This window comes from Thunnus albacares, chromosome 2 (assembly GCF_914725855.1).
Source record: "Thunnus albacares chromosome 2, fThuAlb1.1, whole genome shotgun sequence".
Classification (NCBI taxonomy): domain Eukaryota; kingdom Metazoa; phylum Chordata; class Actinopteri; order Scombriformes; family Scombridae; genus Thunnus; species Thunnus albacares.
In genome coordinates this window covers 15,514,152-15,802,509 of record NC_058107.1, presented here as the reverse complement: position 1 = coordinate 15,802,509, position 288,358 = coordinate 15,514,152, and the positions used below count along the sequence as shown (strand labels likewise).

Below are 288,358 nucleotides of genomic sequence, written 5' to 3'. Positions count from 1 at the left end.
TGTTGGATTTAATATATTTTAATTTGGCAAACAATATAGTAATGTGTCACCTCTAAGAGGGGCTTCAATCATTTTTTGAGTGTGTGGCAGCAAACAGAAGACGATGAAGATGATGAAGAAAGAGAGCTCTGTGGAAGGCCAAGCTTTATACTCGAGACCACACCGGGCCCAGGTGTGGCTCATGATGGTGATGACGAACCTCCGCCCTGCCCCGGATCCTGCAAGACAAAATGAAACCAGCAAACGGAACACAAGAGCACCTAGTGGAGCGAAGGGGTCGTCACAAGAGTATAAAACCAGGTAAAGAGAAGCAAGCACACACACACACACACAGGCATACTGTCTATTTAAAGTACATACACACACAAGTTTTCTTCATTTGTAAAATATCAAATATTCACACAAAAATGCCACATTATGATTGTACTGAAAATGTTTTAATATTAACAGTTTTTCTTTACATCCACAGGCATGACTCATTGTCAGGACGGCATTGATAAAACATGGCATCCTGTAGGACCTTCATGGAGAAACAATAAATATATGCACTGTGGAGGCGGTGGATGTTGCGCTGCATAAGTTCTCAGATCACAACATTACAGTGTTTACATGAGAAGAAAAGTATTTCTGTATGTACATATTCTATTGTTAATTGTGTGTTTACTGTATATTTGCAGGTATTCCACCCCCAGACAGCTGTGTGTCAGTGTTTGACCCAGTAGCATGTGTGTACAGAGTGCACAAGAAGGATGACCCCACCGTAGAGTGTCCAATTTATGCTGCAGTAGGGAAATGATGGAGTATGAATGTATTTTCTTTTATTGTTGTTGTTGAACTGTGGAGAGATAGAAGCAGATGTGCTCCCTAACTGGCTTCTCACAACAATGAAATGTTTGTTTAAATGCACAACCAAGAGCTGAATTATTGAAAATAACATACTTCTACAAATTACATTTCAGATAAACAAATCATACATTTCTTTATTATTTATTAGTATTCAAAGTTCAGTTTATTTGTCCAGAAAAGTACTACTCAGACTGTGAAAACAGTCGTATGATGTTTTCTGTGGCTCTGGAGGAAGCTTTCCAAAGTTTGATTTGATAAAACGATCCTGATGATGTAATCATCTCAGCTTGGACTTGAGATGTAAATTTTTTGACAGAAAGCAAACTTGAGGTGTGTGGTTTGAAAGATTTGGGCATTTAGGAGGCAAGTTCTAGTGTTTTTGGAGATTTACCCACACTATCTTGGCTTCTGCTACTTCAGTGTTGACCATTCACTTTAAATCTGTTTAATCATTTTTATTGATGATAGCGCAATACTAAATTACTGGAGTACCCCTTTAAGTCGACTTGTATTTGTGTTTGCACACTAATTTAGGTACTGATAAGCCTGGTGCACTTCCTTGGGGCTTCACCCAAAGAAGTACATATAAGGTGGAAATTTGTCACCTTATATGGACTTCATCTAAACTGTGCCTTCTCTGGGTCATAATTACTATGGCTGCTGGATGGCGTCTGTCACTCAAACGTGATTATAGGTCGTTTTTGGCAATTGACACCCGAAGTGTTGTTTTTCTTAGGAGGTCAGGCTCAGAATTTGATTTATTAATTCATTCATTAATGCACTCATTCGTTATTCACTGGCACTTTTCTTACATAACTTAATTTGTCTTGAAAAAAGAGAACTTCTAAATTTCAAACAAAATAACCTCATTAATGTAGTTATCAGCTCTACAGTTTTGATTGCACAGTAATTACAATAAATCAGACATTTGTGACTTGAGAAGACTGTTGACTAAAATAATAATAATTTTACACATTTAAAAGCTGTTTTGAACTTCACACTACTGATGAATTGTCTGAGAAAGTGTGAATACAATAACCTCATGCTGCTGGTGGTAAATAAACGGGACAAAGCATTTTATTGCCAATATACTGATAATCAGCAGAACCTTTTTGTTTGTTATTATCTTTGTTTGCTTGCTTATTGTACATACGTGCCAAATCTCAACATTGTATGTAGGCTACTCTGTGTCCAAAAATATGTACTGTTTCCAGTCTGGGGAGGAGCTGGCCTTTATAGAGTGACACACAGCTGTTTTGACATCTTAGATGAATATATAGCTGAATTGTGAGGATGAAATAATACTCGTGGCTTTGAGTTAGGGATGCCTTCATCTCACGTGTTGCCGTTTCAACCCACAGGGACACAAGTAGAGATGAAATAGCAGGAGCCCAATTTCCAAGGTCTAAAACATGATTTATTTAAAACTATTGAGATCAACAAACTAACAAATACATATTTATAAGACATCTCTAACAAACAGCATAATCGTGAATATTTCCCTCAGTGTGAGCATCAAATAACTGCAAATAGTGTTGCAACAAGCAGAGACATTAACATTTTTTAAATACATAGGCCTACTTTTGTCTTTTTTGAGGATTCTTTATTATTATATTGTCAAATATCTCTATAAGAAAATGATGTACTAGCAACACATTAAAATCACGCACACTGCACAAAACATTATTACCGTTTTTCCAACAAAGACACTGTCATAAACTCTTTGAAGATTAAGCGAATTTCCTCGTTTTTAATCAATAATTTGTTTAGAAACAAACTGGAGCAAATTCAAGAAACTACAATCAGCAGAATGGGATTAATTCTGCTATCAGGACATTTGGGGTTTTTACAGCTATAATCCAACTCAAACACAGCGTCTTCGGAGCTTTCATGCATCTGATGATCTCCAGCCAACAGGACACATACGAGTTAGATCCGCAGTCCGCAGTTTGGGAAATGCTCCGCAAAAGCGCAGTTATTACGCACGGAGATAATAAAAAGAATTATTAAGTAGAATTATGAGTCTTTGTAAATAAATGTAATACATGTAAAAACAACAACAACAACAATAGAACAGTTTATTTAACTTTTGTTGTTCTAATTTTGATTATTACGGAGTCCCGAAAGGTGATATTTTCTTATCTTGTGAGCACATGATTAAAAATGTTAGGCTTTCTATTATCTTCGGGGGGTCCTTAGATTTTTTTTTCTTACAGATGTGCATACGGAAATTCCGTAATTAGACTACGGTGGCCGGACTGTTAGTATCTCCACAAACGCAAACACAAAATTAAAAAAAAACACAACGTCAAATGAATGTCGGTAGCCCCGCCCACTGCTACGTAGACTCATTCGTCCTTCTGTTGACGCAAGCAACCTTTATGACGTATCAAAGGCAGGCAACAAGCTGAGGGTCAACCTGAAATCACATTTCCTACCAACACAGTTATTAGACACAGGAGGATTATTAGTAATACTAATAATTTGACTTGCCTAAGACTTTACAAGCAAAAACAAGAATTTATTTGAAATAGCCATAATATTTTTCCAAACATTAAGAAGCTGACCAAATGGATCCTCATCAACAGACCATCACACCAGAGGCCTACGAGTGCCTCCTGCAAGCTCACCACAGCCTGCATCAACAAAATGACGTCTGCTCCAGAAATATCCAGACACTGTGTCAACATAATGATTCTCTGATGAAACACATTGAGAGTCTCTATCAAACTATTTCGTCCCTCAGCACAGAGAACACAGCACTCCGCAGAGACTATGAGGCACTTCGAACCAAGTTCACTAACTTTAAACAGAATAGTGACCCTAGTTTTACACCTGACAGGAAGCTGGAGAAGGAGGAAGAAAATGTTGTACTGAATTTCCACAGTGCACCAGTGACTGAAGATGCTGAGGACCAGAGCCAGAAAGGGAGCTTTCTGAGGGGGAAAAAGTTCTGGCAAGTGAAGGAGAAGGGGAGCTTGCAGCAGGACAAAAATGAAAAAGACAAGGACTTGAATGTCTGTGACATGGCTGTTAAATGCAAAGTGGAGAAGGAGGAGGCCATGGGAAGAGGCAAACAAAACTTTGGAATTAAATTGTTGAGGCTTCCTCCCTATCAAGAAGCAATAACAGGGTCTGAGGAGCAGTCTCTCTCTGCTATTCAGAACAGGGGAGAGAACTTCCTCAAGACCCGCACGTTTTGGGAGGTGAAGGAGAAAGGGAGCTCGCAGAAGGGTAAGACTGAAAAAGAGAAGGACTTGAATGTCTGTGATATGGCTGTTAGCTGCAAAGTGGAGGGGGAGGAGGCCATGGGAAGAGGCAAACAAAACTTTGGAAAGAAATTGTTGAGGCCTCCTTCCTATCATGAAGTAGTAACGGGGTCTGAGGAGCAGTCTCTCTCTGCTTTTCAGAGCAGGGGAGAGAACTTCCTCAAGACCCGCACGTTTTGGGAGGTGAAGCAGAAAGGGAGCTCGCAGAAGGGTAAGACTGAAAAAGAGAAGGACTTGAATGTCTGTGATATGGCTGTTAGCTGCAAAGTGGAGGGGGAGGAGGCCATGGGAAGAGGCAAACAAAACTTTGGAAAGAAATTGTTGAGGCCTCCTTCCTATCATGAAGTAGTAACGGGGTCTGAGGAGCAGTCTCTCTCTGCTTTTCAGAGCAGGGGAGAGAACTTCCTCAAGACCCGCACGTTTTGGGAGTCAAAGCAGAAGGGGACTTCTTACCAGGATAAAGAACCACTGGAGCACATAAATAGACGAGTCCCAGAAGAGGACATGTGTGGACAGGAGCTCTCCATGAATGTCGTGAGCTTGTCGGCAGAGGTGGAGAGCTCGGAGCAGGACAAAGGAGGTGTCAAAGAACATGAGAACTCCACTGATTTGTCTGACCGGTCCAAGGAGCAGGAGGAGGAGGCAGAGTACCAAGCGCTCCTAAAAGAACTTGAAGACATTCGATTACAGGTTGCTACACACCAGGACTTGAATGAGTTAGCGAAGTCTAATGCCGAGGAGGAGGAAAACAAACTTAAACAGCTCCTGAAGGTGGAAAAAGACGAATTGGACTCTCTTATCATGCGCAACAAGAACCTCATCAAGGACATTAATTCAGAGAGGGAAATGACAGGTGTCCTCAATGCAACATTTGAGGACTTAGAAGACCAGTGTGGGAAGCTGTTGCTCATGAACTTTTTGGAAAGAAACAAACATCAGAAAGAAATGAGGAGCAGAAGGGAGCCTGAGTTGTGGCAATGGGAAGCAAATAGGTGGGGGGACAGCTTGTAAGCCGGTAAACTGGAACACATCAATATTACTGATTATTTTACAAAACTGAAAAGGAGATTTTTAACAACTAAAAGCAGGAATTAGCAGATACACAAGTGATGTGTGTATCAGAATATTTTCACAGATTCAGGAGGAATATGAGCCATTTACTGGAGAGGAGGTAAGACTATTTCTTAAACAGCCTATATTTTATTGCATGAGTGCATTTTACGTTATGATAGCGTTCTAGTATTCTTACAATATTAATATATTACATAGTGAGGAAAAAAAAGTAAGAATAAGGTAGTCTGATGATGTATGCTCTAATAAGTCCTCCAAATTGGACAGGCTGGTATATTCATACACATCTGTACATACCTACACACATACACAGGAAAAAACAAACAAATAAAAATAAATAGAGACAAACAAACTCACCGATTAACTCATTTATCTATGTTGAAAAGTCCTTTGGTCTTTATGTTTAACATTTTTTTGATTACATCTTTTACTCTTCAAACATTTCAAGTCTTGAAGGCTGAATCTCAAGATCTGCCTCCTTTCAAAAAAATAAATACTTCAATATTGTTCAACTGTGAGCCTCATTTTTGATCCATTTATTTCATCGTTTCAAGTATTTGCAGTTCTGATTGTATAAGTTATTCTTTCCATTTCTAAAATACTGTTTATATCTAACTTCCAATAGTTAAACCTTGTTATCTGTGTAATAGCTGCAGTTCTAAGTATCCTGTATAGATTTCTGTCTCAAGAGTGAGTTCAGATGGTGATACTTGAGAAGACTTTCAACAACAATAATAATCTTACACATTTAACAGTTGTTTCAAATGTCAAACTACTGATGAATTGTCTCAGAAAGTGTGAATACAATAACCACATGCTATCATGCTATCGGTGGTAAATAAACAGGACAAAGTATTTTATTGCCAATATATTGATAATCAGCAGAACCTTTTTGTCTGTTGTTACCTTTGTTTGTTGGAGGTACTATTGTAGCATTTTGTTCAATTATTGTGTGAAATTCTTTTGAATTTGAGTTCAAAATGCTATATCACTGTACCTTATAATTATATAAAAGTTGTTTTTGAATAACTTAATTCTTGTTGTAACTGTAAGCACAATTGTATCATTATCACATGTATTTACTTAACTTACTTATCTTCTTTATTAAATTCTGTTGCAGTGTTTTGGAGTGGGGCATAATCAGGACCAGTCCTGGGAATCAAGGTGATGACATAGACCACATAGGACCAAATATTAAAGGAACTAAAGAGATATAATTTGTCTTGTTGATATGTCTCCAATATTTTGCCCCTCCCCCCCAACTTCTGTACATAGTGGTGATCACAACTTAAACTTAAAGAAATCATCTTTCAATATATTGCAGTTCGATGACACACTCTCTAAAAAACTGAGCACAATAAGCTTCACATGAGTAGCATTTATTGTAGTGTTGTTGCACAAGGATTCACAATATTGAGGGTCACTGAGTTCATATCCATAATCTGGTTTGGTGGATTAAAAACTGTCCACAATCACTTATCACCACTAGGTGGCAGCACAAGTCCAGAGATCCTGGTGATTGCATTGCATTGTCTACATCACCTTGAGGGAGAGAGAGAGACTTTTGCAATGGTTTTGAGGGTTAGACATCCAGTGTGTGAGGATCCCTCTGCTGCATGGCCTTGTGATAAACAAAACGCAGCTAGAGTGGGAGGTTGTGGAGCTCTTCACCTCTTTGTGCATGATGTGTTGGATCCAGTGATGTCCCAACAACAGTCAGACCCCCAACACTCGTGCCTTTTCTCTCTGTCCTCTCCACTTCCAACTTCTATGAGTTACTCTCACTCCTCTCCTTTGGATTATTGCTCTTTTCGATGCTGAAGACGCCTGTGGAGGATTGAAAGAAGAATCTGCAAGGAGGATTATCTTTACACCTATTTTTTTGCCAACTTTTCTTTATTGAAGGTGGTTTTATTCATCATCTTACCTGTATGAGATTTTCCTCAGATGGAATAATGCCTTCGTGCTGGAGTAGAAGCTCCTGGTTTCCAGTAGTGTTTGGTGCTGCGCTGGTTGTTCTCACTACTGGTAATGCTGGACTGAACCAGGACAAAAGGGAGGGAGGGTCATCCTCATGCTATGGAGGCTTTGATCTATACTTTGTCTTAGACAAGTGAGTTGGTCATTTACTCTACCTGCACACATAACCTGACATACTTATGGGGGGGATGCATGAATAGGATGGTGAAAGCCATTCATATTAATTCAAGAATCATTCATTAATAGATCAGGTTTTGTTGTTGTTTTGTTCATCCTGCATTGCATTCATCTCCAGTGACTGAACTTGAAGCAGATTTGTGCATGAAATGCATTAACATATATAGCACTATTATATGTTGTGCTCTCGTTCTCTCAGTGAAAATCACAATTTGACAAATGTTGTCATGACGTCAGCAACGTCTTTGTTATCATTATGCCCCCTAGTGTGATGTCATGCGGGAAAATCGATAGATGGACTGATGATGCAATGCCCTCATAGGCCTCCATTTCAGCATGGTTTATGTCTACGCATGGTAATGATTAGTGGTGTGTTAGTTCTCTTCTTCACCATTCAGCTGCAGGCTGCACAGACTAAGAACTAACAAGCTTTTATCCAGAACTGCTTGCCAGTAAGTCCGTAAGTGCATATCTCCTCCTCCTCTTGGAGTTTTAACATAGTCTGTGTATCTCAAATAGGACACAGGAGATATAAAGTCACTTGCAGCTTCCATGTTTATCTAACCTGGTTTTAGTGCCCTCTGTGTTTTTCCTTACAGTCATGCCACACAGGCACCTGATCAAAGTAATCAAATGAAACTGTTAATTAAGCAAATGAGTAATATTTTGGTGGGGCATGATATGGTTTGTCAAATTTTTAGTTCCTGCAGTAATCTGGAGAGCATACATGTTGCATTTGTAAGTAAAACTGCACTACAATTTTATCTAACCAAGTGAGTGACCTCATCAGCAAAGACATTCAAATGAAAACAGTTTAAGGCTTTCAAAAATTAGTTTTCTCAGCTGGGACTTGAAGGGAAATAACTTCAGACTGTTGGTGAATATACACACAGTTCCTTTAAACATAACCAGGCTGTTTCCTTTGGACGGTTACAGTGCAATTACATTACGACATTTGTGTTTTGCAGAACTAACTTCAAACTTTTTGCATTTTTTTTTTTCTCACAAGCCATGTATGCCAACTAGGTCAACAACATATTCATCATCCTCCTTATCCAACTCATCGTTTTCCTTGTCTGGAGGATGAGACTGGAGGATTGTAGTCTGCCATCTCCCTCTGTAGCTCTGTAGCTCCACTGTTTAGAGTCTTTCCCTCCAGAGATGGTGATGGATTTTCCAGTTGTTCTACAATACATGTCAGTGCCAACTCTCGGCACACTGCTGCTTCTCTGAGGGGAAATCAGGCAACTGTGTGTAATAGGGAGTAATTGCCAGAGTGATCCATGTTCTAATGGCACGGATTTATGTTACATGTGTGACCTGACAGCATTTATTGTCAGGCATCAATTCACTGCATTAGCTGTTCCTTTTACTTTTCTTTCACTGTCTTTTCTCCCGGCAGGAACTTAGCTCACCCTGCCTTTTAGCAGCGATGTCCTCCACCTGCCCCCACTGTCCTCTCGCAGAATCTGCCTGATCTCTCTACTCTCTTCTCTCTTCTCTGTGTCTGTGCTGCCCTTTCTCCATTAGCTCCAGATGTTCGAGTTTTTCAGCCTGCTGGCTGGGCTATTTGTGCTGGGACTTTTGTCATGGTAACAATGGAAAAAAATAGGTGTTTTAGAAATGTTGCAAGGGGTGTGGGGGTTATAAAAGCACAGTTCCAATGAGAGATTATTTGATACATATCAACAGTGATACAAAATGAAAACATGCCAGTTCAAAAACATCTCTTCATCAACCAAAAACTGCTGAATTGAACTGTATTTTGATATCTGCAAATAATTAGATCATTTGATTAGATGGATGACCACACTGATAAGCTTCCCTCCTTCTTAATCTAAAATCACTTTATCTTTATTTCCTAGCAACGAAAGAGCAGGATACGGAGGACTTTTTGGCAGTTGCTTTACAATCCAACAAAAACATCTGGAAAAAATGTGAAAACCAACAGCTCAGATTTGGGTTCATTAGCTGTGAGGGAGTAAAGTGTAAGAAGATTAACATCCACATTGACCTAGTTGTGATCACAGGGCTGGTTGCATGTAATGAGGGTTCATTTATCTGACTCCAATAACACTGGTATAACTGTGGTGTATTATAACGATGTTAACAGTAATGTAATGACATCATTGCTACTCCTCAGAGTAAATCAGCTGTGCTGCCCAAAGCATTTACTCAGTATCTTCCCTCTTAGAAGCAGCCTGTTCTTAATTTTGAAAGCACTCAATTAACAACCAGTAGCGTGCAGAAAATATCCTTCAGATGCACTTCAGTGAAAGAAAAATACCTTCTTACATTAATTTTGCTCTTTTTTTGTAGATCTGGGAGTGTGCAGAATCACTGGACCGAAATCTACCACTTTGTTGAGCATCTAGCTCATAAATTCATAAGGTAAAAAAAAACCAAAGTCATGAAGCTCCTTTGGGAAAACATGTAACAGTAAATGTTTACTGATTTTTAATTGTCCTTTACTTCAGTCCACAATTGCGGATGTCCTTCATTGTGTTCTCCACTGAGGGAAGGATTTTAATGAGCCTGACAGAAGACAGGTGGGTGCAGATCCCTTTCTAAAGTGCTTTTAATCCTTTGCTTTTCTATCATCCATCTGAAAGGAATGAATGTAATACCAGATTTGGACAGAGATCACACACAGTTATGATCCCTCTGAATTTTTGTGACCGAGAAGAGATTCCAGACAGATACTTTCCCTTGCTGTGATCTGTCTACAGTGTCTTCAGTCTGGGCAGCTATTTTATCATGTGGCTTTTGACACATTGTGGGCTGCAAATGTGTCTAATTTTTCCTTAGCAGAGTGTCTCAACAGCCGCAAAACCTTTTCACTGTTTCACTGCTTCCCTCGTATCTTATTGTACAAAGGATTAATTTCCTGTCGATCTGCGTGACAGTCTCTCATGCCAACATACACCAACACTGTTTCAATTCATTCATCTGTTACACATTGCTGGTATTTTCTGCAAATGCTGGACTTATGGAAACTATTACTATTACCGTGCCTTGCAGTGTCTGTTATGAGTCCAAAGTATATGTTCACAAATAAATCTGGCAAAATAGATATTTTCAATTAGATAAGATTATCACCAATGCAGGTTAACTCATCTCCTGTTTGTCTGCTCAGAGAGCGTATCCGCAAAGGTCTGGAGGAGCTCCAGAGGGTTCTTCCAGGGGGAGACACCTTCATGCATGAAGGCATCCTGAGGGTGAGCTGCACATCCAAATCCGAGCTGGCATCGTCTCTATCTGTACTCTGCATCCAGAACAAACAGCACACAGTCCAGAGAACTAAATAGCTGTTGTGTTAGAGCAGAGAGAAGTTGCTTTATTCACTGCACGCTACCAGATAGTCCAATCTTTCAATCCATCTTGTCTTTTTTCACAGGCCAGTGAGCAGATATACTATGGAAACACTGAAGGTGTGTATTACTATTACATCTATCTATCTATCTATCTATCTATCTATCTATCTATCTATCTATCTATCTATCTATCTATCTATCTATCTATCTATCTATCTATCTATCTATCTACCTTACCTACATAAATTAACTTAACCTATCTTGAATTAAATTACATTTTAGTTTAGTTTAGTTCTCTCACTGCCTCATTAAAAGTTGATCTCAGCTGCTTTGTGTTTAGGAACCTTAAGTGCCATTTAGGAGAACTCTTAATGGCAAGACATTGTGTAAATACAACCCCAGGTTGAATGTATGATAGATTTTAGGGGGTGTCCAATCTGAAAAAAGAACTATAACTTTACTCTGATGTATGAAAGTGATATTTTATTATTTGATATATTATTCTCTGTGTTTGCTCTATTTTAAACAAAGCTGGACAGTTTTATTGCTTCAGGCCTTTATAAATGATTCAAACTAAACAACCTGACATGGTAGAACACATTCAACTCAAGAAAATATGTAACCTTGGATGAGGGGTTGTGAGCCGATTTTGTATTGTTTTAAAGGGTCACAAGGCGAAAAAGTTTGAAAACCACTGTGTTATGTGACAGTTTGGATTTGCCCCTTGACCTGAATTACTTTTGTGACAGCTCAGGATGAGTGTGTTTATGTCTGAAAGGGAGGTCTGGTGCATTCTTCAGTGACAATTTAGATTACAATAAATTAGACTGTCATCTATGAGAAAAATGATTACATTTTGCATCACCAAAAAATGGCAGGAATTTTATTAATGCTGCAAGGTTATTTGCAATGGATAAACAGTTAAGTGAATGAAAGCGCAGCAGGAGTGACCAGATGCTTTCTGTCTGCAGGTTATCGCACCGCCAGTGTTATCATAGCTCTGACAGATGGAGAGCTGCACGAGGACCTTTTCTTCTACGCTGAGAGAGAGGTGAGAGAGATAAAGAAAGGTTAAATAGGTCACACATATTATAACCAGGTGAAACGTGTGACTGTGCACGAGATGGACCACATCAAACACTGCTAGCCTATACATCACCGCTTTGATCCTATTCCTTTAGTAGGGAAAAAAGGGGGGGGGGGTCAGAACAATTTATACATCATAGCTCAGTCGTTCTCTGCACATCTGCACTGGGATGTACTGATTTATTTCTTCAGACCATCAAGGCAGAGCAGGTGAAGGTATGTGAGGCTGTTTATAGTAATCAGCTGTGAGTGTCTTCAGACACATGTGGACATCCTCAGTAGCTTGAAATGCTGCCTCTTGGCAACTGTGGGAGGTCTTAGGTTGTCATTCAGTATCAAGACCAGAATCCACTACTGGGAAATGAGAAATATGGCTTGTGTACTCTGTTTGGCATTTAGGCACTGGCCTGACATTTTTATTATTGTATGATGACTGAACAATATTATTCAACAGGAACATGGTGTTGCCCAACTTCTTGTAAAACCTGGTTAGTGGCCAGAAAAACACAGGACCTTTCTGAGAATGTTTTGGATGATGGTGTTAAATGCAGAGGTATAATTGGACCCAGGTGCTGAGCGTCTTCCTGTTTTTGCTGTGAATGTGTGCATACCTGACAGGCCAACCGTTCCCGAAGTCTGGGTGCCTCTGTTTACTGCGTGGGGGTGAAGGACTTCAATGAGACACAGGTGTGTTTTTCACTAAGTTTTAGCCTGTACCTTAATGTCTCATGACCTCTAAGCTTCAGGGATGGAAATGGATAGTAAGAGCATAAATTAGCTTTGCTAATCAAACCTTTATGTTGGAAACACTGAAACTATGTTTTTTAAGTTGTTATATCATACTTTACACCTAATAAAAGGCACAGTTCATCCCGATTTAAAATGTCTGCTACTATCTAGTCTTTCGTATATCAATCAAAACTATTTATACAACCACCATATACACAGCTAGTAAACCCTCAGGCTGCCAACTCTTCTCCCAGACAACACAAATACATGTTATCTAGTTCGTTCCAGCAAGGATTTAAAATATACGTAACATTTCTCTAAACAATTTAAACAGCATTATCCAAGTGTTTGGAGCATAATGAGTGCAATGTGAGTCAAGAAGCCTGCTTACATGATTGTGTATTATGAAAAATGACCTCATTTCTTTTGAAATTAGATAATTTAGTAAATTGTCATCCTATGAACTCACCATCTCAGTTTAGATATGTCACAAGCTGTGTTTGGTCAGACAAACTTGAGAGAAGTTTCAGCCAACATGTGGACAACAGGAAGATGATTTGGATGTGATGATTGTGCAAGTGTAACTCATCATTGTGCTCACTTGTTATTTAACTCTTTTCCTTTTTTTAGCTGGCAAAGATCGCTGATAGTAAGGACCACGTTTTCCCTGTGAATGATGGATTTGAGGCTTTGCAAGGGGTCATTGACTCGGTAAGCATTTCAGGTCCGCCCATACACATGTTCAGTCAGCACTATAGTGGAAAACAAATCCCGCTTTTTTGCTTTATTTTGTTTGTTTTTTTTTATTCAGTGGACACAGATTTATTTTTAAGATACACTTAACAGTTCACAGTTGAGTTTCAAAACACCACTCCTATGCTAACAGGACATTTTTGGGTTCAAGAACGTTACTGGACACTATATCAAAATCACAACAGCTACTGTACATACAGTATTTATCGGCTACAGATTTGTTTTAAACAGCTACAGCTCTATATATGCATCTAGTTATATGACGAGACATGTTTGTTGTTTCATCTACAAGAGCTAAAGTTAGCATCTGTATTAAAAGCCACTGTTAGTACCATAACATCCATATAGCAATTTCCAGCTTTTTTTTTTTTTTATCAGAATCGGATTGTGAAACATTGCCATTTGCAACTTTTAGCTTTGCAAAGAAAGGAAGAGATGATTCCTCTGTTAATGTGGATGATAAATTACCTTCTCTAATAAGTTACTGTCTTGATAATGACTCAATGATGCACAATTGAAAGAGGTCAACAGGAAATCATTTTGCACAAATGGAATTCATGTAATCTCTCATCACAGTTTCTTCTTCTTTAATCTGATCAAATAGCACACAGGAAGCAAAACAGGTTTAAATCACTATAAGCTATTCCATCCATGGACGCTGGCCAGTGACAGATTCCCAGGAAAACCTGCTGCGACTGTGACTTTTCTTGCTTTTGATCAGCATTGCTGATGTCTGGCCAAACATGACCGGAGTGTTTGATGTATCTCTTAAGATCCACCCTAGTGGTGCTGACTTATATTTCTGTATCGAGAACAGTTTGTCTTGATGGAGCTGTTGTCACTGGGATACAAGGTTTGTTGAGCAGAGTTAAAGGTCAGGCAGCTGCCTGTCCTCAAGTGAGCAGGGCGGTGCATCATGAGTCTTCTTTGTCTTCACAGTTACAGTGTATGTGCCTGGAGAGCAGCGCTTACACATCTTGAGAGTAAATAGCAGCTTCAAGTGGCAAAAGCTTAATCAATCAGCACATTGAAAGTCATGGCTGTGGGTGAAACTAGCCATGAGATGAGAAAAGAAAAGTTTACCATAAGAGACAAACACTGACACTGTGGGAATAAGGAGAACAGTACCAAATTATTCCCTTTAAAAGACTGAAACCATGATGCTTTTCTCCTTATTTCCTCAGATCCTGAAGAAGTCCTGTATCGAGATCCTGGCAGCAGAGCCCTCCAGTATCTGTGCAGGAGGTAAGACGAGGAAGATTTACCTCTGTTCCATCCTCATCACTTCAGGGCCAGTGTAATTAATATCAACACACAGAATCTTTACTGGTTAGAGATGATTATGGTTGTCCTATTGGCTCCAGAGGAGCTTCAGTAATAAACCCCCATGTCGACAATTCAAACTCTGAGACAACAAAATCTCTCACTGACAGCATTTCAAGGTAGCGTCTACTGTGACAGGGCACAATATTTGTTGATGATGCTTAACTGAACATCACATATGTGTTACCTTGAACCACAAAATAAAAATTGATTATAAGGTTCTTATCAGTTTTTGAGGTAACATTTGTGTTTCTCTTTGCCTCATCCAGAGACTTTCCAGGTGGTGGTGAGAGGAAATGGATTCCTCCACGCCCGCAATGTCGATAAGGTCCTGTGCAGCTTTCGCATTAATGATACCCTCACTAAGAGTGAGTTAAACATCACTGAACATCACTGTTGTGAAACATTACTGTCTTTGATTCACCGCATTTACAGTTTCTGGGTGCATGAGTGTTTTAACCAAGTACACAAAGCTGATCACTCACTTCATTTACAATCAAAACAGCTGTAATAAACCCAAAGCTCAAACACTAAGTCAGCCGCACAGCTGGAACTCTCTGTGATCAAACAAGCCGCCATGCTGGGGTTACTGGTATCCTGGCTTTTTGTTTTAAAGAACACATTGTGCAATTTTACAGCCTGGAAAGGAGCCAGAGACAAGAGATGAGACTAGAGACAAGTGGAGAAACAGTGCCGCACATGACGCAGGATACAACCATTTTCCCCACAACGTTTACTTGTGGCTTACTGTAATAGTTGCTTAAACCACTTCCCACCATGTATGCCACAGCAGCAGCATGAGGTGCTGCTCTAATTACAAAGCAAGATATTCACAAGCATTTGGGCATGAACAAAAAAAGGCAGAAGTAGCGAAAAGGTGTGTTTCTTTTTCATCATGTTAGCAGCATGGCTCCATGGAGGCAATTTCTGGCACTCTTTCCTGCTTTGAGTCTCTATTTTGATGTTTACCAACATGTTGCATGATGGTTAACCTTATTTATTACTTTCCTCATTTTAGAAATCCTCACTCATGTAGATACTGTATGTAGTAATATGCATGATAAAACACATAGAATAATTACCAGCTATCCATACAGAGTGTTTTCTTCACTTTAATGATGGATACTTTGATGATGCCATCAACATTCAGCCAAGCCAATGCTCTTAAAATCAAATTATTGTCAGAAAGTTAACAAAAAAAGGGTTTTCAGTATGTTAACAGTTTCTCAGAATCATGTTGTTTCTATCCTGGAAACAATTTGAGTAAAATTAGCTCCTAATGTCAGTCCCATTATACTCAAATACTCCTCCTCCAGATTCATTCACTTCTCTACTTTGTTTACACACAATCCTCGTACTTGTTTACTTCACATCAGGGGTAAACTTAAATAAAATCAATTAGGCCATGGATTAGCTTGCCTCATTTAACCTGGAGTTAAATACATGATGGTCTATAAGGAAAACCATTACTTTTTACTCGCCCTCCATGATGACTCCTCCGCTCAACCTTCTGCATACTTTGCAAATATGGTGAAATATTAAAAAGGAAAGCATCAGCATGTAACTACATGTGTTGAGCAGATGAATTGATGTTTGACTCTATGTGTCTCCAGGAAAAAGTAGCAGCAAATACAGTCAGGCGCACTGGGATTTGGCAGGTTCTGTCCTGAGCTATCCATTGCTTTGGTGACAGATGTTGCAACTATGGTGCTGTGGGCAACACTGAACTGTGTGAATAATGGAAGACAAGGTCTTAAAGGAGTAGTTCAACATTAACGGAAATGAACATAGCATTGCATTGCAGCTAGCTTGACTCTATCCAAAGAACCTCTAAAGCTCACTAATTCACATTTTATTTCTCATTTGTTTAACCTGATGAAAAGTATAGAAACAGCAATTTGTGGTTCACTTTCTAGAGGCTTCCCTTGTTGACTTGTTGCCTACAGGATGTCCTGGTTAACACCCAAGAAATAGTCCACCACGTAACATGTAAAACCACAATTTATTGCTTTTACACTTTTAAGCTTTCATACGGATAAAACAAACAAGACATAACATGAGCAATTAGTGAGCTTTGGAGGTGCTGGTAGGCAGATTTTGTTACCTTTGGACAGAGCTAAGCTAGCTGTTTCTCCCTGCAGACTGCACCGAATCAGGTCCTATCAGCTCTTCACTGGACTTGTCCTTTAGAAGACTCTCAGTCCTTTTGGTTTTGCTTTAATATTGGAAAAGCATTCAGAGTGCAAGGTGGGTGCAGAGATGAACTCTGAGTGGGATTATCACTGCAAAGAGGTCCAGTTTGTGTTGACACTGAGCGTCGATCCCTCTTCCCTGCTGTCCTGAATGTTTCTAGAGAAGAGCAGCCACGACCCATGCTGTTCTTGTGTTGATTTCCTCAGTTCTGGGGTATGTTCTCCCCCTGCCAGCATAAACAGACAGGCTTGGGCGACGATGCTCGTTCAAGCTGCTTTCCTAAAAGCCAGCTGGACACAGAGAAGACCTAGATTTGTCTGAAAAAAAAAAGAAAGAAAAGACAAAAGCTGTGGTGAAATGGTTTGTAGTGGTATTTCTGATAGAGATATCTTCAGACAACAAAAGCACCTCTCTCAGACAGTTTGTTAATAGAGTTACAGTTAAAGATGTGACATCATTAAACTTCTGTAAACATGTACATGGTTTCCCCTTTCTTACTGTCCAACAGTTATCGGATTAAAAAGAAGTCATGTGGCATTAATCAGTGAATAAACTCATTTCAATCAGTTTTAAACAATGACATAATTTGAGAGGTGATTCAGGTCATGATTCACTGGTATCCAAAACGGTGAAACTTTCTGGTTTGGGAGCTCGTATGTCAGTAGATACTACTGACTGTTACCACAAGACAAGACTGGAATATTTGGCTGATGCTTTCACTGTTTCTCCTGACCCTTTTCCCTCTCCTTTCTTCCATAGTGGTGAAGCCTTTGATTGTGGAAGATACATATCTTCTCTGCCCTGCGCCAGTGCTTCAAGATGAGGGAATGTAAGTCCTATAATTTATTTAAATCAATGTGAGGTTTCTTATGACTCCCCATCCACTTTCTTTTCCTACGGCACCACATGAATGACAGCTGAGCCGCTTTTTTCTTTTTCTTTTCCAGGGCAGCAAACCTTTATGTCAGTATGAACGAAGGTCTCAGTTTCATCTCGAGTTCAGTCACCATTACCACTGTGGGCTGCGTGAGTACAATATAACGTACCGGCATTTAACTTGTAAACTGTATTTTTTAGTCATGGTGCATCCCAACAGTAAAAAAAACAGACTAGCACTTGCAACACACAACAAACTAATAAAACCAATCCAAATGGTGCAATGCAAGCTTAAGTAGATGTCTAAATGATGGATACAAACTAATTAATGTTTTCATCATCAGCAGAGTCATGACCTTTTAAGTATCGATTCCACAGAAGAGCAAGATAAAACAAAAAGAGCTTCTTTCCTGTACAAACATTAAGCCTAGAGAACTGGTTTACATCTATTTGGTGTTCTGCATAGTCAGACAGTCTGTGTTGACGTGTCTTTGTTACAGTCTGATGGGACCATACTGGCCATAGCTCTGCTCATCCTGATGCTGCTCCTGGTTTTGGCTCTCCTCTGGTGGTTCTGGCCTCTCTGTTGCACTGTGGTGAGTCCTCTAAAGCACTGATGCAACATTAACATGCATGCACACATGCTGCTTTACAGATAGATATTGGTCTTTTCCTTTCAAATTTCAGATGATTTCAAACACTTTTTGAATGTGGTGATATTGCTTTGCGGACAATAAGGCAGAGAGAAATGTGTTTTCCAGGTCTGTCCTGTCTGGCTAACGCCCCCTAAGGCATCTCATTAACCTAAACACCAGTGCCATGGTGAAAAGGTTAGGGTCTATGAGTCAATAAGGGCGTATGACCCTTTTGGATCCCTGCAGCTGAACGTAGTCCACATCCAGAAGAGGCCAAGGCCACTGGGTAAACGCGTGTTTAAGTAATTATGCTGCTGTTGAAATAATTTGCGTTTCCAAAGGTCACAGCAGGTGACCCCCAAGTCTCACCTCTCAATACTCACAGTTTATTCACCAGAAGACCTATGGTGGTAAGTCTATTAGTTAGTTAGTCTAGTCTTTCAGCAGTAATGGGACTGAATGTGGTGGTATGGAAACAAAATCCCACATAGCCTGAATGTTTTGGATTGATATTGTTGTTACCATGAGATTGGTAGAAGAAAATATAACTCACCAGGAATAAAAGTTTTACGAAAAGTATTTTTATGACATTCATCTGGTCTGGGTACAGTAAAAAGATGAACTGTGCATGTAAAAACATGCCTGTGCCATTATTTAGACAGACTGCCAGCATCACAATATTTTAGCAAACTCTCTCATCAAAATCTGTATTTCTCTTTTCAAACGAAGAGACTAGTGTCTCTTCAACATCCACTCCAGAGGTGGAAACAGGAAAGTTTCAAACTGCCAGACAAAGATGTCTGCTTTTACAACATGGCTGTCCCTCCCTTTACTTTTTCTGTTCTTGTCCATTTAGTTGCAGTTGAGAACCGTGCGGCTCTGTTTAGGAAAGCGATGCGAGGTTGCTATGGGGAATCATTTTGTGTTCCAGGATTTGGAGAGGCATAGAGGAAAAAATCACAAACAAGAATCAGAATCACTTAATTTGCCAAGTGCATTTAATGTAGAAGAAACTGTCTTTATTACACTGGTAAAAAAAAATCCATATTAACAGCTCTTGTGCAGACATACATGGTGACAATGACAGCAAAGGCACAAGGGGACTACAAGGAGCCAGTGCCAGATATAGACTAAACTGTGCATGCTTAAAAATACATTCTGTCTATGTGCAATCATGCAGTGCAACACGCTCTGAGGATGGAGAGAAAAAACTAATAAATTGCAAAAACAAGAATCATAAATACAATAACATTTTATTAATAACATTGCTCCATGCAGAACGTAACAAGAAAAGATAAAGTATTTATGTGCCTGTTACTTTTCCCTTCTCCTAATCAACAACCTCAGGCCAAAAAATCTGGATAGCAGATATCTAGGTCAGTGCATTGCTCTTGTTAAGTAGTAGAGACTTAGAGGAAAAAACACAATTCCTAAGCCATGTGTTGTTTTGTAACCATCTTGTTGCACACAGAACACATTGCTGTGACATGCAGGTTATATAAAAATCCATTTTGATACATGTGTTTGTGACTTTTGTCATTTCCTGATATATAACAACGCCATCCAACCTTCTTCCTCTCATGCAAACTGTTTTTCTCTTTCCCTCAGATCATCCATGAACCCCCACCGCCAACTGTGGAGGAGAGTTCGGTAGGAACTGTCTTGACTGTTTCTTATGACTCAAAAAAGCTCATTATTGAAGATTCAGGCTGCTGTCAGTGTTTAGGTTGAGTTATTTTTCAGTGTCTACTCTGACACTCAATGACCACACAGCATCATTCACTCACTCCCTGGCATAAAACTCTGATTTAACTTGTTTAGTAATTCGTCAAATGTGCTGTGAGTTGACGCCCTCTTACAATAACAATGAAATCCTGACTTTTACTGTTTATTTTGTCCCTCCCCTGTTTTAAAGAGGACATGTGTGATTTCAATTCATGTTTTCTAGACAATTTCCTCTGGTGCTGTCTGGAGCTCTCAGTTATGATGTCAAGTAAAACTGACTAATAACATTATTTCACATTAATTTCATCAGCAAATTTGTGTTATTAAAATACATTTTTCCTGCCCTAAAACATTTGCGATAACAGCAAGTGAACGCACCACTGTGGCACAGAACAGGATGCATTTATTAACACCATTTAAAATGGAAATTACATTTTAAGAGGGGAATTTATTCCCAAAATAGCCCGGGAATCCAATGACAGCCTTGGCCTCAAAAACAAATTTCAGTGATCGTTGTAGCTTCCTCTGCTTGACGTCCTTATAGATTATTAGTCAGACAGGCTGCATTAAAGAGCTGAAACATCACAAGATTGGCCAGTGGGCTTTGTAATTTCCTCTGACCTGCACAGACGCGACAAAAATGAGGGCTGGGGTTAAAGTGGGGAGGGCAGACAGAAGCATCTGAAGGATCTTTGTAAATGTAATTGTGCAAATTATCCGTCAGCTCTATGAGAAAAGGTGAATCTAACCTTTTCACTGCACTTTTGAAGTAGCTATTTAGCCAGTCAAATGGCTCATTTAAAAAGTTGACACAATCAAACCTGCCCCCTGTCACTCTCCCACAGGATGATGAGGATTTAGAAACCCCTAAGAAGAAATGGCCAACTGTAGATGCCTCCTACTATGGAGGAAGAGGAGTTGGGGGAATCAAAAGGATGGAGGTAAGATCTAGTAAAAAAAATGAACAAGAATGGGAAAGGGAAACTTGTTTGCTGTGTGGGCACAAAATTGAACATACCCATTCAAAACAATCACACATGGCAGACACCCAATGCCAATGACACAATACTTACTACCATGAAGCACTGGCCATAGTAATGCACTCACTTTAATTGCACTGAAACATCTCATCTGTTCATTTCTACAATCCTGACTATCTTTTTTTTAAAAAATTTTCTCATGATGTCAAACATTTAAAGATAGTGCCTGGCGCACTGATAAAGCTCTGACTCTCTATAATTAGGTTCGCTGGGGTGAGAAAGGCTCTACTGAAGAAGGAGCAAAGCTGGAAAAGGCCAAAAATGCCAAAGTGAAGATGCCTGAGCAGGAGTATGTGCCGCCCCCCACGCGGGTTCTCAACAATGGCATGCACAAACCCCCAGGGCCACGCAAGTGGTACTCACCCATCAAGGTACCAAAACAAGGAGCCAAGAGGAAACCGTCTGGAGAATGTTTTTAGTCTGCAGATGCTTTTTCCAGTCTCTTTGTTGAAAACTTATAAAAATGGCAAATATATAGGGGTAATGAATTTCAACTGTCCATCATTAAAAATAAGAGATGATAGCAGATTTTTGAGATATTTGTATATGCATATAGCTCAGCTTACATTTAAATTTTAAAATCTTTCATGTTTGTTTAATAGCTCTGCTGGGAAAAGCTTTTTTTCAACTGTTAGCATGTGTACTGCATAAACTACAACATCTGTTACAAATTACTCCATGTTAATCTGGCGAAATGTGTGTAAGTAATAACGTTATTAAAATGTCATAGTGAAAGTAGCATGAGATGTGTTAAGGTAATAATACTTAGGTGACTACTGGCACACAGCCCCATCCTCCAGGGCCAGCATGGGGTTAAAGGAGTCGTATTGAAGCCTTCCCAGTCAGTGGGGGATTACTAATAGAAACCAGACTCCTGTTGGACTGACCTCCAGGGAACAGGGCTGCACAGCCAGCAGTTTTGTGAGGAAAAACAGCTGCATTTCTGCCCTTATCCTCAAAGTATTTGCTGTGTTTAAAACTATGAAGAATCAGTTCACAATTAGACCATTCGAGTTTGTCACTTTGAAATGGCTACAGGAACTGGATAATACTGGTCATTTCATTGCAGCGGATGGCTTGAGGGGGCACAGAGATTTCCTGTGGCTTTTGAATGCCAAGGAGAACCCCCAGCCCCCAACCCACACACACACAAAATAAGTTAATATCAGAAATTTGATTGTTTTTGTCAATGGTAACAGCTCTATTTAAGATCACATTAAGAGAAATGGTTTCAATGTTTGATTTATTCTCTGCTTCCACAGAGCAAGCTGGATGCATTGTGGGTACTTTTAAGAAAAGGCTACGACCGTGTATCTGTAATGAGACCTCACCCAGGCGACAAGGTAAGAATAACACAAAAGCCACACAGGTAGGCATCATTTGAGCATCATTTATCAGCCTGTACTTTACTGCCTGACGGAAGGCCTTGGCTTTGTATTAGCATTTGGCAAAGAAGGAGATTCTTTTACATCTGAAATTGTTGAGAAAATGGACCAGCTGTGATCAACAAAGAAGTGTGCACAGACAGACTCACAGGGAAACTTGTGGTGAGTTGGGATTAATACTGTAGCGTCTGACTACAGTGCACTGCAATGTAAAGACGTCTGGTGAAGTCATTATCAAAAGGCGAATGTAATTCCTCAAAGGCCAGCTGCACAGGTGGGGGGATAACAGAGCGCTGACCTCTACTGTTGGCAGCTGACGTGTAGTCTGAGACTGTGGGATCTGCAAGTGTTGAAAAAATAAGCCTTGGGGGAATTCTGTATATAATAATCTCTCACCCACAGGAGTTTATGTAATGCTTCATCTTTCTTTGAAGAAAGAAAACTGTGTTGATCTAAAAGCAGAAATTACCCGCAAAGTTGGAGAGACCTTCAGAACTTTCACATGTGCGCCATTGTCTTGCAGATTTTACATTTTAACAAAGTATTTAGCATAATTACTAGTTAAAGTTACTTTATTATTATTGTGTTATTTGCATTATGTTAGGTCAGCCAGTTGTGGATGCACAGACAATCCAGGCTGTGGTGTCTGCTGTTAAACATAGGCCTTTGGATACAGTCTTATTTTTTTTCACAAGGCTGTATAGGGTGGCACACAGCTGTGTTGACACTCAGAATATAAAGCTGAATTGGGAGGATGAAACAATACTCACGTGGCTTTGAGTTAAGGATGCCCTCATCTCATGTGTTGCTGTTTCAACCCACGAGGACACAGGTAGAGAGGGAATAGCTTGGATCAAGATCTAAATATGACTTATATAAAGTTTGTTATTAAGATCACAAAATTAACAAATATTCATAAGACATCCTGAAACAGCATATTCGTAAATAGTTTCCCTCAGCGTAAACAAATCAAATAGCTGCAAACAATAAATTGCAACAAGCAGTAATAATCCAGACTTTTACCTTTTTTGAGGATTCATTATTATTATATTGTCAAATATCTCTAGAAGAAATGAGTCCCAAGCAACACATTAAAATCACACACACTCCAATAAATGTTATATAACAACTGTTGCTCTAGCAAAGACAATGTTATAAACTCTTTGAAGATAAAACAAAGTTCCTCATTTTTAATCAATAATTTGTCTAAAAACAAACTGGGACAAATCCAAGAAACAATCAGCAATCAGCAGAATGGGATTAAATCTGCTATCAGGACATTTGGACTTTTTTACAGCTGAAATTCAACTCAAACACAGCGTCTCCGGAGCCTCCACACATTTGATGATCTTCAGATTTCCTCAGATTATCAAGCAAACGACATGTGTTAAAATGTCCTTGCATTTGCAGAATAAGGTGACATTATGCACAGAGAGCCTTTGCGCATGGTCATTTGTATATATACACATCGATCAGTCACAACATTAAAACCACCGACAGGTGAAGTTAATAATATTATCTTGTTGCAATGGCACCTTTCAAGGGGTACGATATATTAGGCAGCAAGTCAAAAGTCAGTTCTTTAAGTTGTTGTGTTGGAAGGATCTGACCAACTTTGACAAGGGCCAAAGGCTAGTCCGTCTGGTCTGATCCCACAGAAGAACTAGTGTAGCACAAATTCCTGAAAAAGCTAATGCTGTCTATGATACCTAAACATTGCTGCAAGTACCCCTTCATGACAACAGTATTCCCTGATGGCAGTGGCGTCAACATAACACTACAAAAATCATTCTATACCCATTAATCATCCCACAGGCCCTCAGATTTATCTTGTGACCTTTTGGAGTGGCCCAACCCCCATGTTGGACATCACTGGATTAATAATGTCATATATAATCATATAACAATCACAGAGCAGAATGAGTTTTACTTTGATATTTTAAAATAAACTCTGCACTTTTACTTCAGTAAGATTTTAAGTGCAGGACATTTACTTGTAAAGGAGTATTTTAACATGATGGTCTAAGTACTTTTACCTGAGTAAAGAATCTTAGTATTTCCTCTACCACTGGGGCTCACAGAGAGGATCAGAAGAAGCTACTATGGGGGGCCTAATGGAAAATAGGTGGACTAGCTCACTTTAGTACACTTAACTACTTTCTGAAGTTATATTCAGAGGATTAAATTCTGTGTCTTTTTTCCAGGAAAGCCAACATACCACACCATAATTAGAGGTGTACAAGTGAGCCCTCTTCACTATAAAGTGAAGTTTATTCCAGTGAAGAGCTATAAAGCTATAAAGCTCTTCACTGGAATAAAAGCTTGACTGTAGCATCCTTGACGATTTGCCATTAACAACTTCCCCTAAATGAATGCAGTGTTGGGAGGAAGGGTATAGTTTATCCTACTGCCTGAGTCAAGTTCCTGTAACATGTCTTATACTTCTGAGCCTCTAAACCACAGCTGTGTTTTTAGTGGTTAGTATACAGTAAAGGAATCAAAAACAAGGCACAACACTGCAGGTTCAAAACTCAACATCAGACATCTTACAACACTTTGCTATCACATTTATTTTCTTCAGTACTGACTGATTTTGAGGTAAGTTGTAACTATACAGTATAGGAGTCAAGATTGCTTATATTCAGTGTCCCTCAGGCACTAAAGGAGTAAAAATATAGGTTGAGTTTCTTTTTCCATCTTTGCCGTACGTCATGAGTCATTTTGCATGGTTTAGCCTCAGAGGTCATTTCGCCCTGCTAGTAAATGAGAGACACAGAGCTGCGCTGTCATCCCCTATCAGTCCACTTCCACTCCCTGATCCCCTCAGTGCAGCTGCTCCAGAGGTGTAGCTTGTTTCTGGAACGTGATCTCTTTCAACATAACGTCACTTGGGTTTGGAGAGTGGTGGCTGGGTAACTTGTCCAGCTGAGTAGGGCGAACACACATTATTGCGCATTACTAAAACTGTGTTGAAAAGTTTCAGCACATGTAAGGGTTTGTTAGAATTGAAATGTAGTCATGTAAGATGTGTGCGGACAACAGGCAATGCTTCTTCAGGTGGGAGTCACAGTACCGTCTGCTGTAGTCATCAGTCCGTGCGATTTGTAACAGAAACCAACAAGGGACATTTTTACATCTTAGACTAATTCAGCTGTCAGAGCTGGAAAGTTGTGTGTTTTGTCAAAACAACACTTAGAAAAGCAAGTTTCGAGCTCCAGACTGTGGTACTTATCTGTTTGACAAAACAGGCATAATGAGAAGCAAAAGAGTTTTTGATTGATTTGCTTGTTTGGTTGTTTGCACTGGTACTCTCTTCACGAAAGAAGTTCCCGAGGGAAAAATAAAGTTGTTTGAATTCTTGTGTCCAGCAGTTCAACTGAAATATATTTGCATATTCAGAGATTTTGGAATTTGTAATGAAGAAGAAGGAGTAGATGACATTTTAAGGATTGGAAAAATCATATCAGACACACATTATTGTTCCAAGCAGAGCATTTTTGTATGTCTTAATACATGTCTGGAGTTGATTTTTAAGCTTTTATTACATTTTGATAGTTTCGGGCTCCATACTAACAGGCCTTTTAGAAGAACAGCTTGAAAGTGAAAAAGAAAATGCAACTTTGTTCATACATTATGTTGTTTATCACATGGCCCTCTAAAATCTGGTCTACTTTCACATTTCAGGGCAGATGCATGAACTTCACTCGCATTAAGTCTCCGTCTCCTCACTACCAACACAACAACCACCACCCGTCTCCCATCTACAACCCTCCCAGCAGGAGTCCACCTCCGGTGGGCACCCTCCCACCAATCCCAAACAGCCCTCCATCATCTCCATCGTTCTCCTCCACCTGTCCATTGCTGCCTCCAACACCTCCTCCCACCTACTCCACTCCTTCCCCTCCCATCACTCCTCCCCCTTACACCCCACCTCCCAACCGGGCTCTTCCTCCGACCACATTGCTCATACCTGCCCCGCCAGCGCTCCCACCCACCCCGCCACCCTCCGTCTCCCCGACCAGCCCCTTACCTCCTCCTCCGCAGGGACCTCCCCCAGGACGAGCCCCGCCACCGGCCCGCCCCCCGCCGCGCCCCGGCCTGTAGAGCAACAAGAGTCCCACCAGCAATCAGCACATCCTTGATTGTACCTGCGAGCGAGGACATGTGAGCGCCACGTGCCAAGCTCAGCGGGCTGTGGCCTCTCTGCCTTGTGAAGTGGAGCAGTGAAGACTTGTTTTTAGCTATTTGTCTACAGTGAATTTTGTACACATCTAGCCCAGCAGTGCAATTGCTCTGATGCTTGAATTACACAGACATTCCCTTAAAGTGAGGTCATGCAGGCCGGCTCAAAAACATTTAGCCTCCATGGTCTTCAGAGCTGCCTCAGGCCCCGTTGTCCCCCCCAAGACCACATACACAAGCCTGGATAAAGCCCTGATGGATCCCAACCAAGCAAAAATGATCACAAAACTAAAATATGTGCCTGTGTAATGCTCCTATCTTTTCTGATAAGAGATAAATGACTCATATGCATAATGTTCCACACGCCTATACAGACTTGATTTAGAGGAACCTGAAAAATCCCAATTTTTGTTTTTTTAATGTTGAGCAACTGCATGCAATAATGTTTGAGTCAGCATTTTTTAAAGTTTCTACCTTTTTTATACCACATAAATACATTCTTTATTTGTAATTTCTAATTCTTTAATCGCCTTGTAATTGCTGCATTGTAGACTACATTGTCTGAGATTGAATTTTGAGGTTAGAAAAAGTCATCGCTTACAAACACACATAACAGGAAGTGTTTATTGAAACAATATTGCAGCATATGTGAAATAACTAATGACTTCTAAGTGGTGTCAAACCAGCCTAATGTGAGTCACAGCTGGCCTATTTTTTGTGCACATCAGAGTAGACAGTGAATTGGGAGACTAAATTAGCCCTATTACTATAACTGACATTACCAAAATGACTGCAATCACTGCTATAATTGCATATACTCTGTCTATCAAGATGTGGACAAAAATATGTCAGAATCAGGGAAAAGCTTTGCACATCGTCTCGCTCATCCGCCCATAGTCCTTAACAGAGGTTGGGTTTAATGTAAATAATCATTTTGATATAACCATGCGTGTTTAGATGTGTGTATGTACTGTTTGAGTGTGTGTGTGTGTGTGTGTGTGTTGAAGAGAAAGAGACGAGTCTTCTGTATGTATTTGTGACAGCATATTGGTCATTGCCAATACTGGGTTTGTCAGTTTCATAAAAAAAATTATCAGAATTTTTGCACAAGACTCTTTCAATTCCTCAGATCTTGGAACATGCAAGGACTTTGATGAAAGCATGTTGTTATATGAGGCATATAACGCTCGGTGTAGATTAAACTGAAGCTGTTCTTTGATGCTGATCAGAGGAGTCTCAGCAGAACGAAATGCAGATTGCAAGCCCATCTTGAGCAATTAGAAATGGTCTGAATCTTATATAAATGTCATGAGAAAAACTGAAAAGATAGTATGTAGCTCTCAACCAATGCAGCATGTAGACACCTACAGCATGTCTGTTTTCATTCAAAATGAAAGTAAACAATTAAATTGTACAAAATTTGACTCTTTTGTGTTTCTGTGTTTTCTTCCAATACAATGTTGTACATCGCTTACATTTGGGTAAGATATGAAAATGCTCTGATTGCATATGCTACTTTTATTCTCTTTCTTTAGTTTAAACAGGGATTTAGACAAGTGATTTTGTCACTGGGATCATTGGGTTCACACACTGGAGTGACTCTCTGCAGAAAGCACCGTGCACTTCGCTCACTCCCTTAGATGGAAAAAAAAAAGAGAGAAAAGAGTATGTAGAGCATGGCTAACTAATTCCAGATGTTCACATGTTGCATTATGTCACATGCACGAATAGAGTGAGCTATCTTGGAAAATATTAGACACCATCTAATCTTCAGGAAATATGGACAGGCTGCAGGAAAGGCGTGCTAGTGCTAATCGTTCATGACATAATTTGGGGACAGTGGATACGACAGGGTGGAATAACGAGCTATGGTCTCTGAATGTCTCAAAAACACAGAAGGTGACTTTGATTAATGCTTCATGTTTTCTTTTGTCATTTTAATCTGACGATATGCAAAAAGGACAGTCATACTTTGCTGTTTTTAGTAGATTTTCCATGTCAGGCAAACTCAATGCAAGATGTATCAACACAGTTCCCAGCTTTTGTTTCCACTTTGTTTAAAGAATTACAGCACAGATGTCTGACATATACGTCCAAAATCATTGCATCACAAATTAGAAATATTTTGCAGACTTCTCTCATGTAATAAAAAATAAACAGCAAAGGCATCAGTGTCATGCTGTGCAGTGTCTCCTAAATCAATTTTACAGAAGAATTCGAGGCAAGTTTTTTTTTTAAATCAGTATAAAACATAAAAATAATTAGTGACTGACAGTTTATTGGTAATTGGATCCAGCTTTGTGTTACTAAACCAACATTCACTGGTGTCTGACTCCATACAGCTTGTGTGTTAGATTAGATTATTCAAAATCAGACCAGAAGAATTAACTGACCATTAAAACTAAAAAAAAAAACAAAACAAAAAAAAAAACTTGTTTATCTGCCTCTTAATGTCAAATATTTAAACATGGATTTTGCCTCTTCCTCAAAAAAATCAGGGAGACTTTTTGAAAAAAATAATCAAACAAGCCTTAAAGGTATATGGTCTCTCACTCCTTATTTAACACTAATGCATCTCACTTAAATAACTTTACATATCAGCTCGTCATAGGATGAAAAGCACAGGTGTCATTGATGACACCAATGATGGCTCTGGCCCATTTAGGACTCTGCTATTGGATGATGGTGGCTCACTGGAGCCATTGTTAACTTTATTTGCTTCACCTGTGCTTTTCCTGCTATGACAAGTAAAAGCGTCTCTGATTAAAAGTCCTACACATCAAGCTAGAGCCAATCTAGAGTCACTTAAAGATACTGTAGGTCACAATTTAGTTGATTTAACCTTATTGGCAAAACTATACTGATGCCATGTAGCTGCACTAATTAAGGTCACAGTGACAGCAACACCTGTTCATAGTTATTCAATTGCACACAGACAACATAAAGCTGCTGTGATGGTTTGGTTTGTAGAGACAGGTGAAGGACTTGGGTACAGAACATGCTTCAGATGATGCTCTTTCTAGATGAAAAGCTTCCCGTGGTCAGAAAATGGAGACTATATTTATCGAGAGCCACGGCTGTCTTCTGTAATTACTCTGCAGCTGCACTCGAAGCCATAGTTGTGGTTAGTCAGTGCAATGAAATCCTTCTTAAAATTGCACTTGCTTTCACTAATGGCTTCGCTTTTTATCTTTCAACAATGCTGAGGCTGAATGCGTTCCTCAGGGAGATGCTGGCAGGTGTGCTCCCCTCACGTCAGGAACCGGACCGAGACGGACAATCGAGCTGCTCCGCCCGGCCTTTACCACACACCTTCAGATACAGCAGCTGCTCTCCTCTATGCTGTGGAGGGGGTACATCTGTGAAGTCACTCCAGTCATTGTTGTATGCTGTGCCTGCACTTTGCCGATACTCACTGTCTATTTGCATGACTGTCGTCCATTTGGCACCATCAGCGCTGCCACATCTGGGCAGTAATATCACATCTACTGTCTCCACCATTGTGACTTCATATGGATGCATCAAACCAGTACTGTCCACATTACAGACTCTGACGGTTTACTCCACACAGGTGCTTGGTATTGTTTGGGATCTGTCGTCGCTCCTAAACAGCCCCTGAATGTCTCATGTACCTTAACTCTTTGTATATAATGTACATAAAACATGAATGTATCAAATGATTTGTAAACTTTTAATATTGTTCCAAAGGTGTGTTTTATTTTAATAAAGTATCATTTTATGTCCTGAATCGCTGCACCTTCTCATCAAATGAACTCAGACACATGAAAAAGAGAAGTACTTGACACTTTATTGCATCAGTTCCACTAATAAATAGTCCCCCACTCCATCAGTAACTCTACAAATGTTGCTAGGATTCAGTGCAGTTGCCTCCAGTCAAGAAATAAGTCTGCTCATTTATGTGGGTTACAAATACCTGTAACAGCATTTCCAGTTTTCAAAGCCTTTCACGCTGAGGAAAAGCTCAATGGTGAGGTTTGGGGGGGGGGGGGGGGGGAAAAACTTGAAGTTAAGGCTTGATTGCAAAAGCAAGATAAATGTATTTTAACCTAAAATATGTGAAGGGCTATAAAAAAACTGAACTGAAGCAGCTCCTATTTCTTCACTACACAACTGTGTGTGCGAACATCTTCACTCTCTCCTTGGCTTTTGAAACAAAGACATTTGAATCACAGAAACACACAGCTGGCATCTGACTATCTAAATAAACATCTACAGTTTGACATACTGCCACATAACTGTGTATCTGTTCTCTTAGGCTTTGAAGCGTCTTCATGTGACACAATCTACCAGCATCAGTACCTGTTTGACTACAAAACGACAGGATGAACATATACAATATATATATATGTTTTGGTTTACAACTGCCAAAGCCATTGTAAAGATTTTTGGTTTGACAGGACATTTCAAATGACAGTAACATTCACATTTCAAATCAAAGTGTAACTTCAATAATATAAAATTCATTGTCTTTTAAGAAAATAAAACAAAAGTAACAAAAGAAAAGAAACAATAGCTACAAATGGTCCCAATATTGTGATTGCAGTAGTCATCGTGGCAGGATGTGGGCTGGCAGCTGTGCAACTTCTACTTCAGTTAATTAACTTCATCCGACTTGAATTACTTCAGTTTAGTGTTTAAATGTAAACTGAAGACCAGAAAGCAGCAGTAAGGTCTTGTTGATGAGCTGTTAGGCAACAGAGGTCAACAAAAGAATCAAACTAAACTGTGCCCGAAAAGCTTTACAGTAAAAGTATGATTTAAAGAACTTGAAATAAAAGCAGAGTAAGGTAACAGAAACAAAGTGTCATGAGGCTTATTCTCTTTAACTGAGCCGACCAACATCAGAGTTTGAAATCCGAATGGTGTGTCACGTACATTGTGAACAAGCTCAAGACGATTTCACACAACAGTGTACTCATGGGCTTTGGTGGAGATCGCATACTTACGATGCAGCTCCTGCAGTAATTAGTATGTACTTAGAAGCAAATCCAACTGTGCTGCAATTACTACGAGGCGGAGACCTGTGGCTTGGAATGATTTAAGTGGAGTAAAGACACTTCAAATGATTAGCTGCCAAAGAAAAATATTCTACCTAAACTACAAATCATTGCACTAAAGGAAAAAAAGAGCCAGTAAGGTCTTTAAAAGCTAATGTCTGCCAGTCAACAGCTCCCAGTGAGACTAATCAGCACAAATAAACATGGAGGGCTTACGCAGAGATCAATGCAGAAACTTGTTACAGATTAACAAACACAGAGAGAAGTGAAAATGTATCACTGCCAACCCAGACCTTGCCAGAAGAATACAGAATAACTTCTCTAACAATAATATGACGACGATGCCAAAGGTTTCCGAGAAAATAGACAGTGAGATAGATAATATGCAACAGTGAGATACACAACTGTTGAGTAAAAGATTGCCTTAAAAAGAGCCGTGACATAGGACACATAAACAGGAAATTGTACTGTATCTGTATACAGACGCTCCCCCTTTGCTGTCTGTACGTGTCCGCCAGGCTTTCGTTAGGTGAAGAATGGTGCGGTTCACTCTACGGTCACAGACTTGGCCAGGTTTCTTGGACAGTCCACCTGTATTTAAATAAAAGAGGTCAATCACTACATGATAGACAACAGTTATACAAAACTGTCCAACTATCAGTAGTATAATTTTAAAAAAATCTTAAAAACTTTTTTTTAATATGCCTGCTGGTGATATGGCAGCTTGACAACGCTGCTCTTTTAAACCCACCAGCCAGAACGTCTCTCATCACTTGGAGGGTGGGAGTGTGCATGGAGAAGTTTAAATGTTTGTCTTTCAGTCAGGACAGCGGCGCCATTTGTCACAGTTTTGTGAATAGTCTTTGAACTTTAAAACAAGTCATCTCTTTCTCTTGAAGTGAAGTTCTTCAAGAGTAGCATCAACAATGGCTGCAGTTACACGTTGTGCAATACTTCAGTTAAGCTGTTTACTTTGACATCATGCAAATACAAAATACTGCAAAGCCAGTCAAGTATACAAGAGGTCAGATCAATCAATCCTGTTTTAATAGGGAATTAAGTGTAATTGTAATGTTTATAATGTTGCACAAAAAACAGGAGTATTAGGCCGTATTCAGACCAAATCAGGCAGTGTGGCGAAAACGCCAGTCCTTGAATGGGGGTAGTTTTGGCCGCTGCGGTGCTGCACCGGACTGCGGACCGGATTCATCTCAGCGACCAAAGTTAGAAAGTTTACATGCTTCGACTCAAATAAGGATACTTGTGAGTGAGTTATATACAGAATGATCTGCATGTATAAACACCGCATGTTGTTTATTTCTGGTGATGGTTCTCAATGCCTTTGCCTGCAGAGTGGTCCAGGGGTAACCTGCCAGATCATCGGTGACACTGTGCTTACACTGACTGTAAACACACTTCTCCCCTCTCTTGGACACTTTACCTTGAAACTTCAAGATTCTCCTCGAAGTTGTCAGCTTCACACAACAGTAAATGTAAAACATACAGGTGTTGTGGAAAGTTTTTAGTTGGAGTGGTCACTGCAGATGAAAATGGTGGAGCTGTTGGATGTGAGATGAAGTGAGCATACTTACATCGTAACCTCGGAGGACCGCCAGGTGGAAGGACAGCAGCTGCAGAGGGATTACGCTCAGGATGCCCTGCAGGCAATCCACACAGTGAGGCACTTTGATGGTGCGGCTGGAGCTCTTGATGGTCTCATAATCATCTTTGTCACAGATCACGATGGGGCGTCCCTGTAAGTCAAATAAAAACTTTAAATTTCAAGCACAGCATCTGTCAAAATTTGATCCTATACCTGCCCCCCCTCCCTGGATTTTAACACCTCTGAAGTCCACATCTGCTGCAGATTATTAACAGCAATGATGTCAAGCTGAGCCAACCCTCCCTTGTATTTATTGAGGTTGCGGGATCAGGCGGTTTTAACTTTGGGGGTGGGAGTGGGCGGTCAAAAAAATAAACTGTGGGCCCCGGGATTTATCTAGCGCTCAGAGCTGGGCTGAGTGCTCAGTCAGTGCTTCTCCTGGTGCTCCCTGACACCTCTACCTGGTGCCACTCCTCCTCACACACATACACACACACTCATGAGTGCACACCACCAGCTGCTGCTGCAACCTGCTGACAATGTGTGCATATTGCATTATGCGATACCACGTTTTATTACTACTTTTGTGCTCTTTTAGGAGGTAATGGAGGAGTTGTAAGTTTGCATCAAGTTGCATGCCATCATCATTAGGAGCACTACTCCTCATCAGTGCATTAAAAGACAGAGAAACAAAACAAAAGAAAACAACCTCAGCAAAACAAACAAGCCACAGTCAACAACACATGTTCTAAAACAATAGGTAAAATTAAAGCTGCAAGCAGCGTTGAACGGGCTGCGCACGTCAGGCCACGGTGCAGTCGAAGGGCTTCTGTCACGGGCACGTAGATGTCTTCAGACCCAGGCTGTTTTCAGACAGTGCAAGAAGGAGATAAACATCACTTCCTTTGTCCACTATCTTGCCTGCTGCTGGGGCTGCTTTGCTGTGATTTTGTGGGGGGCGCTATTCAGCCAGTTTGATTGCACTTCTATGTGGCGTACGTTTAAATGTACATTGTTACGAGAACTTGCTAGCCAAAGACGTGTAACTTCAGTTTTTCACTTTTATCTAACATTGCATGAAGGAGTTAAATATCATTTCCTGAGTCCACTATATTGTGCTAGAAAACACCCATTAAGTGAACATCATGTCACTGTATATCAACTGTATTGCACACCTTGAAAATTTCATGTGAATGAGATGATGTTTGTCATATAAGGCTGAGTTGCTCACACCTGTGTCATCAAAACTGTGCAAGTTTTGAGCCCGGTCACTTGAATTTCAATTAGTAAATTGAAAAGTCTTGATGAGTTTGTGTCTAAAACAAATTAATTTCCTATATTTCATCGTCTATTTTTAGAAAAGTAAACACTTTTAACCCACATGATCTGGTCAAAGTTTGATTGAAATGTGTACTGTCACAGGGCTCTACAGTGTGAGTATTTCACTCGCATTAGTGATAGATATGTGTGAAGTGGAGAAATAATTTACTTGCACACTGTGCGACTGCAAATTACAACCATAACACTATATGAAATGCTAGAGGGATTTAAAGGTGAAACGACGGATACAGAAAGTGGCGATGCTAATAAGGCTAACGGAGCGTTAGCTGCAGCATGACCGGAAGGAAGCACAACCTCTGCTCAGCTCTCAGCTAGCCCCGGCTCTCTGTTTCGATCCAACCGCACCACTGAGCCCTGGTTTGTTATTCAGGTTAAAGTGGGAAGAACCAGCCGGTCTGTCGGTCAGTTAAGTGAAGTGAAGCCTGCGGAAAAAACACCGGGACCATCAGGGTGAAACAGTCCGTGGAGGATTTGCTGTGTTCAGCTGCACAGATAGGAAATTCCTCGGCTGACAGGATGTACCACTCTGTTTGAAAAAACCTCTTATTCTCCTCTTTTTGGGTTATAACAGCGGTTGGCACATCACCGCCACCCTCTGCTTCGGACTGTAGACCAAATATTAAATCCTACACATCAATCCTGTCTGTCTAATAAACTCAAAAAACCCACAAAAAACTGCCACTCCACCCACTTGGCGGGAGCATTAAAGTTTTAATGCTGAACTCCTGAACTCCAGTCTTCCTGAGTTCTTCCTTCATATATTGTCTTTCTTGATCATACTTAGTGCAATCTATGCTTGCATGCATAATAGTCTCCTCAGCCAGCTGGAAAAAAATATGTGCATATATCGGTATCGGTATCAAATTAGTTCAAAAACAAGTTTGTTTTTACGGTTTGCATGTTAGCACTCCAAAGGGATGTTATAAAATAGACTGACATTTTTAAATTATTCATTTCTCCTCCAGGAACATTTAGCATTTTGGTTTTGTGACAGCAACAGGCCATCGTATTCTGACAAAGGTTTGCATTTGATTCTTAGGGCTGTGCATACAGATCTTACCTGTCGGGCGACGACTTGCTGCAGGGCGTTCTGACATTTGATGTAGGTGTGGTCTCTCATGATGATCATGATGACTGGCATGAGTTTATCCACCAGGGCCAGCGGACCGTGTTTCAGCTCTCCAGCTAGGATGCCTTCTGAATGCATGTACGTGATCTCCTTGATTTTCTACACGGAAGAGAAAAAAAATCCACATCTTTACAAAGATCTAAGCTCATATTGTAGTTATTATGGTTAACATTTGAAAAACATAAATTTTTAGTCCAACTCTGTGACGACACCACTGCACTACTCATAAAACATACCTGAAGTTACTTTTCACTGTTTTTGATATACAGTATGTGGCTTTCCAAATCAAACTTTACTTTATTATCCAAAGGTGGAGTCAGACGTACAGTCAGAATCGTTAATGTAAAATATAACTCACTACAGAAATGAAATATTTCTGGCAGGAGTTTCTCAGAATAAAACAGGTGAAATGATTCTTGCAGTCTGGTATTACTTACTTACTAATTACTGATGGACAAAACTAGAGCAGTTTTAATAGTGCACAGTTCGAAGCAGAAAAAAAAAGTCAGACAAAGCTGTTTTCTTGAGGAAGGTTGTACTTGCTCACCAGTGCTCCTTCCAGGCAGGTAGCGTAATGGTAGCCTCTGCCCATGATCAGCACGCTCTTCTGCTGGTACAGCTCTGTTGCCAACTTCTGGATCTCATCATCCAAACTGAGGACCTCCTTAATCAGATCTAACAGACATAAGAGAAAAAAAAACAGATATGATTGAAGAATTTCATACTCAGGAGCAGAGAGAATAAAATACTGTGTGTGCTGTCACATGCTGGAAACTAGACTGGACAGGCTCATAATGTTGGACAAGGAGCAGCAGAGTGGACAGACATTCCTCATTAGTTTACCATTAGGGACATGCCATCATATGCTTTAAATCCAGAGAAACATGCAAAGGCCTACAGCCAACAGCTACCCCCCCCCCCTCCCTCTTTTCTCTCTCATCATTTAACTTCTTCCTCCAAGAAGATTGTTTAAAAAAAATAATGAAACAGGCTTTGAATGTACTCGATCTTTGTTCTGAGAGCTGACTTTCTATCTCTATACATTCTAATCTCACATGTGGGGTCTGCCTGGCCTAACCAGACATACTAGAGGACTTGATTTACCTGGAAGCACCCTCAGGCCCTGGATTATCTCACGGCGTCTGGGTTGCATGGAAATCCTGTCATCACACATCAACAGCGCAAACATGATCAGGGCTACAAACTGGCTGGTGTAGGCCTGCAGAGCGACAAAGCAGAAAAGCAGAGTATGTGTCATTAAAGTTGCTGTTAGGTTCACTGTTAGGTCAAAACAATGCAGCAAATCTAAACATCTTCTCACATATATATAGTTAGTTCTCATATTTCATCTTCCACTGATAAAGCAAACAGCTGCTAGAGCCCGATGACACATATATGAATGAAGAAATTGCAACTTAACTGCAACTGAACATCGCTCCATCTCTTGATGTGACCTGATACTACAACTTAATACTGCGACTTGCAACTTAATACTGAAACCAAATTACAGCGGCCAGTTCCTGACTGAAGCCTTTCTTTCAGTAGAGTTTGTGTGCTTCTTGTCTGCCTGTTTTGATAACGAACTTTGTCTCCAGCTAATAATCTACACCAGATGATGAGAAAAGGAAGGAGAGGTGGGTTTTTAAACACACGCCAAGCAGCATTAAAATGCATGCAGCAGAGCTCAAACAAAACTAGTGCTCATCCTGGAAAACTTGGTGAACACACACACATCATCACATCAGTGAGCATATTCTCTGATCATTCTGGAAATATCACCCGCTCACAACCTCAACACATCTGAGACTCGATGCCTGCCGTCATCGCTGCCCACCCTCTCTCTGCTCCTTCATCTCCGAGCATGTTTGGAGACCCTCCATGCCTATTTGGGAAATTTAATCAGTGTTTAAGCGAAGCCAAGTCATTTCACGGGACCCTCTGGACTCAGAAATGCCAGTGTTTAGGGCCAAGAAAATAGCTGTAAAACCTTTACACAGTTTTTTTCCCTTAACAGCACGCTAACCACAGTCCCTCAGAACTCTTGACAGTCCGCGCTGTCGGCTCAGATGTGGCAACATGTTCCACATAATAAACTGATGTGTTTTTCTGTGTTCATGTCACCAACTTTTCAGTGCGCAATGCAGTGCGTTTCATGCAGAACACATAACTGTTACCGTAGAAAGATGACCACCCTTACATACAGCTGAAACATGAACATGCTTCTTCTCAAACAGAAAGAGATGTAAACCAGAAAACAAACTTCCCAATGGATACTTTTATGTAAATCACAAAGGCGGTCTTCCACTGTCTGTCAGTTGACCTGCCAACAGGATTTGCCTTTAGATAGCATCAAAGTATTCTGCCTCAAACTTTGGAAAAACTGTTTCCATAAATCTTGAATATGATCATAGGAATCGGAAAGAGGTTCATTTCTCTGTTCCAGTTAAGAAAAAATATCAAATTAGCATAAAACATAGAAAATAGAGGTCTAGCAGTCATTTAGCAGATGGGTGCAATACATGTTCTCCAGTGATTTGATGACCTAGGTTGAGCAGCATTTGGTTGCGCTGGGTGTGTGGCCCAGCCAGCCAAGCAGTAAATGATGGCGTCTCCGAGGCGTGCTTTGGGGCTTTGGAGCAGCACAAAAGCCCCAGAGCCAAGCCCAAGGGCTGGGCCAGGGAGAGACCTGCTCCACTCTCTTAGTCTGTGCTCGCTAACTTAACTGAGGCTCCACTACTTCAGGCCCAAACTGGCAAATCCTTTTGGTTTAGAGAGGTTGGAGGGGGGTCGAGTGAAGAGAGGCAGAAAACCACTGATCCTGACTTTACATGAGTTGAGATGAGAATATCAGGCTTCTTCACCTCCCCGTGGGATCAGAGTGGAGAAAAAAAAAAAAGTCAGCTTCCAAGAGGCGGGACCAGACACACAATGGAGTTTTCATCTGGGTTTCATTCAGTGTCAGTGGGCGTTGGGTTCATTTATAAGATGATGTAACAAATTGGTGTACAGTTGCTTCACGCTCAGAATCTGAGTGTCAGTTTACCCAAAATATAAAAAGCTTAAGTTCTTTCTTTAAGTGCTAACTGTTTACTGCTGCGGATGAAAATGTTGCAGTTCTCCTGCACAAATTCTTGTGACAAAACAAAGACGGACCCATTGTTTTTCTCAGCTGAAAAATAGCTCAATGGTGCTCCTGTGCTGTATATATGAATCTCCTTCACTTGAGTCGTCACCAAATATTCTGTCTTTTCCATGAGTACTGGCACGCGTCCTTTTTGTGAAGAGTTAGACCATTGGCAGGTGTGCTTTCAATAAAACTCATAATTTATGGCAAAAGAGTTGTTGAATATTTTGATTGTATTTTTTAGTGGCTTTCACCTGGACATCCATTCCAGCTTTTGATATTGGTATGAATTTATTATCTTTAACCAAGCTGCTACACAGTCCAAAACAAAATTTTCCCAAGATGCTAAAATCTGTAACCGCAAGTTAAAAATGCAACCACTCCATTCATCTGTATGACTAATATGACCTGACCAGCTAAGGCATTTAAGAGTGGGACGAAAGAAATCCCACTAGAGGACAAATTTTTCTCCCCCACTGTAGAAACTGTCCATGTTAGATGATGACAAGCAAGTGTATTGTTTCAGTCACTGAGGGACAGTAGTGTGTAATAAATGTGTTTTAAGGTAAAAACATTAAAGGTTGTAACATACATACTGAAGGTCATCAAAGAGCTGAGAGAGTAAACCCAAGCTACGGCTATCACGGCTCACCTTGGTGCTGGCTACTCCGATTTCTGGCCCGGCGTTGATGTGGACTCCGCAGTCAGTCTCCCTGGAGATGGAGCTGCCCACTGTGTTGGTGACACCCACAGTCAGAGCCCCTCTCTCCTTGCAGTAGCGCAGGGCCATTAGGCTGTCAGCAGTCTCCCCTGAAAGATTGACAATAATGGAAAAAATAACAGTTTATGCAATGTAACACTTCTGACAATATAATTATACTGATTTATGAGTTTGTTATGAAATAGCTTTTGCACTATACAACACCCTGAAACAGCTTTACAGAAAAACCACAAGGTGGACCACAGAGATATTACACGCATTAACACACACAAAAAGAATCCTTATTCTCTAGGCTACAACAGAGCAGTTTGGGAATAGAAAACTCAACAGCACAGCAGAAGTTTTACTCAACAGTTTGATAAAACTCAAGCATAGGATAAGGAAAACATAAATCAGGAAGAACCAGAGTGGCTCCCTGGGATGGAAAGTGGGGACAAATCGGGAATGCGCACTAGATCAAGTCCAGATGGCACCGGTCTCCCCACCTGACTGGCTGATAAAGAAGCAGACGTCGTCTCGGAAGACGGGTGTGTTCCTGTCCAGGAAGTCGCTGGCCAGCTCCACCATGACAGGCAACTCGGTTAGTTCCTCCAGGACCTGGCGGGTCTGGGAAAGTAACAGAGCACTGCTCAGCATCATTCTGTTAAAACAAACTAGATGAACTGAGAGCTGAGTGAATGCAGCACACAAACCTCGCACCTGTGTCTACAATATAGACATCACATTTCCAACTACTCTGATGGATTCAATGTGGAAGTCAAAGCAGACATGTTTCCATGATGTTGGGTTTTTTTTTTTTTTGTGTGTTTGGTTGGTAGCTACTCACCGCTACCCCAGCGTGGTAGCTGGTGCCACAGGCAATAAGGATAAGTCTCCGACACCTCTGGATCTCTTTGATGTGGTCCTTCAGTCCACCGAGTGTCACTGAAAACCAAACCGAACAGCCAATCCATCATCATCATTTTCCACCTCGTTAAAAAACGGCAACAAAGGGCCCATGAGAATGCTGAGAAAGAATTTCAGTCACTCGCAAGGCTTTTCTTTATGTGTTGTGTTTTCACATGTATGCAACTCTGTTATATTAATGCATGCATGAGAAAAAAGGAAGGAAGTAAACTCTTTAAGACTATTTGATTATTATTATGACATGCAGTGGTATGCAAGCAATAAAAATAGTCAATGTTCTTATGTGCTTTTCCTTTTCAAATCCTGTGTTTGAGTAAAATGCATGAAAAGAAAAAGACAAGAGCAACAAGAGCAACTGTTTGCACTTTTAGAGGTTGTTTAAATCTTGGCAGTTATGATAGTGTAAAACCTAAATATAATAAATGGTGACAGAGTGGGAAAATAGTGCATTTATAATGTGTGTTAATGCATCAACACTCCACTGAGACACTGATCGGACACTTCTCTCACCTGTGTTGTCATCAAAGTTGACTCTTCCTCTCATGGTGTTGACAACAGACTCCGGCTGCTCAAAGATCTCTTTCTGCATGAAGGAGCTGTAGTTGCCTGCAATGGGAGGATCAGAAATAAGGGGAACATTTCCAACACTAGTAAAAAAAAAAGAAAAAAAAAAGGTAAATGCCTCTTAAAAACACTGATGGACTTTTTACAAAGTGTCGGATGAGGGAATCTGAAAAGGGTCATGTTGACACACATTAATGACACACAGTCCAAGAGCAATCTTTACAATGTTTTACTGATAAGCAAGCCTTCCTGGGAATGCAGGGAGTTACTCCTACATCTTTTTTTATTGCTTTATTAACATAGTCAGACACACAGAGTAAGCCACCTCTTTAATTAAGGAAAACAAACATATGAGGCATCAGGGAGATAGGGTTTTTCCATCAATAACAAAACTGTGACAGTGAAATATGTGGGCGCTTTTCGGCCTGCCTCTGACAGCAATCTGGGTCATGCGAATTAGGTTATTCAGCAGAATGGCTCCAAAATCTGAGACAGAGGAGAGAGGCTGAGTAATGACAGGACCACAAAGGAATGTCGAGTCCAGCCAACATCAGCTTACCTCTGCTCTCTGCTGGACAACTGAGGAAGAGCCAGTGAGGGAGAGGGAAATAGAAAATCCACACTTACAAGAGACATGCTGAAGTTATTGGGACAGTAACACACTACGATTTTAAATCAGGTGCTTCAAGGGTATTTGTGGGTGTTTCAAAGCCCTTTTATAAACAGTCTGCCAAATGTAAAACAAGAATCCTAAACATATAGCCAAAGCAAACATTTTTTTTAATTTAACCAATACATTTTAGTCCCTAAAATCGAGAGTTTATGTATGAAATGTCAACAGTTCCTACACTGTTTGTCCTCAGTCTCAAATGAAAGCTGTAATGTATACACTTCATATTCTCTGTTTCAGTTTAACTGCACTGTATCTTAACTAGAGGGAGGCTTGGGGGGGGATGGTTGTAAAGCGAAGCATCCTGGATTTCAGGAGTCACTTTGATGACTTCCCTGGGGGTGTGAGTGATGAAGCAGCGTTGTAACTACCTGGATGATGTCTAGCAAGGCCTCAAGGCTGAAAGTTAAAAGCCACTTCAGCTATATAACTACTGTTTTAGTACCACTTGTGCAGTAATGACAGGGTTCTGGACAAATTATAGGGCAGTGGTACTTGGGATTTATTTGCAAATACAGCCAGAGGCAATATATGGTGGGAAAAGAAAATTAACAGAACAAAGTCTGACCCTCTACTTACCCTTCATGATCTGCTGCAGCTCCATCTGCAGGGTCTGGATGGCGCGGGCTGGGTAGTCTCCGGCCCTCCGTCTTATCCTGTGAATGGACAGCCTGCCTTCCATCACGGCCGCCACATCGTCGTCTTCCAGGAAGATCACCCGGTTTGTGTGCTCGATCACTGCGCTACCGAGACGAAAGTGACAGACCAAAAAACTACATTAGTCTTGTGATTTACATTCTAAAGCTGAGACATATAGAAACCGGGGAGAATGTTTCATGGTGGCTTAAAGTTGAAAAGGTGGCTGCAAAAGACACAGCTGTGTGGTTACCTTGCATCAGAGGCAAAGTAGTACTCCACAGCTTTCTCATCCACAGGGAACAGGCAGGTATCCTGGTCTGTCCTGGGTAGAGCGCTGCAGCTCTTCTTCTCTTTACCGGCTGAGAAATTTAAAAAAGAAAAAAGAAACTGGGTCTCAGTGCTGCTGATCCAATCACATGCTGGCAAATTGGACCAAAAAGAGAAATGTAAACTTACAGGAGCGGTAGAGCACAGGAATATGATCTGTGGACAGCTTGTGATCACTTCGCACTCCAATCAGCAGAGGACTTCCCCTCCTACACAAAAGGAAATATCATTTTATGTTGCACCAAATCGTAACCAATATAGGAATCTCTACATGCAGCAGGGTATGAATGAAAAACATCAGCTAATAAAATTGTTAAAACTACAAACAGATAGTGTAAGAAAAATGCCAAGAATAAGTTGTAATTGTATTTAAAATTATGTTATTAACTTTGAGTGATTTATTTAGAGACTTTTTACAAGTCAACAATACCTGGATCTACAATAAATAACAGTTTGACAGCATCAGCGGCAGTGTACCTTGTGCCAACTGCCTCCCCGGGGTAATGGACACTCTTGAAGACCAGGGCAAAAGCTCCTTCCTGTCAGATGAAAGAACAAACACATCAGAGAGGCTCTTCTATCTGCCGATCATTTCAGGGGCAGTAGTGCATGCGAGCAAGCCCTTACAAGCTGCTGGGTCACCCGTTCCACCAGTGTGGCGAAACTGATGTCGTCACTCTCCCGGTTATCGTACATGTACTTCACAAGTTTGGCGATTGTCTCTGTGTCGGTCTCTGACTCAAACTCGTAGCCTTTGCTCTCCTGTAGAGATGGAATGAGAGAGTAAATTCTTGAGTATGACATGTATGAGGATAATGAAATGACAGATTAAAAAAAAAACGTCTGCTCACCAGGAATTTCCTCAGGTCTTTGTAGTTGGTAATAATTCCATTGTGAATAACAATGAACTCTGCAAACCAGACAAATATATCATGAAGCTTGAGGCATCAAAAGCTTTTAAGGTTACCAAAGGGCATTATTTTATAAGCAAACTATTATATTACAAAAACTCATGTATAAAACTCATGTATAGTTACAGGATATCACTGAAAGGAAATGCTTTAGCAATATCAATAATGATTAGAGTCTTACAGATTAGAAAAAATGCTCCAAACAGGAAATGACTACAACAGTGACAACGGAGAGGTGTATCTAGGTCATCAAATACTGAGAAAAGTAAAAACCTCAAGCTGTGTGTAGCGAGTTAGCTTTAAAGAGACTTTCTGTCATCAACACCACTGACCATTTGTCTTGTCAGATCTATGTGGGTGACTGTTAACTGGGCTTGGCACACCATGGGTGGCCCAGCGGGTGTGAGCAATGCCGAGGTGAACATCGAACTCCACATCCAGGTCCATATTCTCCTGTTCTACAAACAAGCACAGCACACAGAATACTCAGTATCCTGACTGTGTCACAGATTACAGATGAGAAATCAAGAATTCATATGTTAATGCTCACTGTTTATCTCCTCGTCAAGAGCCTTCACTTTTCCACGTTGCTTGATCAGTTGGATAGACTTGGCGTTAGACTCCCATTCCTTGCCGTTACCGCCATCAATTCCTACACCTAACAAAAGCAAACAAATCAGAAACTGCATGAAAATTAAGTACCAACAGGTTATAAAATGCATGTTTCAGATTCCCTTCACTGATGCCGCTCCCTTTCCGAAATTCTCCAATATGCTGGTTTCATCATTTTGCAAATCATGTCCTGTTTCTCTGTCCACACAAGTCTCATTTTGGAGCAGAACTCCAACATAAGAAGCTGCTACACTCACTTCATGCATGCAAAAATCCTTCAGAGCTGAGCAAAATGCAAATGGACTTAACTTACAGTAAATTAGCTCCATTAGTTGTGTGGTGAGTGTAACCAAGCGACATGATAATGGCTGTTCAATAATTCACAGAAAACATCAGTCTTGTTTTGTATTCTTAGCTCATGAGAATATAAAAAAAACAGACAATTTTTATGCTGCACTAACGTTATCTTGGCCAGACCTAAATATTACCAGTTACTCTGTGGCGATATCAGACTAACTGTCCTGTGAGGAGATAGTAAAGGAAAGGGGCCTGATAAACAAGCCAGTGCATGTTGGTGATATTAGCCTTTTCCATCTCTCTAACCGGCAGAGTCGTAGCCTCTGTACTCCAGACGTCGCAGGCCTTTGAGGAGGATCTCAAGGATCTCACGGCGAGTCCTCGGCACATGGTAGTTGAGATAGGCAAAGATTCCTAGGGAGCAGAAGAAAATGTCAAGATTCAGTGCTGTATTTTTTTTTTGTAAAGAATTTCAGTCCAGCATCCATGTGACTGTGTTAGTTAGCTGATAATTCAACACTGTTTTGCTGTTGACTCTCATGTGGATCCCTGTAGGTGTAAGGAAGGAAATACAATGACTAGGGTTGGGTGATATGACTAAAACCAAGCCTATATTACAATATTTATTTTTCCAATCATGAAATGGAAAATGTCGGCAAAGTTGCATATTACATAATCAGTACTCCAGTATTATTCATTAAACCAGCGCAACTCTCCACACGTAAAACAAAAACCCTGTTTGTTCAGTTTTTTAATTTTTTTTTTTTTACAGAATTTTATACATATATGATAAAATCATAATGTCATGATATGATTTCACCAAAAGTCAGTTTACAGAATTTCTGACCAGCCCCTAATAACAACAACAGTGGATGCCAAGCATTACTTAGTGATGTCAGCCTCTACTATATGTGTCATGTCAAAAAACCAAATGTAAGTATTACATGAGAACCAGTCTTACAGGAAAAGTTACTGCACTGGAAAAACAGCAAGACCTGCTTAGAAACAATGGATTTTATCTATAGTCTCTGTGTTTCGCAAGCTGATATCTCCTGCCTTGGGAAAAGGGAGGGGAAGGAAGAAATCTCAACTAAGAGTTTTTGGTTTTGGTACAAGATGCTATGACTGCACATGGCATCAATAGTCTGCCAATAATCTGTTTATCATTTAAGGTGTTTGCAGTGTACAAATCTGACTGAGATTTCTTCGTGTACGATAACAAAACCGACTCAAAAACTAATACGCTACAATCACAGGCCCACAGTAATCATCTTATTGACAAATCCCAACAATACTCATCAGTTCTTACATATTTGGCATCTACAGCATGTCCCAACAACTAACTCACACTGACAAGAGCATTACCTTAAAGGGCCAATTGGGAAGCATGAAATGCAGCCCTGTTAGACAGCTAAGCACTGACAGATAGATGCAAATGTGGAGCCAGAGGGCTGCCCGGTTCAACAGAGCATTCATTCAGCACAGCAGTTGATGGAGGGAGGCAGAGAAGGGCAAATCGCCAAGGGAAAGTGCTGCAGCAAGGGGGCAACATCACAACACCCCCCTTTGTTTGAGGGAAAGGTTTAAGAGTCAAAATTGACCTAAAATTGCTGTGACAGCAGATAGAAAAGCATCTGTTTTGGTGTCCTAAAAATACCAACTAGTCTATCTGGTGCCCTCAGAGATTGTAGTGACAGTGATGGGAGACAGAGAGGCATCACTTATCAGTCAGGAGACACAGTATGAGACAGTGATAGATCCTAGTGAAGCATCTCAACTACATTTCTCTGGTAATACATCAGTCATCATTTTCCGTGTTTTCCCCTCCTCCCCAGTAATCTCAGCGTGACAGCACTGGTATGACTGTATCCAACCAATGCATCACCTCTGTTCACGCTTCCATTACCTTAAGCACATAAACTATGTTAACGGCAACATGAGCTCACAAACACTTAAACATTTAGATCAACAAACCACAGTGACAAAGATTCAGTGGAAAGTTACGCGATGGGCGTAACGTTAATATCGTTAGCTGTCTGGCGTTAGCAGAAAGACAGCAATTCATTTATTCAAGCTTGCTTTCAGATGTCGACTTGCCGCTTGACACTCTTGATCTCTCAACACAAAGCCAAGCATATACAGTAAAAGAGAAACATCGCTTGGTTCATAAGTTACTTAGCAAGCTAACAGCATCAGTAGCACCAGCTCATGTTCGCTAACTCAGGTTAGCCACCCCTAGCTAATTTCAACTGACTTGCGCTTTCAGTTTGACATTAACGATGATGTTAATGGTTCATATTTAATTTATTCGCTGTTCTGATAGGTAAAGAATAATATGCCATTTACACTTAATCGTATAAACGTAGAATGAATTGAACACTTACCACACATGTCTGCAGTTTGGCTGCCAGTTAATGCCTGTCAGCTAAGGTTCGCCCCCTTCTGAGTCCACTGAATCAGAGCCAACCGCCTTCTTCCATGGCGCCCTCTCATTGGTCGATCCGCCCTGCCAATCAAGTTGCATCTACCGAGTCCTGACGTGGCATCAGGATGCAGATCCGCGAAAAGGACAGTCAGATCCTGCTGCCATCCAGCAGCGCACGTAAAACCAACACCACGGCTCAATGACAGACCTGTGCTCTCTGCCAACTGCAGATGAATACAGAATATGGTAAAACAATTAATTATTGGCCAGATTTGTTCATTTATTATATTCTAATATACTGTCAAATGGCAGAAACTTTAGGCTGTTTGGATTTGATGTGTCCTGTGTATGCACAAACATCCTCCTTCCTGCAGGGAACATTAGTCATTATGATGTGTTTCTCAAACATAGAGATACAGATAACTCTTATTTTCTTTATATTGTGTTCTATGTTACTGGTACTGATATATGTTATTGATATTGTGGCACAGAGTTTCACTGTGAATGAAAAGTGCGGTACAAATCCAATGTATTATTATTAAATACCCTATAGAATACAATGGTTGCCAAATCCTTCAGTGTCACCAGGATCTTCGAAATACTGACGTCTCTACTCCAAAGTCCTCCAGCACAACCCACACAATCAAGGCACTTTTATTCATTTAATTTATTCATATTACTTTAAATCATATTTTGTGTAAATGGTAAATGGTATCTCCCTATTGATCATATAAATGGTATTGCAAAGCAATCTCTGCCAGCCAGGTATGTAACTGGTGAAGAATACAGAATCCATTTTAATTTTCAACATGTTTAGATTTCTAAGATCAAATTTTAAGAAATTATGTTATATATATTACTAAGATAGTAATCTCTATTTAAATATCATAATGAGCCTATAAAACGTGTTTGGTACTCTAATGCAACATAAATCTTTGTTTTACATCTGTTTTGTTAGATGCAAATCTTTCATGTTTGCTCTGGATGTAGCTTGTAAAACAAAATCATGATTCTTTCCACACACACACACGCACACAACAAACTGTTGGATTAGGTAAGACAGATCAAGACACAATTATAAAATATTTCAATAAACTTTATTTATATACATACAGTATGTTTTTTCAAAACTGAAAGCTGCTTTGACTAGTGACTGATTCAGAAAACTGTGAAATAATAAATACAATTTATTTCAGCTCTACACACATCAGTTTCTATGACTGAGCTCTTCTGAAATACTGTCAGTATACAAAAAACAAATAACCAAAATCTGAGTGATGATGATGGTGATGATGAGTACTCCCACACAGCTATGCTAAATACCAGGCAGGAAGATGCTTATTTTATTGCACCTATAGTTCGGCCAGGGTGGGGAGGAATGTGAAAATGTGGTTCTGGTTTCAGTGTCATTTTAAACTTGAGCCGCCTCCTCTTCTTCCTCATCCTTCACCTGTGGAAATAAAACAAAAAAACATAACAATATTTATTAACAATTTCACCATTCACCAAGATTACATCTTTTATGCATTTTTGTTTTGTTGCTCTATAATATGTGTGCTGATTGTGTGAATTTAAATATGCAGAAAAAACAAATTTACAACACAAAACATCTGTTAAAACCCCCTTTGGAAAATCACGTTTTAACAAATTACTGGCTTGTAATTTATTCAGCAATTAATCATTTGGGATCTTTATAAAAAAAACCCACAATAACCACTTATTTCAAAAATATAATGTGAAGTTTAGGCAAAATATCATCAGATGTTGATAAAATTTGCTTTGCACTATAATAAATCAAGCAGTTTAGTGTAGAATCTGCTCCTGTTTCACTGAGTGGATGGCAGAGAATAAGAGGTGCTTCCCTGCACCACAACAGATGCTTTTGACAATAAAACATAAACTAATTGCACTGTAATAACCATTTTGATTCCCTTCAATAGCTGAATACAAAATATAAATGAGGAGGTCAGTTATAAGAGGTGTGCACCACTGTGACTAAATTAAGCAGCATTTTTATAGTATATTATCTGGCAGGAGAACAAACCTGCTCCACTGATTCCACTTCGGGGACGTAAAACTGCAGCATGTTTTGGATCCCACTCTTCAAAGTAACAATGGAACTGGGACAGCTGGTGCAGGAGCCCTGCAGCTTCAATTTAACGACACCGTCTTCAAACCCTCGATACAGAACATCACCTCCGTCATCCTGCACTGTTGGCCTGGAGGAAAACAACAGCAATAAGTGTGGAGAAAAGACAGAATGCCACGGTAACAGGGACCAAACCTGATATTATAATGTGTCTTCACGAGAACCACAACAACAGCAGCTACCTTATTCGAGTATCCAGCAGTTCTTTGATCATAGCAACTACTTCATCATCATCATCAGACGGTGCTGAAAAGAGAAGAGGAGGCACTCATCAACAGCTGGCACTAAGTGTTTTCTCTGTTTAAACATTTTGTTACGCACAGTTGGTTGAATTCTTACCTGTATCTGCACTGGGTTTGCTGTCCTCATTGACGACAGGAAGTCCAGAGGTGAAAAAGTCCATAATGGCGGCAAAGACATCAGGCTTGATTACTTTCCATTCCATATTTTCATCGGCCTAAAGGTAGAGAGAAAGGAAACAAGCAATTACAAACAATGAGATTAATGTATGTCACACTGTGCTGGTCATTCAACTGGGCCTGGTTTTACCTTTGTTATGGTGATAAAGTCGGGGCCAAAGAACACACTCTTGACACCATCAATCCTAAATAGCTGTCTGAAGACAATACAGAACATTATTCAGGGTTTGGTACATTTATGATATGATAATAACATTAAAATTATATTACAGACAAAATCAATAGATGGATATAGAATGGATAGTATGTTTAAAAAAGTGCACAAACATATATAGTGTCTATGTACACATTATCAATGATGGGTAATACCATATAATATACTTTATTAACATGAATATAAGATAAAACTGTAAAAATAAAACGTCAATGTTTGGAATTAAAATGTCAAATTGCAACAGAATCCATCAAAACTAAATTATATCTGAACAATTCCCTTTTGGCTTCAGACATGTATAGGATTAGATTAGATTAGATTAGATTAGATTAGATTAGATTAGATTAGATTAGAATAACGTATCATTCACAAAAGTGGGAAATTGTCTTTGGCTCATCCACTACTTCATGAAAAAATCCAAAAAACATGAACACACATACACAGACCACTTAACAATTATGCTAAAGGTATGAATACTCCAAATAATAAAATTCAATACACAAAAGTTAAGAAAAACACTTCAAGAGATTGAAATTGAGTCACCAAGGATTGTCAACAAGTCCTTTGCTCATGTGATGAACAGTTACACTAGATCTAATATATTATCATATATTATTGTGACACAGCACTTGCAGTATTTAGTTTACAACTGTTAAAATTGAATGATTTCAAGCTCAATTTGATGTAAAAGACAAGCAAACACAAATTCAGTATCTCACTGAAAATGTGAATTGCATGAGAATAACATAATGAATTTATGCTTTGAAAGACACACAAGGTTTCACACAATTATGGGTTGGATCATAAAAAATGTTCTCAGTTTTAAGGACTCAATGATATTCTGAGCAGCACATTGAAGTCTTACTACTATTTACTTTGGCTTACAAGACTTAAAACTTGTTTTGCGAGTCATACAGCTGTATAACAGGTGAATAAACCTTCACAGGTGACTTGCTAAACACAAGTGTAACAAATGATAATAATGGTTGTGTACAATTTAGCTGTGAAACATTGGAACATGGCCAATATTATTATTTATACTTGTGTTTTCCCTGCTGTGAAAAAAACCTGTTACTCTTTGTTCAGTAAGCTTGTATTTAAGAAGTCACATACCTGGCTAAGGGTGAGCTGTACGCATCACGAGGGCCAGCAAAATTCATAGTTCCCTCCTCAAGAACTATACGACCGGGCAGAAACTTTAGGGAGTTTGGATTTGGTGTGTCCTGTGTCTGCACAAACATGGTCCTCCCTGCAGAGAGAACGGTAACATTAGTCATTATAATGTGTTTCTCATAGAGACATAGAGATCCAGAAGAGTGCTACAGGAATACACACCAGGGACAATCCAATGGGGGTTTTGTGGCCATCTGTTTGTGACTCCAGTGTTATTTGAAAGCCAGTGCAATCCAGCGCTCCGGTATCCACTGCCAGCAAGACTAACACTGCAAATAGCGGACAGAGATTCATAAGGTAATTACATTTAAAACCACACTTTATTAATGCATTCATGCTGCTAAAAATCTGAATATTCCACATTCACACTTGAGGATGTGGCAGTAACTGGTTCAAAGAATTTGTTTAGTAAGTCTAATCTTCTAAAACCCTTTTGTACACAGTGTTAATACTCAGGAGTAATATAAATTGATACAGGGGACAACAGGTTACCTAGCATTACCATGAGTGATACATGGAGGATGCTCATTCACATCTGCATTTAATTGTAATACTGATTAACTTTATTTCTATAAAGCTTTTACAGATATAATGCAGGGTGGCGTGACTACTGGAATTAAAACACAGTCAGATATACACAATAGGACTTTATATAAATATACATAGTACACAATGAGGGATGGTAAACCTCTTTGTTTTATTGTTTTACATCTTTGAATAACAGTGGACTGGTTAAACATCCTTGACATGTGTAAACAGCAAGAGACTAGACACAAAATATTGCGAAAGTAGTCATGTCGTTCACTATGACAAAGTTGAATCATCACTGGTGCAGCCAACTGTTATCAGAAGTCACATGATGCATTGAATGGAGGCCACCTGTGTGTAATCAAGGTGTGTTTAATTATTATGAGTTAAATATATTTATTTGGAAGTTCCTAGTTAGTCAATTTCCTGTCAAAAGCTGAGGCTGTGTCTGATATCACTCCCTATTTACAAGGGGTGCAACGGATCACAAAACTCACGGTTCGGATCGTATCACGGATTTGAGTCACGGATCGGATCATTTTTCGGATCAGCAAAAAAAAAGAAAAAGAAAAAAAAGAGGGAGACAAATAAAACTTTGCTTTCCATATATTCTTTAAAATACTTAAAGCGAGGAACTTTTGCCCATGGTCTTAAATTAAAACAACATTCAAGATGTCCAATGTTTAAATAAAATCTTAAAATATTCAAAGCTCAATTGTTAAATTAAATTGCAATATGAAGCATGATTGTTTGTTGAACGAGCCACCAAACAAACATTCACCGCTAACGTCATTTAGCAGCTAAAAGGCTAATTAGCTGTTCTGCTGCAGGACATTAAACAGCATGTAAATCACGTTATACCTGCAGATGTCACTTCGGACCCGTTAGATCCTGGTTTGGTCGTTGGTTTTCAAAATCCCTGTTAGCTGTCTGTCCATGACTTGTACTTACAGCAGTTTGTTTTCTTTGTCTTAAATGAGACATTACATTTTGCAATTAATCCGCGGTTCACATGCGTGCCGAACCGTGGGGGGCGATCTGTACGGATCACGGATCACCTACGATCCGTTACACCCTTGCTATTTACTATATAGTGCACTACATTTAGCCTCCGCCATTTTATTAGATATATCCACTATATAGTGCCTTCAAAAATTCCACAATGGAATAAAAAATAAATAGAATCTATGGCATGTACACTACTTTCAGCTAAAAATGCCACAATGTAATGCTGATGATGATGACGTAAAATAGCGATGATTAGTAGCTGCTACAACAGTAACATGCTGCTTACACACTGCTGCTTCAGTATTAATAATCTAATGATGTCATATATAATAATATATCAGTCACTGGAACCAAACCACTACTTTTACTACAATATTTTAACTACATTTCGCTTCTGCTACTTATGTATATTTACTAAAGTAGGATTTTTCATGCAGGACTTTTACTTGTAATAGAGTATTTTTTCATGGCTGTACTGGTACTTTTACTAAAGCAAAGGATCTGAATACTTCCACCACTGGTTAAAAGTCACAATTAGTTAAAATTTGGACCTCAAGGGGTGTATATGATGCAATCATTTTAACAGCACTGAAGGTAGCTTCCGACTTAGAGTTAAGGGGAAAGATAAGGGAAACATAAACAATGATGACTGGCGGCTGATTCTCCGTTTTTGCACCTCTTACTTTTGTGAAAGAGTGTTAACGTTAGACATCGTAGCAAAAGCCATAATTAAACCCCTTTTCAGAAAAAGAAATTCACGTGACACTAATCCCCTTCCGTAGATCTTATTTATTTTGAACTTAATTAATGCAATTTGTATAAAATTGTTCAAAAGATGACAGTTAATGGTCATTTTTGTTGATCAGTGTAAAAAAGCTTAAAACCCAGACTGTGATCCAAAGAGTTACAACAATCAGACAAGGCAGCATCATCTAATCAGGCTGCGTCACTGCGTGACTTAGCCAGTTAGTCGTTAATAGTTAACGTCAGCCAGTACTTATGAAGCCAATACATCAATACGAGCAAAGTGAGAGGACATGGCACTCTCACAACTTAGAAACATGTAAACTTACGGTCGCGAAAGTCTTGCTGAAATACCCAACAACCTGCCGACCTGTCTGTAAGTCGCCATGTTTGTTATGGTTACCTAAACAAGAACGGAAGTCCTCGGGTCCCATTAGCGGAAGTGACGCACTATTATTGTGCGTTTGCTTAAGTTCTCCCCACTCGTTAACGAACAGTCTGCCATCGTAGACCAACGCCGTTTTATTTTACAAAAGCATAGAAGTAAAGTGAAGTTGCATTAAAAATGCCGTGTGGGAAAAACTTTAGGAGGAGAAAGGACTCGTCAGATGTCGAGGAGGATGAGACAACTGAAGAAGTCAGGTAAAATACTTTGTTTTGTCATGTTATAGTAGCTAACCTAGCAAACCGCTTTGTGTAAATGTGGCTTAAGCTTAAAACGGCAACTACCTACTTATTAATTTATTAACTATGTGCATTTGGTTTTAGTTGTAGTTTTTAATTAGGGGCATCATATTTATTTCTTGTTTCTTTAGATCAAAAGTAGAGGAGGCCAAAGAACTTCAGAGTTTGCGGAAACGACAGAGCGGAGTCAGGTAACGTGAATTCAACGGAACTTTGAGCACACCTCAGTAGTTTACAGCGAAAGAAGTATTAAGATCCTTTACTTTAGTAAAAGTACCAATATAGCAATGTAAAAAAAGCCATGCATGAAAAATCCCACTTAAGAAAATGTACATAAGTATTAGCAGTAAAATGTAATTAAAGTATTGCAGTAAAAGTAGTGGTTTGGTTCCTGTGATATATTATCATATATGACATCATTAGATTATTAATACTGAAACATCAGTGTGTAAGCAGCATGTTACTGTTGTAGCTGCTCGAGGTGGAGCTAATTTGAACTACTTTATATACAGTAGCCTTGTTTAGTCTAGTGGTTCCCAACCTAGGGGTCAGGTCCCTGCAAAGGGTCACCAGATAAATCTGAGGGGTCGTGAGATGATTGATGGGAGGGAGAGGGAAGAGGAAAAAACAAAGTTCTGATACACAAATCTGTTTCCAGTTTTTGGACTTTTTCTCTAATCTTTGATCTTTGGTGAAATATTGGATCATTTGAACATTTATTGAAATGAAACCATGTGAGAAGTTTAGAGGGAAAAATTTGGTGGAGCTGTTAACAATCATAGACATATGAAATGTGACCCCGACTACACACTACTTTTTGTAAAACATCAGAAGCCCAAAAGGTTGGAAACCACTGGTTTCATCTTTAACAATGTGTTGTATTTTAAAAGCTTGTTATATTATCCATTGTGTCAAATCTTCATCTGAAAAGTAACTAAAGCTGTCAAATTAACACAGTGGAGTAGAAAGTACAATATTTCCCTCTGAAATGTTGTGGAGTGGAAGTATAAAGTAGCATCAAATGGAAATATTCAAGTAAAGTACAAGTACCTCAAAATTGTACTTTAGTACAGTACTTGAGTAAATGTACTTACTTTCCACCACTGGTTGTAAATTGATGTTTATATTTTCCTTTTGTTCAGTGTTACCGCCTTGTTGGTAGGAGAGAAACTGCCACCAGAGGCTGAAATTGATGTAAGTGACAACTTACAAGTTGTAGTTTCTTTGAATAAGCCGTTTTTTTGTCTGGTAAACTTGTTAGTTTTATGTTTATCTCATTGTCAAAAATAAACTTTTCTTTCAGAATGACCCTTTTAAGCTGAAAACTGGAGGGGTTGTAGACATGAAGAAAGTCAAAGATAGGAATAGAGACATGTAAGTAAAACCAACCACTTTTATGTTTTTTGTGGATAATTATCATGCATGCATTGGTATGTCAAAATTTGTCTTTTCATGAGACATGATTTGACTTAAGATGACCTTTGTTTCCACATGCAGGACAGAAGATGAGACAGACCTCAACCTGGGAACCTCCTTTTCAGCTGAAACTAACAGAAGAGATGAGGATGCAGACATGTAAGCGTGCTTTTTCATTTCACACATTTAATCCCTAATATTCAGGATACACTCAAGTTATGATCACTCCCACACAGCTGCTTACTTAGTGCTTCATATAAATATTCACAGCTGTATGTTTTTTCAAAAATCTATCCTCAAAGGATGAAATACATCGAGACAGAGCTGAAAAAGAAGAAGGGCCTCGTGGAAGCTGAGGAACAAAAAGTTAAGGTGAAGAATGCAGAGGACCACCTGTATGAGCTGCCCGAGAGCATCCGAGTGAACTCTGCCAAGAAGACAGAGGAGATGTTATCCAATCAGATGCTGAGCGGGATCCCGGAGGTTGATCTTGGTATTGAGTACGTAGAGAAGACTCTCAAAAGGATCTGTGTATTTAGTTTTTTAAAATCACTAAAATATGTATTTTTATTATGTGCGAGACCTTTTGACATGGCAGTGACTACCTGACAACAGGATGTAACAGTTACTAATAGCCTGTTGTATCTTTCCCAGTGCAAAGATAAAGAACATTATCCATACAGAGGAGGCAAAAGCCAAGCTGCTGGCAGAACAGAGGAACAAGAAAAAAGACAACGGCACATCATTTGTGCCGACCAACATCGCCGTCAACTATGTCCAACACAACCGCTGTGAGTTCTGTCAATGTGGCGGTTTAAATAAACAGTAGAAGGTGATGAGTTGTGAAAGGTTGGCTAACTATACAAATGTCTCCTCTCAGTCTATCACGAGGATGTTAACGCACCACAGAGGCACCACAGACACAGAGAAGAGCCCAAAGCAAGGCCGCTGCGTGTGGGCGACACTGAGAAACCAGGTCCAGAGGGTAAGCAGAGCGTACATACAGTCACACTCTTCTTATAGTATATGACATTTGTGTTTTTTGTATTCTGTCTGGCAGTTGCTGTTGTTTGCAACATATTTTTAAAAAGATAACAGTTGCTGATCAGTCTTTATGCTTTCTCCTGTTTCTCCACAGCATCCTCACCACCTAACTACCGTAAACGTCCCAACAATGAAAAGGCTACTGATGACTACCATTACGAGAAGTTCAAGAAGATGAATCGACGATATTGAGGAGCTGGGTGTTTTTTGACTCGAAATTATATTCATCTTTTTAGGGAGTGAAGCCTCCAGATGAGCTATGAGGATAATTTGCAGACTGGTTGACCCAAAGAACTGAGAGGACTCCCATGACAGTGTTGTACTTTGTAAATATTGTACATATCTCCAAGTGGTTATTGATTATTGATAGTCATTTGCTTTGTGTTATGTTAAAAGAGAGAAGAAATCATAATTATGATAGCCAAAAACAAATAAGATCAGAATTTGTTTAGGAACACAGGAATAATATTGATGTTTAACTGAGTGGTTGTCCTGTTTAAGGAGAGGAACTCTGAAATAAAAGAGACATGCATTTTATTCCACTTTTAAGTTGTGACTTTTAGTTGTAGAATTCTGTCTTTATTAAAAACATAAAACATTTGTGTTGTTCTTTAACTGGATCAGTGCTTGGTGGGGTAAAAAAAAAAAAAAACTGAAATAAAACATTACAAACAAAAACTTTTACAAATGAAATGTAAGATCATACATTCTTATTCAATACTTCAACCAAAGTCCAGCATGTGTACAAAAGAAAATGTAAATGTTTTGTATTTTACTTCAGTGTTGGATATACCGTCAGTGTATACACATTTTAAAATTCATTTTAGACTGAGGGGAATGTTACTTCTGACAAGTGTTACAGTATCATTCAATCTTCTGAATTTTGCTCTTTTTCTGAAATACATCTTCATATACAATAAGTCCTCAAAGCCTGAAAGTTTCAGTTCAGTTATATTTGAGTCAAGGTCTATAACACAAAATAGCGGCAGACCTAGTCAAACACTATTTCAGTGTGTAATGGAAACTAAATTAGCCAAACCGCTGAAGTCCAAACTGAGCACAAGTGTTCTGTGCTCCAATCAGTGTCCAGTTTCCTCCTCATGGTTTTTCTATGGAGGTGGTCCCGTGTCCATTGAGGTGGTGTTGAGGGTTTGTCTCCTGTGAGGGAGGTCCGTCCACGTCCTCTCGCTCTCCCTGGGTAGAGCTGCAGCTGCTGCCTGGGGAGGCCCAGCTGTCTCGCTGCCGGTAGGCCTCGCACAGGGGCAGATCAGTGCTGTCCCACTGACTGTAGCTTTGCAGAGCGGAAACCAGTAGGAGGCAAAGAATCAGCGCAGCACAGAAAGAGGAGCAGACGAGAGCAGCAGGTCAGAATTAAGCACATTCATACACATACAGGAGCTTATAAAAGCACACATACGATAGAACGGACAAGCATGGAGGTTATGCAAAAGCACTTGGAAACTGGAACGTATATCAAGCCATAAAACGGCTGTTCATTAATTTGGTAATGTTTAGAGGTATGACAGATCAATTGTTGAGTTTTAAGTTCAGAAAAAAAGGTGGGGTTAGTCACTGATGGAGGGGAAAGCAGAGCAAATGCAGTGAGGAAAGAAGGCCCACACCTAGCATGCTCCAAACAGGACAGAGACACCTCTCAAAGCTTTCTTACAGAAAAACAAGACAAACCACTACAGTGTTTTCTCTCTAGTTTATTTCTTAAATCATTCTGGGTCTATTGGAACAACTGGTACAAATGTACAACCACATCATGTGTGATTGACACTGCTTACATGGTTACAGCTTGAGTCACTTGTGGTCTTAGGGACGGAATCAGTAAAAAAAAATAAAGATTTAGCTGCTTTTACAGAAAACATCTGCTTGAAAAACTATTAGTAACTTAAGATTTGACCTTTAATAAATAACAGCAAACAGCTGTGTCTAACTTTAGTCTATCCCCAACATCTACCTATCCTCAAAATCTAGCATATAGGGCATCACCATTATATTTATGACTTAAATAGACACATATAATCTTAAATGAATAATGCATTTATAAAATATATTTTCTGATATAGTTTACACTTAAAGGGTGCTATCTTTCTATGTTTTAAAACTAGGCCTTTAACAACTATCTAGTAAGTCATCCATTAATAAAATTGAGCTATTATATTGATTTTATGCATTTTCATGCTCTCTGGTTATCACTTAAATTTTAAAATATTTCAGTACTAAATAAACTAAGAGCAGTAATCTCATGACTTTCATTCCATTAAATCATTCATCTCTCCTATGTACCATCAGTACTTGATAAAAGTGGGAAGCTAAAAGTCGAATCACCATTTAGAAATAAACCTAAATCAACAGCAGTGCTTTCTCTTCAGAATTATAACATTTATCCTTGTCTCCAGAAGAGCCCTGGCTTTCCAACCATGCCAATAAAACTGCACCCAAAAATGCATCCTGACCTCTTGTGGTTCAAGCTGGTAACATTTACACTACTGATATTCAGCCTCTTTAATGCTTATGTTCTCTCTACTTTGACCAATTACGACACAAATAATAGAGCAGGAAATCAGTCAAGGCACTGAATCAAAAACAATGTAACGTCACTTAGTGAGGTGAGCTCCATCGTGTATGGTGCAAATCTACTGGACATTACAGTGAACCCCGGCTTATGAATTGTGCTCATGTACAGTTTGGACTGACAGATGAAGATGAGATAAATTCAGCCCTGTCAGGAGTCAGGTTTAGATGCTGGCAGAAGTAAATCTTTCCCTGGGCTCAGTGGTGAATGGTAAGGGTGAGACAGTACATGGTGCTGGGCATGGGACAAAAGAGGGGCGGTGGGATGGGGGCAAGTATGAGCCTACTTGTACCTGGAGGAGTAATATTCTTCCTCGAGCTCATACAGGTCGATGGCGATCTCATCGCGGAGCGAGGTGAGCTTCTTGTCACACTCGTCCTGCAGTGAGCGAAGCTGCTGGTTCTGGAGGCTGATGGCGTCGTTCACGGAGGGAAAGTCATTCAGAATCAGGAACTGCTTCAGATCTGAAACCAGCTTCATCAGGGACTCACCGGCACGTACCTGATACAATAATGCAGATGAGGAGAAAAAGGTGAGTTAGGTTGCTTTGGAAGCAGATGTGAATGGCTCTTCCAATTCTTGAAATACTTACAATGTTGGCTGCTCGTACATGCATCTCATAATGGTCTTGCTCTGCTTGGGTTGGTCGAGAAACCTGTGTCTCATCCTCTATCTGAGGGAAGAAGGAGAAAAGAGCGGGACCATATTTCTTAACTTATATGTATGGAGGGCAATGAGAAAACAACAAGTAGAAAGAGGACGAGGCGGGGAGTTAAGGATAAGTTCACAATATTTTAAATCTGTCTGAAACAACAGTCAGGTGAAGCTTCATATTAGCTTCAGGTAAACTTTTAAATACATTTTTGCACAGAAGGAGAACTGTGGATTATGGATCCATCACATACATTGTAAGTGCATTATGAAGGGATCTTTTAATGGTCAGTATAAACAGGAGGAATGATTATGACACGAAAAACATATTTCAATGTTAATTTGGGCACCTGTTTTTTTTTTTTTTAAGACAGACTTGAACAATTGTGAACCCGTCCTTTCATATCAGGGACAAGCAGGTACCTTCGCTGTTTTGATGATTTCGGTGAAGTTATCCAGGATGGACTTGATGTCATCTTTCAATCTCTTGTTGTAGCTCTGCAGTAAAGTCTCTTTGCTTTGGGGGAGCACTCTCTGAGTAGCCATTGTGCTCAAGAAAAGACTACGCAGCCTACGTTACCTGTCCACACACACATAGACACATTCAGGTGATGAAATAAACAATAAAAACAATCATCACCAGCGAGAACTGTTATTGTTAGCAACCCCAGCTAGCAAGGCGCGTACTTTCATAACAGAAACGGATGAGAAATATACTACTAACGTATATACTGCACTCTACTAACGTTACTGCATAAATACACTTTCTTACACACAATACAATGATTATGACTTACTTTTCACTGCATACTTTGCAAACCACGTCAGTTTTGTACAAAACCATTAAGAGCCACTAGTTTCACCCTTCTTCTTCTTCGCGTTTAATGGCGGGTAACTTCCGGTGTGTCCGTGTATTACCGCCCTCTAGCGACGCATGACTTACTCCACACTGCGAAATTACAGCGTCCCTTTCAAAAAAGATCTTCATACATTTTCATAAATTTTCATAAATTTATACTGTCATGTATAAAAATATATTTTTAGATTTATGGATCTTTACTTGGGTATAAAGTTACGGAGCCCCCCTGGGATCACATGGTAGAAAAAAAACAACAACGTGTAAATCGGTGCGAACGAATATCTAAACCGTGCCCTCGGTTTACATGCCCTCTTCTGTTCTTCAGAAAATGGACCTGCCTTGCATGGATGGACTGCGGTGACCACATCCACCCAGTAAATTCATTTTTTTTAAATCTAGATTTAACAGCAGACTTACCATAGTAAAATCAGTTAAACTGATTTAGCTTTGTGTTTTTGGAGTTTCACAGCTTTTATGTGTACAAACCCACAAACATTTAAAGTTTGTCTGAAGCTAATATGAAGCTTCAGCCGTCTAAAAGAGTCAAACCAAGTAAATATCTTTCAACATTAGTCTTTTTAGTGCCTAAGTCAAGATATTTACTTGATATGACTCAGACTGCTGAAACCTCATATAAGCTTCAGATTAATTTTTAAATGCATCAGACTGACTGTGTGGATATACTGTGGATTTTGACCCCCATCACTTACATTGAAAACACATTTGAAGGGGATATTTTAATAGCCAGTATGAACAAGAGGAATGATTACAGTGAGGAAAACCTCTTTCAGTGTTCATATGGGCACCAGACTAATGTTTTAAGACAGACATGAAAAATTGTGAACCTATTCTTTGAGTGTAAAAGTAACACCAGCAAAATCTACTTTAAGTATCATCAGTAAAAGTACTCACAACACAGCAAAATAGCCCCCATCAATGCATATTATATTAGCTTATTGATTGTGGTAACACAAAGCAGTATTTTTTTATATTGTAGCTGGTTGAGATGGAGATAATCTCAACTAATTTATAAACTGTTAGTAGTTAAACTGAGTTTAAGCAATGTATCATATTTTATATATATATATATATAAAAAATCACACATTTGATATGTAAAATCTGAATCTGCAAAGTATGTAAAAAGCTGTCAGATAAATGTAGTCTAGTAAAAAGGACAATATTTTGCCCTGAAATGCAGTGGAGCAGTGAAATAAATATACATAAAATACAAATTCTTAAACTTTGAGTTCCTCAAAGCTGTATTAGTACAATACTTATGTAAATGTACTTAGCTGCATCCCACAACTGAATGTTTCAGTGATGATAAATAACTGCAACAATGGTCCAAAACTTGATTTACATTCATTTAATATTTTTTTATGACTTACAACAGTTTTGAAAGGAAGGCTGTGCAGCATCACAAGTATTTCGAGTGCCTTTTAATCCAACAGTATGTCAGCTGTTGAATGCTCGATGGACATCCTATACAACACTGGTCGAAAAACATTTTACAGCTGTGTTACAATCAAAACACATTCTTAGAGAACCCTGACTCTGTGTCAGTGACTATGTGCAACCTTCATTTATACAAGTTGGGTGAGAAAAGTGAGCATTTATAAAAAGATTGTACAATTCAAGACAGAAAACAGAAGATTTTACATTGCAACTGAAGAAAATGTGAATTAAACTTTGGGTTGAAACAGGTTGGATCCCCTTTCTTAACAGTGCCATAGCGGGAACCAAAAAAGTGCTTCATGATTTTACAAAGCACACAGACAATAAAACATTTCCAAATGGTGATGGAAATAAATTGTAAAGGAATGTCGTCAGTCACTATTCCAGATCCTGCTTACAAGACGCTATTATTACAATCCCTGACTGGAACTGCTGAGGATAAGTGCTGTAGATATTTATGTGACTGCAGGAAAAGCATTATTAAAGTTGCAGGAGTTGTTACTTCAGTTGTTCATCAGCGGGAATCACAGTTAGTACACATATGGAGTTTAAAGAGATGTCTACAATATAGATGCATTAAAGAGTTGAATGGATATCTTGGTGCGTATGCGTACTGCACACAGCAAAAAGGAAGTTGTACGAGATTCTATTTGGTGCTGGATGCCAGTGCAATAAAATGATGTACAGTACCAGTTAAAAGTTTGGACACACTTTCTCATTTAAAATAAATGGGAAGGTGTGTTCAAACTTTTGACTGGTGCTGTAAATGCAGCAGTTTTTTTTAGGAGGGCAAAAAAAAAAAAAAAGTGATACAATTTACACTGTCTGATGTGGGAGTAGGTAAGTACTGCAAGAGTGTAAGGCTTAAGAGATAACGTCCTGTAAAACAGGGAGAGACAAAAACAAAAAAGGTGAATCTTCTACGTGTTTATAACATAGGAACTATAATGTATTTTCTATGCCTAACATTTATATAAAGGTGCATACGCCACATGGAATAAACACTGATATTCCACTCTCATCAGAGACAGGACAGTGACCACAAACATAATATACATGAAAAAAATGCAAACATTTGGAATGAAACAAAAAGGTTTTCACCATCAAAAATTATTTGCATCATTATCCAGCATCTGCTTAAATGCAAACTGTCAGACCGAAGGGCCAAAAACAATTGGCTTTAAGCACATAATTGTAAGGCAGTTTAATTTTGTTTTGTTTTATGTAATTACAGATGAATTTCTCTGAAACTCCTATTGAGAGACTCTGGATCATCTGTGACTAGGTTTTACTCCATATTAGTGCTATACACAGTGTCTTTTCCTTTTTCCAGCTTCTGTGAAGCCATGATCTTGTGATTCAAGTTGAATCAGTCCTTTCTGAGAACTAATACAGTGGAGGAATGACAGCAAATGAGGCGTTATCAGATCATGGTTTCACAGTAAAGCTCAAATCAAACTGCCAAGGCTGCAGACAATCTCAACTCCCTCACTGAGTGATATTTTTTTTAGCGCTGACAAAAAAAAAAGTAACTGAGGTAGGCAAGAAAACAATCATATGCTTGACCACCATGTCGCCTTTGTGTTGATGTTCGTACCAGAAAGGATGAATGACAATTCGGAAGGTGAAAGGATGTGACAATTAAAAAGTGACAAGGAGTCTGGTATTGATGTCAGTTTTCTTACTCTAACAGAGCATTCAAGTGTAAAGATAACCTCGCACTATCAGAACTAATTCGAGCCAGTTAAGAATGATTTCCATGCAGGCCTGCAGTCCGGCTGCGGCGTTGGTGACAGCATGCAGTATGCCTGGTATAGCTTGCATAATTCAGTGACGCTGATACCCATTGCCCTGACCTGAGTTTGGGTTTAGGGCTTTTCTTGTGGGGCCTTGAGGTGAAAAGGTGCAGAGACGAAGGGATCCACAGCGCTCACTTCTGAGGTCCATGAGTGAAGAGGTCCAACAGGGACTGATCCCACAGCAGTTTGCCTGCTCACGTTAGACACTACTCTGTGAGCTGCTATGGGCTGCTGGGGAACAGGTCCCTCAAAGTGTCGGGAGTATTTGGCCAGAGCTTGTGGGCGGAATGGTTGTGGGGTAACCTGTCCCAACACACCTTGCTCAGGGTATGTTCCTGTGGCGTCCTTTCTTTTTCCAAAAGGAGCCTGCGAGAATACATCGAATGGCTGCTGAGCTGCAACGGGGGCGCGAGGAAACGGAGCGTTGGCAAACACATCTCCTGATTCTTCTTGCGCCACACGAAAGGGGGCTTTTGAGAAGACATCTGCAGCGACGTCCGCCCCCTTTGCTGGCTCGTGTGCATGCTGGGAATGATTCTGAGCAAAGGTACTTGGAGTAGGTTGATGGAAGGTAGTAGACGGTTGTGTTGGTACTATGCTGGAGTGCGGTGATGAGGGGACGGCCAGCTGAGATCCTTGTTCTTCTTCCTCCTCTGAGTCGAGCAGCAGAGGTCTGGAGCCGCTGCAGTCATGGGCCACTGCGTGACTTTCAATGGCTTCTTGGTCCTGCTGCTCTTCCTTGTGGGCTTCTTTTTCCTCATCTTCATCGCTGGAGTGAACACATCCCACATTTGTTTGAGAATCTCCCTCTGGAGTTTCAGTCTCTTGTCCCTCGCCAAGCACAGAGTAGCCATTACTCTCCCCTTGGGCATCTGTATTAGAGAGCAGAGATGGAGAAAAACATCAGAGGTGAACAAAAATATTACAAACAGTCCAAATATTATCAACAAGAAACCTCAACCCTTCTTAAATCATTACCATCTGAGGTCCAGCTGCCAATATTTCTACCAGGGCATCAAACCTCAGTCACACACACGACATACTGTATGACTGATCTCTAACAACTGAAGAGTCTATGAGAGCGACCCGTGAAGAACCAGCACAAGACTACAACACAAACACAGTCTACTCTGAACACATCATATAAGACAGACAAGACTATGCAGCTCTATCATTACAACATCAAATAACCTTGTTTCCACAAATTGGTCTCATACAGCTGCAGTATCCACATCGCTCAACCTTCAGAAACAATGTCAACAATGGGATTGTGTTAGGATCGATTGTGCTTAGGTGAGATCAGAGGGAGTCAGTGGTAGGTCTGTGGAAACAAGGAAAAAGAGCCTTCACAGCTATAGGTAGGGAGCAGTTAGGGACAGACAGGTTTGCACAGATGAGCAGAGACAGATCAGTCTTACCTCAGCAGTGTCGACAGCGGCTGTTAACTGGCAGCTCTTGGGAAGATGTTAGTTGCAGCCATTAAAGGAAAACACCAGTTTTTTTTTGTTTTGTTTCACTACTTTCTTGAGTGATTTGCTTAATCGCTGGTCTATTTTAATTTTCCACAACCAATGTAACATATCAAACTTTTACACATGAATTAATTTAAGTGAAAAACGCATTACAGATAATTTCACTGGTCAGAGCTGAATTCCAACACAACTAAAAATAGTGAAATTGTAGTCACGTGGAATAACAACTAGCAATTTAACTTAATCTGCATTGGTACAGCTAATAGACTCTATAGTCTGTCTGTCCTTGGTACAAACTAACAAGCTGTACACAATTCAGGAACCAAATGCCAGCAGTGAACACTAATCCAATTTTAAAATACTTCCAAGAAGCATAAAACTACTAAGAAGTTAGGAGGGTGGCAAGAAAGCAGTATTAAGAATGAAAGCTTAGAATAAACACTGGTAATTTCCTTTAAATCTCAGGGCAAAGCTCAGTCTGCCAGAAGAAAGGACAACTGAGCAAGTTATCAGACAAACACGTCTGATGATACTTGAACTAAGAGCTGCAAATGTATTTCCACACAAAATGATAAAGGTTTAGAAGCACTGAAATCTATGCAGAAAGGGCCGTAGCGGTTACTCTGTGGTCAGATTAGAGTATCTGCAATCTAATTTGGAAAACTAATCTGTCAGCCAAGTGAAACACTGTCATTTAAGGCAGCTGTGTCTTCTTCTCTTTCAGGTAAAAATGAATAAAAACGTGACCCAAAGAGACATAATGTACATTCACATTAATTAGTTTTATTCAGTGTCTCTCTGTTTGAACCTTAATTCATAAAAATAGAAGGACACACTTAATAACGGCCCTGCTTTGACATACAGTGTGGACGTCTGCTGCCAATTCATGTCAAACATTTTGATATAATGAAAGTAATTTGTACAACTATCACCATTTCAGCCCAACCAGTACAATAAGTACATTGGCTTCACACAGCAACACAAGTAAAGTTCTACGGCCAAGGTTAAGAAGTTTATACTGGAGTGTCTGATAGGAACATGAAGCATTGTTGTAGGATTGCATAGATTAGCCACAAGAATGCGAATGAATTAACTGAACAATATTAGATGGAGAGAAAGAAGAAAGCATAGTTTTATTTGCCCATGCCAATTCTTACAGTATGTATGTCTATGACTAACCTTTACAATATGTAATTGTGGGGAGGAAGAGAAATTATGAATGTCCCAAACACCCAACCTTACACAGCATATACCAGTGTTATCAGGATCAATGTGATGTTTTGTTTGTGCATTATACTGTATTAAAAAATAGCGTCTCATTTTTTAATACCGACTGAGTGCATTATGAAAGCTCCGCTCCTACATTAATGTCATGGTAGTGATTGATATTCATCTGAGGTGAAATTGAGTCTAAAAAAAAAAAAGAGACTTGTGTGATGGACTTCTGGCTAGAGACGAGCCAAAATAAAAAGATAATACTCGGTGGGATTTTTGACACAGAGCCAGTTGTAGCAACTGTAACCATCACATGTAAAGCTGATGTGACTTGTACAGCTGTTTTTCCAAGTCACACTGCCTTAACTTATGGTCCGCAGCCAAATGAGAGAGAGAACACTTATCAGAGGAGAAAGGTGCAGCAGAGATATCAGGAAGTAAATTCCGTCATGAGCTCCGTTTTGCTGCCCGAACAGGATTAAATCCATTCCAGTCATATAACTTACAAGTACCACTGTTATGGAGAGAACTGGGATGGAGAGCTAAAACATACAATCCCAGTCAGGTGAATCATAAGCACTTTGTTTCATTTATCGATGACGACATCTCAAAACAAAAGCACTAGCTTGAATGCTTGACATGAATGGAGAGATAAGACAGAAGGACTTTGGACAAAGGTCAACATCTTAAATACAGATTCATACACAATTATTGTTGTTTTTTTGTATCTATATATGCTTATAAATTTTACATATATCATAATGGTACTCAGTTCATACATTCATTCTAAAGCACTATCAATAGTCACATTTATTCATACAATGATAGATGAAATGCCTTTAAATATTACACACTAAAAAAAAAGACTTTCACCAGTGCTGACAAAAGCAAAATGAGGAAATCTGAACAATGATTTTATGTACATACAAAGGAGTTGTTGGCTTTTTTTTTTTGGAACATCTCCTCAGATTGAAATAAATGTCATATTGGCCCTCAAGGTATCTGGTAGGAATGAACTGGCTAGATAAGACAGAGAGGGCGTCGATGGGAAAGGGAGAAAACATTATCATGTAAAGCTTATTTGTTAGTAACTACCAAAAAGAAAGAAAAAAACAAAAAAACTGGATGAAACCTATAATATCGTGCCACACTCTATTAAACAGTGGTCATCTTCACTGATCCTGAGAGCAGAGCAACACATGGCATAATCTGAAACATAGCATAATAATAAAATCTTTCTTTTAGCTTTGGCATGGCTACAGCTCATATTATTTCATCCCCTTTTATTTCTGCTGTGCTTATATTCACAATGGGTCAAAGATATGAAGGTGACCCGGCCTACACATAAAAAGATGTATTTATAAAATGCAAATATACCATGAATGGTCTTACTGTACCATATGTTGTATATAATGCTGACGGTGAAAGCATCCTGCCATGGTGATGTAGCCACATGAATCAGCCGTGTTAACACTGATTTCACCAGTTTCAGGATTTCGAGACGTGGTCACTGATTTACAGATGGAGAAAATAATACCCTGTTTAATATTCAGCGTGAGGCGATAGAGTCATGCTGAAGCTGCAGCTCTTAATACACATGTTAACATCATCCATTTGACGAGATACCTGTTTTAAAATGGTTATTGTTCTATCTGGAAGTAGGTTAATAGAATTGAAAAGACTTCCTACAATAGCGCAGTCCTGTATGTGTTCAAACCAAACGTATGAAAAAGGAAGCCACATTTTCCTTTCACAACATAACAGTGCGGAAAACCTGTCAAGACTGCCCAGACAGGCGTTTTGTCATCACTGGTTAAATCAGTGTGAACAGCTCTCAGTGGGTCACTCAGGGTGTGTCTTTGCTCGGTCAGTAATTAAGCTACCTGTAAGCACACGTAACATGTTCGAAGCTTTCATAGGAAAGTGCATCAAATTATCCGGGAGGCCTACAACATTTTCACTCCTCACTCTTAAGTCAGACCCCTGACACAGATGAGCATGCCTGCAGGTGGCTTGTTTAAATAAAGCTTCAACCCTGAACAAATACACAAAGTGAACACGATGCGGCTGTGATCAGGCAGTCTAACATGTGCATATGATGGAAGTCGATCACTGTGGCAGTACACTCGATGAGGGATTAATGCATGTATGAGGAAAGCATGAGGAAGACCATGGTGTAGCCAGGGCAGAAGCGGACGATATGCTCAGGCATGAATGAAAGATTATTACCAGCATGGGAATGTCAACGGCCAGCAGAGATACATGAAACCAGCTTATCAGGCAACTAGAGACTGAGTCGAGGCCAAGGAGGCACATAAAGAGAAAGGTTCCACTGAACCGATCTATGCTGGCTGCTCTGTTTCACTTCATAAGGTGCTACATTAAATGCCCCTGCTTCCCCATCTCTACCCCCCGGCCCCCCCTCCCCTGTCCCCTTGTTAGGATTGCACACTGCCCCTTCGACCTCTCCCACCCCCTCTAGAGGTCGATGAGCTGATCCACCAGCAGAAGGGAGCGGGCCAAGTTGGGGATGCTGGACTCTGAACTGCCACTGTTGCTGCGCGAGTGACCACCTGAAACGTGCCAGAGAAAGAAAGACAGAGACAGAGATGGACATGGAAGAGCCGAGGGAGATTGTGAAAAACAAGCAAAAGAATAAGTAATATTAACAGAGATTTAATGGAGAAATTAAGAGCAAGGAGTGGATGAGGATGAGGATGAGGATGGGGTGGGTGGGTGGGGGATTATGGCAGAGCAGAGAGATGCATGAACGGGGGCAGAAAAAGAGAAAGAGAAACAGGCAGAGAGTGAGCTGGGATAATCTTTATACAGCTGCATCATTACAGGGGGAGAGTAAGGGAATGACACTCTAACATGAGGAGGACTTTCAAGATAAACGATAAAGAGCCAAACACCTGCAGGGTGAAGGATCACTGGCAGTATAACATTAAAACAAGGGATAAAAAGCTCACTGATGTGAGAGCTTGATGGGATGAAAAGCATTAATGTGCCAAGCACACCCATACAAGACCTCTCACATCACCAGTGACAGAACAAGCTGTGGTGACGGGGCCTTTTGAATGAGGGGCTACATCATTCATCACTCGGCTCACACTCGAGGGCTTCAGCAGGTGTGTGTGCTCATCTCGGGATTCTGTTAATCTTACCTTGATTTGAGTTTTTGGAGATGAGCACAGGAATAGGGTCAAACTCGTCGTCATTGCCCTTCTCCCCACACGACATGAGGAAAGCGGAGTCTGCGGTGAAGGAAGAGGAAGTGAAGGAATGATGGAAGGGGAAAGAAGTTAACTCAGCCAAAGAAAAGAGCAAAAAAGAAAGGAGGATGCAAGTCGATTAAAAATAGATGGAGCCAGGGCAGTAACAGTATTTAAAAGCCATGCATTTTAGGTGGCTTTTGGCTCTTCCACAAATGAGTCAAGGGTCTGTGAAGCTGTCATTTAATGTGTCCAATTCCATTGTTGTATCTCAGTTTTTGTTTTCTCTGTCTGAACAGGCCTTCCTGTTTTGGGAAGGATCTGTGGTCTGCGATGGTTTCACTGGCCAAAACACCCGACAGACATAAGGCTAGCTAAGAGGAGGTCTTACCAGAGGCTGTCTGACCAGGCGGCAGCTCCTCCAGACAGGATCCAGAGCCGGAGCCAGGAGGAGCAGAAGAGCAGGCGGAGGAGGAAGGGAGAGCAGAAACAGACTGGTTTGCATGAGGAGAAGTATGAGATAACAGATCGCAGCCCAGCAGAGAGTCCTCCCCAGTGAGAGAGTCTGAGACAGGACGAAGCAAAGCCAGAATGAGAAGGGGCCAAAGTAAAAAAAAAAAAAAAGATTGTTAGCTTAAACCTGCAGTGCGGAACTTTTGTCTCCCCCTTCTGGCCGTGAGAGTAAATAGTAGTTATGTAATGTAACTCCAGAGTACATGCGTGAGCCGGTGACGCAACATGTTTGGAGCGCACGGAGGACAGTCCGCCCCTGTCGACAGTTGCTGGTTGACGTAAAACGCACCACTACAGGTGCGCCAGTGTGGGAATGTCATACCAGACACCAGATTAAAAACTCCTTGAAATACAGAGTTTTATCTGGCGGTGAAAAGCTTAATTAGCATTGTGTGAACTTGTTTGGAAAGGGCTTGAATGTAACGTTCATTTATATGTAAAAGTCCCGCACTGCAGCTTTAAGAAGCAGAGCGCATTTTGTTAGTAAGACACTGTTTTATATTATAACATTCAAAGAAATCCCTTGTCATAAAAAAAAACCAAAACAACAAAAAAACAAAACGCAAAATCTGAAAGTTTCCGCTGGTGGAGCAGTGTCCTGCAGCAGAAATATGCTGCACTGGACATAAATAACAAAATACAAGGTCAAAGCCAGGAGGCAGGAGCAACATTTACATTGTGAGTCACTAGCCTACATATGCTAGTAAATAATATCGATCATTACAGAAGAATGTGGACTATGGGTCAATATTAGTATTCATAATAAAAAAATCTGTTCAGTGTTCTCATTGAGCAGACTGCTTCATACCCTATAAAACCTCAGGGGTCGTTGTCCGCAGACATTGTGTCACTGAAGTTTGCTGCTATTTTGCAAGTGTGACAAACCAAGATTACTGGGTGCTCCAGATTTCTTGCCAGGACAGCATGATCTGGCGCAGTGATGAGGGTCAATAATAAATTACTTCATAAATTGCTTTCTTCACAAAAATAAAGTGATTGCAGTTGTAAAACGCCCTCAATAAAACATTGGCTCAAAATTGACTAGGAATCAGGGCTACGACTGGAAACAATTCTACTTGTTTACTGTTAAAATGCCGCAAGCAATTAAGTTGTTGAATTTCTTATACTGTGGTCCAGGATGCTAACCTGGCATGCTGGCAGAGATGAGCTCAGGCTGGCCTGCATGTCGCTGGGCTTGGGGGGCTTCCAAACCAGGAATCAGTGAATCCACACACACCTCTGCTTTTGCTACATGGAGACAACAGCAGGAAAGAATAGCAGTATAAAGCAATTATTAATATCGAAAACAAAACAAATTCCCTTGACAGGAATTAAACTGACGTGGGCCTTCTTCGCTCCTTTCCCCAGCGGGTCTTTCTGAGTTCATGACCATGTGAGAGAAAGAGGAGAAGGAAGGCAAGACAGACGCATGCATAGCAGAGGGGTGAATTTACAGCAAGGCAGGGGACAAGAACAGAGCTGGTACCATTGGTGGTGCTCTCTGCAGAACTACTGAAGGGGTCAGCCAGGGTTAAGAGGTCAGGGAGCAGCAGAGAAGTTTCAGGGGACTTCAGTCCCTCAATCAGCTTCTCTGTGAGCGAGCCAGAGAGAAAAGACGGAAGGGAGCAATGGACAGATGGCAAGAGAGAGAGAAAGGGAATGAGGGAGGATTTTGCATACAAATAAACAAGGAGCAGAAAAAAAGATATGAAACTTCAGCAATGTGAGAAACGATTACATTGTGAAGATAGTTACAGGTTAGTAACATTTAATGTAGCAGACATTGAGCTGCCTGCATTTTTAAGAATAAAATATGAGAACCAGGTGGCTTTGGCTGTCGCATGAAGGAATTTCCCCTGCAGTGACTCAGGGTGGCTCGCGGTATGTGGTCTATGCGGTATTAGCGCCAGTTATTTTGGTTTTTTTGAGAAAATCAAAGTATGTTAGTCTGATTATGTGTCGGCAGCAGTACCTGATGAACACAGAAAACACTTTAAATCATGTTGTGGCAGGAAACAACATTGATCTACAGCTGAGTCCCCTTAAACCAGGGATTTATCAATGGAGGCTAACTGGACGCGCCTTTAGATTGAATGATTGATGGAAAACTACTTTACCTCGCATGTTAAATGGCAACCTGCTTGGCCATGCAGTGACTCAGGCGAGTTTAAACATATAATTGAGACAAAATATTCATACAGACGTGTTTTTAACTACCGAGCATCAGCACCAACCTCCGATCAGCTCACTCCGAGCCCGGATCTGTTACAAGGGCCGTCAGGTTAGCTGGTAATCAGTGTGCGAGAGGCAATGCATGGTGGGTGGGATTCTCTGGAGCTGCCTGACTGAGGTAGCAGCATTCAAGACGTGTAAAACAAGAAGGGCCTAACCTCATGAAAAAAAAGAAATAACGTGAACCTAGCAAGGTTGCGGCGGTTGCTTGCCATCCACCACAGTTGGCTTGTCTATAGCATGGTATTGCGACAGGCCTACAGGTGGCTTAATATATCACAAAAAACGTGTTAGTTAATTTAGTTCTGCCCACCACAGCCACACACTCCGAGAGCAGTTAGAGGAGTGATATCCCATGCACTGTGAGGACAAAACTTGCTAAACTTTACAGCAATATTATCATGCCAAACAAATACTGAAGAAAACACTGAGAAATTTTCACACTCTTTAAGTACAAACAGCACACATGTAATTATACAAGCCACAGCAAACATAGTGAGCATACACCGCCCCAGATGCCAACCCTCTTGACTCATGTTTTGGACCAGTACAGACAACTGAGCAGAGGACATCCTTGTTAACACGACTTTTCCCTGCACGCTAAAATCTTAAACATCAAGACTTGCAATCAACTATTAATACAGATTACTGATTTCATTAAGCTGAAATGTAGTCCATGCATGAAATTAAATGCTTTTCACCACAGCTCATACTTACAGGAAACTGCTATGGGGCAAAATTGGGGTGGGGATCTTAGACAAGGAATGTGTTGGCTCAGAAAATGGCACAGCAGATGTGACCTTTTGCCCCCTTCACTACAGGAGAGAGGCGAACGCTGATGAAAAGCTTTTTACAAATCCTAAATGTCAAAAAACTAAATCTCCCAGTAGAGTCAATAAAGAATGTGTGGTATTATAAATGCTATATATATATATATACACACACACACACAGCATGCTACAGTATATTTTCCACTTAATTGCAACAAAGGCGTCCTTATCCTAAATGTGGCTGTGTATCAATCTCCTGTCGACAGACGAACTCAGACGGGGCTTTCTACGCTCCATCAGCAAAAGTCAGACTATGTTTGCTTGTGTGCATCCTATTTCAGTGAGCAATACAGAGAGAGTTAAAGAGACAGCTTAGGTTGGGTAGAGAAGATTAACCACACCCTGATTATGTAATAGCCTCAACATTTTTATCCTCTCAGTTCATGCCTTAAACAGCAACTACATAAAGGAGGTTACCCAGCTAAGATGCACGCACCTCTAAAACGGCTAAAGGCTAAAACTCAGGAGAACATAAAAAGCTGGGTCATCATTTTAACAAGACAGTATGCTTAACTTTCTCCTAGTTCTTAGTGGCACCGGTAAGCAGGCTTCTCCAGCAGTAAGGCAATCCAATTAACAAAGGAGAATTTGTCCTTCGCGTTACCAGGCAACGGTGAAAGCACAGATCTGCAAATGAGATGCGATCTAGCTGTAGCCACTGCCTCTTTTCATGGAAACTGACAAGGAGCCACTGTGAGGCTGCTTGCTATGTCAACATAGATAGGGCCGTGTACAAATCCAAACCATGAAACTAGCAGTCACAAAGTAGCCTTTGGGAGGCTTGATATCCAGCAAACAACCTCGGTAAACATAAAATAGTGACTCATAAGCCCTTAAAATATATTTGTTGTAGAGCCCGTGGCCTGACAGAATCAAAGGCATGGCTCATACTGTGTCAGGTAGAGACAAGAAAATTACCTGGGGTGTCAGAGAGGGAGAGGGTATTAAAAGGGTCCGGGACACTCAACAACGCTGAACCTGCACCCAGGATGTCAGCAGGTCTTTCAGCTTAAGATTGCACCGTGAATAAAGATGGAAGAGAACAAATGAACTACTTTTATGACAACTATGGAAATGCAACACAAGGTAGACATCCACCTCCCTCAAAATGACTCGCTCAAAATGAATTAACTGAATTATTAAAGGCAGTATGCAAACATATGAGGCAGAGTACTGAGAAGAATTAAGCAAAGCCTTACCTGGAAAAGCATCGAGCCCTGGAATGAGATTTTCATTGGAGCCCATGGCCTTCTCTCCTTGAGCAGCAGCTGTGCTCAAACAAAAAGCAAGTAGTTTTACGTTACACAATTCTCAACCAGCGCTGTGCTGAGTGTAAACATACAGTGGACATGTTGAACTCACTCTCAGCTAGTTTTGCAAAGTCTTTGTTTAGCAGCTCCTCTGCTGTTAGCTTGGAGAAGTTATCATCCCCAAAGGGGTTCCAGCTGGGCTGAGTGCTGGGTGCAGAGAGGGCTGACGGGGCCTCACCGTCACCTTGATGATACACACTCTGCTGGGATGAGCAGGGGGAGCCAGAAGGAGTAGTGCTGGCTGATCTGCAGTACACAGAGGTGTAAACATAAACAAAGGTAAGAGTGCATAGTGACGTTTAATCAAGGATGTTAGGACATTGGCCTACTGATGTATGCTAATAAGAGTGAGTGAACAGAGTTATTCGCAGATTGAATTGAGTGATTCTTCTTAAGCTGGATCCTCTGGGATATAAAAGGGTCATTTATTCTCCTTTGGGGTTCTGTCACATGAATGGACTGTCTATCGCCCTTCTGAGCTCACTCGATGCCATGAAAGGACATTTCATCCATGGATCACTGAAGGGAGATAATTCTGCTCACTTGGACTTGTTGAGGCTGGCCTCAGCTGCGGCTGCCTGGAGTAGCTGGGTGGACTTGCTGACCGGGACTCCAAACACGGCACTGTGAGTGACATCGCTCAGGATGCGTCTATGGCCACTCTTGGGGGCCATCTTCGGCGATGAGGGGGGTGTCAAGGAGCTGACTTTGTGAATCCCTCGGCTGGCCGGCTGTAGGGAGTAGGAAAAGATGCAGAGAGGGAAATGAGAGAAAATGTCCATGATGACAATGTTGAGGATATCTGCTTAGTGAATGAAAGGAAACAAGAAAATCGGACAACCGAAGATACAAAAACAAGCGAGCTAGATCCACTGAAAAAGAAAATCAGAAGAAGATGAATCATGAATTCCTCCAAAACCACAAGCCTATGAAAACTAAAAACGAGAAAATAAACAAAACCAAAAAACATTATACACAAGGGAAGACAATCAAGTAGAGAGATTGGACATAAACAGATGCACCAGTTGATTTTAGAGTTAACTGACAAACCATTAAACCATTTTATGCATACATACACTAGGAACTACAAGTATGAAAACAATCATTTTGACAGTTAAAAGAAGTGATGCAGAATGAGTTAATCATTTAGTTGTCAAATGATTTATACCATATTTATGTAACTGCAGCAATTATGTCTTTCTAATAAAGATTAACAGGGAGCATTAGCTACATGGCATTCATATTGCCAGATTAAATTTATTCTGCATTCCCAGAGCCCCAGAAGAGGAAAAAAGTAAAAAAAAAACAAAAAAAAAAAACTTGATATGATTCGTTAGAGAGGAGCTAGTAATCAACTCCCTGGCCTAAAAGAGCAGCAGATGGCAGCATGAGCAGGTTGTTACCACCACATCTGGGTCAGCTGCAGGACCAATGACAGCAGATTCAGGGATGGGGGTCAGATGGGGAGCTGCTGTTTCATGGACTTCATGCTGCTGCTGCTGCTGCTGCTGCTGCTGGTGTTGCAGAGTAACAACAGGAAGAACAGGCTTAGTTTTGGACTGCGGCAGGGTAGATGCCTGAGAAGCTGTTTGCTGTTGCTGCTGTTGATGATGAAGGCTCTGTGTCAGTTGATGCTACATAGGAACACCACACAGCCAATAATGAGGAAGGCCTGGTTTTCAAACTTAGGCACAACTTCTCATGAAATATTGCACTTTGACAAGTCTTTTCAACTGCTTACAAACCTACAGTGTTATGAATAAATCGTCTTTTGTTCCTAAAAGCTCAAGTTCTGTCTGTAGAATACACCCACAATGAATAGATCTCAGGTAGAATTTTAACTACACTGAACCACAGCAGCTTTTAGAGGAACAGAAACACATTTTAAATCAGGGACTGGGAAGCTCAGGCAAAAAACAGTAAGAGAAGGAATAATCTGAGGTGTGACTGTTCATTCATGGATACTTTAATTAAAATAAAAAAATGAAAAAGAAATCTTAGCCGTTGTGTATAAGAGTACATGTCATTACCAGGCTCAATACAGGAAAATCTGTGTGGTATCATATTGTGTATGTTATTGCATTGATAGTGATGTAGAACAAACTGATAATCCACACTGTGTCTGTATTGTGGTCAGTCAAAATAAAAACACTGGCAACACCTGTAATCACGTTGTCCCCGTGCACCACAAGTATCTTCTTTTTTATGAATGGTCAATAACACACATCAAGATACTGGGCTTTTCAAATGCAAACACAGGAATATGATGGACTCATGTACTCTACCTGCAAGTATTGAAAACACGTCTTGCTTTTTAATGCGTTATATGTCTCATATACCTATTGTTAGTGGTTCTTGAGATGTAGTGGAAAATCAAACATGAGCATGCTAAAGGAATAAGAAATGCTTAGTGAAAAACATCCTCGAGGATAAAAAATATTTACTTTACATAGTTAGTTTCAAAAGGCCTTATAATGTTTTATAATGTAGACTAAAAACATGTGGAGATAGATATTATTTCCATTCTTGTTCTGCCAGGATGCTTACCTGCTGGTTACTCTGTGGGCTCAAGAAGGCTGAAGCTTGCTGCTGCTTCATGAGGAGCTGCTGATGTTGTGGTGTAGCCTGCGGCTGCATGTTGGTGGTCTGAACTGACTGCGGCGCAGTTTGCTGAGCAGCTGCAGCTGAAGGTGGGACACTGGAACCTGGAGGGGAGGAAAATCAAAAGAATAGGTGACGTCAACTGCTAGCACAAATGAGAAGAAAAACAGAACTATCATTTACCACATCAAAAGTATTATTTTTAAATGCAACCACATTTCTGCTGATCTGATGAAAAACTCATAAAATAACAATTGTATGGGTTCTTGTTTTCATCAAGCTGTCAAGTACAAAAACTCTTGACATGCTGTAAAAATGAAAATGTGTTTTTTTTTGTGCAGTTGTGTGTTTCCTTGAAAAAAAATATTACCCTCAAATTAGACAGATGGAAAGAGTCTTTCAATTACTGGTAATATTTTGGAAAGCTGATACTTTTATCTTCACTTTCATCAGATTCTGTTTTTTCCTCAATATAATCTACATTTCATGTCTCAAAAACTACTTGGATGAACACCCAGCGAATAAGTGACTCAGAACTGCACATAAAAAATATGAGAGTATGCTGCTGTAATTAATGTGACATCATGCCACCATTTATTCTGTCTTTGCAAGTGGGCCACAAATGGATGGCTCTGTCAAATCGTGAACGTCAGAGGCCTCATAAAAAGACAATTAAAAGCCTTTCGAGAATGGGCTAATTGAACCACTGGGAATACAAGGCTTTAGAGTCAAATTACTGAGCAGTTCACTGTGCTGAATCCAATGCAAGATGTCCGTTTGAGTACATTATTAGCAGGATAACTGTCACATTATCACAGAGCTACTTGTACCTATGGCCTGCGGTGCTCCAGCAGCCACATTGGGCCTCTTGCGTGGGGTCAGAGCTGGCTGGATGGGAAGAATGCCTGATATCGGTTGGGGTTGAGCCTGCCCAGCCTTGGGCCGTTGTCGAGGCGCTATTGAGGTTTCGGTGGTAGGAATGGGGTCTGTGAGTCTGATGAAAGGAGAAGTAGAGAATTGATTGGTAACGTTCAAGTTTCTTATAATGATAACACCCAAATGCTTTGCTTGTCACTCACCTGGCTTTGGTTTGACTCTTTTTGGCCACTGCTTCGCTGGCTCTGATAGGCTCAGGAAGTTTTGTAGGAATGGACGAATTCTACAACAGTAAAGACATTTGCAATTTTTATTTGATCAAGAATAATCAAAGAGTTTCTTACACCAGTGAGATGTGAGGAGAGCTACTATGTAAATACATTAGAAAAGGGCATGAGGAATGGACGCCTAACTTCCATCCAATATAATTTCATTCTAGATACTAAACTATTTCTTAAGAATGCAATGAGACGTGAAACATAACAAAGCTAATTTAAGATAAAAAAGAAGTGACCCAAACGTTAATATTCAACATATTCTCCTCTCATATTTTTGCCATTCCTCTCACTGTGGGAACTTACATGTACATTTGGAACTGGACACTCTCGTCGAGTCAGTTTAAAGGCAAAGTAGGATACTTGGTAGATGTCTGGTCTCTTATCTGGGTCAGGTTCCAGCATGTATCCTGAGAAATTACCAAACAAGGGAAATTTAGATTTAGAGTCAGATGCATAAAAATTCCCCTTCAAACTTATAGTGTCTGCACATACACAGGATGCACATGGATTAAGAAGGATAGTGAGTATATTCTGAGGAATAAGGTTACTAACTGATGAGACAGTGCATGTCCTGGGAGTAGCGGGAGTTGTCTGGGATAGTGAAGCTGCCATCACAGATTGCTACTTGGCTCTCCCCAAAAGGAAGCGTGAAGTAGCACAGCTTATAGAGTAGACAACCCATTGCCTGCACAGAGAAGAAGACCAACACACCTTCTGTAAACTGAGCTCAGTGTCCAGCACATATTATCATAGTTAATCAATGTGATCAATGCAGTCATCACAATATGACATTGTCATAACAAATGTCTATCTCACCCAAATGTCTGCCTTCGCTGTGATGACCTTTCCACCATAGAGGTTGACCATCTCTGGAGCGCGGTATGACAGAGTAGTGTACCTGATGTTAAGAGCAGCAGAGCTATGAGTGTCTGAATATTTGTAAGGGAAAGTATTTAAGGTGTAAATTAAAGGGCTCAGAGAGACTCACTTTTTGATTTCCTCCTCAACGACTGGCACCCCCTCTGTCTGTGGGTTTTGGAAGCGGTTTGTGGCACTTCCAAAGTCACAGAGCACATAGTGTCCCCGATCATGCAGAAGAATATTTTCTACCTACATGAGGAAAACAAGATTAAAACACTCAGAACTGTTTGTACATGACCTAAACAACAATCCCACAACAAATTACTTCCAAATAATCAGCGCTGTCAACAATCAGCCAGCCTTATGCAAGTAGCAGCAAGTAAGTAGTATGTGCATATTTGAAAAGAAAGACTTGCCTTGAGATCTCTGTGGATGATTGGAGTTTTGCACTGGTGGAGACGAGCAACAGCCTCACATGTGTCACAAAAGATCTGTAACACCTCGGCTTCAGTGAAGCCTGTCTGTAGCCGCTGATTCATTAGATTTACCACCTGCCCACCTACATGACACAAATGAAAGACTATGAAAGATCAGCTGATGCCAAGATACCGCTGTTCCTACCTGATGGCTAATGCTACATGTTTTTATGAAAGGAATTATACCTAAAAGTGAATTATTTTTCACATTTTTGGCCAATTTGAAACTGTAAGATATAACTCTCTGTGTAGTTTATAGAAAGAACTGACATGATTAATGAACTTCGTCGATTATATAAATAAATATTCTTTTTTATATATTTTGGAAAGAGACAACTCACATGGCAGTTCTGAAACTGGTGTGCCAATTTATTTGAGGAAAGCTCCAAAACAAACTGTCTGTATTATAAAAAGACTCCAATAACAATACAATCATGTTAATTCTTCAACTTCAGCTTCGACTGACATAAAGCTATTTCTATAAATAACACCGCTTAGTTTTGTATTGACTGAAACAGAAGTTCTGATAACCATCAGTTGAATACTTTGAACAGAACAGGATGCTGTGACGAGTTGAGGGTAATGGAGCCGAGACAGAAAGAGGTGGGGGGTGGGACGGATTTACCTCGACAGAAGTCCATTAAGATTAGGACTTCCCATACATCACCAGCTCCAACTGCAGTTATGCTGGAGTCCAGGAAACCAACTATGTTTTTGTGGCCCACTAAGTCCCTCTGTGTAAACAAACACAGAAAAGGCAACGATAAAATACAATGAAGATACAGTTTTCATAGAATTTATAGCTCTTAAACATTTGGCTTAGTAAATTACTAACTATTCAGTCTATTTTTATCTGTAAAGAGACGCTGCTTCTGTGCCAAAGGTCTACGAGTAATGATAATAACCACCCTGCGATAGTCATGCCACCCAGGGTGTGGCTACAGGAACTGGTTAGTTTCACTTACAGTGAGGACTTTGGTTAGGAAATGGATGGTGAAGGGACTATAAATGACAAAGTGCCAATTCAACATTTTCAGGAGAATTCTTCATGTTATGTTATCCAGCTCCTTCTGTTATCACCGCTGTTACTATACTTGGGTCAAACTATTATTTTTTTGGTTTCTGTTAACTTACTTTAAGTACACAGGACGTTAAGCCTGTAGTGGGACCACAGAATTGGGAAACTATAAGTATCTAAATGTCAAGTGAGTAAACTTCTCTGTTCTGTGCTCACAAGACCATCTCCTAGTAGAACCAAAAATAAAATGTAGTTTGCTGCACTCAGCAGTCAGATACTGGACTGTCTTACTCACCATGATCTGTATCTCAAGATTGCAGACTTGTAGATCATGTTCATTGTTGACATACATCCTTTTTAGTGCACAACGTAGCCCTTGATGAGTCCGCACCAAAAACACAATGGCAAAACCTCCTGCAAGATGAAGAAAGAAGAATAAAAGAGAATAAACAAATATTCATAACAAAAGTAAAACACCTACTATATAAACTGTTATTCAGGATTATCATCTCAAAACATGCCATTCTACTGCATTTCTGAACTTTAAGCAATAGCAGCAACTTGGTGTGCTATACTTTACTTTGTGATGGATATGTATTAGATATGTGCAGTAATACTGAAAACAGGATATTGTCACTTTTAACTTTAGTCACTATGAGTTGCTGACATTTTGTGGCTCCCCACAAGTGTAACCAAGAAAGCCTCCAGCACATCTACATACTGAACATCAATGTAGTTCTGATATGTGAGAGTGACCAATAACATTAGATTCTGTATGATAAATTATCTTTTTTGAAAATGTCTCCAAGCCAAACATCCCTGAGCTGTGCTCTGACCCAAACAGATCAGACATCTCTAAGTCTGGCAACTGATGCTGACTGATGGAATGATGATGGAATTTGCTGCTTAAATATTTTGAATATCTAAATTTGGTGTTATCTTTATGATAAAGTAAGGGAGGCAGTGCTTAAAAGGGAATATGTGTGGCTGGTGACCTGCTAAGAGGAGCTAGAAGCAGCGCTGTATGAGTCAGCAGTTGTGCTGAGGGGAAGGATGCGAGAGGTGGACAAAACTGACACAGGATGTAGGAAGTGAGAGAAGTCATCATCCAACCTTTGGGCACAATGTTGATGACACTCAAGAAAAACTAAAAAAGATGGCTGTGTGATTCATGTCATGGCAACTAAAACCCCCAACAACCACACAGATAAACAAGCATATCTCTTTCAACAGAAATGCATAAATAGACCTGAATCAAGTGAGACAGCATTTACATCTAAAGCTCACACCCACACTTTCCCTCTTAGTGCAAATTGTGCTGTAAAAATTTTTTAATGGTAAATATTAACACTTTTCTTTAAAATGGGATCAAGCCTACTGTCTTCACTGCCTTGAAGATATGAACTGACCTCAGCTGTTAATTTGATTCTCTCTAGATTTTAGGTCAACAGTAAGGAGTAGCTTTTACTATAAAGGTCTGAATTCTGTGGTTATTGCAGCTCTTGTGTTCATTATTTTTTCTCTCACAGCTTGTGTTAATGCCATGCACGGAGCTGACTCATCCAGCTGGCATCACTAAGCCAAGGACAGTTCCACGTGACCAGTCTGGTTGACGTTTGATCAGGACTGCCTTCGGCTACATTACTGTGAGCCCTAATATTGAAGAAATTAATGTAGTACGAGAATATGATGGGAGTCAGCAACATTTTAAAATAATCTTTGAACATCCAATAAATACAATAAATTGTGTGTCAGTGCTCTGTACCTGACAGGGTGGAACTGGGTCACCAGGGATGATAACACATTACAGTTAATTTCACTGATGTCATCAGTTATATATTTAATGTCCTGAAATTTCACAGTGAGGTGTACTGGCAGGACACTTGGCTGAGTAATTAGTGTTATCATGATACAGAGAAGCAATGTGCTTGAGATGTGCAGTTCAATGTAGGGCTGCAACAAATAATTATTTTCACTATCGATTAATCTGCCTTTCTCAATTAATAGTTTTTTCTATAAAATGTCCAAAACTTGTGAAAAATACATGTTGTAATTCCCCAGAGTCAAAGATTACTTCTTTTAATGTCTTGTTTTGTCTGGCCAACAGTCCAGAACTGAAAGATATTCAGTTTACTATAATGTATGACAACGAAAAGCACCAAATATTTACATTTGAGAAGCTGAAACCAGCAAATTCTTGGCATTTTTGCTTAAAAAAATGACTTCAGTGATTATTCAATTATCAAAATAGTTGCAATTAATTCTGTGTTAATCAACTAATTGTTGAAGCTCTAGTTCAATGAAGACAATATCAAGCTGACCAATCAAAATACAGAGCAAAGGGACACACACTGTATAAGCACGGTACACAAGCCTTGTGTGTGTGTGTGTGTGTGGTCCCTCAGAGTTCAGGCCGCTGAACTCCTGCTGTTTAAGCTGAGATGCCTGTAAGAAATTAGAAGGATTAGCAGCCTTCTTAAGCAACATTTAGCAGTGGTCTACGCTCTCTGTAGACAGTGCGACCAAATAACTGTAAGCACAGCCACAAATAGCCACTACCCCTTGACGTAACTGACTGTCAGGATTATACCACACTAGCTTATGCATACACGCTCAAGCAAATGCACACGAAAATACACCTTTAGGCACTGCTATGAAAAGCGCAGTGAAAGGTAAGGTTGGCCACAATTTGTCATCAGTGTGATGGAGCTTACATGACTACTAGGCTTTGAAGATACTACACATGTCCTGACAACTACTATGCTGTTTACAAACATGTTTGCTGCAAGGTTATAGGACACTGCAGTGACAGCAAGAAACACTAGCAGCACAGTCTCATCTACGAATTAACACAGACCATCCAGTGTTATCTTGAGAGAGTTTGTGCTGAGAAAACTGGGTGATTTTCGATTACAAATGAGGGAATGACTCACTGGGGCTCCATGCGTAGTCTAATATGCAACAAAGCAACATGTTACATACATCTTCAGAGAGGGATAATGTTACCAGCAGTAACTCTATATAGAAACAAGAAAACACGCCTTGAGGATAGTAAAAAAAGAAAGCTATGTCTCGGAAAATCCTCTGACAAGTGATTGAGAACAAATCACAGACATTTGCCTTAAGGCCAAATGTCTAAAGCAAACAACTACACAAATGACGTGATTAAGGGGTTTACCAATGCCAGTATGTTACACTGACTGTTTTTGTCTGTACTTTGTGAAAACTGTTTGTTGCAGCTGAAGGAAGCCAAGTTAAAAAGTGATAACACAGGGAGGGAGTAGACAGCAGCCAGCTAACAGAAACTAAGAGCTGAGACTACAACTAAAACCATCTGAATAAATAGGCCTGGTGACACTGAAAAGGAGTCACATTGCAAGCAGTAGGTCCACTGCCGGGGCAAGAAAATATGATCTTCAGAAGAATATTCCAACTAGCACTTTGTCAGAGATGCATAATCTTGGGAAACATATTAATTTTTACTGTCTTTCCGAAAAACTTGTTGTAAGGCTTTACAATGACCAAATCTGCATGATGCTTCTCTCAAGTGAAGTTCTTACAGACACAAACTTTGATAAGTTCAAGACTCACAGGTGAGAAAGTGGGCCAGAAATAAACAAAGAGTTCCCACTGACTGACATCTCTGACGTGACATGTCCAACTCATTCATAAAGCCACGGTGTGCCCAAACAGATGGTGCCCTTCTACAATACTGATGAATTAATCAGTATTCTTACATCTATTATTTAGTAACAGGCGCCCTTAGCTAACAGAGCATGGCAGACTCTCATTGGAAAGACAAATGACCAAGGGAAACCTGTTACCCCCATCACAAGCCCTGTTTAATGATGTTCGAGTAAAATGTTAATTGGGAAGAGCTTTGGTGTTAATACTAATTTCCATCAAAACATTGCTCACCGTTTAACTCTACAATATGGATTCACCTACAACCAATCAACGTACATGACCTGTTTTGATACAGAAACATGAGCCCCCCCCCAATGTGTTATGTACTTTCTGAAAGTTTCATTCTAGCCACTTCCTCCACCTAACCAACAAGAAAATGTTCATCCTAACTACATTTGTGATCTCTCACTCCCTCTGTAAACCTTGAGACTAATGACTCAGCATGGCATTGGTTCTTTACACACAGTAGACAATCCAGTTACATGTTCCTCCCAGCCTTCAGGTAAAAAGTGCAGTACTGTAAAGTACCTGAACAACTGACGACTAGGCGAGTCACTGTATGACACACCATCTCCAACAGTTGAACTGAATCCTCATTTATTCACCCTAGTGATCATTACTCACAGGAAAACAAGTCATGAAAGAAAGGTCTGCTTGGGAGAAGGCTACCTGATAAGTAAATGAAGTAGACAAAAAGAAAAAAGACACCAGCTACCTGAGGTGGCCACTGCTATAGCTTGTGCCAATAAGGATGACCAGAGGTTAGACCAATGCCTTTCTTATCAATAACATATTAAAGGTGGTATTATCAAGTTGGTCATCTAGCTGGGTCTAGCTAAAGGAAAGGCCCTTTCATTTAACATTTACTTGACTGTCCGCCAGGTGCACTTCAGATGTTTGCTCGTGGATCAAAAGCAGTAAAAAGTGGTTGTAAGACATGTTATATGTACATGTAATTCACACTGCACAAAGCCACATAGTTCACCTTCAGCGACAATTTCCTCGACGGTCACTTGATATCGTCCAATAGTGAAGACCCGTCCGATGAAGCTGCCACCGCCGCCGGAACCTGCGCCTCCTCCACCGGCTCCGGAACCAGGCCCAGAGCTCACCAGCTCCCGACGAGAGTCAAAAAATTTCTTCATGTCTCCCAGATGTTATCCAAAATCACGGCCAAATCCTAAATGTGTCAGTATCGTAACAACGATTATGGTTGTTATTCTCTCACCAGTTCCTGTCGGTTGAGGCGCTGGTGTTAACGCGGTAGCAGTTTTTCAATAATTGAATGAATGCAGCTAGCTAGCGTCAAGCTAAATGCTAGCTAACTAGCTGGACCTCAAAATATCCAAAACACTGCTGGCCGACGTTTCTTTTGGCTAACTCATGGTTTGAACAGCAGGCGGAGTCAAATATTGTTGAGGAAACTGTAAAATACAGCGTCCATGCGGAAGTCACCGCTTTTTACTCTGAAAGGTGCTAAATTAGCCCGAAAATAAACACTTGTTAGCCGTTAGCTCACCAGCTAGGAGCGGTGACAGCTGTCAGTTGACAGACTGGCAGCCAGGTAGGTTCTTAGTGTCCAGTGCAGCTTATTACACATCTCCACAGCTATCATCCGCCAAAAATGTTACTTCATGCTCAGCTAGTTCACCGGCTGGTCTCTCAGCAAAATGACAAGTATCCAGCAGAGCTTTGTCTGCGTCCGGCAGGCTGTGACAGCGCTGCTCAACTAACTTAATGACAGAGCTAACGGAGCTACAAACAGAGCAGATGCTACTGGGCAGAGTCCTCCTCTCCGGCTCCTCTTTGCGGATTGCTGGATTTCTCTCGATGTGATTGGTCAAATGAACAACGAGCTCCAGTCAGTCTGCTGCAGTCTCCAGGCTCAGGTCCCCACCAGGAATAATTTACTTCAGCAGTTCATTAACTTTATGAATTAAAACTGTTCATATTTGCATCATCTAGCTGTGTAGAACGTGCTTGAACTTGGCGTAAATCTTTTTTTCTAAACCTTGCAAGAATCATGTTTATACAAATGTGCTAAATTCAGGCTGCAGCAGTCCATCTTGCTCGTCAGGCAAAGCCAGTTGTTTATTTATTAGCTACAGGGGCAAGAGGCTGATTTGAAAGGTGAAGTGGTGTCCAAATGCATGATGGCATGGCATGAGGGAGAAGAATGTCTACTGAACAGGTTGGTTAAGGTGATTAAGGTGATCTACTACTAAAGGTTACGAGGCCACATTTGGAAAACACATTCAAACAAGTCAAACATTGACACACCTTGTTTCAGAGAGTGACACCCAGTCAGACATCCTCAGAAAGCTGAGTCCCTCCACTACTGTCAGAGTGTTAAGGGAGAAGCATGTCACACTGAGGAGAGACAGAGTGGATGGATGGTTGATATGCGTGAGGTAAAGATATCACTGAAGGGAATATAACTACATTGAGCACAGCAACATCAAAATGTGCCTATAATGTACTGCACAGTAATTAATGGATGCTCCGTCAGATAATATGTCATCATAATAAGTGAGCTAAAATGATCTTCAGTCTTAATAACACTGTAAGTCACACTCAAGCTGCATGGTGTCATTAAGCATATTTTCTTATGAGCAATGAGACAGGTTAGATTTCCGGTTGGTAGAATTAATTATTTTTACAGTGTAGCAGCTTTTGAAACACAACTTTCAGATTTGGATGATTTAGGGGGTTTTTTATGTCAAAAAGTAATAAAAACTAAGAGTCGTGTGGCTTTTACATGTCAAGTTTTGAGAATGCTGCATATATCAGGAATCGCATTTTTAAGCAATTGAGAAAAGCTGTGATGGTCTGCACTGCCTATGGTGGAAAATGATTATTGCAGTGAGTAGCTGCTATAAATTATCATGTTTATGAACCTTTTAAAATTATAGCATCAGATTCAAATACTGTATGACTTAAGAGCTGATTGTAGCTGGCTACCTAAGTATATAAGCAGGCAACCCACCATCAGCCTTTTGTAGTCTTTTGTAGTGCTTACCTGTTGTCTGCCCTGAGATTTGCTCATAATATCATTATATTTCAGTTTCTGCAGTCTAATATAGACTAAGATTAGTTGTTATATTGAAAGATGTAGTGTACTGTATGTGTAGAAGGAAGGAAATGGTTAAATAAATCCATCTAATTCTTGCCTTCATCAAGTCAAATCAGCTGGTATCATTATTTGCAATCTTGCAGCAGAGTCAGTCTGGTAGGAATGTTCAACTTTATTTGCAACCTCGCTGGAATGTGCTATGACTTTGTTTTTAGTCAAAAGAATCACATTTGGCTTCAATTTGCATTATCACACAATAAACACAATAAGTTCTTGTCATATGGATTGTATGACATCACTTTCAAGAAAATGGTGGCAGCTTAAAAAACAGGAAAAATTAATATATATTTCATATCTATCCACTTTATTTTTTTAATAGATAGATTTATTTAAATTTATTTAAATTTCTGGAACAAAATCAGATAAACATGTGCATATGCAGCGAGCCAATTGGTTCCAACCTATTATATACATTTGTTGTTACATAGTGAAATAAACAGAAAATAGTTTGATTTCATATATTAGATGAAACATTACACAATTTCTGAGTAAGTTTTGAAATTCATCAGACGGCTAATTGGCTGCATGTGTATGACAATGTGCAAGTCTCCCCTGCAGGGGTCACTGTTTCATCACTAAATGAATTCAAGTCTTCACACCTTTTTTCACTTTGCACATTTGCACCAACTTTTGATGGTTCAAGATTCAAGGACAGAATACCAATAGTCATTTATTTTTCAACAGCAGAACTGTATAAACTTTGTACAACTCTGATGTGGGACTGTTATTGCTTTTAATGGATCTTTTCATTTACTGGCAGAAATGTTAAATTCCACAGGAGCCACTTTCCTTATTCATTCCTTAATTCCTGACTACTAGTGTCCCCTATAGTGTTTGCACCATAGATGATCAATCAAGCACCAAATATGTATATTTGACATTTCTACCATAAGTGGTTTAACAGGCTTAATCCATTATGAAATAGTTATAGAAACATGGCTGTTAATTTATAGTTTTTCCTCTCTTTGACAACATATTTATGCATGATTATTTGTTTACAGTCTATGAGACATTTATTCTAGGACAGCTAATGCCTTGGAATCAATGCATTTACACTTTTAAACATGTGGTGACCATTTTGCTGAAATAATTGGACCATTAAGCTATTTGCGCTGCAGAGTTGTTAGTGCTCCGGTGATAAATGACAAAGCTCTGATACATACTTTCCCCTGTGTCCGTCTACAATATGCTGGCTCTCTGCTGACCCGCAAGCAAAAGGTAAACATACTTTGTTCTCATTTTGTGTGGTCCCCTGAGAACCAAAACATCCTTACAATTTGGTGTCTGGATGTGGATAATGTGAAAAGGCAGGGTCAAAAAAGCAAGCATTATGTATGCATACCAGCAAGTATTAGAACAGAGTCTAATTGTTCCTGTGAACAGAGTGGAGCTGTAGTTGCGTCATTGGAGAAGTTGAATCTTGCATTTTGAAAAAGGTCTTTCTCACTCTGATGCTGAACATTTTTTGTGTGTCCTAGTGGATTTGTGGTCATATTAATAAACCCCCGATGCCTGAAATATCCAAAAGTTTTGAATATTAAAGGGAGACTCCACCCAAAATTGTCTTTCTCTGTAGGCTTCAAAGAAAGCTGTAAAAATATTTCTCATTAACAGAGAACAGTAGCTTGAATTCTATTCTAAATTACCCCAAATACCATCTAAATACTTCTCAAACTAATCCTTGGTATAATTCATTTGTCTTTTGTCCCCCCATATGCTCAGTATGCTCCACACAGTCATACTTATAACTAAATACACTACCTTCATCCAGAATTGTCAGTTTTGTCTCAAATATCACCTTAATAATTGGCCAGAAAACATCCCAACTGCAGATTTTCCATTTTCATGCGTGAAATGATCCTTTAAATGATTCAACACAGAGGGATAGGACGATGGTATTTCACTTTGCCCAGTTGCAAAATGAGTAAAAATGAAAACACAAGGATTCATTTTACGCGTTCACCTCTTCTTCACCTTAATACCTGCCTGAATCCATATAAGGTCAATTAAAAGATGAATTTGTTCCCCAAATACTGCAAGCTTTGGGTTGAAACTGTTTGAGCTCCTTACCACCATAAAGAAAATGAAACCATGTACCTTTAATGACACAGCCTGACCTTTATCTTTCCGCGATTCCAGGTAGCCGTTCTCATCAAGATGGCCTTTTTCAGCTTGTAATGACCTTTCATTATCTTTCCGTTGTTCTACAGGGTAATGTCATACAGTTTTGGTTCATTGTCTATTGTCTAACTGTTAGAGCTGAGTGCCACAGCTAATTGTGAAGATGTATTAACATCTAGGATGGTGACTTTCAGTGGCTCAAGCAAACATTACTCTCCCTTGTAATTTAATCTTTAATGCTGTTTATAAATGCAGAATTACATTACACAAGAAAATATGGCATGTCTCTACCTATTGCAGATCAGCAAAGATACACCAACCACCATCCAAGTTTTGATTAGATATTCCATCAAGTTTGATGAAAACAGAACAAAGTAGTCATGTAGAGATGTCTGTGTATATTAAATCCCAATCAAAGCAGCTGGATCCCCATCCCTGATAGATTGTGGTTTATTTTTTAAAAACAAATCTCAAATGGTTGTTAGAAGAGCTACTGTCAGATTCCTTCCTATCCGCTGGCTTGCTTTGGCATTCACTGCTATTTTAGAGTAACTGATTATTAGAGTTTTTGAGTGTGCGATACATAACGTACCCACAGTCCAGGGCTGGAGTGCCCTCTTTCACTCCAGTAGCAGACACACTACACATCTGGATCTCATCCCCCTGTAAGGGAAAGCCAATCATCACATACCTGAACAAACACTCTTGACTTTCTTGGGATTTTAGCAATGGAGAGGTTCAACTCTTAATTATTGCACCCATTTGTCAGAGGGGTAAAGATTTCCATAGGTATGGTCCAAACTCTGACATTATATAGAGATTCTAAACTCTGGAGGCCGAACAGGCACATTTTGAAAGAAATTTGGCTTCCTAAAGACTACTGACACTGTGCAGTAAAGTGCATCTTGAGTATCAAAGGGAAAATTTTAGAGGAATAAGATGACCACTTTCTTTATACTGTAGCCTGTAGCAGGTCATGGTTCATATCACTGAATATTGCTTTTTTAACCTGAACACAATCTGTCGCCACACTCCCTGCTTCAGTCTTCATGCTCTAACCTTCATCAGAGACCCACATCTACCTCAAGTCTCCACTAGTAGTGAAAAGTCAGGGTGTGGAAAACTCTTTATTCATGACTGGGACTGTTTACCTGTGTGCAAATTAAATTAACCAAATTATGCCAACTTTTTTCCTTAGATGATTTTCTACCCCTTTTTTTTTACCTTTGTTGCAATGAACACATTGTAGAAAAGGGAAACACTGAAAGTAACAGTGCAGAAAATTGAGAGCAGATTTCCTTTTTGCATTTTAAGTTTGGCTGTGATGCGTATAAGCTTCCTGTAATGCCTCATCGCCAGCCGACAAAAACTAATTCCCTTTTCATTCCCCACATTGCTGAAATGCATATTCAATAGGAAATACATTTTAAAGCCCTGGAGTAGTCCTGTCAGCTGTAAATAACAAAATATAGAAAGTGCATATTGTTGAAGTCTGTTGTTAGTGAAAAACAAAAGGCGCACCTTCACTTGTAGTCACTGTAGTTAAAATACTTAATGCCAGTGATTCATTCATGGGCTTTACCTTTTTACTTTTTAGGTTCTCTTGTGGCTGAATCATAAACCTGCCTGCTGTATGCTGGTGTCAGGGTCTCAGCAGCCGTTGAAGACACTGAGGTCATGTCAACCTGGGAGGAGTTTACATTGTTGAGTTAAAAACATGGTGGGTATTTTATGAGTTGATTTCAGTACATTTTTTATTCAATATGTTTAAATTTGGCATTGCAGTGATGTCATTGTCACACATTGTCGCAAACCGTATAACTGAGAGTCTATGAGATCAACATGAAAAGTTGTTCTGTGCCTAAAACTAAATCAGAGAAGTAATGTGTGAAAAATATTCAAATTCCCAACAAGGAAATCTCACTGCTTGTGCATAATTAGCTATTAGCATCTAGTGACATGGATGTTAATAAGATAGTGGATGGTTTTGCAAATTAATCTAGTCTCAGTTAGCGTTATTATTACTAGCTCTCGCTGGAATTTCATGAGGTCATTTTCGGTACATCTATAGCTGATGAAGGTATATCAACGTGAGCCGGTAAAAAAATTGGGGAGAAATGTGAGTCTGGGAAGTGGGGGAAATTCCCTTCTAAAAGGTATTTTCAAGGTTAATTTTAAAAGTCATTATACAGTGCAGGATTGCATAATGGAATTTAATTGTAGCCCCCTTGATGCTATGCACATAGACAATGTATTTACAAATATTAAAATATTTTAAATTAGAATAGAATAAAACATTGAAACAAATCAAATAATAAAAATAGAACAAACATGTTTACCAGTGTCCTTTCTAAAAATCACAGAAAGTACAAATGAACAGTTAAAAAAAATAAAGGAAGCTTTTAGGTTTCTGGTCAATATAGTCTGAGTAGGGTGGCAAGGAATGCGCTGGAGGAACTCATGACCTCTAAAATCTTAGATAAGGCCCTGCCTGGCACGCAGGGGTCAGCAAGCAGGAAAAAACTGTGTTAACATCAACACAGTTAGATAATCACTCATATTCATCAATCCACCTGACATGCATGGATTTAGAGGAGGAAAGCCACGCAGACACCATGTTGTTAAGCAAACAGCACTAACCCTTAAGCCACCGTGATGATGGCTGTGCTCTCTTGAATTAAATTTTGTGTATGTGTGTGTGTCAGCAACAGTATAAAGGACACCTTCACCTGCTCTGCTGCAAAGTATTGTATTGCTTGTATAGTGTTTGTGGCATGGGGACGTGCTTCTTCTCACGGGTCTGTGGTAACAGGCAGCTATTCTGTCAGCCACAGACAATGCAGCAGCAGCTTTTGGATTAGTTTTCTGATTGCATTGGCAGCAGGTGTGCTGACCGAGAGTGGATGGTGTTGATGGCCGTGGTGACAAACAGCCGACCTGACTGGAACAATCACGCTATCTGATGGAACTTGTGGCAGCTGCTACAACACTATATTTTGTGGAAAGAAAAAAATCAATTCAAATCTCTGACCCTTTTTTGATGGAGCCTGGGTGTATGGTACTTCAAGAGTGTTTCTGTCTGGTTTAGCCTTGAGATCAGCTGGTGACCTTTTCTGCGCTGTCTGTCCAGTCTATACTGTACTTGTAACTGTGAAAATGACAGCTGATAGTGATAAATGCACAAAATGATCATTTGTATGTTTAATCGTCACTGTGATAAAATAATATTCAGTATTTTAGCAGTTTCACACCACTAAATTTAATGGTCAGACTTTACTTCCTAGGGTCTCCTCTCCTCATTAGCATCTCTTATCAGCCCACCCAACCAACAGTAATCAGTAAAGATAAGTCAAGGCAGGAAGAGTGAGGGATGAAGGGAAGAGGCGACGGGTAAACTTCCTGTGGAATGTGCCTCTTTTCTCCAGCAAAGGGTGGAGTGCTTCTTACAGACAGAAGAGGGGAGCATTTTACCCTATTTCTGTTTTTTTAATTATTTGTGGTCACAGTACACTAAGCAAGAATACTTCCTTGTGTTAGTAAACAGAGCCAGTCATTTTGGGAGATAAGACTTTTTTTCAGGAATGAGGAAATGACCTTGAATCAGCGCATTTAACTTGATTGTAGCACTGAGTCAGTGGTGGAAGTACATTTAATCAAGTGCTGTGCTTGAGTACAATTTTGAGGCACTTGTACTTAACAGAGTATTTCCATTTTATGATACTTTATACTTCCACTCCACTACATTTGAGAGGGAAATATTGTACTTTCTACTCCACTACATTTATTTGACAGCTTTAGTTACTTTTCAGATGAAGATTTGACACAATGGATAATATAACAATTTGTATAACATGCAACACATTGTAAAAGATGAAACCAGTGATTTCCAACCTTTTTGGCTTTGACATCTTACAAAAAGCAGTGTGTAGTCGGGCTCACATTTCAGATGTCTATGATTGTTAACAGCTCCATCAAATATGATTTTTCCCTCTAAACTTCTCACATGGTTTCATTTCAATAAATGTTCAAATGATCCAGTATTTCACCAAAAATCAAAGATTAGAGTAAAAGTCATAAAACAGATTTGTGCATCAGAGCTTTGTTTTTTCTTCTTTCCTCTCCCATTAATCATCTCACAACCCCTCAGATTTTTCCAGTGATCTTTTGGAGGATCTCGACCCCTAGGTTCGGAACCACTAATAATAATAATAATAAACTAGCTAACTGTATATAAAGCAGTTCAAACTAGCTCCACCTCCAGCAGCTACAACAGTAACATGCTGCTTACACACTGATGCCTCAGTATTAATAATCTAATGATGTCATATTTAATAATATATCAGTCACAGGGACCAAACCACTACTTTTACTGCAATATTTTAACCATATTTTATGTGGTTAAAGTAGCCATGTAGCCACCGTGACATCACCCATTGATTTGTGGACTTCCATTTGAAGCCTTGAGTTTGCATTTTGATCGTCGCCATCTTGAATTTTTGGAGCCAGAAGTAACTGGCGCTAGCTACTAGCTTGGTTATTTACAGCAAGCCCCCAGGAGCAGTGCCGGGCTGTGAAGCCAATTTGGGATAGCGGCCAAACCATGTAATTACAACGTCACGTGACACTATTGGGCCCTTTTTCCCGTAGACTTACATTGTGAAAGAGACATCTGTAAATCAGTGTATAATTTTTTGGAGCATCACAACCCTTGCGAAATGACGCAAAATGAATTTTCACTACTGAAAAACAGGCTTAAAACCATTAAAACAAAATGTACCTGCCGGAAAAACTGAACATCCGATTCCTTAGGGGGTCTTTTAGTAAAACCAAACACTGAACAAGACTTTTTAGGCAACCAAAATATTACAATTAACTTTCATGAACATAAAATACACTGAAATAGCAACGGCTATACCAATACTCTTTGAATCTGGGGTTATGTCATGGTTACGTTACCTAACCAACATTGTCGCTGTGGTAGCGACTTCCCTGTGACGGCACCCACCTGCCACTCAAAGCAAAAACGCCCTAAAGTTATGCATAACTTTCAGCCTTAATAAAATTTAAACAGGTGAGTTATATAATAATTCATCCCTGTACAGTTGTCATGAACGGGGAAATCAGCTATCAAGATCAAAACCGTTTTTTGTACCAGGCTGTAAACATGTTTATTTCTTCTGTAAAGTAAAGGGAACTTTAACATGCGGGTCTACTTTTAAGTAGGATTTTCCTTGCAGCACTTACTTGTAATGGAGTATTTTTACAATGATGTATTGGTACTTTTACTTAAGTAAAGGATCTGAGTTCTTCTTCCACCACTGCACTGACCAGTTGGTTTTTTAACATTTATTTCAAAATAATGGATTTTTTTTTATCATTTATGTAAAATAATTCTGTAGTCAGACTTGGTCAGCTACTGGTAGACTCCATAGAACTATGGATCTATGAAGATCTATCAATCATGGCTCATATTGTAGGTCTTTTTGAATTTTAGTCAACATTGTGACACTCAAATATTGACCAGTGTAAATGCAAATCACGTAGGAAATATCCAATTTGGTGAGATTTTCAAGAACAGTGGTAGGAGTGTGCAACATAGGCATGTGCAGAGAGGGGCTGAGGGTGCCCGAGCATCTGCCCCTTTGCCCCTTGATGTCAAGAGTGCCCTTTTGTCAAGGCGTATTTAATGTTTAGTTTTATGCAGAGTGTCCATCACTTTACAGCTGTTAGCTCTTACCACAGCTCCTGTCGTAGCTTCTAGGAGCGATCGTTTTGCTTTCTGTTTTAACACTGTATCCCTGTATGATACACAGAGACAGCTATTACTGTTAACAAGCAGCGACCAACAAACCACCGACCACTCCTGCTACGCTGGTGTTAAAACAAACAAACCCTCTGTGCTGAAACTAGCAGGCAGACTAGAGCTGCTTTCATGAGACAGATGTTCAGAGTTGAAATATCACATTAACTGACATGTGTGGCATCAAATAATAATGTGTTTGGCAAAAGACCACAAAGTCAGTAGCTTGCAAAACTTCTTCAGTGGAACTACAGCTTTTAAAATTAACAATAGTCTTGTTTTAATCATCCAGTTTATCGAGTGCTGCTGCTTTACATTATAGTAATGTTAATGTAGCTTGATAGTTTTGAGAGAAAAACAAGGGAGGAAAGGAGGAGGAAGGAGAAACACATAAAGGCAGCCCATGCGTCAGGTGATGGAGACACATAAACAAATTTAAAGCAAGAAAACTGGTAAGGGGCTTACAGCTGTATGTAGATGAATTACTGCTCTGATAAATATTTTTAAAGGTACAATCTGTTACTCAAATGTAAGCTAAAGGACATCCCAATAAACAAAAGTCAAAGCACAAGATTGAAACTTGCTATAAAAGGACTTACAAAGCTTTATATAGGCACAAACACTACGCTACAACTCGATTAACATGATGTTTTCTTAAGTTGTTAAAAGGTTACCTCAGTAAATTTACAATAACAAAATAGGTGAGACACCAGCAAAAAAATCTGTGTAAATATTTAAATACTTAGGAGACTATGTCATCCTGCAACATAGTTAACATTACTACCTGCTATTTGGAAACAACTGAAAATGACACATCCCAGCTCAGTGGATGTTTCTTAATGTTTTAAACCTTGAAGATGTGCTGAAGTAAGTAGCAGAAAAGTACTGTATATATCAGGAAAAAAATCCAGTGGGAAATAATCACAATTCATTTTGTTCTCATTTTGGTCAGGAAAAATGTATATTAAAGAATCCTACAAAGTTGAATCTTTATTCAGTGATGTCTCCATTTTAGAACAATTAAAAATCTAACATCCGATAAGGTATTTCAGCCAAAACATGTTCTGAAAAACAGCAAATGGTGTCCAAGGATTTATAAATATTTTTCCATTGTGTTTCTTGGAGCTGTTAAATATAGATGTCAGAATGTTTTCTTACTTTTACAGAAACAACGAGCTAAATTAAAATAAATTATGAAATGGCAGCCATGCGCTACTTGCGCTTAATTTGTGCGGTTTCTTTTAAGATAAGACTTTATAACTATGTGGTTTTGTCTAACTGTCAACAACTCTTGAACTCTGCCTCTCCATTATTTTTAGCCATATTTTATAGTCTTTAAATATTCTCCCTTTTTCCATCCCAGTTTTGTATGCCTTGTAGTTTTTTAAAATTTCTTTGTAATTATGGGATTTGAAGAGCTACATGTTATGGTCTGGATCAGAGAAATCGTCACCATATCAAAAGCATATTCTTTGTTTAGAAACAATATTTATATGCTAAATGTCTTTAATGAAGCAGCCTCTTCACCGCCCAGGGGTTTTTGTTTTTGAAAGCAAGTTGTTTTATATATCATTCAGTCAAACGTTATAAACTGATTCCTTCAGACAAAAATACTTGAATCCTTGAGCTAATCCTGCCATTCATTTACCCTTACAATGACAAAACCTCGATCCTCACAGTTCATGATCTATACTGTGGCCATTATGGTTCTCAGCTCTCAGTGTGCCTCGTTCTGCCTGCAGAGATGTTGCCTTTGGCTCTGTGATGTTTAATAGGTGCCAACAGGACACACATACACAATAGAGAGTGAATCATAGTCCCCCTCTGATTTCAGCGGGTGGGGGACTATGATATAGTATGATGTGGTTTGTTGTAAAATTCCATGTTACATTCTGCTTAAATATGGGTTGCTATAATTCAACAGTTGATGCCATAAATTATGTTGAAGTATGGTGCTTTAAAATCTTGTTCCATATGCCCCTTTTTAACTTTGAGCACGTGCCCCTCTAAAGATCTCCGCACAGCCCTGGTACAACACATTCTGACTGTGATACATTTTTTAGTTTAGCTGTTCCCACAGCTTTAGGTCATATCACACAGCCAACAAGTCCTATAAATTTAATGAAAAAATACATTCTTTGTAACTGCCCTCCTCCAGAAAGACACACACTAAATGTTTTCTGATCTGACTGAGGACGACATTATTCATCAATGCCTTCCAAAATGTTACAAATCAAGGTTGAATAAATAAATCCACTTAATGATCTGACAATGCTATGGGTAAGGTTTGGTTTAGACACAAACACAAAAATGTCCATGATAGAAAAAAATCTCAGTTTGTTTAACATCAATGTGGTCATTCTTAAAAGAAACCAACATAGACTCCTGTGGCAAAGTTCGACAATATGTTGATCAAGATCAGGAATGAGTTAATTTTGTGTTTCCTAGAACTAAAAGTGGGAACTCTTATGTTATCTTGGCTGAGGATTTTCACCTTTTTTGCGTCCATGCCTTCATGTTTTTGGTCTGCTTACATAACTGGCATGTGACATCATCAACTGCTGATAACAACAAAGTTACACCCACCAAGTTGTTACTGTGCATATATTGCACTGTAATGTACATGATCTTATGAATACAACTCTAAAGGCTTTTTAAAGTAATCACAAATGGCAGGAGATCTGGTATCCTTCTGGTAAAATCAATCTCCCTCCTGCAACCCAAAACACAAACGTCAGATTGATCTATGGAGTGCCACATAAAAAACAGAGAAATTATTGCCCATCATGTATGATTGTTTGACTTGTTTTTAACTGTTTCAGTGCTTCATCAAGGACATTCCCCAGCACTGAATTATCTTACAATTGTTTGGGTTTTTGATGTCTGATCAAATGAGATTAATGAGCAAGTCACAGTGAGAAACTGCTGACTGTGATAACAGAGTCTCTCAGAGTTTCTAGAGATGACCCTGAGATCACTGTCCCAGTGGGGGAAGCAGTCAAAGCAAAGGCCATTCCAGTCTCTATCTGTAACAGCAATCTCATATACTGTTATGTGTTTTACTCTCTATATCCTTGAAAATTCAACATACTAAAACGACTGAATATGGCTTAATAACACAGTCATTAACAGATGCATTTGAAAGTCAGATACTTTCAGATGCTTTAACATTTAGTGTTAAAATAACCCAGCTGGTTGTGACTGGTTCAGACATCTTGTCATTTAAGAAATAAAATTAGCACTTTGACAATTCCTTTATGCATGGTTTTAATTTTCCTGATTGAATTTCCTGCTTTTATCATCAAAATGTGGATGCAGATCATCAGTTCAAATTAACAAATTAACTCAGTTCAAATTAAATTAACTTAATTCCTTACAGATGATACCAATGCTGTAATTATTTTTATATGCTGGCAAAAATCTGGAACATCCGCACTCAGCAGTACTGATTATAAGAGATGCATTTGATTGCTCAGTTCAGATGTGGTTCATTTTTGGTGGAAAGTTCACACTGCTTTTAGACACCACTTTCTGTTGATGAAAATAAAGCTGCTTGTTCCCCCGAGTGACAGAAACAGATATCCTGACCACTTTCATCCCACCTCCTGGCACAACAGCCTGCCCTGCATTCATCAAATGTTCAACCAACCCCCAGTGGATTGTAGTGGCACACTAATGAGTAGTCAGCTGAGTCCTTGAAGCCACCGAGCCACAGTAATAACAGCCAAATAGATATGATGGCATTGCCACAATGCATGGATGTTGATGTGACATGGCTGGTTTGATGTATTATTTACTGTGTCTGTCGTACTATATACCTGTAGTGCTATAGCTATCTATTTGCGGAATGATGATTCAGTCAGCACATATCAAAAAGATTTTCTGCATGCTGTTTATGTCTCTATGATGATTACTTCAAGCTCAAATGTTGAAAGGATTTTTTTGTTGAATTACAAACTAAAATGCCACTATCATGATATTTTGTTCTCCTTTGTACAGAATTAGCTGATAACAACATAATAGCTTAATACCAAATTAATCAAATCAACATCCATCATTTTTTCTTCAAATGTGTAGTTTTTCATAGAAAGATTCAACAAAAATATGAAAAATATAGTTTCAGCGTCTCTGCCGGATGCTCCATAACCTCCTACTCCTACAGACATATACAGTATACATACTGCATAACTATACATGCACTCATACACAGATGTATAGAGTGTTAGTGGGTTGAAAAGTATATTTTTAGCAATAAGAATTGCTACACCGTCACCTGAAAAGTAGAATGGAAAATGTGCCCAAACAGCACATGATAAAATAAAGTTTTGTTGTGGTTTCTTTCACAAGCTGACACAAAATAGAAAAGTCCTGTACCTCACAGGGAGTGATTAATGCTGTGGTCCTTGAAGCAGCAACAACTTGTATGGAATGAAAGAGACACACATTTAACAGTTGGCAATGGTAGTGACAAACAATATGGCAAACCCAACTATTTTCAACAGGAAATCCAACAAAACCTATTTAATAACCCACAGAGAGGCAATAGTACTATAAAAGGAAAAAAACATCTCTGAGCCAAAATTAGAGCAAACATTGGCCTCACCTTCAGAGATGAAAAGAACTGAGATGAGAAGGGATTGGCAGCTCTGTTGTTTCTGAGCAACAGGCTACATTGAGTAATTTAGTTTTTATTTTGGACCAGTGGTGATATGGGCCTTCAGCTTGGCACAATTACTTTGTACTTATTCTAGTGCTAGAATTACTGTAAGAATTCACTGATCTTTTTCTATTCAACATTATTATTGTGTCCTTACAGTCATCCATTGTAATAGAAATGTAGCATTATTACATTAATGACTGCTCATTAGATTGCATGTTTTATTTGTAGCCATACTAGCGATGTGGCTCTATGGATGGAAAATTTCGGTCAGTCTGTTGGTTCACCACTTTGGTCCAGACTGAAATATCTGCATATCTATTGAATGGATTGCCATGATGTTTTGTACAGATGCTCATTCCAGATGATGAATTATAACGACTTGTCATCATCCAGTCAAAATTGCAATTTGTTCAACACAAACAATGACTTAACTAATGACATTCCCATCAGCCTCAGTTTTACTTTGTGGTTAGTGCTAATAAGCAAATGTTAGCATGCTAACATGCTAAACTAATATGGTGAACATCAGCATTAGCACTGTCATTGTAAACATGTTGAGGATGCTGATGTTAGCATTTGGCTTAAAGCTGTGCCTTAGTATGGCCTCATCTCATTTGTGACTATATGTGCAAGATTTGCTTATATTGATGGGAAGCAATTAATCTACTACACTGACTAGTGTCAGAATGATTACCCGTTAGCCTTGCACTTACAGAACAGAAGGGGTTTGGTCTTATATTAATCAAAATTTCTGCTTTGCCATCATTTCTCATCATGTATTGTCTGTGACCTGTTGTCTAGAAACAAGTCAGGGGTCAGAACTTGGTAAACTACACATATATGTACAGCTTAATAAACTGACCATTTGCATATAGAAGTTGTTGCAAAAATATATGGCTATGGTAACCACTTCTTTGCCTCCATTAACTAAAAAGGGGATTTACCGCCACAATGGCTGACCATGATCTGTTGACCTGATGAAACAATACATGTGGTATTTTGGTGCTTTCATGCTAATCTGAATAATGCATATACCATTTCACCTGTACTACTGTAGTAAAGGTCTTAAAAATAAATATTAAAGAGCTCTGAAGGTCATGAGATAGATCAAAGTCCATCACTGAACCTTCATTGCGTACGTGCAGTTCGGAGTTCCCCTAAGAGAAGGCTCAGAGAAACCCTACTTCATGCTTGGCTGAGGGAAAAGGTTGACAAACATAAGACAAATGACCAGTCACTGTAAAATGAGATGGATGGTGTGAATTGAAGCAGGCATTAAGGGGGTTGTCTTACGCATCAGCAATGTTTCCTGGGTCTGACATCTCATCTCTGGCTCCAAAATAACATGCAGGTTTCTGGCAGGCAAAGCCCGTCAGATTGAAATAACAAACTGAATGGCAGTAGGAGGATAATGCTTTCTCCTGCTTAGAGGATGATTCTAGGAACCCTTTATATGCCACAGCAAGGTTTCATAGCACATTATGATTCCTGTTTATTACAACATGGCCCTTATTTGCGTAGTTTTGACCATCCTTCTCCTCGGTAATAATTACCTTGTACTAGCCTTGGGAACACATTGACATTTCTAAAAGAAGAGGTCAGACAGCTCAAGGTTAGCCAAGATTATTTAGAGGAAAGGTAAGATCATGGTAGTACCACCACTGTCTGTTGTAAACATCCATCACAGTTTACAGAATGACTTCCTGGTTCAGCTTTGAGTGACTGTATTTGCATAGTTGTGCATACACACAGATTTCCTGTGCAATTAGGGATTATTACTGACAGTTCGGGCTTCAAATACCGTAGAGTAGAAAACTGTTGATTTGATTACAACTTGTCTGATCAGGTCACGGGGCAATGTTTTTTGTCCTGTCTAATTTTTTCATAGTGATATCACCATTTTACTAAATCTCAGCAATTATTTTGGTGACTACAGTGTTACCATTACTAGTAATAGCACTCAGTCATTTAAAACTATTATCACAGTGTCAAAGTTGGCTTCAGAATCAGTCTAAATGCTGATGTTTTCATTAGAGCTGACACAGAGTGGTGGTGACCTATCTGCAAGTTTGTAGAGCCGCACTGAGTAATTGCTTACTAAACAGAGGCAATTGACCGTGTTCAAATAACAATAATGTGGTGTATGTTATTGTGGGTATTGTGGGAAACCTATTACCTCAACGTTTGGCTCTGCTGTGTGAACCTGAGTCTCTGGAAGCTAGTGTTTGTGTCCACGTTTTTTATCCATTTTCATCAGCAAGACAGATAAGATTGATCCAGAGGAAATATGGAAGAATACTCACTGCCTTTTAGAGAGCAGGGTTGGAACGAACTGGAGAGATTCTGTTTCGGTCTCTGCTGACCCAATTCAATAAATCATCGTCTCCAACTATTAACTACTGTTTGATAGAGGGATGTGTTTGTTTCCTTGCAATTTCCTTGTGTTTTTCCTTGGCTGTGTTGGGTTATAAATCACAGTACCAGATGGATGGGTAAAGTGGTGACAATTTAAAATAACCCCTCTTTCAATAGATCAATGGTCATAGGCAGCATCAGGCTGGGAAAGGATTAATGAAGTATGAGATTGGGCTGAGTGCCCCATGCAAGTAAAGTCACCACAGAAGTGGAATCACCAGAAAGTTCACTTCACCTCAAAAGACACAACTCATTTCTCCCCACTGTGTCTGCTGGCCTCTGACCTGAGGGCTGACACAACACATCATCACATCATTAATGTTACGTACCAGTCTAAAACTGAAAATTGCTGCTTTTCAGTTATTGACAGTGTGAAGTACGCGGCCAGCATGACTTTTTCCACAGCTACTCTACACTGACAACAGCACCTATACAGTGCAATATAGTGCTCTCAGAATGCCATTTCCCAACCTAATCAGGAATGTCTAATGTGTCCTGTAATCATACCAATTATCATGAGAGGAGATCGCTGCTGGGACTGAACAGCTCTGTGGCAGTGTGCCAATATGTCACTGCCAATAACAGCTTTGTGGTGAAGTCACATCCATTAATGTGATGTAATCCCAAGGAGCTCTCAGCTTTTCTCCAGAGATTTGGTCAAACTTGAATAACCTACCATTATAGGTCCAAAGGTACAATACACTTAACATATGTACCACGCAACTGAAATGGCTCTTTACCTCATCTGAGGAATGGGATGTTTCTCTCTTTGGAGGTGAGAAGAACATTTTCTGGTGAGGGAGATTGCTCTTTGCTATTAGATAAAATGATAGATAGAATGATAGACAGATAGATAGAGTCAAAACTGATTATGAAAGTGAAGCAAAGATTACCTGTAACAACACAGCTGTTTGCAGAGCTACAGTTGTGCAAGGCTGTCATCAGTTCTTATATTATGGCACAGACTGAAAATATAGACAATAATTTCTTTCTGCAATTTTTTTAATAACGAATTTCCTTTAAATTAAGTAAGCGAGTCATAGAGTAATGCATTCCTAATAAGAATTGAGTATGAACCGAGGGATGCAAATGAATGACTGAAACGTGTAATAAGGAAGATCCTGATTCTGTGTTAATGAGGAAGGATTCATTAAGAAAGTGTCCATTATGCGGATTCGCTGATATTAACTAATCAATAGACACTGGTTCATTACCTTTGCATCTATTAGTCCAAATAACATCATTATCGACTGTATAGTCCCTGATTCAAAGTTATTTAGGAACCAATTATTACAGATAATTAGCAATTACTAGATAACGAATATCTGAGCATGTTTTGAGCATAAATGTATTTAAAAGTTTTTCCGAAGATAATGTTACAAACTTGGCATCAGGCCTACAACAAAATGGTGAGTCCACACAAACAAATTGTTCAAATGCAAAATTAATTTTATTCAACTAATAAAGAAAATAAGATGTGGGAATATGGAAGGAGCCAGCATGTCTTGATGAGTGGAGGTATGTACAAGGTGCAAACCTAAAAGAAACACAGCATTATTGAGACAATGATTAGGTTGAGGCTACCCGGCAAGAGAGCGTGTGACCTGGGAGAGCAGGCCTTTTGTACCCTGTGGCCACTCCCACCTCTTATGGAGTTACTTTTGCATTTTTAATATGCAATCAAACAGAATAGGTTTGCAGTCAAAAAATAGATTTGAGATTGAACTATTGACACTGCAATCAAAAAATGTTTTCTGCAAGTAAAATACATTTGTGATTAAACGTGAATCAATTACATTGTTTGCGAATCCAAAAGTTTTGCTTCCTGTTGAGCTGAGTTTTGTGAGAGTGACTGCTTGGCAACATCTACAGTTAGTAAACAAGAGAAGGAGTTTTTAAGTCCATAATCAATGCACAGGTATGTTTACACATAACTTCCGTCTTAGTAATAGCGAGATTGTTATGTTTGAACTGGTACATGTAGATTGCTTTTGTTTAACGATCTGTGATGTTGTAATGGGTTATGAGCGAGTGACTAACTAATTGAGCTAAACTAGCAACTACAGACTGGCAAAATAAAATATATTTTTTTTAACCCATTACAATATCACAGATCATTAAACAAAAGCAACCTTCCAGTTTAAACATAACATTCTTGCTATTACTAAGACGGAAGTATTGTGTAAATATACTTGCGTATTGATAGGTTCCACCCATGAAATTCAGCTCAACAGCAAGCAAAACCTTTGGATTTGCAAACATAAGTTATTGATTCACATTTTAATCAAAACTTTATTTTACTTGCAATAAAACATTTTTTGATTGCAGTGTCAATAGTTTTCCTCCCAAATATATTTTTTGATTGCAAACCTTTTCTGTTTGATTGCAAATAAAGTCACAAAAGTAACTCCATAACCTCTCAGGAGCAGCCAGTTACTTTGACGACCCACTCGGGCTCCTGTCTGAGGGAAACGGATCAGCACAATAAGCTGAAGGTGGGCCATCACAGTAATATGAGGCTTCAGCTGTCTGAATGAGTCAAATAAATTGGACATCTTCCACAGTTACAGTCTTTTTAGTAAAAAAAAAAATCCCACTTGCTCAGCTGCAGTGGAGGCATAGCAACTGAATAATATCAACTTGATTTGACTAATTTGGACAGCTGAAGCCTCCTATTTGCTTCAAATAAACGTTTAAATACATTTGTGCAGCAGGACTGTGGATTTTGTCTCCCATCACTTACACTGAAAGTACATTATGAAGGGATCTCATAATGGACAGTATGAATAATTGGAATGATTACAGCAAGAAAACGTGTCAGTGTTCGTTTGGGCACCTGACTGTTGTTTTAGGACAGACTTGAAAAATTGTCCTTTGTTCTTTAAGCTTAATTCAAGTCAATAATTGAATTCATTCAATCAATTATACATTACTCAGTGAAAAAGTAACTACATAACATCACACACAGAGACACACACACACACAGATACATATTCTACACATGTACAAATTGAAAATGAGACATTATGATTTAACAAGCAGCCAATCTATGTTTTGCAGGTCCTAGGTGTTTACTGACCATCAAAAGCTAACTCTGTGTTAGCCTGGACACATTGGAGGACACAGTGAAGCTGTGGAGTTCATACACCCTCCAACTCTGAACAAAACCCAGCTGATACCTGAATGTCAGCTTACCAGAGGCTAACGTCAGCTAAGAACACATCCCAGCCCAGTCTGTTCACTAGAGAGACCAAAATGTTATAAACCATCCATCAAACTCCTGATAAGATATCTAATAAGCTGACTCCCAAATTGAGCATTACTGGGAGTAGAAGCTACAATTTAATCACTGAATTTTTAAACTTTAATTCCTTACACAACTCATCACTGAAAAAAAAAACAATACTGTAACGCATTACTAAGTAACCACTAAACAATACTTTACTGCCCAACACTGTGCTTGCTTCTTCATATGAGCGGTCGAAAGATTAAAAATTGTTCTATCTTCTATGAACTTATGAGCAGTGCAAGAAATGTTTTGGCCTTAATTTATTCAACTGTCTCTCAGTTCTCAATGCTGGTGTAGTACGTTAGATAACTTGAACTGTATTCAACTGTGGCTACACTGTGGCAGGGACTGACCCAGGGGATGGCCATGTGGAGACCAGTGTGAGGGCCTGAGAACAAGACTGGAATGTCAATGTACCAATTCACAAACAACTGCAAACTGCACTGCAGGGCTTAAAATAAACCCCAGAGGAATTATAAATAAATATATAGGTTTATGCAACTATCTCTTGTTTTCCATTTTAGAATATATACCTTGCTTCTCAAGGGAAGAGGGTCTTTGAAGAGTGTAATTGTACTGAGGATTCCCATTGGTCTGAACTAAGTTCCCACAAACTGTATGTGTGTGTGTGTGAAAGAGAGAGAGAGAGATTAATCATGCTGGCATAAAGAAACCCAGACATTTCCAAGTTCACAATGGTCTCATGTACCCCCACCCTTCACTCCCACCATCCCCACCCCAAGTCCTCATTTCCCATTGTCTCCTCCAGTAAAAACAGCCTGTGTTATCTCCTGGATTGCTGATAATGCTAGTCGCGCAAATGCAACACTGTTTGTTCAGCCATTATGGACTAAATTCAGAAAAGCCCCAGTACTCTGTGGCCACTATCAGAGTGAAACTTATTACTCAAGTCTAAAAACAGATCTGTTCCCTCAGAAATCCATCTCGGCCAGCTGTGGTGAGGCTGCGCCCTGCACTGCGACCCGAGATTGTTTATCACAAACATCAGAGTTTCATCATGTTTTTCAGTTGCATAATTCACCTACTGATAAGCATTCAGCCAGGTGGTATGTCATGATGTCCAATCAGTGAAAAGATTTACTAATGCTGACTCACTTTTTTTTCCCTTCAAAGTGGAAAACAAACTGGCTGCAGGTGGATGTGGTTTAGGCTAGAAGGTGAAAGGTGAAATGCAGGTTTATCTGATCTTGAGTGAAAGACCTCAGGAATCTGATCATCTGATGTAATGTGTCTGGATTTACACATGGCGCCTGACTGAAGCAGCATACCATCCCACAGACCCAGGTCACTCCCTAAAGCCCAGGAGACGCAAATGCAGAGAGGGCAAACACAATACAGTTGTTTTGGGGAGAGAGGCTTGTTCTCAGACCACACACTAACAACTACAGCTGTCTTTTTGTTCTTACAGTAGACAGTCTGTTGCCTGATAGTCAAATACTTGCTATTTCTGCTCACCCAAACATGGCTCATAGGCTAGACTCTTTCCTTTAACTGTAGCTGTAGTTGACATTAATATGTTACTGGATAAGCTGACATAATCTAAGAAGTGCATACAATTCCCTTTATGTCTGATTGTTCAGAGTTGGACTATGTATGAAGGTGCGTCTCCCAGGCTGAGTGTCTTACCAGTACGTAAAGTGATACACAAGCAATGCAAAACACTGAGTCACATCACTTTCATGCAGCTTCTTTCATATACACTGAACTATTCTTTTTTCCTGGAGCTGAAGTGATGCTCGTGGCGGATAGGCTGAAGGGTCAAAGTGTGGTCAGTTGCAATCCTGCCATCTGGGCACTACCTGCTTTAGGAACCACAGATGGAGTTCCAGTTTACACAGCACACACGGCAACAGCATTCATTCAACACGCCGACATGCTGCACTGGAAATTTCCTTTGTACCGTGATCACATTGCGGGTTAAAAAAAGCTCAGTGAGGAAACTTGATTCACAGCGGTTCTGGAAATTGTCAATGACAAGCCTGAGAGTGTACACCTGTTATGAATTAACACATACTTTGATACACTGTGTGTTCATACAGGACTGTAGTGTTAACAGTTATGTAGCAGCAGCAATTTTGAACAATCTGTGATATTCATTAAGCACCTAAAACAACACATATTTAACTGTGTTAAGAAACTGTGCCACAGAGTGCATTGCTTATATAACACTACTACTTTTTCAGACTACGTGTAAAACAACTCTGATCAACTGTATGTGATATAAGATGGAGACAGTGTGTAATCTACAGTGAGATCAAATGTGTCCCACACCTGTTAAAGAATGTGAAAAATGCAGGTGTCATCAGGTAGTGAGATGCCTCCTCTACTCAAAGTGAGGTCAGAAGCCACCTGACTGATGTTTAATCATGATCTGACACTTCAGATTTATGAACCTGATGCCCAGCCTGGAGCTGCAAGACCAATGTAGACAGGAACCATCTCATTTCACACAGCCACACAATACAACATGGGACAATAAAAATACTTGTCACCAAAAAAAGAGAAAAACCCAAACAGGATACAGTTGGCCCCTCTTGTACTCTGTAACACTCAGTCATCATACTCTCTTTGGCCTAAGCCTGGACCTGCCCCCCCGGCATCAGGGATCCATCATGGTGGGGGAGGATAGGGGAATGCTGACAACCAAACAGGCAGCAACCCAGGAAACTCTAACTCGAGAAGGAAGCATGATTTCGCTCTCAGATAAAGGAGGAATTCAATTAGAAGACACTCTGTGGGACATCAGAAAAGAGTGAGAAAACAAACTGTGCAGTGAGACAAGGGTGGCAAGAAAGGAAATAATGCATGTGTTCACTGCAATCGAAAATCAACCTCAAAAATCAATTAGAACTAATCTTGCAAAAACTTCACGGCTATAGTTTAACTTGCAGACTCAACATTGGTAGGGACCAAAATAGACCAAGGTAACTCCAATCCAATTAAATTCAGAGAATCTCCTTCATGAAAGTTAAGACTCTCTTGGTTTCCCATGGCTCTCTGTAGATTCCTGCATTAACTCTGAGAGTGGGTGTTCTAAAAATGCATGAGAAATCACTGGGGCATATTTAATGAACTTTTTTATTTGTAGTGTTAACTCCAGCTGAACTAATCTCTTTCAGTGCACTCAAAAAAAAAACAAAAAAACATGCTTTATCGTCCACTCTATTAAGGCTAAGTGGGTCGTGACAATAGACAGGATAATCAGATAACTTTATTTGATTTAAACTACAGACTCTTGGCAGTATGTACCTCTATCTCTTGGTGGGAAGGACCTCCGCGCAAAAGCACACAACTGTAGTCCAATTTCAAGATTAGATATTGACCTTAACCTGCCCCTCCTTAGTCCACATTTCTGGTTCATCACTTGGAAAACGGGTATCATTTCATTACAACTTGGATAAATGGTCTATGAACAAATATTTGTTTTCACTTTAGCCACTTGCATCCTTCATTTCTCATTCCCTGCAGACATGTCTCACTTGGCACACTGTTGGAACCATCACCATTAGAAAATGGTCTGTGCAGTTGGTGTTTTGCACAACTGACACGTACATATACAAAGACATGCAAGAATTTGTATAAACACACACATGTGCAGAGTGCATAAAATAACAGACAAAACTTCTGTGCATGGATGTGCATGAGATCATGGTCTGCCACTCAGCTTAATCTTTGACCAGAACCTGCATGCTCAGGTCTCATTGGCAGGAATTATGAAAAGCACATTTACATCTTTTACAATCTTATTGTTTATTCCAAACTAAGGTAAATGAGGTATCTCATTCTCTTTGCACATTTCTTAACACTGATTGATTCATTTAACCTTAGTCATTCCTTTAAAGGCCACTTTTGCAACCAAAATAATTTGCACAATGCTTGCGACAAAAACAACAACAATAAATTTAAGAAAATAGGGCAAGGCTTAAATCACAATGGCAAACTGCTGGAGGTGGAAACATGAAAAAGACAGAATGTAGTTCTTACTTCAGTCTAATATGTGCACCACAGGAGCAATAGATCATTTAAATATGAAACTGCTGTCTGAGCTGATAAGCATAAGAAGTCCTGTCTTCACATTGAAAGAGTCACGACAAGAGAAGGTAATTTCTTCCATATCGCAGCAAACAACTTCCCCTTGGCTATTAAGTGACCATTTGGCTTGGCTCTGCTATTTAGTGTAATTTAAATAAGTTTGTAAGGGGAGTAACTCCAGGACTAATCTACCATCATCGGGCAACAACAGCAGTGGGAAGTGGAGATTTCTGCAGTCGATGGAGTGAAGGACAGGGAAACACATTCATAAAGGACTAAAGTAGAAGGTGAAAGTTGTTGGTTTGTTTTAAACTCTGCATAGAACCTGCTGATCAGACAGGCAAACATTTCAAAAACACTCTGCATGAAGCTCAATACAGAGCTGATTTTAAAGCTGCTAAAATCAAAATTTTTACATTATCAAAAGATCAAAGGACTATGTGTAATGTAAAAGGGATCATTCACAGCGGTGATTCTGCAGTTCCTACCTTTTTAGCATCTTTTAACCCATTGTTTTGTTTTATTTTACCGTTTTGGTTCACTCTCATCGCTCTCATCAGCGTCATTTCCAGCTACAACAGACAGCTGTTTTTAATGAAAAAATGCTGAAAACCCACCGTATGTTGCCTGCCCAGCAGCACCAAATAGTATACATATAAAGTTAGCAAGTAGCCGGTGAGCATAGTGGAGCAGTTAGTGGCTATAGAACCAGATATGTTTCTCCAGAGTTGATGGAGACAAAAGGAGAATGAATATTGACTTACATTCATTAGGTAGCTTGAAACACTGAATGCTAATGTTGCATCATATCTGTTGGATGTGTAAATAAGCAACTTTTTGCTAAGAAGTTCCACCTCTCAACTTTATAAGGTGATGATATGTCAATGTTGTGTTTAAAGCTTGAGTGTGGCCAAAAAAATCAATTAATGCAGGTTTAAATTTTGTGAATATTACAGTAAAATGTACTGTAAATGTAAAATATTTTCCTTTTGAAGCTGGTGCTGTGTTAATGTCTTAATTGTTATTGGATTTTACTAAGTCTCAAGTCTTCAGAGCAGTCAAGTCCAAGTAAGGGCTTAGGTCAGTCTAAGTCTGATGTCCACAGCTCTGTCACATGTATCTAATTACTGGGTTGTCATTTCCAAAGACCAAAGACCAGCGATCGGATTTCTATCTCTCCCTCACCCTGTATCATACATTAATATCTTATCTGTCTGTGAACAGCAAAACTCACAGCAGGTTACTGAGGTGGTCCTGCCCATCTGATCACATTGTCATTAGTCTGTTGCTGATAAGCTGGTAATTACAGCAGCAATCGATGTCTCAATGACATGTAATTTCATTACAAATGTGTCCTACTCTTGTAGACTGTAATCAACACTGTGTAATCCTGGTTCCATTTGCCACTTCCCTTTGGCTGACCTTGTTGACACTGCTTGCATCAAGCCAAAAGAGAAAGATGGTGGATATCTACAATAATAAAATATTTGCCTGACACTTAATATCCTTTGGTTTTATTGAGGTGTCTGATGACGCGAGTGCTGTTCCATCTAGTGCAGAAAGCAAAGGTCGAACATTTTATGCCAGTTTCACTAAAAAGGCAGCATTTACTGCCTATTATTCTGGCTCAGTGGCATGGCAGTATCTCTAATGACTGCGGGATAACAAGGCATGTTTCTCTAGACATGTTTTTTTCCCCACTTGATGAGGATTGGTTTCCCCTAAGCAATGAGATGTCCTGTTTGCATTTTTGGGCTGGTACTCGACTGGCCTTGCCGCAAAGGAAGAATCAAACACAGGGCCTGGCTGTTTCTATTTTAAAAGTCAGAGGAACAGGTCTAAGCTCGTCGACTGCCTACATATACCATTAGCAATGCGAGCAATGTTCCAAAGCAAAAGGAAGCTGGCTGAGGAGATGCTATCTCAGGCTGCACTCTTATGTTTTCATGCCATTCTTGTCCCTCCGCTGTCTCAATCTGAAGCCTAAAACCTCTTACCTATCTTCTCCTTCAACCTTATCCCTCCTCCGCCCTCACATTCTGACATTCACCTCTATCCTTTTTTGCTCATTCTTTTGCTCTGTCTCCCCGGTGCAACTCAACCATGAACTGGCCAGTCAAGATTCTTGCAAACATACAGGTAAACAGGCCATGCTGCTGTAAAAAGCTGCGTTGAGGTGTGTCTTTCTAATCTTAGTCTGACTGGCATCGAGGAGGTGAGCATGTCAAGGGACTTGCGTGCAGCACAGGAATTTAGGAACAAAGGAAGGCAGATGCCTCCTCCCCCCCGATGGCCTCTTGTCCCTTTATCTCTCAAGGGCCCCTGGGATCACCGTCAGAGCAATTACATATACTGCCATAAAGCTTTCCCAAAGTAATAACACAGACCATGATTTTAATTCATGAAGTATAATCCAAAAAAATAAAGCCATAATGCTACAGCATGTTGTTCTTCTCAATGAGGGATCATTCAGTAGTAGATTACACAACCCAGTTCCCCTTCCTCTACATTTCCTTTTCTCAGCTTTATCTTCAATCAGCATGTTAAGCCTTATTACAATATGCTTTACATGGCGCCAGGGGCTGAGCCTTCTAACAAAGTCTTAAAGGTGCAGTCACACTATGCGCCAGTGAATATTTGCTTCACCCCTCATTCACTTTCATTGGAAATGACAAAAGGGGTTAGGTTAAAAAAAAAAGTTGCAAAACAATTTCAATGTATTGAGCTGAAGCAGAGTTCATGTTGTGACTTGAATTCTCACAACCAGACAGATGGGCATGTTGACCTCTGAAAGGCAAAGCTGCGTGGTTTTAATCGAAGCATTTTACATGATCCAGTTCTAAATAATAACACTACACTGAAATGATCAATGAGCAAGTATAGTGTGGCTTGAAGTCGGACTGAAGGAGTGCAAAACAAAGCCAAACACTGTGTGCATTATTCCTCTTGCACAAACAGCAAACACTGAGGTTCTGCACATCAACAGGATCACATAAATTGTGCACCACAGACTGCAGTTGCCCCATTTTAGGTTTGTATGTTAATACTTACCATTGATTTCACAGTCCTTATCTAAAGAGCACCAAGTGTTTCTCTCACTCAACAATCTCCTCTCCTGCATCTGACAACAGAGACAGTGCAGGCACAGCTCGTATACGGCAGGTAAGGAACAACAATCTGAGAGAAACAACATTTTTCTTGGAAATAAGACATCATCAGCTTAAACAAGTGATAACTTGTGCTTAAAGCTACTAATGCTGAGTTGTCAGTATCCTGATTGAACAAATTTAAAAGGTGAAGTTTTGTGACCAACCTTTCAGTCAGTGTTTACCAGCTCAAGACATGCAGACTCATGGTTCATCAAATTTATTTTTCCTTTATATGTTAAATCAAAAGTGCCTGAGACATGCAGAAGGTAATATGTCCTATCTGGAATACAGTAAACATTGTACACAAATTCTACAACAGGCAAACTGGAAATTGTGGGTTTTTGCATCATGCACCACATGGAGAAAAATGCTGTGGGCTCAAAGAATCTTGAAAGATTAACTTTCTCATTTGAAGAAAATTTTTTTACCATAACGAGGTACAAGCTGACCATTATGACGGCTCTAAAGTACATCTGATTGCTGCACAAAATAGCCTTGGACCTGATCATGGAACCATGTCAATAGGTTCTCAGCATTGCTGATAATAACAGGCTTTTGCAGTAAGCTAGTTGTTTGATGGGCCGGTGATAGGCAGAGGGTAGGAGCAATTAGAGTTGAAAAGAAAATGCCTTACAAGGATATGTTAGGGGCCTGTAATTAAAAATGTGAACACAAACAAAACTGGGACGGTAGGTAAAAAAGTAAAATCAAACAAAATGTGAGTGTTTGAACCTGAACCTGTGTGTGGTAGATTAAGTAGATGTTATGATATTAGTAATGCAAGGTCTCCTGACACCTGTGTGTTCATTTGCTGTTTGAGACAGAATACAGAATAAATGCTGACATCCTCATGATGTCAGGAGAAAGGCACAGACACAGAGTTCAGCTGGTCCTTTATCATGACCAGCGCAGAAACGTAACAGTCCAGGGGCCGTTTTCACAAAACATCATATGGCTAACAATTATAATTAAATTAAAGTTTTAATTTTATCTATTGAATTTTGTAATTTGACATAATTATTTATTTAATTTAATTTGTAATTTAATATACTATTTTAATTTTAATTTTTTTTAAATTTTTTAAATTAATTTATTATTTAATCTAATTTAATTTATAAATTGATAAATTTTTTTGATTTGGTTAAAACCATTTTTAAATTAAATGACTTTCCTTTTTTTTTTATTTAATCAAACATATCATTTTAAATTATAAATTCAAATCATATTTTTAATTTAATTTTTAATAAATTCTTCATTTTCATCATCTTATTTTATTCAATCTAATTTTCACATTCATATATACTGATGGATATTCTAAGGTGAGTAGATTAATTCAAGACAAATTGCGTCTTAGTTCTCTTGTTAGTAGCTGTTAAGAGGAAACTGCTATAAACTTTTAGGAGGACTCCTTATGGTAAGATAAGACAATGCAGCCCCTGATAATTAGCAAGAATACATGGTGTGAGATAAGAGACTGTGCCTACAGCCTGTGCCACTCCTCGAGGGACTTACAATATGCTTGACAACTCGGACACAGTATACATATAAAAATTTCACACTGTGGCTGAGAAACCAATTAGACCAAACAGGAGCATTAAACTACAGACAGAAGGAAGAGAAAGAGAGAGCGTAAGAGAAGTTGTTAATCAAAATTAAAAAAGGATTCAGTATTAAAATATGTTGATGCCATGTGTGACATCACTACACAATGATTTACATATAAACATGATGCTGAAGAGAGACACCTATGAAAGAGATGCAAAGTTTATATATATATTCAAGGGAATTAAAAAAACATCTATTAGCTGTTTCGCTACTATAAGGATAGTGGCACTGAGGATGAACTCCATACAAACTATTAACATTTTATGAAAATCTTTTAGAAAAACAGCAGAGTTGTGGGTAAACAATGACATTTACAGATTAGTTATTTTGAACACATTCTGTGCCATAGCCTGATGGGATCTGGTGCTCTAACCCTCTTTTACCCACCCACCCCTCCATCCCTGAGATCTACAGTGGCTTGTAATTGACTGAGAGTTCTGTTTTCACAACAGAGACCACATTAGGCAGGTTGCCAAGTAGCTACAGTAAATATTTACTGTGCATAACCAAACTATAGTAAGATCCATCAATACTGTGCGTGTCACGACATCGGCTAACCCAGATTTCTATAAAGTGCACGTGGAGGTGCCTCATGGCCTTCTGTACGGTACCTTCAGGGTTTTTGTTGTTGCTTTACAGGTAATATTTGTGCTTTCATAATGGAAATGGGTGATAATAAAGTGGGTTTATTGTTCTCTAACGTTGGTGACGCTTGATAACTTCTATTTTCTGTTCAGTTTTTCCGCTTTGGGTAAAAACAGCCATTGGCAAAGACTTTATAAATGTGGTAGCTGTATTTATAAAACAAACAATATGGCGCAGTGCTGCACAGAAGCCAAGACCACTTGTATTGGTTTGTTATTTTTTTATTGTTATCTTGATATTAAATACATTTTCTTTTTACGTCAGCATAACTGATCATATTGTCAGTGTGTGGAAAGACAAGGCTGGTAGTGTGTTCTAGATGAGATTGAACTTGGTGTGTTCCCACTGGAAAAATGGCAAGTTGGCAGCGGTGACGGTGAGCGCTGCTCAGCTGAACTTGTCAAAATGTTCGCACAGCCTTGTTCATTATACCCCAATATACAGTCACCTGCAACTTGTCAAAATTGTGATGTGATGGCTGCAACTCATCACATCACATTGCACAGTTGATTTGCTTCCTTTTAGTTACCCATTAAAAAAAACACAACACAGGAATCAGGTTAATAACAGCTGATGTAATGATTTCAGCTTAACCAAAAAACTACAAAAAATACACAAGTGGAAGCTGCCAAACTGCCGATTTCTGACTTTTGGACATGAAGAGAAGCTATTCCATATACAGTCTTAAAAGCCAGACTTCGAAAAGTTGTTTTCTATCTGAAAGGGTAAAACTGCACCAAATTATAGCAGTGCTGCCAGTTTTAAAAAAGCTTACAGGACAGGATGGTGGAAACAAAAAAAACAAATGAAAAATAAAAACTTTTACAGTCTAGTCAGTGTAACACAATAAGCAATAAGCCTGTATTAAAAGCTACCTGTGTAAAGCTTGTAATGTTCAGTTTGGAGACATTACGATTTATCTTTCTGGAAATGTTTGAGGTTGTCGTTTGTGGTGTACAATAAAATTCACAAACTACTGTGAATTATTAAATAAAAACACATAACACACTGACTTCATACAGCACAGTTTAAGTACAATATAAGCACAAGTTTGTCCTCAGTTCCCTTTCACCACCCACACATTTGAGGTTATCTGCTACCATCTTTGCACGGCAGTTTCTTCCCAGTTGCATAAGTATTAAGGTTAAGTGACAAGGGATCAGTCCAAGGTTAGAGACGAAGAATGAATAGAAGTCAAGTATAATGTCCCCGCAGTTTCTAACAGAACAAGGAGGTGTGTGTGTGTGTGCGTGCAAGTGCGGCTTGATATGTGGCTTGTTTCATCCATTTCACCAAGTGAATCTCCACATATTGATTGTGAAGGAGAACGTCCCAGTTGCAGGTCAAGTGATCTGTGGCCTCACCTGGTACGCTGCGGCTGCATGAAAGACAGCATTTTACATGACCTTTTCTCATGACCCTTAAAATACAATAAATGACTTGGTCTATAATGAGACCACTTAATGTGGGTGGTGGGCAGAAAAGCAAGATACAATGACCTGCCTTGAAACACTGTGGCTATAAAGTACTGTGCACTCAAATACACACGACAAGTCGGTGGAAACATTTGGTTTGTGCAGAATGACCGCTGAGGATGCAGGCTGCTCAAAAGAGGTTCTGTGAGCCCAAATAAGGACTGTTTATGTCCCTGTTGCAAAAAAAAAAACATCTTAAGGCTGATTGACGGGCTTCTCACATCTTAATTATTATACAGTGGAATTCATGCAGCTAGAGAAAATGGGTGGTACACCTTGTTTATTAAGCAAAGCCCAAACTGCTCACTCACTCACACTGGGCTGGGCTTTGACATTAGTCTGGAAAATGAGTGTATATCTCTCCCTCTTTAACTGTGACTGTGCATACTGTGTACTGAAGCATGTCAGTAGTTCAGGTAATGTCTGCACAGTGTCTAATTTTTCACTAATGTTTAGAACATTAGAGCACGGCAGCGAGAGTTTGCTGTGCAAAATGACTGCTGTGCATAGATACAAAAGCATTTGCCTCACTTTAAACTCCCTTGAATATACACATAGGCTATAAATAAACAGAAAAAGAGCAACCTAACAGGTTTAAATTTTGCTCGGTGCCACAACATGAAATCTCTTGTATCTAAAGTTTGCGATTGATCAGCGGATAAGAACGAACGGCAAACAAGGAGAGTCCTAGAACTACCCATATCTTGCCATCTTGAACATGATGTTCCTAATGTAAAATCTGTTCAAACCTGCCTTGGTTTCAAAAACAATTGCACTGTACTGGTTTTATCATTCAACAACTAATAGTGTACCAAGCTGCAAATACAGTAGTGGTGCCATGGTGTTTTACAGACCATATTTCATTGGTAGGCAACTGTGGTGCTTAATTTGGTATTTTTAAGTATTTTTTTCATGAGGCACGATACATTGTTATTGTCCCTGTTGTTTCCCTTTTGGTGGTCAAACAATGTCACATTTATCAATATGAGTGAAATTAGATTATAGCAGACACAGAGAAATTAATCAATAAACGGATGTGTAGAATGTAAGTATGCAATGAAAGTAAAAAATAGCAATAGAAATTGTGGTAAAAAAATAAAAACAATGCATAGTACAAGCAGTTATTTGGAGTTTAAACATGTTGTGATGACTATAAGGGTGAAACAGTTCATCTTTGTTTCCACCAGCAGACTTGAGATCTTTCTGTTTTCTTGAAGAAAATATGTTTTTTCCTAACATGTCAAAGAAATGCAGGTTAGGAGTTGGAAACTCTAAATTGACCATAAGTATGAAGGGTTATGTCTAAATGTGTTAACTCCGTGATATTTTCCTCTTGACGAATGTGTGCTGGGATAGTCATCAACCTTTTTATACTCTGACTCAGGTATGGATGGATGTTGACTAAAGGCTGCTTGTGGCACTGCGGAGCAATGAGTGGATCTGTGTATTGTGCATTTTACCACCACAAACATGAGTTTGCGAGCAGTGCCTTTTGCAAAGCGTGGTAATGCACTAATAGATAGCCACTCACCAATAAAAGATTTGAAGAAGTTTGCGATGAAAAAAAAAAATTCAAGATATTTAAAAAAATGTCAGTCAGAGTATATCTGTATTATTAAAATGCATGTATAACTTGCAATAATGCCACTATATTCTATGACTATATTCAGACGTACTGTTGACTCCCTAAATTGTGCCCATTCCTGTGACTCTGTGTTTGTTAGAAACACCTGATGTGGAGTAACAATAATGTGGATTTAAAAACGCAACAATGAAAGAAATACAAAGTGTAAATGTTGTGCTAACATGTACTATATTTAAGTCAACCTGTGTACAACTAGAAAATGAACTTCATTTAAACAGCAAATAAATACATTTTCATTTTCAGCGGTTTTTAAAATTGAACAACCAACCCTGTGATTACTGGATAACCTGATGACCAAACATTCAGTATAGTACAATTACATAAAAGAAACAAGAACTAAGAGTGACTTTTTTCATCCAACAAATCACAATTTAGTCTTTGTCTTCTTAAGTAGTCTCTCCCTTATCATCTCTGTGCTAGTCTTGTGCCCTTATTTTACCTTTCTATGCTCAATTAACTGTCAGTTGTTCTGTCTCGCATACTGACGAAACTGTCATCAGTCCAGCCATCACAATTACGTCTAATCTTTATCTAGCGTGTTTACCTGATAGAGGATTTCATCCACTGGTGGATCTCACCTGGACTGCCATCAATAATTCAGTGAGATCACTGGTGGTAATAAGTATTTACAGTGATTAATGTCAACAAAACTCCCGTTGACTGCGGAGGGCCAACATGCTTCTGACACTGAGACCAGATGAGAGATGAACCAGAGCCCTTCTCTCTCTCTGTCTGTGTGTCTCCATCTCTGGCGCCAGCACTCTGCACTCCGGCTTTCCTCACTCTGACACTGATCCGGAGGATGATCAGAAGCAAGCTCATTCTTTTATTAAGATATAAAGCCAGTGTCAACCTCTGACTCTAATTTACTGTTTGTCTTTACGCAATAACGGCAGACCTTATGACTGTATGGATTTTTAACAGCATGTTGTAATGGTCATCGCCAATAGTCTCGCAGATTTACAACCTCCTAACCTCCTGCTCCTACTAGCCGAGGCTTTAGAAATCAGGGTTTGACACGAATATCGCAAGCTGCATGCCAAGTCAGGTCACATTTATTTGTTTTTTTTTTCAGTGTTTACCCAATGGAAACGCCAGCATATTCATACTGTGTTGTGACTATGTTTTGCTTTCAAAATACCAGAACAAGATACTCCAATTTACTGTCCGGCTGCCAGTAGCACGTGTCCTGTTTAGTTCTTAAGGTAACTCTTGGTCATTAGAAGCTTGTCCTGTATGGGAGCTCCCAAAGAAAACACACACAAAGCTTCCTACATGTTGAAGAATGGACATTTAATTAACAGGTTGTTAAAGGAGAGATGTTATGGAGGAGGATTTCCAAGCCGTTCTCACTGGATTTCCCTTAGTAGACTATAACTTGAGTGACAGCTCCATGCGTAAGCATAAGGTCATAACCTCCTCCACATATTGTATGCACAAATATAGGACAAAAATCTGTGTAGTGTGTTGTAATACATGCATCAGATTTTACTGGTGTTCAACATAAGCAAACAGTTCATTGCTGACTGAACAGCCACTGCTGCTAAGTTAAGAAAATAAACCACACATCCTCGTGATCACTCCTCTGGGTGCCTCATGACCCTGAACAGGATACGCGGTTTACAAAAATGAATGGATGGACAGACTTAATGGGGCCTAGATCAGAATAATTATATATAGACTTTTAGAATCTTTAATTATAATTAACCAATAAATTGGCAAATTTTAACAAGCTAATAGTTAAAGATCCCCCCCAGACATGTTTTAAGATATATGAAAAATACTCGGCTTGGAATAATAATCTGTGTCTGATCTGACTTTTCCACAAAAAAAGTCTAATTACCTCCTTAAAATCATTAAAAACAAATCTCATCCATCTAGAATCAATCAATATGCAAATATTGCTCATTTCAAACGTTTAACTACAGGATGCAACATGTCTCCTATTTCACTGTTAAGTTCATTCTCAGTGTTTGTGCACTTGCGGTTTCAAGTTTCCAGATCACACTTGTCTAAATTTGATACTGGACCACGCTTGACTTGTGGTGAGTGGAGGGTGACTTTAAAGTCAAATATAATATGTTTAGCCAATTAATACTTTTGGTTTCTTTTTCTGTCTTTGAAAGAAAAATAAAAAATGAATCTTAAAATTTAAAAATTTTGTTCCATCACAAAAATAACTTGTTTCCTACATTAACATTAACACTTTCCAATTCATGATGGTTCTCTTTCATTTAAAGTCCACTTCCACTCAAAAATGTGTTTTGCTGCTTGTTCCTTCGTTTGGATGTTTGAGCTTCACTGTACAGAATAATGTATGTGCAGAGTTTGATAGTAGAAGGCTGTTTTCATCTTCAGCTGCTGCTGAAATTTATTCTAAACTCACCTTTATGTCACTTCACTTTGATGGCCAGAGTCAGTGCTATTTGTTTTCAGTACAGTGTGGAAAACAACACTCAGTACACAATGTCAACTGCACTCCATATTCCAAGACAATGAAGCAGCTACGTGAGTTTAAGATAAGAGTATAAAAGCATGATTAAGTGGCATCATAACTTGTTTTGAAGCTAACTGAGGTCCAGTGTGCAACTGGGACGCCCAGTTGTGTATCCTGGCTACGCCAACCATGAACCGCAACATCTCCAGTTTGAGTCAGACCAGGGACCTCTGTGGCATGTCATTCGGCCTCTTTCTCCCATCATTTCCTGTCATCTCTAAGAAATACACAAAAATAACCAAAAATAAATAAAATAAATAAAGACAATATTAAAAAAAGATTCAGTGATGTATGAGACATCGTTTAGCCCATAGTCCCATATTCGGGATTTTATTAATGTGGGAATTTTTAACGAGCTAATTGAACTTTTGTGTGGAAAAACATGTCAGCAGCTTTAACTTTAAAGAAGTGTAAGCAGTGTTTACTGCCTAAAAATGAACTCAAACACACAGAACAACAACTGGAGCTAATGATGGCTGATTAAAATATAATCAGTTTTCTCTTAATTGATTTTCCCTCTAAATGTAATCACAAAGGCGAATATAAAGGGAAGCAGGAGACATAGCAATGTGCAAAAGACACTGCAAATCAATTAGATCAATGCATTTTATTTCCATTTACTGTAAGGACATGAGCTTGAGATGGGAATCATCTGTATGCGTTCAGTGTACTTTTCAGAATTAAATACTCAGGATGGCCCCAAAAATAGCCTGACTTTGGTTTTTGACATTCCTCCTGAGAGTGTGTGGAGGAACAGAGGCCATCGGTGCTTTAAGCCCTCCATAATCCCTGTATACAGCCCCCAGTCCACAAACCCCAGCATGTGGTTCCACTCAGGGCATAATGAGCGCGATTTACCCACGACATGATAGCTGCGGAAGACTGAACAGCTTGGCCTCGAAACCACCCTCCTCTCACCTCTACACATCCTATATCTACTGGCAGAGGAACTGCTTTGGGGCTTTAACCCCCACAGGATGCATACATAAGGATGAAATGTTCTCTTGTTAAATGTAATTTCGATAATTCCTTTTCTTCAGATTCTTGATGGACATTAAGACACATGTAACGCACATTATTATATTTTCATAAACAAAGCCATCATTAGCGCTCCGGGGTCTGAAGTTTTGTTTTACACTCGCAGCCACTCCTTCCTCCTCCTTCCAGTCTTGATTAGTTTCTCCAGCTAATGGAGAGTTTCCTGTGCGAAAGAGAAAAAAGAAAATCCTCCAAACAAACTCTCTGGAGGCATTCGTAAACATCTGATGTACAGAAAAGTCACTACAAGGTGTGGTGTGAAAAAAATCCCCGACCAAAATTTGATTTGATCTGAATCTCGATCAAAGTCCTTAAACATGTAGGATCATGAACATGAAGCAGACTGTGTAGTCAGAATAAAAGCCCTTTTTAAACTGAATAGTTTGACCTCTTTTGTGTTGTGTTTACGTTCATACTGCCAGCTCCTGTTCTACTTGTGTTTGACAGGATGAAGACATTAAACTTCTCTCTGGTCTCCTGCAATGGTCGGCACTTCGGCAGATCCAAACATCTTGAGGAGCCACTGCGTTAAAAATCTAGTGTTAAACAAATGGCCCACAATCAGTACTAAGTGAATATGAGCAAACTCTGTCAGCAAGATTTTCTCCCTCTGGCTGTCTGCGTTGGCAGTGAGTGGGAGAATGACTGCGTGGACTTTTCCAAGCATGGGAGTGCTGGCACTGACCAGATGGATTGCAATGTGAATTGAAATGTAAGCTTGTAAAATCCAGATGGCTGCCAAAGATCAGGTCATTGCTATATGCTGTTATCCTTAACAGAGAAATACCAGGAGTTCTTTGGATATAAGCTAATTGGAACACATCGTCTTTGAGGTTTCCTTGGAGAGGACGGAAACATTCCCAGGGTAGATGTGCGGAGTGAGCGAGTAATAAACAGGTTTTCAAAAGCCTTATGACTACTCTGATGATTTACAGCTTGCCATCATGAACTGAACAAAATCCCGGACTGTTCTGCACACTGTAAATCAGGTTTTCTTTCTAGGGAAGAATGCAGATGTTGTCAAATATGTCTCCAGAGTTACAATTCATTTCACACAAAGCAGGGAACAGTGGGGTCAAGTGCATTGCAGGACCATGTTAATTTGAAAGATTTGCACATGATTAAAGGCGACACATTATTCTTTTTGTGATTTTCGGTTGTTTATATACTCTTAGGATATCTATGTTAAACATGGTCAAAGTTCCAAAACTTGAGGTTAATGTATGTAGAAATGCTGGGGTTTAAGTTCTCAGGCACCATGCCTGATTTCAGGTTTAGAGCAGTTTTAAATTCATATAAAACTTAATTCAATATGTTTGTACACATTTCCTCCTGGACAGCTTTTCAGGCTCACAAATCTTTTCTTGCTTTAATCCCTGAAAATCCTCCCTGCAAGTCAAAAGCCAGAGCCTCAGCCTGTTCTGAACACTTCATTTGCAACATATATTTCTACCTTGCCAATGAGCTGATGTCGAGTCGTTGCACATGCCCACAAATGGCCATCCATTCCATAGCCTTGGTTGCTAAGGTTGTTGCTAAGATTTTTCCATCTGTTGTTTGCATTGGCTACTCGCATATTTCAGATCGGATTCTGGCTCGAACATGTACGGATGTATTTGACAAGCTGACATTTTGGGTAAAGAATGAGAAAAAGAGGTGAAATCTTACTACTATAGTTGGTTTCAGAACAGAGTGGGCTCCTCGGCAGGGGGGCATTAAAGAGACAGGAGCTGAAACGGCCTGTTTCAAACAGAGGCTGAACTGAGGTGCTGCATAAGGGGCCTGTATAACATGAATAAGGAGTTTTTTGAATTGGATATTATGCAAAGATATTCCAGTAGAGCCCCAGAATAAAGATATAGACCTGGAAATGTGCATATGTCCCCTTTAAACACAGGATTTTGCTGAAGTTTTGGAGACGTCACACATTTGGCCTTACTTGGTAAATGACATGTAAAAAAATAAATTACAAATTATTATTCATTAGCAACATACATTAGTTTTGTCAGTTGTGCACAGTGAATGCAAAAAGTTATTCTTGCAAATGGATATATTGCATATTATGCAATATAAATCACTTTATGCACAGTGCACTAACATTACCAACACGGCTTTGTAATGGTGAGAAACCTGTCACGGTTGATTCCACTATCAACAACTCAGCTTGTGCCAGCTGCCGTGCTTGACTAGACTAGGACCAGGTCCAGATCCACCAATGGCATCTTCTCACGCAAAGACAAATGAGCAGCTGTCAAGCTGTCAGCTCCACACTGGTGACCTTCATCTGCAGAAATGCTGTCAAATGGGGCCTTTTGGCCATCAAGTTGAATAAGGCACCAGTGTTTTGTTTTTGCCCCCGTTTCCTGTCAGATGAGTGACAAAGTGACCCAGAAAAAAATTCTATTTAAACCCGACAGAGGGGAAAAAGGAGGGGAGACTTTTTGCATTGGATGAGAACGACAAAGCACATTGCAATACAATACAATTAGATTAAACATCTATTAGGTTCTCCCCAAAGATCATATATTTTAGACGGCCTAATGTACATGGAAAAACTTACGTTCAGTGAAATGAAACATGAACCTCTGTGTAGTCTGTGAAAAGTTTAAAAACCCAAATATTCTACTTTAAAGTAGTAGTTTGATATTTCTGGGAAATACTAGAATATTTTTTCCAAGAGTTAGATGAGAAGATTGATACCACTCTTGTTTGTACGGTAAATATGAAGCTACAGCCAGCAAGCGGTTAGCTTAACTTAGCTTAGTGTGGCACATAACCTCCCATAAAACCACAAATTGTTGTTTTCACACAGTCTTGTACCGATCAAACAAACAAGATATAAAGTGTTAATTAGTGAGCTTTACAGGTACATTTCTTGTTAGCTTTGGACAGAGCTAAACTCTCTGCAAGAAAGAGAATGAGTGTATTTAAGTACAAGCTGCTTTGGAAAGCCCATAAATAACTTATAATGCTACATACATATTTGTAGCTTATACAGTTGGCATTTTTACTGAGAAATGCCTGCTGACTGATCTCATGATACAGGTTCACGTTCCTCTCAAAGCAACTGGTGTGAGAAAATAATAACGTGTTGGAAGAACATGTATTGAACCACATGATGATGGTAAACATGATAAAATGTGAATACACAGGGTTAAAAATCAACATAACAAGTGCAAAAAATACATGATTATGAGAGTGTTCTCTTGTGTATCCAGTCATTAAGTAAAAGTGAATGCAAGATAGGAAGAAATGCAGAGCAATCACAGCTGCAGTCGTAGAGTTTGCCAAAGAAGGAACTGCCCGGTGACAAGACAGCTTAGCACAGCAGCAAGCTGAATATCTGAAGTGAATCGCATGAAAGGCATTTGCCTGATTGTTCTTCTTCAGTGCACCGGCTTGAGTATGAGCGAGATAGCGATCTATTATTTTCTTTTACAGCTTTGAGTCAAAGGGAGGGCACTGATTTCCTGTTCTCCGCAGTCAGGGATGCCTCGTGCCTTGTGGTCAGCAAAGTTGACCACAAACTGTACTACAAATAAATATTTAGAAACCTTTAGAGTTGTCGGATTGAATCGGAGATAATCTGCTATAATCACAATCAAACAGCGACGCCTGCCTTATTTGACAAAATAATCCCTTTTTTTTTCTTTTTTTTTTACCGCAAAGGCAACATGTCTTTAAACAAGTGACAAAAAATGTTGAACCTTGGATGTGTGTGTTTGACATAATCCAGCATCATTTGACAATCGGAGCAGAAGCCAGCAGTGGAAAAGCCTGTCTCATTGTTGACACAGTCAGGTGACAGACACAGTTAATAGGTTAACAAGCTTAGTGTAGCGTTTACATTTAACACAACATCAGTGATGGTAAAGAACAGAGAGCTACTGGTCATCAGATACACAAGGTTATTTTTGCAGTTTTAATGCAGATGGATTTGTCTAATTTTTACATGTTACACACATTTTACACACTCTAATGAACAATTATTGGCCTATAGTTATATATACTATGTGTCTTTGTGAGTGTGTGTGGTTGATTGTTCGCATGTGTGTGGCTCTATTAAGGGTGCTGATCCCTGTATGGCTTCAGCACACAGGCACACTTTTCAACTCCTCCCCTCTGCCTTCAGCCAGGGTGTGATTAGAGCCAATACAATCTTGGGCAACCTGCACTGCACTCAGAGAGAGAGAGAGAGAGAGAGATAGGGAGGGAGAGAGAGAGAGAGAGAGAGAGAGAGAGGGAGAGAGAGAGAGAGAGAGAGTGCAAAAGAAAGAGTGGGCAGCCACTCTGGTGCACTCTGGTGGTTCTTGCGACAGCGTCACTATTGCTTGATCTCCAACAGTCCAACTGTGTGGCATTGTGGCTCATGCAAGATTCAGCGAAACTGCAACTCTCCTCTAATCCCAGTGGACATATACAAATGGACAACGCTGAGTTTTCCTCTCCAAGACTTTTTTTCACCTAATGTTTGCACTTTTTTCTTGGATTCATGAAAGTGTTGCAACTCCATGACCTAATATTGTTTCAGCTTTGTGGACAGTTTGGATACATCTTTTTAGAGAACATGTCGTTGCCTTCAGTAGACGAATCTCATCTTTGGAAAGATGGAAAGCCACTGCTGAAGTTTGAGCATCGCCAAACAAGACTCCGAAGGCGTGAAATGTAAGCAAAAAAAGCAATGCACAGACTAGAATAGAACTATTTCTTACTGAGGAAAACTCCTACAGAAAAACTTCATTTTTTTTTTATTTTTAGCACATTTATGATGCTTGTAAGAAGTGTAGATTTTTTAGTTTTGTTAACTTTGACGTGAGAAAACACATCTTCCGCTTCTTGTGACTGAGTTGAGCCGGTGAATAATGGATGGCAACCTAAGCACAGTAGCATCCTATGTGACCAACAGCACAGGACCCTACCACCATGCAGCAGGACCCTGGAGTCTCATCATTCTGGTCATCATCATACTGACCATAGTTTTGGGAAACTTGCTTGTCATCATAGCTGTGGCTCGCACTTCACAGCTACAGACGACGACAAACGTCTTCATCATGTCTCTAGCGTGTGCGGACCTCATCATGGGGGTCCTCGTGGTGCCTCTGGGGACCACTATTGTGGTGACAGGAAAATGGCAGTTGAGTGACACGTTCTGTGAGTTCTGGACTTCTGTGGATGTTCTGTGTGTGACAGCGAGCATTGAGACGCTGTGTGTCATAGCAGTGGATCGGTATATAGCCATCACCAGGCCGCTGCGACACCAGGTTTTACTCAATAAGTGGCGTGCCAGGGTAATAGTTTGTTTGGTGTGGGTTGTGTCCGCCTTAATTTCCTTTGTACCAATTATGAAAGGGTACTGGCGTGCAGACGGAGACCCTGAAGCGGAGGAGTGCTACAATGACCCTGCATGCTGTGACTTTGTGACCACCAGGGCCTTTGCCATTATATCTTCTATAGTGTCTTTTTACATTCCGCTGCTCATAATGATATTTGTGTATGCAAAAGTCTTTCTAATAGCGAATCGGCAGGTACAGCTTATAGATAAAAGTCGCATGCGTTTCCAGAATGAGTGTGCAGCACAGATGCCAGTTGGCCCCCACATCAACGATATCCTGCCCTCGGCATGTGTGGGCTCCAGCAACAATGCAATGCGGAGGAAGAGTGCCAAGCGAAGACCGTCACGGCTGATGCTTGTCAAAGAGCAAAAGGCCCTCAAGACTTTGGGTATCATCATGGGGACCTTCACTGTGTGCTGGCTGCCGTTCTTTGTCGCCAATATCATCAACGCTTTTAACAGAGATGTTCCATCAAAAAAGATCTTCCGACTGTTAAACTGGCTGGGTTATATCAACTCTGGTCTCAATCCTATTATCTACTGCCGGAGTCCAGAGTTTCGTACTGCTTTCAAGAACTTGCTGGGTTGCCCATGGGTGTCCACCCTACAGCTCAATACTTTCTATAAAGAGCTGCGGACTCGCTGCTCCTGTTTTCTGTGGCAGGCTGAGTCAGGCACGGCAGGCTCTTTCCAAAAAACTCCGACTGGCAGAACGGAGGGGAACGACAGCCTGACCAGCACTCAGGGAAGCAGCAGAAGTGAGGAGGCTTCCCCTGGTCGTATCCAGTCCAACGGCAGCACACAGTTCAGTGACTTCTCAGAGCCAGAAACTGAATTGTAAGTTTTTTTTTCTTAATTCATTTTCCTCATGCAGTCAGTTTGTTTCAGTATGATGAATGTTTTAAGATTTCAACTTAACACAAACACTCTTCAAATACAGAAAGTGTAATCGTACTGTCAAAGACATTGATAATCATTTTTGACAGCTGATACACAAACATGATATCATGCACAACAACTACAACAGTTAATAACAACTACACAACTACCTGCCACAATAATAAAATAATGATTAAAAATACCCAGCAGGGAAAAGTCACATTCTGCATTTTACTCACATGAATAATTTAATTCAATTTGTTAATCTTTTTTTAGTATTTGCTATGAAATATTACAGTTGAAATACTACATTATGAAATCTCACTGCATCTTACTTACTTACTGAGAGAAACTCACAGACTTGATATCAAATCTCTATGAAACTGAAAGGACAGCAAGGTGGCAGTGAGTGTTTGAAACAAGTTTGAAATGTTTCATTCCCCTTTTTTCCTCTTTTTGAACATGAATTCAATAGAGGTATCTGTAACATCAGTGGTCCATCACGTGGCATGTGAGCAGATCATTTGCACTATGAAGCTGAAGACCCTTAGAATAGAATCAATTTCACGGGGAATCAAACAATTTACATTACTTACCGCTTTTGGACATCCTGCTGCAGATTAGCAGACTATTGTGCAATGATGCTGGTGAAAACACGCCTACGCATGTGTGCTTGTGTGTTTGTTTCACTTTTGTTTGCCAACACAATAATCAAAAATGAAAAGATAAAGACACTATAAATAGCATTACTTTACATTTAATGCAGTTTGCAAACATTGTCTTTAACGGTTAATTAATGACATTTGAAACTAAACATAAAGATATTTAATAGAAAAACATTTATCTGTTTCCTATGATTACTAATATATTTAGCCCATTATTGGTTATTTATAAAAGTTTAACTCTATACATTTACCCATCTTTTCAGTATTGTGCTTACTATATTTCTTTGATATACAGTTTGCAGAGAATAAATACATAAACAAGGCATCCTACTTTTAAAGATGTCAAAAATGGTCTTAGGACAGATACTTTTTTTCATTTTAAATATCATTATGCTGCATTATTATGCATTTTGCATTTATTAAAAGTAGAAATCCATATTTGGACATGTTCTAATACATCAGTGTGCTGCTGTCCAGGAGTAAAATAGACGGAGCGCAACAGTACAGAAAAATAAATCATTTCTGAACCACTGGCAGCAGCTGGGGTGTTTCAATATTACTAAACTAAAACTGGAACTTAATATTTGAATTTTTATGCATATTTAATGAATGTTTGAGGACTGTACCTGTATTGGTTACTTTACTATGTTACATGTTATCAGTGTTTGGACCCGGCTGTAAACATAGTAAAAATAACTAACAGATGTCCACAGATTGCTCATAACCTTAAGACATGTTGCTGGCACTGTGTTTGGGGTGAATAATGTTTTACACTGTATAACAATAGTTAACAATGTCATTAATTAATTTAATACTCCATAGAAACCTGTATGCCTTATATGTAGCTTTTTTATCATCTGGTATCTGATGAAAACTGTATCTCATAAGGATAAGGGCCTTTAAATAAAACTGTAAAACCTTCAGCTGTACTGCTGAGCACGTCTGATGACATTTCCAAATATTAGTGTGGCTCTCTGCCTGTCAGTGGGCCTCAGTGTGCCCTGCCCAACACCCCCTGCAGCAGATAAATCTTTATCACTTACGCACAAGACTTCCCCCGTAACTGGAGAGGCTGTTTACAAGACTGACAGCCAATGAGAACGCCCATGTTTACACAGGTTAACTGGGGTTGGACAGATGAGTACTTGATCATTATTCTAATATACAAGTTCAATGCTGCAAGATATGCAGCAATAATTATGAGATGGTAGATTTTATTTTTTAGGTTTTTATCCCATTAGTGGTAAAATGTAGGTTGATTGTGGTGTAAGAATTGCACCACTTACCGAATTAATTTATATCATGACTTCTGCATTTGAAAGTAGTTGAATTTCCCTTTTTTCTCAAATTAGTTTTCAATTACAATAAAAAAGCTTTGAAGTTATTGCCATTAGAAATTATTCCACAAGATTTCAAATTCATCTCGCAGAAAGTTTTCTGTTTGTGGCAACAATATTAGCAGATATTATTACAGCTGAAAAATCTCAAAATCCAAAAAAGACAAATAATACTTGACTTGATAATCATAGTTGTTTAAAAATATATTGACAACTAATATGTGATCATTGTGGTTGGTTATGTCTCCAACTTTTACTTCTAAATTATATGTTGTCACAAACTGAATGCTTTTGCGCAAGTTGAAATTATAGCTTGTTTATGTGGATTTCTACTAACAAACAGCAGATAAAGTAAATTTGAAGTGTTTAAATGTCAGAGTGAAATCAATTAACTTAATTTCAATAATGCACATAAACATGCAAATTATGCAATTTCTAACACAAAAGTTAAATTCACAGCTCATTATTCAATTTTATTTGACAAGTGGCGGACCACTTACACTACAGCCCTTGCCTTGCCATCCGAATTCCCATGAGCAATCCAGTTTTATGGAAGAGGGATGTTTCATTTTAAATATTTACTCTGCATACTATATATCATTTTCCTCTCCTCTTTACATCACATCCTCTCAGTGGAATTTTATAGACATAATCAATGGGGCTGTAAAATGTGAGACATTTAAAAGCATATAAAAGTCTTCCTTAAAAGGAGCCTGGTGTGTTCTGTAGTAAATCACCCCAAGGGGAAGGCTCAGCAGACTCACACTGTGCTTTCAGCAGGATTAGAAACCTAAGTGAGACCAGCCGTTCAAGAATGACTCTGACGAGGCCACGGCTCCAAGACAGGTTTAATGAACGAATGTGACAAACTGTTCTCAATAGAGTCTGGGCTTCTGTAGAGGTTAGTTGTTGCTTCAGAGTGCCAATAATACCATGCTAGAGACTATGTGCTCCACAGTTATTCCTGTCATCTATTTAACAAGCTACACAAAAGACCAAATTTAGCTCCACATTTCCTTTAAACCCTGGGACAACATGCAACAGCAGGGTTGGTTAAGTCAGGGGCTGATGTATCCCCAGGGCTGATAAAAAGCGAGGTAAAAACCACTGAGATGAATGGTTACTAGGGAAGAGTGGCTGCACTGCTCTGCACAGCACATAATAGCCATTATCAATACTTACTTTGTTTTCACAGAAATACATGCAGGCATATCATTCCTACCCTTATCAACATACACAGTCGCCTTCAGACTCTGTCACGTATGCACCATGCTACATATGACAAGTGCATGTTTTCATGGATTCCCTGCATAACAGCGTTTCTAATTCATCTGTCACAATCCTCTGCCAGTTAGTTTTAGTCATCAAAGTGCACATGGAGGCAGATCTGCTAAGTTGTGTGACTTATCTCACAGAATTAATTCAAGTTTACCATTGTGTTCTTCCATTGCATGTCGCTCTGAAGTGAGATAGCCTGCTACTCCATTAGTCCTAATATGTGTATTGGAGGAATTTAAGACAAAGCCTTCATGTATTTGAAAGGCATTGCCGTCTTATGAGCGGAGGGAGCTTGTTAGCACAGTTTATCCATGATTTAGAACACTAAAATTATGCTAACAGAGAGTGGAACGTTTATTTTTCAAAGAGCAGCAGCCAACAAGGTCGCCAACAAAGTAAATTTCAGTGTGAGTGTATAGAAGAAATGAGGAGTCTGACAGACTGGTCCAGAAACATGACCACACGTCTCCTCTTCAGCACATCAAAGACACAGAGTTACAGTGCAGAAGCCGTACAGGAATTTAAACCATGGAACAATATTATTATTATTATTACAGGAAACATGTCTATGTGCACTGCAGCTGTGCTGATGCATTACAATTAAATGATCAAAACACACACCTGAGTAAACGGCTGTCAACATGTTGCACAAAAACATCTCTAAAAGTGAAAAAAGGTATCTTGCACAGTCATCAAATTCACATTAAAATATTTTCCATCTTAGACAAAATATAGTAGCATAAATATTACCGTGATATCATGAGTTGATGGTGCAGGACAACAAAGCACTGCGGCTGATCAGCTCAGATTTAACTCTGAAGCAACATCTGATGGCAACGCTGGCGCTTGCACTGATCTACAATTGAAAATGGATTTTATGCAAATTTGCGTGATGCATCTGGACTCTGATAATACTCTTATTGACAATTCACAACAAAATCTTCTCATAACCATAAAACAAACAAATACGGCACATACATATTCTTAGCTTGTGTGCTTTTACTGTGATGAGTAAAATGTGCATAAATAACCAAATATTAAACAAAGCACAGAGAGACAGTGAAGAATGTCATTCCCAATATTAATACTCATTACTCCAAATGATTGTGTAAATATTGGAGTCATAGTAGTTGACAGCCCATTAAGACAACTCTAAAAAGGACATTGTGTTTATAATGCAGGCATCTCAAGTTTATACTGTAAGTTACTGTGTGTTACTGGAATGAACGGCATCATTATGCCAGCTAAATATGAAGATATAATTGTATTTCTTGCACATGCATGCTGTACCCTCCCAAAATATCCAGTGCTGTATTAATGGACACTTTGTTATTGCAATATGAGTGTGAAAATACAGCATGCAGTACATACGTATGTGACTGACCGGTGATTGATGTTTGTTGCAGGGTTTGTGATTGACAAGCATTTTACTACACTGAGCTGCTAATGTGCAGCAGGTTATAGCTACATGTGGTTTCAAAGCGGCCCAAATACTGGTGTAATAAGTTAAGGCACTGCATCAAGCATATCATTAGGAACACATTACCTGATGTTTTGATGGTGTTTTAAGAGGGGGTGGTGTGCGCTATTGCTTTTTTCCTCTGTGCCATGAACCCTGTAATTCTGAGCTTTTCTCTGCAGTATGCTAACGGTGCCTCTGACCGAACTTCTATAAAGTGCATTTACTTCGCTAAGAGCGAGATCAGGCCCAAGAGAGCATGAAACAAGGGGCAGAATAAAGCAAAACATGTTGGTAGTGACCTGTGGGAAACCTCCAGCATTCCCTTTCAAGCCTGGCTGATATCAGAGCCAATCACACTGCATCAGGGTCTTTAAATGGAGGCATCCGGGAGTAGAGCAAACACTTGAGAATGTATAATTCTAAATTGTTAAGGTCTGGACAGATTTTTAAAACAGCAATAAACCGTAACTGAATATTCTTCTCTGATATATCTCTACAACAGCTGCTAAAATCATTACAGCATGACCGAAGCTTTCAGTATTAACACTTTCTATCACAATAACACAAATATTTAATTTAATTAAAATCATGTTTGCATTTCAAAGGTATTTCCTGATTAATGTATTCAAGAATTTGAAAATGATTAAATGTCTTTGGCTTAGAAATTTGTGCAACTCATCTCCTAATATATTAATTCATGGTCTGACTTGGTGTCTGAATTTAACTCTTTGTATTGAGTTGCACTTGCAAAAATCTACATCACAATATAGAGTAACATTTATCTTAACAATAACAATAAATATTAAAGTATATTTTAACATATCAGCACAGGACAGTGTCTTTCTCCTACTGGCTTGCTTTTAATATGTTTGTTAGGATTAATTACAGTTTAACAATTGTGGACTTTTTGACTGACTTTACGCTAATTGGTTGGTCTGTGAACGGTTACATGCCACTGATTTTGTAGCTAGATGAAAATTAAAAAGACAATTACATCTGATTGACAAGAGCCGTGACACTGTTTACAAAGACACTGTTTACAAAGACACTAGTTCAATTATATGAGATTCAGATTAACTAAAAAATGAAATTAGAGTAAATTTAGATTCACGATGTCTGTCTATCAGTAGATTTGGTTTGTCTGGCCTACTATGAAATACGTAAGCAAAATTATATTTAGCTGAATTTTCTAGCTGTTTCTATAAACAGATTATTACGTTACAAAACATTTCTTTTTCTTGGATCCTGTACATACATTTTGAATATTTATCCCAACAAGTAGTAGAACTACTAAACAAAAATACAAATGACTGAAATCATATTAAACAATACGACTAAATAATTTCTATTTGCAGTCAATACTGTATGTCAGTGTGTACATTGCAGAGAGAAAATACACACGCCACAGATGATGAATGGATTTTCCTTAACTTTGATGAGCTTAGCTCTTTTAATTTAAATGGAGACTACAAAAATATGTGCAAGCTATGTCTGTGGTTTGTAATTTAAAATAATCCAATGACTCAACCGTGAATGTGAGGTTCAACAGAATGTATAACAGAATATTATTACTGGAGCCTTTTAGCTTAAAATCCCTCTTACCTATGAAATGAGGGAAAAGACTATTGTGATTCCACCTTTCTACATACAGTAAAATGGTAAGATTTCAAAAAAACTATGGGAATCCAGATGAAGCCGCATTGTAAATAGTTTCTTGCATATCCTTTTCAGTTCTAGTTTATGTCTTCCTGTGGAGACATGTACAGTGGAGGTGATAGCATCAGAATTCCTGTCTTGTTGAAAAAAAAAGGTACACTTGTACAAAAGGATAAGAGGATAAGAGGATAAGAGGGTACAAAACTTTCTGTAATTAGTAAGAAGAAAAATAAATGGAATAAGCCAGCGATGATATCATTGTTTTTCAGCTAAAAACATCAACATACTGTAACCTGTAAAACAACTACAACAACTTGTTGCCTCTGAGTTTTCTTATCTGATAGAAACTGAAATGCCACAAAGGGTGTGACCAGCACAGACCAACAAGTCATACAGTGACATACAGTAAAAAGCACTTAGTGTTTTTTTGATAGGGTCACATCTCACAGGGCTGCACACCAAGTCAAAGTTATTACGAGATTCATAATGAGACATTTGGCCTTCAGGTACTTTTCAGGTATTCTGTAAACCAATGAGGCTAAAAAAAATAGACCATGTGTTCAGAATTCAATTGAAAAATTGGAAGAAAAAAAACAAACAAACAAAAAAAAAACAGTGACATAATCGCAGATGATTGTTGGATCATGTCATTGTCAGTAATTTCTGCCTTAGAGACTAAACACCATAATTGCAAACTGAATGTCACACTGATTGTAATGGCAAACTGTTCCTCCCTAGGTGACACCGGGTCATCTGTTCTTTGTACAATATTCAAAATAAACTATATTTTACTGTATTTACATCAGATTTGCTCAAGCCTGCTTTTCATTTCAGTAGAAATAGTACATGCTAACGTGTCCATCTCTTTTCAGCTTCACATTGCAGGAGAAAGACGGATGAGAACTGTGAAATGTCGAGCTACTGAAGGAAACTTTGTTCTTCAGCCGTTACTGTGAATCCTGCAAAAGGCTGAGACCAAGCAACAGTGAGGACAACCTAAAGAAGAGTACAACCATCGGCCCTGATAAACTCCAATGAGTGAGATGACTGGACTGACCTCTCCGTGGACGGCAGATGGACTACTGCAACTCACTGATATTAGGTGACACTAACGTTGAACCTCCCAGTGTCATCTACATACTGTTTGCAATAGACTTTCTGTTCCTGAATGAGAAAATATTTAACTGCAAGTTTTAAATACATTCCAGTAAACCTTTGGACACAGTTGATGTGACCTGTGGTTTCAAAAGGACAAACAAAAAACAGATTTTGTACAGTATATTATCTAGTAAGTTATCTATTTATGATACACTGAATCTGTAGCGTAATACAAAAAGTTGTCTAACTTAATACAAGGTCATAATTCTGGCAAGACTGTTTTCACAATCCAGTTAAAAAAAACTTCATTTTCATTGCACAAACTCTTCAGTGTAATGTCAATTCAACCAAAGGGCTGTGCATTCAAATATTCAATTCTGGTGTCTGTTTTCAGTCTTGATGTTTCTATTTGGAGCCTGGACTCTGTATCCGCACAATAAGTTATCATGCTTACATCCTGTAGTCTATGTTAAGTCATACCATGGCTATGGAAAATGTTCATTTCTGATTGGCTGAATGTTAAAATCTTATGTGAAAGATAATTACGGTCAATAGTTTAACAATTGTTAAGTCATTGTGCAAGGTACAGTATTATAAACTGCAGGTAACCATGGCAAAAATACATCTGCTACAGCTACGTTGCCAGTAAACTCCCTTCCATTTTTTCCTTTGGTAAGTGGCCATGTTATAAGCTCTATAACGCACTCTGAAGTGTTCTGATATAGAAAATAATGCACTTGATGGAGGAAATACTAGTGTACTTTGCCTCCACCTCATCCATTATTTTGTTGTATCGGCACATCTTGTCATGCGTTATGACTTTCGTATCATCATGTGTTGCATTGAGAAATAAAATATTATAAAACTGTGTAACATTGGTCATGTGTGCTCTGTGTGCAAACTGCCCGCGGCCATTCATCACCAAATCTTTACTATCTACTGTACAACAGTGGTTCCCAACCGTTTTGGCATGTGTCCCTCCCAAAATGAAGCATAGTCTACTTGTGACCCCTTGTCATCTGTGACTTTTCCTTGTTAGGTTGTTTCATTTTAAAGTTAAAACTGAAATTAAAATTCCTCCAAATCAGTTGGTGTTGATATAAGTTTTTATTTATTTATTTGTTTTGTGCAGGCGGTGTGCACCGCCTACATTGGTGTTCTCCAGGAGTGAATTTACCACTGGGCCAAGCTTTCAACCTCTGCCATAGCATCCTCTTTCTTACTACTCACACTAATAATAGCCTCATGATATGACAATATTCACTTAGATGACCACAAGCCTTGAGTCACAGAGTCAACACTGGCTTCATTATAGCAGGTTTTGCAGCTTTTGTACTTGTGTTTCTGGTTCAGTTGTTTGGCTGTAATTTTTCTCAGTGCCATGGACATCTGGGCAAACACAGATAGCCTGACACACATTTCACCTGCAGCCATAATACGGTTCGATGGGGGCAAACATGTCTGGCAATCCACAAATTCAAAGGTAAATGTTTTGTCGTCACTCACTCAGAGAAAAATGAAAGGCACTTATGCCTACGCTCATCATTCTGTACCGATGTTCAATAATCACACGAGGGTTTGGGTTTCGACTGATAGCGTTGGTCCTGGTAGTCTAATTGATGCAATATGATCGGTGTGGGCGGGTAAAATAAATACTTCATTTTCACATCAGTTCCACTGGTCACACAGGAAGTTAACCAGCTGGAGACTGACGTTGGTAGCTGTTGCTTGGTCCCATCTGTGATTTGAGCACTGCCAATGTTACTCAGAAACTTCTTTCATTAGTTACTCTGTGCGGTGACTCGGATTACGGGGAGACATCAAGAGTGCTGAGGTTACAGGACTACTTGTTGCTGTGAGTTTTGACAGTTTGGCCATTTACCATCACCACATCTGAACACGAGAAAGAGACAGCTAACGCAAACGCTTGAAATGAAAAGTAATGTCTAGTGGGAATCACTGCTGATGTTAGCAAGCTAGGCTAAAAAGCTTCAACTTTTCAAGTGAAGTACAAACATATCAACAGAATAGGTTCTCCCTAATGTTGAATGTTATAAAGGGATAAAATTGCTCATAGTACATAATCAATATCATGTAGGCTTGTTACAAAAGGGGAAAAACATCTCACATTTGTGGGCTATACAGGGATCTGATGTCTTCCTCCACAGTAGTTGACAGCGTGTCTCCTAGCAACACCAGCTCTTAAATGTCAGTCAACCCCCGCCCAATGGATACACCCATCCAGCAGTTTTAAGTTTAGATGTTGTTTCCACAAATATCTTGTTTTTAATAAAGGAAAAATATGTACAATAGCTGCAGTATCACTAGAGTTTACACATGAAGTGAGAATTCCAATTTCAGTTCAACCTGAAGCCTGAAGAGTTAAGAGAATCAAATATTTCACAAGAAAAAAGACAAGCCAGAACAAAATAAACATAATATTGTATAACAGAAATATATATTTGTTTTCTTTGTATCCATATAATCATCTTGTGACCCCTCAGATTTATCAAACTACTGTTGAATTCGACAGCAGAGGCCAAGCTAGGCCAAGAGACAATTCTAAACTTCATGTTCATTTCTGATGTTATTTTAAGCGTTAACCCGCCCACCAAAACCACCACCATCACTGGCCTGGCTACTATTTGAGGAGATGTCATGTTGTGTTATGCGAGAAATTTACAAGATAAAGGACTTTAAAAAATAAACCAAGAGCAGAATACGAGACATTTGAAAACAAACTGTGACCGGCATTAGCTCTACCAGGCCGGCTGTGTGACTACTGAAACATCATCCAGCAAAAAGCCACAACAACTTGGGTTGGAAACAATTATCCTGTCTGAAGTTAAGGCACATTCTTATCAGCTGATTCCTGTTACAATGTTTTCCATGAGCAGGATTAGATCAAAACCAATCAAAATGGTATTTTTTAGGGAAAAGAAAACCACTCCTTATGGTACAGCTAGGAGGGTTTGACAATATATGAATAAAATGAAACAAAAACTGCCACTAAAATGCATTATCTTTAACGAAACATGGCTCATCACATTGTTTGATTTAATATGTAATCAAACATTCAGCAGTGTGCAAATGAGGTGCAGGTGATGGGAAGGAAAACTAGCACAGCACTGCTTATTTTTTCCAATAGATATCTCACTGAATTTTATTTGGTCTAGTCTACAATGAAAAATTAAAAACAAAAGATTATAAATTATACTCACTAATAGAGGGCAATTATAAACATATATAAAGGGAACATATGAGGTGTCAAACCATGAGGTCAATTATCAGCTCTTTTAGATGGGAAAACTCAATTCCAATATGATGTAGTAATATGTCACATTGCTTTACAGGAACCACATTTTGAGTGTTTTCTATTAATCATGACAAAGGCATTCTTTAATCAACACTGCTGTTTGATTAAATGTTTTTAATCTTGGAGCTGCTTTGAAGCGTGCAGTATTTTCTCTCTCTCTCTCTCTCTCTTCTCTTGATTGCACATGCAAATCCCTCGATTGTAAATATGCAGAATTCTCTTTAACTCTGTTAGTAAGTTAGTTCTGTTTAGTTTTTTTCCGTTGAACCTTTTTCTACTCAGCCGATGTTACAGCAGTTTTCTTCAGGACAGACGGGGAATTTCAGATAAAGAAAAAGTCCTTTGACACCAAACTTAGACTTCAGAGCTCACTAGTTAGGGGTCCTTAATTTCTAATTGAATCAACAGCAGCTTAATTAGATTAAGTATCAAAGACTTATCCTGATAACATAATAGCCTCATGATATTACATATTTGCTCAGATGACCACAAGCCTTGAGTCACAGAATCAACATTGGTTTCATTATAGCAATTTTTGTAGCTTTTGTGTTTGTGTTTCTGGTTCAGTTGTTTGGCTGTAATTTTTCTTAGTGCCATGGACATCTGGGCAAACACAGACACACATTTCAACTGCAGCCATAATACGGTTGGATGGGGGGGATAAAACATGTCTAGCAATCCACAGACTCAAAGGTAAATGTTGTGTTGTCATTCGCTCTGAGAAAAAAATAAAAGGCACTTACGTCTACGCTCACCATTCTGTACCAATGATCGATAATCACAAAAAGGGAATAATCCAAGACAGAAAGGGCAAAGATATGAATTTCTCTGCTGACATCTGTCTCAATAGACAAGAAAACAATGCACCTATAAGGCATATAATACATTTTATTATTTGTCTGGAAAACTCTGAATCCGCTGTTACATATAATAATACTACTACTGCGCAACTGATTCTCTGAAGGCTGTTGGTGAGTGCAATATTCTGAGAAATAGCACAGTGGTACAGAGAACAGTGGATGAAGCAGGCCGGGGGAAAGTGTGTATCTTAAAGTACTTTTTTCTTAAATTACTCCTGGTCAGCTAATTGACAAGACTAACTGCCTGGTTTGGCCATCTACTGCCATCTAGTGCAGTGATTTGTGATTACTGGCCTCATAAAATGTACTTCTACAATGTCTGGCTCACTGCTTTTTTCTCCCATATAATAGCTGCAAGATGTTCTGGTTTTCAGCTACTGTGGGGATCACTGCTACTGCTGTTAAGAGCATTACACAGTAGGGAAGCTGGAGGTATATTCTTCATCATTAACTGACTGAGGTTGTGTCATTTGGTATGAAGGCACGTACAGAAAATTACTCCACATTTTAGGCTATAAGGAACTAAAACCTCATATAAAGATGCAAGCTTGATGCATGAACATGAAAGTCTCTTTAAACCAACCCCTTTAAACCACTTATGCAAAAAGATATCCAGCTCATGTTGATCCCTAATATGCTCATTAAAACCGAATCTTTGTGCAATTAAACGCTGCTATCTTAGTTAAGCTGCCTCAACAAACCTTAATGAGGAGCACGAGGGGCCTCTCTTTGTTATCAGTGAGCGTTTGAATCAAACATGTTGGAAGCTTTTCTTCACCAAAAAACTGAGAACTGATCCTTTCATTTTCACACACAGGCTAGCCTATTTGATGATAGCTCACTGCGATGGCAAAAGTAAACTCACCAGACCCACAAATTAGGGAGTGACAAACTCATCCATCACCGTTGCCGGGGTGACAGTATCCAAATACGTGCTGTAGCTTGGCAACAGTGCCTAAACAAAAGGCTTGCAGGCAGCAGGGCTGATTTAGCTGGCTGGGTTCAAGATGAGCCGACCCGCCAGTAGCCTTAATGAAAGAGGGGTCAACCAAAATGAAGAACCAGGGGGTCATCTCTCTGTGTTCACCAAAACTCACACCGCTGCAGTGAATCCTGACACGAGGCTATTGTCCGCCTTCAAGACAGACACTCACGCCAGCAAAGTGTACCTGGCAGGGAGAGGTGAGTCCGCTCATCTGAATTCATTTATTACGAGTTTATTTTCTTTCTCCCTTTAGAGCTCCGACCCGGAAACAAGCTGAGAGGCAGGTCTTCTCCCATGATTGCCAATTTGCATGAGTTGCAAGTAATTACGGTGACGACATTATCAGTTGTTAGACACCTTGGTTTCGTCGCTAAAATAATGTCAGAAATGTTGTGCAGTCAAAAACACATTGCGTCTCCTTCATCTTCCTGCAAAAGTCTGTAAAGTAGCATGTAAATATGTTTGCTTGTGTTATATAACTTTCAATGTACAGACCAGCGGAACATTTAGAGTTCAGCTATAAGTGGCTTCCTCACCTGTCTTGGGTAGATACAGGTGACACACTAAATGACTCAGTCTGGGGGTTCATATAAATTTAATTAATGGACTTCTAAACATTTGGATGGAGAGCTCACAGTGAACCATAATAAATTAATATGTGGTCATAGAATAGGAAGAATATGAACAAGAATATCCATGTGATTTCATCCACAGTATAAGTGTATGAGGGGGCTTTTTAAAACCTGGAGTAGGTTGGTTTTCCCCTCACTGTCATCAGCTATTTGGTTTAAAGCCTGAAAAAAATAATTAACTGATGTGTATCTCTTGAAATACAGTACAATCTAGCAAACCCAAACCTAAAGTCACCCCTCTTCATGCTTTATTATCTTCTTTATGGTACAATAATTGACAACAAATTAGCCTTGATATACAGTAGCCTACAATTAATTAAAATATCAAGACTATAACATCTTAGCAGCCGGTATGTGAATATTTTGTCTCGTTCACTTCAGCTTCAACCTCTTGTACGATTTCATTTCAATTACAGTTTTCTCTGGTTGTTACTTTTCGTTTAATATCTACAATAACAGTGATTTTTCACAGTTCAATACAGTTTTTTTGGATGAAAATGTCTTCATTTTTCCACAGAGTATTTCAGTGAGGAGGGGCAGACCTTTGAGCTGCGTCTTGTTGGGAAAATAAAGCAACAGCTAAACACTGATCCCACTCTGCGTCCAGAGTATCCATCTTCCCTTGGTCTGACAGAATTCACCAGGCGAGCCACAGAGGCTGCTTTGGGGAAGAGCTCCAAGGCTATAGTGGAGAACCGGGTACATATACTGTATCTGATTATAGTTACTGTATATATTTATACCTCAGTTTGCACAGCAACAACACATAGAGATGAAACAGTAGCCTGTGGCTAACTATCCGATCAATCAGAACATTCATTACCTGGAGATTACAGCTTACAAATTTACTATTTCATTTAGCTTTTATCCAAAGCAACATACATCTGAGAGCTGACACAACACAAGCAGAGATCTTGTCAGGAGAGAACAACACGAGTAAGTGCCATAAAGCTAAATTTCAGTCCGATAGGACGTAGATGCCAACATGTGGTGCACAGAGGCAATGCATAGAGTGCATAGAAGCAGTTTTTTTTGTTTGTTTCTTTGTTTTTTCTCCACCCTAAGTCCATCAAGTACAGAGGTGTTCATGAAAGAGTTGAGTCTTTAGTCTTTTCTTAAAGATTGAGAGGGACTCTTCAGATCAAACAGAGTTTGGTAACTTGTTCCACCACCGGGGAACTTCAGAGGAGAAGAGTCTAGCTAGTGACTGTTGTGGTGGTGGTACCAGGTGCCTTTCATTGGCAGAGTGTAGTGAGCAGAGGGGAGTGTAGACCTGAATGAGGGAGTTCAGGTAGGCGGGAGCTGTTTTAGTTGCTCTTATTTAATCAGGGATTTATATCCATCTTCAAACTCAGAACAAATCAATAGAAGATCAGCACTCAGTGATTTTTGGTGTTTCCTGACTTTTATTGCAGGTGTTAGGTGTCCAAACTCCTGGTTTCACCAGTGCTGTGCGTCTTGGGGCTGAACTCTTGAGACACTGGTATGATGTCAGTACTGCTTGGGACGGGCCGGTCTACCTCTCTTCCCCTTGTGACAGTGAGTAAGATTTTACTTCCTTAACAGCATTTAAAGAAACAACCATTAGTATGTTGGCTGAAAAATGTTGCACATTATACTGTGCTCCTGAAACATAAACAACACACTGTAGCACACACACGATCCCAGTGTTGTGACTGCAGCTGCATGTACTTGTTAACCTATACAGCATATTATCCACAGGGTGACTCACGTGTGTGCCACATATATCATATAAATAAACAATGGACTGCGACTGTATGCGTAGCAACATACACACAATGAGATTCCAGAGGGAAAAAGATGATAATGAGAAGAATATAAGTGTTTGAAAACATATAATGTGAACAGTTGCACTTTAGACGAGGTGTAGGCAGATGATAATAGACCATAAACATATAGATTTATTGAGAGAATCTTACATTTTGCAGAAACAGAAAAATCACTATATGTTTGCAGCTTTAGGCCTAGATGATATAGTGGAGATTTTTAAATAAAGGAAATGTGTACAGGAAAAACTCCACAGTGTGTTAAAGTGTGTTATATGCACTGCCACATTAACAAAAGTAGGTCAAAACCTCTTATATGTCTGGACTGTGTATGAAACACTGGAGGGCTTTTAATTTGTACGTTGCCTGGTTACCATCAGACATGGACGTCACCAGCATTATTAAGATGTTTGTTTTTATCTAAGTTTATTTATTTGTTAACACTTTTCATACAGTAGTTGTAACTCAATGTGCTGTACACATAGAAAATCATTAAAAATATTTAAAATACATTGCACCAGATTTTGGGCGTAAACTATAAGGTGCTGTTGTAAGAAAATAAGAAGGGTTGAGTTAAGACTTAGGCTATTTTTTATATGTGTTATATATTATTTCAGTGATGTGGGTTAGAGCGTTGATGTAAAGTTATGCATACTGAATAATAACAAAGAATAATAACAAAAGAAATAAATCCGAAGATTTAGTCAAGAAAGTTAAGTCTCATGTGCAACAAGAATGGAGTTCATATTTATACAGATGGATCAAAGGATCCAGAGAGTGGTAAAGTGACATTTGGAGTAACCATTCCTGTATTACAAATTAAAAATGGTCATAGATTTTCAGATCTGATGTCAGTATTCACAGCAGAGATGCTGGCAATATTGCACTATGATTGGTAGAGGACAATAAACCAGACAACTTAGTCATATGTAGTGATTCAGCAGCATCTTTAACTACGACAAATCTAAGACAAATCAAATCCAAGTCCAGACCTGATATATTGACAGAGATTTATAATTATACAGAATTCACAAGATAGGGTGTGAGGTGGGTTTTATTTGGGTACCAGCACACATGCGTGAGGAGGGAAATGAGGAAGCAGATTACTTGGCAAAGAACGCCGCTCTTGAGGATGGAGTAGAAATTGTCCTACAATATGGACGGTCAGAATACACTTCAATCATAAATAAGTCAGTCAAAGAAATGTGGCAGAATACATGGGAAAGAAAAGAAGGGGAGGTCTTACTTTGCAATACAGAAAATAGTGAAAAAACAAAAAGCAATTTTGCCTGCAAAAGAAAAGACTCAGTTGTCACAACCAGGTTGAGGTTTGGGCACTGTGGGTTTAGGAGTGGGCTGGCTCTGATTAGGAAACACTTGGATGGCAAATGTAAGTGTGGAGACTCAGAGACAGGAAGACACATCCTCACATCCTCATCCTCACCTTGTACCTTCATCTCTTTACACATGTAAATATATCATATTTACATTACAAATGCAAAAAAAACCCCCCCAACATTTCTGATATAGACGAGAAGTTAGAAGGTTGTTGTCACCATAATGTAATTACATGCAGGGGTTTAAAGCTGCAGCAGCGCTTTAACTATCTAATGTAATGTTTTGTCTTGATCCTCCCTGCAGACTCATTGGCTACTATCTTCCAGGCAGCAGGGATTCAAGACATCCGTGAATATTATTACTGGGATGACGAGCAGCGGGGTGTTTGTTTGGAGAAGCTTCTGGGAGATCTGGAGAGGGCTCCGGAGCAAAGTGTTGTTGTTCTGTCAGCCTCTGCCCACTACCCAACGGGAGCAGACCTCTCTCCGAATCAATGGGCCGTGATTACACAACTCGTCATGGTAACTGACCTGCACATTTATGCTCTTAAATTAAGGATACAATTATATTTTTATCAGACAAGTAGCTCTTCACTCCTACTCAGATCATTATTTCCTGTTTCAACAGAGGCGGCGGCTTTTTCCTTTCCTCTTGCTGCCCGCACAGGCGCTTTGCTGTGGAGATTTAGTGCGGGACGCCTGGCCTATACAGTACTGTGCATCTCTGGGGATGGAGCTCCTTTGTGCTCAGTCGTTCTCCCACTGCTTCGGATTGTATGGTGAGAGCAACACTACACAGTCTGCAGTGGTCCTGCTATTAAAAGAAAATACAGCCAGTCAATTTGAATTCAATGTTCCAAGAAAAAGAACATTGAGTTTTTTCTTCCACCCAATTTTACTCTCTCAACAGTTTTGAATTAACATCAGGAAATTCACTGTGATACAGATCAGCTTTTTTTCTTGTTTCTGTATGACCTGTTGAATATTCACTCACCTATGACTGAGTGGCTTTGTCAATTTAATGCACATTTTACGCAGTGCTAAAGTCAGAGATAGAAAGTGTAACATTACGTCATGCTTCTTCAGGTGAAGCTGTCGGACACCTCCTGTGCGTCTTAAAGCACAACTCTCTCCTGTTAGCGGTGCAGTCTCAAGCTGACAAAATAGTCAGATCGCTTTGGGCCCGGCCGTCTGTTGGAGGAGCACATGTTGTTGCCACTGTGCTCAGCAACCCAGCCCATTATGTTGAATGGTGAGTCACGCTCGACTTGAATGAATAATCTGGTATTCAAAGAATTTGACTTGCGTCATTGCTACAGTATCAGTAGATGTCCCTAGTGATAGCTGTTCTGGCCATCCCTTTAGGCATGTGGGGCAGTGTCTCAAGAGAACAAAATAAAAGGATTTATTGGACAAATTCCTCCGCTGACAAAATGCAATTTTTGCTCACTGGATGCTTGACATTTTGAAGATATTGAATTCTGATATTTTTTTCTCGAATGCTGTCCACTGTATTCCCCACAGGCAGGGAGAAGTGAAGCGTATTGTGGAAAGATGTATGCTGATCAGAGAAGTCTTGAGAGAAAGGTTGAGGCTTTTGGGATCTCCGGGTTGCTGGGACCACCTGATTCAACAAAGTGGCCTCTACTGTTGTACAGGCTTGAATGGTAGGGAGCGTACAGCACAGTTTCTGTTATATTGACCTTACTTTTCTAATAATATTGAACAGGAAATGATTTGCAGCAAAATCCAGAAATTAGGAAAAAACAAAACACTGTCTGATGTTCATGATTACTTTTCTGCACTGTGAAATTCTTCAAAATGGATAATTGGCACTTACAGTACATTATTACAGAGTCATTACACATCCAATTATTGCACGCCATACATAGTTATGAATTATTTTGAGCTCACTTTATGTCTGGACAACAACAGGCTTTAACCTCAGTCAGTGTTTATAAAAAGAATATTCATGATTTTGGTGGTATCAAAAGTATTTATAAGAAATAATTTTACAGAACTTTTACAGTATTTGATTATGAACAAATACTATAAACAGTAGAGATGATTACTAATAATGATTATTTTACATGGACAGCCAAAATGTATTCTAGATGGACATTTTGTTTACATGCTAAAATTGTTTAATATAAAAATATCAGAAAAACCCACAATATCATCATGAATACTGATGCTTATACAGTATTTCTTCTGCATTTTAGGTCAGCAGGTGGAATTTCTGATGAAAAGGAGACATGTGTACCTGCTACCCAGTGGCTGTCTAAACATGAGTGCAATCAACGGCCGTAACCTGGACTATATAGCCGAGTCCATCCATTTGGCTCTGACCACTTCACTCTGATCATGTGGCTTTTGATCAAGATCTGAAATCAGTGTGACAGACGCATAAATTTTAACCTTTCAAATGTCTCATTGAAATGCTCGGTTTCAGGTTTGTTCCAGTGATTGCAAAGAGAATGCAAACACACACACAGTATACAGACATACGTGAATATTTATACCACAATTGTGATAGATATTACTTTGGTGCTAATTTTGCATAGTCTGCCAGAACCTGGATAATTTCATTTTGAATGTAGTTATTCAGCACATGTTCATTTATTTATTTAATCATTTTTGGAAAATCCACTTCTTTGCTTTCTTGCCAAGAGTTAGATTAGAAGATCAACACTTCTCCATTTTTCCATTAAATACGAAGTCAATTAGCTTATTTTAGCTTGTTAGCTTGGCTCTGTCCAAAAGGAACAAAATCCACCTACCAGCACCTTTAACGCTCACTAATAAAACGTTATATATCTTGTTTTCTCAATGAGTGCAAAAACTGAAGTGTAAAAACACCAATTTGTGGTTTTACAGGAGGTTATATGCAGGACTATTTCTTAGTCAGGCACAATGACAAAACCACAATTTGTCACTTGTACAGGTTAAAAAAGGTAGTTAAATCAGTGGATTTTGTCTGTGTGAGTACACACTGTAAGTTGTTAGACAACTAGAGACAACAGATCTGTAGATGCTGTGCAGAAATGGTCACTGACCGGCACTGTCCACTATAAGTTGAATCCTGAACTTATCAGTAGCCAAAGGGTAACCTTTACAGGGATGATCTTTAGACAGGCAGCTATATATTGCTTACTGTATTAAAAGCAGAAAGGATGGTTTCCTGCTTCATGAACTCCCTTCAGCTGTGAACATCAGTCAGAAAAATCCATCTTATATATCTTATATATTGGAAACATATGCTGTGGACACAGCAGATCACAGCTGCCTTCATAATTCAGCTGGGTTTGCTGAATAAACAGCTGAAGTAAAGCCAGAAATGAAATATTGTCACAACTGTCCATGCTTCTCATTAGAAAGTCTAATGCATTCCCGTATCTATAAAAACATACAGTATGCACAAGCTTGATGCATTTCTATGGCAGTCTTTGATTCTTTGTTTCTTTTGCCTCATATAATATTTCTTCTCAGCAACAAATGTCATGTGTCAGTGCAGGACTGGGTTTAATAACAGCCACAATTACAATCTGACTGGCCAAAGCGGCAGAAAGAAGGAATTAGAAAAATGATTTTGATTTCACTGACCTTATTTCAAAATTAATTTTCTGGAGGCAATCATAGTTTTAACAGGTTGCATCTGCAATGTAGTAACCTTTCTTCTAAAAAGAGCTTTACTTGTACACAGAGACTGTATTGTCATATGCCCCGGTAATTGTTTTAGAAGCATTTCCTTTCCACTCAACTAAGAAACATTTCCAAATGCTGTGAATGTATTATACAGCAAATTATTGTTCATCTGGAAACATAAGTGAGTAATCCCAGTTCATGAACGTCTGTGTAGCAGTAATGGAGCAATACAAAAATTAGTATTATTTTCTTGTTTTGTCAAAAGATAACATACTTTTGGAAAACACAAGGCTTTTATCTAACTAACTTTATATCCTCGGTAGACTTCCTCTCATTTGTGAGATACGCCACTATTGTCACTGTATGCTGTTTAGTTCTGGGAAACCGGTTGCGACAAGGTATTTAATGGAGGCAGTGTGCTCGCTCTTTTCATTTCGGTGACCTTGGGTGCACAACGAGGATAATCAGCATCCACCATCATACAGAGACTGAGCCATTAGACGCTGTGCAGCCCTTTGATTTGCATCTGAGCGTGCTTACATGTACACAGTGGTGCAGATACTCACTCGTATCACAGGTTTGAAGTTTGAGATAAGTTGTTTACATGCCTCCTCAGATTCCACGTGCAGTTATTCACACATATGTGAATAAAGAGCATTGCCTTAATACAAATATTACCATGGAAACTGAACTTGCATGGACCGCAAAAATATGAGAAAGGTGTTGCTTGCCTTCCAGCTAATATCAGCATTTCCTAACAATCATATTCAGCTTTATATTGGGGCACTACTGAATTTAATAGTTAATACAGGAATATAAATGTGAGCAAACACAATGTTTCAAAAGTTAAATTTATGCAATTTATCTGAATTAAAATGTCCAAAAATGTTCCTCTTAAACAGTGATCACCATGACCCAAGATTTGGGCATGAATTGTGTGGTACCACTTTCTTGTAAGTCACCCTTTATGATTTATAATAATGCCTTTACTAATGTCAATAAATTATGTTCTGTTTATCCTTTCTTTTTGGTCATTATTAAAGTCCTCATCCACTCAAAACCTCACTTGGATGTTTAACCTTCACTGTGCAAAATGTTTTCATTTTTATCTACCGGAGAGGAAAGTTTCTCTGTGCTCACCTTAAATCTGAGTTTCAGGCGTGTACCTGCGAGCATGACTTATGACATCACAACTAGTTCTAATCGTGGTCCAGTGTGAAACTTACACAAGTGTGGTGTGGAAACTCAAAGCCTGCCGTGCACACACACTGAGAGTGGACTTAATAATCTTATTTACAGCAGAAATGATCAGTATTTGCATATTCATAGATTGCAGATTTTTACAATGAGGGAGAAGGAGTAGATGCCATTTTAAAGATTTTAATGAGATTTAACTTTTTTTTGACACAAATTATTATTTCAAGCAGAGTATTTTCTTAAAATGTGCAAAGGGGACCTTTAAAAGGTTTTTACCTGATATCAAGTCATGTCAGTGGTCAGGGATTCTTCTCAACCTGGCTACCAAGTTGTTCTTATCAGTGGCTTATAACTGATCTATCAAGCATTGGTAAATGATTTATAAACTATTAATAAAGTAAATAATACAATTTATTGAAAGAGCCTTATTTTAAAGTTTTTTTCCTGAAAAGCACATTGTCAAAAGAAAATAACCAATAGCGAGTGTTTTCTGTCCCTGCAATATTAACCTCTCCATTACCACACACATCTAAGCAGTGACATTGATGTTGAGCTGGACTATGACAGAGTAATTGCACGCCAGACAGCAGTCTAAATAATTGTTCATTGAACTTTGTCTTGTCTGAGCAGATTTTTTAAATCATCACAGCAAGATGCCAATCAAGGCAGTAAATTTAGGGAACATTGGGTACCACTGAGTGGACGCGAAGCAGCCTTTCATTACTGCAGGAGTAAATGATTTTCAGGTGTTCATCTGCTGGTCCAGACAGAGTGCACTTAGACCCAGTAGAGATGCGATGATTAACAATGATCAGTGGTTAGCCATGACTCATATTGACTGAACTGAACAAAGGCTATTAGCTTCAAACAAAACAAACCTACAATATTATCCAAATGACAACTGTTGTCAAAATGATTCCCTGGCAGCATAATAATTTATTTCAAGTGGAACAAGAATAATGTGCTTCTCTGCAACAATAGTAATTCAAATAGTGCTTCACTTGTGCATGTCATTCTACAATATTAAAACCTGATGCTCTTGACAGGACATGCTGTCATGAAAAAACATATTCTGATTCGTTGATACATGATATTATGCTTCTTTAATGGAGCCATATTGAGCTTGAGCTGCCACCTCTGTAGTGAAATACTTAGAATATCTGTAACCTGGAAACCTACAGTTGCACTGTTTATCTTGTAGCTTTATTGTGAGTCAACAGGGGCACTGGTTGATATTGATGACTGTGAACTTGGTAACCGTAAAGCTTTTAGCAAGTTTGCTGAAATATTTGTGAAACTAGATATCACGCTATCAGTATTCTGTATTATGTCATACATTTTATATTCAGTTGTGACCTCTGAGATGATGCTGCTGAGTTAAGGTAGAGTTTTTTAATTCATCCTGTGACCTGTCATACTGTACTTACCATAAAAAAACATGTGTGTGTATAAAGTTTTACAGTGCAATATACAACTGCAGTCACCTTCATTTATGGACAAAACTACATGAAAGCAAGATCCAGGTTGTAAAACAAAAAGTTATTCAAGATGCATGTGATATAAGAACAAAGTGATTTTTTCATGAGTGACACCAGCAGTTTATACATACCATACAGTCCTGTAAAATGGAAAATATCAAAATAATATGACCATAGGAGCCATATTAGACTTGGAGACTATACCACAAGATAGATTCCCACACATTTATCCCCCATCTATTGTCACCAGTCTGCGGGCTTTGAATGTTGAAGGCATTATTCGCTGTCAGTGTAAAGCTGTGCCTCATCACATCATCTCTCTTCTTTACTGCTCAAGGTTTGGAGTCATGTTGTCCTCACACTGTGTATTTGACCTTTGAGACGAGTGCACTCTAATGCCGTGAACACAGTCTTTGAGGAGCTCAGGCCATCATACTGCACTCGATTTTAGCCCAATGCTATAGTGCCGTTGTACCCAAGCAGCTGTTTAGTCAAGTGTCTATCACTTAACGGGAGAGTCCTTAAATTTCAGCTTGTGACTTTGATTCCACTGGCACAGTTTGTCTGTGTAACTTTGTTGCAGTTGTCTCAAAAACTTGCAGTTGCCGGCCTTGATTTACCTGTGTGGCTGCTTTTGCAACTGTGATTCATCAGTTCCTCATGTAAAGTACTCTTATGTCTACACACTAGTGCAAATATCATCAACATTCACAGAGTCTATGAGAGTAAATCTGCAGGAAGCTGAAATATTTTAAGGACTTTCATTGACAATGTTTGTCCAGAAGATATATCAAGTGGTTTCTATCAGACAGTAGCTTGCTACCTGCCCTTTGAATAAAATTATGCAGCTGTTGGTAATCATGTACAAAGACCAAAATATACATATGCTCTGATGCTTGTAACCCTACTTAAATGAATGCATGAGTCCATACAGTTATCTGCTTGTTTAGCAATAGAGATATTGCACCTATAAAAAGATAACTGCACATGGCTTCTGTTGTAAAGTATTTAGGGTGCATGTATGAATTTGAGAACATGCAATACAAAGCAGCATGAACAAAAATGCTTGTTCACATACTGTAAAAGGTCTATAAACTAATATTATCAAAACAGCACAGGCAGAATTTTGTTGCTTTTTCAAGAGAGGACGATTTTGCAACATTGAGCTTGCCTTAAATATCAAGGAGTGTGTGAATAGTCTTTTCAACAAAAAGGATGTTCAGCTGCAAATTTCCCTTGCAGCTCATTATCTTTGTCTTCCCTTATTATGTTTTTTTTTTGTTCCAGAAGAAACCCAATTTTATCCTCACAATGTTACAATAAGAGGTTATTTCGGTTTACAAGGATCAAGAGATTTTCTTAAGAGTTTCCTGTGCTGGTTCTTTCCCAATTGAAAAACAATTTTGAATAAATTGAAACTTATTTGACATGTTTTAGACAAGAAGTTCAGCATGAAATGCATTCAATAATCTCAAAAGGATAAGTTCTGGCTTACTTCTTTTTAAACAAATCCTGCTGACAGGTGACTGAGCTACAATTGGCTGCATGCTGGAAGGAGAGTGAAGAGACTTAACCTCTATTGATTACAACCAAACTCTTGTAGCTTTAAATAAGCGCGCCTAAGCCTCAGACACACTGTGAACACAACCTCCACTGTGAACATCACATCAGGATCTCCTTACCGGGCCTGGACATCTAGGCGTCACACCAGGCTATCGATTTAGAATCAATCCACTAATGTCAGCATATGCCCACGATTGTTTTGTCTCTGGCTCGGCTTGTTTAGGAGAAACTGAGAGTCAGTTTGCACAAATGAAACACCATGCCTACGGAGCTCCATCTCTGATTGTCTTCCTCACAAAGGCTTCTCAACATTCTGACACCACATCACGTTACTCCCTTATCAGTCTGCCCCCCAGTCCCTTTTGCAAACATCTGTGACCAGTGAAGGATTACAGTTCAAACATGAGAACTATAGAGGCGAAACCTTGGCTGCATTAATCCAGCAGTGTGACCTTTTGGGCATGCATAAAAATGCACCTTAACCCATCACTCATCACTGATTAGTCTCTTATGTTAATGGATTTTCAATGGTTCACTGGTATTTCTCAATGTAAAAATCTAACCTTTATCAGCTGGTCAGATATTGTTCCAATTGTGCATTATTTTTACTATTACAGAAGTCCATATACAGAAGAATATTATAAGACCAAATAGGAGATGCACATGAATGAAAATCTTTTGTTGGTGTAACTGTTAGAGTATTGTACATGTTTTTTCGTTGATACTATGCAGGCTTAACTATTTTCAATGGAGAAACGTGCGTCAGACGCTCTGCCAGTCATCAGAGCTGTCAGTCAAGTTTAAAGGCAGATATAAAAGCGAGCCATCCCCGTCAGTTGGACTGCACCTGTTGATCGCCTGGCAACACACACTTAACAACGATTTTCACACAGGTGATTACAGCGCAAATCGATACTGACACATGCAATACCAGTGGTTCAGAGTGTGAATGCATGGCTTGTGTGCTGTTCAGAAACCCCGCATGCGTTCATTTGTGTGAGAAACGCGCCTCTCTCCAGAGGCGCACAGAGGCTCAGCGCTGGATCTCCATCAGCTTCTCCTGTCCGTCTATCACTAACACTGATAAGGTAGGTGTGATACTTTTTCACCCCAGCTCGTGATACACAGTAAAGATGTGTTTATAAAATGGGGTTAAGTCCATCTACAAATCTGTATATGAGAGAAAAAGACACAGACAGTAGAATTTACGCAAATGCACCAATTGCATCCAATTTCAAACGGTTTATCCTCAGTGGTAGCTTACCTTTAAAGTGAATTGATCATGCTTTATGTAGAGGATTTATTTTCCATAATCTCCAGTTGTATCTCAAAGTATGGGATCGATACTTATCCGCATAGTTTCCTTCTCATTGCATCAGGTGATTACTTGGCTGCATCTCTTTTTCGTGTGAAATAATGGTTTAATTTAATAGTTTTGCTGAACTGTAAAAGTGTGTCTGATTTCACAAAATTGCTGCCACTATAAATATTTCTTTCAGTCATTATATTCACATATTGATGACGAGGATATCACAAAGAGTGTGTGAATCAAATAGGTACAGTTTCCTTTGTTCGACTAGCTATGTAAATTGTATCATAAAGTAATTCACTAGTGCATCTGATATTGTCACTCCTGATCAACCTGTAAAGATGGGCGTTGTAATTACTGGGAGTGCTTATTTTCAACGAGGAAACTCAAGCTGTAAATGATTTCAGGTTTTGATAAACATGTCAAAAACACCATAAACAACAGATTAATCCATTCTTCATAATCAATTCTTACTGTAAGCATAGGCTATAGGGTTACGTATTTAGCTTTGAGACATGATGTTACATTCCTGTGCCCCTTTTGTCAGCTGGTAACTTCAAGAATTTTGATAAACTGTCATTTGGACAATTGTGACAGTTTGGGACTTACTGTGTGAATTAGGAGATGGTCATTTTTTGTACATTTTGGCGGTCAATTAATAAGAGTCATATGTGATTTTCAGTCTCTATTTCACGTTATTCACACATTAAAATAGATGTATAATACTTCATCCAGCAAATCTGTAAATTCTAAATGAAACAAGTCTGTGTGTCATGACTAAGTTGACTCATTATTTCCTCAGTACCTATGACTTACTGTATGTCAGTAGTGTCTCATGTTGTCATATAGTCATATTATGTCCTGTACTTTTCATCAGTTGTGCTAAATATAGTTTAATCAAATAGATGTGAACTGAAAGCCTCCTGTTCTGTGTATGAATAGTGGAGAGCTGCACATCTCAGTCACACAGCAGCTTTGCTTTAATGTTCAGTCTTTGTCTTGAAGTTCTAAAAATCTGATGAAATAACTGAAAGGCAAGGCTGAAATAATACTAATTCAAAACATAGCCAAAGCAAACTTTACTGTATTCTAATAAAAGGAGGCTGTTGTCCATACAGTGGTTTTCTCTTTTGAGCCTCTGGACTGAAATTGTCTTATCTGATTATAATTTCACAGAGGAACTTGCTCATTAAACTGCACAGCTTATCTGCACTTACACAGGATAACAATAAAAGGGGGAATTTTCCATTGATGTTAAATAACTGACACAAACCGAATGTAGAAAGGATTGTTTTATTTATCAGCCATGCTCAGAGATTAACACATTCTTGTCTACAAATGCCACACTATATATGCAGTATTTAGCATTTAAAGGTGCAGTGTGCCGGATTTAGCGGCATCTAGCGGTGAATTATATTCCATTTCTGCCAAGTCCTTTCCACTAGATGCCACTAAATTCTACACACTGCACCTTTAACTCATGATCGAATACATGCACTGTGGTTTATAGTAGTCATGATTTCACCCCTCCAGGTTGACATCAGCCTTTTTGGATGGAGGGCACAGGCAGTGGCTGGGCCGCAGAGCTCACCCCACCGCATGTGATGCCTGATGTAAACGGGAACGATACCGGTCAGGTCTTTGACGTGGCGCTGCAGAACGGCTCCTCCAAACGCAGCCCACAAATTGTGGGTGTGGAGCTGCTGCAGTCCTTCAAGCTGCTCATCATTCCCTGCTACACCTTGGTGGCTCTGGTGGGCGTCTTTGGCAACTACCTGCTCCTGTATGTCATTTGCCGCACCCGTAAGATGCACAACGTCACCAACTTTTTCATCGGAAATCTGGCCTTCTCTGACATGCTGATGTGCGCTACATGTGTCCCTTTCACACTGGCCTATGCATTCAACCCACATGGCTGGGTGTTTGGCCGATTCATGTGCTATCTGGTTTATCTCATCCAGCCAGTGACAGTGTACGTGTCAGTCTTCACTCTCACTGCCATCGGCGTGGACAGGTAAGTCATAATGACCCAGAGGACTGTGGACAGACTATAAATAAACCTTCTGAGGAGTTCTGCAGAACCTTATTTACATGCATCCTGCACAGACATATCCTGTAATGCACCATCAGATAAGCAAAAGGAAAAAAGGCTTTCAGCTTGAGGCATTTATTCAAACCAGTGACCTTGTTGCATACTCAAAGAAATAATAGTGTGGATAATTTGACACAAAATGAATGTCACTATCTCTCAAAGAAAATTACACAAAATTGCAGTGGCAGATACAAATCTGAGCACCTGGGTGTAGTGGATTTTTATGCCAGCTCTGAAAATAACAGTCACATACTCTAGAGTTTCTAGGACTGCCGTGACCAAATACAAGTATCATACAGTATAGTATTACAATGAACACATTTTTTACTCTGTGAATGTTCTAGTACAAAACCTGTACTGCAAGTATTCCTTGAGATGTTTAAGGATCATAGATTTAAAATGCTTTACTTTCTGTGCTCCATGACCTTTTAAGCTCTGTAATTGTAAAGAAAAGTAAAAGGCTTTAGTATTTCTTCAATGGGTCATGCTACTCATGCTACACTGCAGATATAAAGCCACTACATTCACTAGTATCCACAATTGATGACAATTTTGTTTTCTCCAAATGTAAACCTGTCTCTGAATGAAGGAAGAAAAGGATGGAGGATAATTTATCAAACCATAATACTTTTCTCAATTGCTCGGTGTTTCAAGGTTTTATGATTCTTACACCAACCTGTGTGCCGAATGGTCAAGTCTCGCTTTGTCTGTTGACCTTGGATACTGTGGCAGAGCTGAATTGGATTTGAGAATTGTGAAGCTCAGTACATAATGTTTTTGTGTGCTGTCACTTGCCAGTTGGAAAAATGTTCTTCTTTACCCAAGATAAATAGAACCCATTTCAATCCAAGGTAAAAACTGAGGCTCTTCTCTTTTTCTTCTGTACAGATACTATGCCACTGTGCATCCTCTGAAGAAGCGTATCTCAGTCTTGGCATGCACCTACCTCCTCTCTGGGATCTGGCTTCTGTCCTGCGGTCTGGTGGCTCCAGCTGTGGCTCACACCTACCATGTGGAGTTTAAGAACGAGGGCTTCACCATCTGCGAGGAGTTCTGGATGGGCCAAGAGAGGGAGCGGCTGGCCTACGCGTATAGCACTCTCTTTATCACCTACGTGCTGCCTCTTTCTGCTCTCTCCATCTCCTACCTGTGCATCTCTGTCAAACTGCGGAACTGTGTCGTACCTGGCCACCACACCCAGAGCCAGGCGGAGGCTCAGCGCATGCGCAAACGCAAGACCTTCCGTCTGGTGAGCCTGGTGGTGGCAGCCTTTGGAGTCTGCTGGATGCCCATCAGTGTGTTCAACGTCCTGCGTGATATTGACATTGACCTGATTGATAAGCGGTACTTCCTGCTCATTCAGCTACTCTGTCACTTGTGTGCAATGAGCTCCTCCTGCTGTAACCCTTTCCTCTATGCCTGGCTGCATGACCGCTTTCGTGCTGAGCTACGCAAAATGTTCACATGCCGCCGTCGCATTGGTATCTCGGCCAATAACTGCGCCACAGCCAGCGTGGTGCTGTGAAACTCCAGAGATTTAGACACAGTCCTTGCTTCTTTGGACTGTAATTTACAGTCAGTTATATATATGGGTAGGATGCCATTAGCCTGTGTATTGAGACAAATTTCAACTTATGACACTCAAAGTATACCCACATGACTATCATACTCTGCTATGTCAAACACTTTGCCCTGCTCTATATAGGCTTCAGCCTGCACACGATATGACAGTCGACTGTAATATATTTGTCCTGATGCAATCACATGGATTTGTCTGTTTTTGTAAATAATAACATTTAACTTATCTATTTTTTTTTAAATATATCTTTCATCTTTGGAAAATATGTTGTATAGTAATCTGTTTTGGTGTTTGGACCATGAAAAACATTTTTCTTTTTTCCAGATTGACATACAATTGAAATAAAGGATTAGGCTGGCAATATTTTTTATATTTTTATTGTCATATCCTATGAAAAAAAACCAAAAACAATAAAGCATTTGTCTGTCTCTTGATACTTTCTGACTTCTCCAGCCTTTCTTTGAAATATATACTTAATTTTGAAAAAAGGCTTAATATTATCCTTAAACAGCTGAGCACTGTAGTTTTGTGTTAAGCAGAAGTAAATAATGTAGTTGTTGGGGACTATATTCAGCTATGGATGAATATCAGTGGCAGCTGGTGACTCAAAAGGAAAACCAACATGGAATCTTACAACAAACCGCATCAAACTATATCATTGTCCCCAACCTGATGAAATCAGAGGGGTGGAGGGCAATTTTATGTGCCAATAAAACAATTTGCTTTCAAAAACAAAAACCCCTGAGTGGTGAAAAGGCTGCTTCTTTAAATAAATTTAGCATATACATATTGTTTCTAAACAAAGAAGTGCTCATTTTAGCTGTGGAGTGGTTCAGAATGTGTCATTTTACCAACAAAGTTAAATTCAAATTTATAGTTTGTGCTACTGTGACAACAGATTTATGTTCTCATCAAAAATAGACAACATATCACATGATTTCCTGTGCATTTTCTTAGTATACAGAAATATATAAAGTACCACAAAGCTTATAATCTAATACAAGTACAGATCAGTGCTGAGTACTAGAAAGACTGAACACTAAAAACATTCACAGATCTAAAAGTGTAGATTCACATCATTAAGTATTAATGCATGTATCAAATACATGACTTACACACTCTTATCTATATGCACGACATACAAAATATAGTCTACAAAGTTGTCTTGTTAACACTTGTTATTCTAGTTACTTTAAACTTATTACTCAATATACGGCTCAGCTTAAAAACAAACTGAGGAAATTGTCACAAGCAAGCAGCCAGACCTCCTGCACACTCGTTCACTAATCACACAACATCAACAGGTGACTGAACAACCACTCAATTAAAAACAGGATCAATTCCAAATGAATGAGTGAGTCCAGACAGCCACAGAGACATTTAACTATCAGAGATGAAATTAGCGACCAAAGAGACAGAGAGAGAGAGAAGCTGTATCTGACTCACATTATCTGATGTCTTCTTCTTTCTATCATTGAGTTGAAGTATCCACGACATAACGTCCATTTGTGGCTGTTGGTCATCTTGATTGTTAGCTAACAGAACTTTGTGGCTGCTGGTTAACCAGTCTGATATCATTAGCAACAATAACAAACAAGCTAACTCTCCTGGTTGTTTCTCCGGTTGTTTCTCTCTCCAGCCTCCTCGGTGGTGTTCTGCCGCTGCTGCACTGCTCAGTCCAGATCCTGCTACAACAAGCCAACTGTTGTTGGCTAACGCAAGCAGCTATCTACTGCTCATTATCTCATGCTGCTGCTCTGCCTTACAGTGTAGAGAATTGAAGATGAAATCTGGAAACTATGATTGGACCAACGCGATGTCAATATTGTATTCTGGTTGTTGATTGGTTAGGGAGGACATCCTCCCTTGAAGCGTCATTTTATGTTTCTTGGCCAATCATAGAATAGCATGAAAAAAAATGAAGTACATTAAATTGATGTAAGAGATCCCGCCCTGCGGAGGACAGCAGGCACCCGTCCTCCTCTGTCCCCCACTCTCCCCCACTCTCCCCGAAAGCAATTTAAAAATCTGTGATGTCATCACAATGTAAAGTCTATGGGCCAAGCGGGAACTCGTGGGCCGGGCCAGCAGGTGAAACACTACTGCGCATATTCAGTGGGCTGCACAACGCGGAAGCAAACCCAGAAGCTAGAAACTTTTTTGGCGTATGCGCCAGGCGAGCAATTCCTATAGTACTGAATGGGCGCCATTTTTAGTCCAGTATCCAGCTCTTATTATACATCCATGACTGCTCCCCACCACCACTTCACACACTGCTCTTTCTCCTCCTGCCCTGCAGGTGTTGCTGTTGAAGCATTTTAACCAGAATTTCAATCATGGATTTTTTCCAAAGAGAGAAAAAATATTTTATAAATAATTATCTTTTTTTATATTTTGATCTCCCTCTTGCCTCTCAAAAAATAGAGGAGGAACAACCTCCTCTGCCTCTATGTACCAGCCTCCACTGAAGAATATACATTTAGTGCTCTAGTAGCATTTACAGTGTAGCTAAAGTACATACAGCATGTGGGATCAACTCCAAATTAACTATGGTGCCTGTGTTAGTAGGATTAATTCATTGTTTGCTTTGGGCTTTTCTTGGTATTTATTAAAATAAGAAAAATATAGAATATCACCAGATGTTACTTTAACAGCCTCAATTACTTGTTATTCATTGTTTTAATCATAAGAGAGAAGAAGAATGGCTACCTTAGTGATGACAAAATTAATAAACATGTTCAACTGCACTGTCACTTGGTGTGGAAGGCAGCTATTGTGTACAATAAAACATGCTGTTTCCATGGTTACACTTTTTTAATCCTTGTTGGTCTTAAGAATATAACTATCATGTGAGGGTCACTCATTTTTTTCCATTTACCTTACATAAAATGACCTGCTGTCAGTGGGAATAAAGCATAATAAAGACCACAGCTTTAGATAAATTAGATCTATAGTTGTAGACATGCAAAATGTCATGAGAAAAGATGTAAACAATGTCGATTAATATTACATTTATATGTTTTATTCCATTCAAAAATGTATATAAACAGTAAATACAATCTGGTGCAACAATTAGTGTCTTTATTTCAAATAAAACCATATTTTTCTCAGCATTATTCCTTTCAGAAGTTTTACAAACACTTAATGCATCCGACTGTACATTCTGCACATTCTTTGAGCGCTCACCCAGAACAACTATTCCAGCAAATCAAGACATAAAAGCCATGAAAAAGGTTTTTGAAGGCACAGGTCTATACATTCTCAAGATTAATATTGCTATAATTTCCACGGTAACATCAAATGATATTATCATATAAAAGGCAGAGATGCAAGGTTCATTCATTAGTGTAGTTCAATTACAAAGACAAGGCCAGCTGTGTACGACAGAGACTGCTACTACTGTTCCTCTGATGATTAAGTTTTGATTATCATTTTTATAAATAAAACACAAAAATCACAGTGATCAAAATCTTGCATTATTATTAGAATAGTTTGATTCTGTATTACTTGCATAATAGTTCAACCAACTTTGTGCACAGGCTAAATAACAACCAAATGAATGAATTAACTCCCATAACGACTATGTGATTAAAACTATGTACAGTAAATAGTAGCTGCTTGCTGTCATTCGTTGCTGGTTTTCTAAATAATACCTCTTTAAAGCAAAAGTAGGCACAATATCTTTTGAGGACTGGAAGACAAGCTGACATTCAACTGTGGTGAGTAAAAAAAAAAGGGAGGAATGTTGTTAACTGACTGATGAAAAAAAAAAAAAACATGCTTGCCAAAAAATAAAAAATAAGACTTCAGTGGTGGAGGGAGAAGTCAATGTGTGCTTGTTATGTAAATAATCTTTCCTCAGTTGATGTGGTATCGAGGTCATAATTTATAGTTATGACCTGTAGTGATGGAGTGCAAATGACTAACAATTTATTGCAAATATACAAACTACCTTTTGAGAGAATTATTACATTCTTACCTCAGGATGGTGCCTGAATTTGGAATGATTGTATAACGGCATGTTTGTGATCATTCTTTACACATAAATAAATTAAACAAATCCCAGTGTAGAGTAAAAAAGGCCAGTTTGTCTTTGCATAATTGATATATTAAATAAAGAGCAACCTAACTTTCATTAAGTATGATATATAAATCAAGATGTTGAACATATTATCATGTAACAAGTTTTTTTTAAAGCAAATGCGAGTACCTTAGTGTCAAAACAAATACATTCATTTGCATTTATAAAGATATTTACTTGCTTGTTATTGAGGATTCACCACACACCATCACAACTTCAGAAACACTTTCCAGCATTCCAAAACAAATTTGACTCTAACTCCACTTTGAAACTAAAAAAAGTGCATATGCTCTTAGTCTTACACAGTGACAACAGTACAAACATACACACAAAAACATAACTGGGTCCTTAAGCAGGACTCTTCCTCCAGCACTCTTAACCTTACACTGGCTTGGCAGCGTTAAGGGCTTGCAGGATACTGGGCTGCTCGTCAATGACGCGGACCAGCAGGTTGTCTATGTACTCTTCGAGCTCAACGATCTTAGCGTCCTTCCTGGACAGATCAGTTTGCTGCTTCACCACCAGTGTGATCAACTCTTCCTGTGTCAGCTGAGTGTAAGGTCCACTTTTCGCCGAGTCTGCCACCTGAAGAGAAGTGAACAAAGTATATACACTCTAATTAAAACACTACATACCGAAGTTGTCAAAACCATCTCCATGACAACTAAGCATACTCCATGTGCTTAGGACCATGAGATGTGGCTGAAAGCTTCATAAAATGAAAAAATACGTCAAACAGCTGTGTTCAATGTCAAGAAAGAACCTTCAAGCTCAAAGTTTAACAACGTTTTCTGAATTCACTGGCACAAGAATACGGATGTAAAAAATGATTCACTTTGGAGCTGCCAGTTATAATTGAATTTCTTTTTATCATGAACCCCACGTTTCAATTCTTAGAAAAAGGAGAACTTGTAGATTCCTTTGAACTGTATTTGTTAAAGGGTGAAGAGTGACATTATTAAATGTCTCCTCCTGCAGGAAAATCCAAATAAATTACTGTGAGGGGAAATGTCAAATCTATTAAGGTGTTGTGGTCCAAGAATGTAATTTATGTCAACATTACCTTAATCTTCGCTGGTGTGCTATCGTGGGCCTTTATCTCCTTCACAGCAGGGGTGCTGATTGGATGCTGGGTTTCAGCTGCGCTCATGGGCTTCACCGGATGAGGCCTGTAAAGAAATTCCACACATTATTATAAAGTACTCAAAGAGATAATAAGGTTACAGCAAGTAAGAACAACAACAACAACAACAACAACAGGGAAAGAAACTTCAAAGAAAATAATAAAAAAAATACTATAAAACCAGAGAAAAAGGTTCAACTACTTTTTCCAAATCATTCCACTGTGATCCAAATTGGCAAAAGTTACCAAGAAATAGCAAGCTTTCAAAATGACACCCCAGGTAAATCCCAACACCTTATTTGCTTCCCCATACAACATCAGCAGCCATATTCCACAATCAAATCTAGATAAACAGTCCACAAATGCATACTTCGTAAGTAGCCTGTTCAATCTCACCTGCGTGGAGTTAAGGCTAGCCCACCTCCATTGCTATTCTGAGCACTGACAGGCTGAACCTCAGAGGGCGAGACCCATGCTCGCAAAAGAGTCTTTCCCCCAGACAAAACTCCTGCCTGTGATACTGGTTCCTCCATAACTACCTGAAGGGGCTCTGAAGAAGTAAAGGCAGAGGGTGCAGTAAAAGGCTCAGCTCCGAATGGATCCTCTCTGCCATAAAAGTTGCTTTGTGTTTTCACATCACCTTGATGCTTTGGTGTGACAAACTCATTTGCAACATCTCTTGCGGGGAGGCCTTGATCAGCTGTTTCTTCTTGATATGCAGGTTCTTGTCGAGATTTGGAAGCTCTCTCTGAGTGAGTTATTGAAGGAAGAATCTGTTTTCGCTTCTGTGAATTTTTTCTTTGGAAAGCAGGACTGAGTTGCTTTGAATCATCATCTTTTTTCATGTATTCGTTTTGTTTGTTTGAACTGCTGCCATTCAAACTTGTGAAGGGATCTGTTGGTTTCTCTTGATTAAAGATGTTATCAAGATCACCTGTTGTCAATCCGCGATCTTCTGGTTTCTGCTCTTTCCGTACCCTGCCGGTAAAAAGGTCATCTGCTTCTTGGTTCTGGCTCACTTGTGCCCACGGGTCTTTGGAAAGAAGCTCAGTGTTGGGGAATGGGTCAAACTCAGTAAAGTTCTCCTTTGCCTTTCCACCATTTTTGTACGTGTTGCTCATATTTGTGACAGCAGATTCTCCTTGCTCTACTGGCTCTTTGCCACTAACCCTTTGCCTGGGTTTGGCTGTGGGAGCTTCTTTGTTCATGGCGACTGGCACTTTTATTTGGTCATCTGTTGGTGCTGTATCCCAATCCATTTGGCTGGTTGGTCTGGGTGCATGTGTTGCTGCAGGGGGTGGTTGCAACGCCTTCTTTGCTCCATTCCTGGAAATCTCTGAGAGATTTCCTCTGCTTAATGTGTCAGTATTTACATGTCCTGGGGCTGCAGAGGGATTGGGGCTCATGAGAGACTTCTGAGCATGTGCCATGTTTTGGCTTTGTCTTTGACTGGAGTCTGATACTGATCTAGGTTGTGGAGAAACCACTGGTTTAGGGGGAGCTGGGGCCGCTACTTTTTTTGACGACACAGGTTTGGCTTCCCGAGGTTGTGTTTGATGATGCCTCTCTTGTGGAAGTGAAGACTGAAGACTGGGTTCATTTTCCTCTGGGCCATCCACACTCATCTCTGGACCCAGAAATTCAGGTGGAGTGTCCCGATGTCTCTGATTGATATCAGCAATTATATGGTCCCATCGCGTTTGCCCCTGTACTCCATGTCTCTTCTGGGGGAAGAGGGTTTCATAATCAGGGAGGGGTAGAGAGATTTTTTTGCCTTGCTGCGACACATCTGCCTCAACGTATCCAGGGTTATTGATCTCTCTGACAGGTATGTAGTTTCCTCCTGTCTGGGTCTCATGTACAGGATTCAAGGGTGGGAGGGGGGCTCTTCTCTTCTTATCAGCCATGGTGGTGGAAGATCCCACAGATGACAGATTCTCTATGCTGCCACGAGGAGAACCAGATGGACTTTGACTAATATTTGGTGGAGCCAGAGACGAGTGAAGGTTGGAGAAAGTATCAGGGGATTCAGATGGGACACTAGAAAGGGTGGATTCAGGGGTGGCTGGGGAGGGACACTGCTGACTGGGGGTTAGCGAGTCAGTGGGTTCAGACGTCAGAGATTGAGCCAATCTGCCAAGGAGTGAAAACAAAGGCCTACAGGTCAGTGAGACCATCAATTTACCCAAACTGACTTTCACCAATGTACAACCCGCCACCAATTTAACTAACATCTCTCAGATCAACAAATTTGTCAAAAAATTCACAACTCAAACCTCACATAATGCAGCTCTGAGACTGTTCAAAATTTACCAAACTTAACCACTTTGCTAAATCTTAAAATACTGAGAATAATGTGTGACCTGTGACAACAAAATTCATTGCATCATAGTGATGCACTAGAAAAGGCTGACATTGTTCATAAATGGTCCACCATTTGATGTCATCGTGCAACCTAAAAGCACAACCTCTGATCACATGTCTTGCTGTTAATGTTTCTATTTTTAGTAGAGACTTGTTTACGTTGGGAAATGTACTTTCCAAGATAAAAAAAGACAGTGTGACATTTCTGCTTTAATTCAACTTCTTAGATTATAGTAGGTTGCCAACCTGGCATCTAATTTTAACAAAATATCCCAAATGAATAACAACAACTTAAGCTACCTGGGCTACCATCTAGCAAACACACTTGAAAGAAAAGACTAGTGTAGCATTAATACCAAGCAAAACCACCTTACCATGATGATCCAAATATAAAAAAAAATACAAAAAAAAAACAACTCTAAAAAAATCAAAAAGAGAACCCAAGCACCAAAGACGTCCACATAGGAAGTCACACCGTGTCTAACTCACTCCTTATGAGCTCTGTTCAGTCCACAACCTGTTCCACAACATCCTCACACACATAAGACACACCCAGATTCTCATCAGTGTGGAGACCAAGCTGGTCAAACGGGTCCGTCAAGTGTCAGATGCAATTCCAAGTTTTAGTAATTCAAGACAGTCACAAGGTTTGGTCAAAGTGAACAGTAACAGGACAGAAAGCTGTGAAACTGTGGAGTTTCATTGTTGACAGAGATGGTGTAGGGTGAAACTCATTAATCATCTTGATGCTCCTTAACAGTCGTGTACATTTCTAAGTCTGCCTTTTACTGCTGCCTGGACATCAAAGTTGAGGAAAAACAAAACATCTTTTCGCTGTGAAATTTGTGTTTTGCCTTTTTTGGTGACTTAGAAAGCACACACACTGAAATGCGACAGTATGTGCAAGTCCACTTGCAGGCCTATTGAAAGTAGTATTCAAATTCCAGTAAAGCAAGTCAAAGAATAGTGTGCCTACAAGCAACCGACAGCATTGCCCTGTATCACAACACTGAAATAACACTACATTATTACATAACATTAGTGCAGAGTCATTTTTGAGATTATATAATACAACCAATAAGAAGAAGGCCTACCTGGGTTTGACTGCAGACACCTTTGCAGTACGGTTGAGGAAGACCATGGCAGAGGGGGTTTGTGGGTTGCGGTTAGATTTCAGATGATCAGCTGGGGTTTCGTTACTGCTAACTGTGATATCTGAGCTGGGGGGAACTTCCTCAAACGGGTTGGTGGAGTGGTGGGAGATTGGTTGATCAGGATCTTTTGACTCAATGCGAGGGGCTGCTGTGGGTAGCTCCTCTTTGGTATTTTCCTGTACCTCCTCCTTTTTCTCCTCCTTCTTTCGGATCATTCCAAACAGAGACGTCAGCCTGTCGCTCATGGAGGCCTCCTCCTGTCGTTTCTGCTCCTCCAGTCTGTGACGCTCCTCCTCAAGCCGCTGATTCTCAGTTGCTTCCAGCATCCGGCGTTCTTCCTCTTGTTTCTTCCTGTCTTCCTCCTCCTCCCTCTGTTTCTTCCTTCTTGCTTCATCCTCAAGGAAGCGTCTCTTCCTCTCCTGCTCCTCTTTGTACATGCGTTCCTTTTCCTCCTGCAGTCTCTTGGCCTCTGCCCTGTATTTCTCCTCTTCTTCCAGTCTCTTGGCCTCTGCCCTGTATTTCTCCTCTTCTTCCAGCCTCTTGGCCTCTGCTATACGCCTTTCTTCTGCCTGCCTTCTCTCCTCCTCCTCTTGATGGCGCTGTTGCTCCAGTATAGCCCTGTCTGAAGACTCATGGCTGTGGGAAGGCACAGGTACGTTTTTGAAAGAATCTGCAGACATATCTGAGGAATGTTTCCGGACATCCTCCACAGATCCTTGGCCTGAGCTGTTCAGACTGAGGGTGGATCCACTCTTGGGCTCTGTGTCCTCTGCATACACATGGCTGCCGTTGATGCACAGGCTGTTCAGGTCACTGTTGCTCTGCTTGGAGCGGCCCAGTAGGGAGAAAGGACCCTGAGACACCTTGCTGTCAGAGCTGCCTGTCCGCTTGTGGCCCAGGAATTTGAATTTCTTCTTAACTGTGGGAGGAGAGACAGTGAAATATAACGTCATTGTTGACAAGCAAAACACCACTATTTAACTTTCACCGTGGAGCATGAGAAAGACAGAACTGTCGACATACAAACAAACAGCTTCAACGCAGAGAATAGAAAGGTTAGGTTACCTTCAGGGGAGTCTACATTGAGACCAGATGAGCGGCTGCCACTGAGAGATGAGTTCCTCTCAGGAAGAGTCCCCAGTGTAGACATGGACTGTGACATATTCTTCTGCAAGTTTGATTTGGGAGCAAAAAGGGTTTTGAATTTAGATTTCTTTTTTTTCTCTCCTGGAGTCTGATTAAGTGAGACTGAATCGGCCTCTCCATCGCTGTCTGTCAGGACCTGGCTCACAGACGGGACAATAGCTGAGGCAGAGTCGGAGAAGCCATCCTTTTTCTTCCCACGGACTTTGTCCTTTATCTTGGAGATGCGGGAGCGTGGTTTGTCCTGCATAGAAAGGTCAAACATGCTAGCTGACATGTTGTTTCGCATAAATTGAATATCTATTAGCACTTCTCCTCTGGCCTTGTCCTCCTTTCCAGTCTTGTCCACCAGCTTGAACCATCTGCAGATGACAGAAAGAATAAATCAGACTTTTAAGATGGAATTTCCTTATAATCAATGACAGGCATTTTTGAATTTCAACTTGGATATCTTATTAATCTTAGTACATTGCAATAACCCTCCATCTTATCAGGAAGTTTGTCCTATAGTAACTATTAAACCCTTAAGACTTATTTTTCTTGATGCAAGATGAAAAAAGGGCAACATGACTGTGACATTTCCATTTGTCCTTGGTGTACTTTTCACTGTTTCAGCAAACAAGACAGAATAAGACAAATGGCTGACTTTGTATCAAGAAAAAATGTATGAAACAAGTACCAAAAACAGGTGAAATTATTTATTAAAGTGGAAATGGAAGATTGGAAAATAACTTGTCTCTGTGTAAAATGACATTTTGAGGCTTAGTGCTGAAACTACTTTTCAGCTAACTGATTAGCTGAAAAACAAAAATTCCCCAAGATCGACCACAATTCTGATAATTGATTAAGTTTTAAGTAATTAATCAAACAAAATTGTTAACGGGGTGGCGGCACTAAATAAATGCATCAGCACTTCAGGAGGGGTTAAAAACAGTTAAATGCAAGTTGTATATAAAAAACGCAGCACAATTAAATCCCCTACAAATAATTGATTGATTCTAGTTCTGACTTTGTCTGCTGCGTCTCATTAGACCTGAGACCATTAGAGACTGATAGGTGTCATTAACTGACATACAGCTTGTTACATTTCCTGCTGGGAATACCATGCCAACAACAGATAAAGCATGACAATTACAGCTTTGTTCACCCCCCCCCCCCCCCCCCCTTCATGTCCTCTCTGTTGAACAGGATCAGCACTTATTGTCTACAAAGGAAAGGTAGGAGTGTTCTGGACAGCCCTTTCTAAAACCATGCCAAAACAAGCAATTAGAACCATTACATATGGATGCTTTCTCCTTGTATAATTAGAGACATGCTATTATTAGACGCACTACTACTTTAGCAGAAGTGCCCATTATGGTAAGCTTTTCCCCTTTTGAACTCTATTGTTCCACAGCAGAGCCCTCCAACTGCTTCACCAAAAGTTAAGGTCACGGTGTTAATTTCTCTTTGATCATTTTGTAGAGTAACGTGTACAGTTCAATACAGTTCAATCTAACATTATAAAGTGAGGTATATGGATTATATCTGTCACTGAATTTAAAAACACAACATTAAGCAGACAATTATCTGCAGTTCACATGGAGTTTACTGCTCCAGTATTTACTTTAGTGTCATGAGGCAGGCATCCAGACAGGCTTCTGGGGATAAAAGTCAGGAAACAAGCATGGGAGTGAACCAACATTCCTCAAAGATGTTCAAAGCATGCAGGGAGGCTTGAAACGTGATGTAATTAAAGTTACACTGTGCCTAATTCAAACATTCCTCATGTCCAGCCCTAAACGGAGCATGCCAAGTCAAACAATCGCTAACTAACCACAAGGACGGACAGATCTCACTTTATCAAGCTTATCAAGGAATTGCCTGCTGTTCCTTCAGGGTGTCTTGTCTACGTCAACTGCAGCAGGGCATGTGTTTCAGTTGACTGTAATGATAATGCATTATTACAATTATGAACAGGCTTACAGGGTGTTCATGTTCTGTATTGTTTGCATGAATTACTGAGCCGTGCCCCTGATGCATGCTCTCACCAGTCCTGCTGGACAAGTTCCCTCTGTTAACTGTCAAGGGCACTTCTCTTCCATGTCTAATGATTAACAAGAGGGCTAATGTTTATCCTATGAGTGGACGCTAGAGCGGATCCAGCCTTTAAAATAGTAAAATCTAGATACATTGCTCCAAATTGTTGTTTTAATACTTTCTAATATTTAACAGCACTGCAAGGCTTTTCTAATTTTAAAAATAAATATACCAGACACAGTCAGCAGGTTTGATTCTTGTGTTAGGTAAACATAAATGTCAGAATCTGAAATATTAAATATTAAAATATTCATCTGCTCTTTGTTTACAAAATAAATATTGTGGCTCAGGTGTCTGACTGGAGCTGACTCTAGAGAACCAGCTCTGCAACAACTAGAACTGGTCTGATATCATTGCGGCTCCAAGATATTTGGAGTTGACAAGATTAGCTGACAAATTTTGAAGTTTTTTGAAGTGATTTTTGAAACATTAGCAAACACTGAACAAACATTTATTAGTTCAAGCTTGTGAATTGTGAGGATTTGCTGCTTTTCTTTGTCATACGTGATGGTAAACTGAATATCTTGGATACATGGGTCAGACAGAACAAGCAATTTGAAGATTTCAACTGTGAAAATGTATTTTCCAGATATTTTAGGGACCAAACAATTTACCTAGTAATCAAGTAAATAAGCAGCAGATTAAATGATGATGACAAATCCAAACTTTAAATCGCTCTGTACTGAATAATATACTGAACATTAAACTCCCAACTTCTGATAAATTTTAAAAAAAGTGGCCCTACATCCTCATTTCATCTGGGAAACACTGTATTGTATTAGGAGCAACAGCAGAGCTTCCTTTCAGCAGGGGAACAAAGTACTCAATGTCACACCCTGTACAGTATCAGCACAACGGGAGAGCAGGATAGAAACCTAACACCACACGCTTCAAGGCGAACACAGCAACATCTAATACCCATCCTGCATACTGTGTCTTAAAGAAGACAGATGGAGTAGATAAAACAAGGAGAGTGAAGAGACTTCAGACTTGGAAATGAGAACGCAAGGACTGAACTTTGCCACTAAGTGTCCTGAGTAAACACAAGATAACATTTCAGATATGAATGTACAATAACCAAGTGAATGAGGTCATCTCGGCACTGAATCAAGCCTGCCCTTGCTTGAGCGATAACTGCCAACTCACTCAGGCTCTTAAAATTAAAGGAGAGAGAAAGAGTTGACAGTACAGTTGACAGAGTCTATATTAAACCATCATTTATTTTTAAATTTCTCTTACATCACGGGGTGTGTGTGTCATCATTCAACACTAATGCAAAGTTTTATTTTGACTCTTGTTACACCCACGTTCCACCCATGCTACGTCAAACCACAGATGTCATCTGACTCGTGTAACGCATCTGGGTGTGATCAGAGTAGACGTTTAGTATAGGAGTAAATAGCCCTGAGGAATGTGCAGGATCAACAGCAGCAATGTCAGAAAATGACCTGCACATAGGCTTCCGTCATCATAGCTGGCAGTGATGGAGTTCACTTCACACCAACTTATAAAGTAGAAGTCTCCATGATTGGTCCGACAGAGATAGAAGACAGAAGGAAAGGACTGAGATAAAGATAATCTTGGACTGTTTTCTCACCAGCTCCATAGTTTCTGTTTTTCCTCTCAGACACTTGTAAGAGGAGGGAGGGAGTTTTAAGGTTTATAGATTGTTTCTTTGTTTTGTGACCAATTTAAAGTGCATTGTATTTGACCTATATTAACAAAAAGTGTCGTGAAAAGTCTGCATTATTCATTTGTGTTTCTAATTGTCTCTGAAACTAGACTTGACCCCATTAGTTGGACAATGCAAAAGGCTACCATACTTCTCCAAAAGGCCAATTTGGTTTCAAAGTTCATGCATACTGTACAACATAAAGGTACGCTTTGAATTGTGTGTCCCTCAGTTATTTTCATCAGTCTTCCATCTGTCTTACTACAAAAATATATAGAGATTTTATTTGTCTTTCTAGTGAATGCTAAAACTTAATGTTGTTTTTACTGATTCCAAATCTCAAAGATAAAATGGCAATGTTAGGTTAAACTACATGACGATTAACGCGATTTAACCACTGCATGAGTTCAAGGAATGGATCAAATGGTTCATATTTTGAGAAATATCCAAATCACCATTGGATTACCGTGTTAATAAAAACAATGTTTATTGACACAGGAACATGTTCAAACATGTAAGATAGGGCACCTCTGATACTGTGTTACATAAGAGGTAAGGTGCAGTTAAAAGAACAAACAGGTAGAACAAGCCAAAGTCATTAGCTGCTTGCAAAACAAAACAAAGACACTACAGTGTATAGGATATACTTTATATAATGAATCCTCAATCTTAATGTTGTGTAATGTTCATATGACTATTATTGTGTACGTTCCAAATATTTTGACAAATTTCACCTGCTTTGTCAACATTGTTCTTGAAACCTTAGGGCTGACCAAAATCTCATATCCTGATAACGACACATATCACGATATAGCATATTTTCTGTAAATTCAATTAATAAATAGTTTCTGGTACAATAACAGCTTTGCGAGTAAGAAGCCAGGAAGAGTAACTTATTAATGTAATCCATGCAAAAGATGGACAGTGTGATTTGCCACACAACCAAATAAACAATAGAGCGTAATATGAAACGATAAACGCTTTTCTATCATCACATGATATATATCGTCATATGGCACAGCCCTGTTGAAGGATGAGAGTGATGTACTGTCAGTCAATTTGGATTAAGGTATAAGTTGAGCTTAATGAAGAAAACTTCATACTTATTTTGTATGAACTGGTGGATATCTTTGTGTAACCCCCTTTGATACTATCAGTGACATCCCACCCAGATGAAGCTCCACTTCACACCAAAATGAATGTTCAGCTTTATTTGGGACGGTGTATCTAACAGGCTTTCAATGCTATTAATTATAAAACAGTGAAGGCCCACAGCAGCCACTTACTCTGTCTTTTTGCGAGACTTGTTGTCGTGCTGATCCAGTAGGTTTATCACAGCTTGCCCCAAGAATTTGTCGAGTCCCACCTGGGAACGATGCATCACTATGACATAAAGGGTGCAGCGTTCAGCGTTGCCCGGGTGGAAGAGCGGTAGGTCAAACGAAGCCTCCTCTTTCCACACTGGAGCGACACATTTCTCCGCCACAGAGGTAGAAAACTTATCTTTGGCCACCTGGATGATGGCATAGGCGTCGTTGGTGCCATTCTTACCCTTGACGCGCAGGCTCCGAGCCTGATGCACCGTTACCTGTACGCTGGTGGGGAACCACTGCTGGCTCTGGTCGGCCAGAGACATCGCGACAAGTCCGGTTAAGCTTCACCAAAAGTTACTCCGAACTGTCTTGTGACTGTAGACGTACAAAGTCTGGAGGTCGGTTAAGCTTTTCGTGGTCTGTTTTTTCACCTTCGGCGTCCGCTGCGGTTATAGGTTTTGGTTGCCTAGCTTGACTTCAAGTTCAGGAAGCTCGGGTTGATGGCGTAATACTTCTCCCTCCTCTTCGTAACGCTATATCTAAACCTCTGACAGCACTTGTGTGGAGTGAACACTTGGTTAGCCAATTTAACGCTAGTATTAGCCTGTGTAGTGCTATCAAGACATCCCTGCGGTGCGACTAATTCCTTTAAGAGGCTTCCATGAAAACAGTTCCCTTCCTTTGCCTCCGATAAGTTTAACAGTCCACTTCCCCGATGTTTACGGGTTCCCACCCATATTCTACATACTGCCGTCTGATTGGCTAATATATCTGTCAGTATCTGAACTCAGTCAGTGATTGGACAGTGGAGGAGGCGGGCGTTGAGACATCGCGGACCGTTAATCAGCAATATCAACCACTGATCAGGAGTCAGTTTTTCTTCACAAAATCCACAGAGACGTTCAATAGGAGACAAATGAACACTGAACTCAGTCCAGTGACGCTCATTTACCATATAAAGGACAGAAGATGACCAGACAAATAATTGTTCTCTCTTTATTTTGGATCTGAAATTGTAAGGCAGAGTCTGAGGTTTCTTAGAAATATATTACTTAAGTAAAAACAGGTTTCCAAAATGAGAGTAAAACATGAGCAGGCCTGTATCTACACATGTAAAAATTGCCCATTTTCTTATTTAAAGGAGAGTTTGGCACATGAAAACTGATCCCCTAAGATTCCAAGTGTGTAGTGTTGTTTGTTTGAAGGAGCTTAAGAGCAGTACATTCAGGTTATGGCTGATCAAATTATGTCAGATGGTCTAAATGTGAACCCACAAATGCCCAAAGCAGTCCAGAACTAAGTAGGATGAAATTGTTGAATCTTCTATCACTCACTGACATCTTATTATCTATGGCTGGGTCTGGCCACCAGGATTTCATCAAGATACTGAGGTTGATTTCAGGCAAAATACGTAGTTGATCAGTACTGTAGTATAAAATAAAGAACAAAATATTTCACCATTTCACAGTTGCATGGGTTCTTGCAGGCTTGTGTAATATTCAAAATAGAGTACACTTCACAAGACTGAATGTTTTGGTAGGTAAAAAAGCCTCAGACATTCATCAGAATTTAACATTCAGTAATAGATAATTAGAAATTTGAATAATTTAAAAAGTGATTGCCAAATGCTTCATACTTCATGAACATACTGTGTAGCAGGCATTTTGGCACACATTAGGAAAAATCATCCATAAAGGAATTAGCATAATTTTCCAAAAAGTGTTTTATAATGTTTAAATAAATATTTGGTTCGCCAACAATTTGGAAATTGTTAACAAAATCATTACTGATACGACGTAAAGTCAAGATTAGGCCTATGTAACTCAGCCACAGCCATAAGAAAGTGTCTAAAGTGTCTCTACAGCACAGGCATGAAGTACCTGCACATGATGATATTGAAATTCATACTGAATTATGAATAAGAAATGTCTATATTAATGCTCATATTATGTTTTTCATGAGAAGTTGAGTTCAGTAAAAGTCTGGGACACATGGAATATAGGATAATTTTCATGTTTTACATTAATACTATTTTGCTGAGGTTTGATCAAAAGCTCATATTGCACAATATGTAATAATATGCACAATAAACTGACTATACGAGAACGCTTAAGAGTGACATACAGTATGCGTTTTTTTGAATTTCAATAAGACTTCCTTCCAAAGAACAATGGACAAAAGATGTGATAATAAGCTGCATAGTAGAAACACTATTTCCTGCAAATGCAATTTCCTGAATTGCAGATGTACTAAACTGACAAGTAAAAAGAAAAAAAAGAAGAAGTATGGCTTAAGTCTATGTTAGTCTACTAAAATTTGAAGACAACAATCCAAATTAATTGATTTAAAAAGCTTATCTTCACGCAGTGCTGTTGGTCAGGACCCTGATATAAGATAAGTGGATCAAAACTGGTGCTCTGTGAACACTGTTGAGAGATTTTTCATACTAATACTTTTAAAATCATAGTGAGAAGATTTACTTAAAAGTAAGCCTCACATTTCTAATCCCTCCCAGACTGAAATGTTGCTCTGCCATCCAGGAGGGGGCAGTCATTCTTGCATTAGACCAGAATAAGTCCTCTGGAAGTGAAAAGTGATTGAACACTACAAGTTACTGCGTATGTAAAAGCTAATTATTTCCCCCTGATTTTTATTCCTTATGTTTTTATTAGACATGAAGAGCTCTGTGTCAGTGCTGAGGGGAATACATAGAAATAAAAATGAAACATTTTCACCATATATTCAAAAGTCTCGCATAGCTTTTTTTTTTAATTCACTCAGAGATTCTGTGCACCCACACTCATGCACACACACACACACACACACACACACACACACACACACACACGAAGAACATACAAATGCACATGAGCACACGCAAACAATTACTTGAAGCAAACATAAGGGTGAAAGGTTGTCCACAGATTAAATGCATATAGCTGTACTTTGGAAAAGGACAATCTTGCCTTCCATTTCATGCTATAGTTGATATGCATAGAAAAATCACAACTAAAACAATAAAGCTTTCATTAGACATCCAAAATCAACATCATATGCCAATTTCAGAGCATTCTTGCGCATTTTTTTGTGAAATGGATAAAATGAATGAGTATCTTATTTTTTGAAAATGACAAATGCCTTCTTATTTTTTTTACCATTTCACAGCAAACTCTTACAATGCTACAAAGGCAAAAGTACCAGTTTAGGGTCCTGGATGCCTTCATGATTTTATATCTTAAATTATATAATTATTATAATCAAAAGACCATTAAAACATAACCCAATCATTAAAGAGTCTGTTAAGGTCATGCATAGAAGTTCATGTATAAGTATAGGTTACACTGTGGTTTCGCTCTTCCACAAACTGCTCTTCATTCCAACAGAGCTTTGAGATTGGTCTGTGCCACTCATGTCCTGCTCCAGCTCTAGCACTGAGTTTTTCAGGGTGCCATTCGGGGCAGCGGCCCCCGGCGTAGTGGTGGTGACACTGTTCAAAGGGTAGGAGCAGCGCTTAGCTTCTCGCTCTGCAGCAGCCGCCAGTTTCAAATTGTCTCTGCTGGCACATCGTCTCTGGGCACCGTGCATGGCTGCTCTGCTTGCCATTGAGGGTAGCAAGGGGAAGGGTTTGCGGCTCCCGCTGCTGCCCCCATCACTTCCCTCTGATGGACTGGTGGCCACTGACTCTCCCACCCGCTTCCCATTCGTCAGCGGGCTGGCCTGGCTCTCCGAGAGGCTGTGATGGATACTGCCATTCTCACTCGTGGCCTGTTTATAAACTGTGTGTGAAGAACTGAGGTGCTCTAAACCTGTGGGACCTAAAGCTCCAAGGCTGCCCCCACCTCCAGCTGTCCTTAGAGCTTTGAGACGATAGTGACCTCTGCCCTCACCCCGATGGTGATATTGGCTGCTCCCTTGTTTAGTTCTGCTACTCACTTTCCTTCTCTGGGGATGCACTGGTGCCGCAGAGTTAATGGTGGGCAGAATATTGTTTGTTGGCTTGGTGATGTTGTCAGTACTGGTGCTAGTGTTGTTACCCGCAGGCGCACGTGAAGTGTTGTTTGGATTATCTTGTGCCACCTGCAACAGGTTGGTGAGCTTGCAGGGCCCCGGGCCCACGCTACTGATCCCACTTGGTGTGGATGATGACCTAGCTGACGAGGAGTTATGTGAGTCACCAGGTGGATGGCAGTTGATGAAGAGTTGGGATCCCTGCTCAGAGGTCTGTACTCCACTCACAGTAGTGCAGGTGTGTGTGTAAGTAGACATAGGATGTGAGCGGCGATAGCCTGGGCAGCATGCCAGCCATGAGGCTTGCACATCCAGACGTCGGAAGCAGTGGTGCACCACCAGAAACACCCCCAGAACTGTGGCAGCCATCCCATAGAGACAGCTAAACAACAAGCTAGTGTGTCCTGTCAGCCACATTGCCATGGCTCCACAACACCACAGAACCACAAATAGGAAGTGGGTGGCCACCAGCACCAAGAACTGTGTCTTCAGTGAGTACTGGTCCTCTAGAGCCACAACAGGGTTTATAGGGCCCACCACTGAATCTGTGGAGAGAAGGCTAGTGCTTCCAGCCAGTGCAGGCTGGCTCTCAGTCACAGGAGAGGACAAGGTGGTTCCTGTGCATTCTTTGGCCACACGGTGCCTCAGGCGAAACACAGTGCACAGGAAATAGATCCAGGTCACCAACACCACCAGGCCAGCCGGGACAAAGAAAGACCCCAGACTGGGGCGCCACACCAGCCAGCAGCTGCGAGAGGAAGAAAAGAAGTCAGGAGGGTCAGTGCAGAACAAGGACATCTGTGTATTCAACATATCACACAGAATTATTCATTTCAGCACCAAACAAAACAACACAAAGTCAAGGGCCAAATGGCTCAAGGATAAAAAGAGAAGTACTCACTAAGGGCTGTTGTCTCCGTAGTTGCTGACATTGACAGCTGCAGTGATCCCACAAATGATAAGAGGAACTCCACCAGCTATCAAATAGAACCTTGAATAACAGAGAAAAACACATCAAACACAAGTTCCCAGCTGCAATTTTAGATATGAAGAGCAGTTCTTGTTTGTGCCACAGGATGCTGTATGACCTTTGGCTGCAACGTTGTTTTTCAAGTGTGCATGTCGGTGTCATTTTCCTTTTTGTGTTTTTATGTCTCTGGCTGTCTATAATCTGAACTGAGCTGTGTGATCCTTCATTCTCATAGTGGGCAGAGTGTTACAAGGGTCCATTTGGGCTCCAGAACTCTGTGATTTATTGTGGCCTAATCCCATGTGGCCGAGTGGGCAATAAAAGGGTGGCTGGAGGGCCAGCGAGGTCAGCAGCACAATGTATGATCGCAGTTCTAGGATCACAGGGGCAAGGCCAGGCAAGAGGGAGGAGAAACAGAAGGGAATATTTGGAAAGACAGCGCACCCCCCGAATCACCATGCTAAGATTTACGACGACCCCCTCTGCTCCTGTTATGCTGGTTTCATACATTCCTCCCCTCCCCCACTCTGGGTCCATCTGCGCTTATAGATTTTTTTTCTGTACAGCAATACTCTGTCATGTCTCTCCAAAGTTTCATAAAAACAGAGGGACTATGGTTGTTGGGCACAATGACCCCCTTTGACGGTGCACAGCTCGGGTGGCCGAGCACAAGAACTCCTGCATCTGTCTAAAACATAAACCGTATTGACAGCAAACAACAATCTCATGGTACAGGAAGTGGGTGAAGATGTGTTGTAGCTTTCTCTGATGTAATCACTGACCTGAGCATAGGTCGCTGAGTAGGTGGAACAGGTGACTCTCCCTCCGGCTGCCGAGGCATTCTCCACACAGCCTCTTTGTAGATGACCCTGGCACTGACTCCGATCCACAGCAGGGTTGACAGCGAGGAGTAGTGCAGTGCAATTCCCACCTGTCGCATATCAGACAGATCACACATCAACCTTACATGCCATGAATCAAAGTAAAGTGACTGTGTAAAGTTACGACTTACAGCTTGACAAACGACTGGGTAGCTGGTCAAGCTTATGCCTCCTGCGTAGATGGCCGTTGTCATGGCGATATGGAAGCAGGTATTCAGTAATGTGTGCCAGCTTTTTCTTGATATGTGAATGGAACTGTTGGGGTAATGAGTAAAATAATGAGAAATAATGAAGCAAATAATAACAAATAGCAGCTTGTATATGCACTTGCACATGTGAGGAGTACCTGTGGTGAAGTATGTGTGTGATGATGATGGTGAAGAGGCAAAGGAGGAGCACTGCAGTACAGGCATATACCACAGGGTGGAGCACCCTCACAGAGATGGTTGTAGAGTTGGGGAAGTCTGGCACCTCCTATAGTATTAAATAAAAAAAATGGCATTAAATTAAAGTCTCAATGAGCCTTGGTGATTCTGATGGTGCATTAAGTAAACTTGGCCATCCTACCTGCAGCACTGCATAGTTGCTAAGCAGAGAGCAGCGCATCGTGGAGGTGCTGCTGTCACTGTGGACCAGTTGACAGCCCTCCTGGCTCCAGCCTCCCTGCTTGTCCAGTGCCTTCAGGCTCCATTGGGCTGCCATGGCATCAGTGCCAGGTGATAAGTGGCGAAGTGACACCCAGATGGGTTCTGAGTGGTTCGACATGCTGCAGCCGTCTGTCACAGAGAGGAGGGAAATTTTTAAAACAAACTGTACCAGTGACTGAGTTGTTTATTGTAAAGTCCATTTGTGTTTCCCAACAGCATTCCACGTTCCTTCGGCCTGTCACATGTTCTTTTATATTGACTGATGAGTTTCGATTCCCAGAATGACTCTCAACATCCCACAGAGACTGGGATTCTCTGTGCTCTTTATACGTAGGAGGAAGAGCTAAGCATAGCAGTTTGTCAAGGTCAGGAAACAGTGACTGGACAAAACACAGTGCTGTGCAAACTGAGTTGTTTTTTTTTTTTTTTTGCTGTACACTGTACCACTGACAAATATGCAAAAATGTAACCACGTTGGTAGAGGAAGTGCTTCTTGTACAACAGATGTCTCCCTACATTCAAATAGTTGAAAATCAATACAAAATGGTGAGTGTTACCAAGACCCTTAAAAAAACTTTTATTGTTGATGATATAGATCTATGTCACAAGGCTATCAACAAGAACAAGAATGAAAAAAGGCCCAGAAATGCAAAGTATATTTTTAAAAGTGTTTTAGAGTGTATTTTTCCTTTAAAGGCAGGAAAATATTGCATCTAAGTGGATTACACTAAATAGGCTGAGACGTTTCCTTACCTAGGCCTACAAAGATGACAGGAGTGTTCACACTACGTCTACGAGAATGTTCCCCAGTGTTGCTTGAGTTCCCAGACAGTGGAAAAAAGCTGCCTGTCCTAAAGACTACAAACTGCAGCTTACAGTCTGCAGGAGCATCAGGAGGAAACAGATTAGCAGGGAGAGTCACAGAGGCCAGGGCTACTAAATTCTGGAGAAAGAGAGAAAAACAAGACATGTCATGTCACAAAGTCTGTATTTAATGTTGAAATCCATCAGTACACCTTAATATTTATGAATGCAGGTACAGTAAGGTGCTCACATCTCACCTGTGAGGTGAAATTGTTCAGAGAGGTGTTATGCGAGCCAGTGCTGCAGCGAAAACGAAGCTGTTGTTCATGGGCAGACTCCTGCATTTCCATTCCAAGACTGTTTGTTAAGACCTCACGACGCTGATATGCAGTGCAGGTTATACCAGTGAAGTGGGCTGGTCGAATTAAATGGGCCTCCATCACAATGTTCCTAGACACCTGTACAAATAATAGGGAAATAAGGGTAAAGAGTATTGTCTGTGTAGATTCATCTCAATCATCCAGGTTTGGAGAATATAAAAACAAAATCATCTGGATTTATATTTTGAAAGCACATTTTTTCGGACTTCCTATTGTACCGTTGAGTTTTTTTAGGCATAATCACTGTGAAAATGTAATTGAAAATGCAAACCTGTACAGCTTGGTTCCTATATTCCTGGTGAAATGTTTGTTTATTGAATGCTAGAATACTATTCAGAAACTGTACTTGCTCTGTTTAAAAAGTTTATAATGATCACTTTAGTTGATAGTCCCTACCATAGAGAAGTCTTGAGCATGGCTGTGTAGCTGAAGCCAGGCCAGAGTCTCCAAAGAGAAGACAATGGAACTGCAGGCTCTCTTCTCTCTCTGGGCAAGAGTGAGGATCTGGTCGTCCACCTGCATCAGGTTGCTGCCCATCTCTACCAACACCACAGACAACTGTAACACATGCAGAAATGTAACAGTAAGGGGATCTATACAGCAAGAAACCAACATTGACCACACTTACGTGTATATAGGCATTTTGCTCACCTCTCTCAGCTGTCTGACATATTCCATAAACTTCTCCATCATTTGTGCAACATAAAGCACATCCACTGAGTCGGTGAAGCCTGCAGCCTCCAAGGTGTATGTGTGTACCTGATGTGCCACAGTGACGGCATTTGATGTATTGATAGGCCTCTGCAATGGAAGAGCAAATGAATGAACAAGGTGTGGGGTCATGATACTAAATCTACTGTATCTAGTGTTTACTGAACAGGAACCATCCAGCAAACCTAGTACTGACCAGAATGAAGGTATGTAGGACACGGGTGATGCCATTGGTGTAGTGACAGTTTGAATAGTCGCCTTCCTCCCACTTTCCAGAACGGTCACAGTAACGAGAGGCTTTTTTCTGCTCCATACCCCCCTCCATAGACAGGGAAGGGTAACGCAGCTGCAGGCAGTACTGATGGGAGGTGATGCCTGCCAAAGTTCTTGGCCACCTGTGGTTTAACACCAGAGAAAAATGAGAACACTATATTTTTTAGGTATGTAGTAATAATCAATGTAACTGTAACTGACCTGAACTCCCCCCGGTTGTTGACAACTTTATCCTCTGGACAGAAGGAGGCACTGTTCTCCAGCACCACTATTTCAACACTGCGAGATGTGTTTCCCCGCCCAGTAGAAACCACACACTCCCACTCTCCACTGGCCTCCACATGTACATTGAACAGAATAAGCTCACTGGAAAGAGAGGATATAGAAAGTGCATTATTACACATTATCACTAAATACAATGTGTGTCTGAACTGGTTGAGCATTATTCTTTAAGTGTATCAATTCTGTCAACACGTTTTGCCATCTGCCTGAATATTTCTAGTTTCTGCACCTGGTGATGAAGGTGCAGTCATGCGGCACGCTGTCCTCCAGCTGGACACCCATCTCTGGGTCAGAGGTCACCAGCTGACCATTGTGGCGCCAGTGCAAGGTAGTGATTTTGTCCACCAAGGCAGCAGTGCAGTGGAAGGGCAGCCGATCGCCTTTGAAGACTACCTGACGCTGGGACGGCAGCAGCGACAGGGTGTGCAGCTCCAGAGGACCATCTGAGTGACATTGGGAAAGACGCAGATGTGCCCGTTACACATCACTCTCAATTATTTCTGCAGCTCTCTCATTACTTCAACCTCAGCTAAATGTTTCCACAGAAGCTATTATGAGTTTGCTGTTCTAGAGCAGATTGGATGCAGACAGCAGCAAATAAATGCAACCCACAGGATTAGATGTCAACACAGCCCAGTGATACTTTTAGAAGTATGTCCCTGTTGAGCTGCTGGAGTAGATTTTTTGCTTCCCATTTGGTCTGCTAATCCTTAAAAAATACTGGGACAATCTTGAGTGCTATTAAGAGCGTATACTCATTGTCATTCACAAGCCGGTGTTTTCTGAAATAGAGCGGTGAACCGCCTCATTCTAGCAAAGACCTCACCACAGCTCAGCTGGCTTTCCCTTAGTCCACGCAGGGGCTTTCCCCTCAGGTTGCTCGGGTAGGCACACAGGGTTTCGTCCCCCAGTCGGGCTGAACTGCCGCGAAAGAAGCCCGGGACCCAGCGCAAGCCACAGTCACAGGACAGGTATTCTGAATTGAAATTCCTGGTGAGAGAAGTCATGGTCATTTATCAGGGAAGATAGCAGGAGTTGGATGTGCACTTTCACTACACCTAGTTCAGACACAGTATTATGCTTACTTGCACATTATTGGATCAACATATCATACCTGTACGTGACAAAAAAAAAAATACTTGTGACACCCAATGTTGAATTACAGCCTCCCTAACACTATATTTGTTCACAGATTACAGATTTATTGTTTTCACTTAATTAATTGACAGTTTTATGCAAGGACTGTGAAAACAAGCAAAAGTTGGCTCACATCTGTAATTTAAACAGAATTGTCTTCTGATTTATAATTTAGCCTAACTTTAATCTACAAATCCTACATAGATGAAAAACATCCAAATTCAAATAAATGCATACCAAATAAATTTTCATTGCTTATTTTAGTATTTGTACAGTCTTGAAGTAATTGAAAATGACTGCAAACCCTTGAACTCTGAATCTTATCTCTGTCTGGAACATGTATTGTTTTATTCAGATATGGAATGGTATGCCGTGAGACCGAACGTCTGGAGTGCAGAGCGTCTCTAACACTCACACTAGCTTGAGGGACGGCAGCTCCTGAAAAACTCCTGGATCCATGGTCGATATGATGTTGCCAGAGAGGTTCCTAGCAGTACACAAATTACATATGAATATGTTAACTTGATAGCTTCCCCAAGACACAGAAAGTACAATATTTTTATGGAATCAATTTATTTGTCTCTTACAGTTTAGTGAGATTGGTCAGCCCCTGGAACATGTCTGCAGCTAGGCAGCCAATGCGGTTGTTGGATAGGTCGCTAAAAGTATGAATAGACAAAAGAATGCATTGGTTATTTTTGATTCAAGAGGGCTCATCTCACCTACTCAGTCACAGATGGTGATATCGTGACTTCTGATATCAGATCAAACGCTAGAAAACTGCAGGACCTTCTTTTGAACCTTATTTAAATAACACAAGTAAAGGGTTTTCTCTGCCTCTGGTACCTGCATAGTATTTTCCACTACAGTCTGCTCTTTTATATTGCACTGCAGAGGTTAGAAAGTTAAATCTAAATCAGCATGTCCACAGACCCTGCCACTTTCCCTTATCTCTACTCCATGGGACCCCAGTAAAAGTTTATCACCAAAAGCAGGGCCCCTGTTCTGCTGTCCACCTCTGAGTGTGATGTATAGCCACAGCCAGAGAGGGATCTGCTCTGCTGCACCCCTGACACTACCCAGCAGAGAGCTGTCCAGAGCATGTGTTTATCTCCCCCTGTTTGTTTTGAGAAGCCCCAGACCTTGCAGGGAAAACACAAGTAGGGGGAGGAGGGAAGGGGAGTCACGCGGCGCGGCACAGACGACCAGCTCCGACCCACGCCGCAACCAGACCTCAGTGTCCAAAAACACAAGGAGTGAGCAGCGAGTGGCTGTGAACATCTACCCTGTCACATCCAATGACGTGTGAGGAGCCTCTGCGTGGCCCTGAGGTTTCCACGGTGGTGGAGCGGGGCACCAGAGATGAGATCGCAGGCCCCCGCAAGTATCAGCAAAAACACTTAACGGAGGAGGCCCTTTATGGTCACACTAACACTAGGAGCTCAATATAATGCATGACATCTGCCATGAGCTGCCAAAACAGTGCACACTTAAGATAGATGAGGGGGATATGTGGGTTTGTCTCTTTCAACTGTGAAATTGGGGAACAATGCTGTTCATATCGTAAAAAACTACCCTGACTCCTTCATTTGTCTCATACAAAACAATTCAAAATTTCCATGCCTGTGTTTATGATTTCTGTTAATATATTTGCTGCTCTTAACCCGAATGGAATGTGAATCATGTTAATGTCTACTTACAGTTTCCGAAGCTCAGACAGGCCTTGGAAAGCTCCGGGCTTGATGGTGCTGATTAAGTTGTGCTTGAGGTCCCTGGAGAGAAAGAGAAAATATTAGGTCAATGAGAAAATGAATGCAGGGATGATGTTGAAACATCAGGAGAAGGCTTCTTTTTAAGTGAAAATGAAGGGGAGTGGTGGATACACATGTCCTAACCTGGATCCTCCAGCAGGACACAGCAGGGTATTTCTGCACACAGATAGGAAATCTTATCCCATCAGCCACCTGGGCTTGAGGCAGGAAAAATCCAGATACTTGACCAAGTAAAATATTAGTGGAATATAAAACTGCAAGCAAGGGGTTCTGTCGTTTTTCTGCTTGTTTCAAAAAGACGCTTCCCACAACAAACTTGGCCACTGCCAAACTATAAATATTAATTCTCTTAACTTTCTTTGAAGATCTAATTTGATACTGTCCGCTGCACTCTTCTCCACCCTCTTCCCATTCCGTACCCACACCCATGTGTTAAACTATTCAGCCACATGCCCCCCTCCATCAGCTATAACCTGCATTTGATTTTGAATCCAAGAACTTTCTTTATTGGTCAGGTGGGAATAGCGATGTTAAAGCGGGTCAGGAGACGGATGGTTATCTGCAGGACATGGCCGACGCGGGTTAGAATGTGATCTGTGTTCCTACAGCATGAAAAATGCATGGTCCCATTGGACTCATCACAGAGGAGGAGGATTTCCTTACAGGAGCTCACATGCATTAACGCTGCGGTATACAGGCTGCATTTTTCACTATTCCATCCCTACCCAGGATGCCACTGTGGTAGGCAAGACCTCAGGGGACTTTCTGGTCCTTTTTTCCCGCAATAGTTATCTGTCATCACCATTCTCGACCACGCAGCCTCACACCACCTCAGGCATCTCTTAACCATTGTCTTGTCCGCTTTCCAAGAGATGAGCTATTTTGATCAAACTGGGGCAGGAAAATTGTTTCAGAAAATGGCTTCCAGTAGAAAAATTAGACTGTGCGGTATGGCTGGGATAGAGTCAGAGATCAGGGATTTTGCTGCTGGTCCAAGCTCTCGCAGCCATCGCTCATATCTGGATTATAGATGGGAGACAGGTTATAATGATGGAGGAAAAGCTATCTGGCCTTGGACCAAAAGGCTGAGGTCTGTTGTGTTTGTCTCAAAGCAGACAGCCTTGGACAGCTCAGCACAGCTCTTTGAGTGCGTGCCAGCTTGTCAGACAGAACACTTTGCAACAACTTCACAGCTTTTTAAAAAAAGGTGGAGATGTTTCCACCTCTCTGATTCTGAGTGTGTCTGTTCAACAGCCCTCTCACTGTGTGTGTGTGTGTGTGTGTGTGTGTGTGTGTGTGTGTGTGTGTGTGTGTGTGTGTGGCCTTGTGGGTCTGTCACAATGTACGCGGTAATCTTTATGTGGCTATGTGTCGCGCTCTGAATGTACATGTGTTTCTGTGTGTCAGTAGCTGTATAGGATTTGTTGACCGGGGCACAGGGAGAACAATACTGCTGTTTCCAGTCTGTGTGTCCCGGGGCTCATTAACGCAGCAATGAAAAGCAAGGCACTGCCCACTATTTCCTCTCTCTGATCACCGTCTCTCCTTCCCTTTCACATGCATTTGCTGTGTAACACTGATCTTGTGTATATGCATTTAAACATGCATTTGTAATGGGATTAAGATGATATTACAAGTTAAATAAGGCAGAGCCCATGTAAACACCAATTTCTAATTAGGTCACCATGTTTAAGCTCTTATTCAGATAAAATGTGGAGTAATGGAATAATGAGGACACCTCTACAACTTTTCTTTAAATTTGATGTTAGTTGTTCTGCCCAAACATATCAAACAGGAAGGTTTGACAGGGGAGGTGTCGGTTATATACAGAAATAATAAAAACAGCTTAACTGCACTTCTGTCTTATTACATATATCAGTGTTGGCAACAGTGAGTTATTGTGTGCATATAATACTTTTGGATGTACTTCAACTCAAGTCATGACTAGATTCAGATGCCTTTAACCTTCTTCATACATTTTCATGGGCTCTTAAACGTTTACTGACTGTTGATAAGATAAAATGTGTTTTATTATTAGAAATATTGAATGTAGAAAGAATTTACAACCAATACTAAAACTTTTTTTGGGGGGGGGCATTTCATTCCTTTATTGGGAAGCTGACAATAACATGTAATAGATTCAAAGTAGGGATGTTATTAAACACCCTAGGCCACCAGAGCACCCCCATTTTAAACTTTTAATTATATAACTATTTCGAGATGTTTGTTATACTGTTTGTGTTGGTATGTCCCCTCCCTCTGGTCTCTGTTACAAAAAGAGATCTCAATCTCAATTAAATTACCTTAAATAGTATTACAATAATAATAGAGACAATACCTAAATCTAAACAAATAGAAGTTACACACAAATATACATGCACAAGCATAGAGACACACAAACACATCAGATTTTCTGCTCTTAGGGGACATTACACTGAGTCTTTCTCTGGAGGCTTATAGTCACTTTAACTATAACCTATACATGCATGTGCACTACAACTAAACCAGACCACACACACACACACACACACACACACACACACACACACACACACACACACACACACACACACAAACACTGAGCCACAGATTTTATGCCAATGAAACACATGCTGAGAACCACAGTAGTATTGTCTATAAGCACTTCAAGCTTTCTGTATTTGAACTTTTTGCCCAGTGTACTGTCCAGTCTTCAACTAACAATACACGCTAAACACCTGCATTTCCTACAGTCTGCTTCTTTACATGGAGCTTGAGAGGGTACAGTGCTGTGTGTGCTTTGGCCTGAAGAGTACAGTATCAACAGTCCACTACTTCTGATACACTCTCTTATCACCAAGCTGGGGAATGTGGAGGAGCTCACCAGAGTCAACAGGACTTTATACACTAGCCAAGCCACTGTAGCCCAAACATAAGCTATAAATACCAATATAAGCCCTTGTTCACCAGCATAATCACAGCAAAATCTATACTGCAGCCCCTCATCGGTCTCCCAACTCTTTAGATAATTTATTTCAAACTTTATTTCAAGCCTACAATCACAAACGCCAGCTCTAGGAGGGCTCAAGCTCAGGCGATGACTTGTCTGTGTGCCCTCTGGAGCAGACAGTGCCCTCCCTGACAACAGCTTCACAGCTCAGCGACCTTGACACTGATGACAACAGCTGTCACCAAGCAAGAGGATAATATCAGAGACAAGAAATAATTCAAAGCCTCATGCTTGCTGAGCATGAAAATATCATTGTTAAGAAGTTGGACTAGAAGTTGCAACTTGTAGCGATTACCACAATTACTTCCTCAGCAGCAGCATGTCCCTCTTCAAAAAGTAACAGGATTGGTGTTGACACATTACATTTATGACTTAGGAATTTGATGCCGTTTCTCTTTGAGTTGTGCTTTGTAACCTTGTGAGTGCAGTGCTTTATCCCCTTCACCACATGTGGCCTATGTGATTGGGTTGTGACAGACTCAAGCTCACTCCCAGCCCAAAAGAGGCCATTGTTTGCTGCCGCTGGGCCTAACACCAGAGCCTGACATTAAGAATGTCTTTTTTTTCCCCAAAAAACTCCTCCTGACCAATGGCGCTGGTCCTCTGCCATTCTGAAGAGTCATTTCTCTGTGGGTACATGGGATGAGCACCTGGGCCCCATGCAGGCTGGAGAGGAGCGACGTGCTTGTAGGGCAGCAAGAGGGTAATAATGAAGACACGGTCTGTAAAGCGCTCCAGACGTGGAGTGCTCCATTATCAGGAGCACAGCAGCAGGGACTGGAGTGCTCCACTGACATTGTTTAGGCCCCCGGCCCCGGAGGGAGCTGGGAAAATGACTGAAGCCAGGGAATGGCCACTCATTATCGCCAGACTGGAATCAAGAATTTCCTGTTCCTGGAATTTTTTTATGGAAAGTTGTGGCATTTCAGAGATCATTTTCTGTGCTGTAATTCTATTTATTTCCTGATGCAAAACTATGGGTTAAAGGTATGCTGGAAAAAGAAAGCAAAGTGGGTTAGCTGGCACCTTAGCTCCTGACAGAGGTCAGTGGAGACCATTTTTGTGCCGCGTGTCATTTCCTGTCTGGTTGGCGTCTCTAGCAGAGGCCCTTGCTCGTTTATTTTTACAGTTTCCTTTTTCTCCTTTTTTTAACTAGCTAGCTTTCCCCTTTAGGGAGGGGCAGGTGGGTTAGGGGATTCAGTACTGAGCAAAATCGTCCCTGTGTATGGCCCCGCAGACCCCACCTCCCTACTCCTCAACACACTTGCTCACAATGGGGGCTCTGTAACACAGGCCCCAAACGTACTCCTGCCTTCCCCCCAAAAACAGGAAACCAGGATCTGCCGAGCTCTTGTTTTTATACTAATTTCCTGCTTTGCTGCCCCTTCCCCAGATTATTTTCTTTATTTTTTTTGCTGGTTCCTCTCAGATTGGATGCCTAATCAACTTTTTGTCTGTGTTCATCTGGAAACCAATTGCTTTTTAAGTAGTGGTTGTCATAAGATGAAGCTCATGAAATGTAGACATATCAATAAAATCACCATTTGTGGATTACTACTGGACAAATACTTTGGTGACTTCCTTTCAAACCTGGACAATTACTGCCACCGCAGTAATATGGTTCAAATGAATAAGGCCCTCAGCTCTGCTCATGACTGACAGTAACATAAACTCTGGATTCAGCTGCACAGCATTTAGAAGGATCTACAGAAATAGCAATATACACTTTTATTTGAAGTGTAAAATTTCCTAAGTTGATTACATGTTTCTATAGTCTGCAGCAAGAGGAGCTGGAGATTATTCTGCCAAGGAAAACTCTGGAACCACAAACTGTTTAGGAGCAGCCTTGAGAAGGGGGTGATGCCCGCTGTTGATTTCATGACATCTACCAGCCTGCACAGCAGTCAGTAACAATGAAACTTAGTTATGTTCGTAATGGAACATACAGTACATCGTGATAGTTGTCTGTCAGATTAATAATCATGTAAAGCCAAAGTGTCACAAGGTCAGCAGTGATAGCTATTTTTCCACTTACTGGTCTCAAAAATGTTTATGAAATAATATTATTACAATTTATTCTTGTGCCAAATTGAGTCATTTGCACAGAAAGACTCATAAGTCTCACTGAACGTCTTTACCAATGAGATAATAGATGTGGGGTTGAAACAAAGTATGCTTTACAACTGGGAAGGAAACAGGAACAAACGCCTTTCATTCAAATTATCAATGAATAGGGAGACTCATGTCCGTGAGTGAATTTTCAGCCAGTAGATGGACTATAGCATGTAGAGAACGGGTAGGGGGAGTTACAGTGAGAGACACAGTGAGCTGGGAGAGGGGAGATGCAAAAATAAAGCAGAAAAAGGAACACAAACGGAAGTGGGGGGAAGCAAGTCCAGAGAAAGCTCAAGTTCCTCCAGAGGAAAATGCCATTGAAACCATATCAAGTTTGCCAAATGAGTGTGCGAGAGAGAGAGTTACTGGCGTATAAAGTGTACAATTTGGTAATGGGCTTATGAGGGGGCTTGCTCGCTGTTTCAATAAACCCCCAGAGTCATGACTGAGCTAGGCTTGCAATACAAACACACCCCGTTCCTTCAGTTTATCTGAAAGACACATCTGGAGTCTATCAACTCCAGCAGCACCCCCCTTTCTGTTTCCACTCTCCAGCACGCTTAACCCCTTCCTCACCCGCTCCGCCCCTTAATGTCATGCACTCTCATTAGGTGACCATTGCTTAACCGGAGGCCATTCAATGGCGTGTGCAGGAAAACATACTAACACAAATACTCATTCTCCTGTGAGGGAGAAATGAAACTCCCTTGTGCGACCTCCAGAATTGGCCCAAGCTCTCCTTAGAGTGGTGGGCTGGTACAATCTGAACCTTGTCTTACCCAGACTGGTCTAGACAGAGGGGCTCCTTGCCATGTCCGCACATTCTCCTCTGTTTTTACACGCTACAGTATAGCGCTGCCCACCTCTGTTTTGTTCCCACTCATCAAGGTAATTTGCTTAGCCTCTGTGGAAATAATGTTAATCTCCCGCTAAGGAAAACAAGCTCAGGTTTATATAAGACAAACTGCAGGAGTGTGCGTTCCCTCTCTCCCTCCCTTTTCCTCTCTTTCCTTCTCTCTCCAGCCACCATACCATCTTTAGCCATTTCGGCTCCACTTCCCCTGTGTCAGATGGTAAAGTTGTTTAGGTTGGACTACTTCCTAACCCCAGCTGCTCAGCATGGCAGAGGCGATTTCAAGGTTGGTTTTCAGGAAAGCTCTGAAAAGCCAAGGTCTGAGTGGCCCTTCTCCCCTTTTGTAAAACAAATACTATCACTTTTAATCATAACAGACACAATGTGATAATACTGTATACTGTATATTTTCTATCATGTGTGCAGACATTTTCCCAGATTCGTCTAACATCTGCACATTCTCATGCCCTGAATGACTTATTGGTCACAGGTTTCAGTGCAAACTTCCCCTAATTCTTGTTGCCTTACAGCATAAATCACAAACTCCTTATTTCCTGTTCTTGAATGGAGTTGTTTTAAGTGAAGTTTTCGCTAATGTTGCATGACAGTTCCTGTGCATATTCTTTGACAGCACAAGAAAAGTAAAAGTACAGTCATGTCAGGTAGATTCAGGGATCATTTCAGACTCTCTTGTTGACAAAGTCTATAATGCTGCCAACACCCTGAGCCTCTAACCAGCCCTAACCACAAACCTCACTCCTGCCTTTCAGACCTGTCCACTGCAGCGCCCTGCTGCTCCCTCATCCATCATCATCGCTGCCCTCTGCTCTCCCTCTCTGCTCCCTGCTCCCTCTCTCCCCGTAGGGTGAGCAGACCTGGTAATGAGGGCCCCTTGTGCCTTGCCTGCCTGTCCTGTGTCCCATGGTGCAGTGGGGCCCAGTTGGACAAGAGCCAGACTACCTCGACCCTCTTTGCTCATTATTCTCATTACCTCGCCTCAAATCAGCACAGGACAGGCTGCTGGGATCTGTCCACAACTCATAAAGGTCCCGGCTCGTTAGTGGGGCTGCCAGCGTCAGCTCCCATCAGAAAGGGTGTGCACAGAGGTGGAGGTACTTGAATAGGTACACCAGCACAGTGTCGAAGGCCTGATAGCCTGTATGTGCATGTGTGTGTATGTGAGTGATCATTTTGCATATTGCAAGCACTGCTACAGGAGCCAGGTATGATTCAATGAATGTTTCATCCCAAAAGCTGGAAAGAAACGAAGTATTCCAAGATCCAAATGTAGCTGTTGGATGGTAAGCCTATTTAAAAGAGCTACAAAAACACAGTAGTCCAGTAAGAGGGCAAAAACAAACAAGGCTAAATTGCTCCTCTGCACTTGGGTGGTTTGGCAGGTTATGAAGGCAATAGTGGCTTTGAGGAGGTTTGTCCCAATGAAAGGGCTAACTGTGTAGATTGCTGCACTGTCTGGCCCGGGCCTGGAGGAGGGTGGCCTGCCCTGGAGCTGTATTCTCCCACTAACAACAGCAGATCAGACTGCATTCAACTCTGAATAGACGTCTGGTGTGAGCGTGTGGGTGTGAGTGCACGTCTGAGAGTTACCAGACCCATTTTAAATGACGAGACTGGACGAGAAGCAAAGGTGCCCATACTAGGAAACACACACTCACTCAGTTACAGTACATGCTGAAGTCACAACAGAGATGGGCCGAGAGCGAGAGTGTGTGTGCAGCCAGGGAGCAGACTGTTTATCCTTGTCACGTAGAGGAAGAGATGCAGTGTAATTCCCTGATGTGTGTTTACTCAGCCCTAGTAGGCTGGCCTTTGATTAGAGCACTGACCACATAATATAAGTTACTGTTCACTACTGCTCCAAATGACAAGCACATGTAGATGACACACTGGAAACAATGAGGAGACCTGAACGGACAAAACAAAACTGAAATCTCACAGGGAGGGAAATGTAGCACATGAAGTAGGCAGACACCAAAACTTGCAACCAAACCTTCACTGTAAACTAATTTCTGAATTCAGCTCTTCAAACCCTTCCATCACTGCAACGGTGAATTTCAATGTGGCATTTTTCACATCAGACAGCAATTTTCCCATGAGCTCAGATGTAATTATAAGCTGTGCAGGGCTCAATTAAAGGTTGAAGACGTCAGAGTGAGTGAGCAGACCTCCACTGCTGTGTGTCAGAGAGCCAGCAGAGGTTGAGGCAGAGGAGTGAAATGAGGCCTGCATGATTTACGTTATGTCCTCTCCTTACACCAGACGCCCACATCTCCCTCTGTGGAGCAAAAGTATGTGTGTATTAAAGTTGGTCTGCCTGTTCTGTTTCTTTTCTCCTAGGTCTCTTAGTTAAGAGCCTGCAACAAAGCTCTACCCTGGTGCTCCCTGCTAGTTTTAACCCTGCTCCAGGTACAAGGGCCAGTTAGCGGGTAAGCTCAGGTTACTCGACCCACCGACCCTGCAGCGCTACAGGGAGCCTTGTCCGCACTTACAAAAACAAGCAACATCAGCTCATTTTACATCATATACTTTAAGCTACAGATCCTCTTTGGCTTTATTTCTCTCTAAAGTAGTATTAGTCACAGAATCTAAGTTTAGGGTCTTCCTGTCAACAACTTTATCGGTGTCTTTGGTGCACCAGGGTGCAAGACAGTTGAGGTGAGAACTGAGAACTTGGCCTTGAAACTATTCACCCGTGGCATTCACATGGCAGACATAAAAACAGCAACTTCAGCAAATTTGGCTTTTGTTCTTGACTGGCACATCTGGTGTGAACTCCAGTAGGTAGGTACTAACAAGCTAACAACTACGGCAAATTACCATATTTTTCTTTCTTCCAACATTTTTGAGAAGCTCGTTAGCTTCATGGGTGGCAGCTCTGAGTGGCATGTGGAACTAATATCCCTATCCAGCCCCCTACACCCTCCCTCAACAAAATAAGTGTCTGCCAGACTACAGTATCCAGACTGAAGCTGCTCCATGTGTGTTGTTAGCTACCAGGATGCTATAAAGCTTTAGTGGGATGCTCTGTAAAAGAACACTCCTTGAATCAGTAATTTGTGTTGGGCGGGAAACTTACTAGATGAAATTCTCACATCGGAGTATCAAGAAAGCCAGGAGTGGTATGCCTAGAGCTAACCCAAAGACATACAGTACCAGTCAAAAGTCTGGACACACTTTCACATTCAAATGAATGGGAAGGTGTGTCCAGACAAATACTATATACAGTCCTGTACTGTATATGGTAGCCTTTACTGTCTGTCTGGCTCATCCACTGCTATTTGAATCTAAAGTTGACAAGTTAAGTGTCACTAAGGCTACTGTAGTCTAAGAGCATTTTTCCCTTTTTTGGACTCACTTTATTCTTCTAAAAAAGTGGTAAGTCAGCAACACACAAGACAACACTCACAGGCAACATTTTCCAGTATGGTCCTTTTTCTGTTTGTTACCAGCAGTGCCACTTATTCCTTTTTCCCCACAAAATTATCTTGTCTATCATCTGTCTAACACCCCATTCAAAGAGATGATGATTCTACTAAGGAGGGCCAGACTGTCTGTGAGCCACAGGCGAAGCTGCCAAAGCGCACCTCCTCCCAGAGATCCCCTTATCTTGTCCTACGGAGTGGGGCTTACCTGATAACGAAGGACTGAAGTGTAATTATGTGAACTTTTCAACATAACTCTGCGATAGCCAGTCTGAGTGTATCCACCTCCCTTCTGGACAGAAGCCCATTGGATAGAAGCGCACAGAGCTGCTCAGATCTCACTGATACCTTGTCTGTTTTTCTCTACCCCAAAGCAAGCCTAAATAACAGATTACGCATGGATGCATCACATATATATCATGCACACAATAAATATGGCATTGCAGCAATCTGGAAAAGGGAAGAATTAATAAAGGATGATAAACAATTGGCTACTCACAGCTTCTCCAAAGCATAAAGTCCAAAGAAGGATCCATTGCTCAGAATTCCGATTTTGTTGTGGCTCAGGATCCTAAAAAGGAAACACCACAGTATTGTTAGAAATATTCCACTGAGGATAAACTGAAGCATATCTTATCATGCTAAACTCAAATATGCAAAACTACAATCTTGGACATCAGTTTTACTGCAAAGGAAGAAGTCAGGTTTAACCAAACACATGCTGAAAGGGTCAAAAGTAAAAGATGAGAGCCAATTGCATGTCCACTTGGTGCTGCAGTCACACGTAACAGACATTAGGCAAAGATGTTTCCAATTAATGTTAAAGACTGAAGAGAACATCAAGATTAGACGGGAAACTGTAATCTTGATAATCATTTCGCATACATTTTCACATCAAAAGGATGTCTTTCCACATCAAACGCCATGTTAATTAGCCCTTTCCCTACTGGCGAATCACTTGGCTTACAGGACTCTTATCGGACCGGAGGGCAGAGGGCTCCAGGACATTGGAAGTGAGGTTGAGATGTCTGACAGGGGATCATGGGAAAAGGATATTTACAGTAATCAGTCTGCTCCGAGGGACTTGCTCTTGTCAAAGTTGGTCAGGATAGCTGTACATTTCATAGACTTACAGTCCTTCTTTTAAACTCAGACTCATACAGATACATACACAACCTTCACAAGCCTCACTGGACACAAGATCATATACAATGTTCAGAGAATAGCACCCACCCCTGATAGTTGTGATGTTCCAACCTTGTCCCCATTTACAAAAACCTTTAGAAGGAACATACCAGTAACTGCTGTCTGGCTTATGTTCATTGACAACACTTTTCCAATTCAGGAAGTGAGTTACAAGAAGGAGTCTAGATGGACTTGGAGGTTCACACTGTGCGTCCCACATGTTATTAGCTTTAGGCCACTAAAAAAACTTGTGGTTTTGCTTAAATACTGAAAAAGCCAACTCATTCTGTCTCCTTCTTCAAGTCAGGGTTGACTTTTTTCTTTTCCTAACTTTATTCGGTATTGCAATTTAGTTGCATATGAACATAATTTTAAGCACACAGGGTTGAATGTTCACACCCCAGAAACTGCCCATGTCTGTATGATCCCTGTCCCCGCAGCAAGAGCTCAGGGTCCAGCAGGGGCCCTTAACTGGCGACAGCCCACCGTCATTAACACACCCATCGGTTTCACATCATCTTTGCCCCTACCACATGGCACTTAATGGGCTGTTTGCGACATTAAGTGCGCTCTTAATCGAGAGAATGGAGCTGTGTGTGCGCCTTTAAAAGAGGGAGCTGACTGTGAACAGTCTGTGAGATTTACAGATTCAGCAGCAGCAGTCGGCCCCCCTGTTTCCTGCCACATCAATAAAAACACTGCCTTCAGCTCTGCGCCTTCCAACTCAGTTAATGACCAGATTTAATCATCCAGTCTTGGTACAAGGGACAAACTGACCAGTGCTCACTTCTTCACGTCAGTAACTCCACTGTGGTTTGAAGAATTGAAAAGCTATTCCTTCAAGGAACAAACAAAAGGAAAACCAACATGGAAAGTAAATCATCTTCTGCTCCAGTTCTCCTGGACACCTCAGTCAGTATCTTCCTACAATTATGTTCCAAAATTAAAAACCAGAGAAATTTATTTTTTAAAACTTTGCAGCAATCAAATGACGAAGGCTGATAATGACTGTAATACTGAAAGTGAAACCAAGGCCTCTCTGACTGTTTCACTTAGCATTTAAACCAAAATTGTCTTTATGTTGGGTTTTGCTGTGCTATATCATTGGGATTACTATCATATAATGCACATTTAATTGTATTCATCTCCACAAGAGAAGCCTCAAAATTTGATGTCTTCCCAGATCAGAGCCTTATTTCAAGCTTTGGAAAAAACAACAAAAAAATCCTATCATGTTCACAAATCTACACTGAACTGATGAAATATATAAATCACAGTTATTGAGTCGAGACATTTTATAGTGGATGTTAGACGAGAACAGAGCCAATCCTCTTGTGGTGTATAGCCTGAATTTGAACTTATGACTCCTGGACCTGAGGTCTCTCGCTTGACTTTGGGCACAGTATCTCGCCTATGCTCCTGGATTCAGGCCCTAGATGAAAGCTACAGAGGATCCGGAACTGCCTGAATAATTCAATACAGATAGGAGAGGAGAAAGTCACATCTGGCAAAGAAACAAGCCATTTAATTCAACACAGACAGTTTAGATACAGATAGTTCCTTTTTGACTAAGCTTATTATGCAGGAAAAAAAACCCAAAAACTATTAGTCAGACTGTGCACATGTTTGGTTTTTGTGTGCTTGGGCGTGCACATGTGTGCATAGACCTTTAGCAGTGCTGATATCGGTGCATTCTTCACTATGAAAAATTGATAATTACTCTCCTTAAAAACTGTACAGATGTGTTTATCTGTGTGTTGTGTCCATGATCACATCAGAAAAAACATGAATTTCACATGGTGCCATAAGCCTCATTTGTCTCAGGTTGGGACATTTCAACACACAACATTTCAATTAGACTGCTACTCTGTACACCAGGACTTGAAAGCTGACTTTCACAAATAAACAAAGACCACAAAATGAGCAAACTGAAACCCTCCCACAGACAACAAAAGGCGCAGATTTTCAGGAATGCAGGGGAGTTGCAGAGGCTGGACACTACTGTATAATCCCCAAAGCCTGATGTTTGGAGCACAGTTGTAGCGAGGACATTGTTCTTTCATAAACAATACAGAGAGTACAACTCTGAGAAAGAGAGAGGCAGAACTCTGTAAACAGACAGAAATAGTCAGCGTTCCCATCAGGCTAAACAGGAAACCCAGCCAATTAGCTGTTTATTCAGAGCCCAGTTTCAGAGGTCAGGGGTAGCGGAGAGAGCACTTCCTGGACAGTCATCAGACAGACGGAGCAGTGTCTGGAGGCAGGTGACAGGAACAGCAGAGGCACATGAGAGTGCATCACTTCATCACCGGAGTATACAAAGGTTAACAGAGTTTTACAAGCAAAGAAGATGAGTAGCTTCTTAATCATAAAAGTCCTACTACTACAGTAGGAGGCCCAATGTCTGCTCAGTACTGTGTCGCTACTGAGGCTTTGCACGAGTGGCTTCTCTCTTCTCAACACAAGTGACAGATCAGATGGCAGATTGAGTTAATCTGCTTTCAAGAGCAATAAGCTGTATGGTACATGGCGTGGCAGCGTGCTAACTCAGTCCAGACTATGGCTGGTATCTTAGAGCTGTGTTTAGCATCTCTCATTCACTTAACCCTTTCAGACCACAAAGGCCTGTGAGAAATCAGAGCAGCTAATTGAATCCATCTAATCTACGTAAAGAAAAAACAGGGCCACATGTCAGGCTCCAGTATCCCATTCAACCATTTCATCTAATTCATTTACATGAAGATCAAAAAGCTGGAGGTCATATGAAAAGAGCCAGGTCAAACAGAAGCACAGACACCAGCTTCCCTTGTGCAGGGTATGGTAGTATCATAGTTGAGGGGTTAAACAGGGTCGGCAAAACTACACTTAACATGAAAATCCCATGTACAGCATATATACTTCACATGTTCTGTTTGTTTTTTTGTTGTTGTTGCCTTAAAATTGTCAAATAAAAATCAATGAATCCATACTTTTACATTTACTTGGACACAATCAAGATAAAATCAAAAAGCTACTTATTCTAACACTGTCTTATAATAAGAAATAGTACATCTGAATATTAATAGCTCAACAGTATGACATTGAAAGTTGAGACACCTGAATGTCTCATTGTTCCCCAGTAACATATTAGTCCTGCAATTTGGATTTGTCATATACTAAGTTTTATTATTTTGTGCAAACAATTCTTTCTATAACACATTATCATAAATTTCTGATCTTCACACAAAGTTTATGTTAGAGAGACAGGAATAGATTAAAGAACTTCAAAATAACCTGACAGTTTCTAAGAGGACAACAGCAACCTTGAGAAAACTCCAAGTGGTGCAACAAAGGGTCAGGAGAGGAAAATGTATATTTTTTAGATTTTTTTTAAATTTTAGGGAATAAACTGTGCCTTCTACAACACAAGTTCAAGCTATGGAATAACTTCATCCTTTAACGTGACAAATATCTGGAGCAGCCTGCAAAACTGATGAGGGAAAATATGAAAATTACCCCAATCTGTAAGATCTTGCACTCTTTTTTTCACAAAGAACTCAAGAAAATCACTTAACCCACATATACTTAATCAGAAATGTATTCAAAGAGAGATTCCTGTCATCAAAGCAAAAGTATTAGTGTGACTTTACAGACACGTGTTGTTCCAGTTTTCCCTCTTAATGTGAGAAATGCGTGGGCTTTTTTGTCACTATAACTCATTCTTTATAAATTAAGATTTGAGTGCCATAACACAGTGTTAGTTCAAGGGCTCCTTGGTGCGTGATGGAGTGTGAAAAAGTACAAAACCACACAAAGAGTCTTGTCTAGTAAACTACTACAGCTCCTCCCTGCACTGTGCCGCTCACTTTGTTGGTTTGCTCAATTTGCTTCCTAAACCCGCAAAGCCTTTGAGGGCCACACAGGGGCATGACAGCATGTCTCAAATCGTATTTGTTCACTGATTTACTTCCGCTCTTCCTCCAGACTCTTAACTTCAAGACAGTCTCACATTAACACACTGCCTCAGGTCTGGAGGACGGCCTGATGTATGTGTGTGTGTACCTGTGTGTACTGTAAACTCTAACAGTCTGTCAAAAGCGGCATGCTTCCTGCAGCTGCTTTTGGTTTTGGGTCATTGTCAACCAATCATTTCACTGAGGAATCTTTCTGTGGTGGAGCTGGGAAGGCCTGCTGTGCGGTGAACGGCACCGGCACAGGCAGCAGCTTGAACAGAGTCCTTTTTAGCTTTCCAGATCACAACCTGGTGCAGAGGGACAGCGAGGGGAAAACACATCCTTCTATCTCCTGTCCTAACCGCAGCTAGAATGCTGTAAACCCAAACACCACAGGATGTCCTGTTTGCTGTCGGTCGCCGCTAAAAATTTGGTGTCAATATCTTTGCACTCCTCATCCCAGCTTCCTACCAGAAACACTTAAAGCTTGTGTTAGGGAGTAAATACAGGAAATGCTTCATCCTGGTTTGGCATTTGTTCCAGGGCATGAATGAGATGCGTTTGAGTAAAAAGCGCTGATTCAAATTGGCCCCTGTTGCCCTCAAATATTTAGGCATGCTGGATTGCAGACAGTGAGCTCTATGTAGCTGCAGGCCTCTACAGCAAACAGCAAACAGAATAGAGGTCTTAAGGAGGGATTTCTATTTAATAAGAATTCATTTGCAGGCTAAGCTGCCTGCTCTCATTACATATGCATCTTTGAATAATAGTCATGTTTTCTGTTTTTTCCCTGAAAAACATTTGGAGCTGAAACAGTATGATCGGATGTTTGTCACTGATGAAACAGCGTGAAGACATGAGTGCTGATTAAACGCTCCACCTCCTTTCCCACCCTGGGCGTTGAGTCAGCGCTCCAAGGCCAACAGAGACAGAGAAGCGCAGGTTCAGTGTAATAAAGAGAGTCAAAACAACCCAACGGGCCACTGTGTAAACATCATTTAACTCTGGATAGGTCTCTTACCCTCGAGGACCACACGCGAGGTGAAAGACAAGAACCCTTGAAAGAGATTGGTAACATGGCATAAATCCAGTCCTAATTCTGAGACCAATGGGAGCCAGATAATGAGAGTGATTTTCAATGAGAGTCTCAGGGCGTCATCATTGAATTAAGCCTGGTTTAATTAGCATGCATGCCTTGATAATGCACATGCTGGCCTGTGCCACAGCAGTGCTTGAAGTTTATATCAATGAAAAAAAATTATTCAGCCTTGAGGGAATTTTTCTTAGAGGCAATTACATTCTGCCGAAAGCAACACGATTATCCACTTTTACACTAACAGCTCAGCATTGTGTGAGCGCTTTAATTTGTGTATGTTACAGTTGAAAACATTCTATACAAAGCCATCAGTGTCTTTTACTGCATTTTCCCTCTTTTGCTCTCCATTTGAGCTGCTTTTGCTTGCCAGGGTTGCCTTTCAAGTATATTGGCAGTTCAGAGGAGAACTAAGTGGACATGGCAGTATTTCTTTTTATATACACATCACACACGCTGCACTCAGAGTAATGAGGACAGACATAGTGGATCAACAAAATATTGCGGTTAAACCAAAAGATGGATTAAAAACTCTATTACTTTACTTGGCTGTTACCGGGTTTTCTGAGGTTGCTTGCTCAGTCCAAATGCCAGGTCTAATAGATGAAAAGCCAGTAACAGAACTACATTACTTTACATTACAGTTTAACCTCATAGACAAGGAGCTGGCCTTGATCAGTGAGTTGCATTTCAGAGTGCTGGGCAGGTCAGAGGAAAGGAATGATAAGATCATACCTGTGTTATATGATATGTTTAAAATGAATCATCTGTTTTTACATGACATGACATAAGTGATGGCAGGGATTTGCTGCATCAGGGAAAACAGGCAGTGCTGGAAAGTGACTAAGTACATTTACTCAAGCACTGTGCTAATTTACAATTTTTAGGTACTTGTACTTTACTTGAGTATTTTCATTTTATGCTATGTTGTACTTCTACTCCACTACAATTCAGAGAGAAATAGTGTACTTTTGTAACTGTTGTTACTTTTCAGATTAAAATTCTTACGTTAAATAATATACGATAAGTTTATAAAATACAAAAAATGGTTAAAGATTAAACCAGTAGTTCCTTTTTGACTTGTATTCCTTTTGTGTAGTTGTGGACACTTGTTATGTTACATATGTTTGGGTTGTTATCTGTTCCACCAAATTAATAATCGTTTGACACCCAAAGAGGTAAAATCTTCCAATATTTCACCAAAAATCAAGGTTTAGAGAAAAGTCTAAAAAATTGATCGGACTTTGTGTGGCACAACTTTGACACAACTTCTGAGTGCTTTTGCTTTTAATACTTTTAGCTAATAATACTTCTGTATTTTTACTTAAGTAGGATTTTAAATGCAGGAATTTGACTTGTAATGGAGTAATTTTACATTGTGGCATTGCTACTTTTACTTAATTAAAGAATCTTAGTACTTCTTCTACTCTTGGTGACAGGTCAATTCTCAGGCTCAGGAAAACATATCGACATAGGTTAAAATACAGAAAAATATGTAAAAATATAATGATATACAGTATTTGACCCAAGTCTGAAAATAAACCATGTGTTAGAGATCAATTACATGCAAGACGAGAGAAACTTTAATTTAACTTTAACTTTTTTTTTTTGATGACAGACAGGAGTCTAACGCTTTCAGTCACTTGTGTACATTAACACACACACATACACACAACCACTTGCTGAGACAGGGCTCCTGTGGCTACAAACTGGCAACAGTAATTAGTGTGGACCTTCATTAGTGGCTGAGAATTCTGGGTCATGACATGTCACAGGATGTGTGTGTGTGTGTGTGTGTGTGTGCGTGTGTGAGTCGCTGATACATGCAGTAGGTTTGCTGGTATACATTAGGTGCATACCATGTATTACATGGTTTTCATTTAAACAAGCCAGAGTGCATAAATCAACTGTTTCCAGACAAATAGGCCTTTTTTTCACAGCAGACATGTTGACTTGTCATACCAGGAAAAGTTCAGGTGTTATTAATAACATTAACGATGACTCTGTTCTCTTCAAGTGTCCCAGTAAGCCTTGACAGTGTGACAGTAAGCCAGTACAATACCAGGACCCTGAAACTGAAGCAACTAAATGGAATTCAGCCATCATTCATTTTGTTATTTACACCTCTGCTTTTCCTACTGTGACATGTCAAAACATCTATTGTTGATCATTCTGAACCTTTTTCAAAAGCTGACACACATAATACGGAGGAAACTTCATGTTTTCATACAGGAAACACTATTTCTGTGAACTCTGTTTCTGTTTTCACTGCTGATACTGCTGTCTATTACTAGCTGGTTATAAAGCACCTTAGAAAAAAGTGCTGAAATGTAAATGTTTTATATGTTCCTCCAACTTTTCTAATCTACATTTGCAGAATGACATAGTTTAGATATTGTAGGAGGTAGTTTGAAATAGTTCAGTGTAAAGAGATTGTGTTTTCTCTCTAAAACTGCATGTGTTTGATTAATTCTAGTGGTTTTTCACTCATTTCACCGGTGATTCTGTATTTGGCAGCATTTATATGTCATCCAAAAGGCAATAAGTAATCCGTAGTTAAATTTAGATGGAAGATAACATGTTTTGAATCATGTGTTTAATTTTGTCTCCGATGTCTGAGGTTTGGCCAGACTAAGTGTGGCTTTTTCGTGTTTATAGTTTTGGAAAAGTAAATTGTCATTTTCAGGAAATGTGTGTAAGCGGGCTGTGGAAAAAAATAAAGATGTAAAAACTATCATATTGGCCAGCGTGTGTCAACCAACCCAGATATAATGTGCAGATGGTGCGGATGGTTTGATTATGTTTGAGTTGTATATTATAGATTTGCTACTGTGCTGGCTGTGAACTGTATGATCTTAATCTTAAAATAAATATGATTATTGTTGTTAATTTTGATCCAACTGAGTGACATTTTCAGTCACTGTTCGCATAAAAATATCAGTCAGTAATTATTGACAGACGATATTTGCATCAGGCTTTAAACCCACATCGGTTGAACCCTGCCCTCGTCTCTCTCTCTGTCTCTCTTGCTAATGGACACTTTTGCAGAGACAAGAAGAGGAAGGTTGAGTGAGGAGGAATGAAACAGAACATAAGCAGAGAGATCTCTCAGACTGGGAGGTGGCTGTGTCATCTTTGTTACAATAAGTACTTTCTAAGAGGCCTCCAGACTGCGCTGCACTATTCAGCGCCTGGGTCCATCCAAATAGCTTAACCCTTTCGTTGTAAAAGACGAAGAGCCACCTAAGCCGGCCGTCCTGGGAGCCCCCTCGACCCTGAGCCTGTCCTCAGAGAGTCACGGCACTGAATGTAACAGAGAGACTAAATGCCCTTGAGCACAACAGGCACTTTAGCGGCAAATGCATGTCAAGATGTGAATGTGCCCATTGTCCCCCTGACCCACCAGAGGGCTTGTTGCAGCCACTGTGGAACACTGCCAAGCTACAAGCCCCATTTACCGCCTGTCATAGAAAGGAGCATCCATGTAATTGCATGCAAAATATTTTTTGTGAAATCTTTTTGCGAACCCCCGATGGAGTTATTTAGTCATCAAACAGGGAGAGGAGGGCCAGAGGGGCCACATAAAGGAGTGGAGGAGATTCTTGTCATGCGTGTTAAAGTGACAAAATATATGCATTGGTTGACTAACAGTATGCAGGGAATCTTGCATTACTTAGCTTTATTATCATACTTTCCTGCCTTGAGGCTAGATATGGGGAGTGAGCTCCTGCATTTGATATGTGCAACCACTTATTATAGAGCATACTGCATTGTGCTTGGGTTACCAGACTGGGCCAGGGAGTAAGGCTTTGTGGTTTGTGGCTATGTGTGTGTGTGTGTGTGAGTGCGGATTTAAATGCACAAGTGTGTGACCTATCAGATTTATTTATACAGAAAGTGTGTATGTTTAACTCAATGTGTGTATTTGTGTGTGTGTGTGTGTGTGTGTGTGTGTGTGTGCATAAGTGGTCCAAAAGCTACTAGTCTAAAATTAAAATCTGGGTTTTTGAAATGTCTCTAATTAGAGAGGGGAGGACTGAAGACTATTTTGGGAGCTGCGGCCATGCACGCCCTTCCCATATGTGTGTACACAGGCAAATGACAGATGAACACGCACACACAATACACACTCTGAAGAGGAAGGTTCCCCCCTCCCCACTTGCAGTTCATCTTATTAGACAATCCAGTGAGTATGGCGAACAGGAAGTGTCCATGAAGTGTTTCTTGCACAATCCATGCACAATTTACTAAAGCTGGACGACCAGTGAACTTTAAAGACGTAAACAAGTAGCTGCTATGGATATTAACAGTTGAAATACTGCTGCAGTAAATTATTGCAATATTTGGAGTCAAAGACAAGTCAAGACAAACCAAATTGGAAAGTTTATGGTTGCCGTGCAGGAACACAATAGCCAGTTTAATCACTGTCTAAAGTGTTTTTACACTTTTAATGAGGCAATTTAGAGAATTTAGCCTTTTGAGACAGTGAGTGGAATGCGGTGTATGCCCGGCTAACATTGTCTCATTGTTCTGTCTCATAACCAACCTCTGTTTTCTGCTCCTGACTGCAAAGACTGCTGGGAAATCAGCCTGCCTTTACAAAGGGTTGGCAAAAATCTACTCTGCTCCAGATACTCTCGCAGTTTCTTTAGAGGCATCTGTGAGAAGGCTGTGTTTGTGTTCAGGCTTTTTTGTGTGTGTGTGTTGTGTGTAACCGCAGTGTTTTGAGAATCACAATCAGCGTTCACATCATCATAATTACCGCACGTCGCCCACAAGTACGAGAATTTCTAAGAATTTATTAAACAATAATAAGGAATGTATTATAAAAATATGGTAAACCAACATGCTTTCCAAATTTTTTTATTTAAATTTCAGCTGAATGAATAAACATTCATACTGTATCTTAGTGGTTTACTCCCTCAACAAATACTTTATTAAAAACTTAATGCTACATTTCACAACTGGCTCTGACACTTTGATTAAGGCTGTAAACCAGCTCATATTAAAAGGAATGATAGATAAAATAATCATGGTGACAGATTTTTAATATCTCACTGTTTTATGTAACAGTAATAGCATACTCAACATAAAAATGGTTTGGAGTGACGATAGTACTAATGATCTGTTTACAAGTAACCACATCATTGAAAAAAACTAGCAGCAATCCCTTGATATTAAACTAAAACTAAAAACAAAATAAATAAAGTGCATTTACTTTTTTTTTGTGTAGAGAAGTTTCTTGTATATACCTTAAACCTAAAACTCTGAGTGTGTCATTGACTGAAACTTCTGTTTTAATTATCAAGTTAACTGGTTAAAAGAAACATTAGATTCTTTCTATCTGATGATCAAAATAAAATAGTTAATGTTTCAAGTATTGCAAGTAACTGCACTTCTGTCTCAGCCACATTCAGCTTCATCAGCTTCAGCTGGTGTGAAATATAGCTCCCAGGCTTCACAAACATATATGTTGATATCCCACCAGATTTAGCAGTCATACAATACAGCACTACAGGAGTACTAAAGTAGCCAAATGGTTACAGCACATGCTACATAACTGCAGTGTCCATAGTTAGCTTCCAGTCAGGGACCTTTGTTGCATGTCATACCCCTCTCTCCATCTAAGTCCTAACTTCTAGCAAATAAGCACCAAGCTTTTCACAGATCTGAACAGCACAGCAACCTTATTGAAATTCCATTATTACCCTTATTACGGTTGTATTGTTCTTATACTATTTTAAGTCTCTAATTATATTATGATTAAAAATGTCTTGCTTTTGTCTAGTCTGTTATTTGTGTTGTTGTTTCAATAACTAATAACTATCACTAACTATATATACTCTCTCTCTCTCTCTCTCTCTCTATATATATATATATATATAGAGAGAGAGAGAGAGAGAGAGATATCTATATATCTATATATATATATATATAGATATATAGATAGATAGATATAGATATAGATATAGATATAGATAGATATATATAGATATATATAGATATATATGAAATGGTAACCAAAAAGGAAGCAAAAGTAATCAGATTACATTAGTGAGTTGTTTGTATGTTGTTGATGTCATGGATTAGTTCTCAAGAGTAAGCATATCAGAAACACACACACACTGAAGCCACAGGCATTCCCACTATCTCCATTTGTATCCATGTGTTGTGGACCCTGAGAAGGAACTTTAGGGGGCTGCTGTGGTCAGACACAGGGAGAGGGAAGTTAACGCTGGCAAGGAAAAGTCAAAGTCAGGCATTTTTTGGAGTAAGATAAGAAGCAAGTGATGAGAAAGGAAAAACTAAAATAACAAAAGCCACCCCGGGGTAAGAGATTACAGTGACAACACATCTCTCTGTTTTTGCCAAGTTTTGAAAAATCGCAGCCTTTTAATCAACAAACATGATAAGGTGATAAGTGAAATACACATTCATCATCCAAACGGCCGGGCAGCTACAGTGCAGCACAGTAGGTGTGTGGAGATGTCTCAGTCCGGTCACGTTACCTTGACCTACGAGGGCACAATAAAATCCCGGGCTTGTGTGACATTGGCAGGTGCTGCGGCTGAGTATAAAGCTCAGAGTATCCAGTGTCAGGCCTTTGTTTGCTTTTTTGATTTATTGCTGACTGCCCCACCTAACATGTGTGGAGGAGGGTCTGCTCCCCCCTCCTCTCAACACCTTTCCCTGCATAAATAAACCCTATCGCTGCAGGAATGCCTGGGGTCCAGCACTCTCCCTGCTATTGGAATTCTCCATGCTGATAAGATGACTGTTTGGGAGGTTTCATCGACATACTCCCGTCTCAACACATACTGACTCACAGACCCAACATAAACCACCAACACATCTGCGAGCCCTTTTGTTTCCATCCACACATGGGCCACAACTAAGAGCTCAACAATGTGACTCATAAATAAAATGGTGATTAAAGTTGCACTGATTGATACTGTAGCCAATCGATGATACCGTTGGGGTGAGTTGGCTTTGAGCAAACAGAGACACGGAAGACTCATCAGATGCAAAAAACGATAACAGACTGGATGGTGGTCGGCTAAGTGGAACTGAAAGAGAATACGGAGAAACCAGACAAATGTGGGGTTAGGTGTAAAAAGAAGAGTTAGATGACAAGGTTGATACAACTCACGTCTCTATGCTAAATATGAAGCTAGAGCAAGTAGATGCTTGGCTTAGCTTAGCATGAAGACTGGAAGTAAGGGGAAACAGCTAACCACAACTTGTTGCTTTCACACTTTGGTTTTTGCACAGATTACACAAACAAGATGTAATATGTCAGTTAGTGAGCTTTAGAGGTTAGATTATATTGCCTTTGGACAGAGTCAGGCGAGCTGTTTCCCTGTGCTTCCAGTCATTATGCTAAGCTAAGCTAACCGACTGGCTGTAGCCTCATATTTAACGCACAGACACATGAGAGTTGTCTCTTCTTATCTTTCTCTCAGCAAGAAAGCAAATGAAAGTATTTCCCAAAATGTCAATCATTCCCTTTTAATAACTCCCAAAGATTTTCAAATGGAACTGAGTCAACAACAAATGAATGGCTCTACAAAAGACTTTTGATAGGTAAGAAAATGTAGGAGATCAAGATGAACCCCCTCTAACCATTTACCATTGTAAAGGTTGTGTAATTACAATGGAGTTACATATACAGACATTCACCGAAATCATTTTCATTTTATTGTTTGCATTCCTTATAGCAGTTGCAATCAATTAACGTAGTTCTTAGGTTCCAAGCTGTGTTGTCGAAAGCGGATGAATCAGCAGTTTTAAAATTTATTTCAGTTTGGCTGATTTTTAATTTATCTCTGTAAACACTTTGCGAGTTTGGAAATGAATACTTTAACTATGGGAACAGTTTGTTTCACAAAATAGCTCATCTAAGCTCAAAGGTAAACTTACAAAGTTTTCTGAGCTTTCAGGCGGACTTCTAGACACAGTTAAAATCTCAAAAAAAGCTAGTAAGTGGATTTTTGAGCTCAGATCAACATTAAGTGTTTACATTCATAATTGAAAAAAAACTATTCAAGCTGTTTGAGATTTGAGGTCATGACCAACAAAAGATAAATTTTGGTTAAAGAGCAAGATAAAAGGTCAGGCCTTTGTTCAGCAACAACATGCAGTATAAACTGGAACTTGTGACCCTTACCGATAAAAATATTACCGACCTAGTTGGAATATTTTTATCTTACAGCCCTGACTACTGGCCAGCAACATCGGCATTACTGGGCTCAAGTGCAACCACGCGGGGAGCAACTGTCTTGCACTGCAGCTGTCTTGAGTGAAGGGACATTGAGCCAAGGACGGGCATGTTGACCCACCCACCCTGAGCATCCGTGCCCACTCATTCAGGCTGGCACCCACTGAGCCAACGCCATCAGTCACTCACAGCGATGACAACAAATACACTAAGGGAGGAGTACGGTTTTCGCTTAAACCACAAGCTATGAAGCACCAGAACATTCACACATCGACTGCCACTGTACATTCTCTTCATCTGTCTGTTATCCATTATCCATTAAAACATTCAGACAAACACAGCTGCCACCATGCAGCTCTGAGAAAAAAATCACTGCACTGTGTATTTTAGAGCTATAGGCTTAATGTATATGATATATATCCGTCTACAGGCACTCTTTTTTTCATCACCAAAATAAAAGTTCATCTTTCATACAGAACAGGCTAATAATAATAGAGCCATGGAGCAATCTTTTGTAAGTCAAGCTATGCTGCTACACTGAGGAGCCTTGCCTCCACCTCCTCCACCTCCTCCTCCTCCTCCTCCTCCCTCTCACCCCAGTGTCGAAGATCTGTTAGTCAGGGGCTGGGGAGTTTTCAGTCTCCAGGGGCACATCCCTCTGAACCGCCTGCCAAGCTTCTCCTCTCCCTCCTCCATCCTCTGCTCTCTTTCTTTGTTCCCCTCTTGGTTCCCTCTTCCCACTTCTTCGACTCCTCATGTTCAACTTTTCTCCTCCACTTCAGCCTCTTTTCTGCATCCATCATTTATTCCTGCTTTCTCCTCAACCACTGCACTCTCTCTTTTTTTTCGCTCTTACACTCTTATCTATTTTCCCCTCTCTACCCTTCCGCTCCTCTTCCTCTCCCAGTGATCCAGCTCCTTTGCAGCCGTGCATAATGAGGCCTAAACACAAGCCTGCGCAGGCTCACATCTGGAAGGAGTTTGGACATGGCAGTTTCCTACCAAGACGACTAAATATTTAGGTTGAGAGTTACTGCGTGTGGATGAACTCATGATAGAGGGGTGGGAAAAAGGAGAAAAATGGGGGAGCCGGAGATAAAGAAAAAGAGGGAAAGTGGGACAGACGACTGGGAGCTCATGGTGTAGGGCTGAGAATACCATTATGCATCATTAAACCAGTGATAAGTGTGAGTTTATAGGAATGGTGAGCTATATAATCTGACATACAATAATGTAATCAAAATGCAGCGTGGGCATTGACGAGCCAAAGGAGGAGGTGATAATATTGGGGCGACTGGTTGCTCCTTTATGGCTGGCAGGAACAACAAACAGCCAACTAATAGTTTTAATAAACAAATCCCTGTTGGGATTTCCCATGAGGCTGAGGGGCCTCAGCTGGAATGTTCACAGGGGCCAGCTGTTGTGCATTACACGTAGCAGCCGGCCCCGGAAGCCCTGGGCCTGGTGTTCTCCAGCCCTCGCCTGCTCAGCATGGAGGAGAGCATTCCTCCAGGCTGCCCCAGGAGAGAGGGCAGCGGGGCTTGCTGTCAGACTGTCCGATGCGGGGAGGGACCGAGGTGGTGTAAGGCACGGACAGCTCCCCTGCTGCACCTGGGATACTGTCTGCAGTCTCTGAACGGACTGAGGAATGTCAGGAATAAAACAAATATCAACACAACTTCACATTCCACATCTGGAGCTAATGTCGTGAGCAACGATGGGAGCACGGGCGCTTGAGGAACTCAGAATCTTCAGGAAAATGAACTTTCCAGACACCAGTGTTCACAGGGAAGGGAAGGTAAAGAAAATGGCGGACTGTCAGATGGATTACGGGCGGAATTGTTTGCCCCTCGTACACAGCCTCATAAATGTGTCACAGAATGCTAAACATCTGTACAAAAACAACTCAACCAAAATTAGTAGGTGCGGGGATGGAAGATTATCTTCAATCACCTCGACCACTGCCACCCAAGCCGTTTTTTTTAGTTTTCCCTCTGGTTTTCAGAAATGTGTTCCCCAGATGTTTATCCTGCCTTTATTAAGCAAGAAACATAAGGCCCTATAAATGGACTGCTGGCTGGCTTTAGCTCTCCTGGGGCATAAATCCCCTTACTTTACCTCATGTGCTCGCTCCAGTGGGGCAGTTGAACATGCTTTTTTTTTTTTTTTACTGTGCCCATGTGCAGCTCCCACTGGGTCAGAGCACAGAGACAGTAACATACTGTGGGAACATGCAATGTCTTTTGAATTCCTTACAACTGTACAACAACACCCAAGAAATGTGTCAGTGATAGATCGGTAGTCCATCCATCACGCAGATAGTGTGTTTTGGCCCAATATCTGGTTCTTTCAACTTTTGTCCAAATAGACCACACAAATAACTACTTCATAATTAAAACACATCTGATTGAAACTGACCCAGAACCATTTTAGTGTTAAGCAGTTACTTTTCTTTTCCTCACCAGAAGGTGATTGTGAGACAACCCACCAGTAAAGCACAGAGAGTCTGATATATGTTAAAAAAAAAAAAAAAAAAAAAAACAACACTAGAAATGTGTTTCTGTTTATTCTAGTTTTGCAAGGCCAAGTCAGCTGGACCATGTGCAACAGGGTTGGTGGAGGGAGAAAGAGGGAGCTGAACTGGAGCTGCCTGGCTGGGTCAGAGTCAAATTTAAAGTGACAGAGTTGTGTCAAAGAGGCAGGGCCAGATGATGGCTACAGTCAGCCTGCCCTCTCACTGATCCTCTTAATGCTTTGCAGGGAGGCGATGCTCAGCTCTCCACGACAGAGAAACTAGATCAAGATGTAAACTTCTGACCTAACAAGCCTTATTACTGCAGCAAGTCCTCAATACAGTTAAAACTGAGGTCATGGGGTCAGAGTCGTGGGTGTGTGGGCCTGATCAGAATATACTAAACCCTCATATGAAGCTGTTTGTTTTATCATATGCATACTTTATCAAAACCAATACAAACTTGGGTACTCTAGATATCAAAGGACATAAATGAGGTAAAGTCATCATGTGATCTCACTCAGTGCCACACAGTCTACAGTAGGCCACAATACTTGTAGTAATACTATATTAATATGTCATTAGTTCAAAGGTTACAATGGCTGATCTCGCCCCGTTCATAAACTTGTTACAACTCACAGAGTGACGGTCCTGTTAGGGAGCAGGCTGGCATCCGGAGGCTCAGACAGCTCCCCCTTGCTGCAGCTGACCCTTCTCCCGACAGCCTGGATGCCGTGCGCTTTGGACCGCTCGTCCGCGCAGCTGCAGCCGCTGGTGGAGGCGAGCAGCCCGGGACAAGCCTTGGAGAGCCTCGGCTCGCAGGCGGACAGCAGGAGCAGCATCAGTACCAGACGCCCCGGCAGCGGAGGGATGCCAACGCCGGGCGCAAACATTGTCCTTCGGCTGGATCTCACCTCAGCTGCACCCCCGCCTCCAGTCATCCCATATCTCCACCATGAAGCTTCCAGGGGGAGGGGGGGAGGTTGAGGAGGACAAGGGAGAGGAAGTTATTTCAGCTCTTGAATGAATGGCAAACTTGGAGATACTCCGCTCAACAATGAACGCACATCATCCGGTCATTCCAGAAATATTCAGCACGCTTGATTTTCCAAGAGTGTCCCGTTATGTCATGGCAGCTTGGGCGCACAACTCCTTTTGGTCCAAATGGTAAAAAAAAAAAAATCCGAAGGATAGCCTCTGTGTGTCCTTCCAAACGTCTGAAACACCTAAACGCGCAATATTCTGTCTTAAAAAGCTGAAGCTCGTATTAATATCTCTGTAAGATTTCCATCACTTTCGGGACACTTGGGAGTGTCCAGATTACCGTTATCCCCCCTCTAAAAGTTAATCCAGGGGTTGATGAGATTCAAGTCTGAGCAGCCACAGAGCAACGCTGACATCTGTATGAAGAAGTACAGGAAAAAAGTATAATTCACAAACTTTTTTCCAGTTGTTTCGCTGCTTTTAAAAGTTTTCCTCAGTGTCTCCGTCTATTCCGGAGGTCTCCACTGACTTCTCTCAAACGCGTCTTTTCAGAAATTCAAACGGGGGGAAACTATTAATTCGGGCAAGAAAATGAGTTGGTCTTGATCGGCTCCTGTGTAATTCCCAAAATCTAGCGGTTTTTGCCTGCTTGACTCTGTCACACTCAAACTCACTTAGCACTACCCCAAGTGCGCCCATTCCGTCTCCGTCTGCGCTCTGGTCCCCGCGGTCCTAGCGCATCCAGCTCAGCCGAGAGACAGAGAGGGAGAGAGAGAGAGAGAGAGAGAGAGAGAGAGAGAGAGAGAGAGAGAGAGAGAGAGAGAGAGAGAGACCCACCTAAAGGCACTTCACACACCTTCATCAAACGTCATGACGCAGTCAAGTGGGCTAATGTGTGTTTTTGGGGGCCAAAATGTTATTAAAGCGCTTTAAAGTTACACTCAAAACAAATAATCACATGTATTTATGGCTCTTTTTGGACACTTTTGCAACCACAATTCAAATGTCAACTACATATAGTCACACACTAATGATATCGAGTAACTGATCTGATTGCTTTACATGAACACTGGTTTTAAGATGCACACAAAGTCCTATAATGAAAGAGACATTATAGTTCAGAAGATGATGATGACAACTGATAAGAATTGTTTTGATGTCATTTTTGGCAGCTTCATTTTGTTGAATGCTATATTACCATTGATTTTCTTGGAATTTGGTTTTGATTTGACTGCATTTAGAAGACAAGGGCTTCTTGATTTCAATGTGTGCCTGCAATGGGAGAGCAAAATAAAGTTATGAATGAATGCTGGTGGGTCTCTTGTGTATTGTGTGTTTCACCAGATCAAAGGCTTTTCATTCAATCAGCGGGACACAGAGGAAGCAAAGACTTTTAAAGATATACTTCAGTAAATTCAGTATTGTTACTGCAGAGAGAGTTATGGCAAAACAGAGCAGTTTGACTTTGATATTGCATGAGGCTGCCCTGTTATCTAGATGATAACTTTACATGAGTTTGTGCAATATTTTTGTCCGCTTGGAGGCCATGCACAACAGCAAGCTACCCATAAGACATTGTACTTTTACTGCTGTTCATAATGCAGAATTGTTTTGCTGACCATTAATGAGAACTATTCAAAGTCTACTGGAGCAATATTGTTGTTCTTTGCCTACCATTTGTTGTCAAAAGTAGATATAATGTATAACAGATTTACTCAATGTTGGTACTTAACCAACACAAACCAAATGCTTTGATTTAGAGATATCCTCAGAAAAATATTCCAAAAACTAAAATCTTTTGTTGAAAGACTAATATTTAGTTAAAGAACGACATTTTCTCCCCCTGACAGAAACACACATAATCCAAAAAATACACAGGATCATAAACTTCCTCAAAGTCTCCTTTCCACATTTTTGCCTGTGTGTGGAAAGTTCCCAAAAATCCTGGACTCCACGGATTTGTGTTTTAAAAATACTTTTTGATATACGAGAGGCCTGGGGAGGATGGAGGCCGCGGTGATTCAAATCTGGAGAGCATTTCAAAATATGAGAAGGTGAACCGGGAAAGCGTTTGAAAAGGGACTTTGTGCAATTGGGCTTGACATGTATTCACTGACATATCCAAACTGCAGGCACCTCAGTCATGCAAGCATGCCCGGCAGTATAATGGTGCACTGTGCTCTGACCCACACAGTGGACCCTGGGTTTGTTATTCCTGTATATGATACTGTATGCCGGAGCAGGCTCAGAAAGCCAGCATGATTATTGAAAGAAAGCACAAGGAGTGGATGGGCGCCTGCTCTGCAATGAAACAGAGGGCTGTTTATCCAAGCTGTTAAATAAGGCTTCAAGTACAACACCCCCCTCCAACTCCACTAGGCCCAAATCTCTCTCATCTGGAGAGCACAGTTTCCATTTAAAATGTCACGTCCCAAACTGCACATTACATCAAATTGTACTTAATGGCATCCAGACAAACTTTAATGTCGTTCCAACATTTTCTCTATGCACCCCACAGCCCCCCTCGCTCCTTATAGCCAAGTAAGCAATCTTTCCTTCTCCCTGTTTCCACATCTGGACTCCATTCCAGGTGGGGTATTGAGAAAGGGGAGAACATCGGGAAGGAAAGGTGGAACACAGAGAAGCTTGGATGCTCAAGAAGCAGAGCTGAGATAATGTCTTGAGGGAGATTTTAGAGGAAGTTACGCAAGCTTTGGGATGTGTGACAGATGATATTGAGGTGACAGACGATTCGTGAGATGGCTGTTTGATGATTTCTCTTGGGTATTTTTGTATTGTCTTCCAAATCACACATTAGAACAAAATTATGTGGGAACAATGAGTTTTCGGCGCGATCAGATGGTGAACCAAACCAAGTGACTGCTGAGAGTGAGGCATAGCTCAGGCTAGTGTTTCTGCCAATGGATAAACAAAAGAAAACTTCCAGCCGGGAAGCAAACATTAGACCCTCCAAGGCCCTCATCTGGTGCTGAGCCCATGCACCAGTCTTTCTTTCTTGAGGAGCCCACGACATCTAGTGGTGTTATCAGCAGCACACAGAGGGCCTCACCTCTGTCAGTCCTGCACTTATGGGCATTTCCTGAATGCATGGTTTTAATTAAGGATTTATGAGGACATTAAATACGTTGCTTCCACAGTTTATGGGATTATCAAATTATAATGAGGTGCCATATTTTTCAGCACTAAATACCTTTATCGATGATTAAGAGTTATGATTAGTAGTAGACACAACAGCAGCGTAATCCTAAAGGTTATAGCAATGCCATTTTGTAATCCATATTTAAGGTAGAAGTAGGTTAAAGTATACAATATATACATACAGTAAGTCAAATAATGGTGTTGTAATGGTGGGTCAACATCTCATTAATTTTCCTGCTTCTCCGAAATTCAGAGAGACTTTTAAAACTGTATTAATACTGCCCTCTTCTGGATGGCACAGTCAATTCTATTGGGTATTACTGAAACTGGTCTTTTTAAGACTGATGCTAAGATCTATGAAAGCATGTAATGTAACATAGGGTTATGTCCTATTTTTTTTAAGACTGACAGAGCATTTGGACACCCAAGTCTGCAGTTTGTTACCTTTAGCTTCTCGTTTGACACAAAGTCCTCAAAGGCAGTCCAAGTTATAATCCACCATCTTAACATGCTGCATACTCTGTCAGATGTGACACCCTACTCATCAAACCTGTCCTTTACATTTTTAATATTCTGCACCACTATCTCTGACTTTGTAGGCAACAGCCTGAGTTACAAATCAGCCCCTATAAAGAATGAACTGGGAATCTGTGCAGGAAGCAGCCAAAAATACTCCAGTGTTGGGTTTTGTGAACTCAGAGAATTTTGTACTTTGTCTCTTGTATTAACTTAACCTGTACTTGAGGTCCAACAGTCCTTGTATCATACAGTATGTAAATACGTGGTGAAACCACACTGTCATATGTTGTGAAAAGACAATTTTCACAGCAGATATTTTGACATATCACAGCAGGAAAACCACAGGTGTAACTAATTTGTGGGCACACTGGCTTACTAAGACACTTCAGTGGGATCATTATTAATGTAATTAGTTACACCTGCGTTTACCTGCTAAGACAAAATGTCAACTGTGAAAAAAGTTCTACTGAACTTAACAGAAAAACAACACAATACTTTATTTAAAATATTGTTACAAAGAAGGAACGATTCATTCTATTGTGTGTGTTTAGAATTAGTAAAATATCTGTATGGCAAAGAAACTCTGAAGAACCCCAGAAAAGTGTACTTCTTTTTGGAAAAACTAAAAACTAAAAGACAGTGTGGACATCCCCAAAAAGGTGATGGTGATGTAGGAATCGATGTAGGAAGACATTAACATTGTAACTCTTATTATTCCAACACATCATCACTGAGGAGGCTTCAGGATGTGCGATTTTATTAAGTGCCACATGGAATGTGAACATTATAGTGTATCTCTGAGTACTGCTGTAACTGGACAAGTGTAGTATCATCATCATCATCATCAACTCTTTTCACACTAAATGTCCTGTGCATACATTATTAATTTTAAATGGTCTATATTATAGAATACAGAGCAATCACAAAAACATCAAAAATATTTGTATATTGAATGAATCTATTGTCCCTCATAAGCAACAAAACAGCAAAAAAAGTCAGCAAATATGTATTTTTCATTATTTCTATCTACTAATAAATTCTGCTTACAAAAGAAATATAGAAGAACTCAAGGGCTTTTGGCCTGACTCTAGGGCAAAATTCAAACTCCTCTGTGTCTGTAAGAACATGGTCCCCTTTTCTTTTTCACTCTCTCTCCTTCATGCACACACACACACACACACACACACACACACACACACACAAACACACACACACATGCAAGGAAAACATGCAGAAGTGGCTGCGCTTCTGCATGTGAAAGCACGCACCCATATGCACCCACACACACACACACACACACACACACACACGCACGCGCACACACACACATCACTGCTTGTGTACAGTACATTTTCAAAATGGCATGCAGTGTAGGTGAGATTTGGTCCCTTTGTGTCAGCAAAAGATTCAAATGATTATCCAGATCTTCAGAGTCAGAGAGCCAGTCCTGTTGAGTTTGTCTATGGTATTATGTAAATCTGGCCTTAGTATAACGTGATGTGGCTTGAGTCCATGGCAGCTGTGCATCATTAGAGCTAAGAAAAACCTAAAGAGACCGTGGAGGCTGGGCCATATGAAAGAAGCCCCAATTCTCATAGAGTTATAACAAAGGCAAGAAAGTGAATCATAATATTGCAAAGTATGGTTAAATATGATCAGAAAAGAACATCCTCTGCCATATCGTTGATGTCTGTCCACCTCCATGCCCCATTCCCAAGGTCTGTAACGGAGTTGTGATGAGGTGGAGCTTCAGGCAGATGAGCAGTACTCTTCGTCCGGAGCGGGGCAGGTATGTGGCGGCGGACTCATTGGCGAGGGGAGATGGTGGATTGAGGTGAACTACCCGGGCCTTGGTACCTCTGTTTGGCATGCTTCTCACAGTACATCACGTCTCCAACCCAAAAGTGACCTCTCATTCTGAGGTTGAGGCCACAATCTGTGCAAGTGTAGCACTCCGGGTGGCGGAGGCGGTCGTCTGTGATGCGCACGACCTGTGTGCTGTGGACAGATGAGTACAGTCAGACAAAAGACAAACACTGTTGCATCTGACAACAGGGTGAAATAATTGTCCTCATTTCCAATGCAAATAAAGATCAGCCCAGGTGAACATCATCACTTGTGTTTCTTTTTAAAAAATCCACAAAAGCTGGCAACACAAAGTAAAATTATTACATGTCACATGTTTAGAAAATCTTGTTTTCCTTAAAAACAATTATAAACAATATTACGCAATTCATGTGGAACATTTATTACTGTAGGGCAAATTATCGTAATTATTAACACATATGTTGTCCCAGAAAACGTGTAACTGCAGGTGACAGAAGACTTACACAATGCTGGTGCCACACTTCTCACAGGTATGGTATTTGCTGACTCCTCCCACTGACGTGCTTGCTGCTGGGACGCTGGGTGAAAGCTTCCCTGGGAACTTCAAGGCTGCCTCTGGAGTCAAACACACACACACACGCGCATAAACAGAGCTGCTTTTTGGATGTCCTGACAGGCGTGTGTCTCTCTGTTCATCACATCAAAACTTTATTTCTCTTCACTGCTCTCTGTCTGTAGAGCTTGTTTATGTTCCCCATTTGTCATCACTCATGGGACCCTCTTTGTGAAATAGGTTTCCAACACATTTGTCATTTTCATGTCATGAGAGAATGTTATTATTATCTAGATTTATTTACACCTCCATTTATCAAAGCACAGGGGAGAAAAAAAGAGGACAGATGCATTCCATGATATGTTGTTCACAATATGAACAGCACACAAGAGAGCACGGAGGTCAATCCTCAGTAACTTGCACTCGTTTGTTCTGCATGATGAACTGTTGACAAGGATTTCAAAATGGAAAAGTGCCGGCAAACAAATGTAAGAGATGATAAATTATGTTGCATTTGACGCAATAGCTGGATCCTGAGAACACCACCTGCTTGGCGTTACTGACATGAACCATTAGTCATAGGTGCATGCATGCAATCAAATTACTTTTACTCCATGCAAACATATTCATATTCCATTCATTTTCTATACTTACTTGTACAAGAGTGAACATAACATTTAAATAAATCACCCATTTTACATTAAAAAATGCCTGATTTAAACAGATGAATTTAAATAGAGTATGTTTACGCACAGACAGATGTGTATCTATTTGTGCAATGATGTACACTAGTGAGTACTGCATGTTAAATAGAAAATGCTTCTTTCTCCTTTCAATTTTGTGTGTGTGTGAAGCTGTGTTGTTCAACCTTTCTCGTCAGCCTCCAGGACCTCTTGCAGCATTTTAAAGGTGTTGGACTGACGAGGCGCCGTGCGGGACTCCTTATTCTCCTGGATCATCTTGTACACCTCTGAGTCCCTGTCAAACCTCTGCATGGCAAAGTCAGAGCTCGAACTACTGTAGAAGAAAGAAATATAAAAAAAATATATCGCAGGTCAAAGGTGATCACATTCACTAAATGCATACATAGAGCTATATGTGGTGTGTGCAGTAGAAAATCTACATTTATGAGTCTGGTTTAATTGAATCCGGAGGAAATGAAGGAAAGGGCAGCAGCTGGCCTTGAAACTTTGACCTCCAAGCATAAAATCTAGATTGCACATCACAGGCAAGGGGCCAAACAGTCTCCAATCGCACATCATACTCTCAACAGGATCCCCCTCCTACAAGAGGCACTATTCTAACTCAGAAAACAGCCTAAACACAGGGAAGATGTAATGAACAAAACGGTGAAACCCACGTAGCATGTGTGAAATCTTTTCTAATGCAAAATAACAGTGGTTAAATCTTTTCAGCAGCCATGATTGTGTAAATGAATCAGAAAATCCTGGGCCTAACTCAAGGTAATTAACATGTATTCTGCAGAAAAATATTAACGAATATTAATGAATACAAGCTCTGCTTGAAAGATAACGACTTATAACTTTGTGTCTGGTGGTGATTTCCAGCTGGTCAGTGCACAGGACCGGGGCAGGAGGGGAGAGAAAGCTTTCACCTAGGAGAAGTGTACGCTGTCAGCTAATTAAGCAATTAGCAAAAAGAACAGTGGCTCCTTTTACAAGCAAATTCTTCATCCCTGGTGTGGTGGAAAAGCGGTTACTTTTTACTGTTTCTTCCACACTTTATGTGTGGTTAAATACCAAACCCTCCCTACTCCTGCTGAAGAAACATGAAATGCGTCAAAAACTCAACTGACAGATGTATCAGTAAGTAAAAGAAACACCAAAACACAAAGTGTGCCCTCATGTCAATGTATTTGTCGAGAGGGAGCTGGTGAATGTTTGCTGTCAGGAGGAACCGGTTGGCCGGGTGCACTTGTTGGACCAGGTGTGGTTTGATGCCTTTCACCTGTAGCCAACTGAGCGTACGATCTCAGCTGAGCTGTCAACCAGAATCAGTCGAGTTAACCTGACTGACTGTCCCACCTGTTGTCACATACAACAAATATTCCCAAATATTTACAGTTGACCTGACACCTGTGGTGTGAAGAATCTGCCCTTAAACCTCAACATTGATGCTATGCTTAACAGATGCTTTTACTACCACTGCAGGTGTTGTGTGTGGTTGTATTGCTGTACAAGGACAAAATTAGAAGGACAGCACAGTTCATAAGTATTTGGACAACATCGAATCTGCTGGTAGTTGCTCTTTACTCCTGCACACTAAAATTTGAAATAAAACAATGATTAGGAGGTTAAAGTGCTGATTTTAAGCTTTGGTTTGGGAAAGTAGTGTAGGAACTGTAGTCCTTTTTTGTGTACAATACCCAAAGTTACAGGAATGTAATTTCACAGATTAATATGAAATTAGATAAAGCCATGTCACATATATCGTGTCAAATCTTTTGTAGTCAATGGAATTTATGACCCGCACATTACGCAAAACGCTTGGTATCTTCCTTGATGACACTGTGTCAGGACTGTTCTGCAGCCAGCTTGTGTCAAGGAAGTTTTTTGCCCTCAGTCTGTAAAACACCAGTTCAGTTGGATTGAGGTAAAGTGACAAACAAAAAACCCTCCTTTTCCGCTGCACTGTCCTAAAATTGGGTGAAAATGTCAAGAATTGTATGAAAGTTTGAGTCATGCCCTTGAGTCTCTTGAAGCTGAAAGTCAGGACGCAGTCATGGTTTTATTTCAATTCCAATGTGCACATGTTCATAGACAAAACAATAAAAACTGTCACTGTCTAAATGATTACTAAAGTCTCATCATTATGTCTGCGTCCCATATGTTCATACAGTAAGGGGTTTATAAACTCGACGCATGGCTGCGTATGAATATTTTTCCTGCCTGCATTTCAGCTTAAGGAATTTACTTCCCGCTAGATGAACATGGCTGAAACAGGAGACGGCAAACAAGACAAGACAACAAATATGTGACCGAAGAAAACACTCAGACCCTTTCCTTTGCATCACTGAACATGGTTCAAATTGAAAACAGACCTCTAAAGCACACCCTCCAAGTTCTCCACATGCTCAGCTCCACCCTCAGCAATTCATTTCCCTTTTTCGCTTCACTCACCATCCCTTCTGACATGCAATCTCAAAACAAATGGAAAGTCTAGGTCAAATGAGAGGAAAACAAACAACATAAATGAGGGTCAGAGGGAACAGCATTCATCTGAATAAGCAGTAAAGTGCACGGGTTTCCAGAGGAAGCACGTAGAATGACCAAAGAATTAGAGAACTTGAAAATAGCTTGACATCTGCAAACTGTGCTTATAAATGTTCTCATGTTTTCACAATGTCTGCATCTGAGACAAACGTGTTGCTGGGTTTAATCCCAGACTTGGCACAGTGGAGCGATGATAATGATCTAGTCATAGCAGAGTCTCCAAGTGTAGCCAAAACATTTTTTGAGATCACAATGCTTAATTCCAACCACATTTCTCAAACCGACTTCCCTGCAATACAACACCTAACCTTAACTCAGAACATCCCAACAAAAGAAATCAAAATGACAAAACTCAAAATGACGAGACTCACCTCAGAAAGAAAGAAGGAACAAAGAGAGGGAGCACAACTATTCTTTCCAGTCCCTGTATTTTTAACACTGTTATAGCAATTCAGAGTGTAAAACAATATTAGCGCACACACACCCAGATGCAGAGCACACACACCTCTATCTACACCAGACAAGACAGAAAAACAAAAGTCTGACTGAAAGGTGTGCCCCTGGACTTCAACTCATTGGCCACGCGACATAAAGTGGGTGGGTAAATGGGTGTCGCTGAGCCTGTGATTGGCTGGAGAGGAGCAGGGAGAGGCTTGCTGTGCAGGCTGGGGGCTCTGGACTGGGGGGCCAATTAGGGGGAGAAGTAAAATCTGACTTTTTTTGGGAACATGGGGTGTTTGGATATGACTGCAGTTGCTGACACTTCATATCACTAGACGTGGTTACACGGGGGGGGGACTGGGGCCAAAGTCAACCATCCTGCACTGTGAAAACACAGGCACCAGGCTCTCCAGTGGAGAGAAAGTGCACACAAACGATTATGTGAAAGACCAAAGGAAAAAAGATTTCCATCTTTGTTGAGGCAAAAAACATTGGTGAGTCTACGTGAATCCAAAAAATGTCGAGAGGGCAGCACCTGCACACTACGAAATGAGTCACGCTACAGCCACATCACCTCATCAGAGGGGGCGAAGCAGGAAAAAGCAAACTACAGTGCAGGTGGTGGACACAGTATTGTGTTTCCCAAAGGCTGAAAATTCAGACTCAAGAGTGCAGCTGCAAACAGCTCTAAGCACAGAGAGCCAGCTGCTCAACAGCAGTGAATTCACGAGCTGCAGTTGTACACCAAATGACAAAGACTTTTGAAAGAAGGAAACAATGATTACGACGATACAAAGGAATGTTTCTATCAGTGCAATAAAACTACAGCCTCAAAACATGACATACAGCTGAATCAACACATCTCTGTTACAATCTCTAACAAATCTAACATCTACAAAAGGGAGTAATTACTGCAGATATTCACCTTAATTTTCTCTTGATCGACTAATCGTTGAAGCTCTGCAACTATTGTGATAATTACATAATTGTTTTAGCCTTTTTTTTTTTTTAAAAAAAAGGAAAAATGCCAAACATTTGCTGGTTATAGCTTCACAAATGTGAGGATTTAAAGCTTTTAAGTGTCATACATGATAGTGAATTGAGTATCTTTCAGTTTTGGACTGTTGACCAGACAAAACAAGACATTTGATGACATCACCTTGGACTTTATACTTCAGACATAACAGGCATTTTTCACTGTTTTCTGACATTTTATCGACAAAATTGGACAGGAGATTAATCAATGGCTGAAAATAATCATTAATTGCAGTCTTAGTTCCCTAATACTGAAAGCATGTCCTGTTATTTTCATGTGTAATTGAAAAGTCTATAAGCTTTTCAGGCCCAGGTGATGTTGATTTCTTAGACTTGGATCTTTGGCTGTAACCCCCACTGGCCTTTGGATGGCGCTGAATGCCTGCCTGTACAATATACAGACACACTGACACAGGGGGACTTAAGGGTCCCATTTCTACTACAAACCATGTAATATTCAACAAACTGTATCACTAAAAGATTAGACGTGTGTATCCATGGCAGACAGTGCGATAAACATCACTTACATTCCAGTGAACTATGGTGTTTTAACATGATATTAGTGTTTGCAATGTGAGTGGTCTTTACCTGCGACGAGGGGACATGGGCACATCCCGATCGATGGGACTATGGGGTGAGTAGCGTCCTGGTGGGGTGGGGGTTCTGCTGGACACAGAGTTATTTCTGTAGTCTGAAGAGGAGAAGTCCTGTGAAGGAAGAGCAAGCCACAATGAAAGCAAGAGAGTGTGAGTAAGCATGAAAGTCAAACTTCCTGCAGCAGCTGAAACCGAGTTTGCAGTACAGAGTTGTGGAATCTGTTGAGACAGTGTGCAAGTGCTTAGACCATGATGCAATGTTACTGTAAAAAAAGTCACACAAAGAGCTACGTTCAGTGCAGAGGCAGGAATTTGCCGGCAGTATTTTCGGATTACTGCTCCACCAAGCAACGTACTGGCACTGAACAAATGTTGCGTCCTTATTTCAGGAAACACTAAATCTCAGAGGTCTGCACTATATGACAACCTGGAATAAAACAAAGCCTGACACACAGCCATGTAGGATATATTTAGTCAAGATTTATCAGAAGCTTAAACAAGCTCCAGATGTGGAAACAGCTCATACAGAACGCAGCAGATTGTTCCTGTGACTTTATCATTATCTAATTTGCCTGAAACCAGGAGAAGTTCTTACAGTGTTGAGTGCAGAATAAACAACACACTTTGTCATTGTTTGATTGTTTTTGGTGCCCTGTAAAATAGCTTCTGTTGCCTGCGTCATGACGAACACTCCTCTACTGCTGGCTGATCAGTTTCAATCACAGCAACCTTTTGCACGTTTTTATCTTGATTGCCATATATGTCAGAACTGTACTTCAGCCTCTCTGCTGACAGATGATAGATTGTGTGGCAACAGATGTTTGGCACCAACTAGTTTTGATTTGGTGGGAAAGGCAGAGCCAGCATGTACTTCAATGGGTTTCACATGCAGTGTAAATCTCACAATTATTCATGGTAAATATAAATAGTATCATCATGAAATCAGAGAAGCCATTCCACCTGTCAAGAACCTCATTCAGATAAACTAAACATTTGCTGTATAAACAACTGTGTAATTCAGGAGGGACACAGTGAGCAAACCATCTCAGGATTTGTGAAGTGGACAATTTTAACTTTTGACAGAAGAGGGCGCTACATACCTACTGTAATAAGCTCGTAAAACTTCAGTAGATGAGCCAATGACATTTTTTATTGTAGCTGTTCTTGGCAGAAACCAAAGTCAAGAGCAGAAACAGTTACAACATTATGGGCAAAGGTTGTTTTATCTAAGTTTAATTATGTCATAAGAGAGTGTGACTGAGCCACTAGTGAAATTGACCTCAGGCACATGTTCACACTAAATGCTCAGCACACCTGGACTGAGTCTGCACAGCACATAACTCAAACCAGACACTTTTACTGTCAGGAATCCCAACAAACAAATTGTTTTTAGCCACAACACTGTCTGGGTTCTAACCATGTCCACCTGTAATACTGACCACTTACTGATCACATACAGTATGCTCAATGCACTGCTTCAATATTCAGACTCAGTAACTAACTTAAAAAAAAAACAACAAAAAAACAGAACAAGCCTCCAAAGAGTTTCACAATTTCCAGTTTGCTAGGGGAACAAAGCTAGCACGGTCTGTGTACAGTCCAGGAAAACTAAGACTGCGAATCAAACAGCCCACAGACAACTCCAGAGTACAGTTTTCACAATAAAGTTTACTGAAATTTTCTCCCTCAACCGTCACCAGCTGGCATCAGTGTTACACAGGCTCCGTCCGAGGGAGAAAAGTCTCCACCCGGCTCTTTGAACCAGTAAACGTTGGGAGACTCGAGTTGGAGTTGATGCTGGAGCTCGATGCTGACACAGTGGCACTGATGGAGTCAAAGATTTGTGTGTCCAATGCCAGCACCCGCTTCCAATTCAGCAACTCTTTGAACAATGTCTCTGTTCTCAATTGAGTCCAATTTTCCTCTTCTTTTTCCTTAGCGAGTGGGCAGATTAGTGGTGCGTGCCAGGAAGCCTTTACCAGAAACGATCATTGGGACGTCTCCCTGAGATTCCTCCCAGGATAAACCTGGCATAATAACTGCAGGCTCATAAGATCACATATTCCATATCATCAGAGTACAAGAATAGAGACATCCATGTCCTCTCCTGCTGTGAACCAATCTCAAGGGCATATACCTGATAGACATACATGCTTTAGGGATTCCTTCAGGAAGACCTAGTGAAGCCACACAGTATGTGCACATGAATCCACAATAATGCAAACCAAGCCTATGTTATATAAGTGTCTGGCTACTGAACGTGAATCTCCATGCTCTCCAACAGAAATCTCAACTCTGATCTATGAGACTCATGAGGAATGCAATGAAGTAAAGAAAAACAAAAGGAAGAAGGAGAGAGAGAAAAAACAAGCACTGCACTGTGACAGCCTCTGATGCCAGCCTTTTATAGCAGTAACCATGGTACAGCTGGCAGCTGCTTTAGACTGGATCTCCCAAAACTGCTTTGTTTTAAAATCATCATTGTTCTATTGTAAGCCTTCAAACCATTACACATGGTTGATCTCAGAGCTACAATGCATGCGGTAAACTGCACCATGGCAGTGCCAACAATGCCCCCACGTCTCATGCACCAACAAACTTAGGGAGGGGCTCAGCTGAGCTGAGGGAAGCCTATTATTTGGTCTTGGATGGGAGCAGGGCTCAAAGATGGGAGAGACCACTGGAGAAAATCCATCAGCCAGTTCTTCCTGGTTCCTGTGGCTGGCTAGAGGAGGAAGCTCTGATTAAAGCTGCACTAAACTATAATCAGGAGTTCGTAGTCAACATACCCAGGATCATTAGGGTAAGTCACTGGTATGATGCCATAGTCTGGACATAACACATTCAACTATTCACTTTGCAACCTATAAGCCTGAAACTTAGAGTTTTGTGCTAAAGAGGATGTTTGAGCACATGCTGTGTTTATTAAAAGGCCCTGAAAACCTTTTCATCAGCTTCTATTAATGAGCTGGACACAATTGTCTGCCTGTCACGTGAAAGATGACTGTATTGCATTTGTTTTTGTCTTTGCTTTTTTCACTCGTTTGAAGTGGGCGTGGTTCAGTTGGAAAAAAGGTAATCAAATACTTTGGTGCACCAATCAGAGAAAAGCAACATCTGACCACACCCACACAGTCCTGATTAAGCAGTTTTTGAGTAATTAACTCTTAAATAATACCTATGGATGTGGTTTTACCCTAACTTTAACCTTAATTGTTGTCATGGATATCTAAGGTTATAGAACAATAAAAGTTTTGGGGGCTTTAAAAGTTAAATGTGAAATATCTAACCTGCAGGATTTGTCCCTCTACAGTGGCGAAACATCTGCAGCAAAGGTGGCAGACTATTGTGAGAGGTTGTGTTGAAACCAGCTGTTCATTCTAATTATCATGCATCCATCCATCTTGTATACCTGCTTCATTCTGTGCACGTTTTTAGGGGCAAGAGCCAAACCACACCACACACTGGGTGAAAGGCAGGGTACAAATCCTTTGGAGAAGTGTGTTAGCAAAATGTGACACTATTGAGCTAACCTGATGGTGCGTAAAAATACAAAGGTGACATGTGCAGCCTTATTGGCACTGTCAACCAAGACAGGTGCAATCCAACAAGCCATGCCAAGCAACATTCCTCAAAGCAGAATGTAGAGGGAGTTTCCAACAATTTGTTCATAAAATTGTGCTAAATTGAACTTTTGCATGACCCTGTTTTGTAAAAGTGTTTGGTAAATAAACTTACTTTGACATCTGATTTAAGTGAGTGAATGACTAAGTGTGACTGGCTGATGTCCAAAAGGAAGAGGAAGGGAAAAACAGTGATAAATGCAAGAGAATCACTCTAAAACAGAAAACAAGCCTCTGTCTGATTCGCCACTTCAAGACACAAATAAACAGGAAATAGCGAATTGAAGTGAGGACAGCTGTTTCAGATCAAGGCCCATGGGAGATGTTGGGGACAGTGCCAGTGGAGGAGCCTTCAGTCTGGCTCCAAGCAAGCCACTCTGCATCATCATCATTACCACCCTGCAGCTTCAATTACAGGGCATGGGCCAGCAGCGCGCAGGACAGATGCCTAGAAGAGCTTTTATTTTGGGAGGCTTGGTGCTGCTGTAAGAAAGTGCTGTAACTGCTCATTCACTGTCTCCACCACAGACACGACTGCTGTACTACAATGAGGCGGGGGATACCAGACATCCTGGGCTGGGTAATAATCACAGCGTGTACAGTGTTTCCTATCAAGCAGTGTGCATTGGTGGAGGTCCTGAGCAAAGACCCGAGGCTGGCGGTAACCTACTCGTTATCCACTGTCACTGATGGACCGTGCCCTGTAATTATGTCTGAGCAATGGGTGCATTACTGTGTCCGCATTCTGTAACAAATAAAACACAATATACGGCTGGATAAAGGGCATCATTTTATATCAAAATTCATGTCATTAACATTCTTTACCCTTTTTATTGCCTCATATCCCACTGAAGCTGCTCTATGAAGGGTCTCTGAGGTCTCAGACTACAGTGCTGATAAGAATAATGATGGTGGCTATGTCTATTGGCTGATGGTTACAGACTCTTCTTTAGGTCAAAACACTTTAGAGTTGCAACTAACCATTATTTTCATTACCAATCAAAGGGCACTTTATGCTTTTTATGGTTTTCTGTTATTTTTATACTGTTATGATGTTGGATATCTATATTAAACATGGCCAAAGTTCCAAAACTTGAGGTTAATGTATGTAAAAATGCTCCCTGCAAGTCAAAAGCCAGAGCTTCAACCTGCTCTGAACACTGTGTTTGCACAGCGTTTTTTTCTACCTTGCCAACGACCTGAAGTCTGCTCATCGTGCATGCCCATAAACGGCTGTACATTCTGTAGCCTTGGTTGCTAAGGTTGTTGCTGTTTTTCTATGTGTTGTTTGCGTCTCATATTTTGGTTCGGATTCCAGCTCAAACATGTACGGATGTTTTTGAGAAGTTGACATTTTGAGTAAAGAAGGAGAAAAAGTAGTGAAATCCTACTACTATAGTCTGTTTCATGGTTTGTTGACATGGTCTCCCGAGTGTCTAGAAGTTTGCCATGACAGAGCTTCCAGAAGCTAACCAATCAGAACAGGGTAGGCTCCTCAGGAGGGTGGGCTTAAAGAGACAGGACCTCAAACGGCCGGTTTCAGACAGAGGCTGAACTGAGGGGCTCTGTAAATGGCCAGTATAAGATAAATAAGGAGTTTTCTTGAACTGTAAATAATGCAAAGATATTCCAGTAGAGCCTCAGATTAAAAATATAGATCTTGAAATGTGCATGTTATGTTCCCTTTAATCTCTCAATTATTCAACATTGGTAATCGTTTTGTCCTCATAATGTCAAAAAATAGTAAAAAAATCCACATTATAATTCCCCAGAGACATACGAGGTGACTTATCCAAATTGCATGTTTTGTACAACGAACAGTATCAGCATCAAATCCTCCCATTTGAGAGGCTGGAATCAGAAAAGGTGGCATTTTGTTTAAAAAAATGGGCAGATTAATTTTTTTCTCAATTGACTAATATATTAATTAACTAATTGTTTGAGCTCTAAAACATTTAAAACTTCATCCCAGCACTTCTACTACTCTTAATGCTCCTATACAGGCTGTAATGAGCTGATTTCCCTTACTCAACATACATAACTCCAAGTCCAACCTTCAATATATGTATAGAGGATCCAGTTTTGCAACCTTAGGCCATGCTTGGGTTGCCTTTTTAAAAATGGAGGATTTGTCCTGTTCCTCTATAACGCTTTCTACATATAAATTCTTGGCCCAGGCTTACATAGTGCAGCATTCATTAACATGGAATGAAGTGACAGATCTTCGTGATGCCAGTACTAATACCTCCCCCTCTCTCTATTCGTTCACCAAGGCCACACACCATCTGACTGCTCCAGATATAAACCATATGTACAAGATTAGAGGCCAAATGAACAGCGGATAGATGAAGACAACAGGATGACTGTGAGCGTAATTCACTTGGTGCACTGGTGCCGCTGTCAGCTATAACAGAGCTGCATTTAGTTTATTAATTTTCAGCTTGTGAAACTACAATTTCCATTTTCCAAACATAACTCAATGTCAGTGAAAAAGCACGCCATGACACATAAATGAGTTCACAAGTGGATGCTACAAGGCATGCTTAGCAAAAAGAGAACATCAGGTAACTGTTTCTGCACTGTAGTTTGAATTTAATGTTCATCATCCTGCTGATGTTCAGCACATGAACATGTGGATAAACCTGAATGTTTGTGAACTGTGAAGAAGATAATGGCAAAGTGAATAGTTTCAGACCCCTGAGACAAGTTAAAGCCATCTCATGTGATCATAGCGTAGGTGGTCTGAGGGAGGCACTCACCCACACTGCCACCAAAAGTCAGAGACACATTGAGGTATGAATACATATAAAGAGTCTGAGTGTTTATTTATCCATGAAGGGTGCTACATTTTTCATCCCTATTAACTTCCCCACAAGACTCTGACTGGAACAGTATATAAAGCTCATTAGACATCTGGAATTCATTATTGTTGGACTAAATCGCTGGACTTCATTATACGTTTAATTTATGGTTGCTTGGATCCCTCTTTTCATACTATATGCATCAATGAAAAGACAGTAACATTGAAAAAAGCTGAATTTAAACCAACTGTGTAGATCAAAATTGATATAGTGAGCTGGGGGATCCATGTGTGGTGCCACTTTTACCAGCTCATCTGTGAAAATCCCCCTATAAAAAAATGATAGAGCTCAGTACCTAATAGTTAATAAGCCTGCAAGCATCACGACCGCAGTAATTAGACGTGGCTTGCATTATGCACACTGACAGAAAACATCTGGTGTGTCTGATTCTCTGGTTTCACACAGAGGTACAGTAACTGTGCTGTATAATATACTACTATAATGTACTACGATCTAACATGCAGTACAATATGATGGAGTACAGCCCAGTAGTCATATTTCTACAGGAATTTCTGTGAATGGCTAAAACATAAATCAATAATGTCAGCAAGATATACATTTATGATGTCTCGGTTTAGCAGAATTATTCTTCAGAGTGTTAACTGCAGATGCTGTTTTACCAGTTTAACAATTATGATTTATGACCAACAAATGCAGCCATAGTAACCATTACCCTAAAATGTAGGTGTTGTCCTGTGTAAAACTAGGGGAATATATGCTGACATGTCTGTTTTTGCTGGCGTGAACACACTGAGGGGTAGTTATACACGTCGTTCCCTTGACAACAACTTTTGGAATGTTGACATACCGCTCAGCCACCTTCGTAAACAGCACCAACTAGTAAAAAGGCCCATCTCTCCCGGCCAACATTTCCCCATAAAACTTGCAGGGCCGAGTGTCCCCGTGAGTGCGTCTGGGGGCCTGGAAAGCACAGGGAATCAAAAGTGCCCCAGTTTGCTTTTCCACTCCAGGGGAAAGAAAAACAGGCATGCTGATCAATTAGTAGGGATGAGAAGAGGCATGCTGCCCGTGCAGCAGCCACAATGGACCCCAAGCTTAACGGCTATGCGTCCACGTGAAAAGGCCTCACACTGTCCGGTCACAGAGCTCACTGTGCAGAGAAGAAGAAAACATCCCTCCACTGTGGCCACTGCCAGCACCACTCCCCCAACACTGGCTTGGCTTAGCACAGCACCGGCCTGCCAAGCAAAACAACAGACCCACTCATGTCCAACCTGAAATAGTACATCATTCCCAAACATCATCGTCAAGGAAAAGATATGCACATCTGTATTTAATGCTGGAGGAGAAGCCCCTACAGGTGAAGTGAATTCACCTCTGAGTCACCAGTCTTGAAGATAAAGGCTTCTTGTAACCTCCCTCTGTAACCAACACTGCGTGCAATATAACATTTTACATTTCGACTCCATTTAAAAAACATAAACTTTGCTCTATTCCTGCATGCCAAGTCTCCATTTCTGCTCCACAGCAATGACCACAGCTTTGCACTCCTATCCACAACAACCTCTAGAATAGAGCAGGACAAAGCCAGCTTACTGCCATGCAGGCTGGCCTGCTGTGATGAGAATAGTGGACAGAAGGAGATGTATGAAATAGAGAATGTATGGCTAGATATTTACCCGCCCTTTCTGGATAAAGAGCTCAGTGACACATGTCAAACAGCCAAGGCCACTCCACCAAATTTAGCATGGAGAGGAAAAGTTTGGTTTGCATGGTCCCAACACCAAGTGTCATCCTGCAGGAGCTGGCCGTCCTGCACTAGGAGGGATATTTATAAAGCAACCACCCTATCCCAGCACAGGATCAGGCAGCCCATTGAGGCAACCCTCAGGAACCTCAAAGTGCAGCAACTGCAAACCCAGACATGGAGCCTGGTCCTAATGGCCCAGTGACGGGTCATGTCTCGTGAAAAGCAGTTTGGTTTTGGCCCAGTTCATCGCAACAGAGATCCCGTTGTGGTCACTTCTTGATGATATAAACAGATGCTCTGAATCATGACATTGGCCGGCCAGTTCAGATAAAATCCCATGCCTGGCTTACAGGAATCTAGGATGCTTTCGCTTCTTTTGTCATGGTGGTGAGCTAGTAGATACCGAAGCTCAGGAACACAGTGAGTCACACGATGGCATGACAGAACAAAACAATTCTAATAAAATGCATCAATCCAACTTTAGAAAGAGTTTAGTCATAAACGGTTTTACTAAGTTTTTACGGTTCTTTGAATTTGTCTTGGTTCTTATGATGGTCAGCGGTCAGGATAAGCTGGTAGGTTGGGACTGTTGTTTCAGGACAATTCAGCGGGGTGAATGCTTCCTGCAAAAGTCACACCGTCTGATTAAAGGCCACTTTTATTATTCACTACAACACCCTTTAGAGCTCTTGATTAAGATGTACTGCAAAGATTTCCTGAAAAACATTCAAGCATGTTGCCAAATAATTATGGTATGGGAAATGTAGGGGAAGTGTCAGGTCAAGGCAGACATGCTTGTCCCAGGGGAAAACTGTGTTACATTCAAGTGTAAAAGGAAAGTGGATGCACTAACCACAGACAAAAACTGAGATGAATCCCACAGACAGTACATGCAAAGTATTATAAAATTCTGTAGAAATTGTCAAAATCCATCAGTGGAGATGAAGTGCACTCAAGACAAAGGCTTATGTGTATGAAAGTCATGAAGTGGAGTATCCATTTTAATCATGCAGTCCTAATCTTTACATATCATCATACATGTGTTGCCTGTGGTGCTGCAGGCAGTTTGGACTTCGTAATCAGGCACAAAGGACATTGCTGTTTTAGAGCGCTCAAGGCTTTGCAGAGTGGTGTGATGGCTTAAGTACAGTTTGGGAATGTCAGCAGGCTCCCTGGTGTCCACTCTGCTCCACCCCTACCCCCATTTCTTCCAGCTCCCATCACACAACGACAGGCCTTGTGACACGAGGGAAAAAGCAGCACCAGCCTTCCACAGCCTCTGCCATCACAGCCACTATTGTACACGGGCATTTTCTCAGGATATCCAACACCCTGGAAAATGGGGGATCCTGTTGCGCATCCCACTCTCCTCACTTAGGGAGCCAAAACAAGGGTGGAAAAGCCTTTTAGGAGCTTTTCAGAGAGGCTGATCACCTGATACAGCAGTACTCTGCACCTCTCAGTCAGGACAGAGGCCCTTGTCATGGAGGCTCCACATCTCAGCGTTCACTGGGCTGCTGTGTTCCTGCCAGCCCGAGCAGCATAATGCTCACAGTGCCCAAGGCAGGCCTCTTCCCAGCCATTTCCCCACTGAGCGCTCTGAAAGAACTCTACTCACTAATCACAGTACTGCGGCAGGAGGCTCGTCACCACTTTAAAACCAGAGTAGACATCTTTCGGAGGAAGGGGTCAGCCAAAACCCAAAACTCTCATCCACCAGGCTGGATGATGGTAAACAGTGAGGCCTAACATGCATAGATGGGAGAATAAGAAAATCCAAATCAGCTTTCAGACTAGAAAAAGAAAAAAAAAGGGTGTAATGTAGTGGACAAAGCAGTAACCAAAAATTTCAAACTGCAGTCCTCTCAAAATTCAAAACGTGGTATTACCCCAAAACTACTGAATGGACAGTTGAACAGGCCAAAAAAGGCCAAGTTGATATTGTAGTAGGGGGAGATAGAAGGAATGTAAAGTCTCTCAGAGGACAGAGATTCCAACATAAGAAAAATAAGAGAAAAGGGTGAATTTAAAAATGGTAAGGAGAAAGGGAGAACGGCGACTCCATAAATACCACAAACATGCGAGGCCATCCCAGACGGACAGCCATGACAGTAGCGAGTTCATTCCTCGGGGCTTACTGAGAGAGATCTGAGCCACAACACAGCTCCTAAAGTGTTTTTTGTAGGCCAATACGGAAGTTTGTTCCACCATGGTTTGCTTGCCACAGCCTCCCTATAACTCCACAGTGGGTTTTAGAATGTGGTTTTGGATTGATGCTGAAAACATCCGCATCAGTATTTACCAGAGGCATACAATAACATCTGTGAGAAATAATACATTGAAAACTACGTATAATGTAATATCAATCAGCTGAAATAAGCATGAATACTTTAACTATTAAGTCTATCAGACCATTAAGCCAAAGGACCTGATGTGACAAACCAACTGTAGTTCAAACTAAGACTGTTATAAGAACCTTTTGTAGCATCATTAAAAAGGAGCACCAGCAATTTAGCATTGCACTTTCATTAAAATGAGGGACTTACAAGAGACTATTGTTCCAAGGAAAAATAAAGCAGCAGGCATCCTCAACAGAATCCTACATTCCCCATAATGCAACTCAATAGCTTTCATGAAACCCTCATGTCTTTCAAATTCAAACTCCAAGTTTGTAACACAGGCTTGTTTTTAAAACTGTTTGCACAAGCTGAGCAGCACTCTTTGTGCTCTTTAAACTGCTCCCGTGTAAAATCTGTGGGGTACCACTTTAAAAGCTCCAAAATTCATAACTGCAAGTTCAAATGGTTAATTTCCCAGAGCTACATATTAAATAACCATCACCTTGACTTAAAGTAATAATCTTGAAGATTTTCATTTAAATAAATGTCCGTTAAGTCACTATCTGTTGCTGAATGAGGTAACACAATGGTGACTGAACCTATGGCCCACTGATAAAAGCTCTTGCATTAGCAGTATTACCAACTGGGTGTCGGTGGCGACATTCCCAGGAAAAATCACGAGCAACGCACAGTTAGTTACATGTTTTCCCATCACCCAGCAGTGGCTGGTCTGCCTGTGAGGGTAGGTGGAGCTAACACAATACTCGCTCTTCAACTCACTTGTGTGTGAAGTGTGTCTGGGAAGTGAGGTCCAAAAACACACCTGCAATTACCACTTATTGCCTTAAGGTGTGTGTCCATATAGCATTTTCTCTGGCAGTTAAAGCACTTTTTTTGATGAAGTGCTGTGCATGGGTTTTGTTTCTATGACAACATATTACCACTCTAACTGCCATTGTATGATAGACTAGCACCGCCCCTTTGCTTTTTATTATCTATTTGTTATTCTTAGGCTACTATCTATTTGTTTGACATTGTTTTTTCACCATGAGCACCAACCAATATATGATTGGTTGCCTGAAAAGGAGTGACAGTGACGACACCAGTGCCTTTCTTAAAAGTTCAGAGATTTTTAACTAGAAGCACTTGGAGTAGTTGCACAAAAAAGCTGGAGTGCTCTGAAAAAAAATAAAAAACACTGGTTGCAGCACTTTTTCTCTAGGCAGCCGCATGCGGCTGCATACACTCTCTCCACGCTGGGAACAATTGAAAAAATATGCTGGCAGAAAAAAAATGTGATATGGACGCTCAGCCACAGGGGCCGCCAAAGAGAACCAAGTGGAGATCTTTGAGACTGTTACTTAAAACTACATACCTTGTTTCAGACATTTTCACTTCAATCTAATTAAAATCATAATACTTTTTTTGCCAAGCAGATTCATGGTATATAAAAGCCAATTCCCCTCCAAGTGTAAGGACTTGACACTAGACAGCTCCATCATCTCCAGTCCAGTTTACCGTCTGCCTGGGGTGTCAGTCGTCCAGGTGAACATCACATATCACACTTGTGTCAGTTGGATCTGCCTTAACAGTGAGCCAGTCACAGAGCTGATTCATGTCTGCACACAGACATCCTACACACCCTCCCTGCCCTAAAACAACATGCAGCAAACAACATGCAGCAAACAACATGCCAACTTAGATATTAGGAGGGACTCTGTATTGTATTCCTGAAAACTATATTTTGCTGGGACCAGATTTTACGGCAATCAGGAGAATTTTATTTAGATAGATTGGTCAGAACTGCTCAGGAAAAGTAATAATCCCGTCCTCAAAAGACCCATTTAGTTATATCATGACTAGACTGGTTCATTTTTCTCCAAGTATAGAGGGGATCTCTGACGTAAGCCACCAGTCTCAAAGACTGGACATCGCTGTGAGTGACAGTGCATCTGAATCCCATTTAACATCTAAACAGCACAAAGAATCCCAGACCCTCTCAGCCAGCAGCCTCTTGGAAGGAACGCTTGAATGTTTTGAAGTTCAAACCTTTGCATATTTATCTAACTTTATGTGATGTTCACAAGAGCTATAAAAATGGCTGGAATTCCTTGTGCCATTACAAAAGGTCTTGTGTGTTTTTTCCTGCTCTGTCATCTCACATGTTCGGTCTTCAGTGGGACCCATGCTTGAGACGAAGCATGTAGACATAGCTGAAATAGCTCATGATGAACTTTCCCACAACATTTTCTCTCTTTAACTCACTGAAGTCTTTCCAGACGCCTGAGTCCCCCCTGTTGGTTTTGTTGCTGGAATTGTAAATAAGCACAACATAGTTTAGAGGCAGTCTCACGATAACCCCACGTCTGCATTTTACCACTTTTCCATATTTTACTGCTTACTGAGACTAATGAGACTCCATTCAGACAACTAAAGGTTAAGGCCATTGTTTTGACAGAAAGTAATCTTTTTTCTCCTGGAGCAGTCTCTGAATGAAACAGCTTCTGACTGTTGTTCAGCTTAAGGTCAGATATTTTAAAAGACTGGCCTTTTTAGTTCATACACTCCCCACTATAAAAATGTCAAGCCTTCTCTGCATCCTGCTGTTACTGTGAAGTCCACGTACAGTTCACTGGGGTCCACTAACCTTTGTAGGGCATCTTCTGTGGCACCACAGAGTAACAATTCAAGAGGAAAAGCTAAGCACTGAAATATGTTATTCTTATAGAACTGGGCTATGCAGTCAAAATAAATACATCTCACAGAGCGCTACAGATGAGAGGAAAAAAAAACCTCAGCTGTACTGTCTGAGTGAACTACAGCCTGAAACTGCAGCTACAGATGAAAGACTTTATGAGGGCATAAAACATTTATCTAAACAATCTGCATGTGTTTGTCCGGTGTATTTACATGGGTCCTGAACCAGTACATGTGCCATGATAGCAAGGGAGTCATCCTACTATTATATCATCTAAAATATTAATTAGAAAACCTAGTTTTTACAGCAGTGACAGTACAAAGAGAGGAGCACAACAAACTTTGGCTGGAAGAGACAGTCATTTCATGCTAACTAAAAACCAATGTCCCCAACTAATTCAAGAAATTTCATAGCCAGAATTCAGCTGTTTCTCTTTTACAGGGTGGACAGTTGTTGACATCTGAAAATGTGTTTCAAAAGCAGCAGTTACAAAAGGAACAAAAAAGGGGATTTGGCTAGTTAAAAAAAAAAAAAAAACAACAGAAACCAACCTGTGAAAGTGGTCTAGACAGCCTGTGACTCTTCTCCTCTGGAGACCATGAACGCAGCTGGATACTAAAACATAAGGACAACAGAGTCAGTGACAGATATGTGTCAGGTTAGGCAATATGACTCTATATACAGTGAGATATATACAGTTGCCATCATTTATACTGAGGGAGCTGTGCTTTGATGTCCGTGTGTATGTGGACAATATGCAAATTAATGAGCAGGACTGATTGATTGCAGTATTGTCTTTTCCATCAACATGATAAATTACCTTGATTTTTCAGGTATTTCATAAGTATTGTATAGAAACATGCAGAATTTTTATATTGTGATACAAAATTTTGATAACATAATGCAGGATTTTATCCATGTCATCCACCCCTAGTTTGGTTCATACATACAAACAGAAGCAGTTCATACATTTTAACATAAACATGTTCTAGTTCCACAGGTCCAATCTGATGACAGAAAACCTATTTATTTAGAAAAAACACCATAGTTTGAAACAATAACCCACAATTGTAAAAACCTGATGCACCGCACAGTTACTGACAGTATTAGATGGTAAAATAGAGATTATGATGATTGACATGAAAGAACAATAGTTAGAAGAGGCATTGTAATTATGTAACAAGAATATGGGAATCAGGAAGTGTAGGACATGTCGTAAGTCCAAACAAGGGCAAAAATTTGGGGTTTGAACTGTGACCTACTAAGTTGTCCAGGAGAGCCAACAAACAGCCATGCGTAGAGAAAGCGTGGTGAACGTTCCACATTCTGCCTTTTGTTAAGGTGAATGCAAACTGTGGAATGTGATATCCTGTGCATATCCTTTGTTACTACAGTACAATCCCATGGCTCCACTTTCTGTCTGTTATTTCCATACCTATTGACTCTGGGTCTGTTGTAGAGTCAAGAGAGCACTTGTTGCAACCTTTTGTCCGGATATAAGCCTATTCAAGCCGTGAATGGACAGGTTTCTGAAAAAGACTCAACTGTCCATCTGAAATGTTGACCTCAAAAATGTCTTAAAGGACCAGTGTGTAAACTTCAGGGGGATCTATTGGCAGAAATAATAAAAAGACGAGAAAAAACTGAATAAAATATTCATAAGTGTGTTTTGAATAATGTATAATCACCTGAAAATAAGAATCGTTGTGTTTTTGTTACTTTGGAATGAGTCCTTTATATCTACATAGGGAGTGGGTCCTCTTCCACGGAGCCTCCATGTTTCTACAGTAGCCCAGAATGGACAAACCAAACACTGGCTCTAGAGAGGGCCTTTCTCATTTTTCACAGCCAACGTAGGTTCTCCTACACATTTCAAGTGGGGGGGGGGGGGGGGGGGGGGGGGTATTTAGTTGGTTGCAATCTGCAATCTCAGCGGTAGATGCTCATGCTGAAAGAATTTCTTACTAATCTGATCTTTCAGGCTGATTGTCCAAACTGCAAATTTTAAGTAACCAGATCCAAGTCCATACAGAATTCCTTTGCTTTTGTTACAACATTGGTAAGAACAGTAACAATGCAGGAATGGACAAGCTGGCAGCGGGTTCAGTATCTGTCTAACAGCTCCCAATGCTACAAACAAGCACATATTTAAGTTCAACTAATGCTTTTTCTGTATTTTTTTGTAATTTCCACACTGTTGTAAAAATTGTAGTACAGGTAATTTTAGTACAGTAATTTTACTGACATTAAAGGAGGAAGTTGGCATCTGCCTCAAAAAACGTTATCACAATCTTTAGCATCAAGTGTGCCAATCAGTGAGACTCTGATTTCTATCAGCTTTGCAATACAATAAAACTTGAACTGCATGCTCTAACATGGAAATGTTATGACAGCAGGTAAGGTGAGCTACCTCTTGTTGGCGGTTGGTGTCAGCGTCTCCCTCTTCCTGTCAGGGCTGGCAGGAGGATCTGGTGAATAAGGTCCAGGGGACAGTGACACAGGGCTGGAAATGGTGTACTCTCTGTAGTTCTGGTTCTCATCTCGACTCACTATTACTGCCTCCTAAAAAACATCACACCAGAGCAAAGTTATTGTCTTAGTATCTGATAAACATAACTAGAGAATGTCTCTATAGACAAGAAAATATTGTATCCTCAAACAGGTCTACAGACAATGTATTCAGTGTCATCATGTACTGTAGGTGGTGGTTTGGGACTTATCATCTCCACAGGGTGTGATTTGTGAAAAAAAAAAAAAAAAAAAAAAAAAATCAGAGGGGCGATGTTTTTATTCATGAAAATAAATCCACAGTGAGCCTATATAGATTATGAGGCCTATTAGGCTATTTCTTGCGTGTTACACTAACATTTATAAAATAATTATTAACTTTCATAAGACAATTATGAAACTTGAACTTGACCACAGTATTTATTCATCAAGCAGCACAATATTTCCACTCTCAATGATGTGATGTCAAGTTCATGCCTTGTCCTTTCTTCATCTGGACACATAAGAGATGTGATCATATACAACAAAACAAAAGGTTAAATGCTAATTTAACATGCCAGAATTAAATCCCCCAACGCTCCTTTCAGTACTGTGGATAGCGCCACTCAGCCAGACATGTCAATGCTCTTAATGTTACTCTTCCAAGTCCCTGTTTAATTCAGCTCTATACGCAGCACGCAGCAAACGTCAATATTGAATAGAAAATAATCACAACGGCAATAGCACAACATGCTATCATCATAAAAATAAATAGGCTACAATAGATGCCTTCTTGTCAGACTAAGAAAACACTCTGCTTTGACGATAGACTTTTTCTGCTTTCCTGTGGAGGCGTCATCCGCAGGATGTCGTCGCTCCTCTTTTACCCACATTTCTGCAAAATCTCTGAGCAGAGAAGGAGGCAACCCCTGGTCCGTTTACTGAGTCATTATGTAGCCTAGACGCAGTGTCATCTCTACTGACAGTGAAAGTCCATTTCTGATTTTAATGTTGTTTGCACTATTCTCATGCTACAGTGCTTTACTTAGATTTCTTTTTAAAAAAGCCCATTTAAATTTTATATCATCTATGGGTGAAGCAGCATAAATTACTATGAGGAGAATAAATTTTCATCTCCACCAGAGTTAAAAATAACTCAGCAGAGGCAGAGATACATAGACCAGAGGCGGGAAAATCCCTACCACCGCCCCCCCCAGGAAATCACACCCTGCATCTCAATAAAACACAGGAACAAGCACTAAATCACTATAATGTCTTGCATTGCTTCCATCTTGAGGACAGTGAAATAATTAGATGTAATAAACAGATGTGTAATGCCTGCATTAGTAGAAATGAAGCAGCATACGCTATGTAGTCAAAACAACATATTATCCAAATAAAACTTGAGCAATGTGGCTGGTGTACTGTCCTGGACACAAGTGTATATTTATTTGCCAGTAATCAAGACAAACTGTAGACAGATTAAGTTCTGACCTGGAATCGTCCGGTGAGCTGTTCAGGGGTGCTGATGCCATTTGTCTGTCCAGGGCTGGGAGATCCGTGTCTTAAAAGAAAGAAACCCACAGTCAACACTGATTATATCTGACTTCACTTAACTCAAAATTTAATTTCCCATCTGTACAGAATGTGCAATAAAATCTGATCCATGACTACTGAACAAATAAAACAAAACAGAAAAAAACACTAAAGGTAGGTCATGTTAAATAAATAAATATGATAATTAAGACCTGTCTAAATGACATTCTGGACAAGATGATGTACTCAGTGTATGTAATATCATGTTCAAGAACCTGTAAGACATGCTGGGTTCTGCTGAACATCTATCAGCATGTTCCCATGAATCTTAAACTACATCCACATCACATGCTGAAGTGGCCCAAATCAGATGTTCTTTTAACCTCTAAGTGATTCAGATCTGATTGTGAAGTGTGAACAAACCAAATCAGAATTTTTCATATCAGATCAGATCTGGGCCACTTGCATGTGTGGTCCTAGATGTGATTCATATCTGATCTCTGGCTACACAACCACTATCAAAATGCTCAGATTAGAGTTCATGTGTTTTTTTTTTTTTTTCCAATGTCTCATGTCTCTGCACATATCACCTGTCGTCATCACTCAGTGTAAGCACATCATAGCCCGGTAAACATAAATATGAAGGAGAGCAACAACAGTGACAGGGAGAGATGAGGAAGTTTCACATTTGTTGGATATTTATGGAGAAACTTCTATTCAAGCCAAACTGGAAGGAACTTATTGTAATGTTTATGATTTGATGTTATTGTTGTCTTGTATGCATGCGGCTCACATTTCTGTTAAATCTGTGCATGCGTGTCAATTTAGGAGTATTCACACTGGAGACGGATACATGTCACTTATAAACATGAATGTGAACCATCAATACAAAAAGATTGAATCTAACTAAAAAAAACAAACAAACAAAAAATTGGAATTGAGCATTACGGCCTGTAACATGAACAAAGCCTTTGCAATAACTGCAGAAGAGAAGAAGAGTGCTGCAGACTTTGTCCCCCTTTTGAAAATATTCTCCTGATGGGTCTCCTCTTTCCAACTAGTCACTTTTGCTTTACTTTCTTAAATAAAAAACACATTCTGTAAGCAATACCATCATTGAATTTGGAGGGGAAAATATGGGCAGTATAGGTGCCAATGCAAACACACAGTGCCCCCCTGGCTGCAGGGCCAGAGGCTGACTGGCTCTTGGTTGAGCCCGGGGTAATGAGGCACACAGGAAGGCCTGGATGCCTGTGGTAAATCACCCAGAAACACACCTCTCGTGGCCTGGGCTCCAAATACTGTGTGCAGGAGAGAGATGGCAAGAAGACGGAAACTGATACAGCAGCCGTAAGACATTTCTTCCCGTAGGGGAAATATTAATGTGGCGGGCCTGAAAAACTCATTGCTTTGAATTACGAACTGCACAGCTGAAAAATGCTCACTTTTTGCTTTAAACTTCCAATTTCTACCATGTACATCAGAACAGCAGAGGAAGTTGTGGTCTTCAGACAGTGAAGTGAAGGTATTTGGGGTCAATGGTCACATCACATCGTTGTCTAGTTTATAACTGATGACCTCTGGCTACAGGTCTCCTTTACAGAAGTAGATGGATGAATTTGCTTTAAGCGAAAATGCTTACTATGAAGTTATACCACAGAGATGTGAAACTGACATAAATCAGCACTTGAAAACGTTGCTGATACAAGCTGTTCATAGCTGTCGTCGGGGGGACCTGGAGTTAACCTGCCTGAGGGAGATTCCTCAGACATGTGCATTGTCAAAATACCTGTCCTTTCAAAAAACTGAAATATTAAAAACCACTAAATATTCACCAGTTCAGTTCAAGAGGTTTCAAATCCATACAACCATAAAACCCACGATTTGTGTGAAGCTGTGACCAGGATTGTTTTTTCTTTTTTTTTTTAAATATAAAGATATGACACCTGAGGTTTTGCCAAAATGGTACTAGCTTATTTAAGTAATATATTGTTTTTCTACACAGTCAGATTTTTTCACTTGACAAAATAAGCCAAAGTTCTTAAATATTCACCACTGTCAAAACACAAGCAGATGTACAAGAACTCTATATTGGCAAAATATTGACTTATAGCAATACAAGGAATACCCGCACATTAAATCAAAGCTCTTTGTATTGCTATTTAATTGCTATTTGTATCCAGCACTGAGGTTTTGCAACTATTATTACTTATTCTAAAAATAGTGATTTATACCAGGAACTATCTGATCAAAGAATAAGTAAACAAGAATATGAATCTCACATAATTCAAAGCCAACTTCTTGCACATGACAGTTTTCAGGGCTTTGTGCTATGGACACATTTTGGTTGATCAGTTTTTCTCTCATGTTAAAAGGGTTTTTTGTGCAGTTTTTTTTCTCAGAATCAAGGGTCCAAGGAGAGAGGGTGTTGTATGTACATATCTTAAAGCCCTCTGTGGTAATTTGTGATAATGACACCCATGAGTTATTGTGATAGCCAACTCCATTAGAGAGAGCAACAGGATCAGAGAGAAATAGCAGTGACAAATTGCTCGGTCAACGTGACATCATCCACGAGGCCTCAGTGAACAATGAAGCCCAAACAAAAAGCTGCAAACAAAGCCTGACTAAAAAGCTTTAAGGGTCAATGGGAAGACAGTGATGCTGTGGTTGCTTTGTTTCTATAAAAATACACCAAGTTAGGAAGGTCTGTTGTGAATGTGTTGTTGGATGCATCAACAATAAAGCAGAGCTTGTCTACACAGCAGCAGACAAGCCTAAAAACAACAACTCTTATATTCTGAGGACAGGCTGATGCCAACTTCTTCCAGTTGGCGACACCAGCTGTGTTTTGACGGCCGGTACCCGCATCACTGCTGGTTTGATGAGGATAATCTGCCAATCAGACGTTGAGCTGGAAAAGAGGAGTGCTCTCAACTAAGCAAAGAACAAATTAAACACTACAGATTTGTGCTACTAAATTACAGTCCTCCTGGGTTGTATGATATAATTTAAAGCTTAAAGAGTTGCATTAAGACAAAAGTTTGTGGGGGTACAAACAGTGAGGGGCTTGGAGCTGAAAACCATCGACAGCTAACAGAGTGGGATTAAAGGCATGGCAGAGCTACAGTGGCATTGTCCTGGGCAAGCACGGAGTAACGGTGTTGTTTCTGGCTTGGTGGGAGACATGAGGTCAGCAGGCAAAAATTCACTCACATGGACGTGGGACATCCAAGGAGGAAGTATGGGAAAGCACACATGCGTGAGTGTGTGTTTCTGTGCGCAATAAGGGAGGAGAACTAAGAAAGACAGTGACAGGGTGGCAACAGTGACAAGAAATGAGAATTTAGGGAGGACCTTTAATCAAAATGCCAGCCAAGAGCAGTCCTAGCGCAAAGGAAGCCAAATCCCTGTCATCCAAACAAAGTCTTGGCATATCTCAAAACAGGGTTTATTGAGAAGGACAAGGGAGGAGAACAGCGTGGCTCTCATACATGCTGGCATTTCCCCTGATTACGATCACTTGTTTTGTTTGTACAGTGCTTGCCTGAAGTTAAAAACAGTGTGAAGAAGATAGAAACTGTGGTCTTGGCACAAACACAGAAAATCAGGGATGATTCAAATATTCATATGGTGCATCAAGCTGCAAAAATTTGTACACCACACAATTAAATGTCACGGTAGCAGGTGTTAATCAACATCTGCAGTATGTTTGTTTCTACAGCAGATGTTTGTTGGTGTACCTCTCCACCACCAGCTGCAGATGGGTCTTGGAATTCTTGATCTTGTTCTGAGCCTCCACGTTCAACATGTCGGCCGTGTTTTCCCCGTTTATCTCCAAGATAATGTCGCCGGGTTGCAGGTCTGCCTGCTCTGCCTTGCTGCCCCCGTTGACCTGTTGAACAGAAGAATGAGCTCCAGTTAGATCCTACTGGCCCCAGGACCTGCTCTGAACAGAACCCTTTATGGATGCTATCCATCTGGCAAGCAAAGACAACTCTATATCTCAGGCTGTGTGGAAAATTAGTCATTGACTGATATTCAGCATTGACAAATGAGTAAAAGAGAAAAGGTGTTGACATGTTGCTCACATACTTTTAGCCGCACGCTTAATCCAACTGTTTCTGTCTCTGAAACATAACACTAGTAGTAAATACCAACAGATACCACAGCCTTTTACACATGGAACGAGGCAGTGCCGGTCAACAGTGGACAGATTCATGACACCCTTGGGGAGAAGTCATTAGTGTGACACTACTTGATGGTTTGACTGGGCCTGACCTTTGCAACCAGCCTCACTGCATGTCAAAGCCAATGCTATACCGCCACATCAGAGGGAATTCCACACTAATGGGCCAAAACATATCGTCTACTGCTCTCAGCTTGGTTCCTGTGTCCCATGCATACACACCCAAACACACAGACAAAGGCCAAAATGAACATTATTATATCTAACATTAAAAAATAGCTTGACATCTGCCACAAACGGCGCTCGGCTCACAATTAAAAACAGAGAGACACAATAAAGAAAAGAATGCAAAAAGCCAATCACAGAGGATCAAAGTCTCCTTCCATCTCTATAAGAAAAATGTCTTGATGCAAAGAAAATGCCAGTCAACAGGCTGTTTGTCAGTTTAGCCAAGCAAGAGGGCAGAGGTGCCATGTCTGTGGGCCCACTCGAGAGGCAATTAAGCGTTGCTGTGGTGACCCACAATAGTGCGTGCCTTTTCTGATTAGGACACGCCTGGTTTCACATAAACTAAGCGCAGTTGGGGGCTCTCTTCTAGGGTCTTTGCCCAAGCGAAACAGGGGCAAGCTATCTTTCAGGCCAACGTAAATAAAAAGAGGGCATCCATGTCGTTTCTGTGCCAAGCGCCAACCACTTCAGACGGTCCAGCCCCATGGCTGCTTCACTGCGGGTGGGGGAGATGGTGGTGGGGTGAGACAAGCCGTTCGGGCTTCGCAAACCAATTTCAGTGATGCAGTTTCTCTCTCAGCAGGAATCCCTGTCGCTTCACAGAACCCGTTTGATATTTGAGACAAGCAAACATGCTGGTGTTGTTTACTATATGGCAGGAATGAAATCAGACCTAAAGCCCATTATTCATGAGGAGACCTGTTTTTCTAACATAACGTGTCAAGAGGGGGCAAACAATAAATGCTTTTGAAGTCGAAGGAGCTTGAAACTCAGGCTGTTTAAAGCATTGGTACCCTGCCATGGTTTTACCATAATTTATCCTTTATGTCCTAAAGACTACAGGGGAAATGCAGGCTGAGGTGGTGATGTGGGACCAGGATGTGCAGTTGGCAGAGCTGGGTGTCTGTGGCATGTAGAAGTTCGTCTTAGCAGGGTTTCCTGGTGGTGTTTATTGTCTGCCGTCTGCTTACAGTGCCAGTGTTTCCGCTTCTTCATTTCCACACCCCCCAGCAACATTTTTCTTAACACCGACTTAAAAAAAAAGATCTGCAAAAACAGCATGCATGTGCTGAAGTAAGAATGTACTGATGCACGTGGTAATGCACGTATGTTAACACACTTGGTAACAAACACCCACACTCAAACACATTCAATGTTGTACTCTGGGACCAGGAACACCTCACCTCCCACCTCAACTTCCACTGTAACTGTAATCAGTGGTTTCCTTCTAATGTAATCTACGTCCACTCCATTATAATGGCTTCAGTAGTCAAGGAAATAGGTACGCAGCAGCCCACGGACACAAACAAAGACAAGAAAAGAAACGTAGTAAGGAGGAAGTTGACTTTGACATGCCATTACAGACAGTGTTCTGACAAAAACAGAGGATATGGTTTGAGAAGGTGTGATGAGGTTCAGCAGCAGGGTGACTGTTGACGAGTACCTTCGATACAGTTATGGCCTTCTTGAAGTCCCTTCCACCAAATATTCTGAAGCCCCATGGTGAAGGACCAATCAGATTCACTGTCAGCGCCATTGAAAGATCAGGTCAGCACACACTCGTCAAAACCCTGAAAAAAATACAAAGAGATACAGTTAACATGAGATAGAAAGTGCACAATGTGTGGGACACAAACATGTGCATGGCTGAATGTTTCCATCAGCCTCACATGTTTCTACTAGCCTGACTTAATATTAGATCAACAGGTGAAGACAGTAAACATTTGCATAAGCTGCCTTTCATCTCCAGCAACACTTCACTTCCACTGGCCTAAGTCCCCTTGACATGGCTTGTGTAACCACATCAAATAGGAATGGGAAGAATCTGAAACCAAAGACACATGACTAACATTGCTAAAGTGCCTGCAAAGCCAAAGAGTTTCATTAAATCCAAATGGTCTTCTGAGACAAGGAAAATAAACGCAAACAAGAAGTCGTGCAAGGACCTGAGCGTTTCATTGTGATTAACTGTGACCACTGTGTATAACGTATACAGTGGTGTAGTATGATATATGACATGTAGTATGGTAGCCATTTTGAGATAAGATAAGAGGGGCTTATGTAAATAAATTTGCCTTGCAGTTCAGTTGATGTGTTTAATAATTTGTAGTTTCTCAGTGGATATGTTGTATTTGCATGATTCAGGTTTTTCATGACAGATTTTGCTTCCCACAAAGTCTGTTGTGAATTTCCACATCTAATACTGTAAATCTAAAAGTTGAAAATTGAATCACTGTAGACACCATTGTATAGTGAAACCATGTGAGGAGTTCTGATCTCATGTCGACATATTTTTCTAGAATAGCATTAATGCAATATTGAGGAAGAACAAATCATATTTTAACATCATCCAAGAACCGTTTTACTAACTTATATTTTTTCCATATGGCACAAACCCCTCCGTCTGAACAATATTTCACGATTGACAGTCAAGCATCGACTATCATGTTGTTTATTTTTATCTGTCATCAATCTGGACAGCTACACGAGAGGACAGACGAGTAACAGATACACCAGATGCAGATGTTTAATTACTGGTGAGGATTGAGTTTTCAAAATATTATACGTTGCAAAATTGTAATTGGTCGTGACAGCGTGCTACTGTCTGTCTTCTCCTGCAGCCTGGGAAACCTTTTGCATGAGCTCATCCAAGTAGACATACAAAAATGAATCCATACAAGCAAATTCTCTGTGCTAATAGCAAGGATATCTCAGTTGGCATGGCAGTGATTATTGGCTATTGCTAGACTTAAACTGCCTAATGGCCGTTCCATCCAATAAATCACTCAGTGTCAAATTCTACCTTGAGTTATCAGTATCTACACTGCTGACATAAACAATATGACAAGCATGATAGTGTCACATCAGCAATGTACTAAAGGGTAAGCAAAAGATGACACTGACATTGGTAATAAAAAGCCTTCTCAATGTATTCTCAATATACCTATTACTGTTTTGGTGTGTGATGGTGGTAAAAACACTCCCATTGAAAATCCAGGCCAAGGTAATCAACCAACTTCATTTTTAGACAATTAAAATGTATCTTTTACAACAAAATAACAAAAAATAGAGCTTCATGGTGATGTTTTTTCAGGTTTGTCAAGTTTACTCTAGTTGTGGATGAAGCTGTATGCAGTTGCACGACCGCCTGTGGAGACAGTGTTCTGTGGTGTACAGTGATGATGGGATGAGCTCTTGCAGGTTCATAAACACATCAACACCTGCAATATGCAAACGCACACACACAAATTATATCACTGAAACTCATCTCTCTTACAAAATGAGCATTTATTTCAGTGTAACAAGTAATAAACAGGTGCACAAGTAGACAATGACATAAGCTATTTTAAGTATAGACTGTGTTAAAAAAAGTCTACACCCTGACAATTTTGACTCGTCTGTTGCTTAACTCAAACAAAGCTCAGTCTTGCATCAACCCTTGAAAGTAAATGTGGAACTTAGACATCACAAGTTGACTGTTCCTTTCCACAGAACCACACAATGCCATGCTGGGTTTGTTTTTCAAATCACCAAGACAAACTGCTTTTCAATGTGGATGTTTCAGCATAATATTCATTATTATCACATTAATCATTGCTGTTATTGTTTCAGAGAAAAGAAAAGTCAAGCATGTGTCTTTAGTTGTCAAGTAATTACAGCTTTATCATGGCTTTTGCACCTCTGAATACATACTGGAACTAGGCTATATCACTTAATGATGGGTTAATGTCCAATTATCTAAGCACAAAGTTTACTATCATACTTGAAAGTTCAGGTTGATCCAAAGTATCAAAACACACTGTGATAAACATTGTGGTCAACCATGTGGAATCTAAATTACGATCTTACTCAACATCTCCATGAAATAAAAGCCTGTCAATGATTACAAACATTGCATAATACAGTTAGCAAAGCTTCTGAAAATGAGGAGTGAGCAAGGAAAACTTCTGGAAATCATCAACAGCCCCAAGTAAAGTGGATCTAGGACATCAGCCACGCTATTCCCCTAAATCCCTCCAAAAACGGGCCCATTTCATCGTCTGCACATTCCACAAGTGTTTGGGACAAGCAGTGCAGACCCAGTTACTCATTAATAGTCTGGGCCAATTAGCAGGGTTACTGGGCTCACCATCATTAGGGTATCTTAATTGCTGTGGCCTTCAGAAATAAGTGAAGTTGTGATAATGACAGGGAGCAGCTGCCCCAAGTTTCCCAGCCTCTGGGGGTGGCAATTAGTTCCATGAACCTCAGCACCTTCTCATATAGAGTAGCTGTAATCAACCAAGCACACTGCTAATTCTCTGTGTCCGTCCGCTGCTAGCATCATAAAAAAAACGCTAGTGACGGATAAAGTCAAAGTGAAAGGATGGTGAAAGTATGCGGCAAAGCTAACAAACAGCGGTTGAGAAAAAACAAACACATAGTAGTGGAGAGGATAAGTGGCACACTCATGGCTCTGCTTAATTGGCCACTGACGAGGTTTTAAGACTGAACTGCTCTGCCGCTCACATAAAACAAAGTGCTGAGCACAGTTTGATGAAACCTCTCCATCGCACAAAAGTACCACTGGGCAGTTGCCAATGCACATAAAAGGTGAATTCTGTTCTGGTGACATCTCGCTGCTTCTGCTGCAACAACAATTCAACACAGGCAAACAATGGGAAGAATTCTAGTCATGAAGTCATTTTTATGGCTCGCGGTTCAGCATCCACTGCCCAACAGGAGGTCAGCACAAGGAGAATGCAAATGGGTGCTGTAGGTATAAAGAAATACTCTCACTTCCAACTGACACAATGGACAGGTTTATGACATACCTGCATACCAACATACAGTGAGGTGTCAAGTTTGACAGACTACTACTTCAACTTCAGTTTATGTAAAGTGTACAGAGACTTTCTGGGTGATGTGCACTTTCAATAAGAACGATAACAGAAAGAAGAAAAAAGAGGCAGAAAAGTACTAGAGGCAGTATCCAAATTTCTTGGACAGATTTCTTCATTGGCTCGTACATTCAGTGGTTGGTTTATTATTAGGTACAACTAGACAAAAACAATACTGTCTAACATAACAGCAATGCAATAAATCCTATATTCAGTATCTGTTGAAACTGTTTTTAAGAGGTGTTAATTCAACTTTATGGGGATTTTGGAGACTGCAGTTTATGGTGCTGTTGAATTGTACTGCTGAATGTGTTTTTAATATTTTGCAGAACTTAAAACAATCAATTAATCAATCAACATAAATATTTTGATGAATCGATTAATTGTTGAAGTCATTTGTCAAGCAAAAATGCCATATATCTTTAGATACAACTTCTAAATGGTGAGGATTTACAATATTATGTGATAATACACTAAATACCTTTAGGTTTTGGAGTGTTGGTCAAATAAAACAAGCAATTCATCATCATCACCTTGGACTTTAGGAAAACGTGACGGGCATTTTTCACATTTATCTGACCTTATATAGACTTAGCACTGAGTCAAGAAAATTAACAGATTGTTATTTGCAGTCTCTTTTTAAGTGAGAGTTGACTAAATATCAACACCACTCACTATTTGTGACTGTCCTTCCAGCATCTAGCAAGTCTTTTAGCCAGGTGAGCGCTGGAAACTTGAGCTCTTAAGACTTTACCCCCCAGGTTTCCTCCACCAAGGAACATGAGCAGAGGTTCACCCTGCCTTTAACAGCTGCTAAACATACAAAGATTTCATTACTAGCCAATGAATAGCTTTAGTGGTACATGATGGACTAGACCACATACAGTGCATACAGTATTAAACACAATTTGAGGTGGCAGGATTGATGAGTTGTGAGATGTCCAAATAGATAAATAAGACTATAATGAGTTCAGACAGGCTGTATTTCAGTTTCCACAGGGGCACTCTCACTCTCTGAGGGAAGGCCAAGCCTGTCGTGTATATACTCTATATGTTGAAGGCCTTTTTCCCTACAGACAAAAGAGATGGTGGAGGTATAGAGGAGAAAAACAGGCCTTTCCAACTGTTGGATTCAAGAGTGGAGGGTTTCATTTACAAAATGTTTTTTATTAACTACACTGATTTATAACTGTCTTTCCATATTTTCGTGAAGCAAAAAACAGTTATGACTGCTATATTATTGGTATTTAATGCTACTCTTTGACATATTTAATGAAGTTAAAACAGTCTGTCCATTATTTGTTTGAGACACTTACTGTAAGGCACAGCTTATAGTCGACCTGATAAAAGGTTCTCTATCACACGCTTAAATATTCATATTGAGTTTGCTGTAGATGATTTGAGAGTAACTGTACTATCTTTATTTGTTTTTGACAAGAAATGAGTGAAGATACGTGCTACAAGCCTCAATATAACTCCCTGGTGGTCATGGGCGGTGAACCTGGGTGTCATTTAGGCTGACGCTTGTAGACACACAATAACACCCAACTGATGTGAGGGCTCCAATTTAGCATGTTTACCGTAACATGTAGTTATAGGTAGTTTGGGCTGAATGAGTGAAACTTGCTAGCACAAGCCTGAAACTGTGTGAGAGTAATTTTGAAATGTGTGGCAAAAATAAGAATGACTCACTCCTGATGAGTCATTAACTTTGATCTGCATGTCACTACAACACAGTTAAGGCAACCAGTAGTGCTGTAAATGGTTGTAGTATTTAATACTGATGGTTTAATATTTAATACTGAAAAACAAGAGTCTACAGCCACGCTGGTGGATCAGTTAGGCAACTGTTAGGAACAGCTGTGTTTTGAGTGTAACTAAGGTTGATGGGAATGTTGTTAGTTTTTAGTATTTAGTAACAGAAATTTTGATCTGATGGTAGTGCTAGACAAAAAGTTACAGGATCACCAAACTGCTTATAATTCATCCAGTGAGGAACATGAATGTGTGAACCAAATGTTATGGCAATCCATCCAATAATTGTTGAGACATTTCACTTAAAACCAAACAAATGTCAGCCTCATGGTGGTACCAGAGGAAAGGTTGGGGGATCACCAAGGTTCTTTTTCTCAGCACCATAGACATATGTATGAAACTTCGTAGTAATCTATCTAGTAGTTGTCAAGACGTGTCACTAAAACCTGCACCAAAATGCCATCCCGACAGCCACAAGCATGGCTAAAAAGTATTAGACAAAAAGAATGAATAAATGAGGGAAATGGCCAACCAATAAATAAGAAACATTGCATTTAACAAAGCTAAACCTAAGAATTAACACCTCATTTATCCCAAGGAATGAAACACTTGGAAAAACAAGTTTTTATCTGGTGTTGTGGAAATCAAATATTCACAAAGACTGAATGGCATTAGATTAACTATGCAGATAGCTGACTAAACCTTTGTATATTTAAAATGTCTGGCAACCAAACGTGGCCACCTACATCAACTCTTCACCTCTTTTCCTGAATCACTACAGTGCTTAGCTGACTATTTTTCCTTCTCCTTGAACTCTGGGCCAAAATCCACTGGATAAAAATGAACAAGCGCTGGCTCCCTACAGTACATGCTAATACTGAAAGAATGGCTGATGAACATAGCAGACACAAATACATTCGACTGAAAGGTCTGGCTGAGCTGTGATGTGAAGGAACATTCACTCAGATGAACCACCGTGGCTGCGGGGGAATATTCCTGGAATGAATCACACTTGTCAAGGCTCTCGCTGGTGGCCATACACCAGTGTGAACTTTCCATACCCTGCGTCAGTGATACTGCTGTTGACTCTACCCACTGTGTCATGCAGTACACTGACAGGTTGGCACCTACCTGGGCGCGCACACACACACACACCCACTGAATAAAAAGGGAGAAGAATGTAATGGCAAGCCTCTCCCTGGACTTGAGTAGAGTCAATTAACATTCTGTTCATTCTCCAAATCACACCCATTTGGTCAGATATAGCTACAGTCACCAGGGAGATGAGAAAATAAATAGTAACACATGATGTCAAAAGGGGTGTTGGTTGATGAGTTTCTGTATCGGTACATATGGCTGCTATCGCAAATAGCTCATGTGTCATCAAAATAATCGTGGACTGAGCCATACCTGTCATTTTTGTGGGTTACTCCCTTTTCAGTAAGAAAAGGGAGTACAATAAGTGTGCAGGCTCCTGTTGGATAACATCATTTTTAAAATGTTTCAATACCACAGTACAATAAGACAATTTCCATTATCACTTTGCAGCTGCAGCTCTGCACTGTTGAAATATGGTTTGTAACAAGACAAGGACACTGACTCCACTTATCTCCCACTGCATCATCATCTGGAGATCATGTTACTGCTCTTCACACTGAACGGATTCCACACTCTGCTACTCAGCAATCAGGCCAGTTCACCACATCCTCTGCATGCACCATTAGGCCCTCCTCACAAAATACCAATACACCAACCGCCACTTTGTTCATTACATGCACCCTCTTGAAATATCCTGCCACAACGGTGCAGATAAGCCCTGTTCTGAATCTCATCTGCGAGAAACTGCTTTTTGACACTTTGGAAACATCCTTTGCCTCACAGATTCTGCTGTTTAGAGGAAATGTGATTCAATATGCAAGATGACACAGTCAGAACAATCAAACAAACTCAACTAAGACTGAAACCAAAGAAGAAAAAAAAACCTCAAACCTTTCAGACTTAGCACTGACTTCCTGCACAGTCGTACTTGTGCCTCAGAGAAAAGCTGCAGAATGCTGAACTAAATAAAAAAAAACATAGCAGTATTTAGCACCTCATTTGCTTCAGTTCAATCCAATTGTAACAAACATAAAAATCTTTTCCTGAGTTAGAAGGTTACGAGTTGTTTTCTTGAAAAGCCACTGCTGTGCTCTATCCAAAATTACAGTGGTCTGTTTTTGGCTCCTGGGTGCCTTTAGCTCTATCCTGTCTTTGTGAAAAAAAAAAAAAAGCATAACTCATCAGGAAACAAACATTATATAAAGGGAGAGGAGGGTAGGTAGAGCGCTCACATGAAAGGCAGCCGGGCACAATCACAATGGAGAATGTACACAAACAGCAGGCGGTGGGGTTGGGAACGTGAGGTTTCTCTGGGACTGTTCTGGATTATACATGAACTCTGAGAAACACCTTAAGTAGTTTGCCACCTGCTGAGCTATGAAGCCAGAGCTATTTATTTCAAAACATTCGGCAGGTCTGAATAAGTAAACTGGAGGAACAGCCACGTCTAGACACCTTTAAAGGAATGAGAAATACAGTGCCGAAGACCTGGCCTGAACTTGAACGACTTTGGACCTGCTAATGCAGAGTCATTATCCTTAACAGGAGGAGTGAGAAGATAACAGCTTCACCACAGCTGGACTAATGTGACATATATACTGACTTTCAAGTTTCCTGAAGTTGCACCTGGTCCACCCCCTCCACAAATCACACTGACTGCTTAATGTGCACAAATTCTCCTCAATGTAGATGCACTGAAGAGGTGGGAAGGTCTACAGTAGGTGCTGGAAACCTGCACTCTGAGTGGGCTTTAAGTGCCTTCTGGTGAGACGTTTACTTAAATTGACTTCCAATTACCACTTATATCATGCATCAATAGCCAGAACAGCTCATACAAGGGTACTAACTGTACACTATAACTGCACACATACCTGGCATCAATCATAATTTAGCAACGCTTCACTGCATTCTTTGAGGTTCCCACACTTTTTATGAAGTCTCTCAGGGTGAAAACAACAATAAACCTACAATAAATCATACATGCTGCCACAGAAATATCAACACAACACATAAAAACAGAAATATGATATGTAAGGAGAGGATGATGCCATTAGAGTCCAAAAAATAGTGCAAATTGTGCTCTCACTCAGCACCCCAAACAAATAAATATTTAGCCAACCAGAGTTTGATTAATTGAGGTGCATACAGGAATCAAATCACACAAATCATTTTTTCTTAATTGGGTTAACTGCTTTATGGACGCTCTTTTATCATCACAATGTTTACTTACCAATATAAGTACTGTGGTGTCAGGGCTGAGTGTTGCCTTCTCCACCTGTTAAATATCCGCGCACTCCTCGATAAAAACGCACAAGCAGTTCACCTCAGCCTGAAGCAGACTGGCTCCAAGATGAGAACAAAACTAAGCAGAAAGCAGTTTGCTCCGTCAGTGTTACAGCGGCGAGGCAGCGATGGAGCTTCTGTGGTCCCCTGGCTCTTGTTTTCTCTGTTGTTTCACGCGTGAAGATGGCACGCAGGAACACCACCTGTGGCTGCGCGCGCAGTGGGATCACTGGGATGAGCTCGCGGTGCCATGTGCCGTCACCAAAATAAATGGTTTGACACAGGCAGCAACCCGGGGCGTGTCGCATCAGAAGGGAGGGAGGAGAGGGGGAGGAGAGGTGAGGAGAGGAGGGGGTGGACGGCGCCGCAGTGATAATTGAGCCATTTATCCACAAAAAATGCTGCGGCTGCGTTTTGTGTCCGAGCGCCACCTGCTGACGGAGCAGAGCAACGCCAACTAGGTATAACTAGTGACGTAGTTTACCTTTATGTCCTTTTAACTTGTTACTTAATTGCATTCACGTGGCATCACAGGTGTAATTGTGTGGTTTGATGAGATGGCATGTATTAAAAACCGCTGTGGGCGGGAACAAAACTGTCTTTCTTTTTGTAGCAGCTGAAGCACAAACGGAAAGGGGACCAAAACATGAACTATTCATAAGGATACGTTACGTCCTTTAAAGGATACGTTCACAATTTTCCTTTATGTCCTTGAACAATAATCAGGTGACCAAATAACCAATGACACATGTTTTTCTTGCTGCAGTCCTCCTTCTGTACGAAAATGTATTTTAAAAAGTTTATTTGAAGCTAATATGAAGCTTCAGCCATCCAAATGAGTCAAATCAAGTCAATATATTTGAAAGTTACTGTCTTTTTGAAAAATATAATGTATTTGACTGAATCAGACAGCTGAAGCTATATTATTTTAAGATAAACTTTTAAATACATTTTTGCTCATAACGAGGACTGTGGATTTTGTCCCCCATCACTTACATTGTAAGCCTGTTTGGAGATTTTATAATGACCAGTATAAACAGGAAGAATGGTTAAAAGAAGCAAACCTGTTTCAATGTTCATATGGGCATCTGAATATTGTTTTAAGTTAGACTTGAAAAATTGTGAACCTGTCCTTTAATCTCATGTATCGTCTTGTTTTATTACGTTTTTTAATTAAATTATTATCTTGAACAAATATTTTACATATTTTATATATTCTATATTCTATATTATATATTAAGTCACATGAAAGACTCACTGTAACGTCTTACAATGAACCTGACAATTCACAATTTAAAAATTATTTCTAATGTAGCTATATCTTTTGAGATTACCATTTTTCATTTCTGATAATTTTTTTCCCATTGGAGTATTTTAAAACTGTAGCGTTACCTCTGTGTGTGTGTGTGTGTGTGTGTGTGTGTGTGTACAAGAACAGGAAACTTTCTTCAGTATCACTCTGTAATGTTTAATTGCTTTAAAAAAATGCGTACCATACATATAAGATACATAGTTTTATAAGCAAATATATATTATACTTTCAAATTTGATAAAAGGTTACAGCCTGTACAATCATCTTCTGTGTCTACTGCACGTGATTCATTTTTACAGAGAAATCATGAATAAATCATAAAAAATTGCAAATGACTTCATGATAGGGGTTTTTAATTAGGTTTAGAAAGCTCACACTTGGTTGCACTGGCACAAACATAAGTGAATTCTGAATACTGTCGTCAACGTGAAAATGTTAACCCTGTAACTAAAGCAGAGAAAACATTATAAAAGCAGTAGTAGTAAACATGGCAGAAATACAATGAACTGAGAATGTTTTAACACAGACATGTCATAAAAGGTTAGATTTGGCACATACAGCAATACTTTAAATATGTCAGAAGACCATTCGCTCATCTGCTTTGGAGGCATTATCTAGATTACATACTCAACACACCTGATCTTGTACAACTTACAGAGATCTGAAATTGAATTTCAGAGCAAAGCAATTTCCATTACATCTCAGAAGACTATCTAATTTCTCTTTTTACTTTCGTCATCATGAAGGGACAGACTCCAAAAAAGAAAAATGCTGCATTGAATAAAAAGAAACCAGTACATGCCTTAATTATTTTGTTCCTCTGAAAAGCCTTGTGGAAGGCTATAACCGTATCATGACGTGTCTGAACCCTTGCTGTTCTTTACTTTAAGCACATGTCTACAGATGTTCATGTTGTTTCCTCAAACTGCCCAGGGTATTTTCAGAGATCTGAAAGAAAATCTGGGGGAGACATTTTACGGAAACATTAATCGTCCAGCGAAATACCAGAAAAATGTGCCATTCTAATTCAAAATTCTCAGCAGTGGTTTGTTATGGCACTGTGGTGACAAAAGGCTGAATGCAGCATCATACTGTATCAGGAACTTAGAAGGAACAGTGCTGTTCACTGGGAAGGAATGCAAATTTCCTGCAGCTGCAAATAGTTGTGGAGCAAAAAAAACTCCATTCTTTGCAACTGAAACAGTATCATCAGCATTCAGTCTTTCCTCTGAGATGGTGTGTGTGAAAACGCCAAGTCCCAGAGCAACACACACACACACACACACACACACACACACACACACACACACACACGTGTACTCATGCGGGGAGGTGAGGTGAGAAACCACATAATGTCCCTGTCTTCACCTCTGTTCTGGGAAACAGAGTGAACATGCAGGCCTGACTAAAGCAGGTTTGGGAGTGTGGTGGGATGAAGAATGCTGGGGTGTCAAAAGCAGGATCTGCTGGAGTGAGCTGGAGTGATTGGTCGGGTTCATAAGAATCCAGGTGAATGAGGGCAAGCAGGAAGTGAGGAAGTCAAACTGGTGCCACATAATTCCCGGGAAAAGTCCCAAAAGCATGAGTCCGTTCTGACGTACCTGTGGAGAGAGAGGAAACAAAGTAAATGAACGCACACATTTCAAAACAAGAATAATGTACAGTGTAACCTGCAATGTTTTATAATGTCCACTAGAGGGCAGGCTTACATAACACTAGACAGGATTTTTGAGCATTTAAAGTAAATGCTTCACCCATTATGTCACTTTATAGCTTGTGTACTGTTTTATAAATAAAATCCCATAACTTTTGCCTCATGTAAATAATGTATTTTTAGTGATTTTCAGTGATTTTCTGATGAGGTATCAGTCCCTCACATCAAATAAAACTACTTTGCTGGACCCATTGATTTACAAACTATTGACTGGTAACAATTTAAAGGGAAAAAGCTGAATGAATAAGTGGAGAAACAAATGCAGATGCTCAGCCAGTGAGTAGTTTGATGAGTACGAATATCATATGAATCATATCTTATGTCCTTCACAGTCACCAGAGCTCAACCCAAAAGAACACATTTGGGAGATTTCCCATCACCATCATCAAAAATACCAAATGAGGGTGTTTCTTTGGAAAAGTCGATTAGAGTAGAGATCCATAGACTTTGAAAACCAAAGAGCTTCAAACTGTTCTGACATCTTGTGGTGGACCAATACCTTACTGACACACTACCACTGACTTGGTTTTTCCTTTAATGTGTCACCCATCTGTATGTAACATCCCACTTCAGTGTTCTGTTTCCACAGGACATACATTGAGGGATTGATAGTTTATTTCTTACCTACAAACCAGCCATCATCACATTTCTCCATCACTTGTACAACATCTCCTTCTCTGAGCTCCAACTCGTCTGAATTCTGTGGTTTGTAGTTATAAACAGCTTTATATCTAAGATTGAGAACACGAGGAAAAAATGTCAAATCTCCTGAGTCACAAATCCACCAAAGCTGCAACACTTTATCTAGGCTGAAACAATGTGGATTAGCTTGAGACGTACGGTTGGCGTTGCACCACTGTGGAGCCAGCCTTGTTTGGCACATGTGTTGGCGGGAGGGAGTTGACGTGTGGATTAGACGGAGCAGCTCGGTTTGTTGTTGCACCCTAAAAGAATGGAAACCTTATGTCAGGCATTATGAAATAAGGAATGATGAGCAACATTCCTATCATCACTCAGGCAACACAAACACAAACACCATGGGTGTGGACATGCAGTGACCTGTGAGGGGTCAGTGTGTCTGGGAGTGTTCGCTGTGGTGGCTCCTGCTCTGTGCACTGATGCTGACGACTGAGTGATTGGTGAAACAGCTCTACCCGCAGAGCTCTGGTTAGCTGAGTGTGTCCCACCCCAGTGGCTGTTCTGGTTGGTGGGTGAAGCAGTTGTGGAGGTATTGTGGGGCCACCGATAGGCCGATTCTTTGGGTACGGTTGTCTGGGTGGGGGAGCGTGACTGTGAAGTCGGGCTAGGAACAGGTGAAGACGGCTTCAAGGGGGAGTGCTCGGGTTGGGGGCTGAGGGAGGTGGGGGTGAAAGGGGACATTGGTGACCGCAGGCAGGGTGAGTGGAGTGGACGTCCTGGACTCTGGGGTCCAGGGGAGATGGGAGACATGGGGCCCGCTGGGTAGTCGTCTGTGGAGTATTTGGTGCGGGGCATCTTGTTGACCTGAACATAAGTGGCGGGGAAGATGCCACTCCGGTTGGTCCCTGAGATCCTTCCCTCCAGCCACTTGTCGTCAACACGCCTGGTTATGCTGATTATCTCACCCTTAAGAAAAAAATTGAACAGAATTTAGAAAAAGTTAAGTATTAAATATAATTTCCTAAAGCATGATTAACTGACAAACACAATATACAATGAGAATTAAATACTAAATACTATTAGGCTGTACACATCCAAGTAATCAGTCAATTCTAATCCCTTTCAAAATGTAATATAAATATTTCTAAATCTGCTCTAAGGAGCTTTTCACTTTGGTTGCTTGGAGTGGAAATATTGAAAAAACTTGAAGGGCTTCATTACTCAGATTTCATATAAACGTGCACTGCCCTGATCTAAATTCCTTCTTTGTACAGTTAAAGAGATGTTATCCCATTCAGTTATCTCTCTAATGTTTTTCATCTCTCCCCTATGTGTTTTCTTGTTGAGAGTTAGATGAGACGACTGATACCACTCTCATGTCTGAGTGATAAATTAAGCTACAGCCAGCAGCCAGTTAGTCACCATCACCAGGTTGTTACTGCAGTTTTTGGTGGATTGAACAAATTAGATAAAATATGTTAACGAGTGAGCTTTAGAGGTGTTAGTTGGCAGTTAAGCTAAGCTAACATGCTGCTGCTGGTAGTTTTATATTTATTGTACAAATGTGAAAGTGGTGTCAGTTTTTTCATCCAGCATCAGCAAGAAAGCAAATAAGTGAATTTCCTAAAATGTCAAACTATTCCTTTAAGTGCTGATAAGATTTCCAGCCAAACTAACTGGTAATACAAAGGAGAGAAAGAATGCTACTCTCAGTTGCAGCTCCAGTTTTTAGCTCTTATGGTTGATAGAGCAGTTTGTATGTTTACACATATTCCTTGTCTAATGCAGTGTTAAATACAGTGACACATTAGTTGACATGAACCATAATGACACTCACTTTACGAAAAGAGAGTTCAACCGGAAGGTCGCCGTTAAAATTAAACAGAGCCACAGCTTCCCCATAGTCCAACACCTGTAGAGTGGGAGACTTTATAGGTGTCGGCTTCTCTGAAGGAGGCAGAATCTATGAGGGACAGAGGGAAGAGATATAAGCCAGTATCACAGGGTTTTGATTTGACATGGTCAAATTTGAGATATGAAGAAAGTTACCTCCACATAGGTTGTAGGGAAAATGCCAGCTCTGCCATGATGTTCTCCTTCAAACCAATTGTTGTCTACCTTCCTGTGGATGTAAACAATGTCGCCTTTCTGCAGTGTGAGCTCCCTGAAGAGAGGACAATACATTAATGGAAATTCAATTAAGATACAGAATCAAGAGCAAGTTCAAAGTTCAAAATGTATCAAATGAGCATTTTGAAGACAACTTGAACTTCAGTCTTTAGGGCTTTAAATCTAATATTGGTATAATGTTATCTTTTCTTTCAGAAGTGTAGATGGCCTTGAAAGAAAGGAAAAGGCTTATCTACTGTATGATATCAGCTCCTAATAGTAACTCACTTGGGTGACTGAGCCTGGAAATTGAACTTGGCTCGCGCTGCTTTCATCTGGAAAAACAAATAAATTAATCAGTGTTTCAGTGTAAGATTTTTAATATGTGAACTATTCAGAATCCCTTCGGACCCCCCTCCCCTCCAAAAAATCAGCTAAAAACCACATAACAAAATAATTTCTTTAGTAAAACTTTCCAACCTTTTTAGGTAAAAAGAAAGTCATATGTACATACCTTCTTCTCCTCTTTCTTAGGAGAGCGCTCCATGGTTTCATTTGCAGGAGAGAGACGTTCTACTGTGGAGCAAAGTGAAGGAGCAACAGTATGAGTGGAGTATAAAATATGCACTTTTGTTCTGCACTTTTTGTTCTTGAAGCACAGCCTCACCAACTACCTTAGTTCACAAAATCATTCAGGCTGGCTCCCTCTAGACCAATTTCCAAGAAAAACAATGGGATAATGCTAATCTTTAATCAGGTCTTCCGAGTTCCACTTCCTATTTTTCTGGGCTTCCTCCCCACCCATCTACAGCACCTTCTATAGGAAAAAAACTGCAAACGCTTTCCATGATCGCATCAACCTCATCTAAAATGTGAAATGTCAGTGCAAGCAGACAACATAGGCAATGAAAGAGAATCATGGGACCATCAGAATATATTAGATTACTAAAAGCTTTCATCAAATATATGCTGCCTGATTCAGTGAGCAGCCTGGTCATTGAGAGCAGAACATGTCTTGCGTTGTGTCAGTGGGTTTAAGAAGGAGGAGGTGCTGTATTCACAACCAGGACTCACAAACAGTATGGATAGAAATGGACTGTAAATGAACAAAATCACTTATCAAAGTCATGGCAGAGATGGTGGGAAAATCACAATGTGCATGTGTGGGCTACAGAGCCAAAAAGGAAGAAACTTCATATTTACCATATGTGGGAGCGGAGGCTGATGATGGGCCAACAGAGTGATGGAATGGCTGCTTTGATGCTGATGAATTGCTGAAAAAAATTTTTAAAATATAAGCTTGTTATGTTTATATCACTGTCACTCTGTCAGCCAGTCAGGAGGAGAGTTTCCAGTGACATCAAACACACATTCAAAGAAACAATATAGAAATACTGTGAGACAGCATGTGTGGAGTTTTCCTGCAGATTTACTGTACAACACATCTGGATGCAGCTGCTGGTTCTAATACACTGGACGGAGATGAGACAAATAATCAGGCAGCTACAGGGACAGCTACAGTGTGAGTCATGTCCTTACCCTTGAAGATCTGGTTTAGATAAAGTTTGGAGGTTAAAGACTTTTGTCTCTAAACGGCTCTGCGGCCCTGAAACTTCATTCATGATAATCAGAATCATGAGTCTAGTTGATTCTTTGTTATAAATTAATCCAGAACACAAACCCTCCTGTCTGCCTTCCCTTGAACTCATTTGCATATTTCCAGACAGTCTTTTTTGTATTTCAGTGTTTGCAGCTGGATGACCACAGTCAAAGAATATGCCTAGATAACAGGAAGCAGTAAAAAAACCTGACAGTTTCTTGCCACTTTATGTTGTAACTTCACATGTCCTTAGCAACAGACTCTCAATAAAAAACATCCCAGCCAGAAAAGGTCAAAACCCATGAACTCAACTTAGCAAACAACAGCGAGAATCGTCCAAGAATGCATTACACACATGGTGAGCAATGTGGAATGCTGTCTGCTGTCTGAGGTAACAAACACTGTACTTGAACTTGTTAAAGTTCAACAGCTTCCTGACAGAGTGTTCAGCACCAGAGAGTCACCTGATCAGCTAACAGGTACCCTGCAAAGTATTAATGGCTGTTATTGTCCAATCACAGCACCGGGTTTCTGAACACAGCAGGAAGCAGCGGGTGGGAAAACTACAACTCGGTTACCTGATGAAGCAATAGCAAAGTGGATTAAGATGCTGTGTGTTGAGCTCAGAGGAGGTCTGTTATGTGGTGACTGACCCAGGCCTTTCCATTAACCTCTCCTGCGTGCAATGTTTATACCATGCCTCTCTATTATACAGACTCACGATGAAAGAAGGAACTCTGTAAGAACTGTTAAAAATCTTCCACAGTCATAATATTTTAAATACGACTATCTTGACTTTCTCAATTGTCTTGGCAGTCTACTCGCCCACTTGTTGGTGGACAGATCATATCACTATAACAGTAACGCAGACAAAACAATAGCTATGCCACAGCAGCTTTGTACAAAGATGAATTGCAAAAAGTGCCAAAAAAATCTACTTTTAGCAGTCACAAAAAAGAAAAACTGTATACTTTGAATAAAATGGTGCATGCAGTGAAAACTTTAAAATCTTCTTTTTTTTATCTTCTTTTATGTTACTGGCAGGTAATATTGGTATGAATTACATCACAATGTGCAAAAATGTGCAATATGTTGTAGGAAAACACATCTTCGACAATAAACATATGAAGTGTCAGTTAAGTTGTCATAACCTGCTGAATATCCCACAGAGCAATCATATTCTATATTTTGCCTTCTTCAGTAAAGTTGTCACTGACCTGTAGTTTGTAGTCGCAGTCTTTGCAGCAGCCACTGGATCCCTGCCTCTGGCCTCCTAAAAGTAGAGTGAACATTAAACACAGCTTGTTCCTTGCAGCCTACTGTATCTCACAGCTTGGAGGAAATCTCACAACAACTCAGGCGAAGTAGAGGTGCTGACCACTCCCAGAGGAGCAAGATATCCCCTGGGTCCTATGCTCCTTGGTCTAAAAAACAACACCACCACTCATGATCTGTCTGAGCCGTCGGTGATTTCAGTAAAATTATAGCTCATGAAGCAAATGTAATCACACAAAAATTAGGAATAGCACAAGAATCAACATTTTTTGGCAGGTTTATACCCAAGTCGTTCTCTAAAACAAGCACTGTTCTAAACTACATTATCAAGAAAATTGATTTCTACCAGAGATTTGAAGGAAATTGATATTTTGGCAGCCGGATTTACACTTGCTGAGGTGGGCGGTGGGAGGGGGGGGGGGGACTAGCAGGCAGGTGATTTAGCAGATCAATCAAAGTGCAAGACAGGCAGACGATTCTGGGAGCTGTCATCCAGGTCACAGAGGAAACACAGCAAACATGGTCAAAGCTAGCAAGCAGGGTCTCACTGAGACACGCAGCCTTCATCGGGAGTGGGGGAGTAAAAGGTGCAAGTGGGAGAGGATTCTGCTAGATTGGTAGGAGGGATGCGTCAGCAGAGAGATTCAGGAGGGGGGCTCAGTACCTCACCCCGGCCTCGACGCTGCTTCTTCTGGGAAAGTCTCCTCTCCAGGCCCTGGATCTCCGAGTCCAGCTCAGCCTCGAACCGACTCAGCTCAGAGACTAGACTGGCCTGAGCCCGAACAATGTTGGAGTTGGAATGGCAAAATTAAAACACTAATCCACTGTTCTAATACAAGCTAATGGTGTCCCTTTTTAATGGTTAAAGGTTAAAGGTGAATACTCGATAGAGTGAATGCAGAAAGACAGAAGCTGAAGTGCTGTCAAAGCTGCTCACCTCAATTGAAGGGGACTTGGGTTTCTCAGGCTGCTTCTTCGGTGCCAAATGAGTCTAAGGACAGAAAAATGACACAACATTGTTATTTATTTTGTTCACAGACGCCTGCCACCATTTCAGGGAGCTTTTTTGACCATGTGTTTAGGCTTAAAAAATACATACATTCCACCTATAATGCTGTAAAAGTCAGTTTGCTTGAGTTTTCTAATATCATACAGTCTATAGTTTATCCGTCACAAAAAATGTGTCAAGAGGGATTTAGGATCAACTGACAGCAGACTGCCACACATAAATGTGGACAAAAAAAATTTCTGAAGGGTTTGGACAGTTCTCTTTTAGTTCAAAACAACTGAAAATGTGATGAATATAAATCATTTATCTTTATCTTTTATCTGGTCAGTTTCAGCTCAAAATTTTGTTCAATACAATGAATTGAGTTTTCAGGACAGACAGAGAGTCATTTTAGCTATTTAAATGATCTTGTAAAATTCTTAAAGATTCGTTGTGGTTATATCTTAGATCCATATTACCCCATATTACTATGATCCATATTTTAATGTAAGTCATTTAACTAGGCAGCTAAAACTGCTCCCATGATCTGATCTGAACAGCCGTTTCTATCAAGTATAACTATAAAAGACCCCCTGCTCCATTTTCTGTTTTTTTGTTTTGTTTTATTTTGTGAAACCTTGGCTGAATGTGTCTCTCTGTCTGCCCAGGCCTCAGTTGGGAGTCATCTTCACTACAATCACAAAGTATAATGTCCCTGTGAAGCAGCACAACACCTGATATGGTCTGTGCGCCGGTTTTCTAAACGCTGTCCAGGGGATAGAACATTGGCTGCTGTCATGAAGAGGAAATGAAATAAGTTGCCATGCTGTGAGCCATTATACACCACAAGAGGTTAACACCATAATGCGGATCACAAGACACCTCAGCTCCCGTGGGGGAGTGGAAACAAAGATTCCTTTTCTTCACAAGCGCAGACACAAGGCACAATATGCACCAGATCTGGGACATTGTTGCTGGAGCCATTCAAAAAAAACTTTAGAGACATCGCTCTCAAACTCACCAGGGGTGTTTAAATACAAGGACACGCAGAGTATACAAAGAGCTACAGAATACACAAGACAACCCATCAAAACTCTAGTGGTAAATAAACATTCAGTGGAAAAGTTACAAGAAAGACTAAGATCGTGCCTTTGCTTGTCTGAAAAGCTACAACAAATGAATGAAATCTGGAAGCCCTTTCAATAAAAAAAAACAGGCACATCTGGTGGTAAACAGCAGGTACACTGTGGAATGACCACACTCACAAGTTATTAGTTACTTCGCGTGAGAAGATGAAACATGAGGACTTTGACTATAATCCTTAAAGAAAAGGTGCCTGTCCTCAAACCTGTTCTTGAACCCCACACTGGGAAAAACAGTGCCAGCCAACACAAAGGATTTCAATGACTAGAGCCAACAATGCTGGAAAAATTTAGAGGTTAAAGAATCATGCAAAAACTTTTTTTTTTTTTGCAGGAATCAGTGTGATACCAGCTTCTATTTTTGAATCTGTGTGTGTGCGTGAGGGCGTACCTGGCTGTGGACCTGGCTGTGGCTTTCAGAGGCGGTGCTCTTTCCAGGCTCAAAGTCGAATATGCTCTTCGGCTGAGGGTGCTGTTTTCCCAGATCTGACAACTTATCTACATCCTCGCTCCTGAAACATAACACCCCAGCACACACATACACACACACACACACACACCATGGACAGCAACTTAATCGTGGCTTCATTGTTAGTGCATGTAACAACAAATCCAAACTTGTCCGCCCCACACGTTTCCCGCCACTGCGGGAGTTTTGTTTGGTATTCACATAAGATCTGCAGTCTTTATCTGCTGTGAGGAATAAATTCAGGGACATTTCATTCCAGTGTGCATTCTAGTTGGAAAAACAGTACATTGATTCACTGCTAAATCTCCTTTACATTTCCAGAATTTGCACATGAAATTATTTAATTTCTTGCATCTTGCATGATTTTTGGGATGCATGTAAAGATATGTTTTTCACAGTGTCAAACTAAGTAAGTCTAATCTGATGTGTTTTTGTGAATGATATGTTTTGATCTGTATATTTAGTTTTTTTTGTTACTTTACTACTTATTACTTGGTCTGAGAGTGTTTCAAAGTGGTCACTTAAAGCAAGAAGAGCTCATGTTTGATCCTTGGCTCTGGGCCTTCCTGCATTCATGTTCACCCCACGAGCCCCTTGGGTTCAGTTTCCTTACTGCAGTGAAAAAGCATGCAACACAGGTTGACTCAAGACTTTATTAAACTGCCCAAGGGTGTGAATATGACTGACTGTCAATCTGTCTGTGCGTGCCATGTGATGGACTGGAAGTTTGCCAGCCTTCTCTACAGTGCTTGCTGGGATATTATTGACCCTGGAGCAGCTACAATAAATCAGTATAAACTCACCAGTCTGGTAGGGCTCCATAAGGTGTTAGTTTGAAGAGATTATTGTCTGCTTCATTGTTTCCCTCTGTGTTGGCAGATAACTGGAGCCCTGTGGATCAGTGCGGTTTTAAGTAAAAACTGATTATGTAACCGAGCAGGACAACAATGTGGACTTTGATGGCAGATTCACTTACGTTCGGCTGACCACCTCTCTGACTCTTCCAAATCAAGTTCTGAAAAAAAAGTACAAAACAGGCCTATTTTAGACTTCATAAAAATGTAGCTCTTTCTTGATAATTCAATTTATACATTTCTTCCACATACTCTGATATTCCTTTAGAGTACGAGCAGATTTGTCTTAGAATCAGACCTATTAGTAGTAGTAGTAGTAGAGTAGTATTATGAGCAAAATGTAAATGTAAGAATTATGCAGAATTTAAGTGTCTTTTTTATTTTATAGTTTAAACTATAAAAAGCCATATTTTGATGTTTTGTAAAATGATCATATGTTTTGAATATAACAGTATAAGTATAAAGAACAATATCTTCCTCTGAAATGTAGTGCAGTAAAATGGAAAATGTTAAGTCAAGCAAGGTACCTCAAAACTGTACATAAGTACACCACTGTATACTGTATCCACTCAATAAGCTTATATTCCAGCACTATTATTCTTGATCCATGACTGCTTCATATCCTGCCTTTGCTCTGCCAGAGATCATCAACAGCACCTCAGTAAAATTAGGCACAGCAGAATTTTCAGGCATGTTCACATGATAATGCTGTTTAATAAGATATAGATCCTGCAGAGAGTTGAAAAGATTCACCTCAAACAAAATGAATCCAAAGCAATCAACTGAAAAAACAATCTCCAGTCGTGCTGCCAACCCCACAAATAACAGGGAACATGTTTCTATTACGCAACTGGTAATAGAGACAAATGAACAGCTATGGCTCAGATAAGAATCAGGATTTTTATCAGAGCTATAAAAGCAGAAATGACATAAGACTTTCGGACTGTTTAATCATGTCTGCAATAATCTGCTTGCTGGATCGCCTCTGTAGTGCCTGACAATGACAGAGAGGAATTCTCTCTGGAGAAAGTGTGCGAGAGGAGGAGGAGGAGGAGGAGGAGGAGTGTTCTTACCCTCTGGCTTCTTGTGAATCTGTCTGAACATGCTCTTGTACCAGTCTCTGGGCTTGTTCACACTCTGGTATAAGAAAAGAGGGGAGGCACAGAAAGTAAACAAACCTGACGAATTAGACTTCGAGAAATACAACACACCAGTCATAGCAAGAATGTCAAAAAAAAAAGTCAGTTTTAACCGACATAGGATGCAATGTTTGTTGAGGATGTATGCCAAAAAAAAATGGCAATAAATAAATAAATAAATAAAGCAGTGCGTTCTCTGTCTTACTGATCTCGAGGCAATGGGCATCCCTGTCTCATCCACCGGACCGATTCCTGAAAACTTGATAAGTCTCTCTTCTCTGGTGGGAGTCCAGCTACGTGGTAGAGTGGCAGCGGCCTGGACGCCATTAGACAGCCCCCCTGAGTTACACAATCACAAGAATAATATTTGAGTAATTATGTCCAATTATCAGATTAAATCATTAATCATAGGTGATTTCAGTTGAAGTATAAGAGCATTAATCTGCTTTATATTACATCTCATGAGACTCAGAGACGTTTCCAACCTCACATTCACATGAAAAACAATAAATCACTCTGATTATGTCCTCTCCCAATTTAAATTGGCCCTTAAATGAATATCCTTTTCCTGGAAATGTGTTTTCGCTGGAACAACCCAGCAGTCTTAAAATTCACAATCTTACCGTATGATTGTGAGGGGCCATAGTATGATCCAAAGCTGAGAGTTGTTGGGCCACTTCCATTCACCTCTGTTGCCTTAAGAAACAAAGAATAATAAAGGCCACATCAGTCCAAATACAAATATCTCAGTGTACAGTAATTGATAACTGATGGTTATAACATTTCCATGGCAGGAGGTATAACATGTGATGCAATATTTTTCCACAGGGAGGAGCACTTGTTTACTGAATACCATGCACTCAACCTCAGCATTGTTATGACCAGAGTCTCCAGGACATTTCAGTCTGTGCGTACCTTCAACTCCCCAGATGGCTGCCTCGCTGAGCGAAAAGGACTCAGAGGAGGAGTAGGGAGTCCAGGGGAGATGACCACCTCTTGGGTCAGCTCTGGTGAAGTTAGGATCTGCTGACCTGAAGGAACTCCAGGCTCCCTGGAGAAGACAATCCGGGAGCCATTTGGGTTGCCAGCCACTTCCACACGTTGCTAAACAACAGAGAAAATGAGAAATATGGATGAACAAAAACAATGTGTGAACTTTGCTCCTGTCATGTCCTCCTGTTGGCCCTGGGTAAACATCACTCTCCATGGGAGGTCATGTGAACATGTTAGCGGCCCAGCTATTCTCCAGAGAATAACTGGCCTCTGTGGGGGAGCCTCTGATGAAAAGGCCCCTAATTTATTTAAAGCAGGACCAGTGGGAAGTAGTGTTCCACCCACTTCATCATCTCTCTTGCCACAACTGCAGAAAGGCCTCATTCAAGGTGCAGAGAGGGGGCACTGAAACAGGAGAGGACCATTATGAGCCCATTAACTCCCTATTCACCAGGCCTCCCTATTCTGCAGCCAGGGGGTGGAGCTGGGGCCAGAGAGGTTGGGAAGGGGTCGTTGATGTCAACCTCAAAGTCCAGCAGGGCTAGCCGTGGTCTGGTGGTTTCCATAGTGATCTTTTTACTGCCCCCGCCCATGATGGCCAGTCTAGCTCTTCTATTGGAACTATGTGTTTGAATCAGGTGCTTTGGTCCTCTCTGTGTGGTTGCCGGGGATCATGGGAAAGCCCCTCATGCCTTGTGGGGTAACGCTAGAACTGTGATCTGTAGCCTTAACCAAAGGGATGTTGGACTGGACTGACTCGTGTGATATTCGTGAGTGTTTTTCCTGGATTTTTCATGGTTGAATGTGTTTATTCAAGATGTATTTGTTGAACAATTGGTAATGTCAACAATGTGTATCATTAAAAATGGTTTTACCTGAGACTGCATGTGATCTGTTATCCGTTATGTGTGGCAGATATCAAATTCTTGTCCCCAGCATTAAGAATATCTGCAAAAAAAGGAAAACATTTTTATATAAAACTACTCTTTTTTATTTTCATTGAAATATTTCCAGAGCAGCTGCAATATGCACAACCTATCAAGAAGATTAGTCACACAAAAGGGAACTAAAAAAAGAGCTCCACCTCATTGTTAGAGGTAACTATTCTGCAGCACAGGTCACATTCACCTGACTTCTTTTATCAAGTGTACAGATAGAGAATAAAGGACTTTTTATTCTCGACATGTTTTAAGATGTATATAAAATACTTTACTATTAATGATAATTTGTCTGATATGGTTTTTCTACAAAAAGTAAAATTATCTCATTAAAATCCTTAAAATACCATCTTATCCTTCTCCCTCATTAAAAATTCCAAAATCTATGAATATGCAAATGTTTTTAATTTTAGAAGTTTAACTGTTGAACAAAAGGTGTCTCCACCTTCACTGAAAAGTCCATTCAGTGTTTCTGCACTGGAGGCTTCATCATTCTGCACAGTGAAGCTCAAACATCCAACTGAAGTAACAACAGACTAAAGACAATTTTGACTGGAGGGGGACTTTAAGTATTTCTTTATAATGTTAGATATTTTAAAAAAAAACACTCTGATCATTATTTAGAGTTAAATACTCAAAAAACGAATCTCCTTAATCAGATCTGTGGTGTTTGGCATCACATTTTGATTCAAATGTTGCTCTGACTGAAGCACAAGAATGCGTGACATCACATTTTCCTAACAGAGCCTTGCCCACTTCAAACCGGTTAGTAGAGCACAGAAAAAAACACAAATATAGAAATCTCTCATTTGAACAAACCAAAACAGTTCTAACTTGAGCAGAAAATTATGTGTTCATGTACTTCACTGCTCAGGTTAGAAGCTGAATAATAAAACATATTTTCAGCGCCTTTAATCACTTGTGATCTGCAAGAGATGTCTGTGAAATGACCCTAAGAGAAATATTACATACTAAGTTTGTTTTGTAGCTCTTAAATTTCTCTTCTGAATCTTGTGGCATGTCTTTTTTAACCCTTTGAGCTGCAAGTTGAGTTCAACAAAGCACTGTCATAAATCACATTTTACATCCAAGTGGACTTGACAGTGTTCCATTATCCAATCCCACTTCTGTTCCAAAGAGGGAAAGTTAGCGTCACCAACTTTTCCCTGCTTCTAAGGAAAAACCCACCCAAAACAATGAGTATGACTCACATGACCGTCTCACTCTTCCCAGTCGTACACATGCCATAATAAGCTGGACTTGAGGGGCTGGATGATGGAGAAGGTCAGCTACTGCAAGCGGAGACCGGCTCCTAATCAATTGCACCTCAGAAAAACAGATTAGGTCTGCTGTTTCAAACTTCAAAGGCATGGAGGGGGGATGAGGGGGAGGCTGTTTCCGCTCCTGTATGAGGCAGGCAGCTCTCATCTACACTGGCCAAGTGGCCCATAATAACACAGTTGACATTGAAACTACAGCCACCGTGCAACCCTGCATCCTTGCAACCCTGGCCTCTGCTGCTCCCGCAGGACCAACTTGTTGAGTCATTCCAAGTCATATGTTTTTGTTTTTTTTTTAATATCTTTTCCCCCTCACAATATGGTCAATGGTCAGAACCAAGCATATCTTGGGGGAAAAAAAAACATCAGGGTGTCTCTGTTAAAACCAACAATAGGGTTAATTTAAGGATTAGCCTCTTTTTTTTGTCCTGGATCAAACTATGGCTTTGCAGCTTGGCAAGGAAGAAAGTAATGACCAAGTGTGGGCCAGGCTACTACAGGCTGAGAGCTGTCCAACACAATTTGCACTGATGAGTTTTCCATGTGGCATTTGCAGCTGAGCATTAGAGTCTATAATCATTGTGAGCGAGACCAAGAAAACTATATGCACTCTGTGTCTGTGTGCACTAGAAGACAGAGCAGAGCCCATTGCACTGATAGAATCAATGTTCTCCGTCTCCAGCCAACGATGTCATCTATCTGAGTCATCATCTCCCAACAAACTGCGTTACATAATGGGGAAAATGCAGGAACCGGAGGATTGTGTCTGTAACAATACCATTAGTGCTCAGGCATGACAGATAACCTTTCATCTCCCAAAGCAATCACAGCAACACACATAAGCTACATGTGCAAATAACAGCTTAAAGTAATCACAATTTACAATGTGTTTGACATGCTGGTCCTTATTTACACCGGATCTCCCCTCATCAGGTTGCCATTTACTTTTAAGGCCCCCATCACACTGATGACCAAATACCCAGATGAGTAAGTTTCTGGCACTTGTAACAAACACTGTCTCAACACAGGCTTGTTCAATTCAGAACAGCAAACAAAGGAGCTTCTCTCTCACCTCCACACTGCTGCCATTCAGACCTAGACAGCAACTGCTGCAGTCCAAGACAGCTGCCATCTGTTTTTCATATAATATGCACAATTAATATACACTGCACTGCAGTAAGAATGCCATTTATGCAAAAGGATGCAGTGAAAGGAACACTGTGACATCAAGAATTTGACTATGGCTGTAAGCCCTTATTTCCCCTGGGGACTCCATTGATATTCTTGTGTAAATAATCAGATAAAATAGTAATAGACTTTATTTTATTAGAACAATGTGTCGCACTTTGTTTTCAATACATTATTAAACAGTTGACATTGGAACTTCATTCCCTCAGAGGCCCAAAAGCTGAAAAGCTTCTGCCTCATTGATGTAGCATCCTGATGAGTAAGCTCATGTCATAACAGTGTCTCTGTGTCTCATTTCTCTTGGGAGCCAAATCCAACAGAGAAATCCTCCAGCACTGCGTGCATTCCCCCTTCAAGAGCACCAAACACAATCCTACCTAATAAGGAAAAATCAGTGTCGATATCTAGCGAAAAATCCCTGTCCAGAAGTCTGGCTCTCCCTGGGTTTGCTCTGAACGCCCAGTGCATTCTTATGTAATTACTTAGACTCAACAGCGGAGGCAGCTATAAGCTTTCACATGGAGACGAGTTTCAGGATCAGTGTGGTGTGAGTGCCTTGATGTTATCTTTCTGAAAAACGTGGGATTTATAGCCCATGTATCTCAAAGGCTGTGCGATTGAAACCCCCACTAGGTGAAAGGTCCATTATCACCACCAGATCAGTTTTGAGATAGAGGAAAAATACAGAGCCATAAAAGGCCCATGTGCATGTCAGCTGAAGATAAAATGTGACACTAGGATGTTTCTTGCAACCCAGATGTCCTGATTCAGACATGTTTCTGCTCAATGAAAAGGCAGTGCTTCTTATGTCGTAGCCACGATTTGCATTTGGTCAGTCTCAGGGTAACTGAGGACATGCAAAATGAGAATCGGGGGATTGTAGTATGGAAATCTCTGCCTCTACCCCCAGGAAACTCATCCGGTCCCTGGAAGCACTGGGCCAGATGTTAAACTCCGTAAACTGAACCAAAAAACAGACAAACTGATGTAATTAAATTAAAGAGCTTTTTATGAGTGATACATACTTACTGTAAGAAAGCAAGTTACTTAAGTGAGGCATAGGGATTTTTTCTTCTTCTCCTTTTTATCTAAAAGAAGCGGATGAGGAACTGAACTATTATCTGAAGTTGCTGAGCCAGAGCAGACCTACTCAGCAGCTTCAAGGTCGGTGAACTTCACCACACCCCTGTGATTCCTGTGAATCACAATAGGAGGTTTCCACAGCCGGGAATAGCACCACCGCAGTAATCTAATAGTATTACTACAGCAGGAAAAAAATGGTCAAACTTTCAAAATGAGTGAAAACAAAACGATTCACCATACAGCAAGGCCAACTGATGAAAACTGAACTTGCAATGAAGTCAGTATTTCTTAGACCTTATCCACACTTTGCTGCAGTCATCAATTTTCCATCTTCCCTTTCTTCCATAGAAGGATGTGATCGGGCCTGACCTACGATGACCCCCTTCTCCACCACCTCCACCACATACAGAGTGTCCTACATTGTTCTCACTAAGAGCAAGGCTGTCAAGGTGACCACACATACCCTAATGAATTACTGTCACCGTGTTGACCCATGAACTTCTACGATCAGTTGGTGCGCCATCAGGAAAGCAATGATTTGTGGTCAGAGGGAGAATCTTGCTGTCCATAAATCATCTATACATCCAAGTGATGGTAGTGTTGATGAGGCGGGACAATGACTGAAAGTCTTAAGACAAATAAAACTGCCACTTGCAAACAGATCTCCATTCATTAGCACAAGTGCTGACCTTTGCTTCCGTGTGCAGGGTGGTGAGCAAAAGTACAGAGTTAATCATTGACTCCATAAGGTGGGAACTGCTGCACACAGTCAGATGAATGGATCTAAGTCCTGCTCATGTCCATGAAGGAAAGCAACCAAAATATGAGCTCACTGTTTGCTTAAGGCGTTTGTTTTTTTGGGGGGGGGTGAGCAATAACTTGCGTTACATTTGACCTCAAAGACTCTGGTGCAATCTTCAAAAAGTATTAACAGATTTTTATCTTCTCGTGAAGTGCTTATTTCCTGGACATTAACTGAGCAACTTGACTCAATAGACAGAAGAGTTAAGTCTTGTCAAAGCCATTTAGAGGAAAACTAAAGAAATCCTGCCTTGAATAGTCATCAAAAGGCAATTACGAGCACATTTGGTGAATAAATAAAGCCGACATTTATTTCCAAACATATTAAGTGAGTCACTCTGCAGCTATGTAAGAGATGTCAGGGGTCCTGCGAGGTTGATCACAAACCATGCTGCCCCTCTGCAAACTTAGCAGATGTGTGAACACAGATGTAGCCCATACAAGGTCCTGGAGCTGCTAGTTTATGATGTGCAGTTATTGGGGGATACACACATTTATCAGGAGGGAAGTATTTCACCTCCTTGTATGGTGCTCCTCCAGTCTGAGCAACAGGAGGAGTCAGAGTCGGTGTGCTTCTTGTCAATGGAGAGGAGATGTGTTCCCAGGAGGCAATAAATCACAGCCTCTCTCTCTCAGCGGAGCGCCCAGCAATAAGCTGAAATGGTGGTGCAGTTTCATCCGATATTTGCTCCAAGATAATTTCTCATTTGAGTGGATTCATACAAGTGACATTCAGTCAGAGGAAGCATGAGAAAATACACACTCAAAACACAGTACCTAGAGGAAAATCTCACAGATCCTCATGGCTGTCAGCTTGCATATTCAACGCTGAGTGCAGCTTGTGGATATGAGGCCTGGCAGCCAGACCCTCAGTAATATCACAAAGGGAATCAGAGCCGGCGGTGGAAATCACCCTGAAATTAAGGGGAGCTTCCAGCGATGCTTGGACAGTCCCAGAGGCATTAGGCTTACTATCTGGAGCAGGATGGGGAAAATATTCTGACAGTGCAAATGATTTCCTCTTCTGACATTACAGTACATGGTAGCTGTCAGTGCACACACACCTTGTGGGCAGAGCGATGAGGGATGACATGTTGGGAAACACTGCCCACGGTACCCTCTCTCTCTGTCTCTCTCTCTCTCTCTCTCCCTGTGCTCAAGGTGTAACTCACAGCTGCTCTAGCCTCTGGAACTCCCACAGGTCTGTTTCAACATCCAAACTACACGGAAACTTGTTTTTAGGTGCACTGCAATAGCATCCCTCTACTGTAGACACTCCTGGTCTGAGGCACTAATCCTGTGAAGCGGCGTGTAAGCCCTGAGCGGTCAGACAGGTTACTCAACCTTAAAGAAACACACTTGCAAAACAGAATAGCAGACATACTTTTCTACAGTCATAGTGTTTAAGGTAACACACAACAGTGACTTGAATCTGTGTTCCCATGGGAAAGAGCGCACTCACCTTCAAAGTGGCACCAACAAGTGGACTCCCACCTCTTTCAGTCTGCCTCTGCTGTGCACGTAAACCACGCTGCAAACCTTCCCTGCACTTTCTCTCTCTCCCTTGTGAAACTAGACAGGACACACAATCTTTCTCTCTCCCTCTCTCTCTCTCACTCTGTCTCTCTCTCTCTCTCTCGCTCAGTCCCAGCCCTCGCCCTGCCTGCCTCTACAGAGGACTTCCCGGTTGACAGGCATCACCATAGCAACCACTTCGGCCCCCCGTTCAAAAGGCACCCTACTCTTGGCTTGTCAGTTCGGGGCACCTCCTTCAGTGAAGAAGCCCTATTGTTGTGATAAGGTGATATTTCACAGCGCAGGGTTAACGAAAGGGGAATGCAAATAGTTCATCACCTCCACCTCCCTGACACTGCCCAGTGACTGACTCCATGACACCCCCGCCTAACTTTATCTCTACCATGCCTCCCTCTCCTTTTATGTGCGTGTTTATGTGTGTGGGTGTGTGTGTGTGTATATGTGTGTGTGTGTGTGTGTGTGCGTGCAAAGGCCAGGTCTCTGGCTAGCCAAATGCACAAAAGGAGAATAGGAGCTCTTTCTGTTCTAGCTCTGGAAGTGATTCAGACTCATACACCATAGAGTAATGCTGACTTTTCTCCCATGGTCACACACACCACACTAACACCAGAAATACTGTTGAATGTGATGGCTGAAGGAAATATTTTGTCCTTTTAACGGCAAGTTATTCAAAGTAGGAGATGTGGTATGTGTCCAGATAAGTCAATCAGCATTCAAATGCCTTGCTTGAATGTGTCCGGTTTGGATGCTGCATGAAACCACAGAGCAGCAGTCAAACAGGAAACAGGAGCCTATTCTCAAACCCCACTGCTGCAATCACATTCAATACTTGCCTAAATAAAACCAGGATTTCCAGTTTTGGAGCATTCTTTCCAATGAAGACAAACAATTGTAAAACCTGAAATTAACGTGCTGACAGGTTTGTTTTGGCACAGCACCTGAGCTACAAGGTCTGTGCTGCAGGTGTGTGATCCAGTCACCTGCTGCTGACAAACACAGTCAGCGATGCACTTTACTCTCTCAGAGTTCAAGCAATAAACTGAAGACATTTAGTTTAGTCAGTGGTTTATTTGTTTAAACATGCATGCCGTTCCAGCCTGAAACAGAAGGACTCAGCTCTTTTTAATAATTCAGTGGTCTGGCTTGGTAGAGCTAAACTCAGGGCAGATATCCGTTTACTGAGCCTGCACTCCTCACAGGGTTGTTTTTGCCAAACAGTTGAGCCGTTGAACCTGAGGGGCAAGCTTTGCGGCGCAGGCTTCAGGTTGAGGCTCCCCTCATAATCTGTGTCCCGCCGGAGCAGACTTTCACCCTGCTGTGACCACATCTGACGCCCTGTCACTCTGCAGCTAAATGAGGTAATCACGCAAGAGGCGATTGTCGCTTTGGCCCCCGGACTCGACACTTCTCCCACACTGGGTCCTTGTTCACTTTGTCTCAGTGTCTTCACCACACAAAAAACAAGGCTTCATCCTTGCCAGCGTCCATTTTTATTACAGAGAAACATGATCAGGACAGGGCAGGAGGAAACATGCGTGATGTTTTGCCTGAGTCCGTACTATACTGTAAAGGCCAACCAATCTACTTTCACACTGAGTATATGTGCCAGTATGTTACTACAGAGCAACCATGAAGCTCATTAAAAGCCTGACAGCCAAAGATTCCAGCGAGTGAATAAACCATGACATAAATCTGTTATATAATCAAAAACTATATTACTTGATGACTATATAGCCCTGGGCTTGTTTTTATTCCACCTTCTCTCTGTTCTGAGGAAACAAGAGACAGCAAGTCTGTAACAAAATTACAAGATAAAGTTATCATCAAATGAGGATATAACCAGATAGATATGAATCCACAGGTAATCAACCATTACTGTAACCGTGGAGGATGGATAAGTAGGCCTGGACATCATACAGCATGTGTCATTCATACCACTGGTCATGGTATGTCTCCAAGAACAAACACCATAGCATCAGGGTTTATTTTAGCGGTAAACAACATTTTTCTGCTTGGTGAATGTCCCAGGACTTGGAGTCAGACTGTTGGCTGAGGAGGACAAACAATCTGTGGTATAATCCTCCAGGAAGCTACTCCTCTTAGGATGCTTATAGTTTGATGAAAATACCAAATATGGATCCATCTGAGCGAATAAATAAATGACTGAGTACATATATTACTGGGGAATCTGTACACACTCAAATATTTCAAACAACAGCTGAAGCCACAATGTTTCCAGCTTTTAGACAGAGGCCTGATGATAACCATCATCTGAACCACAGACAGTAAAAGATTGGTATCTGTACTACAGCAAAGCCCCTCTCAAATCCGCCCTTTTTCCATAAAACTGCTACACAGTTGCTCAACAACATGAAAAAAAAAACTGAAATAAACTGTCACAACAATGACACAGCAGTGTCCTGTTTGCCACAGTGGTTTCCAGTGACAGACTGAGTGATGAAGAGTAACAGCAACAACATGATGCTCAAATCTGTGTCAGAGGTAATTCCCTTTCAGCTAACAAAACAAAAATGCCAATCACAACTCAGTCAATCTCATGATGTTTTCCTTTGAATTATTAATATTTGCTATCCTTGTGACACTAAGTCAGGCTCTAGTCACAGTGTGAAGTCACAGCACAAGTTGTACAGTACTTACAGACGAGTGCAGGCTGAGCAGTGAGGTCTCCTCAGTGCGGAGGGAGAGAGGAAGTGAATGAAAAAGAAGGAGGGAACCACTGCTGCTCGTCTCTCCCTCCCTCCCTCTTTCTCTTTCTCTTTCTCAGGCCAACAGGGTGTCTTTTATCTTTGGTGAATGATTCAGCGTGGGTCTGAATGTTTGACTGAGTGTCCGTAGGCGTGTGTGTGTGCGTGTGTGTGTGTGCATAGCTTATGTCTCTGTGTGTGTGTATGTGAGCACACATTTTAAAGCTCATCAGGGAGAAGGCGCTCAGTAATAGTTTCCATCCACAGCTGGAAATAATAGAGATTCCCATACAGGCACAAGCTCTGTGGTAACGCCCTTCAGTGTTTTATGTGTGAGGAAAGAAGAGGCCATTTCCATAGCTATCTCAATAAATAGACCTAAGTGATACACATATTATAATAGGAGAGTCTATTCACTGACGTAGGTCTAGATGTTGCGTCTGTCACATTCATGTTGGGCACGATAGGGAGTCTTGAGTGCTTCCTATGAGATCCAGTTGCTAAAGTTGTCATAGTTTTCTCACCTGTCACAGGGTCTATCTGTACATTCAGGAAAGAATACATTTCTAAGCACAAATACACACACATATGCTAAGGACCACACATGCACAAACACTTGAAGGCCTCAGAGAAGTGTCAGTATTTCCATGTTCTGTTCCAGTACCAGGCCCCACTTACTCATCCCATATGAGGGAAACCTTGCAGCAAAGCCAAGAGAAGTAATGCTACTGCTTTCCTTTTTAAGTCCACCGTGTCATCACAGCAGATCAACTGTATCTCTATAACTACAGTGGAAGTGTTTCAGCTTCTGTTAAGCTCCTGAGACATTTATCTGTCTGTTCCTGCTCCTATGTTTCCTTGTCTTGAAATATTAGTCCCCGAGCCAGCAGACGCCTGCTGGATTCCTGCACTGAGTCCAGAAGCTGCTCTCAGCTCTGCCATCCAAGATAAATATTTAACAGCCTGGCTGCAAGATCGGAAATCAAAGGTCGCATCTCTCTCTTTCTCTGGAATCCATCTCCTCGTTGGATCCAGGAGATGACACTGAAGAGCTCCAAGGGGATACCTTGAATGGTTTTCAGGGGAATCCTTAGTTATGGTGAGAAGAGAAATAATAAGTAGCTGCACTTTTTATTCCATCAATGGTCAATAATGTATCTAAACATTTCTACAAACTTAGAAACCATTCTCTGCATCGATTAAGCTTCCATTCCCACAAACCAGAGAACAAAATTTTCTAAAAATATTCTTATATCTCACTTTCTCAGACTGTTGTTTGGGAGTGTAAATCCAGATGATCAGCTATACCATACTGCCTCTCTGTGGTTCCTATGAGAACTGTGTGGAGTTTAGATTTTATGAGAAAGCACAGGCAGATGTCGCCAGAATCACAATGTCAATCTGCAGAAAAGCACTCAAACATCAACATCATCAGATCACATCAATCATAATAAATATTGCAATAATACATTGCAATATTATTAACAATAATACATATTGTTATACATACTATAACAGTGTAATACATTACTACACTATAGGAGCGGCAATACATGACTGCATGCAATGCATTTGAAATGTCATATCAATTAAAATAACTTGGCTGTGTGACATGCATAAATAGTTGGTTATGTAACAGTCATGAGGACAATGGAAGATGGACATGTCTGTTGGATAAATATCATGTAACTTCCAAGGTTACACATGCTTTATGAGGGTTATGATGAAGAAAAACAACAGTCGCCCTCACACAATGAATGATTTTTTTAGTACAGTCGAGTTGATTATATCTGCACAAACAGTCTGAACATGTCGAGGACTACCAAAACAAGCTGAGTATCGGATCTACTACATGAGTTTAAGAAACAAAACAATGAATGGAATTTCAGGTATGTAGGTGACGGAACTCAGTAGCGCGGAACTAACGTCCGGGTGGGGAGGTTGGAGGACTATTATTGTCATCGCACATCTAATACAAAGCGGTATGGATACTGTGACGCAACAGGTTTTCCCAAGTTGTTTAAGTTGGTTATAAAGTTGTGAAAAGGGTTTGTATCGTAACCCCCACAAGGTACAAGATAACGACGTTATGATACATTTAAGAAATGCGACGAATTTAAGGATGTTTTCCTTCTTCTGCAACAAGCAGTCAGTGAGGTGCGTTCAATGGTGGTTAAATTAATCAGTTCCTAGCGTCAAATTGATCTGCATTAACTAAAGTCAGCCGTGATGTTATCGTTGTGTTTGTGTTATTAATGTCAGACATTAAAGTAAAGCCTAACGTACGATTACATGCACAGTAAGCTTACATATTTCCTTTCTTTGTATTTTATGTGTTATGTTTACTCAACAGGTGAATATGTGTATAAGGACAGTGAATGTAGCTACATTTACATGAATGTTGAATATTAACTGCTTTTAATAGCTAGCTTTTTCAGTATTTTTTCAATATTTTTAGAAGGAGGAATATTCATTTAAATTTTTTATCTTAAATTAACAAAAAATAAATAAATAAACCAGTGTCTAATACACCTCATCTAAAGCTTATGTTGCCTTTTAGAATTGTGACTTAAATGCATGATGTCTCCCAAGCCTCAGTATTATGATATGATATGTGAATTATTTTAAAGCAACTTGTCGGCATAAAGTAATAGTATCTTAGCCATACACTGTCATTGTCTTTTTATTGCCTGTTATTACTGAAGCAATTATGCCTTCTATGTAGAGGTCGTAAGAGATGAATATGGGGATGAGAGAGGCAGCCATGCAGCCAGAGGGAGTGCATCTTTGCCAGCAGTATTTAGCTGAGCTTCTGCAAGTGAGGATATCAGTCGGCTACAGTAGGTACGAGTCAGGCTGGTTAATTGTGAGGAGAATTTACTGAAATACACTTAATTTGTTTGCATGTATCATTAATTAACTGTCATGTAGCAGTGTTTAAACCAACCTCAGCCATGGGTTTGTTTTAAATACATACATTTTAATATCCCTTTAACAGCGTCACAAAAGGAGTCATTGCAGGAATATATTTATTTGATTGTTTGCAAAAATCACCTTTCATGAATTCAGGCCCCTTCAGGCCCCTTCCCCTCAAACATCCTCTGCATGTCCCTGTGGGGGATAATTATTTGGCCAGATGGAGAGAATCAGGTTGGGAAATCCCCAGAACACTGGGGAATCCCCCTACTCTTTGCGATAAGTGCCATTGGACCTTAAATGACCACAGTGAGTCAGGACTTCGGTTTAACGTCTCATCCAATGGACGGCATCTCCTACAGCGCAGTGTCCCTATCACTGCATTGGGGCATTCGGAATAATTAGGACCAGAGGGAAGACTGCCCTCTACTGGCCCACCAACACCACTAATCCACACAGCAGTAAGTTTTCCCAGAAGGTCCATCATATTAAATACTAGCCAAGCCCACACCTGCTTAACTTCAGGCTTTCAGTAGAAACAGGGTACATGTTGGTATGGCTGCAAGTTAATCAATCGACAGAGCAACTGTCTCCAGATAATTCAACATGTTTACACCCTGTTCATGAATACACTGTTTACATTTTTATCAATATTTGTTTAAATGATGTAGAATGTATTATTCAAATGTGAAAGCACAATCCTCAGTTTCATTATTACTTGTTTACAATTCTAAATGTTTTATAGATGTAAAATGGACGTCAATATCTGTTAATATTGTAGCAAAGTAAATGTTAAACGAAGGCGGTCAAATGCAAGCAACATGTTTATAGGAGGGGTGAGTGATATCGCAAAAAATATGACCCCAATAACTTTTCCATGTAGATCAATATAAATATTTATTAGGATATATAATTTTATAAGGCTGCCATTTGAAGAGTATGCTGATAATGACTAAAGCCTGAAGAAACCAGAGGATTCATTAATTAAACTCTAGAATAGTTTAACATTAAAAAAAATAGAATTACATAATGTAAACATTTAACTGCGCAAACTGCTTTATCTTCCATAACAAAACAATACAAGTTAGCGTGCCTTGTAACTTATGAAAATAATATAAATAAAACTAAAAGCTGGGATTACTATCACATCAAATTCCTTTGGCAGGGCAGCAAACATCTCAAATGTTTGTAGAGGTTCAACCAAGACAAAAAATAAAAAATAAACCAGTGGATCACAAAGGCCCTAACACATTCATACACTCAACTATAATACATATCATTGTAGATATCTGAAATGTTCATTTTGACTAGGGAGAATTGAATTACAGATGTCTGCAATGCATATCCAGTCCAGCTACTAAATGTTAAAATGGCCACTTTTGTTGTAGATATCTTGAAACACAATTTCTACTAGTAAGAATGTTATTGTGGATATCTTTAATTACTATTCTGGCTAGTGAGAATACAATTTTGACTGGGAGGAATGCTATTATGGATATCTAAAATGTAATTACCAGCCCGGCCTCACTGGCTGCGGTGGTAGATATGCAGACTGGCTGTTGTTGCATTTATTTTTACTGCATGATAGGCTGCTGATCTATCCATATTGATTATAAAGTGTCCAAAGCTTATGATCGTTATCTTCATAAATGTCATATGCATCCCATATTGAAATTGTTTTATGGCACAGTACTAATTTATAGTTTGACCTTTAAGATCAAATGTGGCTGTTTGTGACGTGTCTGTCACTGATTTCATTTCAAAACTGATCTTGATCTGCTGTTGCTTGTTAAAATGCATAGCTAAGGATATGTAAAGCATGGGGGTCAGATTATGTCAAAACCTGTGTTTGTGTAGAATGGATTCTTTTCCAGTCATATCAGGTAGATTCAATCTGAAAAACAATCGGCATGTGTCAAACATAAAGTAAGATCTAACGTCAGTGTCGTTTTACCTACATGTGTTACTTCAGCAACCAGTGACATACAGTATTGAGACATGACGCTATTTCAATTTTCAATTTTGGATTAAAAAAACTTTGTGCATCAGTGACAAACATGGGTAGTGCTGATGATGCTAATTTCATGCACCTTCAGCCTCATTTGATCGTAAAGGTCTAACTATAAACACGTTGGCTGTATTTAACCACCTTTGGTAATCATTTGCTTTGTTGCAATGACATAGATACTGGTGGACATTTAACATCTATAAAAATGCTTAGAATTGCAAACAAGTGATAATGAAACTAACGGAGGGTTGCACATTCACATTTGAAGATAACAGTCCACATCATTTCAGCGAAGACTGATAAAAACGTGATTAACTTGTACTTTCTTTTTCATTTAAGGCTCCTGGCGTCTGAGGTGTAGTCACTGCAGATTTTGGTCTCATCCATGGTGTGTTCATGGATCATTGCTGAATGTTTTCAAAACTATAATCCTTCTTTGCAACAAGTTTTAGTTTCCCAAATTCACTGAATGAGACACTATGAAAACACTCTCTTGACAATTCATTCTTTGACAAAACAATCTCTCTACTCAAGGTCCATGTAGTCAAAACAAGTGAAGAAAACAAGAAAACAAATATTATTTTACAGAAATGAAGATTGATTTAAGATTTACACCATATTTTTTCAACTGTACAGTAAACATATAATACATATATATATTTTTACATTTTTATCTGTGAGTGCATATTGAGTGCATAGTGAGTCCGTTATCGATTCTTCACCATATTTTTTTATGCTCACCTTTATCCTTATTTAACAAATAAATAAAAATTTAAGTGCAATTCAGTCATTTTTCAAGTATTTAAGTTTCATGCATTCTTTTTACAATCAGAAAATACTGCTGTACAACATTCACATGTTAAAGACGAGAGAGTGGAATAACATGAGACAAATGTTCCAGTCAGCCTTCTTTGTTACAGTCTCTTAACAGCTTCTATCCTGTGATCCTTGGTGTCTTGGAGCTTAGTGCACCTTGACCACACCACTCCCCTCCACTGATGTAGCTCTGATCGTCTGCCGACACAGAGGGCAGGTGCCAAACCGCTGGAGGACTCTGGGGATGCAGTTTTTACATAAGCACTGGTGGCCACAAGACAGAGTGAAGCTGGCCTCTCTCACCATGCACACCACACACACGCTGCCTTGATCTATGAACAGAACAGAGCAATCACAGTTACAGTCACATTAAGTAAATACTAGTTGAACTGATGACAGTAGTGGAAAGGCCTCTTTCTTACCTGCTGAGACTTCTGTGTCAAGACAGGAGATGCAATCATCGCTGTTTCCACAGACACTTGAGACATCAGGAATGAAGTCAGAATGAGGTGAGGTGAGGCGTTCAGGTGTAGGACAGGATAGTCTGGTGTACAACAGTTCCTTTTTCTTTGAGCCTGCAGCAAATAGACACATTCATATACAGTAAATCATCCAAGCAATAACTTGGTGCTGTTAGTGCGTATGAAATGTTCTGCCAATAAATAAATAAGGAACAAGAATAACAGGCTACATGGTAACCCATACAACATAGTTAATTAATATTAAACTTACCCAGGAGTAAAATGGAGCATGTCTGTCCGTAGATATCTATCATGGCCCACAGTGGCTTACTGAGGTCCACTCCTGTTAGGACCTTGTGCTGACCGCTGTTGTTACTTGTGACGTAAATGCTGCCACCATGAGAAACCCAGAACATCAGCACTGAGCCTGCCTCGCAGTAGGATTCATGCACAGGAGTAGCCCAGTACCCGGGGGTGTCAGTGAGGTCAGGGATGGCCATGCTGGGTAGAGGTTTAGCTCGGGCTGTCGGCGGCACGTTGGTGAAGCCCACACGTAGAGCTCCGTGCCAGTTAAACAAATTCCTCTGCACTCTCAGACAAATCCTCTCCTGGACCTTCACCGGGCGGCTGCTGAACACCAGACCGTTCCTGAAGGTGCCCTCCATCCTCTCTGCAACTAGACACTCCTGGCTCAGGCGGACCTTGTTTCCCACAGTCTGACTCTCAAAGGTCATAGGACCCAGGCAGGATGGGCCACATTTGTGTGACCTCTCAAACCCAACAACTGCAAGACAACAAAAACATGATCAAGGTTCCTGATGTGGTAAACATGTTTTCATTCAATTAATTCTTTTTTCAGTCCAATCATGTCGATTTCATATGCACAACAACTTGCGTGTGTCACAGACGGAATGTTGAGTATTAAACAATAAACCATATGCAACATTGCATCAAATTTTGTGATGATATTGTTAATACCTTTCCTCTTCATTTCACTACTGAAAATTGTATAATTAACCATCACTGAAATCACAAACAACTGATAAGCTCAAGCTGTTGTGAATAAGTAACATAATCTGACAAAATAAAGTAATTACTTAGCACTATAATGCAATAACTTAATCTTCAAGGACATGTTATGACCATATTGTCATTACAGTCAGTGTATTTTAACCCGGATGCTTGATAATCATTTGGTTTTACTGTTTTACTACAACAGTAAAGTTGATTCTGACAGAGATTACAGCAGGTACAATTGTCAACAAGTAATAATGAAAGCAACAGATGGTTTCACTTTTGAGGATCATGGTGAAGGCGAGACATTTGTGCAAATATGGATAATGAATGTGAACACTGTCAGAGCATTTGTTTCTTTGTCAAATTGTAAAAAAGTTGAGTTGAATCATACAGTGAGATTTATCTTGCAAGTGTGACTCACACATCTGTAGCAACAACTATTTACAGTATGTACAGCATTTTACTTCCAGTAAAAGATATAAGTTCCTCCTTTACTGTGAACTTACAGCATAGGTCATAAAATCCTCCATTTCTTCTATTTATCTGAAGTCCTTTTCCTGTTTTGCGAATCATCTGTTTTATGGCACTCAAACTTACTGATAAGAGTAAACCAGGGCATGAACAACTTTTCTTTCTGTTTAGCGTCTTACACTATTCATAATCAATTAATCAGAATATTTACAATAATTATCTGTTGCTTAATTGTAGCAAAACATTTTTTTAAAAGTATACTTCCATAATATCCATTTCATTCATTTCTACAAAAAGTATAAAAGCTATCTTCATATCTTCATACTTTTGCAAAAAATGTTTCTCATTCATCTCAAATGAACAGCTAAAACAACATAAATTATAATATCGAAATAAAAATTAATAAATATAATATCTATAATATAAAAATGTATTACAATATAGTAATACATTCAAATCTGCTATTTTGTGTTGATTTTGGCTACCTCAGTGCATCTATTCATTTGTAATTTGCATACATTTCTTAATGATATTTAAAGCTGTTATCATGTATTTCATTTAAAGTTCTCTGTAAAGTCCTCTGAAAACAAAGAATAAATATCTCACCAGAGTTCCCATATCCATTCTCCTTCATCGTCCTCAAGAGGCTTTTCATTGTGTCTTGACAGAAGATGTGTTCACGTCTGTATCTTGGTTTAATAGTCATGAAGCCTGAGTGTTTGCTGGCTTTAAAATATGTGCACATGTGCACGAAACATAAACATTCCCAACATCATGTGAAAGCAAATGGGAGGGACTGAGGGAGGAGCCCAACTTTGGAAATTTACCCAAAACCTAGACCAGGGTTGGGCATGTTGCAAACACTTTTTCTTAGAGTGTAAAATCTTTATATGATCTCTGGACTGCACTGCAAACATAAAACTACACGTGAGCTCTTAACTGTGTGAGTTTACTTACTTGAAGAATGGTATCACTTTCACCATTTATCAGAGACAAATGTGTTTTAAGCCATTGTAAGTACATTTCTGTGCACAAAACTTGAACTGATTAAAAACATACTATATAGTGATTACAGGATGTTTTGGGTGATGATATATTTTAGTAAACACAATGTAAAGTGACACCATTCATGTATCAATTTACTGTACTTGTTTGTGTATATTGTATAATAGGATATAGTAGGATCGATCTTTTTCCTCTTTTTAAAAGCTGACCCCTTCTTGGACATTGATACTGACACTGTACACAGTAACCAGACTTTGCTTAATCTGATATTTGAATGTCCTGACCATTTCAAAGAAATGCAATACAATATGACCTCCTTTTGGTGAAACCCTTGGAAAGTCGTGGAAAATTCCCAAAATATTGAATATCACTTCTCAGACTGGCTCAGTGGGTTTGAAAGAACACCATACATAGTTAAGTAATGAGCAACAACTTCAAACAATTATTGGTTTGCTGCAAGTTAATCACACAGGAAGCAGCATGCAAAGAGATTTGTCACCCTCTACAGGACACATACAGTCGTTCTTCAGTCCTCATTGGTTGGCAGTCCCTGATCATGTGACAGGATGAGGCCATGACTGGAAATCGAAAATGACATCATCACCTTTGGAAAGTTACTAACTTTTCTTTGACTTCTACAAAATAAATGACATGACTTTCTTAAAAATGCCATTATCCTGACATCCTTCAAGGCTCTGCTGGCCTTACCCTACACTAATACAGAGTTTGAAGGTGTTTTATATATGTAATGTTAAAAAAAAAAAAAAAAGCTATATGTGAAGTAGTGTTTTCAAGTGTATATGCTAATAAAATGATGGTCTGTAAACTTTTCCTTTCAAGGATAGTAATATTTTTGTTTATGTCAGTTTAAAACAGGGAAAAAAATGCAGTTTCTAGCAAATCTCATTCAGTGATCCACCCCAATTCAAAAAGCATAAAGTAAGTCACATAATATTAAAATCTGCACAACTAAATTTGTTCACAGGGTTAATTAGAAGCCACCACAGAAAAACTATAACTTTATAAGAGTTAATCTTAGCAGCACAATGTGAGAAACCACAACTTCTCTCTTTGACAGTGACCGTTCATGATTGTCTATTCATTTTTATATTAAATGATTAATTTATTGATAAATTACATTGTAATATTCACATATTTATTGAAATCTTAGGTATTTGACCCAATACCAACCTCATATCAGGTATGTTCCAGGAAAAGAGAGAAGTTTAACCAACTGTAACGTAATGTGAATAGTAATTGTTCTTAAATTGTTACAACCGATGATATAATTGACACTTGCCTGGTGATCAAGTCTGGGCAACACATGTTTTATAAATGAGTGCAATGTTCCCTGAGCAAGTTTAACATTATAATGGATAAGAGAATTTCACAAAATAGATCTGTTACTCGAATGCTTTCCTGTAAACTACAATTAATTTTCTTGATTAATAAAGTAGACTTTTAAGATGTGCTTTAGGTCTCCATGAATATGATGATACAAAACCTACAATGCATTATGTGATACATCTATTACA

The 288,358-nt window shown here is 40.2% G+C and overlaps 14 protein-coding genes and 1 long non-coding RNA gene across 38 annotated transcripts; 6 read left to right on the top strand and 9 right to left on the bottom strand.

Moving 5' to 3' along the window:
• Positions 1 to 7,027: 7,027 nt before the first annotated feature.
• Positions 7,028 to 27,683, top strand: antxr1a (ANTXR cell adhesion molecule 1a). Of its 2 annotated transcripts, XM_044368384.1 has the most exons (18): positions 7,028 to 7,299; positions 9,663 to 9,734; positions 9,821 to 9,892; positions 10,480 to 10,561; positions 10,741 to 10,774; positions 11,629 to 11,708; positions 12,362 to 12,430; positions 13,103 to 13,183; positions 14,410 to 14,470; positions 14,818 to 14,916; positions 17,501 to 17,570; positions 17,689 to 17,767; positions 18,118 to 18,213; positions 19,861 to 19,902; positions 20,823 to 20,918; positions 21,221 to 21,388; positions 22,280 to 22,360; positions 26,087 to 27,683. In XM_044368384.1, the coding sequence occupies exons 1-18, from the start codon at positions 7,118 to 7,120 to the stop codon at positions 26,504 to 26,506; spliced, it is 1,884 nt and encodes a 627-aa protein (XP_044224319.1). In that variant the 5' UTR covers positions 7,028 to 7,117; the 3' UTR covers positions 26,507 to 27,683. The 2 variants fall into 2 exon arrangements, with proteins under 2 accessions (XP_044224319.1, XP_044224325.1); XM_044368390.1 differs by lacking the exons at positions 19,861 to 19,902; positions 20,823 to 20,918; positions 21,221 to 21,388; positions 22,280 to 22,360; positions 26,087 to 27,683 and adding an exon at positions 18,379 to 19,840.
• A 2,688-nt stretch (positions 27,684 to 30,371) lies between these two features.
• Positions 30,372 to 46,926, bottom strand: gfpt1 (glutamine--fructose-6-phosphate transaminase 1). The gene is made up of 19 exons (XM_044368374.1): positions 46,831 to 46,926; positions 44,753 to 44,860; positions 44,088 to 44,195; positions 43,870 to 43,995; positions 43,478 to 43,536; positions 43,254 to 43,388; positions 43,104 to 43,165; positions 42,756 to 42,835; positions 42,550 to 42,658; positions 42,240 to 42,403; positions 40,937 to 41,032; positions 40,347 to 40,444; positions 40,006 to 40,126; positions 39,452 to 39,609; positions 36,780 to 36,894; positions 36,223 to 36,350; positions 35,607 to 35,774; positions 33,195 to 33,356; positions 30,372 to 32,193 (listed from the first exon to the last, which is right to left on the bottom strand). The coding sequence occupies exons 1-19, from the start codon at positions 46,835 to 46,837 to the stop codon at positions 32,149 to 32,151; spliced, it is 2,049 nt and encodes a 682-aa protein (XP_044224309.1). The 5' UTR covers positions 46,838 to 46,926; the 3' UTR covers positions 30,372 to 32,148.
• A 1,023-nt stretch (positions 46,927 to 47,949) lies between these two features.
• Positions 47,950 to 53,545, bottom strand: nfu1 (NFU1 iron-sulfur cluster scaffold homolog (S. cerevisiae)). The gene is made up of 8 exons (XM_044368344.1): positions 53,436 to 53,545; positions 50,989 to 51,095; positions 50,767 to 50,902; positions 49,570 to 49,636; positions 49,360 to 49,477; positions 49,203 to 49,266; positions 48,916 to 49,090; positions 47,950 to 48,321 (listed from the first exon to the last, which is right to left on the bottom strand). Exons 1-8 carry the CDS (start codon positions 53,492 to 53,494, stop codon positions 48,283 to 48,285), a joined length of 765 nt encoding a protein of 254 aa, XP_044224279.1. The 5' UTR covers positions 53,495 to 53,545; the 3' UTR covers positions 47,950 to 48,282.
• A 32-nt stretch (positions 53,546 to 53,577) lies between these two features.
• On the top strand, positions 53,578 to 56,850 carry c2h9orf78 (chromosome 2 C9orf78 homolog). 2 transcript variants are annotated; one of them, XR_006406452.1, is made up of 10 exons: positions 53,578 to 53,748; positions 53,922 to 53,981; positions 54,933 to 54,984; positions 55,094 to 55,164; positions 55,288 to 55,365; positions 55,509 to 55,706; positions 55,861 to 55,997; positions 56,087 to 56,191; positions 56,345 to 56,638; positions 56,672 to 56,850. XR_006406452.1 is itself a non-coding variant. In XM_044368329.1 (9 exons), exons 1-9 carry the CDS (start codon positions 53,672 to 53,674, stop codon positions 56,440 to 56,442), a joined length of 876 nt encoding a protein of 291 aa, XP_044224264.1. In that variant the 5' UTR covers positions 53,578 to 53,671; the 3' UTR covers positions 56,443 to 56,850. The 2 variants fall into 2 exon arrangements, 1 of the variants encoding a protein (XP_044224264.1); XM_044368329.1 differs by having other exon boundaries at positions 56,345 to 56,850.
• med22 (mediator complex subunit 22) lies at positions 56,794 to 60,395 on the bottom strand. 2 transcript variants are annotated; one of them, XM_044368356.1, is made up of 5 exons: positions 60,283 to 60,395; positions 59,909 to 60,065; positions 59,427 to 59,507; positions 59,127 to 59,335; positions 56,794 to 57,541 (listed from the first exon to the last, which is right to left on the bottom strand). In XM_044368356.1, exons 2-5 carry the CDS (start codon positions 60,029 to 60,031, stop codon positions 57,349 to 57,351), a joined length of 606 nt encoding a protein of 201 aa, XP_044224291.1. In that variant the 5' UTR covers positions 60,032 to 60,065; positions 60,283 to 60,395; the 3' UTR covers positions 56,794 to 57,348. The 2 variants fall into 2 exon arrangements, with proteins under 2 accessions (XP_044224291.1, XP_044224299.1); XM_044368364.1 differs by lacking the exon at positions 56,794 to 57,541 and having other exon boundaries at positions 57,945 to 59,335.
• Positions 60,396 to 61,696: 1,301 nt separating this feature from the next.
• On the bottom strand, positions 61,697 to 86,085 carry LOC122993812 (AP2-associated protein kinase 1-like). 12 transcript variants are annotated; one of them, XM_044368278.1, is made up of 22 exons: positions 85,703 to 86,084; positions 85,169 to 85,363; positions 80,792 to 80,910; positions 80,104 to 80,212; positions 79,419 to 79,561; positions 79,130 to 79,251; positions 78,958 to 79,039; positions 78,694 to 78,826; positions 78,445 to 78,548; positions 78,067 to 78,146; positions 77,818 to 77,981; positions 76,934 to 77,091; positions 75,790 to 75,900; positions 74,930 to 75,117; positions 74,439 to 74,632; positions 74,276 to 74,344; positions 73,995 to 74,084; positions 71,501 to 71,605; positions 71,161 to 71,262; positions 69,893 to 70,066; positions 69,454 to 69,543; positions 61,697 to 64,471 (listed from the first exon to the last, which is right to left on the bottom strand). In XM_044368278.1, exons 2-22 carry the CDS (start codon positions 85,326 to 85,328, stop codon positions 63,669 to 63,671), a joined length of 3,300 nt encoding a protein of 1,099 aa, XP_044224213.1. In that variant the 5' UTR covers positions 85,329 to 85,363; positions 85,703 to 86,084; the 3' UTR covers positions 61,697 to 63,668. The 12 variants fall into 12 exon arrangements, with proteins under 12 accessions (XP_044224213.1, XP_044224205.1, XP_044224226.1 ...); XM_044368318.1 differs by adding an exon at positions 68,760 to 68,859 and having other exon boundaries at positions 64,397 to 64,471; positions 85,169 to 86,085; XM_044368270.1 differs by having other exon boundaries at positions 85,169 to 86,084.
• Positions 86,086 to 125,923: 39,838 nt separating this feature from the next.
• adrb3a (adrenoceptor beta 3a) lies at positions 125,924 to 136,285 on the top strand. Its single transcript, XM_044368257.1, has 2 exons — positions 125,924 to 127,877; positions 135,190 to 136,285. The coding sequence occupies exons 1-2, from the start codon at positions 126,571 to 126,573 to the stop codon at positions 135,215 to 135,217; spliced, it is 1,335 nt and encodes a 444-aa protein (XP_044224192.1). The 5' UTR covers positions 125,924 to 126,570; the 3' UTR covers positions 135,218 to 136,285.
• Positions 136,286 to 140,492: 4,207 nt separating this feature from the next.
• got1l1 (glutamic-oxaloacetic transaminase 1 like 1) lies at positions 140,493 to 148,999 on the top strand. Its single transcript, XM_044368245.1, has 8 exons — positions 140,493 to 140,773; positions 141,726 to 141,907; positions 142,624 to 142,747; positions 144,637 to 144,854; positions 144,961 to 145,111; positions 145,419 to 145,584; positions 145,857 to 145,999; positions 146,555 to 148,999. Exons 1-8 carry the CDS (start codon positions 140,599 to 140,601, stop codon positions 146,692 to 146,694), a joined length of 1,299 nt encoding a protein of 432 aa, XP_044224180.1. The 5' UTR covers positions 140,493 to 140,598; the 3' UTR covers positions 146,695 to 148,999.
• Positions 149,000 to 153,114: 4,115 nt separating this feature from the next.
• prlhr2a (prolactin releasing hormone receptor 2a) lies at positions 153,115 to 157,607 on the top strand. Its single transcript, XM_044368234.1, has 3 exons — positions 153,115 to 153,303; positions 155,058 to 155,538; positions 156,505 to 157,607. Exons 2-3 carry the CDS (start codon positions 155,078 to 155,080, stop codon positions 157,139 to 157,141), a joined length of 1,098 nt encoding a protein of 365 aa, XP_044224169.1. The 5' UTR covers positions 153,115 to 153,303; positions 155,058 to 155,077; the 3' UTR covers positions 157,142 to 157,607.
• Positions 157,608 to 160,195: 2,588 nt separating this feature from the next.
• Positions 160,196 to 172,842, bottom strand: rab11fip1a (RAB11 family interacting protein 1 (class I) a). 2 transcript variants are annotated; one of them, XM_044368208.1, is made up of 6 exons: positions 172,098 to 172,842; positions 166,983 to 167,422; positions 165,858 to 166,836; positions 162,796 to 164,532; positions 162,340 to 162,445; positions 160,196 to 161,861 (listed from the first exon to the last, which is right to left on the bottom strand). In XM_044368208.1, exons 1-6 carry the CDS (start codon positions 172,445 to 172,447, stop codon positions 161,658 to 161,660), a joined length of 3,816 nt encoding a protein of 1,271 aa, XP_044224143.1. In that variant the 5' UTR covers positions 172,448 to 172,842; the 3' UTR covers positions 160,196 to 161,657. The 2 variants fall into 2 exon arrangements, with proteins under 2 accessions (XP_044224143.1, XP_044224155.1); XM_044368220.1 differs by lacking the exon at positions 162,796 to 164,532.
• A 264-nt stretch (positions 172,843 to 173,106) lies between these two features.
• Positions 173,107 to 212,576, bottom strand: adgra2 (adhesion G protein-coupled receptor A2). Its single transcript, XM_044368195.1, has 19 exons — positions 210,969 to 212,576; positions 193,889 to 193,960; positions 183,918 to 183,989; positions 182,805 to 182,876; positions 182,633 to 182,704; positions 181,907 to 182,070; positions 181,310 to 181,523; positions 181,000 to 181,164; positions 180,722 to 180,920; positions 180,466 to 180,615; positions 180,211 to 180,372; positions 179,692 to 179,892; positions 179,384 to 179,573; positions 178,551 to 178,759; positions 178,330 to 178,457; positions 178,115 to 178,238; positions 177,885 to 178,033; positions 177,034 to 177,123; positions 173,107 to 176,880 (listed from the first exon to the last, which is right to left on the bottom strand). The coding sequence occupies exons 1-19, from the start codon at positions 211,268 to 211,270 to the stop codon at positions 175,461 to 175,463; spliced, it is 4,155 nt and encodes a 1,384-aa protein (XP_044224130.1). The 5' UTR covers positions 211,271 to 212,576; the 3' UTR covers positions 173,107 to 175,460.
• A 3,123-nt stretch (positions 212,577 to 215,699) lies between these two features.
• Positions 215,700 to 254,721, bottom strand: pdlim2 (PDZ and LIM domain 2 (mystique)). The gene is made up of 10 exons (XM_044368186.1): positions 254,312 to 254,721; positions 245,793 to 245,919; positions 243,675 to 243,826; positions 239,890 to 239,959; positions 238,319 to 238,470; positions 236,460 to 236,523; positions 222,669 to 222,787; positions 218,240 to 218,388; positions 217,322 to 217,433; positions 215,700 to 216,989 (listed from the first exon to the last, which is right to left on the bottom strand). Exons 2-10 carry the CDS (start codon positions 245,883 to 245,885, stop codon positions 216,797 to 216,799), a joined length of 1,104 nt encoding a protein of 367 aa, XP_044224121.1. The 5' UTR covers positions 245,886 to 245,919; positions 254,312 to 254,721; the 3' UTR covers positions 215,700 to 216,796.
• Positions 254,722 to 255,816: 1,095 nt separating this feature from the next.
• On the bottom strand, positions 255,817 to 278,169 carry sorbs3 (sorbin and SH3 domain containing 3). Of its 5 annotated transcripts, none has more exons than XM_044368152.1 (21): positions 278,083 to 278,169; positions 269,474 to 269,546; positions 268,521 to 268,709; positions 268,229 to 268,301; positions 267,811 to 267,944; positions 267,540 to 267,603; positions 266,589 to 266,627; positions 266,416 to 266,503; positions 265,535 to 265,655; positions 263,951 to 264,004; positions 263,678 to 263,785; positions 262,956 to 263,011; positions 261,342 to 261,412; positions 260,653 to 260,714; positions 260,427 to 260,473; positions 260,079 to 260,193; positions 259,867 to 259,992; positions 258,450 to 258,995; positions 258,231 to 258,334; positions 258,015 to 258,121; positions 255,817 to 257,277 (listed from the first exon to the last, which is right to left on the bottom strand). In XM_044368152.1, exons 2-21 carry the CDS (start codon positions 269,483 to 269,485, stop codon positions 257,216 to 257,218), a joined length of 2,178 nt encoding a protein of 725 aa, XP_044224087.1. In that variant the 5' UTR covers positions 269,486 to 269,546; positions 278,083 to 278,169; the 3' UTR covers positions 255,817 to 257,215. The 5 variants fall into 5 exon arrangements, with proteins under 5 accessions (XP_044224087.1, XP_044224095.1, XP_044224078.1 ...); XM_044368160.1 differs by lacking the exon at positions 278,083 to 278,169 and adding an exon at positions 275,351 to 275,497 and having other exon boundaries at positions 260,653 to 260,711; XM_044368143.1 differs by lacking the exon at positions 278,083 to 278,169 and adding an exon at positions 275,351 to 275,496.
• A 1,933-nt stretch (positions 278,170 to 280,102) lies between these two features.
• LOC122993723 lies at positions 280,103 to 284,044 on the top strand. 5 transcript variants are annotated; one of them, XR_006406435.1, is made up of 4 exons: positions 280,103 to 280,286; positions 280,855 to 281,506; positions 283,393 to 283,441; positions 283,974 to 284,044. It is a non-coding gene; the product is annotated as an uncharacterized LOC122993723 (long non-coding RNA). The 5 variants fall into 5 exon arrangements; XR_006406432.1 differs by lacking the exon at positions 283,974 to 284,044 and having other exon boundaries at positions 280,855 to 280,973; positions 281,209 to 281,506; positions 283,393 to 283,509; XR_006406433.1 differs by lacking the exon at positions 283,974 to 284,044 and having other exon boundaries at positions 280,855 to 280,973; positions 281,128 to 281,506; positions 283,393 to 283,509.
• LOC122993716 (E3 ubiquitin-protein ligase NEURL3) lies at positions 283,608 to 286,568 on the bottom strand. Its single transcript, XM_044368105.1, has 4 exons — positions 286,425 to 286,568; positions 284,602 to 285,114; positions 284,292 to 284,444; positions 283,608 to 284,201 (listed from the first exon to the last, which is right to left on the bottom strand). The coding sequence occupies exons 1-4, from the start codon at positions 286,561 to 286,563 to the stop codon at positions 284,017 to 284,019; spliced, it is 990 nt and encodes a 329-aa protein (XP_044224040.1). The 5' UTR covers positions 286,564 to 286,568; the 3' UTR covers positions 283,608 to 284,016.
• Between the last annotated feature and the right edge of the window lie 1,790 nt (positions 286,569 to 288,358).

Excerpts from the sequence above, each read along its gene's own strand:
- prlhr2a (XM_044368234.1), top strand. The coding sequence starts at position 155,078 with ATGGAGGGCACAGGCAGTGGCTGGGCCGCAGAGCTCACCCCACCGCAT. Across the intron at positions 155,539-156,504 it reads ACTGCCATCGGCGTGGACAG|ATACTATGCCACTGTGCATC; the intron begins GTAAGTCATAAT and ends TCTTCTGTACAG.
- gfpt1 (XM_044368374.1), bottom strand. Across the intron at positions 36,895-39,451 it reads TCGGAGTAGCCAGCACCAAG|GCCTACACCAGCCAGTTTGT; the intron begins GTGAGCCGTGAT and ends GTCGCTCTGCAG. Across the intron at positions 35,775-36,222 it reads CCTGCCTGGAAGGAGCACTG|AAAATCAAGGAGATCACGTA; the intron begins GTGAGCAAGTAC and ends TCTTCCGTGTAG.
- pdlim2 (XM_044368186.1), bottom strand. The coding sequence starts at position 245,885 with ATGGCGCTGACAGTGAATCTGATTGGTCCTTCACCATGGGGCTTCAGA. Across the intron at positions 222,788-236,459 it reads TGTCTAGACCACTTTCACAG|GACTTCTCCTCTTCAGACTA; the intron begins GTTGGTTTCTGT and ends CTTCCTTCACAG. Across the intron at positions 218,389-222,668 it reads CCCATGTCCCCTCGTCGCAG|TAGTTCGAGCTCTGACTTTG; the intron begins GTAAAGACCACT and ends TTTCTTCTACAG.
- nfu1 (XM_044368344.1), bottom strand. The coding sequence starts at position 53,494 with ATGGCGACTTACAGACAGGTCGGCAGGTTGTTGGGTATTTCAGCAAGA. Across the intron at positions 49,091-49,202 it reads CTGCTGGATACTCGAATAAG|GCCAACAGTGCAGGATGACG; the intron begins GTAGCTGCTGTT and ends GTTTTCCTCCAG. Across the intron at positions 48,322-48,915 it reads AAGTGGAATCAGTGGAGCAG|GTGAAGGATGAGGAAGAAGA; the intron begins GTTTGTTCTCCT and ends TTATTTCCACAG.
- adgra2 (XM_044368195.1), bottom strand. The coding sequence starts at position 211,270 with ATGACTGGAGGCGGGGGTGCAGCTGAGGTGAGATCCAGCCGAAGGACA. Across the intron at positions 182,071-182,632 it reads CTGCCGTCCCTCAAGCTAGT|GAATTTCAATTCAGAATACC; the intron begins GTGAGTGTTAGA and ends TTCTCTCACCAG. Across the intron at positions 180,616-180,721 it reads TCCTACATACCTTCATTCTG|AGGCCTATCAATACATCAAA; the intron begins GTCAGTACTAGG and ends CTTCCATTGCAG.
- sorbs3 (XM_044368152.1), bottom strand. Across the intron at positions 260,194-260,426 it reads TTCCAGGCTCAGTCACCCAA|GGAGCTCACACTGCAGAAAG; the intron begins GTGAGTTACTAT and ends TCCTCTCTTCAG. Across the intron at positions 258,122-258,230 it reads ACAGTGGTGCAACGCCAACC|ATATAAAGCTGTTTATAACT; the intron begins GTACGTCTCAAG and ends TCTCAATCTTAG.
- LOC122993716 (XM_044368105.1), bottom strand. The coding sequence starts at position 286,563 with ATGTGCACATATTTTAAAGCCAGCAAACACTCAGGCTTCATGACTATT. Across the intron at positions 284,445-284,601 it reads ATGCTCCATTTTACTCCTGG|GCTCAAAGAAAAAGGAACTG; the intron begins GTAAGTTTAATA and ends TATTTGCTGCAG. Across the intron at positions 284,202-284,291 it reads TGACACAGAAGTCTCAGCAG|ATCAAGGCAGCGTGTGTGTG; the intron begins GTAAGAAAGAGG and ends TTCTGTTCATAG.
- got1l1 (XM_044368245.1), top strand. The coding sequence starts at position 140,599 with ATGAGCCGACCCGCCAGTAGCCTTAATGAAAGAGGGGTCAACCAAAAT. Across the intron at positions 142,748-144,636 it reads CCTCTCTTCCCCTTGTGACA|ACTCATTGGCTACTATCTTC; the intron begins GTGAGTAAGATT and ends TCCTCCCTGCAG. Across the intron at positions 146,000-146,554 it reads CTGTTGTACAGGCTTGAATG|GTCAGCAGGTGGAATTTCTG; the intron begins GTAGGGAGCGTA and ends TCTGCATTTTAG.
- med22 (XM_044368356.1), bottom strand. The coding sequence starts at position 60,031 with ATGGCTACTCAGAGAGTGCTCCCCCAAAGCAAAGAGACTTTACTGCAG. Across the intron at positions 59,336-59,426 it reads ATGTACGAGCAGCCAACATT|GTACGTGCCGGTGAGTCCCT; the intron begins GTAAGTATTTCA and ends TTATTGTATCAG. Across the intron at positions 57,542-59,126 it reads GAAGAATATTACTCCTCCAG|CTACAGTCAGTGGGACAGCA; the intron begins GTACAAGTAGGC and ends CGCTCTGCAAAG.
- c2h9orf78 (XM_044368329.1), top strand. The coding sequence starts at position 53,672 with ATGCCGTGTGGGAAAAACTTTAGGAGGAGAAAGGACTCGTCAGATGTC. Across the intron at positions 54,985-55,093 it reads CACCAGAGGCTGAAATTGAT|AATGACCCTTTTAAGCTGAA; the intron begins GTAAGTGACAAC and ends CTTTTCTTTCAG. Across the intron at positions 55,998-56,086 it reads CTATGTCCAACACAACCGCT|TCTATCACGAGGATGTTAAC; the intron begins GTGAGTTCTGTC and ends GTCTCCTCTCAG.
- adrb3a (XM_044368257.1), top strand. The coding sequence starts at position 126,571 with ATGGATGGCAACCTAAGCACAGTAGCATCCTATGTGACCAACAGCACA. Across the intron at positions 127,878-135,189 it reads TCAGAGCCAGAAACTGAATT|CTTCACATTGCAGGAGAAAG; the intron begins GTAAGTTTTTTT and ends ATCTCTTTTCAG.
- rab11fip1a (XM_044368208.1), bottom strand. The coding sequence starts at position 172,447 with ATGTCTCTGGCCGACCAGAGCCAGCAGTGGTTCCCCACCAGCGTACAG. Across the intron at positions 166,837-166,982 it reads CAATGTAGACTCCCCTGAAG|TTAAGAAGAAATTCAAATTC; the intron begins GTAACCTAACCT and ends CTCCTCCCACAG. Across the intron at positions 161,862-162,339 it reads GCACACCAGCGAAGATTAAG|GTGGCAGACTCGGCGAAAAG; the intron begins GTAATGTTGACA and ends ACTTCTCTTCAG.
- antxr1a (XM_044368384.1), top strand. The coding sequence starts at position 7,118 with ATGAGATTTTCCTCAGATGGAATAATGCCTTCGTGCTGGAGTAGAAGC. Across the intron at positions 10,775-11,628 it reads ATACTATGGAAACACTGAAG|GTTATCGCACCGCCAGTGTT; the intron begins GTGTGTATTACT and ends TTCTGTCTGCAG. Across the intron at positions 17,768-18,117 it reads CCATTACCACTGTGGGCTGC|TCTGATGGGACCATACTGGC; the intron begins GTGAGTACAATA and ends TCTTTGTTACAG.
- LOC122993812 (XM_044368270.1), bottom strand. The coding sequence starts at position 85,328 with ATGAAGAAATTTTTTGACTCTCGTCGGGAGCTGGTGAGCTCTGGGCCT. Across the intron at positions 77,092-77,817 it reads TGGAGCACCGCAGGCCATAG|GTTCCAGTGTCCCACCTTCA; the intron begins GTACAAGTAGCT and ends CCTCCCCTCCAG. Across the intron at positions 74,345-74,438 it reads CTTTGCAAAACTAGCTGAGA|CTGCTGCTCAAGGAGAGAAG; the intron begins GTGAGTTCAACA and ends GTTTGAGCACAG.